The sequence below is a fragment of the Globicephala melas genome, chromosome 20, assembly GCF_963455315.2.
Source record: "Globicephala melas chromosome 20, mGloMel1.2, whole genome shotgun sequence".
NCBI lineage: Eukaryota > Metazoa > Chordata > Mammalia > Artiodactyla > Delphinidae > Globicephala > Globicephala melas.
In genome coordinates, this window is record NC_083333.1 from 11872490 (window position 1) to 12147195 (window position 274706).

The window sequence follows — 274706 nt, forward strand, 5'->3', positions numbered from 1 at the left end:
GTCAGAGATTGTAGTGATGACTTGACTGGGAGTGGGCCCCTGGTGTAGAGTGAGGGCCACGGCCGTGGGTGCTAAGGAAGTCAAGGAATGGCAGAGGCCAGGGTGTTGGGTGTTTTTATTCATTCTTTCATTGATTCATTCATTCAACAAGTTTTCATTGAGCGCATTCTATGTGCCAGGCTTGTTTTTAGCTGCTAGGGGTCAGTCAGGAACAAAACAGACAAAAGTCTGTGTCTTTGTGAAGCTTCTATTCTAGTGTGAGAAACAGGCAATAAAGAAATAACACAGTGAAATATGTATCTGACAAGTACCACGGAGAACGATAAAGCAGAGAGGAGGACTGGGGGAATTCATTGCAATTTTAAAAAGGGAGGTTGGGGGCATTCCCTGGCAGTCCAGTGGTTAGGATTTGGTGCTTTCACTGCCATGGCCCCGGGTTCAATCCCTGGTCTGGGAACTAAGATCCTGCAAACCGTGCGGTGCAGCCAAAAATAAAAATAAAAAGGGCGGTCGGAGAAGCCTTCACTATTCAGGTGACATTTGAGCAGAGATCTGAGGGAGTCAGGGAGTGAACCAACGTGATATTTTGGGGAAGAATATGCTGGGCAGAGAGAACTGCAAGCTCAAAGTCCTGGTGGAAGTGCACGTCACCGAGAGTAACAGTATTTGTGGGGAGCGAGAGACTGAACCAGGAGGTGAAAGTCTCAGTGAATGAGGGAGGGAAACAAAAACAGGGAGCTAATGTGATGGCAGGAACTGCAGAGGAGGTGGAGTTTGGAGGGGTGAAAAGATTTGGAAATGACCTTGATGTTTGTACTGAGGAGGGGAGTGAGAATGAAAGACATTTCAGCCTGAGAAAGCCACAGTGTCGGGCAGGTCCAGGTGGGTGGGCAGGGCATTCCGAGAAGATGCAAGATAAGGGAGTTTGAAGATTCTAGAGTGGGAATTTCAGAGGCCAAGGGGTAAGGATTTGGGGGGCAGGGAGGAGTGTGGGATTGGGGCCGATCAGGGAGTGTGTTGAGCAGCGAGCAGGTGGTGGTGAGACCAGATGGCCCGGAAGCCTAGGACTTCTTTGGTGCCTGAGGTTCGTGGGAGTGCTGGGCCTCGATGGTGAAAGAAGGGTGCGTTCCGGGGACGGTCCTGAACGCCTGCCTAACCTGCATCTCTGTGAGATCGGAGGCTGCAGACATGTGAATTCTGTGTGCAAGCTGTAAGGCACTCCTAGCCCTGGTTCCTGGAACAGAATCCAGTGGTGTCCAGAAACCAGGGCTGGGTGGGCGTGGCACAGCCAGCCTGAAAGAGTTCAGGAGTAGGGGTAGTTAGAGGAAACTGGAAATGTGAGAGGTCAAATATTTATTGTACACATTCACTTGAGAGAAATGAGAATGTTAAAAAGGGAAAAAGGTGGGAATTCCCTGGCGGTCCAGTGGTTAGGGTTCGGTGCTCTCATTGCCGAGGGCCCAGGTTCAGTCCCTGGTGAGGGAGCTAAGATCCCACAGGCTGCATGGTGTGGCTGAAAAAAAAAGGGAAAAAAGTCATTGTTACCTACCACTCTACAAGATTCAGCCCTTTAAGTTTTTCTACATTCTTTCTAAGCTCTGTCCAGGTACTGGAGCTCTCTGTGTGGCTGTAACTCTTTGGTAGATGGTTTTGTACACTGTTTTTTCTTTTAACAATCGTATCGTAAATGTTTTTCACGGTGTTCCAGTGTTCATAGTTATGCTTGATGGTGTATGGTATTTCACTGACTGCCTATGATAGTTTTCTTACCTGTTCACCTGTTTTGGACTTTTGGGTTGTTTCCAGGATTTTTATATCATAAATTATTTTTCAGTGAACATCTCCATGTGTTTTGATGGAGATTCTTCAGAGAATCAGAAATTTTACAAGTAAGAAACACCCCAGGTCAGAGAGAATCAATATCTCTTTTTTAAGTTTTGTGATACAGATAGTCAATTCGTTTTCGAAAGCTTTTTGTGCTGCTTATTCTTTTTATTATTATTATTATTGCTGTTGACAATATGAGTGTACCAATTCTATCATAGCCTAAATACCTAAATACTCATTAGGCATTTTCATTTTTAATGTCTGCAAGTTTAGTGTGGAAATGGACAACATTTGTATAGGTGGGGAAATTGGGGTAGGATATTTTGGGGTATTTTCGTACATCTGTGTACTGCTTCTTCCCACCATAGTTTCCCAATTCCTCCCCTCCCTTCTCCACCTTTTCACAGAGCTTTCTGGAACTCCTGTTTCTAACTCTCCACTTCTTCGCTGAGTACTCTCTGTACCCCGTGGCTCTTGCCTGAGGCTTTCCCTTTCCTGTACCCTCTCTGGGAGGGACTGTGCATCCTCTGTGCCCCACATATCTCAGGTTGGAGAGGGAGTGTCCTCATTCCTAAATGCTATATCCAGACAATTGCTCTTTCACTTTGTAAAAACTTTTCCTTTGACGCTTATGCTGTCCGATTCTCCCCAACTCACCGAGGACATTGGCATCTCATAGGCTTCCTGTGCATCCCTCGTCCTTCCACCATCTTGGTGACCTCAGGTATCCAAACCAGAAGCCAGGGTCTCCTCCTTTAATCTTCCTTTTCCCTAACCCCCATGTCCAGTTAATTACCAAATCCCATCAAGTTCTTGTGATCTTCCTAATCTATCCACTTCACTTGACTGCCTCTGTTTTAATTCAAGTTGCTATTATTTTGGGCCTTATGTTATTGGAACGGTCTTCTGTTTCCTTTTCCCATTAAAACATTTGACTGCTGATTGTACACTAGGTGTTGGGGAAACAGTGGTGAGCAAGACAGACATGATTCCTGCCTTCTCAGATGGGTACGCTGTAGCGTGGAGGGCACAGAGGGCTCTTGGAACGTGGAGCGGGGCACCTGGCTCAGCTCGAGGGGTTGGGGAGGCTTCCCAGTGGAGGAAGTGTCTAAGAGACCCAAAGGATGATTAGGATTCAACCAGGAAGAGTCGCTGGGGGAAGTGAAGGAAGACTATTCCAGACTTGGAGACTAGTGTGCGTGAAAGCGTGCAGTTCAGGAGTGTAGGGAGTTGGCACCTTCTAGGAACTGAGAGTCAGGATGATGGGACGTGGAGCTATTACAAGAGTGAATACAGGGATGAGGGATGAGCCTGGAAAGGTGGGTATGGCGTAGACGCCTGGTAAGGGAAGTCTTCATAGGAGATTGGGTTTTATACCGAGGGTTTTGGGGAGGCATTGCAATGTTTTAAGCAGGAGAGTGACGCTGTACAGGATTCCAGGGGCCTCAGTGTGGCTGCAGGGTGGAGAATGGAGGGGCAGATTGGAGTGTGGGGTGCAGGGAGGCTGGGGGAACGTGTAGAAATGCTAGCAAGAAGGCAGTGGCTTCACGTGGGATTGAAGGCAAGGGGACAGGTTCAGGCGAACCTAGGAGGTGCAGTTGGCAAGCTCTGGCCTTGGGTTGGACCAGGAGAGGAAAGGGAGTGAAGGGTAGTAGTAGTCAAGGTGCTCACATTTCAGGCTTGAGAACTGGGTGGGGAGCCCAGGAGGAGCAGCAGGTTCACAGGCTGCAGAGGCTGGGTCTGTTCCAGAGAAACTGAGTTTGAGGACCCCGTGGGATGCCCCAGTGGAGCTTTCCACCAGGCAGTCGGATGCAAGGGTTCAGGGTGGAGAAGTGGACCCTGCATTCACGGCTGGGTGACATCACCCAGGGGCCAAAGGGGTGACGTCACCCCGCCAAAGGACTGGTATCCAACTGATGTAAAGATTTCCTTCAAGTCAGTAAGAAGAAAGCAACAACCTAGGAGAAAACTGAGCAAAAACTAGGAAAAGGTGCCCTTAAACACAAAAATGTCTAACTTCACTGGTTAGATATTGAGAAACGCCAGTTTATATCGTAATGAAATACCATTTCACAGCCTTCAAATTGAGAAAAATTTGAAAGTCTGACAACACCAAGGGGATGCAGAGCAACAGGCGCTCGTACACGCTGCTGGGGGGAGAGTAAATTTGGATGAGCACTTTGGGAAAAACGTGACATGATCTAGTAGAGCTGGCAGAGCGCAGACTGTAGAACCCCAGTGATTCCCTCTTTAGCAGAAACTGCAGAGAAACCCTCCCACACGGGTACCAGAATGTTACAGCACACTAGCCAGAAATTGGGAAAACACCAGTGACTGTCAGTGGAGAGGGATGGGTGAGTGGAGCGCTGTACAGCAGGGAAGATGCATGAATTTGAGCTCAGTGTGTCACCGTAATCTCACAATTGCGGTGGGATGCATACAGCTCGCTACCTTTCATATTAAGTTTAACAGCACACAAGACCATGGTATATATTGTTTTTTTCTCTGTCTGAATGTATTCCTAAAGAAATACACGAGAGTGATAAATTCAGGATGGTGTTTACCTCTGAGGGAGGGTTTCACTGGGAAGAGGTTTTAACCGTTTGGTAAAATATTTTGCTTCTTAAGCTACGTGGAGAACTCACAGGGTTTGTTTGGCTTTGTTTTAATACTTCTTTGCTTGTTTGAACTGTTCAGTAATTTTTTTTAGAGGATCAAATGGCGCCTGGTAGGCACTCGGTAGATATTTGTATCATTGGTTGGTTCTTTGTTTCTGGGTTGGGATATTACTTGTTTCTTCCTCTCTAAGTGTTGAAAAAGCAAAAGGGTAAATCTGCATGGCTTTTGGTGGCCCAAGTCTGATGTTAAAGTCTGAGCTAAACCTTGAACTTTGAGATCAAGATCCTGTTCTTCAGGATCTGCCTTCTGCCTTCTCCTACCTGGTTAAGTGCCCACAGAGCATCTCCCTCTGCCATAAAACTGCTAGATTTCCGAGTGGGCCTCCTTTTCCCGCCAGTGACCCAGGCATCCCCGCATCTCTGTCCAGGCTCCCGTCCTTCGAATGGTGGAAGGCGACACCATCTATGATTACTGCTGGTATTCTCTGATGTCTTCAGCCCAACCAGACACCTCCTAGTAAGTGATGTCTTTCGTCTCCCCTCCCCGCCGCCCCCATTTCAAGGAGACCCTCCACTGAGAGAGTCAGGGGTCTCGGGAGGAGGAAAGCTTGCTGTGCCCTTCAGATGTGAGCTGAGAGGGCCGGTCAGTTGGCTTCCTCCCCTTCCTTTGACAGCACTGGGGCCTCAGTGTCCGTGTCTCTCTCAGCGTGGCCAGCAGCAGCCGGGAGAACCCGATTCACATCTGGGATGCCTTCACTGGAGAGCTCCGGGCTTCCTTTCGCTCCTACAACCACCTGGTAGGGACCTCCCCGCCCAGTCCCAGGGCTCGTCCTGGCCCAGCTCTCCTTCCTTGAGAATGGCTGAGGCTCTTTGCTAGGCCTATTTCCAGCCCTTTCCCACCCCCAGGATGAGCTGACGGCAGCCCACTCACTCTGCTTCTCCCCGGATGGCTCCCAGCTCTTCTGTGGCTTCAACCGGACCGTGCGTATCTTCTCCACGTCCCGGCCCGGCCGCGACTGTGAGGTCCGAGCCACGTTTGGTAAGCAGTCCACGCCTCTGAGGGAGGAGGAGAGAAAAGGGCCCAGCCACGTGCAGAGGGGCCTTGTGTGAGCCAGGGGGTCACGTGCAGGGTTGAGGCGGGGGTCACATCATCCTCAGTACAGACCTGTGGGGCAGGTTGCGCCCAGTGCGCAGGGAAGAAAACAGACTCAGGGAGGCGACGAAACTTTACCTCTGGGTAAAGAGCTGGTTCGCTTTTGAGCCCCGTGCCCTGTACCTTTTGATCTCCAAAATCTTGGTATCTCCAGGAAACTGGAGGTAAAGCTGATTCCCTTTTCCTATAAGCCTTCTGCTTTCCAGCCCTTCAAGGAAAAACAGGTTTGAGAGGGAAGAAGTGGGGCTTTGCAGGGGATAGAAGGATCTAGGGAGCATCAGAGGTCTTCATCCTGCTTAAAACGAACGGGGTGGGGGAGGCACTGAGTCCAGCACATGGGCTCTGGGACGGGAGACAGAGGTGCACCTCTGATTAGCGTGGTTAATGCCAGGTGCTCTTGCCCTCTCCCCGACTTTGTTCCTTCCCTTTCTAGCAAAAAAGCAGGGCCAGAGCGGCATCATCTCCTGCATAGCCTTCAGTCCAACCCAGCCCCTCTATGCCTGTGGCTCCTACGGGCGCTCCCTGGGTCTGTACACCTGGGACGATGGCTCCCCTCTTGCCTTGCTGGGAGGGCACCAAGGGGGCATCACCCACCTCTGTTTCCACCCCGATGGGAATCGCTTCTTTTCAGGAGCCCGTAAGGTAGGGATCATGTTCTGAGATCCCAAAGCAGGGGGGTAAAAGGCAGGAGTGGGGATGTAGTCTGTGCTGTGTTGGGAGATGGGCATGGGAAAAAAAAAATCAACCCAGCTAAAGGAGTGCTTATAAAACTGGAGGGAAGCAGGCATGTGTTGGGAGTGGGGGAGTGGAGGGTGGAAACGATTCTAGGCTCCTGTTCTTTGTCCTTAGGATGCTGAGCTTCTGTGCTGGGATCTCCGGCAGCCTGGGCGTCCACTGTGGTCCCTGAGTCGTGAAGTGACCACCAATCAGCGCATCTACTTTGATCTGGACCCGTGAGTGACTGTGGGCCCTTCCTGCCCAGGGTCTTGATGCCCCCAGGGATGCCAGAGCCCACCTGTAGGGTCCCAGCCCCTGACCGTGCAGGGTTCCTGCCCCCGGTGATGCCTGCATGCCAGCCAGCCTCTCCTCTCTTCCCCAGGAGCGGGCAATTCCTAGTGAGCGGCAGCACAAGCGGGGCCGTCTCCGTGTGGGACACCGGTGCGGCTGGGCACGAGGGGAGGCCGGAGCCAGTGCTGAGCTTCCTGCCCCAGAAGGACTGCACCAATGGAGTGAGGTCATAAGTTAATTCTGCAGATTTGGGGGCTTGGGTTGGGGAGAAAGGTAAATCCCTGAGGGAGCAAGCATCCTGGCTCATGGTGCTGACTGGCGCCGCCCATCTCTCCCTACAGCCTGCACCCTAGCCTGCCTCTGCTGGCCACTGGCTCCGGTCAGCGTGTGTTTCCGGAGCCCACGGAGAGTGGGGACGAGGGGGAGGAGGAGGTGGACCTTCCCCTGCTCTCCATGCGCCACGTCCACCTTGAATGTCAGCTTCAGCTCTGGTGGTGTGGGGGCGGCCCGGATACCAGTGTCCCTGATGCTCACCAGGACGAGAAGGGACAGGGAGGGACAGAGGGAGGTGGGCGTGAGTTTATATAAAAAGGTTTTATATGGTATTAGAGTCTTTGTGTCTCTATGGGGAGGCAGATGATGGAGCTGGGGCCGGGAGGGGTACCAGCGGGCTCCCTGGTCCAGCAGCACTGGGGACTGGCATATTGTTCCTGAAACCAGGCTTGAGAGGTGGGACTAGGCGGGAACCAATGGGGCTGCTGAGCTTGGTGTGAAGTCAAGTAAGTGGGGGGTGGGGCTTCATGCCATTGACTGGCTGGTTGCTAGGCAACTTGGTAAACTGAAGGGGGGAACCTGTTTGAAATCTCACTCCCAAGGTGGGGGCAGCAGGGGTCAGGTGAGTGTGGCTGAGCAGGAGTGGCAGGAGCTGTGTGTCAGACTGTTGCGTGTGACTGTGTGAGACTGTGCAGATGGTGACAGACAAGACACCCGCTCACTCCCGCTCAACACTATTTACCATCATCCAGCAGCAGAGGGACCATTAGTCAGCTCTGGGGAAAGGGGAGCAGGAGGACCGCCTCCCCCCCCCCCGCCGGACTCCCCCAGGAGGCAGGTGACTGAGTAGCCAGAGTCAAGGGCACACATGAAAGAGTAAAGGTGCCGAAAAACACACATGTCACATTCTGTATTCCCGTTAGATGCAGGACAAGGGCGAGAGTCATTCAGTAGCTGTCGCTGGTCTGGTTTCTTCATTTATCAGCTCTGTCTTTTTGGGGGGTATGTTATTTCAAGCAGTGGCTCCCCCCCTCCCCCCACCTTGCCACACACTGAGAAGGGGGTCTCTGAAGAGATACTGTCAGCAGAGGATTTGATTCTGGACCTCACAGCCTAAGGGAAGGTCCTGGAGGCCTGTGACAACTAGAGAGGGGAGAGGAATGTCACCTCTGCCCAGAGGTGCTGAAAGCCAGGGTTCTTACACCCAAAAAGGCAAATCCTCCTCCCTTCCCCCAGGATAATTGGAAACAGCCCTTCCGGCTGCATGCGGGTTTTGGGTTGTAGGTTCTCCCTATCTCCCGGCCCCATTTCTCCCCACAACCATCTAAGAAGGGCCCAAGTTTACCCCCGAATCTCTTGCCTTTCGTCAACCTCCAGATAGCAGTAGAGGGTCTAGGAGGCTGTGACAAAAGAGACCCCAGGAGTGGGAGTTCAGCAGCCTGGGTCTGGTTTCGGCTTTATCCCAGATTCCTCGTGTGACCTTGGGCAAGTCACGGGGCCTCTCTGAGCCTCAGTTTCTTCATCACTGCCACGGGGATCCTTAAGCCCTGCCCTTCCCACTTCACACAGGTAGTCGAGAAGGTCAACTCAGCCCACTTTGTAAAGTGCGGAGCCTTCAAGGTTATTATTATTCTCTCCAGACCTCCCCGGAGCAGCGGTGTTGTTTTGGGATGGGGGAGGAGGGGGCTGCGGGAGCGAAAGGGGCTGGGTTCCTCGGGGTGGAGAGGGCGAGAGCCTTTCTGGATTTGAGGGAGCGGAAGATTCCAACCGCTCGGGCGATCCGAGGGCAGGAGGGGAGGTGGGCAGAAACTAAGCCAGAGCCGGAGAGTTACAGAGACAAAGGGGGCGTGAGAGACCGCGCGGGGGAGTGAGGCGGGGCGGCGGGGTGAGGGCTGGGAGGTGCGCGAGGTGAGGGAGGTGTGGGGGGCGTGGGCTGCATGATCGCCCGCTCCGACTCGGGCTCCAGCTCCGGTTTTTCCCTCCGCCATCCTCTCCCCCTCCCTGCCTCTCCTTTAACTCCCCCCTCCTGGGCTCAGGACTGGTTGGTTTCCTCCCTTAGCCCGCTGCCCTCAATCCCGGCGAGGCTGGGGCTCCGGCTCGGCGCCCCCTTCCCCGCTCCCTAGCCCGGCGCCCCATGCCGCCCCCGCCCGGTCCCCGGCTCCCCCAGTCCCCCACTTAGGCCCGCTCATAAATACCGGGGTGCCTGCGCGTGGGCCGGGGGCGCAGGGCGCCTGCAGACGGCCCCTGGAAGGGCTTCTGCGGGCGGAGCGCTCCGGAGAGGGGACGCGGGTGGAGCAGGAAGCGGGTCCGCGTGGGAGCGGGGGGCATCAGCCACCCGGGTGGCCGGGGCAGAATAGCCCGGGCGGCCAAGGCAGTCACCCCAGGGGGTGAGCGACTTTGGGGGAGTTGGTGCCCCGCCCCCCAGGCCTTGGCGGGGTCATGGGGGCCCCCCATTCTGGGCCGGGGGGCGTGCGAGTCGGGGCCCTGCTGCTGCTCGGTTTTTTGGGACTGGTGTCTGGGCTCAGCCTGGAGCCCGTCTACTGGAATTCGGCGAATAAGAGGTGAGCGGCCCGGGGGTGGGGATACCCCACACCCTGTGGGCAGGGAGTCTGGAAGCCTTAGGGACTTTGGGGGCTGGGTTCTCGGAGCTGGGAGGAGGCGGAGGGAGGGTGCTGGTGATCGGATGTGAGCTGATGGGCAACCAGACAGAGGTGGTCTTGGGAGCCAGACTCGCGGGTCACACACAGAGCTGGATGCGGGTGGTGACAACCATGTGTCAGGAGTTTGAAAGACCCCCAAGGGGCAAGGATTCGAAAGATCATGGGTAGCCGGGAGGACAGTGGAGTGGTTATTTGGGTTTGTGGGAGACCTGTGTGGTGTCGGGGGCTGGGCTTAGACGGAGCCTGGTTAATGTCAGCTCTCAGGAGAGCAGCTGAGTAGGTGCTGCTGAGGCGCTGAGAGGAAGGGCAGGGTGCCTCCCTCCCCAGAAGGGACTCAGTGGTGGAAATGGGAGGGAAGGGCTCTCAGTTTGGGGGCTCTGGGGACAACTCCCCCAAGGCTTTTTGACCCTTCTTCACACATCCGTCTCCTAACTCTTGCCCACAGCCAGAGGGTCTGTGAGTCCTTGGTGGAACAATTTCCCAACCAGAAGATTTTCCTGCCTTCCTGGCTTGGAGATTTCTTTCTGGAAGAAGCCTGGAGCCCCCTAGAGCCCCCACTTTCCCTCTCGCATCTGGAGTCCTGAGGACTCCGTTGCCCCCTCCCCCATCTTTGCTGCAAACTCTTCCATCAGACCCGCTGTTCTGAGGCATGCTTGCTTTGCTCTGAAAACAGGCCAGGGGTCAGACGAAACTTCAAGCCACACAGAGTAGGACAGAACCCTTGGGAGGTCATTTGGGTCCCTTGCCTCCATGCAGATCCTACTCCCCGTTAGCAAAAGAGTTTTGTGTTTTGAAAACTTCCTAATTGCCTGGGGAGGCTGTGTGAGGCCATGCAAAGAGGGTGTGCTTTGGAGCTCATCAAATCCTAGGTCTTAATCCTAGCTCTGCTGCTTTCTGTTGTGTGGCCTTGGGCAAGTCACTTAACCTTCCTGAGTTTGTATCCTCAATCCTTACAGGTTTTATGAAGATTAGAGGTAAGGTATTTGAACATATTATATGCTCATTAAAGGAGAACTAGGGTAATTATTCTTCCTCTCTTTACTTCACAGCTTCCCTCACATTTCCTGCCCTGGCCTCCCTCCCATATCTCTTGGGGTCTAATCTCAAATGTCTTTTCCCCTCTCAGTCTCCTACCCACCAACTCCCAGATGCAGTTGGAGTATCAGGAGCAGTGTGAGGATGTAAGTTAGGCTTATCCTGATAGAGCTGAGAAAATGGAGTTAGGGTGTTCTGGGAGCTCTTTGGGATGTTGGGGCAGGGAGGGAGGGGGTTATTTGGGAGTCTGGGAAGGTACCAAGCAGCAGTCCCCTGTGACCAAGTTCTGAGACCCTGTCTGCAGCTGTTGGCAAGTAGTGGCTGTGCTGGGCCAGCGGCTGCCGGGGCTGAGGGAGATGAGGACTTGTGTCAGCTGTGGGTCGAAAAGTCAACTCTTTCAATTCCAAAGCAATAGGGCACTTTCCCTAAGAAGTGTGGGACCTGGGGGAAGTGGGGTACTGAGCAGGGAAATGTCTGGGGCAGCTGTTTCGATTAGCCCCATTTAGGGCCATTGCCAGACCAGGCATTTGTGTCCTGTTACATTGCCTGGGTACTTGGGACACTGGTCTGGATCACCCTCCACACCCCCTCCCCCACCCCACCCCCTTTGCCCTGAAATCACTGAAGTTCAGTGGTGGCCTGTGGGAGGGGAGGCTCTGCCCCCATGGTTGACTGCCATGGAATAGTGAAATCACCCGGGAGGGGTGGGCTGTGTGGTTCCAGAGAGGCCAGCTCCTTGGTAACTGGCATCCTGTTGCCATGGCAACAGGACCGGTGATGGAGCAAGAGATGGCAGTGTGCATGTGGTGAGGGCGGGCTGAAGAGTGCATTTGGGCACACCAAGGGGCAGGAGACCTCTGAGCCTGGCTTCCTGCTGCTTCCGTGAGCTTCCAGAGACCTTAGTGCCTGCTCTGTCAGAACAGACTCTCCACTCAGACAAAGGCTGTCCTGCAGGGATGTGGGGTGAGGGAGGCAAAGCTCTGGGGACCAGACCTCTGACACCTCTCGTCCTTATCCACCTTGCCCTCCTCCCCATAGGTTCCAGGCAGAGGGTGGTTACGTGCTCTACCCTCAGATCGGGGACCGGCTAGACCTGCTCTGCCCCCGGGCCCGGCCTCCTGGCCCCCACTCCTCTCCTAATTACGAGTTCTACAAGCTGTATCTGGTAGGGGGTGCCCAGGGCCGGCGCTGCGAGGCACCCCCTGCCCCAAACCTCCTTCTCACTTGTGACCGGCCAGATCTGGATCTCCGCTTCACCATCAAGTTCCAGGAGTATAGCCCTAACCTCTGGGGCCACGAGTTCCGCTCACACCACGATTACTACATAATTGGTACTGCTGGGCAGCGGGCAGGGTCGAGTGGGGAGGTGCTCCTGGGATCGAGGGCAGATGAGGGAGGGGACCACTGGAGCCACCTCGGGTGGTGTTGGGGCCAGGCATGGAGACAGAATAGGTGTAGACTCTGGAGGGCCAACTTCTCCCTCTGGTTCTTCTCTCCCAGCCACATCGGATGGAACCCGGGAAGGCCTGGAGAGCTTGCAGGGAGGTGTGTGCCTCACTAGAGGCATGAAGGTGCTTCTTCGAGTGGGACAAAGTGAGTGGGGCTGGGGCACACCTCCTAGGGGCCGAGGGGCAGTACCATCGTGGTCAGGGGGCTGCTGTCTCAGCCCCTCTCTCGGCCCTTCCCCGTCTCCAGGTCCCCGAGGAGGGGCTGCCCCCCGAAAGCCTGTGTCTGAAATGCCCATGGAAAAAGACCGAGGGGTGGCCCACAGCCTGGAGCCTGGGAAGGAGAACACAGCAGGTAGGAACCAGGGGTCCAGCCTCCTGTCTTCCCTAGCCTCCTCTGCTCTCGGACCCCAGCTGCCCTAGCTTCACCCTCTCCCTCCCTCCCTCTTCAGTTTTGGGGGCAGTGATACAGGAAAGAGGAGAAGAGAGGATGGGAGGGTGGGAGGGGAATGGAAGCCAAATGAGGAAAAGACTCAATCAGAACTAATTAGCCAAGTCAGTGCTTCAATCAGTGCTGTCAGAGAAGGGGGGAGGACTCCTTGGCATGGAGCTGAAGGGCTGGACACACCTGGATTCCGAGTGGGGCTTGGACGGGAGGGGAAGTGGGGTCCCCAAAGGGCCTGGGCACTGCTGGGGAAACCCATGGGGACCCGCAAAGATGGGTGTCCAGATGCCCGGGTGGCTCCTTCAGCCCCACCCCCTCTTTCCTCCTTCACCCCTTCCCTGCCAGGTGACCCCACCAGCAATGCAACCTCCCGGGGTGCTGAAGGCCCCCTGCCCCCTCCCAGCATGCCCGCAGTGGCCGGGGCAGCAGGGGGGCTGGCGCTGCTCTTGCTGGGCGTGGCAGGGGCTGGGGGTGCCATGTGTTGGCGGAGACGGCGGGCCAAGCCTTCGGAGAGTCGCCACCCTGGTCCTGGCTCCTTCGGGAGGGGAGGGTCTCTGGGCCTGGGGGGTGGAGGCGGGATGGGACCTAGGGAGGCTGAGCCTGGGGAGCTAGGGATAGCTCTGCGGGGCAGTGGGGCTGCAGACCCCCCCTTCTGTCCCCACTATGAAAAGGTGAGTGGTGACTATGGGCATCCTGTGTACATCGTGCAGGATGGGCCCCCCCAGAGCCCTCCAAACATCTACTACAAGGTATGAGGGCTCCTCCGACCTGGCTCTCCTGGATCCAGCCCTTTGTGGGGTGCTCCTCCAGTTTAATTCATGGTTTGAGGGACACCTCTAGCATCTCCTTGGCCCCCTTTGCCCCCCAACTCCTTTGCTCCTCCTGGCTCTCGCCTCTTCTCCACTTTTAGGATTCCCTAAGACATCTACCCAACGACCGCCTGCCCTCTGGTTGGCTGTGTGTGCCCCTCTCTGTCTCTGTGTTCCTGGGTCCTATTCCCCTGGGGAGGGGGCAAAGATTCAGCCTCTTCGTCTAACCATGACCCAGGGATCCTTGTCCGCCTCACCCACTGAGAGCTAGGGGTGGGAACAGTCTGTCTTTTGGTCGGCACCTCTTTCTGCCTCTCACTGTTTTTCTCTTCTTTTCTCCTCTCTCTCTTATTTTCTGTCTCTCTCTTCTGTCTCTAGGTCTGTTCCTCTTCCCTAGCATCCTCCTCCCTGTACCTCCTTTTATTTACCCTCTTGGCTTCTTATCCTGTACCTCTCCCATCTCCAGGGTGGGGGCATCAAAGCATTTCTCCCCTCAGCTCCCTCTTCTGACTTCTCTTACCAACCACTCCCCTCAGTCTGCCAAAAATGGGGGCCTTATGGGGAAGGCTCTGGCACTCCACCCCAGCTCAGGGCATGGGTAGCAGGGCCTCCTCCTCTGCCCTGCCCCGGGCCTCTACATACTTACTCCAGCCATTTGGGATGGTTGGGTCATGACAGCTACCATGAGAAGTGTCCCGTTTTGTCCAGTGGGCCAATAGCAAGCTATGAACCAGTCAGGACACATGTGGACTTGGTCTGATGCTGAATGGGCCACTTGGGACATGAAGTGACTTGCTCCAGACAAGAAGTAACCAGGCCTGGACAGAAGTGGCCTGGGAAGTGGAAGCAGTGCAGCAGGAACTGGAAGTGCCTTCATCCAGGACAGGAAGTAGCACTTCTGAAATAGGAAGTGGTCTGGCTGGAACCGGAAGTGGCTTAGTCTGGGGGGTGGGGGGGAGGTGGATGGTTCTTACTCTGTGGAGAAGGGCGGGCAGGAAGAACTTCCCATTTCAGGAGGAAGCTGGAACTTACTCTAAGAAGATCGGGTGGACTGAGGTTCTTCCTAGTATTCAGTGTCACGTGCCAGGATCTCCCTTCCCTTGTTCTCTGTGCTGCTTTTAGGACAGCTAAGGTGGCTGCCATCTGCCATGGCAGGCTCAATTTGTCTTGTTCTTCCCTTTCCATATCCCAGTATAATCTCTGTTACTCAACAGGATGACCCCAAGAACCCACGTGTTGTCCCCAGTAACCTGGATGGCTGTCTTGTTCATCACATTCTCCATTTCCTACTCCCTTCAAACTCAACACAGCTCCCTTCTTAGTGACCAAAATGGTGGCCTACTGACTGGTCTAGCTGACAGTGGTTCTTAGCAACAGCCAGTCTTTCCATAGTGACCAGCTGATACCTCTTCCTGCCCACTAGTGCACAATTGGGTGTTGCCTCAGTTTCCTCCCAGCTCATTTCCTTTAGGTCAGAGCTGCCTTTGGGCACCACGTCGGCCACCTCAATCACCAGCCAAGATGGTTGCTTTGTCCACCAGAGGTCAAGCTATCTCTCTGGTGCTGTAGTTCCCAGCTCCTTCTTGATTTTTCTAATCGCTCCTTCCAGAGAACAGGAAGTTAATATTGCCATGGGGGAGGTGGCGGGGTATGGCCGTCACCTCAATAGTTTTACTGTAAAAGGGAAATTTGAACAACAAAAACCAAAAAAAAAATAAAAAACTTTAAAAGTTGATGAGAATGACTGGACGTGAATTGGGGCAGAGAACTGGTGATTAGAACAGCTTTCCAGCTGAGTGTTGAATTGCATGAAACCAAGGGGTAGGGAGGGGGTTGTGTTGGATGGGTGAGGTGGACAGGGCCTGGCTGGCGGAGGGGGGTGTGGTCATGGGCTGGGCGAGGAGGCTGAGGAAAGCAGCCCCTGCCAGGGGAGGGAGAGAGGAACCCAGGTGGCAGTGGGTTGCCAATACATCCAAATGGGGCTGTCTGTGAATATGCGTTCACTCACGGGGGGAAAGCCCAAGTGTCTATTGCTAAACCAAGTATCAGATTCAAGGCAAGTCTCGGTGGGAAACAAAGTGGAAAAAACATGCTCACGTGTTCAATCTATTCCCTCCCACTCCTGCCCAAGGCACTCCTGTGCCCAGAAGACTCAGGGATCCAGGCATCAAGCTGCCTATCCCGTGGCTCCCTGTGTACCCATAACCCAGGCTCTTCTCCCCCTAAAACCCAGATGCCCAGTTCCCTAGACTCAGCCCCATTCTCCAACCACAAAAGCAGCAGTGAGGAGCATCGCTGCAGCCAGTCGGTGGGGGTCACAACCTCTGACCTGCCTGCCCCTCCCCTGACTTTAGGTCCCCTCCCGCTGTCTCCCATCTGCCTGGAGGTCAAGGGGTCCTCCTGCCCCTCCTCTGTCCAGTGGGATCCCTGCCCCTCCCCCTGTCTGAGCAAGATGCCTGGGTCCCGAGAGGTGCAGGCACTGTAGGAGGGGAGTTGAAAACTGGGAGGCCAGGTGCTGGGCTGTCTGGCATTTACTCCTGCCTTCTAAGCCCACACTGGAGCTGCCCGAGGTGGGGAGGCTGGAGGGGGTGTGGAAGGGCTGGTTCCTGCCCCTTAGTGGGGGTTGGTTGTCATGGCAACATCCCCTTCTTCACACAATGGGAAGCCCCCCTCAGCCTCCCGCGTGGATGGAGCCGACAGCCCCATCGCTGGCTATCAGCCTCAGGGACTTGGCAACCGTCACTATGGTAACCCAGAGCCCAGCAACAGGGCCCAGTTGAGAGAGGGAGGGGTCCACAACTGGGGCAGGGCTGTGTGTGCAAGGGGGCAAGGGAGCCAAGGAAGACTCCCCTACACGTATATCCAGAGGCACAGGTGGAGAGAAGAGAGGGAAGAGAAGTGGGGATAAATAGTCTCCGTGACAGACAAACATCTCACCAAAGCAACCGAGACATCATAACATGCTGAGAGACAGGAAGACACCTGGGGACAGATGCACAGCTGGGGAGAGGAACAGCACATTCTGCACATTACCCTGGGACACACCCCTTCAGAGAACTGGCATCTATAGACTCTTCTCTCCCCAGACATTAACAATGCAAGATCTAGAGCCTTCCACATGTGTAGTGATCTTTTGAGCTATTTGAAAGCTCAGGTGACTTCCACACAGAAAAACACATGCCATCCTATTCGCTTTCTAGGTACAAACACACAAACACACTCCTAGGGTAACAAGTACAACAAAGCAAGAAGAGGTGCAGGAAGACATTCATTCATTCATTCATTCACTCAGCATCATATTAAATGTCTGCTTTGTTCCAGGTACTATTTCAGGCACTGGTAGTATGAGGTGAATAAGGCAAAGCTCCCGCTTTCATGAAATCCACATTTTGGTGGGGAACAACATAATAATATTTCTGGTAGTGATAAGTGATATAAAAAAACAGTGAAGAGGATGGAGAGTATCAGGAAGATGCTTTAAGTTAGGAGGTCAGGAGGGTCCCTCTGAAGAGGTGACATTTGTTCAGGACCTTGAATAATGAGGAGTATGGAAGGCAGGCACTATGGGGAAGGGCAGAGCAGAAAGACGGAACAGCAAGTGCAAAGCATAGAGGTGAAATCTCGACAGGCTTGGGAATAGTGAGAAAGACATCTCAACCACACACATGTTCTAGATGCGTCCTGTCTTTCCCCAGCCTCAGCGTGTAGGGTAGCAAGTGACCAAGGAAGAATCCACATTTAGGAAGTTGATCTAACTCCGTCTTCCATTTTTTCCCCTTTGTTTCTTTCTTTCTTTTTTTTTTGACCTAAAAACATGCTTTTTTACTTCATTATAATAAACACAAAGAAATCAGCACACAAAATACATTTCCAGACAAACACACCAGTTTTATAGAAAAAGATATAAACATTTACTTTAAGGTCTGGGGCGGGAGGGGGTCCCCTTTGTTTCTTGTGTGGATGTGAGCTGTGTTTTCCTCAACTAAATTTTATGCTCTGGGAGGGCAGGGATAATGCTCTGAGATTTTGGGGCTGTGGTACAGCTGCTGGTACAGAGTCTAGAGCAGAGTGGGAGTAAAGGATCTGAGAGAGCTGGGGACCACAGAATGTAAACCCAGCATAGGATGGAGGCTGTCCTGGGGGCTGTGCTGCAGACAGAAGCTCACACTTTTCCATCCTTCCAAACAGAAGCAGGATGTAAATTAGGTTGAGGTATGTATGTTTGTGTCTGTGGTCTATGTTGAGGATTTTAAGCAAAGGAGAACAGAGCAAAGGGTTGCAGTGGGAATTTCTGATGGGGAATGGTTGACATCCCAACTGGAAATGTAGTTAGAATGAAAAACAGAGCTTCCTAAGTGGAGTCACAAACATGGGGCATCCCCTTCCCTAGAGAGAGTTTCAGGATCTGTAGGCAGGCTGGGAGAAATGTGGCAGGCTGGTTTGGAGGCAGGGGGCTAGCTGGGATGGGCTCAGAGAGTTGGGTGGGGGTAGGGAAAAGGAAACAGAATAAATGGGAGTGAAAACTCAGCACAGGAGAGATGTATGAAAGGCAGCAGCAAAGGTGGAGTCCTGTAGGGAGTTCTGAGGGGACCAGGTCCTAGGGTCCCCTGATTCCCAGAAGGAATCGAAGCATTCCACGGCCTGGCTCTCCCACTTCCCTCAGTTGCCATCAGAAACTCAGGCATCAGCTCCCTCCGATCCAAGTGGCTAGTGGTGGTGGGGAGACTCGGCAGCCTCAGGGGGCGGCAGCTGGTGAGTGGGGAGGAATCTGTGTGCTCAGCAAACAGCAGCCTCGGTGCCCAGTGGCTGCTTCCTCCCTCATCAATCAGCCCAGCCAAATGTCCTTGCATTCCCACCACCCCAAGGGGACTGGGGCTGGGCCAGGGTCCCCAGGGGAGTGAGATGGGATGGGTGGGGGCAGGGGGGTTGGTGCTTGGCTCCCCATCTCTTGGCCTCTGTTCTCTCCCCTCCTGGACGCTCTCGGCGGCGGTTCGTGTCATGGAACGGACTCCCTCCCGGTGCTACCATCGTGAGGGCATCAGCTACAAATCACCTGTGGGGGTCTGCTCGTGGCGGGGGGGTGCGGGGGGAAGAGGGATGAGTCAGGGCTGAAGAGGAATCTACTCTGGTTCTCACGGGACCGGCCCCGGGCACATTCAGCAGGGAGGCTGCTGGCACAGGGGCTCTGCGCCCCCCGCTGGCCTCTCCATCCCTGACGGATGCTCTGGACAGCAGGTTGAGACCTGGACCACAGAAATGTCCTCCCTCTTCTCACCTTTTCCTAGCCCCCAGCCCTAATTCCCCACTTCCCACCACAATCCAAAGGGCCAGCCCCCAGCTCACACTAAATCTTCTGCTCCCCCTTGGGGACTGGGGCCTCCAGACCTTAGCCTCTGGCTCACTCTCCCCCCTCCTCAGCCCTTGCTCCCCTCAGGGACCCAGGCGTCCTGCCCACTCCCTTCACCATAACAACCATTCTTTCGGATTTGCTTAAGACTTTAATATCATTTCATTAAGTCAGCTAGTTCAGAGAAGGTTGGGGGCACAAAGAGACTGGGGTGGGCAAAAAAGGGCCAAGGTAGGGGGGAAGCAAGGGAAGAGCTCCCTCTCTCCGTGGAGATGGCTCTGAGAAATCAAATATTGACAGTGAGAGAACAGAACTTATTAAAGCTGGACAGGGGTGTGTGTGGGGAGCTGTGGGAATGGCCGGATGCCTGGGTTCTGAGAGTAATGAAGGTTCTGGGAGGAGGGAGTGCCTGAGGCCGGGAGGATGCAGTGAGATGAAGGGTTCTGTCGTACAACCCTTCTGCCCATTTCCTTTGCGAGGTACTGAGTCTTGCTACCCTGGCTGTTTCTCAGAGCTCCTAGACAGCTTCTCTAGCTGTCCCCTAGAGCTCCTGGGGACAAGACCCCCGTCACAGCTGTGGCTGCCCCCCTTTTCATCCCTTCTCCCTACCTCCACCTCTGTTGATGAGCTTCAGTGGCGTTTAATCGGATTGAGCAGTAATTAGCAAAGCAAGATGTTTGATTACCTATTTAGCATAATGTAGGGGGCTGGGATTCCTAGGCACAGCCAAGGCCAGTGGGGGTGGGGGGTGGTTCAGAAAAGAAATGGGGGCTACACAACATTCCTTTCCCTGAGGGAGTCATGAGCCCCGCCTATAAGTCTCCCCATCCTGTGCCTCCCCTCAAATCTTCACTCCTCTGGGACTTTCTCCCTGGAGGATCTGACCAATCATGTCACCCCTCTGCCACCCACTGCCTAACTGGTGTGAGGATCACCCACTTAGCCCTGCTTGCTGTGCAGCTGATTTTGGGGTGTGGCAGGACCCCTCTCTCCTTCAATCCTTGCCCTCAGCAACAGGAATGTGGGCTGGGCAGGAGCTCAGAAACCTCCTTGAAGGATAATGGGGGGGTGCCAAGGGCAGGGGTTGTCAATTCTGGAAATAAAAATGGGGTAGGTAGGATGGTGAGGTCAGAGCTGGGCTCAGGTGTGGATTAATCCACAGGCCCTTCAGGAGTACCAGGGACTGACTGCCAGTCCTTGCCCTGCCAGACTGGCATAATGAGACTCGTCAGGTGTGAACATCAACCAGGAAAAGGGGGAACTGAGGTGCCAGCTTCTCTCCTCCAGCAAAGAAAATGTCATCAATTTAGCTCCTCATGGAAATGTAATCAGTGGGCTCGCTGCGGGCTTTGTCTTAATTAGGCACTATTGATGGAAGCAGGGAGGGTGCCTTCCCATCCCCCTGACTCGCTTCCTCCCTGCATCTCCCAGGCCTCCCTAAAGCTTCCACCAGCCCCAGGTACGGCTCAGTCTTCCAGGCGCCTCTTCTGGCACCCCGGCCCGCAGCGCCCCCTAGCACCGGCTGCCGTCTGCCCCTGCTCTCACACCCCTCTCCTGTCGCTTCCCCACGACTCTGTCTTTGTTCTTATGGAGAGCCGAGCCCCTCCCCGGCCCGGTCACCTTCCCCAGAGAGTCCCCGCCTCCTGTCCCCCCCAAAACGAGCGACGCTTTCCAAAGCCAATCCTCAGATTCCAAAAATTCCAGTTCCGTTCTTCCCTCCTTCCCCCACCCAGCGCTGCCCGGCGATCCTAGACCCCAGTCCGAATTAAGAAGGGGGAACGAGCGGGAGGGCAGGGGTGCTCCAGCCCCGGTTTTTTCCCCGGACTCAGCTGCAGCCACGGCTGTCTCGAAATCCTGGAACGCCTTCTAGAGCGCGCGTGAGCCTCGCAGACGGGACCTCGGGCGCCATCTGCTGGATTCGCCCGGAATGGAGCTCACAGACCCGCGCGCGGGGTCGGGCGCTTGGGTTGCCCCAGCCTTTTCAGTGTCCTGCGGGAGGCCACTCATTGTTTCCAGCCCCAGTCCTTACCGCCCGTCCTCAGACCAGGCCTCCCGTGCCCCTCCAGCCCCCCTCCAGCCCGCCAGGTTTAGCGGCTTCCCCGTGCCCCCCAGCCCTCTTGCCCCGGCTCCCCGCGGGGTGACGCGAGCGCAGCCAAGCCGGGAGCGGCTGATCAGGGCGTCTCTGCGTCTGCGCCGAGGACGCTGGCTCGGCGCGCTCGGGCCCCCGCCACTCGCCCCCCCCACCCCCCCGCTGCCAGTGCCCGGGGTTGCCAAGGCGACGCGTGCAGGCGCCGGCCTGAGAGGGCCACGCGGGGCAGCTTCTCAGCTGGAGTGGCCGGTCGGTCGGCGTAGGGAGGAGAGGGTCGGCGTCGTGAGGTGTGTGTTGGCGGGGGAGGGCACCAGGGAGGAAGGGAGGAATGCCGGGGAGAGTGGGAAGCTACGGGGAGAAGGGGCAGTGGTGAGGGGTACGCGGGAGAGTTGCGGGGGAGGGCAGAGGAAGGGGCAGCTGAGAGGAAGGAGCGGCGACGGTTGTGACAGTTGTGTGAGGAAGCTCCTGTGAGGGGAAATTTGCCCACTGGTAGCCACTGGTGGTTGGAGGAGAGAGCCGGCCCCCTACGGTATTTCTTGAGAAATAGAATGAGCCCCAGGCTAGTAGAAGGCTCCTCCCGGGGCCTCGGTGTGGGACCATGGGGCGAACCCCGTGGGAAGGTGGCTCCCAGCCTTGCCACCGGAATGTTCCTGAGGCTCCAGCCGGAGGCAGGGAAGCACAGCCTGACGCTTCTCTGGAGACCGATGGCAGAAGCCGCGCTGTGGTACCTGGCTTTATTGATGTGTTGGCCTAATAGAACGGTGTTCCTTGGAGCAAAGTACAAATCCTTCAAGTGTGAAACTCATAGCGTATGATCAATGCCTGTGGCAGTCTGTGGGGATGAGGAAGAAAAGCCACAGGTGTTTGTCAGGCTAGAGCTGAGTGAAGAGGAACTGCCCAGCGAATCAGACATTGCCCTGGGCGCCCGCCAGAGATGCCCCGCTTCCCGCCCTCCTGCTTTTCTGAGAGAGGCACTACTGGGCCTTCCTCATCGCCCCATTTCTCCCTCCCCCAGACACAATTCCAAGTTCATTGTTGGATGACCTTTGTCCTTCCCCTTCCAGTCTGTTCTCAGGACATCTGGAATCGAACGCTCTTGGTCTTCAGTAATCGGTTAGCACAGACTCAGCCAACTGTGCGAAGACACCTTTTCAGTACACACAGAACAGGGTTTCTGCCCCTCAGGATTGAGAAGCTGAAGAGACAGGTTGCAAATAGTGTTTCTTCCTTGTTTAAGGAGGTCACAGATTTTAGTGTGGGTAGGAGGGGCCTTTTTCTTTCTCCCCCGCTTCCAGGGGGTAACTTGGGAGAAAAGGAGGTACATAGGAAAATCATCTTGGTTGCTCAGTGACGTGACAGAGAGTGTGGAACGTGGGGACAGTCTTCCCTTCCCTGGGCCCTCTCTCACTCACCCATGGCCCCTGAGAGCTAGAGTGCTTGAGGGTGTGTGCAACCACACCTCAGCGTGGTAGATGTTTCCCTGATTATCTTATGTTCTCATACCTCTGGGCAGAGATAGGTGTTCCTAAATCCTCATGAGTGGGTGTCTGCTGAGCCCTCATCTTTTTTTTTTTTTTTTTTCCCCCGGCCGCGCCTTGGGGCTTGTGGGATCTTAGTTCCCCGACCAGGAACGGAACTCATGTACCCCCTGCAGTGGAAGCGCGAGTCCTAACCCCTCGGCTGCCAGGGAATTCCCTGTGCTCTCATGTTTAGCTTCCATTTATTCCTCATGCCTCGAGGGACTGATTTTGATTTTTAACCCAGCGCCCTGAAGGAAGTGGGCTATCCCAGGGAAAGGACTGAGGATTGGGGGTGCATCTGGTGGTGGTCCCCCAGCTTCCGTGTGTCTACAGGTTTTGCCAACACAATGCCCAGCAAAGCCGACAAGAAGCGGGAAGCGAGTAGCCGGGGAAGCGCCCGCTGGCGAGTCGCTCAGTCTGCTCTGGCCGCACAGGCTGTGGAGACCACCCTGCCGGCCAGCAGTGAGTCCCAGGCAGAGCCCGAGTCTCTCAAGGAGGAGCCTGGTGGGTACCTGCTGGGGAGAGGCTTGGAGGCAGAATGTTTGTATTGAAGGAGGGTCTTAGGGCCGGGGAGCAGGTTCTGTTGCTTCTGGGTAAGAAGCAAGGGGTTCAGCGGAATCTCAGGCCTGCTGCTAGGTCCCTTGTTTTGTGTTTTCTTCCTGTCCAGCCTTATACTTGTTCTTTCTGTCTTAAAATTTCCCCCCAGTGCACCAAGAGCTCACCAGCCAATCCTCTACCCTAGCCTCTTCTTCCTTATTTCAAGTGTTCCTGGTTGCTCCTACCCCAGTGAAGAGGGTTTGATCTCTTCCTTTTTCCCATTTTCACCCTGGGTGGCAAAACAAATAATGTTTTCCTCCCATTAAGCCCATCACCATGGAGACTCAGCCTGCTTTACCATCCTTTGAATCCTAAGCCTGACTGAATCTTTCTCCCATCTGTTTAAGGCTCTTGTATCTCTGCCCTCGTTTCGTCAGGGCCTTGGTAGACTAAGGAGGTTCAGGTTCAGGGCCACAGGAAAAGAAGCCTGATGTCTAGATTGAGGAAGAAAAGAGTTTAAAGAGGCTGCCTCTTGTGGCTTTGATCTGAGGGATTCCTTCCTGTTGGGTGAGCTGGGGCCAATAGGGTTGGAAGGTTTTTGGTAGCTGCTGCTGTCACTAGGCTGCCCCTTAGAGCACTGGCCAGTGTAGCTATGACTGTTAGCTAAGAATAGTCCTCCCCGTTTACCTGGGGCTTCTTTCCACTGCTAGCAGCCTGTCAAGATGGAGAGAAATAGAATCTCCTTTTAACTAAAAGTTGAGAGATTAAGCGTGGGCACGGGAGAAAGGTCCAGGGTACACAGGGCCTTGCCCTGGGATCTGGACATTGGAACCATGCAAATTTTTTCTTCTGAGCTCTCTTAAGAGCAGTTTCAAGTGGGACTGGCTCCTAGAAGCTGGGTACCAGGAGCAAGGGGAGGGAGGATGGAAGGCAGTGAAGTTCAACTTGGAGACTCCTCTGGGTTGGGAAGGGAATGTCAGGGTGTCATGTGATGTTGCTTATATGTGGAATCTAAAAAAAGGGTACAGATGAACTCATCTGCAGAGCAGAAATAGAGTTACAGATGTAGAGGGCAGACTTGTGGTTGCCAGGGGGTAAGCGGGGGAGGGATAAATTGGAAGATTGTGATTGACATATGCACACTACTGTGTGTACAGTGGATAAGTAATAAGGACCTATTGTACAGCACAGGGAACTCTACTCAATACTCTGTGGTGGCCTATATGGGGAAAGAATCCAGAGAAGAGTGGATGTGTGTATACATATATATATGTGATTCACTTTGCTGTGCACCTGAAGCTGACACAACATTGTGAATCAACTATACTCCGATAAAAATTATAAAAAAAAGGGAACTTCTAAATGAGAGCATTGACCCCCAAACACCAAGGATCTCTGAGTCCTTTTAGCTCTAAGCCTTTTTATTGTTTGATGTGGAGCTTTCTAGCTCCAGAGGTTCAGAGAAGACTTGGGCCTCCAAGGCAGCCCTGAAATGAGCCTTAATCCCTGTATTCAGGACTTCCCTGGTGGTCCAGCGGCTAAGACTCCGTGCTCCTAATGCAGGGAGCCTGGGTTCCACCCCTGGTCAGGGAACTAGATCCCACATGCATGCCGCAACTAAGAATTTGCATGCCGCAACGAAAGATCCCGTGTGCCGCAACGAAAGATCCTGCGCAGCCAAATAAGTAAATATTAAAAAAAAAAATCCCTGTACTCTTTGGAGTTGGGGAGGGATTGAGGCCTGTCCCACAGGAGACAGAGGGGGCCTACCATGGTCTGAATGTTTGTGTCCCCCTAAATTCATATGTTGAAATTCTCATGCCCAATATGATGGTGTTAGTAGGAGGGGCCTTTGGGAGGTTGCTTAAATCATGAGGGTGGAGGTTTCATGAGTGGGATTAGTGCCTTAAAAGAAGCAACTCCAGAGAGATTCCTTGCCCCCTTCCGCCGGACACAAAGAGAGGTCTGCACCCCAGAAGAGGGCCCTCACCCAACCCTGATGGCACCATGATCTAGGACTTCCAGCCTCCAGAACTGTGAGGAATAAATGTCTGCTGTTCAGAAGCCACCCAGTCTATGGTGTTTTGTTATAGTAGTCCAAACGGGCTAAGACCAGGCCTAAAACACTTCTTGGTGAAGGATGGTGGGTTAAAGGGCAAAACACCCTTTTGAGGTCTTTATTGATATCCTTTGCTTCCTTAAGTGCTCCTCCGTTCCCACTAAGAAAAGAAGTACAGGTTCATAATCCCATATCTCTAATTTTAAAAAGCCCTAAGAACTGAAAGTTTTTTTTCCCCCAAAATTTGGCATCCAAACTTATTTGGTGGTGAGACATAACCTAAACTGACATGAAGGTATTTATAGTCTATTTAAACCACTTAGTATAAATTTTCATATGTTTTACTGCAGAAATACTGACATTAAAAGTTTGTGGAGTGCTGTTCTAGAGACCCCAAGATGTGGTGGGGGTCTCATATGCCATACGCTACTACAAGTCTACATTCTGAAATATACTTGATCCCAAGGGTTTTGGTTAAGGGATTGTAGACCTGTATTTCAGGCAAATCAGAAAAAATACAGAGAATGAGATAATGAACACCCACGTACCCGTCACCCAGTGTGAGAATAAATCATGATGGCAACAAGTGAATCCCTTTGTCCCCCTGCTACACGCCACCCCCCCCAAGCCCTTCTCTCCTTCTCCAGAGGTCACCGCTATCCTGAGTTGGTGTTTGTCATTCTCAAGGCTGTTTCTTAAAATTTTACTGTGTGTATCCATGACCATCACATACTAGTATCGTATTGCATGGTTTAGACTTTATATAAATTGTATTACAATAGAGGACAAAACCAGTTTACTCTTGAGATTGTCTCAGTCTCCCTCCCCCGCCTCGTCCCTGTCTGAAACCTTGGATGCCCTTGGCTTTCTCGAAGGGCGTTGGGTTTCTTGGTTACCCATCCCACTCACCACTGAGCTCCTAGAATCAGCTGTCCCACCTTTCTCATGATTTCCTTCCTCGGCCTGTGTGCCTCACTCCCCTCTTAGGGTTTCTTTCTGGAAGTTGGAGTGTCCTGTTCCCAAGGTCTTTTGGTCGCACCTCATTTGTTCCTTCCTCCTTTCAGCCCACAGGAGATGGGAGGCCCACCAGTTTTACCCCAGTCTCCTGTGTGAGCAACAGATCAGGAAGGAGAGGGACACCCCCCTGGGTTTTATGGAGTCCAGAGTGGGGATGACGGTTTGCTTGGAGAGGGGCTGATTTCTGTGGGCCCCAACTTCTCCATGTGGGAACAGGATGGGGGAAGAATGGCAGGCCAGAAGCTGAATGCCTAGAATGACCTTAATACTGACTGCCTTCATTCCCCTGCCTCCTTCTGTGCCCCCTCCAGCCCCAGTCAGCTTTTTAAAAGAAAAATTTAAAAATATACATTTATTTATTTATATTTGGCTGCACTGGGTCTTAGTTGTGGCACGTGGGACCTTCGCTGTGGCATGTCTAGTTGCAGAGAACTGGAGGCAGGGACTCGGACAGACATTTGTATGCCCGTCTTCACAGCAGTGCTATTCACAGCAGCCGAAAGGCGGACACACCCAAGCGTCCATCCATGATGAATGGATAAACAAATTGCAGCGGAATATTATGCAGCCATAAAAAGAATGAAGGTCTGCTACGATACAACAACGTGGATGAACCTTGAAAATAATGCCAAGTGAAAGAAGCCAGTCACAAAAGACCGCATATTGTATGATTCCACCAGTATAAAATGTCCAGAATAGGCAAGTTCATAGACTCAGAAGGTAGATTAGTGGTCACCAGGATCTGGGAGGAAAGGGGAATAGGGAGTGCCTGCTGAGAGGCTAGGCTCTGGTGCAACTTAGAAGTGAAGATATAGGGGCCATGGGGTGCCAGTTTCTCAAGGTACTTCAAGTGCCTTGAAGTGGAGTTGCTCGGTCATATGGTGACTCCGTGTTTAACTTCTTTTATTTGTTGTTTTTTTGGCTGTGCTGTCTGGCAGGGATCTTAGTTCCCCATCCAGGGATCGAACCCGTGCACCCTGCAGTGGAAGCTCAGAGACTTAACCACTGGACCGCCAGGGAAGTCTCTGTGTTTAACTTTTAATGGAATGCCTTCATTTTTGAATTTTCATTCTTCCCAGAGCCAATATTGGAGGAACCTGAAATACAGAAAGAAGAATTACAGGAGTGTGAGACAGACGTGGTAAGTTTGGCTTTTCTCTGAGACAAATATTCCTCCCCAACAACTGGTGAATCAAAGGATCAGTTGCAGAATGGAGTACGAGGAATTCTCTTCAATCTCTCACTACCTTCTCTTTACTTTCTACTGGTAGCCTGCTCACTGCAAATCCAGTACACCGAGTAAAGGACAAAGTTATCCGTGTCCCCTACCCCTCCCAAAGAATAGGGCTTTCAGTGGGGAACAGGGCTCTCAGAAGGCCCTTCCTCATCTCTCCACCTTGGGTCAGATTGCAACAAGCTATACCCGTTGAATGGGTGAACATCTGAACAAGCTGGGCGGACACTGTCATAATTGGATACTAATTTCCAAGACATCCTCTTTCTTCCTGTCCTTCAGTTCCCTCCTTTGGCTGAAGAGTTTACAGAAGCCACTTGAAATACCTTCAGAATTTGGCACTTAGTAACCTCTACACTTTTATTTCCAAGCTGCATCAGAGCCTAGGCACACCCTCAGTTACCTGGGTTAGAAGAATAGAATGGTGACCTTGAACTTTTTTAAAAAGGGAGAGAAAAGTGACAACTACTCATTAAAGAAAAAAATTGGGACAGAAAAGTAAAACAAAGAAAGGGAAAATAAAAGTCATAGTATTACTGCCTAAACACATCCAACGTTACTAATTTGGTATATGTCCTTTCTTTCTGTGTAGATTTGCAAGTTTTTTTGTTTTTTAACAATCCCAACTGTACCACACATTATAATTTTTTATTAGGCTTTCTCACGAAACATTTTTTTATTCTTCGTGTTATTGTATACTTAAAAAAATACATCAGGCTGCCTTTATTTTTTTAATCACAAATATGTAAATCACAAGATACCTCTTTTTTTTTGATATGTAGTATTTTCATTACTGTTATTACATACTTTTTGTAAGCAGCATTTTTTTTTTTTGGCTGCGTAGCTTATGGGATCTTAGTTCCTGACCAGGGATTGAACCTGGGCCCCAGCAGTGAAAAACACCAAATCCTAACCACTGGAGCGCCAGGGAATTCTCTGTAAGTGCCATTTTTTTTTTTTTTTTTTTGGCTGCCGTGCTGCATGCGGGATCTTAGTTCCCTGACCAGGGATTGAATCTGTGCCCCCTGCAATAGAAACGTGGAGTGTTAACCACTGGACCACCAGGGAAGCCCCTTTAAGCACCATTTTTAATGGTCATATGGTGCTCCATAAGATATATGTATCACAGTTAAATCCTTACTGTTGGACATTTGCCATTTATGATTTTTTTGCTCTCATAATAATACAGTGATGAATATTGTAAATAAAACTAACACATTTTGAAATACTTAATATTTCCTTAAGTTAGATTCCTGTATATGGAGTTCCTGAATCAAAGAGTAAAGAACATTTCTAACACCTTTAATACATAATGCCAAATTGTTTTTCAAACAAATTGCATTGTTTTGCCCTCGCACTAGCAACAAACACTTTCCAGGCCTGGGTGTTAGCAGTTTAGCAGTTTTTTGTTTCTGGTTCCACTCCGCGGCTTGTGGGATCTTAGTTCCCTGAGCAGGGATTGAACCTGCACCCTCGGCAGTGAAAACGTGGAGTCCTAACCACTGGACCACCAGGGAATTCCCTAGCAAGGATTTTTTTTTTTACATCTTTATTGGAGTATAATTGCTTTACAGTGGTGTGTTAGTTTCTGCTTTATAACAAAGTGAATCAGTTATACATATACATATGTTCCCATATCTCCTCCCTCTTGCATCTCCCTCCCTCCCACCCTCCCTATCCCACCCCTCTAGGTGGTCACAAAGCACCGAGCTGATCTCCCTGTGCTATGCGGCTGCTTCCCACTAGCTATCTATTTTACGTTTGGTAGTGTATATATGTCCATGCCACTCTCTCACTTTGTCCAAGCTTACCCTTCCCCCTCCCCATATCCTCAAGTCCATTCTCTAGTAGGTCTGTGTCTTTATTCCCGTCTTACCCCTAGGTACTTCATGACATTTTTTTTCTTATATTCCATATATATGTGTTAGCATACAGTATTTGTCTTTCTCTTTCTGACTTACTTCACTCTGTATGACAGACTCTAGGTCCATCCACCTCACTACAAATCACTCAATTTCGTTTCTTTTTATGGCTGAGTAATATTCCATTGTATATATGTGCCACATCTTCTTTATCCATTCATCCGATGATGGACACTTAGGTTGTTTCCATCTCCTGGCTATTGTAAATAGAACTGCAATGAACATTTTGGTACATGACTCTTTTTGAATTATGGTTTTCTCAGGGTATATGCCCAGTAGTGGGATTGCTGGGTTATATGGTAGTTCTATTTGTAGTTTTTTAAGGAACCTCAATACTGTTCTCCATAGTGGCTGTACCAACCTAGCAAGGATTTTTTAAAAAATGATACACCTTTGCTATGTTTATTTGTATTTCTTTGATTTCAAATGAAATTGAACATTTATTTCATATTTTCACATTTTCATTTTTTCTTTTTTTATGACGTGATATGTTTGTTCATATCCTTTCGTCCATTTATCTGGGTCTTAGTGTTTTTCTCGTTGGTTCTTCATGTATGTATTTATATACGGAAGATTTTAGATCACTAGCTAAATTTTCTTGACCTGGAAACTTTAAGTAAGAGGGATTCTTTATCATCTTCCAGAAGTACTGGAAGAAGGACGGGGTGACTTCTCAAGTTCACCGAGCTAGATTTTTATATCCTCTAGTTTTCTTAATTTATTTAGTAGTGTTCAAAATAATGCTGTCTTTTTTCTAGCCACCAGTTATGATTTATTTTCCATCGAATTGGTTTGTTCTTTGGTGTTTTCCAGTCTTGTCTTTTCACCTCCCTTTTTCTTTTTTCCTCACTGATATGCCAGTTGACTTTTGCACAATATCACATACTTATTCCAGTATCCTGTGGAGGCCACATCATGGAGAAATTGCTCTTTTACCCTTATCCTTTTTCCAGCTTGTCATCCCCTTGCTCCTAATTGTTTTTGTTTGTTCGTTTTTTTTTTTTTTTTTTTTTGGTGTTTGTTCGTTTTTAATTTATTTATTTATTATTTTTGGCTGTGTTGGGTCTTCGTTTCTGTGCGAGGGCTTTCTCTAGTTGCAGCGAGCAGGGGCCACTCTTCATCGCGGTGTGCGGGCCTCTCACTATTGCGGCCTCTTTTGTTGTGGAGCACAGGCTCCAGATGCACAGGCTCAGTAGTTGTGCCTCACGGGCCTAGTTGCTCCGCGGCATGTGGGATCTTCCCAGACCAGGGTTCGAACCTGTGTCCCCTGCATTGGCAGGCAGATTCTCAACCACTGTGCCACCAGGGAAGCCCTGTTTGTTTGTTTTTAAGATCTTTATTGGAGTATAATTGCTTTACAATGGTGTGTTAGTTTCTGCTTTATAACAAAGTGAATGAGCTATACATATACGTATATCCCCATCTCTCTTCCCTCTTGCGTCTCCCTCCCTCCCACCCTCCCTATCCCATCCCTCTAAGTGGTCACAAAGCACCGAGCTGGTCTCATTGTGCTTTGCTGCTGCTTCCCACTAGCTATCGGTTTTACATTTGGTAGTGTACGTATGTCCATGCCACTCTCTCACTTTGTCCCAGCTTTAATGGAATATAACTCAACCATAAAAAGAAATGAAATTGAGTTATTTGTAGTGAGTTGGATGGACCTAGAGTCTGTCATTACAGAGTGAAGTAAGTCAGAAAGAGAAAAACAAATACCATATGCTAACACATACATATGGAATCCTAATTGTTTGACTTAGACTAATATCCTACATGTTCCCTTGATTTAGTTTTACTGTGAGGTTGAGGGTTGCTTGATAAGACATTTTTACAAACACAGGCATAAATGAAGTATCTTGGGAAGATGATATCCCTCAGTCTTCCTTCATGATCCATTCTATTTTTACTGGTAGAGGGAAGAGAATCTTATTGTCTTGTTTCTTCGAAAGCTTGAAACCTGTCTTTCAGTCCGTTCTCAGCTTTCCCTTCCCCGTTCTGAAGCTGTCTGACTTCCCTCATCCCCCACGTCCTCATACGTGACAGTGGTTGGGAGAAGTGACCCATCCTGACAGCTGTCCCTGCTCTGGCCCTCTGCTCTCCTTCTGCAGAAGCCCCTTTTCCTGTCCCGAGCTATGCTGACAGGACTGGCAGCTGCCACTTGGACAGAGGAGCACGATACCATTCTGGAACACTTTGCCCAGGACCCTTTGGAGCCCATCCTCACCATCTTCATCGACCCCTGTTTGGGGCTGAAGCTAGGTCTGGGGATGCCTGTGCAGGTGCGTACTCCACGGTCCAGACATCAGGGTGTTCTCCCAGGGGGCTGAAGGTTCTGAGGATCTCTGTCATCTGTGAGTCTCATCTCCTGTGTACAAGGTCTGTTGAGCATCACACACCCTGCTTGGCAGCAGGATACAGAGAGGAATGAGGCAAAGTTTTGCTTTTTTTTTTTTTTTTTTTGCGGTACGCGGGCCTCTCACTGTTGTGGCCTCTCCCGTTGCGGAGCACAGGCTCCGGACGCGCAGGCTCAGTGGCCATGGCTCATGGGCCCAGCCGCTCCGCGGCACGTGGGATCTTCCCGGACCGGGGCACGAACCCGTGTCCCCTGCATTGGCAGGCGGACTCTCAACCGCTGCGCCACCAGGGAAGCCCCAAGGTTTTGCTTTTGATGATCTCATGGTCTAGTGGGGAAGACAGACATATAAAAAATATTTACAGTATATTATGATGCCTGGGCAAAGCTTTATAAGAGCTTTTTTGGAAGCAACTAATGTAGCCAGTGGAATGCTGGCAAGGCTTGGTGATGGAGGTGATATTTGAGTTGGGGATGAAGGGTAAGTAGGATTTCATCGAGGCTGAGTAAGAGCATCCAGGTAAAGAACACTTTATGTGCAAAGAAAGAGGAGTTGTGGGAAATGATACGGGAAAGGTGGGTTGGGGTCAGCTTGTGACAGGCCTTGTATGTTATGCTAAAGAATTTGGCTTTATCCCAGAGGGAACTATTGAAGGCTTTCGTGGGTTAGATAGATAACTGTTCCAACAATGGGGAGGATGCATTAGTGAAAGGTAAACCATGGGTAGGGAAACAGTTAAAAGACAGAAGTATAGTAAAATGTTGGTGGTAGCCTATGGGTGGTGGGTGTACAGGTCATTATTGTAAAATTCTTTTAGTGTTCCTGTATGTTGGAAATTTTTAGAAATAAAATTCTGGAAAAGAAGAAGGGCTATTGCTTTGCTTTTATTGGCAGCACATATACAAAGATTGAAATGATAATGAAGATTAGCATGGCCCTGCTCAGCAGCACAATTTGTGAAGCTTCCACATTAAACAAACAAACCCCAAAACAGGCCATGGCTTTTTCCTGTGTATTGGCAACAATCGGCTATAAAGCATCATGAAAAATATATTTCATTCACAAAAGGAACAAAAATTTGCAAAAAATAATTTAGGATTTATACGAAAGAAAACAACTTTGTTGAAGGCCAAGAAAGAAGATTTAAATAAATGATGAGCCCTACTTTGTTATAAAGCAGAAACTAACACACCATTGTAAAGCAATTATACTTCACTAAAGATGTTAAAAAAAAAAATGATGAGCCCTATCCTGTTTCTGAGTGGGAACCTTAATATTATAAAGATCATTCCACCCAAAAAACTGTACTGTTTTAATGCAACTCCAATCAAAGTGCCACAGACCCTAGATCCCTAGTGTAAAGGATTATTTAAAGTATATCTAGAAAAATGAAATGAAAATAACAACAAAAAAAAAAGATGAAGAAGAAAAGTAATGTAGGAGATCTGTAACTATGAAAATCTTTTATTAAATTACAATAATTAAAATAGTTAGATTGGGGCACGAATATGTATTATGCAAGCAACAGTAAAGAAACAGAGAGAGTCCAGAAACATATATGTAAGCATTTTCTACAAAAATTGCTTTTAAAATCTGTGGGGAAAGATGGATTATTCGATGAATAGGGAAACATGGAAAACAAAGGTTTTCTATTAAAAAAATCTAGTGGGGCAAGGGGGAAATAGGGAAATGTTGGTGAAAGGGTACAAATTTTTTGTCCCTACAACAAAAGCAATAAAAGCAAAAATAAACAAGTGGGACTACATCTAACTAAAAAGCTTCTGCACAGCAAAGGAAATTATCGACAAAATGAAAAGTCAACCTATGAATGGGAGGAAATATTTGCAAATCATATATCTGATAAGAGATGAATACATATCTAAAATATATATAAAGAAATCATACAATTTAATAGCAAGAAAACAAAACAATGTGATTAAAAACCGTGCAGAATTGAAAAGACATTTTTCCGACGAAGACATACACATGGCCAACATGTACGTGAAGAGGTGCTCAACATCACTAATCAGAGAAATGCAAATCAAAACCACAGTGAGGTATCACCTCATACCTGTTAGAATGGCCATCATGAGAAAGACAAGAGATGACAAATATTGATGAGGATGTGGAGAAAAGGGAACCCTTGTGTACTGGGAATGTAAATTGGTGCAGTCACTATGGAAAACGGTATGGAGGTTCCTCAAAAAAATAAAAATAGAACTACCATATGATCTAGCAATCCCACTTCTGGGTGTATATCCAAAGGAAATGAAATCACGATCTTGAAGAAATACCCACACCCCCACATTCATTATAGTTTATTTATATTAGCCAAGGTATGGAAACAGCCTAAGTGTCCGTCATTGGATGAGTGGATAAAGAAAATGTGGAATACACACACACACACACACACACACACACACATAGAGGAATATTATTCAGCAATGAGAGAGAAAAAAAGCCTTGCCATTTGCAAAAACATGGGTGGCCTTGGAGGGTATTATGCTCAGTGAAATAAGTCAGATGGAGAAAGAAAATTACTGTATGATCTCACTTATATGTGGAATCTAGAAAAAAAAAAACTAACTCCTAGAAACAGAGAACAGGACAGATTGAGAAACAGAGATTCAGATGGAGGGAAACAGGACAGATTGGTGGCTGCCAGAGTTGGGGATGGGGGAGTAGGGAAAATGGATGAAGTTGGTCAAAGGTACAAACTTCCAATTATGAGATAAATAAGTTCTGGGGATTAATGTACATACAGCATGGTGACTCTAGTTAACAAAACATATTGTATATTTGAAAGTTGCTAAGGGAACAGATCTTAAAAGTTCTGACAAAAAAAAAATTGTAGTTATATAAGGTGATAGGTGTTAACTTATTGTAATCATTTTGCAATAAATATACATATCAAATCATTACACTGTATACCTTAAACCAATACAATGTTATAGATCAATTATATCTCAATAAAACTGGGGGAAAATTGTACAAAGTTTAAGTTATGCAAGCTTAATGAGTTCTGGAGATCTAATATACAGCATGGTAACTATGGTTAATAATACTATAATGTATAATTTGCTAAAGGGTAGTTCTTATGTGTTCTCACTTACAAAAAGAAAAAAGAAAAAGAAAATGGTAACCATATGGGATAATGGATATGTTAATTAGCTTGATTGCAGTGATCATTTCACAGTGTATATGTATGTCAAAACAGCAAAGTGTACACCTTAAATATATACAATGTTTATTTGTCAATTATGCCTCGACAAAGCTGAAAAACATCTATTTAGCATGCCAAAAAATATTCTAAATATATCATGGATTTAATCGTATTCTTCTGGGGCAAGATTGAAATTGAAAAACTTCCTTAAGAAATTATTACTCTTGAATACTTGATAAAATAGTAAAAAGTAAAACGAGAAAACCACAAACACCCAAGAGTAAACAAACAAGGAAAGAAGCAAAATCTAATCTAATAAACTTTAAAAGTGGGGACTGGGGACCAATGAAAGGTCTATGTACTAACTTATGGAAACCGTCCTCCCTGCGGGAATGGTGGACGCCCCCTAGTGAGATGGAGTGAACCTCGGTTTTTTACAAAATCTGAAAAGAAAGAGCCCATGTATTTTAACAAAGATTTTACAGTTTTAAATTAGCCTTAACCATCTGCCCATCCCCTCATGCAGTTATCTTAGGCTAGAGAAAAGTGAATGAAACATAAAATATCCAACCCTTTAACTTCGAGGGGGAAATGAAACTGGGCTCTCACAGTGGGACATCAGGAAGTCACCCACAGTACTTTAAAGCAAAAAGAAGGAATTCAGAGAGCTGTGCAAGCATGAGGCAAGTGAAATTGCATGGCAACTGCAAGCATACTACATCAAGGGAGAAAAAGAACAGAACAAAACATGCAAAAGAGGAAAACATAACTGAACAGAAGGCAATTCCTCACAACAGCACCATGTTACAGTACGACTTAATAAGAACATGAATTTAATTTTTTAATAAGCTGAGAGACGAAATGATAAAACGTGAGAATGAAATAAGAGGGAGACTGCAGATTTTTGAAATAAAGAAAGCAACATGTTTATGTGTTAAAATTAGTAGGTTAGAAACAGCAAGGAACTGAATAGCTACCACTGAAAATCTGAACGGATGTAGAAGAGAGGCTTGAGATAATTACAGCGTATGCAGAAGAAAAAACCAATGACAATACAAGTAGAGAGAAGTTAATAGATGTGAAAGACAGACACAGGTGATCTAACATAGGGTACCAGCTAATGAAACAGAATATAAATTTAAAAATAAAATACAGAGGGACTTCCCTGGTGGTGCAGTGGATAATACTGAGCTCCCATTGCAGAGGGCCCGGGTTCAATCCCTGGTCAGGGAGCTAGGTCCCACATGCATGCTGCAACTAAGAGTTCACATGCCATATCTAAGGAGCCTGCCTACCACAACTAAGACCCGGTGGAACAAAAAAAATAATAAAAATACAGAGAATTTCCCTGAACTGCAGAAGGAACAGAATGTGGGAATTGAAAGGACATACTTTATTCCACAAAAATTTGTTGCACAGTGTTTAATATCAATACACGTCTTAGTTAGGTTACTTAAATTCGGGGAAATTAATTCTTTGGGAACATCACCTATGTGGTATTCCTGCCAAGAATACTTAACCTGCATCTAATAATGAGGAAACAATCCAATAAATCAAAATTAAGGGACATTTTGGAAAACAACTGGCCTGGACTATTAGAAATACCACTGTCATGGTAGAAAGAAAAAGACTGGGAAACTATGTGGAATTAAAGGGGACACAACCATGTGTGATCTGTATTGGATCCTGGATGGGAAGAAACCAGCTGTAAATGACATTATTTGGACCACTGTGGAAAATCGAATATAAACTGTGTATTATATAAAAGTATTAAATGAAGTTAAATTTTCTGAGTGTGATAATTACAGTGTTGAGACTGTTGGAGAATATCCTCCCTGTTAGGAGCCATATGCTGAAGTATGTAAGAGTGTAGTTTTATAACGTCTGCTGCTAACTCTGAAATGGCTCAGCAGAGAGAGAAGGAGAGAAAATGAGAGAGAGTGCAATCATGCACAAATACAGCAAAATGTTAACAATTAGTGGATTTAGATGAAGGGCATGGTATTGTTCATTGTGCCTTTCTTGCAACTTTTCTATGGGTTGGAATTTTTTTCAAAATAAAAATTTGGGAAATAATTATTTAGGCCTCTAGTCAAAACCCCAAATTATCTACCAAGGGGAACCATTAGGCTGATCTCAGACTTCTCTGAACACCCAGAAGTTACACCTACGAGTTCTCCAGGAACCATAGCGTAACCCAAGGGTATAATTCCCAGCCTAGATGGTCAAGTGTAGAGGCAACAAATAGGCAGTCATTTTTAGTCTTGAAAGAACCCTACTTTGAAAAGCAAAAATGATGTCATCAATGGAAATCCAGTTCATCAAAGACTGAACCAAAAAAAAAAGAGGAATGAACCAAATAGAAAACTCAGGAATAGAGACTCTGTGAATATTCAATTCATTTAAATAAAGAACTAATACTAAATAACCATGGGAATTATGGTTATGTTATTGAATGTGAATGTTATCAACCTGGACAATGTAAAAAATAATAGTATAACAAAAATTGGGAAGTGGTGAGAGAATGCAAGAGAGTAAGAGGATGCCAATGTTCCTGTCGTTCAAAGCAGCGAGTCAACTGAACTTAAAATTGGAAGGCAGTGAGAAAACTAACCTCTTTTTATTCATTTATTTATTTATTTTTTGGCTGCATTGGGTCTTCATTGCTGCACGCGGGCTTTCTCTAGTTGCGGCGAGCAGGGGCTACTCTTTGTTGCGGTGTGTGGGCTCCTCATTGAGGTGGCTTCTCGTTGTGGAGCACGGGCTGTAGGCACGTGGGCTTCAGTAGTTGTGGCACACGGGTTCAGTAGTTGTGGCTCCCGGGCTGTAGAGCGCAGGCTCAGTAGTTGTGGCACACAGGCTTAGTTGCTCCGCGGCATGTGGGATCTTCACGGACCAGGGCTTGAACCCATGTCCCTTGAATTGACAGGTGGATTCTTAACCACTGCACCACCAGGGAAGTGCTAACCTCTTAATGTTTTTCATAAGCTTTCTTATGACCTTAGAAAGGGGTCTTTTAGGAAGAAATCTCTCTTAGAGATAAAGAAACATTTATTTGAAGCTCAACCACTTACTATATTCACATCAATGTGTTTTTATTCTATTAAATCCAAGTAAAATTAAATTTAATACTTTTAATTACAAACAGCATGATCCTGGGGCTTCCTTGGTGGTGCAGTGGTTAAGAATCCGCCTGCCAATGCGGAGCACACATGTTTGAGCCCTGGTCCAGGAAGATCCCACATGCCACGGAGCAACTAAGCCCGTGCTCACAACTACTGAGCCTGCGCTCTAGGGCCTGCAAGCCACAACTACTGAGCCTGTGTGCTACAACTACTGAAGCCCGCATGCCTAGAGCCTGTGCCCCGAAACAAGAGAAGCCCCCGCTTGGCGCAACTAGAGAAAGCCCATGCACAGCAACGAAGATCCAACGCAGCCAAAAATAAATAAATTATATGTAAAAAAAAATAGCATGATCCTATTTTGAAATAACTATTTTAATTTATTTTCCTGTATATATATATAGATAGATAGATAGATAGAGAGAGAGAGAGAGAGAGAGAGAGATGTCTGGAATAGTATTTTCTCTAATGATCATAATTAATGTCTGGGTGGTGGAATTTTAGATGACATTTAAACTTTTATCTTTGTACTTTTCTGCATTGTTTCAGTTATTTATAATTAACATATCATTTTTAACAAAAATAATAATTGTTAAGCTTTTTTTTACAAAAAGAAATACAAGGACTTCCCTGGTAGTCCAGTGGTTAAGACTCTGTGCGTCCAATGCAGGGGCGCAGGTTCGATCCCTGATCAGGGAACTAAGATCCCACATGCCGCATGGCATGGACAAAAAAAACCAAAAACAAACAAAAAAAAGCCAAAATTTAATTCTGGGTAGTGGGAAGATGAATGGTTATGAATTTCTTCTTTGCATTTTATTTTCAGTTTTTAAAGTTAAATCAAGTATAAAGAGTAGCTACAAAAGTACTAAAGAAAAAAAGACAGGTGAATCTGATCGTAGAGTGGGAATGACTTTTCTAAGCATGTAGAAGTCAGAAACTTTAAGAAGTTTTAACAACAGGAAAGTTATACATTTCTGAACGTAAACAACAACAAAAACTCAGCATAAACACAACTGAAGGATAAGTGAAAAATTGGGGGAAAAGTATATGCAAGTGAAATGGAAAACCCTAGACAGTTGTCTCTTACTTTAGGTCCTTCTCCTTTCTGGTTTTCCTATATCCTTTTCTTTCCATTTATCCATCCATCCCTCATTTATGGAGCATCTAATATGTCCCCGTCACTGTGCTAGGTCTGGAGCCAAGTTGGACAAAATACACAGTCCCTACCCTCAAGGCATGCTCTCTCCATTTCCTCCCCACATCTCTGTATACAGACTCTGTTATGTCCCTGACAAGAACAGGAAGCACCTCATGTTGCTTATATTTGGAGAAGGATTGGATACACTAAGGGAATGCGACGAAGAACTCAGCCAGGCTTTCATGATTGGAGCCTCAGATTCCCTTGGGGATCATGGCTGGGCCTGGACCCTGAAGTCTGATCTACTGTCTTTCATGCAGACCCAGAACCAGATTGTCTACTTCATTCGCCAAGCGCCAGTTCCCATCACTCCAGAGAACTTTGAGGCGACTGTGCATTTTGGGACAGTGCGGGGTTCCTACATCCCAGCCCTGCTTCGGCTGCTCGACGGCGTCTTTGCCCCTCAGATCTTTACAAACACAACCTGGCCCGAGAGCATTCGAAATCATTTTACTTCTCACCTGCACAGGTTCTTGGCCTGCCTGACAGGTGAGTGGAGAGACTGGAATGCCTGCTTTCTCCCCAGTCCCCACCAACAGTAGAGAGAGTGAGGCGGGGGGGAAGATTGATCCTGAGTACCCGCGTTGCTTGGCACAGAGTAGGTGCTTGGAATGTGTTTGCTGAATGAGTGGAACAGGGTACAGAGTTTGCCTTCTAATCCAGGTAGAGTTTCCTGCTGTAGAACAGTTGGCCAGACCTGCTCAGAGTTGGAAATTTCCAAGAGTACATGTAGGGTAAGGGGAGATGGGGGCGGGCAGTAGGGGGAGTACATGTGTCATAGAAGAGAGTGTTGAGGGCATGGTATAGATCTTTGACCATATTTTATGACAATCTCTTATTATATCTCAGTGAGGTATCTCTGCCTTCTGTCATTTTCCCGCTTGGTATCAAAAAAGCATGAGTCATAGTTTCTCCTGCCTGCTCTCCTGAAATGTGTACACTTCCTGGGCCCCAGATCATCAACCACGGTTGGAAGTGGGGTGGCATACACCCATCGCCCTCTGTGAACTCTCATGGTCCTTTCCTTTCCTTAGATACTCGGTACAAACTGGAGGGGCACACTGTTCTCTACATCCCTACAGAGGCCATGAACATGAAGCCTGAGGCGGTGGTTAAAGACAAAGATCTGGTACAGCAACTGGAGAGTGAGTGGCTGGCACTGCCCATGTGTCAGGGCTCCTAGGGGAGAGGTGGGGGGCAGCCCAGAGGCTGGGACAGGAGTTGGGTTAGGAGGGCTCTGTAGGGGGAACAGGGAAGGACACAACTGGGGAGTACTGCAAAGAAACGCCAGAGGTTTTGTCCTCTCGCCGGCAGCCACCATGATCCACTGGACACGGCAGATAAAGGAAGTGCTCAGTGCCCAGGAAACTGTGGACACAGGAGAAAATTTAGGTCCTTTGGAGGAGATTGAGTTCTGGCGCAACCGATGCATGGACCTGTCTGGCATCAGCAAACAGCTGGTGAAGCCGGGAGTGAAACACGTCGAGTCCATCCTGAGTCTTGCCAAGTCATCCTACCTGGCGCCCTTTATGAAGCTGGCCCAGCAGATACAGGTCTGTGAGTGGATCGAAGGATGGAGGCTTGCCAGAAAGTAGACAGCAGTTGGTACACTGTAAGGTGCTAAGAAGAGAGAGTCAACATAGTCATCAAAGGCAAAGATAGATGCACCCAGTGCTTGGACTTGGACTTGTGGGAGAGTATAAAAGTGGTAGAACACAAGGTCCCAAGGAGCTTATAGTTTAGTTAGGGAGACTTCTGGTTACTCAACAAGTGTACGACATTGAGTGCCCTCTCTGAGCCCAACCCATACGGTCCAGCTGAGAAATAAGACTTACACAAAAGAGATGGCTAGATGGCCTGGGGTCAAAGACACACCCACGCGGTTCAGCCGAGAGAGCTGCAAGAGAAACACGTTTAAAAAATTAAACTTGGTAAAAAAAAAAAAAAAAAAATTAAATTTGGTATTATATGACAAGCTGACGCACAGAGATCAGAGTGGTCTGCAGAATACAGAGAGAGAGGCCCTGTCTTCCTAGGTGGAATCTGAAGCTGGTATTGAGGGAACTGAGGCCACCGTTAGGTGGAGAAGTCTAAAACCCTCGTTGAGAACAGGGCAGTGAAGGGGCCTGGGTGACAGCCACTGGGCTGAATGAGTGTGATATCCAGTCAGTTGATCAACACCTATTGAGCGTCTCCTTTGTGCAGAGTTAAGAGTTCAAGGGGAAAAACTAGAGAAATAGATGCAAAACCCGAGCTTGGGGAATTCCCAGTCTAGTGGGAGAGATGGGACTCACACATGAGAAAAGACATAAAAATATTTTTGTAGAAACTAGTAAGTGAATAAAAGTAGGTATGTACAAGCTCTGGTCCTGAAGGGTGGCAGAGACCTGAGGTGATTGGCACCAGGTAGGGTTAATTGGGAATGCTTCCCGGGAGAAGCAAGTCGGGGTAGGGTTTGAGGAGGATCAAAAGCGCTCGCTTTGAACCAGTTCTTTCCAGGGGGTAAGTCTTCTCCTGGTTTCTCTTTACTGCCAGGATGGATCTCGTCAAGCACAGTCAAACCTGACTTTTTTGTCGATCCTGAAGGAACCTTACCAGGAGCTGGCTTTCATGAGGCCTAAGGACATCTCTAGTAAACTCCCCAGGCTCATCAGTCTCATCCGCATCATCTGGGTCAACTCTCCCCACTACAACACTCGGGAGAGACTGACCTCCCTCTTCCGGAAGGTGTGTGCCTGCAGAGGGTGGGACAGAGGGTCATAAGGGGGTGGCCGTGTTAATAGGACGCAGATTTCTGGAGAAGGCGGAATTCACCAGCAGACATATGCGGTGAAAAGGTAGTGAGGAATGCCCTTCAGGTCGGACGGAGACCACAGGTTTTTGCCTGCATCATCAACTATAGTGATGCTTGGAGTTGGGGCCTGGACTGGACATTTTGCTTCCAGATGGACGTAGCCCAGGCGGGAAGAGGGGCTTTGCAAAGAGGCATAGATGGAGTGCAGGGCGGGAGGGGGCCACGAAGGACAGACTCCCAGGCAGAGCTGTATGGAAGGGGAAGACCCACTCTTTCTCGTTTCCAAAGATGGAACTCGCAGTGGGCGAGAGGCAGATTCAGGAAGGAACACCGACTTTTTTTTTTTTGCGGTGCGCGGGCCTCTCACTGTTGCGGGCTCTCCCGTTGCGGAGCACAGGCTCCGGACGCGCAGGCTCAGCGGCCATGGTTCACGGGCCCAGCCGCTCCGCGGCATGTGGGATCTTCCCGGACCGGAGCACGAACCCGCGTCCCCTGCATCGGCAGGCGGACTCTCAACCACTGCGCCACCAGGGAAGCCCAAAAACACCGACTTTTGAGGAGCAGGAGCCGATTCCTGGAGGGCAGTGGAGCCAAAGAGTGGGGCAGGGGCGCTGAGCCGATCGCTGGCTAGAAATGCAGCTGCAGAGCTGGTCTGAGGCAGGCAATGGAGGTGGAACCCAGAGGTGCTGCCACGCCAGCAGTGGAGGACCAGGGGCGAGAGGGGTATCGGGAGGCAAATCCAGCAGTAGGAGGCTGAGACCTGAGGCGTGGTCTTGGGGACTCCGAGAGAGGGTGGGGTGCAACTAAGGCTGTGAACTGAGGCTGTTGGGACCCCATCTGCAGATGAGCAATGAGATCATCCGCCTGTGCTGCCATGCCATCTCCCTGGACCGGATCTTTGAGGGATACGTCATTTCTAGCAAGGAGGACCTACAAGGCTGCATCTCCTGTTGTCACGCCTGGAGAGACCACTACCTACAGGCTGTGCAGATGCATACCCAGTACGACGGGCCTCCCCTAACATCCTGTGTGTCACCCACCTTGTCGTTCCTATAGCGGGTAGATTCTGAGTCCTTTTGCTTGCACTTTAAGCCTATGGATTATATCTTTCTAGAGTTTTTACATGGGTCCGAGTTTTCTCTGTGGATTCGGGTATTCTAGCTCCCAGCCGTAGGTCCTCCTAACTCTAATAACTTTCTCCCTGATCCCAGGAATCCCTCCTGGTGTTTTCCTCCTTCCTTGGCCCTGAAGTCTAAAATTCCATTGTGTGTAAACCTTCTCTTAGAACTGAGATGTTTTTGTTTCCTCTCTGGCTCTCCTCACCTTGAGTCTCTTCTCTTGGGGTTCAGGAAAACTGTTTCTTGGGGTCTCATTTTCTAAGGCTCCCCCTGAACTAGGACTCATGTTTCTAGCCTGGCCTGGGCAGGTTGGTTAATGGCTCGTGTTCCCGCTTCTGACTGGTCAGTCTTTCTTCCGACAGGTTCTCCCGCTGGGGCTGGGTCCTAGACCAGACCAGCATATTTGCCCAGGTCGATGCCTTTGTGCAACGCTGCAAGGACCTTATCGAGGTGGGAAGACGGTCAGGGAAGGAGACTCAAAGCCAACAGCAGATGCTCCAGGAGCTGGGGGAGCTGGGGCTGAGGCTACACCTAGAACTTGCTGCTTTGGTTCTTTTCACATGACTGTGTGCCTGACCACCATCCCGTGCTTTGAGACTTTGGCCTGTTATCACTGCCTTAGTATCTCATATTTCATTCTGCAGCTAAAATGCACCCCGGTAGCCCCTTGTATCTGGTTGGTGCTCCTTAGTTTTTAGCTATTTAAAGCTAAACCAAAGAGCTCAGGACAGAGAGGCTCAGAAAGGAGGGCGGGAAGCCTCACGCTGACTTCTTTGCAGGTATGTGACTGTCAGTTCCATTTTGCCCGCTGGGAAGATGGCAAGCAAGGTCCCCTTCCCTGCTTCTCTGGCGCCCAGGGGCCCCAGATAACACGGAACTTGCTGGAGATTGAGGACATCTTCCACAAAAACCTGCACGTGCTGCGAGCTGTTCGCGGGGGCATCCTGGACGTCAAGAACACCTCTTGGCACGAAGACTACAATAGGTGAGAGCATCACAGGCAGGCCCCCGGGCTTGAGCAGGGAAGGGAGGTCAGGGAGGTGAGAGCAGAGTGTACTGGGGAAGCGTGGAGGCCACAGGTCAGGGTTGGGGAGGGCAGGGGAAGTGCTAGGAAGGAGGTGGTGGCTCAGACTCAGGGTTCCAGAGTCAGCCTTCCTGGGCTTGGATCCCGGTTCTGCCACAAACTAGTTACGTACATTGTTCTACCAGCTGGGGCCTCTGTTTCCTCATCTATAAAATACGGTTAGTGATAAAGCCTACCTCACTGCACTGTTCTGAGGGATAAATGGACTAATGCGTGTACAACACTCAGTGCCTGGTGCCTAGGAAGCCCTCGGTACATAACGCATGGAAGTCTGACTCAGGGGATGTCCTTGGGGGCAGGCGAGGGCACCCACCCTTCAACATGCCTCTAACGGTGCAGGTTCCGGGCTGGAGTCAAGGACCTGGAGGTGATGACTCAGAACTTGATCAGCTCCGCCTTCGAGTTAGTCCGCGACGTGGAGCACGGGGTGCTACTGCTGGACACCTTCCGCAGGCTTGCAGCCCGAGAGGTGTGGCTGCCCGCTTGCTTCCTCCACCCCTGGTTCTCTTCTGCCTTCCTTCAGTTCCTCCTGGTCCTTCCAGACACCATCCAACCTCCGTTCATGCTCTGTCCCATGTCCTGAATGGCCAGTGCCTCTTTTCTTCCGCTGTTCCCCCAGTGCCCGGGTGCCTTGGGAGCGGGACTCCCACGGCAGGGGTGTAGCTTTCCTCCAGGGTGGAGCTGCAGGGAACCCGCATCCCTGGGTGTGTTGTCCACTTCCTCTCCTTCATCAGACTATCAAGCGAACATATGACAAGAAGGCGGTGGATCTCTACATGCTGTTCAATAACGAGCTGGCCCTCGTGAACCGTGAGCTGAGCAAGAAGCGGCCGTACCTGGAGCCCTACATGGCCCAGCATTCGGGGCAGGCGCACTGGGTGCGGATCCTACGGCGTCGCATCGACAGGGTCATGAACGTAAGTCTGGCCTTTTCCAGGACTTGTTCTCAGTGCGGCAATGGTAGAGTTTGCAGGCTGAGCCCAGTGCTGGGGCGGGAGTGGGGTGGGGGGCAGGGGCGGGGGGTTGCCTCCAGAGAGTCTCCCTGGAGAGGTTTCCTGACCGAGACTGGGTCTGTCCAGGGGGTGGCAGACGTAGTGATCTGTCCTGAGGAAGGGCTCATGCTAGTTTTCGACCTTGTGCCTCTTAAATCCCTCACTTCCTGTGATGGACTTCCTCTTCCCAACTTTTTTCCTCGAGCTGAATCTCTGTGCTTCTCTTTCTTCATTTGGACTCCCTCTCTCGTTGTGCCGTGGCCTCTTCCTCTCACCTTTCCTTTGGGCTCCACCTTCCCTCCGAGTCTTCCACATATTGTCGGAGTGTCTGTGTGTGCGTTGGGGGGCGGGGATGGGGGTCTCAGGGAGATGGTGACACGGAGGAATGTGGCAGGTGACTCCAGCCATCCCTGGTTCTTCCCCCGCAGTGTCTTTCCAATGCTCATTTCCTGCCCCACATCGGGACGGGAGAGGAGAGCGTACACACCTATCAGCAGATGGTTCAGGCCATTGACGAACTGGTTCGAAAAACCTTCCAAGACTGGACATCAACGCTGGACAAGGACTGCATTCGGCGGCTGGATACGCCATTGCTACGAATCAACCAGGAGAAGGCGGGCATGCTGGATGTGAACTTTGACAAGTACGACACCCTCCGTGACTCCCTCCCATTCTGCTTGTCCTGTCTTTAGCGCCCTTCCCTTCCCCAACCCTCCCCAGAGTTTAACTCCTATCTCTTGGTTTCTCTCCCCATTCCTCTAAATCTCTCTTATCCCGTAATATGTTTACTACCACTTCTTAATTTTAATTTCACATTCTATCTTCAAAAAAACTGATTGAAAACAGAAAAACCCCAGTAACCTACTCAACCAGTGATGTCGGTGCTCTGCCACTAGGTGGCCGCGATGGCTCAGCGAAACCTTCCAAACTGTGAGCCACCAAGGGGCCTTTCCTGAGAACTGATGGGCTGTCAGATCATGTCTTCGCCTACAGCTTTAGAATCATGACATTTTCATATCACCACTGTTTTAAATTTAATTAATCCATTTATTAATTATTCAAAAATATATAGCGAGTGCCTTCCACATGCTAAGAGCCGAGATGGGCACGGGGAATGTGTCCAGTGGCGAAGTCCCTGCCCTCTGAGGCTCTGTAAGTGAACAGTTCTACCCTGGAGCCATGCCTCCTTCCCATATAAGATGCTGAAGAGAGAAATAAAGAAGGAGCTATGTAAGGCAGCTGACTACAGAGATGACAAACCTTCTTTTTATTTATTTATTTTATTTATTTTGGGCTGCATCAGGTCTTAGTTGCGGCACGCAGGATCTTCGTTGAGGCATGCAGGATCTTTTGTCGTGGCACGTGGGCTTCTCTCTAGTTGTGGTGTGTGGGTGTTTCTCTCCTCTAGTTGTGGCATGCAGGCTCCAGGGAGAAGCCTGAAGCCCGCGCGCCTAGAGCCCGTGCTCTGCAACAAGAGAAGCCACTGCAGTGAGAAGCCCGTGCACCACAACAAAGAGTTGCCCCCACTAGCTGCAGCTAGAGAAAAGCCCGCGCGCAGCAATGAATACCCAAGGCAGCCAAAAATTTAAAAAAATATGAAATAAATTTTTAAAAATATATTTAAAAAAAAAAAGAAAGAGTCAAGGTTACCAGTTTCTTGTGTAACATCCCAGGGCTAAGAGTGTGTCTGTCTAAGTATACTTTTTAACATGAATAGTAGCATACTGTCCTCACTGTTCTGTACTTTCAAAGTGTTCTCAAAATGATTTATTTAATTTTTCCATTATAAAATTCTTCATCCTTTTAGAAGATTTGCAGAGTGCAGAAAAGTAGAAGGAAGAAAAAAATTCCCCCAAAGATAACCACGGTAGATTCGGTATATTTTTTATCACTCCACCCCACCCATTTCATACGGCTGCTTTTTTTTAATTTTTAAAATCTTTTTTTAATTAAAAATTTTAAACTACAAAAGTAGTGCATGCTCACTGTGAAAGAAAAAAAAAATAGATTGATGTAGAAGTATATAAAGGAAAAACTGAAAATCCAGCGCACAGCCCCACTCCCTAGAGGTAACCATGATTACCATGTAATCAAAAATACACACTGCACACGTAAAACAGGATCCCATTATAAACAGTATTTTTGCAACTTGCTTTTTTTATTTTTTAAGGTTAACAATATGTGTGGGAGATTTTCCATTCTGTATGTACAGAGCTACATAATTATTTTCCACGGCTTATAGCATCCCACGATTTTGCTGTAGTGTAATTTAATCCATCAACCCACTACTGATGGACTTAGAAGTTGTACCGTTTCCCTAAGGGTCTTGAATATTCTGTGCTGGGGGCTTTCAGCTAGGCTTCCTGCATCTTGTTCCCTTCCCCCCACAGTGGTGTGTCCACCTGATGTTTGAGCTTAGTGCCCGCGTAGCAAGGATAAACTTAGGAGACAACTTTTCTGTCTGCCGTGATCATCTCTTGTCGAGGGACACGTCGGATATTTATCTCAGACACCATTGCATAATCTTTACAGTAGAGCTTAACAAGACAACTTTGGGCCAAATATTTATGGCCTGGGTTTAGCCAAAACCCAAATAATGGCTGAAACACTTCTTCCAGAGAGAAGAGTTACCCCCATCCTTTAGACAGCTGTTGTCTGGAGAGATCTGTTTTAAGCTGCTTTACATTTTTTGTGGCTTTATGATAAACTACCTCAATCCAGTAAATAATGTGTGTGGGGGAAAAAAAAGCCATGATCACGGGGAAGGACTTTGAAAAGTTTGGGCTCGTTAAACCAGTAAAGACATCCAAGACAGTTTCAGCTTTTCCAAAACGTTTGAAGGCTCCAAGGAGGGGCAGATAACTTTATCAGGTTTACTTTTTTGTGCTCATGGTCTAGATAAGATCTTGAAATAAGCACGCTCTTCAAATGTCCTGATTGTCCTCGGAACTACCTGACTCTCCCTTAGTTCTGGGAGCCTTCCAGTCCCTAATAGCACCTATTTTATCTCACAAGGGGTTTTGTTATCCCAGCTTATAGCCCAAATATTTGAACTCTGAAGTCCAAATTGGCTTTTACCACGTTTTACAGCCAGACCAGCCTTACAGATAGTACTTAACACAAACATATTCCAGATGTCGTCTGTACCCTGGCTGAAAAGAGCTGTGTTATTGCTGTGTATGCAGCAGACTCCTCTGTGTAGTGGGACTTCTCCAGAGCAGGACAGGGGACATTGGCGTCTGTCCGTGTTTTGCGTATGGGACTTCCCCTTCCTCCTTTTCTCCTGCTCTGACAGCACTTTCTCCATCCTGTCAGTTCATTCTGGGGTGTCAGCACCAAACCCAGCCAGCTTCCCTGTCCTACCTCTACTGCCTGACCACTTGTCTGAGGACAAATCAGAAAATATTTTACAAAAATTATTCCCCAGGCTGATTTTTTTGTTTTTTTTGCGGTACGCGGGCCTCTCACTGTTGTGGCCTCTCCTGTTGCGGAGCACAGGCTCCGGACGCGCAGGCTCAGCGGCCATGGCTCACAGGCGCAGCCGCTCCGCACGTGGGATCCTCCCAGACCGGGGCACAAACCCGTGTCCCCTGCATCAGCAGGCGGACTCTCAACCACTGTGCCACCAGGGAAGCCCTATATATCTCTTTTGATTTTAAAATTTTCTGCTCTCATTTTTAACTTCTAAGAGCTCTCCTGGTGTCCCTTTTCTAGCATCTTGTTTCTGTTTCACGGATGCTCTTTTGTCTCTTATCTCTCTCTGAGGATGTTCGAGGTGGTTTTGTTTATTTTTCTTTTGCAGGTAGGCCGTCTTCTTTCTGCACAACCTCTGTCCCCTCTCCTTCCCTTCTGGTTGCTTTTTTCTGTTTGTTTTGACTCCCACCTTTTGTGCTAGGAAAGACAGAGACCAGTGTTCTGTAACCCTTGGTTGTCTGTCCATATTTAAGGGACAGGGGCTGGAAAGCTGACCGGCAGCTCTGCTGAGCAGGAAAAGGGGGGCTTCTCAACTGGGAGCCTCACTGCAGGCTTGTCCAGGTGCGCTGTTTCCTGGCGACTCCAGAGGTCATCATCCGTGGGGCTTTTCTATTTACGCTGGTCGGAGGTCACAGAGAACCATCTTTCAAACTTTGCTCCGGAGGGTGTAGATCCAGCTGCCAGAGTGCTGGTTTCTGGGCAGGAGAGGGAGGCGGGGATCTTAACATTCAGTGGGTTCATGGTGACTCACCACCCCTGCTCCCAGTGTATTACTCTCTCCTTCAACTGGGCCTGGGGTTTCCCAGTCCAAAGACCCTCTGTTTGTCTCTGCACTGCCTCCTGAGACAAGAAGCCTTCAGTCTTAGGCTGGGGTGAGGGAGGGCAACTTGCTTAACTACGTAGAGTAGGAGAGGGGACATGGGTAGAGCTGCTTCCTAAACTTTCAATTGCTCTTCCTGTTATATAGTCCCACCTTCACCCCTTTCCTGAGATACTTGGAGCCACCCGTCCCCAGGCCTCTAAGGAGGCTTCCCAGCTGTCTCCAGTGCCAGCTGAGGACTCCTCTTCTCCTTATCCATCTGCTTTTGCACTTTCAGATGTTTTCGGTTGTTGTCTTCTTGTATTTGTGGGCTTATGCCTTGGACAAGCGAAACCCCCCTTTACTGTTATTTTGGTTATTTGGGGAGGGGAGCAAAAGTCAACGTGTCCAGTCCGCCTTCTTTACTCGGAGGTTCTGCTTCATTGCTTACCTTTAAGGGTCTCCATGCGCCCCAGCCCCGTACCTCTTGGTCGGGTGTTGGTTCCGGTTTACGCCCTTGGGCCGCCCCGCAGCTGCTCTGCCTCTCTTCCTCCCCAAGGTCCCTGTTGATCCTCTTTGTGGAGATCGACTACTGGGAGCGGCTGCTTTTCGAGACGCCGCATTACGTGGCGAACGTGGCTGAGCGCGCCGAGGACCTGCGCATTCTTCGAGAAAACCTGCTGCTCCTCGCTCGGGACTACAACAGGTGGGGCCCTCGCTGCAGCCCTCTTGAATGCCACTTCATGCTCCCTCTTTGTCTTATCCGCCCCATGATGTTGTCCATTTCCTACAGTATGCGTCCTTCACATTTTGTCCATCTCAAAAAAAAAAAAAAAGGTTCCCGTGCTCTCTCGTAAGGCCCTACGATTATTCCTGTCCCTTTCAGTGTTGTCTTCTAGCTTTAGAGTAGAGAGCAAAAAACACCACGTCCCCTCTCACCCCACTGGGCACTTGGACCATATATACTGTCGGCCTGGGTGACTTCTCTAGGAAGGAAGTTGATGGCGTTAGGTTTATGGGCCCAGAACAACATAAGATTCATTGAACCAAGCAAGGCCATGCTTAACACCCTTTGTACTCATCTCTGGAGTGAGGCTTAGCTCGGGGTTGGGTACCTTTCTCAGCCCAGTTCAAGTCCGAGGGGATGGGAGCGGCAGACTTGTTTGGGTGTCTAGAACTGCACGGTCCAACGTGGCAGCCACTAGGTGCATGTGGCTATTTTTATTCAAGTTAATTAATCGAAATTAAATAAAACTTAAAATTCAGTTACTCATTTGCACAGGCCACGTTTCAAGGGCCCTGCAGCCACACGTGGCTTGTGGCTACCGTACCAGGCAGCACGAATGGTAGACCATTTCTGTCATCGCAGAAAGTTTTATTGGAAAGCTCTAGCCTAGAATCAGGAACTTTCAGTTCTCCACCAAGTGTCCTGGTGTGGAGGAGAGGTCGTCAGAGCTGATAGCTCCCTATCAGCTACCGGTCTCCTCTTATGCGCAGGATTATTGCCATGCTGTCCCCAGATGAGCAGGCCCTGTTCAAAGAACGTATCCGGTTCCTGGATAAGAAGATCCACCCTGGGCTCAAGAAACTGCACTGGGCCTTGCAGGGGGCCAGTGCCATCTTCATCACAGAGTGCCGTGTATACGCCAGCAAGGTGGGCCGTGGTCATTAGACCCTAAAGGTCTGCAAGGCAGACTGAAAGGCTGGCATGTGGGTAATTAACACCTGAGTCATGGGTAGTGGTGGAGAGACCAGGGAGTCTTGTGAAAGAAATGAAGTGTGCTTAGGGAAGTTTTTTTTTCTTAATGTCAGCAATTCTAGCTAGAGGACAGTGGGAGGATAGAATTAGGCCCAGAGGGTCTGTTCCCAAGCTGAAACTCCCCCATGGCTGGGGTCTGACTCCAGGTGCAGACGATTGTGAATGAGTTCAAGGCGTCCACTCTGACCATTGGCTGGCGAGCCCAAGTGATGTCAGAGACATTGCTGGTACGCATTAGTGGCAAACGGGTGTACAGGGACCTGGAATTTGAGGAGGACCAAAGAGAGCATCGGGCGGTGGTGCAGCAGAAATTGGTGAGCCTGCACCACGATGTGGTGGCCATCATGACCAACTCCTATGAAGTCTTCAAGAACGATGGCCCCGAGGTAGGGGGTCCTGTGGCCAGGGCTTTGTGGGTGGGCAGGTCCTCCGCTCCCCCAGTCCCATCAGACCCTTCTCTTGGTCTTCCCCCTCCCCCCCAACCCCCACGTGCTTCTCAAACATCCTGCTCTAGTCTTGGATTCACCCAACCTTCGGCCTTTCAAACCTCCTTCCTTCAGGACTCGGCGTCCCGTCTTTCTATTGAACCAGCTCGTTCCCCTCCCTGTTGGCTGGTTCTCATTTCCCAGGACCTGCCTCGTCTTCCCTGAGGGGCTCTCTTCCCCCTGCTCTTCCCACCAGATTCAGCAGCAGTGGCTGCAGTACACGATTCGGCTGGACCGCATGATGGAGGATGCCCTGCGCCTGAACGTGAAGATGTCACTGTTGGAACTGTCCAAGGCCATCAATGGGGATGGAAAGACCACCCCCAACCCACTCTTCCAAGTCCTTGTCATTTTGAAGAATGACATGCAGGGAGGTGTGGCACAGGTGGGAACCACTTTGCCCCCAACAGCCCGAAATCATCACACTTTATTTGCCAGTTTCCGTCAATCCTTAAACTTGGCTCTAGGCCCTGACTTTCTCCTACAGCCTCCAGGCCTGGTTCTGCGGTGTCCAGCCATCCCGGTCCTGAGCTTGAGTCCTCCCGGGCCTGTGCTAAGCCCTCGCCACTGTGCTCCCACAGGTGGAGTTCTCACCCACTCTGCAGACCTTGGCAAGTGTGGTCAATGACATTGGCAACCACCTCTTCTCCACCATCTCTGTCTTCTGCCACCTCCCTGAAATTCTCATCAAGTGCAAGTTTCTTCGTGAGCCCATCTACACAATCGTGGGTGAGTGGGCAGTGGGAGGGCACCAGGTGCAGGGGTAGCCAAAGCTTAGGACCTGGCAGAGCCAGGAGGAGAGACCAGGGCTGTTTCCAGACGTACTGGGCCAGTCATCTCCATGACTGGTGGAAAACCCAGGTCAAAGGGCTGGATTGGGGAAGGGAGAAGGGCCACAGAGGGGGGTCAAAACTAGGTGACTGATGCTCAAGGGGTTTGGGAGACCAGGAAGGGCTTGTTTGGGACTGGGGCTGGGCTATAAGAGCCCTAGACACCAACAGGTGAGACATCTGAATCCTACAGAGTAGAGTCGTTCTTTTACTTTCGGCCTCCTCCTTCATTTTCTAATGCTCGTGTTTGAGCTGTATTTCTTTGGGAAGGTGCTGTTGGAGGGGAGGTTCTGGGGCAGTGGCCAGGGGCTGGGCTGCAGCTTGGGCTGGGGTGGAAGTCAATGAGAAGCATTTTGCTGGGTATTGAAGAGCGGGATGAAGACATCAAGAAGATCCAGGCCCAGATCAGCAGCGGCATGACCAACAATGCAGCCCTGCTACAGAACTACCTCAAGACCTGGGACATGTACCGGGAGATCTGGGAAATCAACAAGGACTCTTTCATTCGTCGATACCAGCGCCTCAACCCGCCGGTCTCTTCTTTTGACGCCGACATTGCTCGGTAAGGAGCAAAGGTGGTTGTGAGGGTCTGTCTTGAAGAGGCAGAACGCGGCAGGGGGAGGTCTGACCTGCAGCCTGGGGGAGGGGCAGAAAACTAGAGGACCAGCACCGGACCTAGGGCACTGGACCTTTGTTTCTCAAGGGGATAGCGATCCGATAAGAGCTGGGCAAGGGCTTCCCTGGTGGCACAGTGGTTGAGGGTCCGCCTGCCGATGCAGGGGACACGGGTTAGTGCCCCGGTCCGGGAAGATCCCACATGCCGCGGAGCGGCTGGGCCCGTGAGCCATGGCCGCTGAGCCTGCGCGTCCGGAGCCTGTGCTCCGCAACGGGAGAGGCCACGACAGTGAGAGGCCCGCGTACCGCAAAAAAAAAAAAAAAAGAGCTGGGCAAGATTTAGGGAAAAAGCTGCTTTGGTGTGGAGTACCACAGGGTCCTGCTGGGAAAGGAGAGATGCTAGGGGTCTGAAAAGTGAGAGATGTGAACACTTTCATTTTAAGAACGCAGATGGGAGTTAAATGGAAGAGGGGTCTTAAATTCTGATATGAACTCCCGTCTCTTTGTCCTCTAGTCATTCATTCATTCATTCATTCATTTGTTAAAAAAAACACCATTGTTGTGATGGGTTGTGAGGAATTAAAAACAAAGAAATGAACAAGTTTTTTCCTCCCAAGGGCTCTAGTGCAGTAGGGAAGATAAGAATATTGCTCAAACAGCAGTGGCTGTGGCACCTTGAGGACCGTTGAAATCCCAGCTCCACCACTTACTAGTCGTGTCATCTTAGGTCGGTTATTCACATTCTCTGGGCCTCAGTTTCCTGTGAAATAGGTGTTATACTACCGACCTCATAAGGTTGTGGGACTGTTAAGTATATGTGGAAGCACTGTGTGAACTCTGAAGCGCTAATGTGCTGATGTGCTCAGTGTTCTTATACAAGCTTCCATGTGATCAGCGCTGTGAGTCAGGTATGCAAATGCGGGGCAGTTCGATGAGAGGAGAGAGAATTTTCAGCTGGGGGCATCAGGGGAAGGAGGACGTGGATGAAGGGAGTGACTTTGGGGCAGGGCTTTTCAGGATGGGTAGGACATCAGCAGGCAGAGATGGGCAGCGGGAGGGCATTCCAGGCAGAGACAACAGCACGAAGATGGGACCACGTGAGCATGTTCGCCAAATACTGAGTATCCAGAAAGGAAGTCAGCAGAGGGATATATGTACAGCAGCCAACTTAATCCTCTCAGCAGCCTCGCAGGGTGGGTTCTGTTACCATCACCAGGTTACAGATGAGAAGACTGAGGTTCAGAGCAGTTAAATAACCTGCCCGGCGGCACAGAACTAGTGAGCAGCACAGTGTGAACTCCGCCCAGATCTCTGAGCCTCTCAAGCCTTGAATGCAAACCGAGGAGTCTGAAAGCAGTGGTTGGGAAAATGACATGTTCACAGCCGTCTGCTGGGGGACGGGTTGAAGTGGGAGATGCCTGGGAGCAGAAGAATGCTTTAGCGCTGCTGGCTGGGAGGAAAAGGTCACCCAGGCAGGGCATCTGGCACGTCTGCCAAGAAAAAGACGTCCTAGCGGGGATGTGGGCCTTTTCAGCTACACGGAGGTGGCTAATAACGTGCAGAAGGAGGAGACGGTCCTCAACATCCAGTTTGTGTTGCTGGACTGCTCGCACCTCAAGTTCTCACTGGTGCAGCACTGCAGTGAGTGGCAGAACAAGTTCACGACCCTGCTCAAGGAGATGGCGGCCAGGCATCTCCTGGAGCTGCACACCTACCTGCAGGAGAACGCGGAGAAGTACGGCGGGTGGACGTGGGCTCAGGCCGTGTAGGGGGTGGGTAGGCCCAACCTTCGCGACAGCCCGCCCATGCTCTCTTCGCCCACGCTGCAGAATCAGCCACCCTCCCCAGACGCTGGAGGAACTGGGGGTCAGTTTGCACCTCATGGAGACCCTGCAGCTCGATATGCCCAACCTGGAGACCCAGATCCCTCCCCTACACGAGCAATTCACCATCCTCGAGAAGTACGAGGTGCCAGTTCAGGACAGCGTAAGTTCCTAAGGCGTGCGGCCCACCCACCCGAGCCCGGCCCATTCCAGCCCCAGGTTGCCAGGGACACTGACGCCCCACGTCGGAGACCCTCGGCTGTCAGGAGGGAGAGCAGAGAAGGGAGCGGGGGAGAAGGCCCAAGGCCCCAAAGCCTCTGAGAGCCAAAGCTAACTCGAATGACCTTTCGGGTCACCCTGAGGATCTCTTTCAGGCCCAGCAACTGCTCGATTTCTTTGGGCCTCATTGCATGTGGAACTTGGACACAGATGCTGGTCCAGAGGGTTGGAAAAGACTTCTTCGAAGTGTTGGTGGGGCGGGCAGAGCTCCTGCTCGCGGGCCACCTCCACTCTGTGATGTCCCCAGGTGCTGGAGATGCTGGACAGTCTCAGCGGGCAGTGGGTCACCTTCCAGCAAGCTGTGCTGGACGGTGAACAAATGCTGAAGAGGCACAAGGAGAAGTTCAAGACAGGCCTCATTCACTCAGCTGACGATTTCAAGAAGAAAACACACAACCTTCTGGAAGAATTTGAATTGAAAGGTACCCGTCTTGTAACCTCTCCCCTGGCTTCCCCTTTGTCTTGACCCAGTCTTTCAAAGCCTAGGTCCCAGGGGAGGTGCAGACAAGGCTGAGCATGGGAAAGAGCCTGGCATGTCTGTCGGTGACACTCCTGTTGTCGCCGAGTCTTGGCTGGAAGGCAGCAGCCCAGCTCATAGCCTCTCCAGTTTTCTTACACTGACTTTTCACGTCCCACCCGTTTCTGACTCTCGAGCCGCAGTTAGTAGTTTCAGTGCATTCTTTCAACGCGTTCCCTCTCGTTTTCCTTCTCTTGTGGGAGGAGAGAAGCTCACCTTGGACTCCCCACAGGCCCCTTGGCCAGCAACGTGGGGCACCAGGCGGCCCTGGAGCAGATAGCCCACGTACGGGCCGTGCTGAACGCCATGCGGGAGGAAGAAAGCAATCTCCATGCCAACCTGGGCATCTTCAAGATCGAGCAGCCAGCCTCCAAGGACCTGCAGAACCTGGAGAAGGTGGTGTGCCGAGCAAGGCCCTCGTGGTGACCAAGGGTAGGGGGCAGGAGGCAGGAGAGTCGGTCCCAACCGGCCTGGAAAAACAGCCGGGGCCAGGAAGATGGGTACACGAGGAGCTTTTTTTTAAAAAAATGGGGGGAAAACTCAGGTAACAAAAGAACCATTTTAAAGTGAACGGTTCAGTGGCATTTAGCACATGTACAATGTTGTGTAACCAACACCTCTAATTCTCAAACATTTTCATTACCCCCAAGAGAAGCCCTATACCCATTAGCAGTAACCCCCCATTCCCTCTCCCCCCAGCCCCTGTCGACCACTAATCTCTTTTCTACATACAGTGGACCCTTGAACAACAATGGGTTTGAATTGAGCAGGTCCGCTTATACGCAGATGTTTTTCAGTTGTAAATACTACAACACTACACAATCTGTGGTTGAATCCACGGATGGGGAACCGTGGATACGGATGAACTGCGGATGTGGAGGGCAGACTATAAGTTATACACAGGCTCTCTCAATTGCGTAGAGGGTTGGTGTCTCTAACCCTCTGGTTTTTAATGGTCAGCTGAACATGGGTTTTGCCTATTGTGGACATTGTGTGTAAAGGAAAGCGTGCGCTATGTGACCTTTTGTGTCTGGCTTCTTTCATTTAGCGTAGTATTTTCAAGGATTATCCATGTCGTAGCATGTGTCAGTGCCCCATTTCTTTCTATGGGTGAATAATATTCCGTTGTGTAGATTTTGTTTATCCATTAACCTGTCAATGGACATTTGGGTGGTTTCCACTTTTTAGCTACCGTTAAGTGGTGCTGCTGTGACTGTGCGCGTACTTGTATCTGTTTGAGTTCCCGATCCCAGTTCTTGTGGGTATGTACGTAGGAGTGGAATTGCTGGATCATAGGATAACTCTATGTTTAACGTTTTGAGGAGCCTCCAAGCTGTTTTCCACAGCAGCTGCAGCAGTTTACTCTCCCACTAGCAGCGTACGAGGGTCCCTACTTCTCCACATCCTTGCCAGCATGCCCCCCCCCACCTTTACTTTTGGTTCTAGCCATCCTACTGGGTATGAAGTATCTCACTGTGGTTTTGATTTGCACGTCCCTACTGACTAATGACGTTGAGGATCTTTTTCTTTTTGTTATATATTATTTATTTACTCGTTTATTTTGGCCACATTGGGTCTTCATTGCTGCACGTGGGCTTTCTCTAGTTGCGGTGGGCGGGGGCTACTCTTCGTTGCGGTGTGCGGGCTTCTCATTGCGGTGGCTTCTCTTGTTGCGGAGCACAGGCTCTGTCTAGGTGCACGGACTTCAGTAGTTGCAGCACGTGGGCTCAGTAGTTGTGGCGCACGGGCTCAGTTGCTCCATGGCATGTGGAATCTTCCCGGACCAGGGCTCGAACCTGTGTCCCCTGCATTGGCAGGCGGATTCCTAACCACCACGCCACAAGGGAAGTCGGAGGATCTTTTCATGTGCTTGTTCCCTGAGGCGCTCTTTTTTTTGTTTTGTTTTGTTTTGTTTTGTTCTGCGGTACACAGGCCTCTCACTGTTGTGGCCTCTCCCGTTGCGGAGCACAGGCTCCGGACTCGCAGGCTCAGCAGCCATGGCTCATGGGCCCAGCTGCTCCGTGGCATGTGGGATCTTCCCAGACCGGGACACGAACCCGTGTCCCCTGCATCGGCAGGCGGACTCTCAACCACTGCCCTGAGGCTCTCTTAAGGCAAGAGAGTGGAGGAAAAAGAAATGTGAACTGAGGAGGCAGCTGTATGTTGCCAGGAGGGAAAAGCTTCTCAGAACGAGAGGAGGAGAGGCCCTGCGTGTTTGCCAGGGAGGAGGAGGGCGAGAGTCACATCACTCAATGCACCTGTCTGCTCTTGGCCACGAAGGAGTTGGACGCGCTGCAGCAAGTCTGGGAGATCACCCGAGACTGGGAGGAAAACTGGAACCAGTGGAAAACCGGCCGGTTCCTGACCCTGCAGACGGAGGCCATGGAGACCACGGCCCACGGGCTGTTTCGCCGCCTCACCAGACTGGCCAAAGAGTACAAGGTGCGTGGGGAGAGGGTGGGGGGCTGCTGGCAGGCTGACTGAGGAAGAGGCCATGTGGGAAAGATGGTCAGGTCTTCTGACACCTCTCGCTTTTGCTCAGGACCGAAACTGGGAGATTATTGAAACCACTCGCTCAAAAATAGAGCAGTTCAAGAGGACCATGCCTCTCATCTCGGACCTGCGAAACCCTGCCCTTCGAGAGCGGTGAGGCTGCCCCTCGGCTCCTGGGGGTCACCCCCTGGCCTGGCCGTCACCTGGTTCTCCCGGTTGTCCCCTCCATGGCGTTCCTAGCTCTCTCTGCCCTTCTGTTCACCAACACACGCCTTGAAGAAGGCTTCCCAAGAGCCCACCGCCGTCCTCTGTCTGTCACATCGTCCTGGGTTCTCCGGCCTTCTTGGCTCTTTCCCTTCCGTCGCCCCTCAATTTATGTTGTCTGTCAGAGCTAAGCTTTACGTCCTCTGTCCTACAGACACTTGCACGTTGTAGCCCCAAGCCTAATAACTTTTGTCCCTTAGGGGTTTTGCTTTTGTGCCTTGTTTAAGAGGACCCCGTCTACCCCAGAGTTGTAGACACACTCTCTCCGTAGACACAGAAAGTATAGACACACTTTCTTCTCATACTTTATAATTTTGCTTTTCAAGTTTACCTCTTTTAGTGCATCTGGAATTTATCACATGATAGAAGAGGGCTTTGAAACCATTGAGGCTAGAATAAACTATTTTATAAATGGTGTTTTAATAATTCTCTATTCACTTAGGAGTAGGTAATTTTACTTCTTTGGTGTTGCCTCCAGCATAATGTTTTTGGCAATGCTTCTCTAATAAGTATTATGCAATTAAGTGTCACCTAACCGCTTTATTTGCTTAAGTTATTTACCCTCTCTAAGCCTCAGTTTCTGCATGTGTAAATGGAATAACATGTATAGAGTGGTCCTCATTTATAGAGTGGCCGTGAAAATGAAATGGTTCATGTAAAGCAGTTGGCCCAAGGCATCATCTATAGTGAACCTGCAACCGTCCGTCCTAACTCCCTCTCCAGAGAGTCAGCGCCTCAGTCTCCGTATTCCCCACAGTGCCTCAGATTGTATGTTAGAGGCTATTGAGTAAATATCTGTTGAATCGTGAATTAATAAATACACGGAATCATAATATCCCAGTGGGAGAAAGCCACTGGGGGATGATGCTGATACTTTCCAGTAGGCTCTGGTGTTCCAGCGTCCTGATCTGACCTTTTGTCCCTGGCTGCAGGCACTGGGATCAGATCAGGGATGAGATCCAACGGGAGTTTGATCAGGAATCTGAAAGCTTCACCTTGGAGCAGATCGTGGAGCTTGGGATGGATCAGCATGTGGAGAAAATTGGGGAGATCTCTGCCTCAGCAACCAGAGCGCTGGCTCTAGAGCTGGTACGACAGAGTCCTTTCCCATGGTCCCTCATTTCCTAAGCTTCCTGGAACAAAGGCTTCCAGCTTTTCATCATCTGATGGCCCCTCCCCACTCCTGTTACCCTTGGGGACTAAATACCTGATTGATCTGTTCCCCAATTTCTTTCTGCAGGCATTACAAAACATCGCCAAGACCTGGGATGTGATTCAGCTAGACATAGTCCCCTACAAGGATAAGGGCCATCACCGGCTCAGGTAGACAGGGCTGTGTGACCCGGGCTGCAGAGTGGGGACTGAGGCTTGGCAGGTGGGGCTGGACTATGGTTTTGATACCTTCCACCGCAGAGGCACAGAAGAAGTATTTCAGGCGCTGGAAGATAACCAGGTGGCTCTGTCTACCATGAAGGCATCTCGTTTCGTCAAGGCCTTTGAGAAGGATGTAGACCACTGGGAACGCTGCCTCTCCCTCATTTTGGAAGTTATTGAGGTGGTGCTCACGGTGCAGCGTCAGTGGATGTACCTAGAGGTCAGGATTCACTGCCCAAGCTCCCCCTACCTGCTGTTTTGACGCCTTTATTTGTACAGGACCTAGATAGTTGCCCTGTTATCGGCCCCGTTTTCCCACCTCCAAAGCCATTCTTCATCTGGGACCCAGGCATCTGACTCTTGGTTATTACCTCTCATCTTCAGCCCCCTCCTTGAAAAGCCTTTGTTCTTTTTCCATTTTTCTTCTCGGACCCACATACCTAGCCTCCCAATCCCAAGTTTCCTTCTAGAACTTGAGCATCTTGCCCTTTGGTTCTGATGCTCTTTATCTTCTCCTCAACTGTCATTCCTGGTCTGAGAGCAGGGAGCAGAGTGTGGAGAGTGTGTGAGAAACAGCCTCTCACGCCATTTGTTTGGCCCTTCAGAATATCTTCCTAGGAGAGGACATCCGCAAGCAGCTGCCCAATGAATCAGTCTTATTTGACCAGGTCAACGGCAACTGGAAAGACATCATGGACCGGATGAACAAGGACCCCAATGCTCTCCGGAGCACCCACTATCCAGGTCTGAGCCCTGACGTAACCTCAGCTGGCGCTATACGTATGTGAAGTCATGGCCACATTCTTCATTTACTGAAAGATTGACCATTGCACCTGGCTGTCCTACCATCACCACCACCTCTTCTAAGCATTAAATAGTAGTTCCGTAAATTAAACTCAACACATATTTGAGCAGAGTACAATGTAGTGGTTAAGAGGATGGGATATGGAATCAGACAGACCTGAGTTCAAACTCTGACTCATGCCTTACCGATTGTGTGCTCTCAGGCAGCTTGCTTCCTCCGTACTGCAGTTTCCTCACCTGTAGTGTGTGTGGGGTTAACGATAGCTATTTCTCAGGGTCTTTGTAAGGATAATAGAGGAGGATGTAGCACTCAGTACAGTGTCTGGCGTAAAGTTAGTGCTCAATCCTTAGTACTGTGCCTCCAGAAACACTGATCGAGGAGTCACTCTTCTTCTCTAGCTGGTTCATTCGATGAGATGATGCAGGTGAATGAGATAATGCAAATAAAGCACTTGTCACATTAAACGGCACAGAGAAAACCTTTGGTTACTATGAGCTATTGTGACTTTAATTGGTTTATCAGATTAGCTAGTCTTTAATGTAGACATTTTGGTAGACATGGGGATTGGGTAAGGGGATGGGGGAGAGATGTACACATAGTGAGGTCTGGTTGATTGTGCTCGATTGGGGTAAAGAATCAGGAAGTCACGTTTGGCGATGGGTACCACAGTGCATGTCCTGAGAAGAGCTTTGGCATGGGGTACGGAGGACCTTTGTTTTGCCAAGGGCCAATCTAACAATTCTTCATTTTCCCAAGAACCTTAAGTATACACATCAAAAAAAAATTATTATTCAATTACTCGGGTAAAATATAAGTATTAAGATGTGCAAAACTGAGTGACAACATGACTTTTTTAGAAATAATATTGGAGATAATTGACATAATTACATTTTAGAACAATTTATAAGCAGAGCCATCTCTTCGTTGAACCCACAGAACAAAGCTGTGTGGTCCACTGCTACTGGGTCTCCCTGTGGTCTCCAGGGGCTACTCAGGTGGTCGCTCAAAGGTTCTAACAGCCTGTAGGCTTTGTACTTGAAGGCCTGAGGGTCACCTCAGAGTTCAGACTCCGTGGCATCCATGCTTTCTTCAGAAAGCTAGAAACTTGGAAGACCAGGAGATCAGCTAATCAAAATCTAGTGCTGGGAGAAAACTAACATTATCAAGAACCTACAAATGGGAACACATTTTATCTTATGTCTCGAATTTTTCTTTGAGGTGGATCTCATTACCATTTTACAAAGAGGTGAAAGCTCCCTGAGGTTAACCGACAAGCTAATTAAGTGAAAGAGCCGCAGTTTGGATGGCCATCGTCTGCCTCCCAATCTAGCGCTCTTTTTGTTTGTTTGGCCACGCCGCACAGCTTGTGGGATCTTAGTTCCCCAACTGCGCCCCCTGCAGTGGAAGCTCGTAGTCCCAACCACTGGACCGCCAGGGAATTCTCTCTAGTGCCCTTTTTGCTCTGTCACGAGGGACACTGGCAACCCCAGTGACTGCAGACCCCTTTCATTGTGTGCGTGTGATATGTATTTAAATCGAATGGGGGTTTTTTCCAATTTATTTATTTTTGGCTGCATTGGGTCTCCGTTGCTGCACACGAGCTTTCTCTAGTTGTGGTGAACGGGGGCTACTCTTTGTTGCAGCGTGTGGGCTTCTCATTGCGGTGGCTTCTCTTACTGTGGAGCACCAGCTCTAGGGGGCGCGGGCTTCAGTAGCTGTGGCACGTGGGCTCAGTAGTTGTGGCTCACGGGCTCTAGAGCGCAGGCTCGGCAGTTGTGGCGCACAGGCTTAGCTGCTCCACGGCATGTGGGATCTTCCCGGACCAGGGCTCAAACCCTTGTGCCCTGCGTTGGCAGGTGGATTCCTAACCACTGCACCAGCAGGGAAGTCCCAAATCTAATGTTTTAACTTGTTGAATTGTTTATGTGCAGAACAAGCTCTAATTTTTTTTTTTTTTTTTTTTTTTGCGGTACGCGGGCCTCTCACTGTTGTGGCCTCTCCCGTTGCGGAGCACAGGCTCCGGACGCGCAGGCTCAGCGGCCATGGCTCACGGGCCCAGCCGCTCCGCGGCATGTGGGATCTTCCCAGACCGGGGCACGAACCCGTGTCCCCTGCATCGGCAGGCGGACTCTCAACCACTGCGCCACCAGGGAAGCCCAACAAGCTCTAATTTTCAGAAGCTCTTGGGATGATCGGCAGAGCCCCACTTTTTTGGTGGGAAAGGACTGATGGGAGATGTAGTTATATTAGTGGAACTGTATAATTAATACGTAATGTATAATGCGTACAATAGTGTATAATGGGTACTTAATAATGAATTAATGAAGAGGATGGGAAAAGAGTGACTGGGGACACTGCATCTGCTTCCAAAAACCATATGGCAGTCTGTGCCCCAACACTCAAGAGCTGGCAAAGTGGATATAGTTGGAGGCTCCAGATCTACTCAGGGCAATGGTACAAGGGCCACCAAATATCATTCACTGTTCTCTTCTCCAGGCCTCCTGGACACATTGATAGAAATGAACACAATCCTGGAAGACATCCAGAAGTCTCTGGATATGTATTTAGAGACCAAGCGCCATATTTTCCCCCGCTTCTACTTCTTGTCCAACGATGACCTCCTGGAGATTCTGGGCCAGTCCCGCAACCCAGAGGCTGTGCAGCCACACCTCAAAAAATGCTTTGACAACATCAAATTGCTGAGAATGCAGAAGGTCAGTAGAGGTGGCCATGATGCAAAGGAGGGCAGGGGAGGGATGGTGACGTCAAGGTGTTCAAGGCCTCGGAGGGGACCGTGCCCTCCCAGCAGGAGGGGGATATAACGATTCTGGGTATCTGGGACAGAACTTTCTAGAATTGGTAATACAGAGGGGAGGGGGGAGGAGCAGAAATTACCCTCCAAGGGCTCAAGAGCTTCCTGTTTCTGCAGATCGGGGGACCGAGCAGCAAATGGGAAGCGGTGGGAATGTTCTCGGGCGACGGCGAGTATGTCGATTTCCTCCACTCAGTACTTCTAGAAGGGCCTGTGGAGGTGAGCTGCAACGAGGGCCTGAGAAGCAAGCTGACTCTTCTGAGTTTGCTTGGCTCTGTGAGGAGAGGGCATCTCTGTGAAGGGATATTAGTCACTTTTTGCCCTCCCACCTGCCATTCCTAAAACTCTTAACCTCTACCCTGCACCTGAACGTCGGACAGTCTGCCCCCTAGTCTCCATTTCCCTCGGGGACGCAGGCCGGCCGCTTCCCAGCTCCTGCTCTTCTCTTGGGCCCCAAAGCCCCGGAGTCCTGTTTCCCAAGCACCTTCACTCTGGGGACTCCCGACTCTGGCCCTGAGGGCGAGCCACCCTGTTCTCACCTCCCCCCAGTCCTGGCTTTGTGATGTGGAGCGGACCATGAGGGTGACCCTCCGGGACCTTCTCCGGAACTGCCGCCTGGCCCTCAAGAAGTTTCTTAACAAGAGGGACAAGTGGGTGAAAGAATGGGCTGGCCAGGTGAGCTGGGGTCAATGGAAATGAGGGAACAAGGAGGACCGAGCCGAAAGGAAGCAGCCAGTGTAAAGACAGGATCTTCTTCTTTTTTTCTTTTAAATATTTATTTATTTATTTGGCTGCATCGGGTCTTAGTTGCAGCATGTGGGATCTAGTTCCCTGACCAGGGATAGAACCCAGGCCCCCTGCACTGGCAGCGTGGAGTCTTAGCCACTGGACCACCAGGGAAGTCCCTAAGGACAGAATCTTGAGTCGCACAAAAGGCAGGTTTCCTGCCCCCTGTTCTGGGCTGCGGCCCCAGAAGCCTGTACCGTGGACCCTCAGCTCCTGACTTGGGCACGTGCCCATCCTTCAGAGCAGTTTAGACGTAGTGAGAGGAGTAGCAGCTGGTCGCGGAAGAAGCTGGGTTTTGGGAGCCGGGCTGTGTGTGTGGCCAGGGACAGGGCTTTGGAATAGAGCCTCTACACGTGCCCCAGGTGGTGATCACTGCCAGTCAGATCCAGTGGACGGCTGATGTCACCACGTGCCTGCTGACAGCTAAGGAGCGGGGAGACAAGAAAATCCTCAAGGTCATGAAGAAGAAGCAGGTGGGGAGCCCTGCCAGGACGGGAGAGGCCTGGAGTTAGAGCTGGAGGAAGGGGGCGATACGTTGGGTCAGAATTAGCGATGAGCTGGTGGGAAAGGTCCGAACGAGGGTGTGTTATGGGAGGCGTCCAGCAAGAAGAGGTTGGGTGGGTCAGAAGTATGTCTCCCTGTGGTGGTGTTGGGGGCCAGGAGCTGCAGTGGGGGAGGGGTCAGCATTGCGGTTGGTTGCGGAATGATGCTGGGACGCGGCATGATTAGGGTTTGGTGGCATTGCTCAGGCCGCCTTCTTCTCTGGCACCTCATTCTGCAGGTGTCAATACTGAATAAGTACTCGGAAGCCATCAGGGGGAACCTGACCAAGATTATGCGCCTTAAAATTGTGGCTCTGGTGACGATAGAAGTCCACGCCCGGGACGTGTTGGAGAAGCTTTATAAGAGTGGCCTCATGGACGTCAACTCCTTCGACTGGCTCAGCCAACTGCGCTTCTACTGGGAGAAGGTGCCGAAGGGCCAGCTTCCCACCCCCGTACCCTAAACCCGATCCTAATGCTTTAACTAAATTCATGTTCTCTAAATACAGTAATATCCCAACCCACCCCTTAGTCCTATCACAGCACCTAATCCAGCTGGTAACTCTCTCTCGAACCTGCCAAGTAAGGAGTGGCAAGTGGCACTTTTCCAGGGAGTGCCCACTCTGGGTGTCGCTTGATCGGGACTCAGAAAGACTCCAAGCAGCTGCTGCAATAGTTTGGGCTGGACACGTGCAGCGTGACCCCCAGTTTCCATCTTGGCCGTAAGCCCGTCCCTCCTCCTAACTCTAAACAGAGCCCCCAGTCTTCTCCCTGCAACTCCCCTGCCGCTTCCAGTCCTCCTGTTGGCCATCGCTGCAGCTCTGTGTCTTCCTCCAAGCCCGCGCCTCTCTTACTCTGCCCTGTTTCCCTAGGATCTCGACGACTGTATGATCCGCCAGACCAACACACAGTTCCAGTATGGTTATGAGTACTTGGGTAACTCCGGCCGGCTTGTCATCACCCCGCTGACAGACAGGTCGGCCGTGGGGAGGCAAACAGGGGGCTTGGGGTAGGGGCAGCGAATGCCGAGCCAAGGCTTCCAGGAGTCCGGCTTGAGTCCTGTCCTCCATCCCCAGGTGTTACATGACACTGACCACGGCCCTGCACCTGCATCGAGGTGGATCCCCCAAAGGTCCCGCAGGCACAGGGAAGACCGAGACCGTCAAGGACCTGGGCAAGGCCCTCGGCATATATGTCATCGTGGTCAACTGCTCTGAGGGTCTGGACTATAAGTCCATGGGCCGGATGTACTCAGGCCTGGCCCAGGTTAGCATCCTGCCAGCCTGGCCAGGAGGCCCCTTTGGTATCTTTTAGTTCTAGAAAATCAACTGAAACCCAGATCTGTTTCAGTGCTTTGTAGCTGACGACACTGTATCGCCTCAGTTAGTTCTTACCACTGGGGAAGTCCCTGCGCCTCCCTGAGCTTCACTTTGCTTATTTGCAAAATCACAAGATTATGTAAGGATCCAATAACTTACGCACACTGGAGTCGCTCAACACCCACAAGTTCCCTACCCTGGTCACTTTCCCACCCACACCTCTCAGGCATTCCCCTAGATCCTTCCTGTCTGATGGAAAGTTCTGGCCAGAAACCACAACAGTGCTACGGGGCCCCCTCCACCACACACACACACACGCACGCACGCACGCACGCGCGCGCACACACACACACACACACACATTCATTTTAGAGGCTGCTGCTCCTATCCAAACATTTCAGGGAGAATATGTTAGTCACAATTTTTAGTTTCTCCCAGTCTGGGGATACTTTTCTTGCTCCCAGCGACTCCCCCCCACCCACAGATGGGCGCCTGGGGCTGCTTTGATGAGTTTAACCGCATCAACGTGGAAGTGCTATCCGTGGTGGCCCAGCAGATCCTGTCCATCCTCTCAGCCCTGGCTGCCGGCCTCACCCGCTTCTATTTTGAGGGCTTTGAAATAAATCTGGTGTGGTCCTGTGGGATCTTCATCACCATGAACCCTGGTAAGGGCCTGGGAGTGGATGGGGCTCCTGCGGGGAGAACTGAGTGTTCAGGGCAAATAACTGTGCATCCCCCCACCCCCTGCCAGTGTTTTTAGCCAAGTGAAATGTGGCTAAAGACCATAAAGTGTGAGAGAAGGATAAACATACACATTTCTGGGACGAGGGGTGGCAATCTTACTGTTCTCCCTAAAGGGATGAATAACAGCTTGCAGGCATACATGTAGCCCTAGTCTTTTAAAGTGCTTAGCCATCTTCTTTGGTTGGACTAGCTCCCAGAGTTCTGGTGTGTCTGCCATCCCTTTTGCCGAATGGGAGAATCTCCCCCAGAGTGCAGGGCCTAGGGTCTCTCATTACTGGTGCCTGAGAACAGCTCTGGGGGAAGGAACTAGGAGAAAACAGGAAAGGGTTCCGGTACTGAAAGAATCAGATAAACAGGTGCAATTTCTATTAGCACTAACATGAGTTATACATGGGACTTGGAGAGATGGGAACTTGACAGCTCTGTGATTTGAGTTTGAATCAGGGCCATGCAGAAGGTTAAGGAAAGGACCAGGGGTAGGAAAGAAGAGCAAAGTGGTGTGGGAAGAGCCAGGGCTGAGATGAGAAAGGAAGAGGTCTCAGAGTTGGAGCTGGGGAGAGAGTTAGGGATGGAGCTGGGGATGGGGAAAATGGGACTGATTGGGAAGTAGGTCTTTGGGAAGCAGTATGGATTCTGAATAAATGGCGCTCTTTTCCAGGCTATGCTGGTCGCACAGAGCTTCCTGATAATCTTAAATCCATGTTCCGTCCAGTTGCCATGGTGGTGCCCGATGCTACCCTCATTGCAGAAATCATTCTCTTTGGGGAAGGATTTGGCAACTGCAAGGTATTCTGATAACCTCTTGTCTCCAACACTTTATTTCCCTTCCGTGATTATTGTCTGGACCGAAGAACCCCCCGGAGGCCTCATAATCAGCTTATCCTACGAGGAACTTACATGGCTGTCAGTAGGATATGGAGGGAGGTCTCCCCTCTGTGGTGTCACTGGTCCTTGATGGCGCGATTCCCAGGATCTTCTCATTAGGATTGTGCACAGGGCCCTTCCCAGCCGCTCCAAGTCCCGGGACCTAGCTTCTTGGATCTGTAACTGTCCCTACATGAAGCAGAGGGATTGGTGGGGAGATGGATTGTTTCCTCCTCTATTTTGTTCTCCAGGTTCTGGCCAAGAAGGTGTACACACTTTACTCGCTGGCCGTGCAGCAGCTCTCCAGACAGGACCATTATGACTTTGGCCTACGTGCCCTCACCTCCCTCCTGCACTGCGCTGGCAAGAAGCGCCGCCTGCAGCCGGATCTGTCTGATGAAGAGGTAGATTGAGGACACGACCGTCGGACCTTAACCTCCACTGTCACTGGTCCTATGCGCCTTCACTGAAGTTTTTGAGATCCTTACTTTCGCTAGCTTAGGTTTCCCGCCCTCCTGCCCCTCCCCTCAGGTGTTGCCTGAGTTCCACCTGTCCTATCGCTAAAGACTAGCTCGGATGTATCCATTGTTCTTAGCTCCTGCCTCTCACCCAGTTGGAGAGGAAGGGCCTAATGAGTACCTCGGCCCTGGCTTCGCGAGCCTGAGTCTCTGTCTTTTCCCATTCAGGTTCTACTGCTCTCGATGAGAGACATGAACATCGCCAAGCTAACTTCAGTGGACGTGCCACTCTTCAATGCCATCGTGCAAGATCTGTTCCCCAGCATCGAGCTGCCGGTCATTGACTACGGCAAGGTATCTGTTCCTCAAGACTCTCCCTGACCTCATGTGTGAATGTGGGTCTGGAAACAGGACATCTGGCCTCCAGGCCTTGTTCTGCCCTTCACTAGCTGTCCATTCACTGGCTGTGACTTTGAGCAACACAGTTGGCCTCTCTTTGGGCTTCCTTATCTATAAAACCATACAGGCCTATTCAAACATTCTACTTTCTCACCTCAACTCCCTACTCCCTGACTCAGCAGCTCAAGTGCTTCTACTCATCAGTTCCTTGACTTCACTGAGACCGCTGATCCCCTGGCCTTTCTACTTTCTACCTGGTAGCCCTCTCCTGTCTCTACCTGTCTTCTCATTCAGGGAGTTTTGAGGAGAGACTGCTAGGAGCTCTTTGATATGTGAGAGGAGTGGGATGGAAGAGGCCAAGGAAGGAGCATTTTAGAAAGTGTAGGAATTTTCTTCTCTGGCAGTATGGTAGTTTAGATACCCTGAATGATTCTTTCGGTTGAAACCACTAAAATGCTGGATAAAAATATAAAAATACATCTTTTAAAATGTATTGCTAAACTGGCAAGAAAGAAAGAATCCTGGGATGAGGAGGGGGAGTAAAAGCAGGGAGGCAAGTGAATGAGAAAGCTGGATTTCTCCCCGAAAGTTTTTGTTGAACATAAGGCACTGGGGGTAGGAGATGACGCAGCCCACATTTTGAGGTATAACAGAAAACCCAATCATGCATAAACTTCCGTCCACAAAGGAAAACACCTTCAGTAAGTGGGAAAATGAGAAACCCACCACTGACGAGGGTCCATGCAGTAAAGAAACATGCTTGTCGTGACCTTTGATGATGAGAGGAAGGGGCAAAATCTCCTTTGAGATTTCCTAACCACAAGTCAGCCCTCACATGGTTCCTGGTCATAATTTATTTTAATGTGTAATGCCCCAAATCTCAAATTTAGAACTTAATTTAAAGTATTTCCAGTTTGTTAGTGTCTCCCCCAAGTGACTGGCAGAAGCAAATGCAAATTATTTCTAGAATAATGAAGCTTCAACTTAAGCCTCAAAGAATTCTCATAAAAGTCCAAGAAAATGAGCAGCTTCTGGTCAAAAATCACAAAACACACAAGGAAACAAGATACTATGAATGGGATGCCAAAGAACAACAAAACGGAATCAGATCCACAAAGACTTCAAAGATGGAAAATAATCAGCACAGAATTCTAGAAATAACTAAATTTAATATGTTTAAAGAAATAAGAGAGGGGAATTCCCTGGTGGTCCAGTGGTTAGGACTCTGCACTTTCACTGCCAAGGGCAAGGGTTTGATCCCTGGTCGGGGAGCTAAGATCCCGCAAGGGCAAGCCGCACAGCACAGCAAAATGAACAAAGAAATAAATAAAAATAAAGAAACAAGAGAGGAGCTTGAAACTGTGATCCAGGAACAAGAGACTTCTAAACAAAGTAGGATTGAAAAGAACCAACAGCGTTCCTACAAATGAAAAAATATTATAATTGAAATGTTAAAAATCCAGCAACTCACAGGGAGGACGTCCAGATAAAAAGGTGGATTAAAAACAATTTTGTTTCCTTTTGAAAACCTGCTACAACTACTCTAAAGAGATTTTTACAAATAAGGCATCTATACCCGAAAGAATGGGGAGAATGGGAGAGGCAATGACAGCAAAATTGTGACATGGGAAATAAATGAATCAAGTTGTGACTTACTCAGCAAACCTGAGAGGCTGGAAGTGGGGAGAATTGTGAGTTGGGAGTAGGTGGGGGGAGTGAGTAAAGGAGGTGTAGCTGAAATGAGAAGGATTGGCAGCAAACAGTCTTGGGAGCAGGTCTCCCCTTCTCTGCGACCCTGGATAGCCGTGCCTCTCCCACTTTGGTGGAAGACTAGAGGGTAACAATAGTAGGTCTCTGGTCTGGGGGACACATGGTATAGTTGAGGGCGGGAGAAAACTCTATTAAAAATGGGAATTAAGTGAATGTTTACACATTGAATGCTGAGACCCTTAGCCTTCTCTGAAGCCCCCAGCATGCCGGCAGCCAGCCAGCCAGGAAATTGCAAGAGTTCTCTCTGGGGAATCTCTCTGTCCCAAGAGGAACGAACAAGACATCGACAATGGAAATGTCCCCACGGAAGTCCCAGATAAATCATCTACAGTGACACTCACAGTCTACAGGCCCCACTCACACACTCAGAGCTTCCATTCAGCTCTTTAGTCCTCCACCCTTATATATGACCCGAAAACCAAGGCTCACCACCCATCTGAGGAAGGCCTCTAACATGAAAGCAGCCAAAACAAATAGGAAAAAGCAAACTGGAGAAAATAGATAATGCAGAGAGAAGAAAAGTTTTTAAAATAAATCTATCATTAGTATACTCAGAGAGAAGATTAAGGTATTGTATCCATGAAGTACTGATGAAATGCTATTGGAAAAGGAATATTCCAGAGAATAGAGCAGAGCAGACAAAGCGGGAAAGAGATTAAGATTCAAGTGCCAGTCTAGGAAAGACAACACTGAAATACCAGCAGTTCCAAAAAAAGTAGGAACAGAGAAAATGGAGGAGGCCAGGATCAGTAATGAAACAATTCACGAAGAATCCCCAGAACTGTAGCATCTAAGTTTCCATAATTAAAGGATCTATAAATGCATGACATAATAGATAAAACAAATCCTTACCAAGGCTCAGCATTGTGAAATTTTAAAACACTAGGAAAAGGAGAAGATTTAACAAGCTTCCAAAAAGGGAGAAAAAAAAGAGATGACATGCAAAAGATCAAGAATTAGAATGTTGGACTTCTCAATAGCAATATTGGCTCTGTAAACAATGAAGCAGGCTTCAACATTCTGAAGGAAAATTATTTCCAACCTCAAATGCTATACCCAGACAACCTGTCACATAGGAAGCTAGATCAGAGATATTTCAGACAAGCAGACTCTCTAAAAAAAACAAAAAATTACCTCCACTGCATCCTTTTCTCAGAAAGCTACCAGAGGATGTGCTCTACCACAATGCAGGAGCATTCCAAGAAAGAGGAAGATAGAGGACACGGGATGACAGTTGTGTACCAGACAAAGAGAGAAGCCAATCCAAACTGAAGCAAATCTGAAGGTTCAGGCAGACTTCTTTGTTTTTTTTTTTTTTTAAGGTTTTTTAAAAATTATGATTTATTTATTTTTGGCTGCATTGGGTCTTAGTTGCAGCACATGAGATCTTTGTTGAGGCGTGCGGGGTCTTTCGTTGTGGCGCACGGGTCTTTCTCTTTTCTAGCTGTGGCACGTGGGCTCCAGGGCTCCAGAGCGTGTGGGCTCTGTAGTTTGCGGCATGCAGGCTCTCTAGTTGAGGCACGCGAGCTCAGTAGTTCTGGCATGTGGGCTTAGTTGCCCCGTGGCATGTGGAATTTTAGTTCCCAGACCAGGGATCGAACCCACGTCCCCTGCATTGTAAGGTGGACTCTGCACCACTGGACCACCAGGGAAGTCCCCAGACTTCTTTAAGAAGAGGAAATCGATACCTGGTGAGAATAAAAGTTTTGAGAGACTTAGTCAACTGGCAGAGTTTGGAGTTGAGTTAAAGATCAGTATATTAAAAACTAAGCAAACAAAAAACCAGAGCAACTGTTAACCCCTAGGGAAAACCAAAAAGTTGTGCAGGAAAGGAAAAATAATCATGTATTGAATCATATACATTGTTATACTAATATTTAATACTGTTTACAAGAGACACATGTAAAACGTAAAGACAAAGGGTGGAGAGTCAAAGACTAGAAAAATACATCAGGTAGACACTAATCAAAAGGAAGCTGGGGTAGCAATATCAGACAACATAGATCTTAAGGCAAAATGAATTACCAGAAATAGAGTCGCTTCATAATAATAAAAAGTTCAATTCACCAGGAAGATACAACAATTCTAAATTTGCATGCATCTAATAATATGGCCTCAAAATAAATAGAACAAAATTTTTCAGAATTTCAAAGAAAAATAGACAAATCTACAATCGTAGTGGCGCTCTTCACATCTCTCAGTAACTGATAGGCCAAGCAGACTAAAAATCAGTTTTGTTAAAGAAGATTTGAACAACACAATCAATCTTGAGTTAATCAAGACATTCACAGCAATTGCATTCAATAACTGAAGAATAACCATTTTTTTCAAGCATACATAGAATATTTAGGTTACTTGACCATGTAAAGGTCATAAATCTGCCTCAAAAATTTCAAGGGAATTTATTCAGAACACATTTTCTGATCACAATGTTAACTCTACTGATATCAGGCAAAGTAGACTTTATGGCAAGAAGAATATTAAAGATAAAGGGGGACATTTCATAATGATAAAAGGGCCTATGCTCAGAAAGATATGGCATTCTAAATTTGTATGCACTTAATAATAGAGCTAGAAAATGCATAAAACAAAATCGACAGAACTAAAAGCAGAAACAGATAAATCCACAACCCTAGTGGGAAATCTTGACATGCTTCTCTCAGAAATTGATAAAATAAGCGGATAAAAAAATCCATAAAGGGAGTTTCCTGGCAGTGCACTGGTTAGGACTCAGTGCTTTCACTGCCATGGCCCGGGTTCAATCCTGGTCCTGGAACTAAGATCCCACAAGTTGTGTGTTGTGGCCAAAAAAAAGAAAAAAAATCCATAAAGATACGGATTTGAGGGACTTCCCTGGTGGTCCAGTGGTTAAGAATCTGCCTTCCAATGCAGGGGACATGGGTTTGATCCCTGGTCAGGGAACTAAGATCCCACATGCCATGGGGCAACTAAGCCCGTGAGCCACGACTACTGAGCCCGCGTGCCACAACTAGAGAGAAACCCGAGCACTGCAACAAAGAGCCTGTGCCCCACAGGGAAAGTTCCCGCATGCCACAACTAAGACCGGACATGGCCAAAAATAAAATGAATAAGTAAATAAATATTTTTTTAAAAGATGCGGATTTGAATGCTTTTAACAGATTTGACCTGACACATGTAGAACATTATATGCATATAATTGCAGACACATATTCTTCTCAAGTATGCAAGGAGCGTTTACCAAAATTGACTGTGTGCTGGATTATTAAGTAGCGGTCTCATAAACGTCAAATGATTGAAAATTATACAGAGGATGATCTCTGACCACAATAGAATTAAACTAGAAATTCGTCACAATATATAATTATTCCAAATGTTTGGAAATTAGGCAATACAATTCTAAGTAACTCATGGGTCAAAGAAGAAATTACAGGATACTTTAAACTGAGTAAATAGAAAATGTGACATTTTAAACTTTTGGCATGATGCTAAACACGCACACACACACAAATACACCCAAACATGCTAATACAACTAATTCTCAGACAGTGGAGGGAAGTAGTAGGGGTGAGGCCTGTTAGTGGTGTTTGAGAGATACAAGTAAAATCTTGCATTGTTTGAACTTACTTGGTTGCATTGGCTGTGTATTTAAAAATGTCACACTCTTCTGGGACCCACGTGGGTCATGGTTCTATAAGCATTTCTTTATTTTTCATTTTTGTTTTTAAAATTTTTAATGGAGTATAGTTGATTTACAGTGTTGTGTTAGTTTCAGGTGTACAGCAAAGTGACTTAGTTTTTTTTGTGGTACGCGGGCCTCTCACTGTTGTGGCCTCTCCCGTTGCGGAGCACAGGCTCCGGACGCGCAGGCTCAGCGGCCATGGCTCACAGGCCTAGCCGCTCCGTGGCATGTGGGAATCTTCCCAGACCGGGGCACGAACCTGTGTCCCCTGCATCGTCAGGCGGACTCTCAACCACTGCGCCACCAGGGAAGCCCTAAAGTGACTTAGTTATATATATATATTTTTTTTCACATTCTTTTCTATTATAGGTTATTATAAGATATTATATATAGTTCCCTGTGCTATATAGTAGGTCCTTGTTTATTTTATATATAGTAGTTTGTATCTGTTAATCTCAAACCCCTAATTTATCCACGCCTTTCCCCCTTTGGTAACCATGAGTTTGTTTTCAATGTCTATGAGTCTGTTTCTGTTTTGTAAATTAGTTCATTTGTATCATTTTTTTAGATTCCACATGTAAGTAATATCATGTGATATTTGTCTTTCTCTCTCTGACTTAAGATGATAATCTCTAGATTCATCCATGTTGCTGCAAATGGTATTATTTCATTCTTTTTTATGGCTGAGTAATATTTCATTGTAAAAATATACCACATCTTCTTGATCCATTCATCTGTTGACAAGCATTTAGGTTGCTTCCATGTCTTGGCTATTGTAAATAGTGCTGCTATGAACATTGAGGTGCATGTATCTTTTTGAATTTGAGTTTTCATCTTTTTAACTTAGGTGATGATTTGTTTAATGTCTGGCTCCCCCACCAGACTGTGGGCTGTGCGATAGGATGAACACTAATTTGTTCTCAGCACCCAGCACACTGCTTGGCACACACTTTAGAGGCTTAATAAATATTTGTTGAATGATGTTAGAAAAGATGTGTAGAGCTGCGTGTCAGACATTGTGTTTTACATTGACTATCTTACCTAATACAACAGCCCTATGCGGGAAGTACCATCATTACTCCCATTTAACAGATTAGGAAACTGAGGCTCAAAGAAGTTAACTTGCTCAGGTTCACATAGCTGAAAGCTGGGGCCCCAGGCTGGCTGACTCCAGAGCCCAATCTCTCAACTCTGCAATTGGCCAGCCTCCCAAGGAACAAACAACTGTCAGGGTGCGGAGGGCCCTGGTGCAATTTTTAATGGTTTGCACATTATCCTTCCAGGTATCGGTGAGCTTTTGAAAGTCCCTTACAAGCCGCACCCTTTTTCTTCTGCTTCCTGTATTTTCCCTTCTCTCAGCTGCGGGAGGCCATTGAGCAGGAGATTCGGGATATGGGCCTGCAGACCATCCCGTTCACCCTCACCAAGGTTATCCAGCTGTATGAAACCAAGAACTCCCGCCACTCCACCATGATCGTGGGCTGCACAGGCAGCGGCAAGACTGCCTCGTGGAGAATTCTTCAGTCGTCCTTGTCCTCCCTGTGCCGCGCCGGAGAGCCCAACTTCAACATTGTCAGAGTACGGACCTGGGACAGTGGGGCCACTGGAGGAGACTTGAGTAGCAGGAAGACAGTGAGGCTGGGGGCAGGGGTGCGTAGGTGTCTGGGAGGGTGGTGCAGACCAGGAGGGCGGCCTGGGAGGGATGAGAGAGACAGGGGCCAAATACAAATACCTGGAAATAAAGGAACATCTTGGGATTTGTGTCAGCCGGCAGCTCAAAACCCCCTTCCTGTGTCATTTTTAGGAGTTCCCTTTGAACCCTAAGGCACTGTCCCTAGGGGAGCTGTATGGGGAATATGACCTCAACAATAATGAATGGACAGACGGCGTCCTGTCCAGTGTCATGCGGACGGCTTGTGCAGGTACCCAAAGGATCTTGGGGCAGGGAGAGCAGATGCCTAAATCTCCTGTGTGGGTGGGCAGTCTGGGGATAGAAAGCTCATTTTGGGGGAAAAACTGCTTGGGGAACGGGGAGATCACCAGGAAGCAACTGCTTGCGTCTCCAGGGAGATGAGTGTGGAGGGAGGGCTGGGTAACAAAGCTCTGGTTTCCTTATCATCTACCTCCGACCAAGACGAGAAGCCAGATGAGAAGTGGATCCTTTTCGATGGCCCTGTGGACACACTGTGGATTGAGAGCATGAACTCTGTCATGGACGATAACAAAGTGCTGACCCTTATCAACGGAGAGCGCATCGCGATGCCTGAGCAGGTTCGGGAGTGGAAACTGGAGGGCCTGGGGCAGGGCTAAGGGGAAGAGCAGGGGCATCCAACAAGAAGGGGAAGTTCTATAGGAACGCCTAGGAGGAGGATGCCTGGATTCAGGGCAACCTGTGACTGAAGAAGAAATGCCTGTCTTACCACAGACTCTGAGGACAACTGTATAGAAAACACGATGTATTAGGACGCACTGTGTGGACTGAGGCAGCCTCATTGCCACTGACATATGAGGGATGACCTTCCGTTGTGCACCCAGAGTTACAATTCGTGGGCTTTTGTAAAGCCCACCCTTTCCCACCCGCTCAAACAATGTGAGCGAGAGAGTAATTTTTCATAAGGATGACCTTGAAGAAACCCTGATTTCTTTTAACAAACAAATCATTTGTAAAGCTTAGGTCTTTATTCATCCTGCCACACGTGGTACTCAGTAGAGACACCTTGGGGCATCAGAATTCTGGGTGTTTTTATTACTGAGGGAAAGACAAGACAATATATCCATAGGTGTCTCTCCTGTTCGAAGTGGAAAACTTGGCAGCGGCCTCCCCAGCCACCGTGTCTCGCTGCGGGGTGGTGTACACTGACTACGCTGACCTGGGCTGGAAGCCCTACGTTCAGTCATGGCTGGAGAAGAGGCCAAAGGTACGAAGGGAATGGAGGAGAGGAAAGGAACCGGTGGGGCCTGCGGAGGGGACACAAGAATAATTCAGAGCCCCTGCTTATTCACCTCCAGGTAGAGGCAGAGCCTCTTCAGCGCATGTTCGAAAAGTTCATCAACAAGATGCTGACCTTTAAGAAGAAAAACTGCCACGAGCTGGTGCCCCTCCCGGAATACAGCGGCATCATCTCCCTCTGCAATCTGTACTCAGCCCTGGCCACACCGGAGAATGGGGTGAGGGGGGACCAGGGCAGGAAGGGCTCTCGACCTCCCGGGACAACTTCAGGGAAATGGTGTGTCTGAGACACAATTGGAACATGAGGCTTGAGTGGAGCAGAGACTCCAAGGGGAGGCCTCACCAACCGTGGAGGCAGCGAGCGGTGTGTGTGTGTGTGTGTGTGTGTGTGCGTGTGTGCATTTGCATGCGCGTGTGTGTGCTCATGCGCGCACATGTGCATGCACACTGGGAGGCCAAACTAAGGACTCTAAATCAGGTATAGTACACAATGGGTCTCACTGTAATTTCCTGCCCATATCTGGGAGCTGAGGATAGTTTATTTGGTTCCTCATTTCTCCATCCTTTCAAAAATTAAATATTAAGTCTTAGAATCTGTGAGGCCTTAGGATACTGTTTCTTTTTTGTTTGTTTTTTAAGAATTTTTTTTTTTTTGGATAGGGACCACTTTTAAAGTCTTTACTGAATTTGTTACAATATTGCTTCTGTTATACGTTTTTTGTTTTTTTTTTTTGCGGTACGCGGGCCTCTCACCGTTGTGGCCTCTCCTGTTGCGGAGCACAGGCTCCGGACGCGCAGGCTCAGCGGCCATGGCTCATGGGCCCAGCCGCTCCGCGGCATGTGGGATCTTCCCGGACCGGGGCACGAATCCGCATCCCCTGCATCGGCAGGCGGACTCTCAACCACTGCGCCACCAGGGAAGCCCCTATGTTTTGTTTTTTTGGCTGCAAGGCATGTGGGATCTTAGCTCCCCAACCAGGGATTGAACCCGCACCCCCTGCATTGTAAGGTGAAGTCTTAACCACTGGACCGCTGGGGAAGACCCTGGGATACTGTTTCTGCTGGGAGGAGCTCCCCACCTAATCTGATGAGGGGTTTTAGAAATTTTCAGATTAACTGATATTTAAGAAAATTTTTGTTTGGTTTAGAATTTTGGAGTAAGGACCAAAATTGAGTATTTTTCTGTTGAGATTAAATTACTGCCTAGAAATGGTTCATATTGTCTTTAAGGACATTGACAGATCACTCAACTATTAATATAAAGTTATATGACAATTAAGATCTATAACAGTGTGTGCCATTCCTGGTATGGTTAATATAAATTAAAACCATGTGGGTGAAGTTGCAAAATGACATAGGGGAAAAGGACAGTAATATAGTGTCAATGGCACCCAGCTGCTAAGGAGGACTGGGTAGGGGGAAGAACGCTGATGAACAAAACAAAGAGAGGAGGGCAGTCTAGGTAAAGGGAATGGCTTTTGCAAAAACACAGAGACACAAGAGTCAGTCCCCGCTGGGCAGGGTGGGTGATGGGTGGATGGTGTTGGCGGTGTTACAACCCCTCTTCGCTGCAACAGAGACCCCGAGAAGAGGATGCTGAGATGTGTGTTGAGCTGGAAGGACAGACTAAAGATTCTGAATTCAATATGGTAGACAATGGAGTCTCAACACAATTTCCCACCGTGTCGCTGTAACTTCGTAGGTTTAATTTAAATGTTTTGACTTAGGTTTATCTACAGCCATACGGTTTTCCAAACAGAACCAGGAAGGGAGGGAAACTCTAAGCCTTTGTGATGAGCTGCCAAAATTAGACGCCTCCACCTCTTACAGATTTACGGTATTTTCGTTTCTCCTTTTGCACCCAGGTGAACCCAGCTGATGGTGAGAACTTTGTCTCCATGGTAGAGCTGACATTTGTGTTCAGCATGATCTGGTCTGTGTGTGCCTCCGTGGATGAGGAGGGCCGCAAGAAGATCGACAGTTACCTCCGAGAGATTGAGGGCACTTTCCCCAACAAGGTCAGGGCCCTCAAACCCAGCTGCCCTATTTTTCTGCCTCCCTAATCCTTAGACTCTTCTTGAGCCTCAGCCTGCCGCCCAGCTCTCTTTCTTCTGCCCAGTGGTCTGTGAGCGCTTTTTCTGGGCAGGGAAAAGCTAAAGGAAGGCTTTGGTAACCCGCCACACGTTCCCTCCTCAGGACACAGTGTACGAGTATTTTGTGGACCCCAAGATGCGGAGTTGGACATCATTTGAGGAGAAGCTCCCAAAGAGTTGGCGCTACCCTCCAAAGTGAGAGCCGGACCTGGGGGGTGGGTCAGGCTTGGGGCTGTGGTGGGTGGGCGATGTGGTGAGAGAGCCAAAGAGGGGTGCAAAAGTGAGCTGTAGGAAGAGAGGGTGGATCCCAAGGCAGAGATGGCTTTCCAGTGCGGGAAGTGGGATCTAGAGGAAATGGGACAGGGTCCTTCAGGAGAATGCCTGATCCCCGGACCCCGCAGGAGGCAGGCTTGGCGATTAGAGAGTGGTGATGCCGGAGGAGGATAAACACTGCGGGGCAGAAGGAAGCGGGAGTTAGAAAGGAGCGGGCCACGATCTTGAGACACAGTCCCTTTCCCCACCAGCTTCCCCTTCTACAAGATCACGGTGCCCACCGTTGACACTGTCCGCTACAACTACCTGGTGAGCACCTTGGTGGCCAACCAGAACCCCGTCCTGCTGGTGGGTCCCGTGGGGACTGGAAAGACGTCCATCGCTCAGAGTGTCCTGCAGTCCTTGCCCTCCAGCCAGTGGTCAGTGCTCACTGTCAACATGTCTGCGCAGGTGTGTGGCAGGACCCAGGGCCAGGCCGCCAGCTCCCTGCTCTTTCCCTGCCTCTGCTCCCCCTTGGGATCCAAGTGCCTGGTCGACACTCCTCTCTAACCCCGTATTTCTCCTGGGGGACCCAAGCATTCATTCTGTGCCTTTTTCACCAGACCACATCCAATAATGTGCAGAGCATCATTGAGAGCAGGGTGGAGAAGCGAACCAAGGGTGTCTATGTGCCATTTGGAGGCAAAAGCATGATCACCTTCATGGATGACCTAAATATGCCAGCTAAGGACACGTTTGGGTCCCAGCCCCCCCTGGAGCTGATTCGCCTCTGGATTGACTATGGCTTCTGGTACGATCGAACAAAGCAGACCATCAAGTACATTCGAGTAAGCATCCCGAAAATTTGTTCTTCAGGCCTCCGTTCCCGCCCATGATGGGTTCAGTCCCCGCTCCTCTGGGACCCCAGGATAGAATCCTGTAAGCCTATGTTCCTCCCCACACAGGAGTGTCCTGCCTTTCTCAGGACCCAGACATCTGGCTCCTAGGTTATCAATTCCTGTTAGTAACCCTCCTCACTGACTGTCCTGTGCTTCCTGACCAAGGGAGCCTGTCCTCCAACTTCCACTCCTTTCCCAGGCCTCTTATTCCTTGCTCCCATGGCAACGCTGATGCCAACCAGAGCTGCCCATAACCACGTCTCCAGGCCTCTCCACCTCCCACTGTTTCAGTAACCACCTCCGCTCCCCACCCAGAATCCAGGTGTCTCCCTTCAGTCCTGGCTTTTCTCCCATGGGATTCTGAATGTCTTGTTTCTTTTTCCTGAATCAATGGGCAGCCATTCCAGCCTGATATCTGGGGCACTCATCTGTCTGGCCCTCGGGGTCCAAAACTCACCTAATAACATATTCATACGTTTCTGAGAAAAAACACGCACATACATACACAGATACATGTGTGTGTGTGTGTGTGTATATATATATATATATATATTTATTTATTTATTTATTTATTTAAAATAGAAAAGAAGAGAAAGTCTAGAAGACGTAATCAAATGTTGTTTTTTTAACTTACCTCTATTTTCCAATTTGGGAACATGGATTATAATGATGAAATAAGAACAAATACATTACTTTAGTAATTCTGTAAAAGTGTCCCAAATCCCTTCCTTCCCCTCACCTTTCCCTGCCCCTTCTACTCCGTGTTTCTTCCTGCTCTTTCTGTCCCTGTCTTCCCTCTTCCTGTTTGTCCCTCCATCTCCTCTCTTCCTCATGGCTCCTCTCACATCCTCCCTATTTCCATGCTCCCTCTCTTCCCATCCTCTCGCCTGTCTCCACCCCCCACCCCACCCCCCACCCCATCTGGTCTTTGCTCTCTAGGACATGTTCTTGATGGCTGCCATGGGCCCTTCCGGGGGTGGACGGACCGTCATCTCCCCAAGGCTGCAGAGTCGCTTCAACATCATCAACATGACCTTCCCTACGGTGAGGGCATCCTGAGGGCTGGGGGAGGGGACTGTAGAAGGCCAAGCCATCTGTGGCTCAGAGAACGACGGGGCAGATCACAGAGGGGCCCAAGGACCCCCCGGGCTGAGTTGCATTCAGGGAGCTATGATACGTGGAGGGGAGACCGCTCTCTGCAGGAGCCTTGCTTCTGCTGAGCTAGGAGAGCTGCAGGGTGAGAGTGTAGCCTGGCTCCGGCATGTGAAGCCTAACAGTCCCAGTGGGCAGAGAGTGGGGACCAAACAGACAAGGAAGGTAGAGCCTCCAAAGCAGAGAGCTGGGAGCGGCCCAGGGCTGGGGTGAGGCAAGGGAGGCACTCAGGGGCACCCAGAGCCCTCAGAAGTCAAGAGAAATAATATTTTTCATGTAACGTTAAAAAAAATTTATGCCAAAAATTCACAATGAACAAGATGCCAAAATTTTAAATAAGTACAAGGTCAGTATAGTACCGTGCTGAGCCTCATGAGAGCCTGAGGCAAAAGGAAAAACCAGCAATACGGATCCCATCTTTATTTAAAATGTTCGTATTTGTTCATCGTGGACCGTTTGCATTAATCTTGATTTTTAAATACTACACTAAAGCATTATTTCTCTTGATTTCTGAGGTTTTTTGTGCCCCCCTTAAATTCTGCCCCCAAGACAAGTGCTTTTCTCCCCTGACCCTAGTCCCCCCCTTGGGTGAAAGGTCACGAGCCTGCAATGTTGAGCCTGAGAGCCTGTTTCTAGGAGTCGCAGATCCTCCGGATATTCGGCACCATGATCAATCAGAAGCTCCAGGACTTTGAGGAAGAGGTGAAGCCCACTGGGGATGTGGTGACCAAGGCCACCTTGGATGTGTACAACACTGTGGTACAGCGCTTCCTGCCCACGCCTGCCAAGATCCACTACCTCTTCAACCTTCGAGACATCTCCAAGGTGAAATTCTGTCAGACCTTGCCCCTTTGGCCCAGCACGGCCTCCTTGGAGGCATTCTCCTCTCCTCAAAGTAAGCCTTGGAGCTCAGTAGCAGCCCACACACCCCAAACCACCCCCATCCGGGAATGCTGCTTTCTCTAAAACTTCTGGAGGGACTCTCTTCCCTCCCTCCATCCCACTAGCCACGCCCCTTCCTAGGTTTTCCAGGGCATGCTGAGAGCCAGCAAGGACTTTCACGATACCAAGTCCAGCATCACACGCCTCTGGATCCATGAATGTTTCAGGTGAGGTAGCTGTGCCTGCCAGGTCCAGGCCTTCCCAAGCCGAATCCTCCACCCCCCACCCGCCTGTCCCTTCCCCAAGACCACGCTCCTCTTCATTCCCAGATCTCACCCCAGCTCCCTCCCAACAGAGTCTTCTCTGACCGACTAGTTGACACGGCAGACATGGAAGCCTTCGTGGGCATCATAAGTGACAAACTCGGCTCCTTCTTTGACCTCACATTTCATAACCTTTGTCCCAACAAACGTTCTCCCATCTTTGGTGAGCTGGGAGCTGTGGCCCCTCTAGGCTGGAGACCCTTAGGAGATGGGTTAGAAGGGGAGGCGGGGCACCAAGTCCCATGGATGCGTAGGGCCCTTTGGGGAAGCCTGGGGAGGACCAGGCATTTGAGATCTGCCCCCCTCTTCCCATGACCCAGGGGACTTCCTGCGGGAGCCCAAGGTGTACGAAGACCTGACGGATCTGACGGTCCTGAGGACAGCCATGGAGACGGCGCTAAATGAGTACAACCTGTCACCCGCCGTCGTGCCAATGCAGCTGGTGCTCTTCCGAGAGGCCATTGAACACAGTGAGCACCTCCTGCTCCCATCCCTTCTCCAGCCTCCCAGTTATGGGATATTCCAAGGAAATGGGGATCTCTTCCCAGGTTGCTCCCAAATCAAGTCTCAGAAGTTGCCTTCCTCCCTAACCCCAGATGTGCTTGTGGCCATGGGTGGGCTTTTCCTTGATGATGGTGTTTAACAGAGATGGTGGACGTTGAGAGTTGAATTGCTACGAGTGCTTCAGGCACCAACCTCTTGCCACGCTGCCTGGTTCCTCTACTGCAGTTTTAGTCGTCCCAGTCCCCAGCCTAGGGCCTGGAGGTCCCCTGAGGTTGTTCAACCAACTCATTACCCCCACCCCCTACCCCCTACCCTCCAGTCACACGGATTGTGCGGGTCATTGGACAGCCTCGGGGCAACATGCTCTTGGTGGGCATTGGGGGCAGCGGACGCCAGAGTCTGGCCCGCTTGGCCTCATCCATCTGCGAGTACATCACCTTCCAGATTGAGGTCACCAAACATTATCGAAAGCAGGAATTCCGAGACGGTAACGCTGGGTTTCTGAGATGGAAGAGGGTTTGGGGCTGGGAGTGAAAGATCAGATGCCTGAACTTCCTGTGATGACAAGTGAGAGGAGGGATGGAAGCCGGGTAGGGAGCCGCGCCAGGCCCCAGGTGGGGTACAGGACGGTGTCATGTATGTGTTGCCAGCTGGGGGAGGGCTCCTGAATCTCAGAAGGGGAAGGAGGGACAGGATGCTGAATCTGAAGAGTGTTTCTGTCTCCTCTGGCCCAGATATCAAGCGTCTGTATCTCCAGGCTGGGGTAGAGCTCAAGGCCACGTCCTTCCTTTTTGTGGACACCCAGGTTGCTGACGAATCATTCCTAGAGGACATTAACAACATCCTCAGCTCAGGCGAGGTCCCCAATCTCTACAAGGCGGATGAATTTGAAGAGGTGCGATCCTTCCACACCCACTACCAGTTGGTTCTTTGGCCTTCCTAACTAACCCCTTCTCACCTAATCCCAGAGGATGCTGCCGTAGCACCCCCTCCCTCCAGCCCCCCATTAGGTGGTGCTTCCTCTTCTGCCATCCTCCCTCGCGGGACGCTAGGTGGGCCGAGCTGCTTTAAAACCCACACCCTGTGAGCCCAGCGCCACCCGCTGCTCCCTCCTCCCTCCAGCCCTGGGTTCTGCCCTTGGAACCTCAGCCCTCTGACTGCGGCTTCCACGCAGATCCAGACGCTCATCATAGAGCAGGCCCGCGCCGAGCAGGTGCCCGAGTCCTCGGACAGCCTCTTCGCCTACTTCACCGAGCGCGTGCGGAACAACCTGCACATCGTCCTCTGCCTCAGCCCCGTGGGCGACCCCTTCAGGTGACTTGTTACAGCCTTTTCCCTCGAGGCCCCCACTCATCGCGGGGTCCTCCTCCCCGGTTCTGGCCTCTGTGCCTTCTTCCGGCGAGACTCCGAAATGGCGCCGGCCTCTCCAGCCCTGTACACCCCGTCTCCTGGACATAGCCTGTGTTTCCTTCAGCACGTTCCTGCTGCTTACATGGGAGCCTTTTGGTGTATCAGATTTCTTTATTTTTCCGGAAGATGGAGGTGGTTTTTATGTTTTGTTTTTAAATTTTTAATTGTGGTTAAAAACACACATAAAATTTAATCATTTTAGCCATATTTTTTTCAGATTTGTGGCTTGTCTCTTCACTTTCTTTAAGTTTTTGGCGTTTTTTTGTTTTTGCTAAAGAGAAGTTCTTAAATTAAAAAAAAAATGTTTATTTATTTATCTTGGTTGCCAGGTCTTAGTTGTGGCACACGGGATCTTTAGTTGTGGCATGCAGCCTTCTTAGTTGCGGCATGCGTGCAGGATCTAGTTCCCTGACCAGGGATTGAACCTGGGCCCCCTGCATTGGGAGCGCAGAGTCTTAACCACTCTAGGGACCAGGGAAGTCTCTAACCGTTTTTAAGTATACAGCTCAGCAGTGTTAAGTATATTCACACTGTTGTGCAACAGATTTCGGGAACATTCTCATTGTGCAAAACTGTAACTCTATACCCACTGGACAACTGCCCATTTCCCCCACCACCCCCAGGCCCTGGCAACCACCCTTCTACTTTCTGTTTCTGTGAGCGACCACTCTAGATACCACGTAGAGGTGGAATCATACAGTATCTGTCTTTTTGTAACTGGCTTATTTCACTTAGCATAACGTCCTCAAGGTTCATCCATGCTGTAGCAGGTGTCAGAATCTCCTGCCTCTTTAAGGCTGAATAATATTCCATCGTGTGTATACACCACATTTGATCCATTCTTGGTATGACTAGATTTTCAAGGGCATTGGAAAATAGGACGACAGAGAACTTGTGCAGAGAGGCGGTTTGGGTTACCATTTTGTTTATCTTTTCATCTTTTTGGTTTATGGCATATTTACCATGTACCAGGTTCTGTGCTAAGCATTTTACATGTGTCACCCCATTGAATCCCCTAACAAGTCTAGTTAGTATGTTTTGTTATTCCCATTTTAGAGCTAAGGGAAATGACGTTCAAAAGATTACATCACTTGCCCCGAGATCCACACCTAGTTGGTGTGGAATCGGGTCTTTCTGACCGCAGAACCTGTTTCTAAACCCTGCACTGAATCAGCTCTGAGGGGAGCAAAACCTGGACAAGGAGACACAGGGGCACGGGGGTGGGGCTTTTAGGTTCCTGGGGAGTGGGTGGGGCTGTGACGAAGCCCCTCGCTGGAGGCTGAGTCTGCGATTGGGCTTAACTGCCTCTCGAAACCCACGCCAGGAACTGGATCCGCCAGTACCCAGCCTTGGTGAACTGCACAACCATCAACTGGTTCTCAGAGTGGCCCCGCGAGGCCCTGCTGGAGGTGGCTGAGAAGTATCTGGTGGGAGCAGACCTGGGGACGCAGGAGAACGTGAGGCCCTCCTGCCCACCTTTCCTCACCCCCCTGCACCTCCCGCCCATTTCTGTTCTCTGTCTGCCTTTACTCTTGCTCTGTCTCACCTCCTCTATGAATTGGCCTCAGATCCACAGGAAGGTGGCCCAGATCTTCGTCACCATGCACTGGTCAGTGGCTCAGTATTCCCAGAAGATGCTGCTGGAACTTCGAAGATACAACTACGTCACACCCACCAACTACCTGGAACTTGTATCTGGATATAAAAAGTACGATGAAGAGTAGGGGGCACAGAGGGCCAGGGAGCTTGGTGTCTTTCGAGGGTGCTTGGTGAAATGAAGTCAGGGAAAATATCCGGGAGCTGGCCAAGGGGACCCGCTCGAGGACTGGGATGTTGATGTGGGATGGCAGAGATGCCAGAGACCTTGATTCTGTCCAGGAAGTTAAACAGAGAAATGGGGTTTCCAGGGGACATGGCCATCTCAGGGGCCCTCTGGCTGTGACCACTTTATACACCTCTCTGTCCTTATCTTCTAGAATGATGTCTCTCTTCCCAACCACAATACAACTGTGACATTATATTATGGGTATATATGACAATGTAGGTCCTCTTCTCTCTGCCTTTAACATCTTCGAGACTTTCCACCATTCCCAAGAATTGTATATTCATTCATTAAGTTGTACTGACTGAGTTTTTATGTGCACAACACAATAATTTGCTTTGAAGGATATAAGAAGGTAAAAAAACCCTCATTTATTGGATTTAGTATTTCAAAGGTGAAGAAAAAGCCATTTGTAATAATAATGATAGCCAATATTCATTCATATAAAATATATTTTTGAGCACCTACTCTGTGCCAGGCACTCTTTTAGATGCTTGTAATACATATGCCAGTTAACAAAATAAAGTCCTTGCCTTCCCTGGGTACATAGGCTAACATCCTGTTTAGGATTTCCCAGTCACTGCGTTAAACTCTTCACATGCCTATTATTACTTAATCCAGAAAACAATCTTGCATAGACATTTTCCTTTGGCTGTACAATGTTAAAACTCATTTTTGAGTGAGTCGCCAACATTTAAAACTTGGGGAGCCTTAGAAAACTCCTGATTTCCAGTCTGTCTCGAAGCATCAGAAATTGTGGCAATACTGAGCCCACATTCGTTCTCAAATGGAAAAAAACAGGTTGGAGCCCAGAGATGGCCGCCCCCTTGAGAGAAGTTTGTGTTTTCTGGTTCACTGCAGCCCCCCTGTCTGCTGCACAGCGGGGAAGAGTCTCAAGTAGGGAAGTGGTGTGATGAAAACAGTAGCAAGCAAGCGGATTCTGACAGCGGTGTGTAGAATAAATCGGAGGCACGAGAGTCTGGAAGCAGGAAGACCGGTTGGGAGGCTGCTGGCAATGATCCAGGCAGGAAATGATAAAAATCTGACCAGGATGGTGTTGGTGGCCACGGGCAGGAAGACAGGGCCCAGAGCCACTCTGGGAAGGAAGAGACTAAATGGGCCTCTCCTTTCTGGGTGCCCCGGCTCCTGAGGCACCGATCCTACTCTGTCCCCTAGGTTGCTGGCAGAGAAGCGGCAGGAGCTGCTGGACCAAGCCAATAAGCTGCGGACGGGGTTGTCTAAGATCGATGAAACTAGGGAAAAGGTGGAAGTGATGTCTTTGGAGCTGGAGGATGCCAAGAAAAAGGTGGCTGAGTTCCAGAAACAGTGCGAGGAGTACCTGGTCATCATTGTGCAGCAGAAGCGGGAAGCGGATGAGCAGCAGAAGGTGCCCCCGCCCCCTTCCCCTGCCCCTCGTGCCCCCTACACCCCGCACCCACTGGGCAGGGGCTTCCCAGTCTCCACTGGTTACAGAGCAGGGAATGGGAATTCCACTCCTCATGTTTTCTTTAGCTTTCTCTTTCTCTTGCCGCCAGCACCGTCACCGCCACTTTTGCTCAAGGTGAAGTCAAAACCCTCGTTTTCTTTTTATCCGTAGGCTGTCACAGCCAATAGTGAGAAGATTGCAATTGAGGAAGTTAAGTGCAAGGCACTGGCTGACAATGCCCAGAAGGATCTAGAAGAGGCATTGCCAGCCCTGGAAGAGGCCATGCGGGTATCGGGGTGGGAGGGCTCAGGAAGGGGGTGGGGCCGGCCTTCTTTGTTCTCAAAGTCCCTGGGGAAGTAGGGAAGAAGAGGGGAACTTCAGCTGGGTCCTATCTCCATAAAGGAAGCTGTCTTACCACCTGAGTTGACTCTTGTCCCCAAGTTAATCCCTTTTCCCAGGCCCTGGAGTCTTTGAACAAGAAGGATATAGGAGAGATCAAGTCTTATGGACGGCCCCCTGCCCAAGTGGAGATGGTGTTGCAGGCAGTCATGATTCTCCGAGGCAACGAGCCCACCTGGGTAGAGGCCAAGAGGCAGCTAGGTAAGCCAGGGATCCGGAAGGTAATTAACGTGAGTCCACCCAGCATTCCCTAATCATCTGCTGGGTGTCAGGCACTCGGAGAGACAGAGATGAAGGATGCATTGTACCAACCCTCAAAGCACAGAGCCCAGGAAGGAAGAGAAGGCATAAATGTCAGTCAAGTTTCTTTGGTTGTAAGTTACAGAAAATGACTCATCTTAATTTAAGCAAAAAAAAAAAAAAATTTCATAAAGCTATAGGAATTATAGGAATATATCCCAGAATCCAAGGACAGGAATGTCTTCGCTCGCCCATCCTCCAAAAACACAAGAATCAGAAAATGGATATAAAGAGTCTTTCTGTTTTATTCTTGTGATAGTTTTCCTGCTCTGAGTTCTGGTGGTAGGATGTAGCCTGTAAGCTGTAGTTTGGTGGCCCCTGCCCTAGAGGAAGGTGCAGAGTATATAGAAAGAGTGGTGTGTGGGGCAGTCGGGCTGAGAGCGTTGAAGGTAAGTGATGGGAGTTGAGGCTGCGGAGGTCCTGGAGGCCCTGGGAGCTTCGAGGGTCTAGAGAAGGGAGCAAGGTCAGCAGAAGGAGCTCGGGATGAGGGCAGATATGCTGGCCTTGGGAACTGAGCCCAGGAAGCATGTGGCCTAGATGAGGAGGGGGGCTGGGCCCTCTGGCTGAGGCCCCCTACCTTCATCCCACAGGGGAACAGAACTTCATCAAGTCACTGATCAACTTTGATAAGGACAATATCTCAGATAAGGTCCTGAAGAAGATCGGGGCCTACTGCGCCCAGCCGGACTTCCAGCCTGACATCATCGGCCGCGTGTCGCTGGCTGCCAAGTCCCTCTGCATGTGGGTTCGTGCCATGGAGGTAAGCGGTGGCCAGTGGGGAGGGGGGAACAGTGAGGCCGGCCCAGGAGGAGGGGGGATGGAAGACCCAAGTGGGAAGGAAGGATCACGGGCAGGTGAGTGGGTGGCGGGTAAGAGGGTGCCTGCTGTCTCCCCGCAGCTGTACGGGCGGCTGTACCGGGTGGTGGAGCCCAAGCGGATCCGCATGAACACTGCGTTGGCCCAGCTTCAGGAGAAGCAGGCGGCCCTGGCCGAGGCCCAGGAGAAGCTGCGTGAGGTGAGCCTCACACCCGCGTTTTCCGTTTTCCGAGGTGGTCCCTCTCCCAGATTTCTGAGGGATGCTTCCTGACTGTTTAATTTTCCCTGTCAAATTCTACTCCCCTCTCCCTTACAGTCCTGTCTGCCTCCCTGTCTGTGCCTTGTTTAGACAAGTCTGCCTCTGGCTCAGAAAGCTAAGCTGACTGAGAGGGTTACAAACACACAGGGGCACTGTCCCCAAGGAGCCCTTCCCAAGACTGACGGGGGAGCCGGCAATGTCTGCCATCCTTCGTTGGGGGCCCTTTGGAGAGGGACCCTGAGACAGTAGCTGATGAAATCCGTGTGGCAAATGTGTCTTTGCCGGGGGGATGGGACAAAGGTGTCACACTGCTGCTTGGACCTGGAGGAATGTGGGGGCTTTGGAGCCTGGGGAGGGGATGGGGTCGTCTGGAGGTAGAGAGGGGTATTTCCTGTGAGTGGGCTAGACGATCCAGAAGGTGATTTCCTACAAGATATATGCACAAGTAACTCCCTAACCAGGCAGAATATGTTATTATCAAGAGTTCAAAATTCTTTCAGTCTATCATTTAATTTTCTATCATTGATTTGATAGGTAATATAAATACATCCACATGGTTTGAAATTAAAAAGTACAAAAGCATATCCAGTAAGAATTCTCTCTCCCACCTTCTACTCTCTAGCCACCAGCTCTGCTCCCTTGAAAGCAACCCATATTACAGATTATTGTTTCGGCAAAATTTCTTTTCTTTTTTTTTTTTTACATTACTTACACATACTGTTCTGCACCTTGCTATATTACTGACTTATATATCGAAGATTGTTCTGTATCAGTGTATAAAGAGTTCCTGCTTTCTTTTGACCGCTGCATGTTATGCCAGTAGATAGCTAGACCATCATTTTTCTTTTTTTAAATGGCCGTGCCACGCAGCTTGCAGGATCTTAGTTCCCTGACCCGGGTTTGAACCTGTGCCCCCTGCAGTGGAAGCGCGGAGTCTTAACCACTAGACCACCAAGGAAGTCTTTCTTTCGTGTTTTTTTTTTTTTTTGTAGACCATCATTTATTTAACCATTTCCCTTTTGGAAAGACAGATTCATTGCTTCCAAGTTTTTCATTTTCACTTGCCCTCTAACTTGGTTGATGCTATCTTTTTTTAAAAAAAATTTTATTTATTTATTTTTGGCTGCGTTGGGTCTTCGTTGCTGCACGCGGGCTTTCTCTAGTTGCGGAGAGCGGGGGCTACTCTTCATTGCGGTGCGCGGGCTTCTCATTGTGGTGGCTTCTCTTGTTGTGGAGCACAGGCTGTAGGCGCACAGGCTTCAGTAGTTGTGGCTCACGGGCTCTAGAGCGCAGGCTCAGTAGTTGTGGCGCACAGGCTTAGTTGCTCCGCGGCACGTGGGATCTTCCCGGACCAGGGCTCAAACCCGTGTCCCCTGCATTGGCAGGCAGATTCTTAACCACTGCGCCACCAGGGAAGCCCTCTGCAATGCTCTTAATTAAGGCCACCCTTGCAGACTACGTATTTCCTCTGCCCAAGTCCAGTTTCCTAGAAGTTGCCCTCCTTCAAACATCCTGCCTCTATAGAAATAGCCACTCACTCCTGGAAAAAGCTGCAGCCACCTGCCAAGGTCAGAATATCACAGGGTTGGCTTAACGACTTTCACTCAGAGGCTTCCCTGGTGGCGCAGTGGTTAAGAATCCGCCTGCCAATGCAGGGGACATGGGTTCGAGCCCTGGTCCACGAAGATCCCATATGCGGCGTGCTAAACCCGCACGCCTAGAGCCCGTGCTCTGCAACAAGAGAAGCCACCGCGATGAGAAGCCCGCGCACCGCAAAGAAGAGTAGCCCCCGCTCTCCACAAGTAGAGAAAGCCCACGCACAGCAACGAAGACCCAGCGCAGCCAAAAATAAATTTAAAAAAGAAAAGAAACTGGCAATAGTGGTTCTCTCTCAGGCTGGGGCTGGGGCTGGGTGCTGGGTGCTGGGGGCTGGAGGAGGAGGAAGATGGTCCCTTCACTCTATATGTTTTCGTTCATTCAGAATGTTGATTCATGTGAAACATATTCACTATTCAAAATTATACCTCAATAAAGATGTTTAAAAAAAAGAAGAAAACATCATACAATATAAAAGCTGTATTACACAGCAAAAGAAATTATTATAAAATCCTGTTTCTTGAAAAAAAAATAAAATTTCAATAGTGTAAAAAAAAAGACATAAATGGGAAAAGTTATTTTCAAAAAAAGATAAAGATGATGTTAGGTGTGATAATGATGCCATGATTATGTCCTTTTTAAAAAATGAGATGCCTTATGAGGTATTTAAGGTTGAAATGTCATGAGTTTGCAATTTAAGATACTTTGGCAAAAAACAAGTTGATGGAATAAATATAGCAAAATGTTAACAACTGTTAAATCTAGGTGATGGGTATATAGGTATTGCTTATATTAGTCTTTTTTCTAGGTTTGAAATGTTTCATAATAATTTTTAATTAAAAAAAGATTAAGGGCTTCCCTGGTGGCGCAGTGGTTGAGAGTCCGCCTGCCGATGCAGGGGACACGGGTTCGTGCCCCGGTCCGGGAAGGTCCCACATGCCGCGGAGCGGCTGGGCCCGTGAGCCATGGCCGCTGAGCCTACGCGTCCGGAGCCTGTGCTCCGCAACGGGAGAGGCCGCAACAGTGGGAGGCCCGCGTACCACCAAAAAAAAAAAAAAAAAAAAAGATTAAAACTGCAAAAATGTAAAAACTGTGTGTATGTATATATATGTGTATAGTAACGGCATAAGTGTAATAGTCAGATATGGAAGTAATTACCAGAAGGCATAAAAAGAGGAATGGTTAAAAAATAATTTGCTACTGAAGGATGGGACTGAGTAGGAAAAGTGGGCTAGAAGACTGTTGCTTTTCATTATAACCCCTTTTATTATATTATTTAGGTTTTTAACCTTGTGCATATATTTCTTACATGAAAAATAAAAACAGTGAAGACAACACCACACGCAAAATAAATAATGAAATATAGATCCGTCATGTGGGCTGGCTGCCTCCCCAGAGACCAGTCAGTCTCCATGGGAAGCCAAATTATAATCAGAGTGTTGCTGATGAGCATGGCCTCAGCGCACGGAGGTGGTCGCGTGAACCTGATGACAGGGGTCACGCGGTAGAGCCTGCCAGATAACCCAACACGCGTGTGCAAGGGGACCTACATTTCCCTGTAGGTCCCCAGCCTCCAAGTGGCCCAGCTGATCACTGAGTGACACCTTCTTTCTTTAGATGCTAATGGCTTCCAACAGATTCCTACCAAGGCTTGACCTATAAGCCGTCCTGTCACTCAAGGGTGACATTTTGAATCTCCACTTTGCCTTAAAAAATATTCCTTGGAGAGCTCCCTTTCCCATTCCCAAGTTCTCGGAGGTCAACCTCAATAGCTGGGCCCAGGTCCTGCTTGCTTAGTACACAGTAGGCGTTGTGCTGCAACCCACATTTATCCTTACAGCCATCACTCAGGAAAGTGGGGCAGTGATCGGAGCACTCCTTGCACGGTTGCAGACTGCCTCTCCCAGTGGGGATGCAGCAGGAAAGAGAACTAATGTTTATCGTGTGCACACCCTGTGGCAGACACTTAGTGTAAGGCCAGCCCCCCGTTCCTCTTCATGAAGAGAACAGGTGACACGGTGTGTTCACAGACACAATTACTGTTCGCCAGTCAGGCACACATAGCGGGTCCTGGAAAAGACTCAGTTCTTTTATTTATTTATTTTTTTGTGTGTGTGGTACGCGGGCCTCTCACTGTTGTGGCCTCTCCCGCCGCGGAGCACAGGATCCGGACGCACAGGCCTAGCGGCCATGGCTCACGGGCCCAGCCGCTCCGCGGCATGTGGGATCCTCCCGGACCGGGACACGAACCCGCGTTCCCTGCATCGGCAGGCGGACTCTCAACCACTGCACCACCAGGGAAGCCCTCAGTTCTTTTTTTTTTCCTTCCAGTTTTATTGAGATATAATTGACATGCAGCACTGTGTAAGTTTAAGGTGCACAGCACATTGATTTAACTTACATACATCATGAAATGATGATCACAATAAGTTTAGTGACTACCCATCATCTCGTATAGAGGCAAAGAAAAGAAAAAGAAGAAAACCTTTTTCCTTGTGATGAGAACTCAGGATTTGCCCTCTTAACAACTTTCATGTACAACATACAGTAGTGTAATTATATTAATCATGTTCGTTACATCCCTAATACTTATTTAGTTTATAACGGGAAAAGTGTACCTTTTGACTGCCTCATCCAGTTCCCCTCCCCCACCCCCTATCTTTGCCTTTGGTAATCACAGATCTGACTTCTTTTTTATGTTTGTTTGTTTGAAGTATAATTGACCTACAACACTATGTTAGTTGCAGGTGCACACCATGGCGATTCGATATTTCTAAACATTACAAAACAATCACCACACAGTCAGTTCTTGACTTCGGATTTGAGTGGTAAGGAGTTCCCTGGCGGTCCAGTGGGTAGGACTCTGTGCTTTCACTGCCAATGGCACGGGTTCAATCCCTGGTCCGGGAACTAAGATACCACAAGACGCACGGCACGGCCAAAAAGAAAAAAAAAAAAAAAAAGATTTGAGTGATATATTCCAACCTCAGCAGAGCCCACAGGGTGGCAATGAGTCGAGGTGAGGGAGGCTTCTCTAAGAGGTAAGGCTCTTCCCAGGTCCCATCTTCGGTGGGACCTTGGACCTGGGCCTTTTTCCTGAATGGACTCCCTCTTCCTCCCTCCAAGAGTTCCTGGGTTCATTCTAACTCCTTCTTCCTCTCTCAAGGTCTCCCCTTAGGTGTGGCCTCTGGCACGGAGTGGCCGTTATTTCTGTGCTATCTGGTCCTCTCTTGCCAACACATCCTGTGTGCTTTATCACTATGCTACGAGAGGTCCGTCTCCTACTCAGCCTTGAGTCCGTTACCAAGTAGTTTCCAGGCTCAAGGAAAGGGTGGTGGAGGGATGGGAAAGAAAACGCAACTTATCACACATATTTGATCTTGTTTTTCTCCTCACAACAACCCTGTAGGGCAGGTGTTGATTGTTCTTATTTTGCACGTGAGGAAACAGGCTCAAAGAGATCATTTTCCCCGAGGTTCATTTTCCCACAACCCGGCAGACTGGTGATCCGAAGCCAGGACAATCTGGCCTCAAGCCCCGTGTCTGATCCCTGTACTCTGATCCCTCCCAGGTGGCCGGGAAACTGGAGATGCTGAAGAAACAGTACGATGAGAAGCTGGCACAGAAGGAGGAGCTTCGCAAGAAGTCCGAGGAGATGGAGGTGAAGCTGGAACGAGCCGGGATGCTGGTGTCTGGGTTGGCTGGCGAGAAGGCCCGATGGGAGGAGACGGTGAAGGTGAGATCATTGCACCACCTGGCTGTCCTCCTTCCCTGCCCACCAGTGCCAAGAGCTCCCGTCCCATTTAGGTTGAGGGACAGGCGGGGGAAATGGGGATACTTGGGTGAAGGGACATCCAAGAATGGGGCATGGGAGTTCTTCCCCTCCACCTCCTGACATTTGGTGAGAATAGTAGAAGGAGAGACTTTTTGTACCGTGGGGGATCTGCTTCTGTGTTTAGGTAGGGCTGGAAAGCACACACGAGGACCCTTGACATAGCCCACTGGCCAGATTGAAACCGAGCTGGGGCATCTCGTCTCTACCCTCGGTGAGCTCCTGGCTTCACAAGAGGGTTAGGCCTTATCGTAAGAAATAAACATTGCTGTTAAAGATGGGGAACTCAAGGGAGTTCCCTGGTGGCCTAGTGGTTAGGGTTCGGCACTATCACTGCCATGGCCCGGCTTCGATCCCTGGTTGGGGAACTGAGATTCCTGTAAGCCGGATGGTGTGGCCCAAATATGAAGAAAAGGGAAAAAAAGATGGGGAACTCAAAAGTTGTGAGAGTAGGTTAGAGTTCTCAGGGTGCAAGGGTCTAGGAGAGGCAAAAACTCTCTGATCTGGTTAGTGTCCAGAGGAGAGTGCCTTCAGAGCAGTCCAGGTGTCTCCAGGCTGGGGGCCCAGGCAGCCTTACACCTCCCCTGCTGTCCTCCAGGGCCTGGAGGAGGATCTGGGCTACCTGGTGGGAGACTGTCTCCTGGCAGCTGCCTTCCTGTCCTACATGGGACCCTTCCTGACCAACTACCGGGATGAGATCGTCAAACAAATCTGGATCAGGAAGGTGAGGCAGGGCTTAGGCGTGATGAGTGAGCTCGTGGGCTCTGAGATTGTGGCCTTTGGGAGTAACAGAGATGTCGGGAAGGGGCAGGGGTGCTGGGCTCAGATCTCCAGGCTGAAGCTTGGGGCTCTTCTCACCCAGATCTCGGAGCTGCAAGTTCCTTGCTCACCCCACTTCACCTTTGATAAATTCCTGTCCAATCCTACCAAAGTTCGGGACTGGAACCTCCAAGGGTTGCCCTCGGATGCCTTCTCCACTGAGAATGGCATCATTGTCACCCGTGGCAACAGGTAAGGGTGCTGCTGGGAGCACGAGGCTGAGTAAGGGCAGAGAGCCTGTCTTCTGACTCACGCTTCCTCCTTCAGGTGGGCACTGATGATTGATCCTCAGGCCCAGGCCCTGAAATGGATAAAGAACATGGAAGGAAGTCAGGTATAAGGCTGGGGGACTGATTTGTCCCCTTATATTCTCTTCCCAAGCCTGACTCTTCCTGAGGTCCTTCCCTCAGGCCATTACCCCCCTTGGATGCTGCAGCAGTTCTTGCATCTTTTTCCTTGCTCTCTAGGGCCTACAGATCATCGATCTGCAGATGAGCGATTACCTTCGAGTCCTAGAAAAGGCCATCCAGTTTGGACACCCAGTACTGCTCCAGAACGTGCAGGAATATCTGGACCCCACACTCAACCCTGTGCTCAACAGATCTGTAGCTCGAACTGGTGAGCGCCCAGGCTCCTTGTGGGGTTGGCCTGGAGGACAAACCCTAGAGCCCAGCCGAGTCGGACACAGGGGAAGAAAGGGCTGGGCCTTTGGCTGTGTCCTCTACTTACCTGTCCCTGTATTCAGACAGCCCTGGGCCGGGCACATTAGGGCAGGCTGAGTCGCTGCTACTGGATTCCAGTTGGGGAACAACGGGTCAGCCCACACCTGGTCACGTGGGGTCCTTTCCCTTGACCCTCCTGTGGGTGCAGGTGGCCACCTGCTGATGCGCATCGGAGATAAGGAGGTGGAATACAATACCAGTTTCCGATTCTACATCACCACCAAGCTCTCCAACCCCCACTACGGCCCAGAGACCTCAGCCAAGACCACCATTGTCAACTTTGCCGTCAAAGAACAGGTGGGTGGGGGCTGATGCCTAGACTGAACTAGGGTGAACCCGGGAGGGCTGTAGAGCCCGGCAGGATTGAGAAAAGGCTAAGATTGTGTCGGGCACCTGCGGATGCGGATGCGGGGCGTGAGAGGGGTAAAGGAACGAAATGGGTAAAGGTCACCGCGGTGGGATTCTTACCACGAGTCCTGGCGATCCCAGGGCCTGGAGGCCCAGCTGCTGGGCGTCGTGGTCCGGAAGGAGCGGCCGGAGCTGGAAGAGCAGAAGGACTCACTGGTCGTCAATATCGCCGCTGGCAAGAGGCAGCTCGAGGAGCTGGAGGACGAGATCCTTCGGTGAGACCTTGCCTCCCCCCACCCGCGGCCCGCTCGTCTGCTCGCAGGCCAGACTACAGCCCCGGGGGGCTGATGGGGGCGTCTCCCCACTCCCCGACCCCAGCCCAGTACCCCTAAAGCCTCTCCACCCACGTGCCTCTTGGCTTCCCTCCAGGCTGCTGAACGAGGCCACAGGCTCCCTGCTAGACGACGTGCAGCTGGTGAACACGCTGCGGACCTCCAAGATAACCGCCACGGAGGTGACAAAGCAGCTAGAGACCAGCGAAACCACGGAGATCAACATCGACCTGGCCCGCGAGGTGAGCCCCTGCGCCCTCCGGCCCAGCCCCCTCCTTGCCCGAGCCCCCGCCCCTCCGGCCCTGACTCCGCCCCCTCCACAGGCTTACCGCCCATGCGCCCAGCGGGCCTCAGTGCTGTTCTTCGTGCTCAACGACATGGGCCGCATCGACCCCATGTACCAGTTCTCGCTGGACGCCTACATCAGCCTCTTTATCCTCAGCATCGACAAGAGCCATCGCAGCAACAAGCTGGAGGACCGCATCGACTACCTGAACGAGTACCACACCTACGCCGTCTACAGGTCTGCGCACCGCAGACCGCCCCGCGCGCCGCGCGAGCTCGGCGGGAGGCCCAGTGGCTCTACGCCGACCCCTCTTGCTACTCGTGCCTTCGTGCTGCCCCATGCCACCGCTCCTGTCCCCCTGCTCCTCTCTCCACGCACTTCCCCTGGGTGGCGTCCGCGGTCGGGGTCTAACCGTCATCCACGGGCTGACTAGTCCCTGTTCCAGTGTATCTTCTCTTCAGGTCTCCCTTGAGCATTAGCCCTGTGTGTAGGACCGTCTCCTATACCAGCACTTCTCAAACGGTTCACGTGCCCACGACGCACTGGGAATCGTATTAAAATGCAGACTCAGATTCGGTAGGTCTGGGCTGGGGCCTGGGAGCCTGCATTTCTAACAAGCTCCAGGTGAAGCTGCGGCTCTTGGTCTGTGGCTCGCACTTTGAGTAGCGAGGTTCCTGACCCCTCTGCCTGGGCTTCCCACAGAGCCTTCAGGTTCAGCTTGTTTCACGTCAAACTCGTTAGCTTCCCCCTTTCTTCGGGGCCACACCCCTGAGTGGCACCAACACCCGCCTCCCAGGCACCCAAGCCAGAAGCCAGGAGATGTTCCTGACTCTTCGCTGTCCCTCACCCCTCAGATCAGTCACTAGGTTTTGCTCATGATTCTTTCTGCAAACTGTTCCCCCACCCCACCCGAGTCTCCCCAGTGCCATGACTGCACTTCAGTGGAGGCCGCCGTGATCTTTCTTTCTGAATTCCCCAACGGGCTCCCAACAGGTCCTTCTGCCTCCAAGTCTGTCCCTCTCTAATCTGTCCTCCTGCAGGCACCAGCGTGAGCCTTTCAAACACAGAAATCTGGCCATGCCACTCCCGGTTTACACTCTTTGGTGGTGGTTTCGTGTCCAATGGCCACAAAGTCCTCCATGCCTTGGCCACCACCTGCCTCCCAGCCTCACCTTTCCCCTCCTTACGCTGGATGCCTGAGCACCGCTGACCGGCCTGCACGCCCTGGTTTTCCCGCCCCCACTGCCTGCTTCGCTTGTGCTCTGAGCTCTCCCTGGCGTCCTCCCCTCTCCTCTCTGCCAATCACTCGGTAACTCGGCTGTACCTCCAGGCAGCTCCGCTCCAGGCAGGGCGGGGGCTGCCACCCTTATATAGGACTCATCACGTCCTATGGTAGCTGATGGCCTCTCGCCTGTCCTCCCCACTCTACCTGACTTCTTCCAGCACAGAGACCGTGCTTGTTCATCTTTGTGTCTTCAGGACCTGGCAGAGTACCTGGCACATAGCAGGGGTCCAGTCGTTGTTGAGGAAACTCTGGGAAAACCACGTCCTCTCTCTAGTGCCCCGAATGCTTGGCTGTTTACAGGAGGTTTGGACTCGAAGCTGAGTAAGGCCCTCCTTCTGTGTAGGCCTGTGTGATGGTCCGGTCCTCTCTCAGGAAGCATTCATGCTGAGTACCCTACCTCCCGCCCCCCCATCCCCTGTCCCTCCCAGGTACACCTGCCGCACCCTTTTCGAGCGCCACAAGCTACTGTTCAGTTTCCAGATGTGTGCCAAAATCCTGGAGACTTCCGGCAAACTCAACATGGATGAATACAACTTCTTTCTGCGCGGGGGCGTGGTGAGTGGAGCGGAGGGCACATCCGAGGGTGGGGCGGACAAGGCTGGGGATGGACTCCACACCCAGAGGGTAAGGCCTGAGGCTCCAGCGAGTGCGTGTGCGCGGAGGGACGCTGGCAGGAGCAGGCGCCTGAAAAACTCCTGCGGGGGGCCGCGGGGGGTGACTTGCCTTGTGCCTCCTTGCCCGAGTTACAGGCGGGGCTTTGGGCCCCTTACCTGCGACCTGCTGGTTGGTATGAGCTGGCCACTCTTTCACTGCCTCGCAGGCCACTCCTTCCCCAGCCTAATTTTGTGGCCACCATTACACTTTCTCCCTTGTCAACACCCTCAGCCCCTTTGCACCACCCCCCACCCCCCCACACACCCCCCCCACACCCCCCCGGCACGGTGTGGCATTTGCTCGCTGAAGCTACGGCTCTGGTAAGATCCAGCTCTCCTTCCCCTCTGTCCCAGTGTGACCCATGCAGCTGAGCTTGACTGGAGAAAAACATGCCCACACCGACTGGACTCACTTTAAATCCATGACCGTGCACCTCAGGCGGGCCCTTAAAGCTGCCAACCATACCACGGTTCCCTGAGCCGTCAGCACACCCTCCTTGGACAACAGTTTCGTTCCTTTTGCCACCTTCACTTCACCTCTCATCTGGATTTTAGCAAGAGCCTCTGCCACCCCTAGTCTCTCAACACAGCGACCAGAGAGGTTCTTTGAAAATGGATGCCCCGTCACTGATGTCATCCCCCGCTGCCCAGCTCCACACTCCGTCCACTCCAGCTGCATGGGCCTCCTCTTGTCGCAGGCATATCCCACCCCAAGGCCTTTGCACTGGCTGTTCCTTCTGCCAGAAAATTGTTCCCCCTCCCCTCCTTCAAGTCTTGATTTAAATCTCACCTCACTGAGATTTCCTTGACTTTCTTATTTAGTATTTCAGACTACCCCCCAGCACTTCCAATCTGCCTTATCCTCCTCAACCTATTCTCTTTTTCCATGGCACTGCCACCTTTATCGTACTAGATAATTTACTTGTTATGTTTTTGGTTCAGTATCCGCTGTCTCATGTTGGAAAATAAGCTCCTCAAGGGCAGAGGTGTTTGTTTTGTTCAGTGGTGTGTCCCAGGTGCTTAAAACACATAGTTGGTGAACAACAAATATTTGTTAAAAAGGGTAAATGAGTGAGTGAACAGTTAGTTTGTGCTTCTCTCAAGGGTGAGGCTGCAATTGAAATCATTCGGGTAAGAGGCATTATTGCCAGGCAACCACCAGAGGGCGCCCGCTTCTTAACTTCGGACTGTGGCACCTCCGCACGGCGTCTCAGAGACCTAGAGCCCACCCTCGCCCCCGCCCCCCCACTTATTTCCCCAGTAAAGGTGGATTCCGATCCACCTCAGATTCCTGTATTTATTTCTTCATTTTGTTTCATGAAATACTCATCATGGCTTTTCCACCTTGAAAAAAGAGATAATGCTCCTTTTGGGGTGTTCCCGGTCAATCGTTTTCTCCTCTCGCCACCCTCCCACCCCCAGGTCCTGGATCGCGAGGGCCAAATGGATAACCCCTGTACCAGCTGGCTCGCAGACGCCTACTGGGATAACATCACAGAGCTGGACAAACTGACCAACTTCCACGGGCTCATGAACTCCTTTGAACAGTATCCTCGTGACTGGAACCTGTGGTACACCAGTGCCACCCCGGAGAAGGCTATGTTGCCAGGTGCCTGGGCACCAGGCCTCCCTCTCCTGCCTCTCTCCTAACCTCGTTCAGCCGCGTGCCCGCTCTTCCCTCTCTAATTCCTCCCCTCTCTCTCCCAAGTTCCCTCAGCGCATCTGCCTCCTGACCCGGCGTTCCTGCAGGTGCCCCTTTGTTTACATTCCCAGCTCTTCCCGACTCACTCTCCCTGCGATTACTCACCTCACCCCCAGGTGAGTGGGAGAACGCCTGCAACGAAATGCAACGGATGCTGATCGTTCGCTCCCTGCGCCAGGACCGCGTGGCGTCCTGCGTAACCTCCTTCATCGTCTCCAACCTTGGCTCCCGCTTCATTGAGCCGCCTGTGCTAAACATGAAGTTGGTCAGTGGCTTGGTTTCCTTCCCGCCTCCCTCTCCCTGTCCCAGGCGGCCGCCCGCATTTCCTCAATCTCTGTCCCACTGCCTCACCCGGCCTTCTGCCTGAGCCCACGCCCTGTGCTGCCGGCAGGTGATGGAAGACTCAGCCCCGCGGACCCCACTCATATTTATCCTGTCCCCCGGCGTGGACCCCACCAGTACCCTGCTCCAGCTGGCAGAGCACACAGGCATGGCCCAGCGCTTCCATGCCCTGTCTCTGGGCCAGGGCCAGGCCCCCATCGCGGCTCGGCTCCTCCGAGAGGGTGTGGTTCAGGGTCAGTATCCATCCTGTTCTGCCCCCATCTGTGTCCCTGGCCCGACTGCCCACCACCTCCCACCTCCTTCGCCCTGCTGTAACTGCAGCTCCCACTTCTCCAGAAGGCCCCAGGGGTGGCACCTGAGCATTTGGACCCCATCTCTCCCAGCCACCACACACACAATCAGGTGGAAAGTGGGGGGACAGGTGGGGCATAGGGAATGGTTCCCACTGCATCCAGCATCTCCTTGCAGGACATTGGGTGTTCCTGGCCAACTGCCACCTGTCGCTGTCATGGATGCCTAACCTGGACAAACTGGTGGAACAGCTGCAGGTGGAGGATCCACACCCTTCCTTCCGCCTCTGGCTCAGCTCCAGCCCCCACCCAGACTTCCCTATCTCGATCTTGCAGGCCAGCATCAAGATGACCACAGAGCCGCCAAAGGTATGGGCAGCTGACAGCCAGCAGCGACCGTGCCATCTGGCCTACCTTTCATCTTCCAGGCCTCAGAGAGAGGGTTTAACCTTAACAACAACATGGCTTTTTTTGATTCTGCTGTCCTCTAAAAAATTTCACCTCCTTTCCCTCTTCTGTGTGCCAAACTCTTAGAACATAATAGTAATAGCTAACATCTCTTGAGTGTTATTATGTGCCAGGCATTGTTCTAAATGCTTTACATTTATTAATCCATTTCACACACACACACCTATCAGGTAAATACTACCGCCCCCATTTTACAGGTAGGAAATGGAGGCAAAGGAAGTGTATATAACTAGCGCTTGGACCCTTCAGACCCTTCCTCCTCCTGACATTTCCTTACATTCTTACCCTGATGTCACTTCCCGGCCTTTCTCCTTCCTTCCCTCCAACTCTATTGAAAATTTTATCTCCAATATTATAAGGTCACCATTGAATGCAATCAGTGAATTGCAGATTTAAAATCTGATCATGTTGCTGCATCCTACCCACTTACCTCCTACTTAAAACTATTTTAGTCACTTTTCATTGCTTTTAATCAAGATCAAAACCCTATTCACATGCCCCAGCGGGCGCCTCCCCAGCTTTGTCGGTCGCCGCTCTCTCCTTCACTTTCTTTGCTCTACCTACACCTTGATTTTTAAATTGCTTTGTTCTTCTTCCTTGATAGACCCTGTATTCTCCTGCTTGGGGCTTTTGCATGTGCTGCCCTCCCTGCTTTCCTCCCTGTCCCCTCCTTTGCCCCTTCAGGTCTCAGCCCCACCAGCACTTTCTCAGGAAGACTCTGACCTCCATGTCTAGGTAACACTCCTAAAACCTTCACCACTCCCTCTGGTCTTCCCACTGTGGGGAATTTTACACGTATTAGTGTGATCCTGGCTGATGCCTGACTTCTTTTCTAGACTGTAAGCTCCAAGAAGAGGGCAGAGGCCATGCCTTTTTTTCCCCCTCACCGTTTTGCTCACCCTGTGACTAACACAGGGACACGCATGTAGTAGGTGCTCAATAAATGAGGACCCTATGAATGCACAGGTGTGTGGATGTCTTTCATCATTAAATCCTTTTTGACCACCTGGAGGCAGCTGGCATAGTTGACTGTCCCTCTCCCTGGTTTCCCCGACACACACTCCTGGTCCCCCCTCTGTTTCTTGCCACATTATTTATTACTTCTGTGTTTCTTTCTCGTCCTGTCCTGTCCTCATTCTACATTTCCTCCTTTCACAAGTTGATGGAGAAATTGTCCTCTTCCTGATTTCAACCCCAATCCCCATCTCTGGCTCCAGTATCAAACTCACTGCAGGGTCTGAATTCCATCCGGTTACGAAGCATTTCTTTTCGGCACACCAGCACCATAAATCCCACGCTCTCTAAACAAGTCATCCTCCACGTAGATTATCTCCTCATCCCATTTTTGTTAATGGTGCCACTAGTTTTTTTAGAATATATGTTTAAAGTTGATTTTTATTTATATTCTTTTCTGCCAACAAAAGTATTCTGTACTCCCATTTAAAAATGTCAAACGGTCCAGAAATGTGTTGCCAAAGAAACAGAACTTTTTTTTTTTTTTTAGTTCATCTTTTAAGAGCCTTTCTTATTGCCTTCTAAGAGAGGTGTGTGGCTTGGTAGCCCGTGGGCCCTCTGTTGGCTGAGCCCCACCCTCTGTGATGGGTGTTGGCCCTGAGGTGGGTGCTGTCTAGGTCGGCATGATAAGCAGTAAGCGTGGAGGCAATGATGAATTGGAGCAAAACCCAGGAGGAGAGAGGAGTCAGAGAGGATGGCTCTGCCGTGGTTGGGTCACCAGAGGAGAGGGCCTTGTTCTAGCTCAGCCCAGGAGAGCCTTCTGTGAAATGCTGCTTGCTGGTGATGCAGAACCTTCCTGGGATCCACCAAACCTTCAGAGAAAGTAGGACATTCAGGGTATAGTTGGTGCAACCAGATTTCTTTTGGAAGCAGACGAAGAGGCCAATATTTTAAAAGTATTTTATTTGGAAATAATTTTAAACTTACAGAAAAGTTGTAAGAATAATAGTACAAAGAACCCTCACATGTATGTTACCCAAATTCATCTGTTGTTAACATTTTGTCCCACTTGCCTTATCATTTGATCTCTCTCTGTTTTTCGCTCTCTCCTCACTCACACTTCTTCTGAAACATTTGAGAGTTCATTGCATGTATCCTGGCCCTTTACTGCTACATACTTCAGTATATGTCAGTGTAAAGGGCTCAGTCCTAAGAATAAGAATGTTTTCTTATATAATTGCAAGCACAGTTGCCAACTTCGGTAAATTGATACACTCTTTTAATCTAAATGTATTATATATTCCAATTTTGTTAAATGTCTCAATCATGTCATATATATATAGATGGGTTTCTGGGCCCTTTATTCTGTTCACTGGTCAACTTGTTTATCCTGGGGTCAGTGTGCACTGTCTTAATTACTATATAGCCCTATAATAATTCTTGATAGCTGGGAAGGCAAGTCCCCTCACCAATGTCCTTCTCCAGGCTATTCCTGACCTTTTATTCTCCAACATAAATTTTGGAACAAGCTTGTCAAGTTTTCACCAGAAAAATTCTATTGATCAGTTTGGGGGAAATCATCATCTTTAGGATATTGAGCCTCCCAATCCATGAGTATAGTAGGTCTCTCCATTTATTTATTTATTTATTTATTGGCTGTGTTGGGTCTTTGTTGCTGCTCACGGGCTTTCTCTAGCTGCGGCGAGCGGGGGCTACTCTTCCTTGTGGTGCACGGGCTTCTCATTGCAGTGGCTTCTCTTGTTGTGGAGCACAGGCTCTACGCGCGCGGGCTTCAGCAGTTGCAGCATGCGGGCTTCAGTAGTTGTGGCGCGCCGGCTTAGTTGCTCCGCAGCATGTGGGGTCTTCCCGGACCAGGGACTGAACCCGTATCCCCTGCATTGGCAGGCGGATTCTAAACCACTGCACCACCAGGGAAGTCCCTATTCTTTATTTCAATAAAGTTTTGTAAGTTTTGCTATAAAGATGTGTAAAGGGAATTCCCCGGTGGTCCAGTGGTTAGGACTCGGTGGTTTCATGGTATTTTACATAATTTGATGATGGTTATAAATGGTATTTTTTTTTATTATATTTTCTTTTTGTTATTGGTTATCCAATGTTCTTACTTCTGTTTTCTCCCTGCTCTATTCTGTCCATCATATATGAGTCTTCTTAAAATACTCTTTCAGCGTATCACTGTCCTACTTAAGACAGAAATGGCTCCAGGATACCTGGTGAATCTGGTCCAAACGGCTCAAACTGCCCTTCTTATTGCACTCCATCTGCTCATGGCCATTCTTTCCCCACCTGAGCACTTGCACTTGATTTCAGTTAGACTTCTCTTCTCACTTTATCTCCCCTTTGTGCCTTTATTCCTTCAATTCTTCCCATCTCTGGGAAACTAAGGCCCTCCTCTCAGCCTCGTCACATCCTTCCCATTTGTAAGACTTAGGCCAAATCCCAACCTGTTCATGAAGCCTGATAAATCCAATCACATAGAACGTTCCTCCTTGATGAGACACTATCTACTGACCCTTTGCCCATAGTTGTGTACATTTTTGTTCATCAGTAGTGCATGTTTATGTTTCTGTTCGTATTTTCTGGCATTTCCAAATTGAGTTGGCCTACCCACCATTGAGAACATCGTGGTTGAGGGGATCAAAAGGCGGGGGGGGCGGAGACAAGAAGACAGGGCTGCCCCTAGTCCATACAGTGCCTGTGTGTGAATTAGAGAAAGGCACGCAGCCCCGTGAATGAGTGCACGTCCTGGCATGCAGCTCAAGAGCTGGATTTCAGCCTCCACTCATCCCTTCAGCCAGTACCCTTGTGCAGTGAGCAACCTCCACAACTGTACACGACGGTGCTAGGGGCAGGGCCAAGCAAGATGCATGTCATCCCACCTCTGTACTTCATTGTCCCCAGGGCCTAAAGGCCAACATGACCCGTCTTTACCAACTGATGACAGAACCACAGTTTTCCCGCTGCTCCAAACCCTCCAAGTATAAGAAGCTGCTGTTTGCACTGTGCTTCTTCCACTCTGTGTTACTTGAACGCAGAAAGTTCCTGCAGCTTGGCTGGAACATCATCTGTGGCTTCAATGACTCTGACTTTGAGGTTTGTGCTAACCAGGGTCCCTCATCCCAGCCCTGTCTCCTTACACTTCCTGCCCCATGGCTGCCCTGCAGGAATAGCCACTGACAGGAAGCCTGTGTTAAAGCGCCCCTGGAAGGGCTCCTGCCATAACTGTGTGGGGGGCTGGGGGCTCGGGCTGGGGCCACACACAGGTGTCAGAGAACTTGCTGAGCCTCTACCTGGACGAGTACGAGGAGACGCCCTGGGATGCGCTCAAGTACCTCATCGCTGGTGTCAACTATGGCGGACACGTCACGGACGACTGGGACCGGCGCCTGCTCACCACCTACATCAACGACTACTTCTGTGAGCAGGCTCTGTCAACCCCCTCCTACCGGTGAGGGGGGGCGCTGAATGGGGTGGGGGCAACGGGCAGCACTGGGGGTAGGGGAAGTGTGTGAGGAGAGAATGTGACATGGGAGAAGCAGGCTTTGTGGGGTTGTGGGGCGGGGGCTGGAGCAAGAGCAGGGAGCTGGATGAATGGGGTCTCGGCCTGGCATGGGAGCCCCAGAGTCCCCACGACACAGTGATAATTATGCAGTGGCTCCCCAGGTTGTCAGTATTGGAGACCTATTTCATCCCCAAGGATGGGAGCCTGGCCTCATACAAGGAGTACATTAGCATGTTGCCCGGCATGGACCCCCCCGAGACCTTTGGCCAGCACCCTAATGCAGATGTGGCCTCCCAGATCACTGAGGCACACACTCTCTTTGAGACTCTGCTTTCCCTGCAACCCCAGATTACACCCACCAGGGCCGGAGACCAGAGCCGGGAAGAGAAGGTAAGGACAGACGGACACCTGGGGGAGGGAAAGCAGTGAGGAAGAGGGGTCTGCACTCAGAGCTCAGAGCTCCTGCCTCGGCAGGTCCTTGAGTTGGCTGCTGATGTGAAACAGAAGATCCCTGAAATGATCGACTATGAAAGGACCCGAAAACTGCTGGCTATGGACCCCTCCCCACTCAATGTGGTGCTTCTTCAGGAGATTCAGAGATACAACAAGCTTTTGGAGACCATCCTGTAAGATGGAGGGCGGTTCTGTGGAACGTGGTGGGGGAGCACGAGGAAAGGCCTTCACTCCCTGCCTATGATGGCTCTCCCAGGCCCACCCCATCCCTAACCCTCCACCTTACCCTGTTCAGGTTCTCACTGACAGACCTAGAAAAAGGCATCCAGGGCCTCATCATCATGTCTACAAGCCTGGAAGAGGTTTTCAGTTGCATCTTTGATGCCCACGTCCCTCCACTCTGGGGAAAGGCAAGATTACATTACTGTTGATCCTAATCCAACAATGAACTCTCCTTTCACCCCTGGGCCGGCGACCTCCTGGTTTTAAGGGAGCATATAGCAAAAAGCAGTGAGCCTGGGCTTTGGGGCCAGACAGGTTCAAGGTTGAAATCTGACTCTGCCCTTTACTGACTTTGAAAAGTTATTTAGTTAGAAACTTACTCAGGGTAAGTTCCTAGCCTCTCCAAGGATGTTTCAAGGATCCCCTGTGCTGTGCACAATGCTAGAAGGTGCTTCATTAATGGTAACTGGTTAATATTACTGGTGCTATTGTTAATAGTTGTCATTTTATGCTTCTTTCCTGGGAGTTGGCTTTTGGAGAGCTGTGCCGATCTATGGTTGGGGAACAGGGGCTGACAGCATATATTCTTCTTATAGCTGTTCCAGGTGTTGAAACAAGGATCTGAATGCATGAATAAGTGAATGAATAAACACACACTGCCTTCTCCTCCTCCAGGCATATCCCTCACAAAAGCCATTGGCTTCATGGACCCGGGACTTGGCCATGCGTGTGGAACAGTTTGAGCTGTGGGCCAGCCGCACGCGGCCTCCTGTGATCTTCTGGCTGGCTGGCTTCACCTTTCCCACCGGCTTCCTCACGGCTGTCCTGCAGTCTTCAGCTCGCCAAAACAATGTGAGCAATGTGGAAAGTGTGGTGGGGATGGTTGCTGGGGACATGTATCTGCTCTCCTCTTTAGGGGTCCTCCCTTATTCTCACCTTCAATCCCCAGATTTCAGTGGACAGCCTCTCTTGGGAGTTTATTGTTTCCACTGTGGACGACAGCAACCTAGTGTATCCACCCAAGGTGGGAGCCAGATGTTGTCGGGGTTCCGAGCAGAGGGGGTTCTGGTGGAGAAGGAGGGTGCTGGGAGCAAAGGTGGGAAAGGAGAGGTTGCAGGACAGGGGTGCTGGCAACTGAGGGTCTAGATTTCCCCCCAACCTGCCCCCATGTCTCCCCAGGATGGTGTCTGGGTTCGGGGCCTATACCTGGAGGGTGCTGGCTGGGACCGGAAGAACTCCTGCTTGGTGGAGGCAGAGCCCATGCAGCTTGTCTGCCTCATGCCCACGATCCACTTCCGGCCTACAGAGAGCCGCAAGAAGAGTGCCAAGGGTGGGACAGTGCCCTCAAGCTTGCCGGCTCCATCCCTAGTTTGGATCCTAACCCAGTCTCTGCCCCACCCCTCCCCCACACTTGCTCCTGCCCTGCTCTGCCAGAGGCTCCAGGGTCTGACTCTTTCTCCTCTCCTTCCCCGAAGGCATGTACTCCTGTCCCTGCTATTACTATCCCAACCGGGCAGGCAGCTCAGAGCGCGCATCGTTTGTCATTGGCATCGACCTCCGCTCTGGGACCATGACATCTGATCATTGGATCAAGAGGGGCACTGCTCTACTCATGAGCCTGGATAACTGAGAGGACCTCCCCTTCTTCACCGCTTGAGGGAGGGTCGAGGACTCTAAGAGCCAAGGCTGATAATGCACCTCGGACAGACGCTGGACCTCACTCTGGCCTTGACCTTGGTTGAATTTGTCGTCTGAGGGGGCCCTGGTAATATCTGGTTGTGCTAGCCATAAAGGTGGGAGAATTGTATTGGAGCTCAGTGCATTAAAACACCCACAACCACAAGCCTTAAGTCTCTCAATGGGATGCTGGGGGTTTGGGGAAGGAGGAAGCCCAGGCCTTACGGAGAATGAGAGTTCCTTTGAGTAGCTACTGGACCGGGAAAGGAGCAAGGGAAGTGGGAGGTCTTGAGAGGGAGGGGAGGCGTGGCCTTGAACGAATGGGCAGGGCCGTGGGGCCTAAAGAAGATGTGGCTAAATCGCTGGGCAGGACTTGAGCGAGTGGGGCGGGGCTTACTTTGGAAGGGCGCGTGATCCAAACGGAATCGGGGTTTGTCAGGCAGGGATCGGTGCTGGACCCCCGTTCCTTGCACCCTGAACCCTGTACCCCGCATTCGGCATGCTATTCGGCACCTGTGCTGAGGCGAGCAGGACCGGCAGAAAGCGGGGCGGAGCCTGAGAGAGGGACTTAGGCGCGGGCAGGGGCGGGACCATGAGAAGGGGGCGGGGCTGGGGCGCGGGAGGGGGGTAGGGGGGCGGTGTTTGTGTTGGAAAATCCAACTGCGCCACGGGGCGGAGCGGCCCCCCCAGCCCCGGCCTGGGAGAGGGGGGGGCCGCTCGACCCCCTGGGTGACCTTGGGGAACCTGAACACCTGGGACACCCCAGAACCAGGTAACGGGGAGCCGCGAAGGCGTCTGGAAAGGGAAACCATCTCCGCGCAGTGGGGCGGGACGCCTGAGTCGCAGGAAGGGTAGAGCTGGGGATGGACGTTCGGGTCTCTGGAAAGGAAGGCACTGGGAAGAAGACTGGGCGTAGGACATCTGGGTCCCCTAGAAAAGAGCAGGGCGGGGGTGAGGGAAGAGCTGGGCGGCAGATGTCCTGGGTTCCGGATGTCGACAGGGGCCTGAAAGGACTCCCTGTTCCTCTTGGGCTGGGATTCCCCTTCCCGACCCTAGGGCGGGGGCGGGGCGCGGCGGTCCCTAACCGAAGGGCAGGACCAAAGATCAGGGTTTGCAGTTAGGTCAGTGCGATGGCCTCTTGAGGGCGGGTGTAGTCAGGGTTGTGTCTCAGGTCCCGGGCCGCGCCAAGTCTCCCTCTGGCTCTTCCCACGGGTGAGGTATGTAGCCTCAGCTCTGACCCTCACACTGGGAGCCCCGACAGCTTCCCAGCGGTAGCCTTCGCCCCCATCCCCTCCACCACACGTCACCTCCCTGCACTCGGCCTCACCCCGATAGTCTCCTCATCCCCGGTCCAGCCCCCACTCTGACACCTCCCGTTCCTAGCTTCTCGCCCTTCTCGGGACCTTCTCCGCTGAACCTTCGCGACGTAGCCGCGAGATGGCGAGAGCGAGACGCACAGCGCGCCTCAGGGGCCAGGGTGGGGGATGTGGCCGTGAAAGCAGCCGAAGCCCCCCGCCCCGGCCAGAGGGAAAGGTGGGCTGAGGTGCTTGTTTGACTTCCTGTCATCTCGGTCCCCCTCACAGGAAATTGTGGTCGGGAGGGCAAAGGGCATGGGCGGGGGAGGGGGTAGGGACTCCGCCTCCCGGAGCTGGGGTAAATAGTGGGGAGGGGGCACGCGGGCAGGTTGCTAAGCAACGCAGATTCGCTTCCTGTCTGCCGCGGCTTGTGGCTGATTTAGGATGGGAGTTGGCAGAGTGGGGGGCTGGGAGACTGCGGCGAAGGTCGAGGGCAGGTCGCCTGGTTCTCGAGACAGGGAGATCCCTAGGAGGAAGCAGGGGAGCAGCGAGCGAGCTGCGCTGCCACAGAAACGGACTCGGCGTTGGTCCGGAGGGAGGCGGGACCCAGGCGCGGCGCTGAGCTCTGCTCCCCTTCCCTCCCGGGGGTTGCTTGCCCTGTTGCCAGAGTAACTGGAGAGCTAGACTCAGGAGCTGGATTCCCTAACTCTCGCGTCCGCCCAATCCGCTCCAGCGGCTGCCTCTGACATCAGCGCCTTGGCAGCCAATGTGGAGAAGGCATCGTAGAGCGACAGGAAGAGGGAAAGGGGAGGGGAAGAGGTGGAGGCTGGGAGGGGGTAACTGCCCGGGACCCGCACGTGCACTCCCACACGCTCGCGCCCACTCCCCCTCCCCGCGCCGCACGAGCCCGAGTAACCCCCCCCCCGCGCCTGCGCGGCGAGTCAGTGCTTGCCGTTTCCCCCAGTTACCCCCATCTAGAGACTCTGTTCGCAAATTAGTACTGGGCTGCACTCACTCCTCAGCCCCGGGGGGAACCAGACGTATGGGTCCGCTAGCCTTTCTCTGGGTCTCAAGCCGTTACTGCCCAGCCTGGCGTGGGAGGAGCCAGCTACCTGTTCCCCACCAACCCCCAGCTGGCGCCCCACTCTCCCAGGTGGGCTGGGCGGAGCTGTGGTTTCCGGCCCCATATGCTCCGCCGCTGCCTTCCCGGGCTCTGGCTAAGGTTTCCTCTCCAAGACGAACGGAACGGGTATCAGCACCCCTTCCCGAGGCTTCACTCGCTCGGGCTCAGCTGCTCTTGGTGGCTGGGGAGGGCGCTGCGGGGAAGCCCCGGACGGGCCAGGTGACTTTTCCCGGACCATCACAACCCGTCTTCGCGTGAATTCCTCCCCTTTGATGTGCACCAAAACCCTTCTCATCCCTAACGTTTCTTCCCCCCCTCGCCCTGGTGCTCTTTGCACCTCCCTCGGCTCCTTTCGGGCTGCCTCTCCCGATCTTCACTCGTCCTTCTCGTCTTCTCCCAGTTATATAACTCTTCCTCTTGCCGTGTCCTGATTTCAACTCCACAGACTCCGCCCTGGAACAGCGCGGGGAGGGGCAGGAGAGTTGGGACCCAGACAGATTCCGGCTGGCGGCCGGCTGGGGCACGGGGGATCCCGCTGATGGGAGACGGAGCCCCGCGGGACCTGGTGCCCCCGCCCCCCACCTCCCGCGCCCCACCCGAGATCTCGCCCAGGAGAGAGAAGGCACAGTATCTCTGAGAGGCGTGTCGGGACTCCGTCAGAAATGTGGGTTGGGAGGTCAGGGCTGGAGGCGGAGAGGAGGAGCCGAGAGGCCCGAGTCCAAGGGATTGGAGCCGCGTTGGGGGCAGAAGATAAGGGCGGGACGCCTGGGTTCCTTCCTTCCTCTCCTTTTTGGGTTCCCAGAATTCTTAAGGATATTTCCCAGGAAGCTTAGCCTGAGGCTCCTCTCCGCCCCTCGGGGTCAAAGGTCTGTGTTAAAGGTGGCCTGGGATGATGTCACCAGTGCACGTGCCCTTTCCATTCCGGCCCCCTCCCCCTACCACACCCCCCGCCCCGAGTCCAGCTGCAACCCCGTGCCATCTTTTTTCCCTCTCCCTTCCCTTGGCCTTAGCGTCCTGCAGGTGGGAAACCCTGGCCTGGAGTCTTGTGAGGGGGAGGGGCACGGGTGTGGTGTGGTGGACTTTGCCCCTTCGCTGGGCGAAGCGAAGCCTGGGTCACTTTTCCCTAGACTGGCACAGAAGAGCTTTTCCTGCAAGACCCCCGTCCCTCCTGGAAAGAGCCTCCCAGCAGTCTTTTTACTTTCCCACCTGCTGCAATACCAAGTGTCTCATTGCCCCCGCCCCTGCCCCCATATTGAGTTGAAGTAGGAGTGGTTGCCAGATAGCTACCTCCCAGGAGGCAAACTGTGGTATACTGCTGTGTGGTATACTGCTGGATACCAGCTCAGCCCTGACCTTAATCAATGGCATCCTACCCCCAGTCCCAACAGTGAGGAAAAGGGTCAAGAAACTGTATTAGACTGAAAAGTCAGGGCCTTTATTCTGTGTAGGTGGGTGGATCTCTGTCTCTTGAAGGAAGGGGACTCAGTTGATAGCTATGGCTGCCCTTCTCTATTAAGTCATGGTATTGGTTATCGTATTGCAAAAAATTGGTTTCTCTTTTTGTGTACCTTAGGGCTTGGGCTGTCAGATCAGACCTGGATTCCATTCCCAGCTCTGCCACTTAGTGGCTGTAGACACTTGGAAAGGTCACAACCTCCCCGTGCCTCATATTCTTAATCTGGAAAATTGAAATATTAATACCTACCTTCTAGGCAGTTGATAGGGAAAAAAATGAGATAATTTATGCAAAGCACTTAGCACAGTGCCTGGCACAGAATGAACACTGAATGAATGCTTGTTATGAAATGCTTATTATTGTTAAACGCTGTTATTATTTTTATTATTATGGTTGGTAGGCCTGCTTCAAACTGGCCAAGACCTTAGGAGTTCTCCAGGGAGGAGTGGAGAGTTTGTGCTAATTTGGTAGGGCGGGGGGGGGGGGGGCGGGGGGGGCTGGGGATTAGCTTCCACTGCATTGTGCACTTTATTTGATGAGGGCTTTAGTCAGATTTGTATTGCTTTCTTTGCGATTATTTTTTCCCCCTTCTTGCAGAAGAAACAGCTAAGACTGTTCCTCTGGCTGTGAAAATAAAATAATTGTATTGTGGTTCTTGATTTTTGAGCAAGACCCCAATCCCCTCCCATGCTCTTTGGAGCCTTTCAGTTTTACAGAGGGACTCCACAGTTTCCTTTGCGGGGACAGGGCTGGCTGAGGGGTGTGTAAAAGGTTCGGGTGGGTGGGTAGAGAGACTAGTGCTGGGGGCTGGGGGGGGCGGGTAGTTAAAGGAAGAGACCGGAAGGGAGGAGGAGGGAGCCTGCTGGTGGGGAGGGAGGGAGGGGAGGAGGAGGAGGAGGAGGAGGAGGAGGAGGAGGAGGAGGAGGAGGAGGTGGAAGAGGAGGAGGAGGAGGAGGTGGAGGAGGAGGAGGAGGAGGAGGAGGAGGAGGAGGAGGAGGAGGAGGAGGAGGAGGAGGGGGGAGGGAGGGGGTTGGGGAGAGCCTGCTACAGTTCTTTGTTTGACTCCGGGACTCAGGGACGGGGAGGAGGAGGGAGGGAGGCAGAGGCTGCAAGCGCCGGGGCAGGCCCAGGAGGCAGAGGAGGGACCGTCTCCCCCGCCCCCCCAGCCCCCACTCCCCCCCCCCCGCTGCTCCCCCCCCTCCCTACCCGGACTCCGGGGGCACCGCCGGGGGACAGACACCCAGCAGGTAACCCCGGCCTGGCTCGCCCTCCCCTCTCGGGTTTTCCTCCACACCCTCCCAGATGACCCCTTTCCCCGGTTCCGTCTCCCCGTTTCCCCCGGCCTTGCCTCTTTGCCCCCGGCCCTCCTTGTTCCATCTCCCCACTTGGGCTAGTCGCCCGCTGGCCGCGCCGCTGTCTCGTGCAGCCCAACTCCCTTCCCCTCGACCGACAGCCTGTGCGCCCCAGGTCTGCCCGCGGCACCTTTCGGGGCTCTGTCTCGCTGCTTCTCCAGGCTTTGCTTTCCTTCCGACCTGTCCCCTGGGGCTCTGAGGAAGGAGGGAGTCCCTGTCCTTTTCTCGTTTCCCCAGTTCCCCGCCCCCCAACTCTGGCCCCTTTCTCCTTCTAGCAGTCTCTAGGGGTGGGGAGAGAACCGGAATTTGGGGGGCCCTCTGGAGGGGCAAGGGGCTATGTGTCGCGGGCGAAAGGGTCTGTGAGTGTGTTTGGGGTGGGGGCGGGGACGGTTAGAGACCCGGCTGCCTCTCTGTTGTCCCTTTAAATGGCCCTCACATTTCTGGGGACTCGTGGGGGTAGGTGGCAAGCCTCTGCCTGGGGGGCAGGGCCCTCTGTTCGTCCACACAATCAGGGGTGGTAATGATTTAAAGGGACAGCCTCGGTGTGGCCGCTGCCACCCTGCGCCAGCGGGAGGGGGGAGCCGGCAGGCCTTGTCTGGGGAGGCTTGGCTGGCGAGCAGGGCATTTGAGGCTGAATCTGTTTCGGGGCCTGCCAGGTCTGGGACAGTGCTGCGGATGGGACCTCCACGGAGGGGTGACAGCTTGCCTGGGGGGCACTCAACCTGGGCCTTCTCCAGGGCCCCACCTTTGGGTTCATGGACTCCTTGGCCAAGAATCCTTGAGTCTAAACTACGGAGTCTGTCGGCCACCAGGTGGGGGCCACCGGCAGGTCTGAACGTCAGCAGCCTGTCCTGGGCACACTGGAGCTGGCCCTTCAGCTTCCCCTTTTGTTGTTTGGCTCTGTGCACAAGAAAGCCCCAGCCCCTCCCCCAGCTCCCCCTTCCCGTCCACATGCCCCCCCCCCAACACACACACCCACCCCAGCTGTTGGACAGATGAATTACAGCCTCCGGCTTGGGGCCAGGGCTGGTGAGGGATTAAAGCTCTGGGGCTGGCCCTTTAAATGGCTGTTGGCCCCTCCCCCACTCTGGTGTCCAGACACCCCATACACACCCCGCTGACCCCCTTGGCTGACCCCCTTGGCTGCCCCTCACTTCTCCTCTTGGTCTGTCCTAAGGCCCCTCCCCAGCATCCCCTTCTTCCCCAACACAACCACAAATACAAATGCTACAGACTAACACACACACACACACTCACTCTCTCTCTCTCTCTCTCTCTCTCTGTTTCTCTCTCTTTCTCTCTCTCTCTCTCTCTTTCTCTTTCTCTCTCTCTGTTTCTCTCTCTCTCTCTCTCTCCCTCTCTCTCTGTTTCTCTCTTTCTCTCTCTCTCTCTCTCTTACTCACTCACTCTCTGGTCTCACATTCTGAGTGTCCCTGTCCTGGAGGGTTCCAGCCTCAAGCTCCCTTCTCCAGCAGAAGGACCTTGCCTGCCTGGCCTCCCTAGCCTGCAGCTGACCACTACCCTGGCCAGGTGAGGGGCCTTGCATGGGTCAGAAATAGCACCTCCCCTGGGGGCAGTGTCATCAGCAGCTGAGGCAGCTTGCAGCACATTGCATCATGGAGGCTGGGGGCTGGAGGCCTGAGCCTCTGGGGCAGGGGGAAGGATGGGGGCTGGAAGGACAGGGAGCGGAGAGGCTAGACTGGGAGCCCAAGTGTCTGGGTGCTTAAGGGCAGAGAACTATGGCTAAGAGGGCAGAAAACATAGGTCCCTGAGGAGTGAGTTTGAGGTGAGGCAGACTTAGGTCTGACCCCTGGATGGACACCAGATTCTTGGCCCTGGACTTAGACACCTAACTTCTTGTCTCTGAAAGTTAGGAGGGGAGGGAGTGGGCCTCTATCACCTAATTGGGCCACTTAGAGGAAGGAGGTGATGGAGAAACAGGATATGGCCTTGATGGGTTGATGGAAGGGAGGCTTGCAGCAGAGGCCACTTCCAGACCCAGGCCCAGAGTCACAGTCCTTGCTGAGGAGGAAGACTCCTCCCTGCTGGGCCCGTTCATCTAGTCTGGCCACCTGTGCTGCTCACCAAGACCTGCCTGCACCAGCCTGAGGGAAGGAGAGGGGGCAGAGTCCAGAAGGTGGGGTTGTCTGGTGTCTTGATAAGGTTAGGGAGGAGGCAGAACTGAAGGAAGAGTTTCTGTGAGCCTGAGGCCAGGACTGAAGCTGACCTGGGTGCAGATGTCAGAGGCAGTTAGGGCTACCCTGGGGCCAAGGACTCTCAGCAGGAGGGTCCAGTCAGAAGAGGGATCATGGGTTGGGTGTCCACTGTGGACTTAACGCAGATGCTGTAGCATGCTCCCCTCACTCCCTGGTCCAGGCTGCTTCCTAAAGGGGAAGGCTGGAGGACCACTCTTGGGTTGGCTTTTTCTGGTTGCCATGGAAACAGATTCTCTCATCCCATCTGACCACCAGAGCCAGGTTTCTCCTCAATAAGGGGACAGGGGGCATAGGAAAATTCTCCAGCTTGGGAGATCCCACCTCTAACTGGCTTTTTTCTTTTAGGTTCCCCCAGGCACCATGCCAGCCCCGTAGTACCACCCACCCCACCCACTGTGGTCTGCTGCACCCTACTGCTGGGGCGCTGCTTCCAATGAGACAGGGCACACCAAACTCCCATCTGGTAAGTCCTGCCCCTGAGCAATGCAGCGCCTCCCCGCAACAGTCCAGCTCTGCGCCATATGCAAGAAGGACTGATGTGATCTAGATCATGCCCACTCCTCAGAATGGTCCAGTCCAACTCTGAGCATCCCCCCCACCATGAGGTGATTGAGTGGTTCAGTCTTCCTCATTTATGGAGCTCCCCTCTGTTGCCTATGAATGGTTCATCCCTGTACTTCACCAGCCTCTCAACTACCACCAAAAAATCACCCCCCCTTCCCCCTCCCCACCAGTGCTACAACTCAGTTACTAAATTGAATTAACCTGGAGTTTGCAGGCCAGAAAGTAGAGATAAGATATTTTTTTTGGAATGAGGAGGGCTTTGCCCCTGTAATAGTTGTTGAACAGCCTGGCTTATGGAGGGTGATCGGGAACTGATTTGGAGAGATACTGGAGGCCATGGTCACAAAAACCTGCCGTTGCCATGGCAGTCTTGGCATTCCCACCCTTCCAGATCCCTTCGGTTCCTCCCTCTCCCTACTGCACCACAGCATTTGCCCCATACATCCTAAATCTTACTCCTCTTGTGCTTCCCTCTCTCTTTCTGCCACTTCTCTGCCTAAGGCCCTGCTCCATCCCATCCCCCATTCTTCTGTAGGAGAAAAGAGGGTACCTAAGCCAGAGACTTAAGTTCTCTGAGTGTGTGTTGCTCTTCTCCACTTCTCACTAAGTTTTGAGTGGGACTGTTTTCTTCTATGTATCTCTCACTATTTGGCGAGATGTTTTGCACATTGGGGTGCCTCAGTGGAATTGCGTTGAATGAATGTGTTAACTGAATGAGCTTCAGGGCCAAGAAACCAATGGCTTCTGAGAAATGCTGCACAGCCTCCTACCTACACCTTCTCTAGAGACATAAGACATTTGGGATGGTACTGTGGGGGAGAGCTGTGGGGCAGGCTGACCTAGGAAATGTCCTGTGAGGATAAAACCAACAGAGAATAGTACAGAGGCATTATAGAAGAGTGGTAAGAATAAGGCTCTGGAAAGAAGCCTAGCTCTTACTCTCTCTTGTGGAATGACCTTGACAGAGTTATATAACCTCTCTGAGCCTCAATTACCTCATCTGTAAAATGGGGTAGTACTAGGTCAGGTTCTGGAGAGGAGTTTTTTAAAATGTATATAAAGTGCTTAACACAGTACCTGGCATGTTATAAGTATTCACTAAATGCTAGCAATTACCATCACAATGGGAGCCACAGGGAGCTGTGAGGATAAGTGAGGATGCTGAGGAATAGGACAGAACTTAAATGAAGGCACCCAGACCTCCAAATGCTTGACTCAAACAGAAGGATCACTGATCCAGTAAGACATCAGGATTCAGGGGAGTGGGGCGAGGAGTCTGCCGGGTCAGCCTGCTCCAGTGTTTCCCTGACTCTGTTCAGGAACATGAAGGCAAACACAGAAGGGCATGTGCAGAGAGACACACGTGATCACGGCAAGTGATGCAGAGGCAGTCCCAGACAAAAGACCGAGACAGGAGCCAGGCAGACACACAGACAGAGACAGCCCCTCGGAGTCGTGTAGACAGGCATAATGACAGGAACGCATCAGACACAGGCACTGATGGAGACAAGATGAGCAGATATGCAGGTGCACACGGAGACAGACACCGGGACTCATACACAGCCGACCTTGTCAGAGAGACTGGTGAACACAGCGGTCCAGTCAGAGGCAGACACAAGGCTCGCAGTGACACATAGCGGGCCAGGGCCGGCACTGTCACTTCTCGGTGGGGGGCGGGGAGGGGCCAGCAGCGAGGGAAGGCTGGGGAAGGGAATCCCGAGCGGGCGGCCTGCCCGGGGTGGCTGAGTCAGAGCGGAGCCCCAGCCGGCGGCCCTCCCCTACGCCTCCCCCTCCCCCAGGTAAGAAGCGAGCTGTAACCCCTCGCTTCCACCAGGCAGAACGGAGCCTGACAGGGAGCGGGACGCGGCGGGGTTCCGGGCCGGCCCCACCTCCTCGCGCGTGCCGCGTGCCTGCTAACTCCCTGCTCGGTAATACCCTAATTGCGGGGTCTTGTCTTTGGCCGGCACGTGAATCTGCGTGCTCACGTCTGGACCCTCATCCCGCGCGGCGGGAGCGGTGTGCGGAGGGGCTCCTCCGGCCTGGAGCCCAGAGAGAGTTAAGTGGGTGTGTTTGATAGAGTGGGTCCCTCTCGGGGCGCTAGGGGGAGGGGGCCGGTTAAAGTCCCCGAGTCCAGAGCCCGGATGGAGGGGGCGGAGCTGGGCTTAGCCGGGAGTGCCCGGATGGAGAGGGCGTGGCCTCGGCAGGAGAAGAATTAACCCTTTCTGAGCGGCTGACTCCCAGTACTGTGGGTCCGACTGGAGAGGCTGGAATGCCTGCCCCAGAAGTATACCGTCCTCTTTGGCCGTGTGCGTCTACCTCTCATCTGTCTTTGAGGAGTCTCTGGGTGTCTGTCTTTGTGCCTGCCGGTGATTGTCCCCTCCCCTGGGTTAGTACGGACGCCAAGAGTCGGGGAGGGCTATTCCTGCCCCAAAGCGAGAGTGGAGGTGAGAGTGGACCGCGAGCCGGCTGCTGGCGCCTGGGGAACAGGTGTGACCGCGGCGTCGGGGCTGCCCGGCGCGGGGAGGGGCCGTCATGGGGGAAGACGAGAGGGGAAATTCCGCGGGACCGGTGGGGAGCGGTGTGTGGGCTGAGTTGTGTCTGCCTCTGACTGTGTGTGTCTGTGTGTGTTCAGGGAGGCGGGGGCTGAGTCAGTGGGAATAGGGGAAGGTTTTCTGGGTGACTCATGCTCCCCCACCCCAAGCCTGAATCAGACCCCGAGGGAGGGCTTTGTACAGGAGGCGGATGGGAAGTCAGGCGCCTGGGTCCCTGGTGGGGACAAGGATCCGAGGTGGTTGGCGAGAGTGAGTGTGTGTTTAGTGTACAGGAAGTTTTTGTTCTCAAGTGAGGGCTGCTGTATTCCGAGTACCGGCGTAGGGGTTTGTGGATAGAGGTGGAAAGGGGCTGGCCGACGGGACTCGCTGTTTTAGGGAAAGCTGAGTCAGTTCCCCGTGGGAAAGGGGAAGTGGTAGAGGGGAAGTGTCATCATCGCAGAAGGGGAAGCTGCATTTCCTGGTAACTGGCAGCGCCCTCGGCACCACTTCCCAATCGGGGATCTGTTCCTCTGATGTCTGGACCCCGGGTTCCCCGTTTTCCCATGTCTGGTCCATGGGTCCCGGGACTTAGGTGGGGGCAACCGGCCAGGGCTATGCTTGACCGCAGTTAAGCGCTGTGCTTGGCCCAGGGCTCGGTAACTGACATAAAGGCTGTATGGTGAGGAGAGAGAGTTCTGACCGAAACTCCGCGTGAACCGCGGAGAGGGTCCGCAGAGCCCAAGCGCCTACTAGGGCTCGCCGGGGAGTGGCACGCCGGGACCTGTAGGGTCCAAGCGCTTGCGTGCAAACAGACGACCTTGCCCTGCAGATCGAGGACTGTTTTCACCAGAAACCCGAATGCCCTTGTGGGCTGGGTGGAAATTTCCCCACAGCTCAGACTTCTCTCGGCGAAGGCGAACTTTCCAGCCGCCCCCAGCCCCTCGTCGCGCGTTCTCCCCCGGCTTCCTGCCCGGCGCTAGCTCCAGCTGGAGCGCTGGCCCCGCCCCCGCCGCTTTGTACTCTACACTCGCCTCTCGCAGCTCTTTGTACTCTAGACTCTCAATGGACCGATCCCGGGAGCGGAGCCGGCTTCCTACCTGCGGGGACGCGGGGTAGGCGAGCAGGACGCGCGGGGACCGAGATCCTGGGCTCAGAGAGGCGAGAAGGAAGAACTGGGGCTAAAGGGAAGGTGCCCAGGAAGGGGAGCGCTGCTCCCGTCGTGGGTCGAGCCAGCACCGACGGGAAGGGGTTGGGGGGGGTGAAGGAGGAAGTGAAACGGGTTCTGGGTTCTTTAAGGGAGTGGGCGGTGAGAGTGGGACAAGGGTGATGTCACCGCCGGGCGGGCCCCGCCCTCCTCCTTCCTCCCTCCTTCCTCCCTCCCGAAGGACCCCCCCCCCGTACTCTTACACACGCCGCTTCCGCTGCGCAAGTAGCCACGTCACGGGCAACCCCCGAAATCCCCCCTCCCTTGGGGGGCGGGGGCCACGTGGGCCGTGGGGAGCCGCGTGGCCCCGGCGGGGAAGGGCATAGAGGATAACGGGAGCCACGCGAGAGGGGCCACTCGGGACCGCTGTGCGCGACTTCTCAGAAGTTGGGGGATTAGAGGACGGTTTTGGTTTTGGGGGTCGGTTGGTATTGAAGGCCTACAGAACCAGGAGAAGTGGAGGAGCTGAAGGAACTGGGTATGAAACTGGGGGCTTGACCATGGTTTGGGATGGGGGTCAGGCGTGGTGGGTGGAGCGCTCAGATCGCGGCGCGGGCAGGTTTGGGTGCCTTAGAAGTCGCCGTGAGTGGCCAGCCCTAAACAGTTCCTAGGGGGTGGGGAGGTCAGGCACTGGGCGAGGTGAAGTGAGGAGGGGGAGCGCCACCTGTGTCGGCGTTGTGCATCCGTCTGCTGTCCGTCGGTGTTAGGCGGCGGGGTAGGGGGCGTTTCGGGCGGTCTAGCGCGGACCACCGGCGGCTCTGTGGGCGCGTGGGACTTGCGGGTAGCTCCATGCCCCAGGTCGGCCCGAACGTGCGACCCGCCGCCTTCACCCGCACGGGTTTCAGGCTCCGCTTGCCTCGACCGGCCTAGTGTCAGCTTGGAGATGGAGACCCTAGGTGGGAGCCGCGGGGTCACGTCGGGGTCACCCCGGGCAGAGCCTGTCTGACCGGCTCCGCTGCCCCTCCTCCCCCGGCAGCGGCCGGGCTAACCTCGCTCCTATTGGTCCCGGCCAGGCTGTTACTGAGGCGGAGACACGGGTGATGATTGGTTTTCTGGGGAGAGAGGAAGTCCTGTGATTGGTCAGGTCTCCGGAGCTCGCCGACGCCGGGAGAGAAAGCTCCCACGGAGGCCGGGTAAGCGGCCGCAGCGCTGCAGCTCGGCCCGCGGGGCTCCCTGCTGGAAGCCTAGCAGCGCAGCCACCCCATCGCACCGACTGGCCCTCCCGCTGCCCCCACTCCCCTGAGGCTCCTTAGGCCGGGTGGGCCGCTCCTCAGGGATAGCCAGCCTTGCGCAGATCACAGACCTGTGGGCGCCACAGCCAGGCCAGCCCAGCCCAGCCCAGCCTAGCCTGCGGCCCCGACTGTGTTCTGGCCCGCTCACCTTACTCCTTTCCCCCTCCTCTCCGTAGAATTGGCTGTGAAAGGCCCTGGGCGACCATCTGGGGGCAGTGGGCACTCCTGTCAGAGCGGCTGGAGCCGGACCATCGCCCCAAGGAGCTGGGGCAGGGGGCCGTGCCCGATCTCTGGGGCCACTGCTGACCTGGTAAGGGAAGACTGGGGCCGCGTCGGCTGTGTGTACCCTGACAGCTCAGTCTCTGTTCCCAGTAGGATCATAATCTCTTCTCCTTGACACAGGCTGGATGCATCGGGCAGTGGACCCTGCAGGGGCCCGCGCTGCACGGGAAGCCTTTGCCCTTGGGGGCTTGAGCTGTGCTGGGGCCTGGAGCTCCTGCCCGCCCCATCCCCCTCCTCGGAGCGCATGGCTGCCTGGAGGCAGGTGAGAACTTGGTCTGTCTCTCTGCCTCCAGGCACTCCTCTTCCCATCTCTGCTCCTCAGTCTCTCATTTCTGCCATCCCGTGGGCCTCAGTGCAGTCCTCAGCTGCCTTCTCTTGTTTCCTCAGTCCCCTCCTTCCTAGGTAGGGACAAGACTTCCAGCTTGCTGTACATTAACAGAGCCCTTCTCTCTCCAGGTGCTCTGCCAGCATCGGGCAGCCCCCACTCCCTGCTCCCCTACCTCCTTCACACGGCAGTAGCTCTGGCCACCCCAACAAACCGTATTATGCTCCAGGGTGAGTGAGGATTGAAAGGTGCTGGGGATGGGAGGTAAGGCTGGGGCCTTAAAAGAGTTCGCCAAGCCTTGCCACCTCCCCCCCCTTCTGCTCTGTAGGACACCCACCCCAAGACCCCTCCATGGGAAGCTGGAATCCCTGCATGGCTGTGTGCAGGCATTGCTCCGGGAGCCGGCCCAGCCGGGGCTGTGGGAGCAGCTTGGGCAGCTGTACGAGTCAGAGCACGACAGTGAGGAGGCTGTACGCTGCTACCACAGCGCCCTTCGATACGGAGGAAGCTTGGCTGAGCTGGGGCCCCGCGTCGGCCGACTACAGCAGGTGGGATGAGGCAGGACACAGGGGGCTAGGATTGTGCGTTCTGACTCAGTGCCCTCGTCTTACGTCTGCCTCTGCCCTGTGCTCTGCACTCTTCCCCCACCTCCTCAGGCCCAGCTTTGGAACTTTCATGCCGCCTCCTGCCAGCACCGACCCAAGGTTCTGCCTCCCCTGGAGCAAGTGTGGAACTTGTTGCACCTTGAGGTGAGGCTGGGACTGGGCGGACTAGGGAGGAGGGCCGGGCCAGGTCTGCACCGGTGCCATTCTCTCTGTTTCCGTCCTCAGCACAAACGGAACTATGGGGCCAAGCGGGGGGGTCCCCCGGTGAAGCGAGCCGCCGAACCCCCGGTGGTGCAGCCTATGCCTCCTGCAGCACTCTCAGGCCCCTCGGGGGAGGAGGGCCTCAGCCCTGGAGGCAAACGCAGGAGAGGCTGCAACTCTGAGCAGGTATGATTGTATGTGGGCGGGCCAGCAGCGAGTGGGCAGGCTGGGGCGAGGAGTGGGACTCTCACACTCTGTTTTCTTCCAGACTGGCCTTCCCCCAGGGCTGCCGCTGCCTCCGCCACCATTACCCCCAGCCCCACCCCCGCCTGGCCTAGCCACCAGCCCTCCATTCCAGCTGACCAAGCCAGGGCTGTGGAGTACCCCGCATGGAGATGCATGGGGCCCCGAGCGCAAGGGTTCAGCACCCCCAGAGCGCCAGGTGAGCACCTCTCTGTGGCCCCCTCACCTCTTATCTCCAGCCCCTGTGTCCTTCGTTCCTCACGCAGTGTCCTCCTTTCTCGCCCACAGGAGCAGCGGCACTCGCTGCCTCACCCATATCCATACCCAGCTCCGGCCTACCCTGTGCACCCCCCCGGCCACCGGCTGGTCCCGGCTGCACCCCCAGGCCCCCGCCCCCCAGGAGCAGAGAGCCATGGCTGCCCGCCTGCCACCCGTCCCCCTGGAAGTGACCTTAGAGAGAGCAGAGTTCAGAGGTCGCGGATGGACTCCAGCGTTTCACCAGCAGCAACCACCGCCTGCGTGCCTTACGCCCCTTCCCGGCCCCCTGGCCCCCCCGGCACCACCACCAGCAGCAGTAGCAGCAGCAGCAACCCTGGTCTCCGGGGCGTGGAGCCGAGCCCAGGCATTGTGAGTGACAACTGCAGGTGGTGGGCGGAGCGGTGGGGGGGATGAGTGGAGCTGGTCTAGGGTGGCTGGAGCAGCCCTCTGACCACCGCCGTCCTACACTTGCAGCCCGGTGCTGACCATTACCAAACTCCCGCGCTGGAGGTCTCCTCTCACCAAGGCCGCCTTGGGCCCTCAGCACACAGTAGTCGGAAACCATTCCTGGCGGCTCCCGCTGCCACTCCCCACCTGTCCTTGCCACCCGGCCCCTCCTCACCTCCTCCTCCCCCTTGTCCCCGCCTCTTACGCCCTCCACCCCCCCCTGCCTGGCTGAAGGGCCCAGCCTGCCGAGCAGCCCGTGAGGATGGAGAGATCTTAGACGAGCTCTTCTTCGGGGCTGAGGGACGCCCCCGCCCTCCCCCGCCACCCCTCCCCCACCGCGAGGGCTTCTTGGGACCTCCGGCCCCCCGCTTTTCTGTGGGCACTCAGGATTCGCACACCCCTCCCGCTCCCCCAACCACCAGCAGCAGCAACAGTGGCAGCCACAGCAGCAGCCCTACTGGGCCTGTGTCCTTCCCTACACCTTCCTATTTGGCCAGAAGTATGGACCCCCTTCCCCGCCCCCCCAGCCCAACATTGAGCCCCCAGGACCCACCTCTTGCACCCCTGACTCTTGCCCTGCCTCCAGCCCCTCCCTCCTCTTGCCACCAGAATACCTCAGGAAGCTTCAGGCACCCGGAGAGCCCTCGGCCCAGGGTCTCCTTCCCAAAGACCCCCGAGGGGGGGCCGGGGCCATCCCCAGGCCCCCTGAATAAAGCCCCCCAGCCTGTGCCGCCCAGGGTTGGGGAGCTGCCTGCCCGAGGCCCTCGACTCTTTGACTTCCCCCCTACCCCACTGGAGGACCAGTTTGAGGAGCCAGCTGAATTCAAGATCCTACCTGATGGGCTGGCCAACATCATGAAGATGCTGGATGAATCCATTCGCAAGGAGGAGGAGCAGCAACGACACGAGGCAGGCGTGGTCCCCCCGCCTCCTCTGAAGGAGCCCTTTACATCTCTGCAGCCTCCATTCCCCACTGACACAGCCCCAGCCACCACTGCTGCCACCGCCGCCACCACCCCGGCCACCCAGGAAGAGGAGAAGAAGCCACCACCAGCCCTGCCACCACCGCCGCCTCTAGCCAAGTTCCCGCCACCACCCCAGCCACCGCCAACTGCGCGAGCCCCACCAGCCAGCCCGGCCAACCTGCTCAAGTCCTTGGCTTCCGTGCTGGAAGGACAAAAGTACTGTTACCGGGGGACTGGAGCAGCTGTTCCCACCCGGCCTGGGCCCTTGCCCACCACTCAGTATTCCCCCGGTTCCTCTTCAGGTGCTACCGCCCCACCGCCCACCTCCGCGGCCCCGAGCGCCCAGGGCTCCCCACAGCCCTCCGCTTCCTCGTCATCTCAGTTCTCTACCTCAGGCGGGCCCTGGGCCCGGGAGCGCAGGGCGGGCGAAGAGCCAGCCCCGGGCCCCATGACCCCCGCACCCCCGCCCCCACCCCTGCCGCTGCCCCCTGCTCGTTCTGAGTCTGAGGTGCTAGAAGAGATAAGTCGGGCCTGTGAGACCCTTGTGGAGCGGGTGGGCCGGAGCACCGCAGACCCGGCCGACCCAGTGGACACGGCAGATCGAGCGGACAGCGGGACTGAGCGACTGCAGCCCCCAGCTCAGGCCAAGGAGGAGAGCGGTGGGGTGGCGGCCGCAGCACGACCAGGGAGCAGCAAGAGGCGGCAGAAGGAGCACCGGCGGCACCGGCGGGCCTGTAAGGACAGTGTGGGTCGGCGGCCCCGGGAGGGCAGGGCCAAGGCCAAGGCCAAGGCCCCCAAAGAAAAGAGCCGCCGAGTGCTGGGGAACCTGGACCTGCAGAGCGAGGAGATCCAGGGTCGTGAGAAGGCCCGGCCGGATCTGGGCGGGGCCTCCAAGGCCAAGCCGCCCGTAGCTCCGGGCCCTCCGCCAGCTCCTGCACCCTCTGTCCAGCCCACACCCCCGGCAGCCCCTGTCCCTGGGAAGAAGGCTCGGGAGGAAGCTCCGGGGCCACTGGGTGTCAGCCGGGCTGACATGCTGAAGCTGCGCTCACTTAGTGAAGGGCCCCCCAAGGAGCTGAAGATCCGGCTCATCAAAGTAGAAAGTGGTGACAAGGAGACCTTCATTGCCTCGGAGGTGGAAGAGCGGAGGCTGCGGATGGCAGACCTCACCATCAGCCACTGTGCTGCCGACGTCGTGAGGGCCAGCAAGTGAGTGGGGGGGGCTGTCACCGCTGAGGCTGCTGGCCTGGCCCTGCGGGAGACTCCCTTCCCCCAGCACTCTGATATTCCTGTTCTCATCTCACTGTCCTTCTACAGGAATGCCAAGGTGAAAGGGAAGTTTCGAGAGTCCTACCTTTCCCCTGCCCAGTCTGTGAAACCGAAGATCAACTCGGAGGAGAAGCTGCCCCGGGAAAAACTGAACCCGCCCACACCCAGCATCTATGTATGAGTGCCCTGCGTGTTCAGAACCGCCCCTGCCTGAGGGTTCTAGGACAGTGTTGGAACTGTTGGGGGGCCCTGAGCCTGGGACGGGGCTCTGACCTCAGCCCTGTCTCCTGGTTGTCCCGCAGCTGGAGAGTAAACGGGATGCCTTCTCGCCGGTGCTGCTGCAGTTCTGTACAGACCCTCGAAATCCCATCACCGTGATCCGGGGCCTGGCAGGCTCCCTGCGGCTCAGTGAGTGTGGAGGTGGAAAGACCTGGGGAGGGCTGCGAGGATCTGGGGCTTTGGGGCCCTCGGAGAGCCCCCGCTCTGGAAGACCCAGGGCCACAGCTGTAGTGAGCTCTCCTCAGTCACGTGTAAGCCATATTTGAAGAGTGCGCTGAGTGATGGGTCAGCTGACCTCAGGCTTTCCTCCCCCCATCTGTCTGTCCCCAGCAGTAGGCAGGTGGGAAGGGGATGTATCTCGGGATCTGCTTAGAGTTACTTCTGGTTTTCTTGGTGATTAAGGTTGTGTAAAATCCAAGGAGGCTCATGGTTTGGGGCTTTCTCTTTTTCAACCTTTTATTGTGCACAATTTCAAACACCTTCCAAAGTAAAAGGAAACCATACTGAGTTATAAAACTTAATCCTGTTTCCTTGTAGCCTTCTCTTACCCACATATCCTCCCTTTCCTCCAATGTTACTGAAGCACGGTCTAGGCTTTTACTTGATGAAATCTTTCATTGGATCCAATGAAAACTTAAACTGTTATTCATTGAGCACCTATTGTGTGCCAGGTGCTTTGCACATGTGGCCTCATGGACACCTGAGGACTCTGGGGGAGGGGCTGGGACTCAGAGCATCAGTGGGAGAGAGGGGGTTGGTTATGATGCAGGTAAAGGCCAGGCCCTGGGAGGGCCAACCCTCCCAGCTTGATGAGGGGCTGGGGTTCTCGCCTGTTCTTCCTTGGCTGAGCTCTGAGAAGCCTGTGTCCACTGTGTCAGAGTCTTGGGGAGCAAGAAGGGAGAGGGTGAGTTGGGGCCTCGCTCCCCGCCCTCTGCCCCTGCCCCAACACTCTGCTCGGCCCTCCCTTGCAGACTTGGGCCTCTTCTCCACCAAGACGCTGGTGGAGGCCAGTGGTGAGCACACGGTGGAGGTGCGCACCCAGGTGCAGCAGCCCTCAGATGAGAACTGGGACCTGACAGGCACGCGACAGATCTGGCCCTGCGAGAGCTCCCGTTCCCACACCACCATTGCCAAGTACGCGCAGTACCAGGCCTCATCCTTCCAAGAGTCCCTGCAGGTGAGAGGCGCGCACGGGCAGAGGTAGGGGGTGTGGAATCAGGGGACTTGGAGCCCCAGCTGCGGTGGGAGGGCTCCTGGAAGGCCGCTGACCCAGGCCTGCCTACCCCTGTGACCAAGCAGGAGGAGAAGGAGAGTGAGGACGAGGAGTCCGAGGAGCCGGACAGCACCACGGGAACCCCTCCTAGGTAGGGATGCTTTGCCTCTGCCCTTCAGGACTCCTTCCTTTCCCTGTGCTTCCCCACCAACCTGTGCTCTTTGCCCTCGCAGCAGCGCACCGGATCCGAAGAACCATCACATCATCAAGTTTGGCACCAACATCGACCTGTCCGATGCCAAGCGGTCAGTGGGGCTGAGGCCAGCAAGCTGGGGCGGGAGTGCTGATGGGTCAGCAGAGTCGGGGTAGCTGCTCACTTCTGTTGCCTCCCTCGCCACGGCAGGTGGAAGCCCCAGCTGCAGGAGCTGCTGAAGCTGCCCGCCTTCATGCGGGTAACCTCCACGGGCAACATGCTGAGCCACGTGGGCCACACCATCCTGGGCATGAACACAGTGCAGCTGTACATGAAGGTCCCAGGCAGCCGAACGCCAGGTGCGCTCTTCACGGGGCTGCGGAGTGCGTCGCGCCGCGAGGAGCGCGGGGGGCGGGGCTGCCGCCAGCGCTCCTCCGTCAACCAATGAGTGCGCGACAAGCCCGGCTCCGACCAACCGTGCAGTTCTCTGTTGCCCCCTTCAGGCCATCAGGAGAACAACAACTTCTGCTCGGTCAACATCAACATTGGCCCAGGAGACTGCGAGTGGTTCGCGGTGCACGAGCACTACTGGGAGACCATCAGCGCTTTCTGCGACCGGTGCGCGCCGCCCTTCTCGGGTAGATAGACCCCCCACGCCCTGTCCCTGGATTCCCAGATTTCCATCTGACCCTGTGGCCACCCTCCAGGCATGGCGTGGACTACCTGACGGGTTCCTGGTGGCCAATCCTGGATGACCTCTATGCTTCCAACATCCCTGTGTACCGCTTCGTGCAGCGCCCCGGAGACCTTGTGTGGATTAATGCGGGGACCGTGCACTGGGTGCAGGCCACCGGCTGGTGCAACAACATCGCCTGGAACGTGGGGCCCCTCACCGGTGAGGGGGCGGGGCCGGTGGTGGGGTGAGCCACTCAGCGGTGAGGGGCTGGGGCCCCTGGGGAGTGAGCCCCGTGGTGTGGGGGGGGCGGGTTTGGAGGGCGCCAGGCCAGCCGTGAGGGAAGGGGCGGGGGCCCAAGTGTCTCGGGCTGTTGGGGAATCCTGTCATGACCCTCTCTGGCCCGCAGCCTATCAGTACCAGCTGGCCCTGGAACGATACGAGTGGAACGAGGTGAAGAACGTCAAATCCATCGTGCCCATGATTCACGTGTCCTGGAACGTGGCTCGCACGGTCAAAATCAGCGACCCCGACTTGTTCAAGATGATCAAGTGAGGGAGGGCCCTGTTTGGGAGGGAGCCCATCTCCATCCGACCTGGCCCGCCTTGTTCTTCCTTGTTCCAACCCCTCCTCCCCCACCGCTCCACCTTTTGCCGCGTGCCATGCAGGGCTGCCGTGCTGGGCGGGTGACAAGGCCCCTGCCCTGAGGAGCTTTGTTTTCCAGTGGTCCAAGTAGACAAAAACCACATAAAACCTCCACTGTGACGGGGATGTGTCGGGGGCTGTGACCCGGCCCGAAGCGGGGAGGCCCCGCCCCGCCTCACCACCTCGCCCCGCCCTTAGGTTCTGCCTCCTGCAGTCCATGAAGCACTGCCAGGTGCAGCGGGAGAGCCTGGTGCGGGCCGGGAAGAAAATCGCCTACCAGGGCCGGGTCAAGGACGAGCCCGCCTACTACTGCAACGAGTGCGACGTGAGTGCGCCCTCTCTCCCTCGCGCGCTTCCTCGGAGGGAGGCGCTCGTCTCCGGCCTCCCTCCCTCTCTCCCCTCCTTCTCCCCCCCCTCCCTCCCTCCCTCCCTCCCTCCCCTTGACCGCCGCCTCCTCCCCGCCGCAGGTGGAGGTGTTCAACATCTTGTTCGTGACGAGTGAGAACGGCAGCCGTAACACGTACCTGGTGCACTGCGAGGCTTGTGCGCGGCGCCGCAGCGCAGGCCTGCAGGGCGTGGTGGTGCTGGAGCAGTACCGCACGGAGGAGCTGGCGCAGGCCTACGACGCCTTCACGCTGGTGAGGGCCCGGCGGGGCGGGGACCCGAGGGGGCGCCGGGGAGGGCCGGGCCGGGGGTGGGCGATCGCGCATCCTGAGCTCCGCCTGCTCTCTCCCGCAGGCCCCGGCCAGCACGTCGCGATGAGGCCGGACGCCCCGCCCGCCTGCCCGCCCGCAGGGCGCCGCGGGGCCACCAGCACACGCCTGGGCTGGACCTAGGTCCCGCCTCTGGCCGGGAAGGGGGTCGGGCCCAGCCCTTCCACCCCATTGGCAGCTCCCCTCACCTAATTTATTAAGAAAAAGAATTTTTTAAAAAACAAATATGAGGAAAAAAGGAAAAAAAATGGGAGACGGGGAAGGGGGCTGGTAGCCCCTCGCCCACCAGCGCCTCCCCTCACCGACTTTGGCCTTTCTAGCAACAGACACAAGGACCAGGCTCCGGCGGCGGCGGGGGTCACATACGGGTTCCCTCACGCCTGCCAGCCGCCCGCCCGGCGCAGATGCACGCGGCTCGTGTATGTACATAGACGTTACGGCAGCCGAGGTTTTTAATGAGATTCTTTGTATGGGCTTTACCCCTCCCCCAGAACCTCCTTTTTTACTTCCAGTGCTAGCTGTGACCCCTGTACATGTCTCTTGTTTATTCACTTGGTTATGATTTGTATTTTCTGGGTTTTTTGTTTGTTTTGGTTTTTAATTTATAACAGTCCCACTCACCTCTATTTATTCATTTTTGGGAAAACCCGACCTCCCGCACCCCCAAGCCATCCCGCCCGCCCCTCCAGGGACCGCCCGCCGCCGGACCCTCCCTGCGCCCCAGTGTGTGTCCGGCCCCGGCCCGTCCGTCTCCGCCCGTCCGCCCGCCCGCGGCTCCAGCCGGGTTCTCATGGTGCTCAAACCTGCTCCCCTCCCCTACGTCCTGCACTTTCTCGGACCAGTCCCCCACTCCCGACCCGACCCCAACCCCGCCTGAGGGTGAGCGACTCCTGTACTGTAGGGGAAGAAGTGGGAACTGAAATGGTATTTTGTAAAAAAAAAAATAATAAATAAATAAAATAAATTTTTAAAGTTTTAAAGAAAGAACTATGAGGAAAAGGAGCCCCGTCCTTCCCAGCCCCGGCCAATTTTAAAAACACGGACCTTCCCCTTACAACCCACCCCCCTTTTCTTTTTAAGCGTGAAACAGCCCAGGGCCAGGGCCTCACTGGGGCAGGGACACCCCGGGATGAGTTTCTCTGGGGCTTTATTTTCGTTTTGTCGTTTTTTTTTTTTCTCCTCCACGCTGGGGCTGCGGAGGGGTGGGGGGTTTACAGTCCTGCCCCCTCGCACTGCACTGTCTTTCTGCCCCAGGGGCAGAGGGGTCTTCCCAACCCTACCCTTATTTTCGGTGATTTTTGTGTGAGAATATTAATATTAAAAATAAAATCAGAAAAAAAATTCTCTTTTCGATAAGTGCTGGTGGTAAGCAGGGAGAACACTGGGAAGAGGGCGGCGAGACCGTGATTGATGGGGAGGGTAGCCCCTCCCCGGAGGCGCCTGTGGAATGTCCAGAGCTCGGTTGCTCCTCGTTATGGGGGGTGCCTAATCCCGGAGCCGCATTCCAGGATAAGGGGGGGTGGGGTGGGGAGAGGCTGGGCCGGGGGAGGGGCAGGAAAGAGGGCTATAAGGGCCGTGGCCCAGGCGGGAGGGAGCCAGGCGGGCCATGGCGGATGTCCCCGGGGCGCAGCGACCGGTTCCCGGCGGCGGCCCAGAGCCCCGGGACCCCCTGGACTGCTGGGCCTGCGCTGTGCTGGTCACCGCCCAGAATCTGCTGGTGGCTGCCTTCAATCTTCTCCTGCTGGCGCTGGTGCTGGGGACCATCCTGCTGCCCGCTGTCACCATGCTAGGCTTTGGCTTCCTCTGCCACTCCCAGGTGAGTGTGCGCCCCGCGGTGTGCGTGTGGGTGTCTGGTGACGGTGGCGGTGGGGTCTGTGGGCCACAACCTCTCCCGGCCTGGGCTGTTTGGCTTGGGCCTCATGCCTCTTCTCCTCCCACAGTTCTTGCGCTCCCAGGCACCCCCTTGCACCGCGCACCTGCGGGACCCGGGCTTCACAGCCCTGCTGGTCACCGGATTCCTGCTCCTCGTGCCGCTGCTCGTGCTTGCCCTGGCCAGCTACCGCCGCCTCTGCCTCCGCCTCCGCCTGGCCGATTGCCTCGTGCCTTACAGCCGAGCCCTCTATCGGCGCCGGCGCACCCCGCAGCCGCGGCAAAACCGGTCCTCGCCAGGGCCCCAGGCCGTTCCAACATCAGGAAAGGTCTGGGTCTGAGGACCCTCGAGTCAAGAACAACCCCGAGGAGTGCCCTCTCTCCCGGTCGGCCCAAGGACTTGAAGCCCGGGGGTCTCCCGACCTACCCTGTCCCCGCTCCTGCCTAAGCCGGGTCCCAGCATCCTCTTGAGGAACAGAACGGCAGCATCTGTGGACCCAATTCTGGTGAAAATTCGCCACACCCCGGAAAACCTACTTTCCCCTCTCTACCCATATCTGAATCCTGAACATCTGGGCTGGACCCTGCACCCCCCACCCCCCTGTGAATAGGACAACTGAACCTCGGTGGTGCGCTGGTGCCCTTCTTTTCCGGTGCTGCTCCTAGTATTTACGGGCTATGGGGTGGGGTGGGGTGGGGTGGGGTGGGCGAGGTTGGAGGGGAAGGAGTCATCACACATCAATAAAGAATTAATGAACTGAACGCGATCCTGGGATCCTGTGAACAGAAGGGCGGCACAAATACTATCAATCACTCCTGCAACGTGCCCAGGAGCAGGAAACAACATGCGGGTGGGGGGGGCGTGGCTCTACTGCGCAGACCGGAGCATCCTTCAGCCTCCTGGGAAGGAGGCCTTCCTTCCCTTATCGCATTAGGCCGTTCTTCCTGGCCAGACCCCAGAGCTCTGTCCCTGTCACCTCCTTATCAATGGAGTGGAGGGAGCCCGGCCTCTGTAGCCTGTGCTGCTCCCCTTGGGGACCTGAGCCTGTTCTCTGACCCCAGCTTAGAGGAACTCGGTGTTGCCAGGCCGGAGAGAGAAACAATGGGCCTTCCGGAACAGGATGACACCCCCTCCCGCCACAATTCTGGAGCAGCTGCGTGGGAGGGAAGATGGAGGGGCCCATCCTGGGGCCCGTGGATCCGAAGTTCAGCCTGTCCCCCCATCCCCACCCAGAACCTGAGGGAACCTTTGGCAGTCCTGGACGTCCAGGTTGTGGAAGGAGGGTTGAGAGTGCTCCCGACCTCAGAGAAACCTATTCCTCTAGGGATGAGGTGTGTAATTCCTGTCCCAGAAACCCAGCTACACACAGACACAAGCCACGTCGGTTACAGATTTAATGAAGTCCGAAAGGCATGCGCGATCGTGTTCAGAGGTAGGGAGGCCCCGCCAGGCTCTCTCTCTGCACCTCAATAGAAACGATGTGGTGTCCAGGTACCATGGCCAGGCCCAGCACACGGGGTTCCCCGGCAGAGAAGGAATCTGGAAAGAAGAGTCAGAGCATCAGAGAGGCAGGCCAGCGTCGGCCCCGCCCCTTCTGTGCCACGACTTCTAGTCCCAGAAAATAAGGGGTGCAGCCAGGCACTTAAGGGGAAATGCTTTGCGTGAGGCTTCGCCGCATTCCCAGGCGGGTGTGCATTCCCCGGGCACTGACCCGACGGCTTGAGGAACTCCTGCGCCGAGCCCAGGATAACATTGCAGTCGCGGTCGGTGCAGAGGAAGCAACCGACCAGTGTCCGTCCATCTGTCATGCGAATGCGCATAGTCTTGTTGAGCAGCGCCTCCAGCTGCTGCCTAGCGCGCGTAGCCGGTGAGTCCTCGCGCTCCCCATCTGAGTCCTGAGCGGGGCGGGACAGGCGCTCAGACCGCGCCGCCTCGGCTGCTGCCCGCCCGCGGAACCACAGCTCCCGACAGCCCGCGGGGCGCTCACACGAAGCCCAGAGGCTGCCGGGAGCTGCAGTTCCCCCTCCGTCCCCCCATCTTGCTCCCCGACGGCCCCTCAATCCCAGAACCCGAGCTAACCCCTGCGCTGGAGCTGCTTTGACGCCGGCTGCAACAGCCATTCTCCTCTCGCAACAGCATGGCTGGTCCAGCTGCGGCCATTTGTTCCCGGGCCTCCTCCAGGCCCTTCAACTTCCTAAGAACCTTTGGTGTCCGGTGGTCTGAGATCTCGCGAGCGCTCCCGACCTGTTTTCTTTCGCGAGATCACCTCTCCTCCTCCTCCTCCTCTTCGTCTCCGGCAACTGCAGAAGTATCGCGAGCTTCTATTTCGGCGCTGAGGCTCACTGAGGCCTATTACGTTGGATGTACCAAGATATCGCGAGAAATTTTCAACTCTAGTTTCTTACACATCCTTTAAGGAACCCTGGAATTTAGCGAGAATACCTTTTTTCATAATCACACTCCTCCCCTCCCTTGTTTTTCTGCCTCGCGAGACAGTATGTCCTGAATACTCCCTGTAGCCTAGGGTACTGTGAATGAAAACGGAGTGTGTTCTCTTTCCCGCGGAACTCCTGAGGACAAAACTCAAATTACTTGAATGCCTGAATCGGACTACGTTTCCCGTGAGCACGCGCAGCCCACGCTCCTCTCGCCCATTTACAGCGTTTGATCTCAGTGGCCGGTGGCCGGAAAGGGACAATGGTTTCCATGTCAGCGGATAAACGCGCTCGCCTTAGCTCCCGGACCAGAGGGAGGATGAAACAGAGAGTGCGTGCCGAAAAGCGAGGAAGCAACTAAAGGAGTCGGTGACCGATAGAGCAAGAGCCATGGCACGCCGGGGCCTAGTGGCCGGGCCAGACTTTGAGTATTTTCAGCGTCGCTATTTCACGCCGGCCGAGGTGGCCCAACATAACCAGCCCGAAGACCTCTGGGTGTCTTACCTGGGAAACGTGTACGACCTAACGCCGTTGGCACAGGAATACAAGGGTAAGCGCCACACTTTGGGCCAGCGTCGAGGGTGTGTTTGGGGGGTGCTTGGTTCTTGGATGGGTAGCATTGACGGCAGCTTCTCCTTCCCAGGAGACCTGCTGCTGAAACCCATCGTGGAAGTTGCGGGCCAGGACATCAGTCACTGGTTTGATCCAGACACCAGAGACGTGAGTTCTGCTGGAACCTGGGGTTGGGGGGAGGGGCACTGGAGAGCGGGATGAAGAGGAAAAGCAGAGGCTAAACAGAGCCCGAGATAGTGACTGCTCCGACCCTCCTCCCTCAAACCCTGCTTAAAAGATCCGCAAGCACATAGATCCGCTGACCGGTTCCCTGAGATACCGCACCCCGTGGGGCCGCTTTCTGCACGTGCCGCCTCAGCTGCCCCGTTCGGACTGGGCCAATGATTTCGGGAAGCCTTGGTGGCAGGGGTCGCGTTACGAGGTGGGGCGGCTGTCCGCCAAGACCCGGAATATCCGCATCATTAACACGCTCACGTCGCAAGAGCACACTCTGGAGGTGAGAACTGGTGCCGGGGGCAGGTTAGAGGGAACCGAGAATCCCAGCAAATCTCCAAGCAGATCTGCAGGCCAGCAGCTCTCCACAACCGGTGGGAGCTGTATTTTCTTTCCTTTTAGGGGTAACTGAGGAAAGAAGATCACCTACATCCCCAGGGTTAGGAATTAAAGGTGTGGCTGGGCCACAGGGTACAAGAGACTTTTTCTTAAGCCCAGGGTGACAGTTTGTGCACCTTAGTGATGGTTGTCCTCGGAAGCTCTTACACGCTGTGTTTTTGTACAGCAATTGCAACTGGGCTCTCTTATTAGTCTACTCTATTGTGGGGATGAGGTGAGGGGGCAGTGACTTTAGGGCCATTTGTTTATTACAAGTGGCTGCCATAAAGGCAGGTAGGACTTGGGGGCCATTCGTTGCATGCTGGAGCTCCAACTTTATTTCTGGGACTGTGGAGCGCCTTAAGCTGCTCTCTGCCAAGGGAGGCACTCTGATCCCAGCTTTGGGTTCCTGGCCTTTGCGTGTGTGTGTGTGTGTGTGTGTGTGTGTTTGCTCGTTCAACCCACAATTCTGGGTGGGGTGCTTTCGTGTTCTCCAGGTGGGGGCCCTGGAATCAATGTGGGAAATCCTACACCGCTACCTCCTCTATAACGCACATGCTGCCAGCTACACATGGAAATATGAAGGGAAGAACCTGAACATGGATTATACCCTGGAAGAGAATGGTATCCGGGATGAGGAGGAAGAATTTGATTATCTCAATATGGACAGTACGCTCTACACACCTGCAGTACTGCTGTACTTCAGTGATGACCTCACAGAGCTATAGAAAGAGAGATGTATGCTCATGTAGGCTCAAGACATATTTTGAGTTTAGCTGTTTCTGTGACCTGTAGGAAAAGAGATGGGGATGGGGCAGGGAGGGCGGTACCTGGACCTAGACCTCCATTCTACTCTGGGAGCTGGCCTGAGGTTCCCATTCCCTACTGAAGTGTAAAGGTCCTATTCCTCGGGTTAGTTACAATTTACTCTGAGAAAGTTAGGAAGAACGCTAGAAGTGAATTAATTTTTAGGAATGATACAAGAAAATAAAGTATCTTAGATCATGGAGATGTAGAAGAGGATAGTCAGATAGAGCTCAGGCAGAACTTTTCGATAGTAAGAGAAAGAGAAGTCCTACACAGGGATGAGGGATGGAAGAACTTTTCTGGCAATGATGGAAATGGGATGACTGTAGGAAGATGGGATCTACAAAGACAGGAATAGGAAGTGTCTATATCACTCGCCATATAAAACTGGCTAATCTCTCTTCTGACTAGTATTCGGCAGCCACCAGGTAATTCAGGCTAGATATTATGCTATGTGCTTTATACACCTCATTTAATACAACTATCCATAAGACAGATACCATTACCACTACTTACAGATAAATCTTCTGAAGCTTAGTAAGATTTAATAGCGCAAAAGCCACACTACTTAGTAACCAGATTGCAAACCCAGGTCTTCCCAATTCCAAAGTCTACGATCTTCTCAATGTCCAGGCTCACTGCACAATGGGAACCTGTAGGCCTATTGTGTAGTCAGCCGCGGTGTTGTGCTTTTTTGTTTTGTTTTTTTAGTTATTGCCTTTGGAAGGGACTTAGCACAGTTCTGCAGTGGTAGAGAGGACACAGGGAAGGCCAAGTGTAAGCTGAGTAATAGCTGATGAGTCTACTTCATGGTTAATCCCGTAGGAAAACTTTCCTCTGACTTTTCTGAGGCAAAGAGGTGGGTATATACTGGTTCCAGGAAAATTAGAGTGGGAAAGGGCTTTTGGATTGGGACACTTTAGAAGGGGGAGCAAAAAGTAGGCATGTATATTCATGATGGGCCTGTGCTTCTGAGGGAAAGATGAGGAAGACAGGGTCGACTTTGCCAGATGGTGACTCTGCAAGAAGGGGCTTGACAGAGGTGATGTAAAGAGAGGAGCTAATTGGGGCTTCCCTAGTGGCGCAGTGGTTGGGAGTCCACCTGCCAATGCAGGGGACGCGGGTTCGTGCCCGGGTCCGGGAGGATCCCGCGTGCCGCGGAGCGGCTGGGCCCGTGGGCCATGGCCGCTGGGCCTGCGCGTCCGGAGCCTGTGCTCCGCGACGGAAGAGGCCACAGCGGTGAGAGGCCCGCGTACCGCAAAAAAAAAAAAAAAAGAGAGGAGCTAATTAAGTCAGAAAACTCCTGGTGTTCAAAAGAGAACAACCATGTAGGGCAGTGGCCAGATTTGGTCCCCTATGACCTAAGGAGGGAAGGGGAATGAGAATCACAGGTGAATTTCTTGACAGTAGCAGGCTAAAAAAGCAGCAGAGAGATGTTAGTGCATCTTTGTGGAAGGTGGCCCCCTATGAGACACTGGGTAGGCTGCAGAGGAGTGTGCTGAGGGGCTGACTATGAACGGCATGGACAGAGGTGAAGACATCTGTATCCACCTGCAGTTGTTTCATGTGTATCTTGTTTGCTCAGTTAAACCCTAAACTATTTGAGAACCAAAGCTATGCTGTTGCTGTAACCCCCAGCCTCAGGGCCTGTGCCTATGGGATCTGCCCAAACTCGTCCCTCCTCCAGGGTTTCCTACTTTAGTACCTCTCGCCAGAAACACATCCCTTTCCTCACACACCCAGTCACTCTCCAAGTAGATTCTATCTCCTAAACATCTCTGGAATCCATCTTCTTTTCTCGAAGCTGTTATCATCACCTCTGGTCTGGACTGCTGCGATAACTTCCTAACCAGTCCTCCCATTTCCTCTTCTGTCCTCCACACACAGCAGAGTGAGCTCTGAAAAACAAACCTAAACATCTAACTTTCCTCCTTCAGATTCTTCAGTGGCTTCTAGCTGCTTTTGGAATCAAGTGCTAAATCCAAAGACCTTGCATATATCAGCCTCTACCTTGCATCACCCCTCTTTGTTCACTGGCTTTCTGTTCACTAAAGGTTTTCTTGCCTCAGAGCCGGCACACAGGCTGTTCTCTCTGCTTACAACACTCTTCCATCTCCCACCTTGCTAATCCTGCATGTTTCTTCCTCACAGAGACTTTGCTGATTTCTCGATGCAGGTCAGGACTTTCTGTTAAATTTCAGAGTGCTTATTACAATAGTAATGTTAAAATTATGGATGTAATTGGCTGGCTGGCTGCTAGATTGTAAACTCATGAGGGCAGAGATCGTGTCCATCTTGTTCACTGCTGTATTGCCAGTGTTGGGCACACAGTTGCTGCTCAATAAATTTTGACTGAATGAACTCAAATGTTAAGTGAATTCCTCTGCCTCTAATAACTAGTGGATGGGATGTTGTGTCCTTGGTGGGGGGCAAGGTGGGACCAAGAAATAGGATGTCTGGATCCTATGCTGTCATCTCTATCCACAGGTTTCTCTTTCCTTGTTCGCCATAGATCCAAGACCAAAAATTACTCCATAGAGGTTCTTCCTCTCACCAGATTTTTGAGGCAATCGACCTGTCTTTTCTCTACATGGCCACCAGGTGGCTGTAGTCTCCTACAGAGTGAAGGGAAAGGGGCCCGGATGAGGGAAAACACTTCCAAGTTCTAAACAGGTTAGGATTAAAGGTAGCCTGTGGAAACGTACAGGTGAGAGGGAAGGATCAGAAAAAAGGGAAAACAACATGGGCACTATTCCATTAGCATTAGGTTTATTCCTATTTTTAATTTTTTCCATAAGCACATGCCAGGAAAGGAGTGTAGTTTGGGAAATAAAACTCACGGGATAGGACAAGTAAGGGGTCTGATTACAGGTGTGGGTATGTACAGGGTGAGGCACAGAACTATGGAAGGAATAAAGATCACAGATTTTTAAGATAATAGAGTATGTTCATTTATTCTTAGAGGGTTTTGTTTTGTTTTGTTTGTATAAAGCTTTCTACTAGGCACTACCTTGGTTCTCTAAATATCCAAGACTGTATATTTGCATGAGGAGTATGTAAATAGTGCCCAGTCCTAAAACCTAGGAAGTAAATAGAACATGACTGTAGGTCCTTTGGTAGTGATCTCTTCCATTTCGTAGGGAGGTCGGGTGGTGGGTGGTATATTGAAAGGAACGTTGCCTGTCCTCAGTAAATCGTAGCAGCTTCAAAGAACTCAATTTGCAAATATTTCCCACAAGGCTCAGTCACTATATCAAGTATCATTGGGGGTCATAAAAAGGTGTATGTTCTTTGCAGGAAGCTTGCTCACTCAATGGGCTAAAACATACACACATGAAAAGGTAAATGAAAATAGTACATGGTAAAGGACCAAATTAGGGTACAGAAAAGTTTCCACCTTCATGGCAAATCACAATTGGGTTCTTAACCTGGGCCTCCAGAAATGACTTCTAAATAGTGTGTGTGTGTGTGTGTGTGTGTGTGTGTGTGTGTGTGTGTGTGTGTGCAGATGTGTATTATCTTGAAGAAGGGTGCTGTAATTTCCATCAGTCTCAAAATGGCCCAACCCCCTGCCCCTGAAATAGTACACACAAGCACAATAATAAAGACCCTCAAAAGTAAAATATCAAAGGTGACAATACAATGTGGTTCCTGGATTCCTGGCACCTGCCTCAATGGTCTACTTCAACCTGATACACCTGTGTTCCCATGGCGGCAATTCCTAAAACTTGAAGCCTTGGGGCTAAGTTTATAACTAGTCTGAAACATTTTACTGCCCCAAATTCTGATCTGTACATACCCTGGAGCTGAGTGAGGGGATCTATCATTTGGACTTGGGACCATAACACCGAGTCATGACATCAGGATAAGGTTAATGTACCCAGTCCCCACAGCTGAGTTTAGATTAACTACATAGATGTGTTGATAATGGGAGAACAGCCACTTTATGATGGAGCAGCAAGAGTGCATGGAGGCTTAGCTGTAGAGAAAGCAGACAATCTGAAACCTGAATGGTCTTGGAAGTCAAAGATTAAGCATTCAAAATACAAATAGATATGCAGTCCATATCTATTTCCCAGGGAAACACACACACAAAAGGTGGTGAGTGAATAAGTGAACTGAGGCCATTAAAATGGGATCAGGGGTCAAGAAGGTTGAGACGAGGAACAATATGGATGAGACACTGCTAGAATTAAGTCCCTTTCTTACTGGGAGCCGCCCAGCTCCCACCCTTTGGGAGCTTAATGTTTAGTGGGAACTTGGGCATCCAGTTTCAATCATCTGACTTAATCATCTCTGTATCCCCAACAGCCATATAATGTCTGGCATAGAGTGGCAATAAATACATGTTTGTTTCAGGAATGAATGGCAAATGTAACCCCCACTACTTGAAATATGTGAACTCAGGAGTCAAATATATTCAGATACTGTGGTGTCCCTTGCTACTTGCCCACTCTCACTATTTGAAGAGAGCAGAAGAGATCTGGACAGTGAGTGACATTTGTGCTGATAAATTCTTCCAGTCCTCCTAGAGAACAGTAAGGAGGAGGAAATATTTCCTTGCCCTTAATGAACAGCCTATAGGAGTAGATATTACTCTACCACAGTGTATCAGGTGAGAATGTATTTGGCTGCAAGTAACAGAAGGCTGAGCTGGGGCTTAACTATAAAGGGTTAAATTTTCTCACATAATGAGAGAGTCTGTGGTGTAGTGACTCCACTAGATAGTTCATCAACATCACAGGTTGCTCCTGTTTTTGTCTTCATGATTATCTCCTTTTTGGTTGCTCTACTTCCTGTCCGTATTGTGGGCAGGAAGGAGGAAGAGGGGAAGGATGAAAGGGCAGTGCCTAAATCAAAGCAAAAAATTTTCCCAGACATCCTTAGCAGAACTTTGACTACGTCTCATTGATAGGACATGTATTACACAATGACCCTTAGCTGCAAGGGAGTCTGGGACAGTATTTTGTATTGACATCCACAACAAAACCAGGGACCACTACTGTGGAATGAGAAGGGATACTGGGTAGGAACTAGTGATGTCTTCCACAAGAAGTATGAAAGTGCTATTCATCCATTCATTAACAAAAAAGTTATTAATAAGCACTTTGTGCCAGGTACCGTTCCAGGTACTGGGGATACAGCAGTGAATGAGACAGGCAAGGTTCCTGCGTTACTGGGACTTATACTCTGGTGGGATAAAAAAACATGTAGACAAGATCATTTCAGATAGTGCTAAAAGCTATATATTATGTATGTGTATATACACATATACATATATGAACACATTATATACACACACACACACACACAAATACCAAAAGTACTATAAAGACAAAGAAACAGAATTACAAGAGACAGTGATGGCTGAATGATCAGAGACTTGCCTGAGATAATCACGAAGACTGATCTGTATTACCTGTAGTTCTGCATTTACCTGCATTAATCACTTAATCATCATAACAAACTTAAATACTGTTTTTACTTACACTGAAGAAAGAAGGAGACTGAGGCACAGAGAGGTTAAGTAACTTGCCAAAGGTCATACTAAGCAGCAAAGGTGGGCTTTGAAACAAGACAGTCATAGGCCACCCACTTAACCACTGAGTGGCATCACCTCCCTGCATGACAAACATAGGCTGCTGTTCTAGTCACCTACTGCTGCTTAACAAAACCATCCCAAGACTTAAGTGGCTTCAAACCACCACCATCATTTATTTTGCTAATGAGTCTGTAATTTGGGCAGGGTTCAGTGAGGACAGCTCATTTCCGTTCCAAAAGGCATCAACTGGTTGGATTACTAGAAGCTGGAGAATTCACTTTCAAAATGGCTCACTCACAAATGGCTGGCAAGTTGGTGCTGTCTACGGATTCTTCTCCATGAAGACCCTATTCTCAGGGCAGCTTGGGCTTCCTCGTAGCATGGTAGCTGGGTTCCAAGAGCAAGTGTCCCAAGAGAACCAGGAGGAGCCTCAAGCACCTTTTATAACCTCACCTCAAATCCAAGGGGAAAGAACTAGACCTCACTTTTCAGTGGGAAGAGTGTCAAAGTCACACTGTAATAAGAGCATGCTGGATGTGAGTTGTTTTTGTAGCCATTTCTGGAAAATACAATTGACCACAGATGCACTGGAGGCAAAAGGAGGGATATCCAATCAGTCTCGGGTAGGAGCGGAGTGCTGAGTCTTTCTTGAAAACCAAAGTTGGAATCCTGGCCCCACCATCCATTTATTCAATTCATTAACCTAATACTGAGCATCTGCTGTGTATCAGGCACAATTCTGGACTCTGTGAATACACTAAATAAGAAGACATAATTTCTGCCCTCGAGGAGCTTACAGGTTAGTGGGAGATTGAGAGAAGTTTGTGAGCCTCTTTTCACCTTGCTTCTACTTATATAAAGCGGCCAAGGGAAGTTTTGTTTGCTTTTTTGTTTTTAATTGGAGTATCGTTGATTTACAATGTTGTGTTAGTTTCTGCTGTATAGCAAAGTGAATCAGTTATGCATATACATATATCCACTCTTTTTTAGATTCTTTTCCCATATAGGTCATGACAGAGTACTGAGTAGAGCTCCCTGTGCTCTACAGTAGGTCCTTAAGGGGAAGCTTTTAAAGTTCCCCCGTTTAAAGTCTTCAAAGGCTTCCAACTCCTCTTAAGAGGACATAGGACACCCTTACGGTTGTCCACAAGGCCCTGCATGATTTGCCTCTTCCAGGCTCTTCTTTTTTTATATTTTTAATTTATTTTATTGAAGTATAGTTGATTGACAATGTTGTGTTAATTTCTACTATACAGTAAGTGATTCAGTTATATATGTGTGTGTGTACATGTATGTAAATATATATACACACACACACACATACACATATACACACACATTCTTTTTCATCTTTTTTCCATTATCGTTTATTACAGGATATTGAATATAGTTCCCTGTGCTATACAGTAGGACCTTGTTGTGTGTCCATTCCACTTATAATAATTTGCATCTGCTAATCCCAAACACCCAATCCATCCTTTCCCCCCTGCCCAAGCCCCTTCTTTATCTCCCTGTTGGCCTTTCAGTTTCTGACACTCCCCCAAGCTCCTTTCTGCCAGGGCCTTCTCACATGCTGTTCCTCTGCATGGGACACTCCACCCTCCACTCATCACCTGGCCAACTCCTGCCCCTTAAAGGCTTTGCTTAAATGTCACTTTCTCAGAGAAATGCCTTGGGAATATCTACACCCAGTCTGGGGAGATGAGGGAAGGCTTTCTGGAGAACATCATCTAAAGCTGAGACCGGAAGTACGAGGAGGCAGCCAAGCGAAGAAGTGAGAGTGGGTAAGGAGGGAGAGTAAACAGCATGGAGAGCGCAGAGTTTGGCAGTGAGAGTATGTGGAGAGCTCAGACGCAGAAGGAAATGCAGAACGGTAAAGCCAAGAGGAGATGGGAGGCCTGAAGAGAGTGGGCAGTAAGAGACATGGAGGCCAGACTAGGTCCTGCGAGACTTTGTAAATCAGGTTAAGTTTTTTTTTTAATTGAGATACAGTTCACATACTATAAAATTCACCCTTTTAAAGTGTACCATTCAAGGTTAAGGGTTTTATAAGGAGAATGTCACAATCAGAATTGCATTTTTGAATGTCAAGAGAGGATGGATTGGAGGGGAGAAAAAGAGAGGAGAGAGTGGAGACAGGGAGACTGATGTTATTGCAGCAGTCCAGGAAAGAGATGAAGGTGGCCGGAATGAGGTGAGTTAGTGGCAGTGGAGATCAGAGGAGATAAACGGAAGTTAAGAGAGAATTACACAATTCAATAATTTATTGGGAGGGGGTCTGAGGCAGAGGGAGGAGTCAAGAATGACACCCAAGTTTCTGGCCTGGGTGGAGGATGATGAATCCACTGACAGAGGAGGGAAATGCTTGGAAGAAGAGTTTCATGGGGAAGGAAGATGATGTGTTTTTAGTTAGCTATCTGAAGTAACTCCAGGACATGGAAACACAGATGTCCAGATCTTACCAGATATGTGGTACGATATCCTGAATAGAGCTCTCGGCTAGAGTTAAAGGTTTGGGAATTACCCGCAGTGAGTAACTGTCAACCAAAGTCAAGGATGAGATCACCTCAAGAATAAAGTGTGATCTACATGCAAGGCCTGGGAGGAACAATACCTAAGGGAGGGGAGGAGAAGGAGACTCAGAAGTACGAGCCAAAGTGGTGAGAGAGACCCTGGAAAACGGTGCCCGGGAAGCGAAAGAGAGAGTATTTGAGAGGAGGGAATGGTAAACAGTGTGAAATGTCACACAGTCAAGTAAGGTGAGGACTTGAGCATCCACACATTTACTGAACAGCAAAACAGTGGTGTGTTAGAGAAGTCAGACAGTAGATGGATGAGGTATGAATGAGGGCTTCACAGAAGAAATCCAGCTGCACAGGGAGGAGTTTTCTGGCTTTGTAACTATGGACAGAATACTTTTCTTCTTTTAGATTCCATTTCTTCGATCACAAAATATGAACAATAGAAGTAAGGATTCACTAAGGGCAACAGGCATAAACCAGGACAAGGTCACTTAAAAAGAAGCTACCTTACACTGTGGTTGAGAAGATTAAATATAAGGTATGGGGAAATGCCCAGCAGTACTAAAGGCCCTTGGGACAGGCACTCGAAATTTTTAGTTTTCTTCCCTCTCCTTGTGCTAGCCATTCTTTATTTAGTAATGAATGCTTCCCTTGGGATTTCCTGAGATTCCACACTATTCAGCATCTAGGGAACATCTGTCATGATTAGGAAATTAGTAGACCGTATCTGTGACTAACATTTGGTTTCTAACCTAACAACAGTGTTTGTGCCTCTACTGGGAGAACTGAGTATAGTAAAATGTGGTTTGTTTCATATCATACCAGAGTTGATCTTATTTAAATAAAGCAGGGGAAAGCAAGGAAATGGGGCAACTATTGGGAACAAGAATAACTAAAGTCGGCCCTTTGCTCCTTCAGTTTAAGGTGTTATTCATAACCCAGGTTGTCAATCCTCTCACCTTACAAGCATCTTAAGTGAATCCCTCTGAAGTGAGAAATGGCGAATAGTAAACGTGACTGTTCAGAACACTAGCTACCAACTCTCAAGTGCCTTACAGCCAGTGCTTTATGTAAGTTAGCTCAAAATCTTCACTACAGCCATGTGAGGTAGGCATTAATATCCCTGTTTGACAGATAAGGGAGCTGAGACTTGAGGGATAAGCTGCTTGCCCAGGGTTACTGTTAGTAAGTGGCAGAACTTGGATTCCAGGTGCTACCTGAATCCACAGCTCAAACTCTTCCTCTGAGGGAGGCAGTGAATAACCTCATTACTTGGCTCTGGAATACATTTTAGAAGTTATATAGTTTGGGAATACAGCATCTTTTTAAAAAAAAATTAGTCAATTTTAATTTACTAATCATATCCAATTTAGTCTGAAATTAACTCTCCCTATCCAGAGAGATAGGTGGGGAAAGGGCCCAGGAGCAAGCAAAGGGGCAGGAGGATGACAGCTTGGGGCTCGCCAGGAAAGGTGTCAGGGCAGTTCTGCTGAAATAACCAGGGCTTAACAGTAGGTGGAAAGCAAGGCATTCTGGCTGGCCAGTCAGTGAAAACCTATTAAGAAACTGTTAAAAGGCAATGTCAAAGGGGAAAAAAATGTTTGGTTTTTGCCATTTTGTATAGGACTGTTATATTGTTTCCATCATAGTGGTCAATCAAAGCAGGTCTAAAAGAAACTGGGAGGGAATTCCCTGGCGGTCCAGTGGTTGGGACTCTGTGCTTTCACTGCCGAGGGCGCAGGTTCGATCCCTGGTTGAGGAAGAGTCTTAACCACTGGACCGCCGGGGAAATCCCTTCCTTTTCTTCTTAAGGTATCCCCTTTACTCAATGAATAGCAAAGGAAAGGATTTAGCTAAAAGGCAGCAACAGAAGTATGAGCAGATGTGAGATCACAGACTCACACAGATCACAAAGACTATTTCAAGAAGGGGGTGTTCAAGTTAAGAACTCAGAAATTTCCTCTTAGTTCAGTAACCAGGTTGTTGGTCATCTTGCGAAAGCAGTTTCTGTAGAGAGGCTGGGCAGAGGGTTGGAAAATGAGTAGGCAAGTAAAGCAGCCTGAGTGTAAACAACTCTTTCAAGAAGCGTGGCTGTGAGTGGGCACAGCGAGGTAGGGTGGCAGCTTAGGGGTCCAGAGTGTCTCTTTTAAAGTTGGGGAGATTTGAGTACATTTAAATGTGGTTGTGAAGCAGCAAGGAGGATGGGAGATAAAGGAGAGTTAGGGGATCACTGTTAACCATTACACCCTGAGAAGGTGGCAAGGCTGGGAGCCAGAGCCCAAGTGTAGGCATTAGCTTCGGACAGGATAGGAGGGAGGAAAGGACAAATACGAATACAGTTAAATATGTAGTCTTAGTGTCAGTATTTCAAGGGAGTTCTCATCTGATGATCTGTCTCCTAGAGGGAGACGATAAGATGTTCTACTGAAGCATAAGGTGGAGGAGGTTTGAGGAAGGTTTGAAAAAGTCACCACGGAGAACCGAAAGGAAGCTGACTAGGCAAAAGGATTTCTGAGCAGGGACACTAATCTGGAGTGGTCATGGTGTTCTGACACCATGTGGTCATGCAAAGTGCTCCTGAGTGTAAACAGACAGCCGAAGTGATCCAAGGTTGGGGGTCTGCAAGAGGTAAATAAAGAGGGTGCTGAGACGCGGGCAGCAGAGTGGCTGAAATGACAGACCATGGAATCTAAGTTGGACAGGGAAGGAGGGGAGAACATGGTAGAGCTGATTAGGAGAAAATGGAAGAATTAAGGGATTACAGGGTCTCATGGGTCCAAAATAGTGAATAAATGAGAGAGCTGGAAGGATAGAAAGCTGTAGCCAAAGTAGGAGGCTTGAATTTAATATTTCAGAACAGGTAAGAATCTACTATCTCCTAGAGGTGGGAGAGAGAAGTGGAAATGGTGAGAAAGGTCTCTGGTTACAGCGTCGAGGGCAGGACTGAGCCAAGCGTCAGTCTTCGATGAATGAGGGGAATGATCGGGAGGAAAGCAGATGACAGCCAGGGAGAGAAGTGGAGGGGTAAACAGCCAGACTGCTGGAGCCTTAAAGAAATAGGGCCTTTTCACACAAGATGGGAAACAACCTTGCAGAAAAAGAATTAGATTCCTTCAGATATGAGGTCTGTACCTATGTTTATTTTCCATATTACTGTGTTTTAAACTTTTTGGGACTACCAAACTTGATGAACACATGTTAGATACTATCTCCTGTTCTCTCTCTCTCCATATATTTTTAAGATTATTTTTTTAAACTTGAAAAGATTTTTAAATTTTCATTATAGAATATGTGTTACTTACAGAAAATTCCAGGTAGAGAAGCATAAAGATGCAAAACAAAAATCACTCTTATCCCTACCACTCAGCAGAAACCAGTATTAACATTTTAACCACTTCCTTCTAGTACCTACATGGCTGTGATTATACTACATATATGGCTTTATATTGTTTTATGCAATTAACATTAGATCATAAGCATTTGCTCATGTCATTCTGTCAGTGTGGCAAAAGGTCAACAATCAGTAAATCCAGGTGAAGAGTATATGGGTGCTCACTGTACTTCTTCAACTTTTCTGTAGGCTTGAAGTTTTTCAAAATTAAGAAGTTACAGGTGGGGGGAAGGGATAAATTAGGAATTTGGGGTTAACAGATACACACTACTATATATAAAATAGATAAACAACAAGGACCTACTGTATAATATAGGGAACTATATTCAGTATCTTGTAATAACCTATAATGGAAAAGAATCTGAAAAAGAATATATATCTAAGTATATAACTGAATCACTTTGCTGTACACCTGAAACATTGTAAATCAACTGTACTTAAATTAAAAAGAAAAAAGTTACAGATGGAAAAGGAACTAATCACAAAGAAAAAACAAGTGAATGATAACACAAGATTCAGGATACTGGTAGGGCAGGGGGCAGGAGAGGAATGTGAAATATGGAAGACCATTACGAGGCTTCAAAGATGTTACTAATGTTATATTTATTAAACCGATACTGAATACATGTGTTCATTTTAATATTCTTTGTGGTTGATGTATGTTATACATACTCTTTTGGACCTGTGAAATAGTTCTCAATAATAGATATAATTTTTTAAATTAAAAACCTCCTTTCTGGGCTTCCCTGGTGGCGCAGGGGTTAAGAATCTGCTTGCCAATGCAGGGTCCACGGGTTCGAGCCCTGGTCCAGGAAGATCCTGCATGCCGTGGAGCAACTAAGCCCGTGTGCCACAACTACTGAGCCTGTGTGCCCTAGAGCCCGCGAGCCACAACTACTGAGCCCACGCGCCTAGAGCCCATGCTCTGCAACAAGAGAAGCCACCGCAATGAGAAGCCCACGCACTGCAACCAAGAGTAGCCCCCACTCGCCGCAACTAGCCTGTGCACAGTAACGAAGACCCAACGCAGCCAAAAATAAAATAAATTTATAAAAACAAACAAAACAAAACAAACCTCCTTACTATCATGAACTTACCACTCCAGCTGTATGAGGTCCACATACTACTTGCTGAATAGTTTCTTACTCAACCTAAACTGCCCTTCTTCCTCCTCTCTGCTATATAGGCCTTAGTTATGTTTTGGGGCCTACTTCAAGTACAACTACATATGAAAGTCCTTCAGTCCCCCTCCCCTCCTCTCCCTAAGAGCTCTCTTCTCTGAACTCTCAGATTTCTACAGCCCACAGCAATCATCACTACCACATATCCTTAATTAACTTTTTTGTGTGTTTATTTCTGATCTCAAATGTCTCTCCTCCCTCCACCTAACTAATCCCTTGGTCACTAAAACATTTTCAAGTTGCTTTAAAAGATGCACAATGAAAAACAATGAAAAAATATGTTTCCCTTCCCAGTAGTAATGACTACAGTTTCTTGTGTATTCTTCCAGGAATATTCTATGGAAATTCATATTTTTTTCCCCTTTCATCAATGGTACCATATTATACATGCTCTTCTATAACTTTCCTTTTTTCCCTTCATATTTTAATTAGTTTTTAAACTAGAACCTCACTAATGTCCCCTAAAGTCTAACTACATTACACACATTGATTATACTTTGCTTCCGTACTTTTCTCCTCAAAGAACGAGAAATTAGTGAGGAATGATTTCTTTAGAGAAATCACACTACTTTTTGTCCCATTTGGCTTCATTTGTTAATGTAATCATGACACTACATAAATTTGTTTACACAATACTGTAAAAATTCAAAATTATCAATAAAGCTAAATATCCCCCTTGACTATTATTTCCCAAAAGTAACCACTGTGACCAATTTGGTATGTATATGTCCAGAATTTGTAAAAGAAATTTATATACATATAAATGTATCTGTAGAAACACATAGTATTGTTTTTAGTTTCTCTGAACATAAATGATATCATAATGTATATACTGTTTTGCAGCATGCCTTTTTCCATTCAACAATATAGTAAAGAATCTGACTATGTAGATGTAACTCATTTTTCTTGACTGCTGTATAGTTTATTTAGTTATTCATTACTGTTGGAAATTTAGAGTGTTTCCAATTTTTTGCTATTACAAACAACGTTGTAATGAATATCTTTGTATGTGTCACCTCATGCACAAGTGTGATGACTGTTTCTCTAGGGTAGATGATAAGAGGTGGAACTCTGTAACAGAAAACATGTCAGTTTAATAATGTACTAGATAAATTAACCATTGCCAGTTCTGTAGTACAGCTGTTATAAGTAAGTTATACATGTGACCATCAATTTTACATATTAGTTCCTTTAAAACCCTAGGACATCCATTGACTTATAAGTCATTTAGTATATAGAACAAAGAACAGCAGACTAGAAGTTGGAAGATACAGGTTCAAATTCCAGTTCTGTCCCTAACATCTAACTTGATCTTAGGCAATCCTTTCGACATCTGGGCCCCAGTTTCTGTACCTACAAAATTAGATTAAAGTGATGTTTCCTAAAATACGGTACCCATACCACTGGTAGCATGCAAGATGCTTTTATTTTTATTGACTTTTAATAATTATTTGTATTTTAAAATAAATTAGGAAAATTATAATTACCTTATCAAATCAAGGATTTACGGATATTATTTCTTAGTTATATAAAATTTACTTTTTAAAGGACATTTGTTTAAGTTAAAGAAAAGTGAATTGAAAAGGAAAATAGTATGCATATAATAGTATAGGTGGCATGTAAATATGGCAAGTCATGACTATGATATATGAAGGACTGAGGTTTCTTGCTTCACGAAATCTAGAAGAGGTTAGATTAAAGCAGTAGATCCCAGACTTTTAGATTACAGTGACCAGTAAAACATTAAAAAAAAAAAAGTTAGTGACCAACATGGAGTTCCTGACTTTTTATTGCGCTAATTAATGACATTAAGAACAAAACCAAAAAAAAAAAGAACAAAACCAAACCTATATACCCATCACCATTATTTAACAGAAAGATATTAAAAATATTATTTTGTAACTATAACACAAGTACCTGTATGTTGAAAAATTTTCAAGTTGTACAGAAGTATAAAAACTCATTTTCTTTCTCCTTCTCTCTCCCTGTAACATCTATCATAGACATCCTTCTAACACAGATCTACCTCATTTTTAGAACATTTTAAATAAACATAATATACTGTTAAATACATTAGCATATATATATTACATATTTGTTTCATATAAATATAGCATATTACACATTTATTTTATATAAAAATATATGAGAAATATATAATGTCAGAACAAAGGACACAGCTCCCCAGGAAAGGACAGGTGGCAACCTTACTTAGCCATCTAAACACTGGTTTAGATGACCTTCTCTCTAAAATTCCATGATTAAGCCTAGAAAATCCTCAGCGTTTACATGCCTTTCATTATTACCACTAACTTCTATATTTCAAAAGATAACTAGGAATCTCTTTAACATCTCCTTCGGTAGTAAATCACAGACTGCAAAGTGCTTTTTCAGTCCTTTGACCTTCTTGTTGCATGAGTTCATGCCTGTGCTCTATTAATCATTCTCATAGGTTCCCTACATCAGGGTTTTAACCTGGGCTCCATAGGTTTCAGGATAACATATGTGGTATTTTGTGTAGATACAGTTTTTCTGGGGAAAGGGGTTTATAACTTTCTATGATCCAAAAAAAAAAGGTTAGAAACTATAGCTCTGGATGTTTCTAGCTTTTGCTTTCAATAAATAATCTTATTATTGGCTTGGGAGTCCCTTACAATTTTCTTGTTCTTTTTTTTTTGCAGCAGCAGGGGTTGGCATCTAATTTCTGGTTTGCATTTGACAGCTGTATTCCTGAGTTCCTGTTCTCACTTCCTTAATGGTCTTCTCATTAAAAACAAAAAAAATCTCTCCTACCAATTAGTTATACGGTATTTTAATTTTTTATTTTATTTTTATTTTTTGAAGTACAGAAAGATAGAAAAAAGCAGAGTGGTGCCCACTTTGGAACTGACAGGCAGGGACACAAGCAGCTGGAGAGAGCAAGACACACAGGCACATATGAAAGGCCTCAGGACAGACAGAATAGACAGCTAAAAGAAATAGAGAGGAACCTGGAAACACAGAAGGAGAGACACAAGAACTGAGCACACAGAGAAGAAGCATGGCAAAAAACCCAGACAAGCTGGCAAGGAGAGAAAGGAGAATTACTGACAGAGAGACAGAGAGGCAGGCAAGATCACCAAGAGGGACGCAGACAGACAGACAAACAGAAAGGGGGAGAGAGAGAGAGAAGGAAAGCAGACAGAGAAAGAAAACAATAAACAAAGAAAGAAGACAAAGTGATAATAGCGTTTTATACTACATAGTGCTTTATAATTTATAAAGTGCTATCACATACATTATTGCAGGCAGACAGGGAGAATCCAGCAGACAGATGGGGTGATGGAGGGATACAGGCCAATCAGACAGAAGAGAGGGAAGGTGGCCAATCAGAAAGAGAGGCTAGAATGGAGCCCAAGACAGACAGTTAAGAGGAAAGACAGAACCAAGAAAAGAGAAGTGAGAGAGGAAGAGAGGGAAAAAGAGGAGAGAGACAGAGATAGAGGCTGAAACAGTTAAATTCAGGAATACAGGCAGTGAAAAAGCAAAAATGAAAGAACAGTGCATTGTGTGTAAAAGTTTTATCATCATCTTTCTGAAGAGAACTGGATAGAGGCTGTTGTCTGTGCTTCCCCCAAGGAGTTATAACATCTCTAAGGTGGCATGTGAGAAGAGCCAGAAGGAAGGATGAAAAAGGGAGAAAGTGTTAGTAAGAAGCAGAGTTTTTTAGACTAGGAGGAAGACAAACTTCTTGGACAGGCCTAGGTCAACAGCCTAAGAGTACTGCTGAACCTAAAAGGATCTAGATTCATATTCCTTTAAAGAATTCATATAGACTGGGAAAAGCAGAGTGGGCCCCTATCTACTCCATGTGCATGTAAGCTCAGCTTACAAACCATCTGTACTTATTAATTGTTCCTATATTTACAAGGTATTTTTCAGTACTACCAGTGCTTTCATGGCTTTTCTCAATTAATACATAGTTCAGTGATGAAGAGACCAGCAACGGCGTGTGGTCATCAGGACAACTCAAGACGCAGAGCAGAACAGGATATTAGGACAGAGGCAAGCCCTTCCTAAGCACACCTCAGGTCCTGGTAGTAAAAGCGTGTAACTAGCAAGCAGTCAATCAAAAAGACAAGTACCATAAAATAGAGTCAAAAAAACAAGAAGCAAGAAATGGCAAGCCCAGTGAAATGGGAAGGAGTACTGACAGACTGACAGAGGAAGAAGCATCCAGCAAAACGGGGACAGAATTTGGAAGGAGTGCAGCAAAAAGCAATTAGACGTACATGTGTAGACTCTTCTCTCGAACAAGATCCAAGAAATGTGTAGTGACTACCTCAGAGGAGAGGAAGTGGGGGGTAGGAGGGAGGCTTACTCTCATACTGGATACTTTTAGTACTTTAAAAATTTTGTACCATGTGTATGCACTATCTATGTAAAAGCTGATAGAAAAAGGAGGAGAAAAAAAGCAAGCAGAGATGTGGACAGCAAGGGCCAGCCAGGCAGACAGATAGCAAAAAAGGAGAAAGACAAGGAGAGACTGGGAAAACGGCAAAAAGATTGAGGCAGGCAGACTGTGTGAGGGGCCAGAAAGATAAAAAGAAAAAGAAAGAACTGAAACAGAGGCAAGCAGTGAGAGAAGGCAGGGTAGGGGATATGGCAAGAAGGCAGGTAAGACTTTGGGGCAAGGGGGTCACTGACAGGTCTGCGGTAGCGAGACTATCACCATTGATGGGATGCTGGAACAGCGGAAGCCGAGGGAGAAAATGCTGATAAGCAGACACACTAAAAAGATACAAGCATTAAACAGTGGGACAGCAGCAAGCAAGCAGAGTAGACAGGCAAGAAGACATACATAGAGGGAGGCCAGGAAAAAGCATGAACTAAATAGACATAAAGAAGAGAAGGAACAAGTAGAAGGCAAGATAAGAGGCAAACCAAGACAGGGAACCATGGTAGGGCCTGGAAGGTAGACAAACCAAGAGACGGAGACTAAAAAAGTGATAGAGACAGGCAGGCGGGGAGACAGATGGCTAGAGAGAGAGTGGTGGGCAAACAGCCAGAGAAGCAGACAGACAACCAGAGAGAGAAAGAGGCTGCCAGCCAGTCCGGGAGGAGCAGACAGGCAGGCAGACACCATGCTAGGAGCAAGCAGGTAGAGGGGCAGGCGGAAACAAGGAGAGAAGAAAAATCAAGAGATCAGTAGGGAGAGAAGAGAGAACGGGAGATGCAGGCAGGCAGAGGAGGAGACGGACAAGAGGGAGAATCAGGCAAATTAACAGATCCATATGCAAAGCGCACTCGAGAGAACGATGAATGTTTGTACAGGGATGCACACAGCCACCTTTCGCCCCCCACACCTGCAGCTCATGGCACATGTGGCAGGCAGGCAGGCAGAGGCGCTCAGCACAGAGGGAGAGGGCGCACCATGATGCGCAGGGCTGCCCACATGCACGTGGGGACACTCTTCCCAGACACACACCGAGAGGCCAGAAAGAGGGGGAGTCAGGCACACATGAGGAAGAGGCACACGCAGTCAGAGCCCGGAAGACAGAAGTAAACAGAAAGAAGACAGAGATGGAAAGTCACTTAGAGGTGACAGAGCCTGGGAGTCAAGGGATGAGAAAGGACAGTCTCGGTAAAAAATAAAGACACACATACACAGAAGCCCATGTACAGAAAGAGGGGGATACCCAGAAGGACTAGTACACAAGGACCGGGAAAGAGGACATAACAAAATCAAATGGAAGAGAATAGGAGTTACACTCAGTACAGGAATGATATGGGAGCAGAAACAAGAGAACTCCGAAGTCCAGGTTAAGAAAAAGATGGAAATCAATGCTCAATAAAGAGCATTAGCTGGGGTTGGGGGGTGGCACATCAATAAAGAATATTTAAACCTTGTCAGCAAAAATATGCCCTGTCACTATTACTTTCTGGTTGCTGCCTACCTACCTCTCCTTCTTCAGGGGCTGCTGGGTGGCTGGCAGCTATACTCAAGAGACAGAGAAATAACCCAGGAGAGAAATGATTCCACAGGCATGGGATGGGAAGCAAGGAAAAGGTCAAAGTGAGATCAAAAGAATGGGAGGAAACTGTAGTAAGAAAAGGGTGACAAGAACGAAATAGGGTTGAACTGAGCTATTTGCCCTTCTTCCTCTGCTAGCATTGCTCAACTGGCAAGTTTTATTTTATGACTTCTCTGACCAAATCTCTGGATGAGAACGCTACTTTTGGACTCCTTTTCAACCTTCCATCTGATTCCTGATACCACTTTAAAGATAAACATTGGAGTACAGTGGGAAACCATGGGTCAGAAAGTCAGATGAAAATCTGAGTGTAACCCCCTACCTCTTTCCTTTTCTCAGTCCCAGTTACTTTTCTTTTTCATGGTACCTCAGTTTCTTCCACTCTATCAGTGTTGGAGATCATGGAGGAAGGGAAATATACTGAAAACAGGAGAAAAGAGAAAATAATTTCACAATCTTCAGACTTAAAAGAGAAAATAATTTCACAATCTTCAGACTTAACTCTTTCCCCTTTATTCTAAAAATCTGTTCTATTTACCCCCTAAATCAATTTCCCACGTCAGATGAATTTTATATTCAAGTAATTGGGGGGAGGGGAAGGCGAGGTAAAGGAGAAAAGAGTGAGGATAAAATTTACAATTATAAATCACTGAAAAGGCTGGGCAAAGGGGAGAATCAAACATGGACTCCTTTGAAAAAAACTCAATCATCGTATCTATTCATATCTCTCCCCCAAAAGTCACTAGGATTTCTATCACTTTTTTAAAGAAAGAAAAAAAAATCCAGTACCCCTTCTCACTTAAAAGATACATAGACAATTAAATGCGTTTTGACTTCAATGAGGTATGTAGAAACAGAGTTATATATAAACATATATTTCATCTTTTTCCTTTTCAATGCCTGAAGGGGAAAAAAAAAACCTTCACATCAAACCACTCCCTTCTGAAGTATTCAGAAAAAAAAAAAAAAGCTTTTCTTTAAGAGAAGGGAGGTGGGGAGGAAGAGACTAGTAAAGAAAAAAAAATTTAAATCTAGTTGGACTAGTATCTAACTAGTTAACCTTTAACAATTTATGCTGATGTCAGACTGAGCATGAGTACTGATTAATGCCCCCCCTCAAATATTTTTTTATAAGGGGGGAGTTAGTCACAGCAGCCATTTTTGTTTTATGCAGAAATCCTTCATGCCCCCCCCAACGCGCACACACACTCACTCACACACACACACTCAGTACACAAGGAAAATATCTCTATTAATCTGTGCACTAATCAGTTATAAAAAAGGGAGAAATTTGTGGGTTTCTGGGTAGAGGCTAGGAGATGGGGGTATAACAAGGAGGAGAATGGGGGGGTGAAAAATGAAATATTAAGCCAGCCATTTTGTTTTAAAAGGGGATTTTTCCCCCCTCTCCCTTTCTTCACGGAGGGGGTGGCGGTGCTGCAGGGGGGGTTGTTTTAAAAATAATTTCCAGGCGGCCATCTTAGTGCCTCAGCTCTGAGAAATATTTCTGAGCGCCCCCCTCAGAATTTAAATATATTTAAAGCAACGGAGAGGGGGGTAGAGAGAAGTCGAAAACTTTTATATATATATATATTCTTTTAATCCTCTTCTCTTGTTCTCTCGGGAGGAAGGAGAGAAGAAAAAAAAAGTCCTCAATTCTCCCCAAGAAAATTTTTGGGGGTGGTTTGGCCCCCCTCGTCAGACGGCGGCCCCGAGGGGGGGGTTTCGGAGGGGGGTGGCCCGGGGGTTTTGGGGGCTGGGGGAGGCGGTGAGGAGGAGGAGGACGCCGCCGCCGAGGAGGAGGAGGAGGAGGAGGAGGAGGAGGAGGAGGAGGTGGTGGTGGTAGCGGTGGGGGAGGCGGGCGGGCGGTGGGTGGGGGGGTGGTGGGGGGGCCAGAGCCACAGGATGGCTTCCCCTCTGAGGGACGAGGAGGAGGAGGAGGAGGAGATGGTGGTGTCGGAGGAGGAAGAAGAGGAGGAAGAAGAGGGCGACGAGGAGGAGGAGGAGGTGGAGGCGGCCGACGAGGACTACGAGGAGGACGACGACGAGGGAGTACTCGGGCGCGGGCCGGGCCACGACCGGGGCCGCGACCGCCACAGCCCCCCCGGCTGCCACCTCTTCCCGCCGCCGCCGCCGCCGCCGCTGCCCCCGCCGCCGCCGCCGCCACCCCCACCGCCAGGTAAGCGGCCGCTGACTCCCCCCCCCGCGCCCCCCCTCCTGCCCCAGACCGAGCCGGAGCCGCGGGCGCGCAAGGCCCGGGCGGGGGCGAGGCACCCACCGCGCGGCCGAGCCGAGGCGAATCCGGGGCGCGGGGCGCCGTCTCGGGCCCGTCGCCCCGCGGCGGTCCGGGCGGTCCGGGCGGGCGGCGGCGGCGGCCGCCGGGCCAGGCCTCCTCCCCTCCCCCGCCGCACCCCTCCCCCGCCGCCACCGCCGCCGCCGCCGCCGCCGCCGCCGCCGCCCGGGTTGGAGAGCGCTGGGCGCGAGCTGCATGCGCGGACCGGGCCACTCGGTCGCGGCTTTCGGGGGAGGAGGAGGAGGAGATTTTTTTTTTTAACCCTCGGCGGGGAGGGGGTAGGCAGGAAACGGCCGAGGCGAAGCCAGGGCCCCCTCCCTGGCCGCGCGAGGGACCGCGGAGACCCTGGCGGCCGGACGGCGGCGTGGGGGAGGGGCGCGTGGGGGAGGGGCGGCCGAGCGGGCGCCCCTGGGGCTTCGGCCCCGGTGGGGTTGGACCGAGGCGAAGTGGGGTTTGCCTGCGAGGAGCGGACCGCGGCCCTCACCCCCCCGTCAGGAGTTGGGAAGGCCGGGGGGAGCGGGTGACCATCGGACCCCCCCGCACCTGCGGGGACTTCGGTGCCCGCCAACTCTGGAGCGTGCGGTGGCACGTGGGGGAGGGGTCGGGTGAATGTTTGCGGGCGGCTGACGACTAGGGGCAGGTGGTGGCCACACTCCACGCGGACCACTTCCTGGAATGAGACTGGTTCCTGCCCCCTCTCTCCGGCTCGTACTACGGAGAGCAGTCATTGAAAATTGGGGACAGAGAGGAGAGTGTCTGGAAGACCAGATGCCCCCAACCCCACCCCCTTTATCTCTCCTCTGCTCTGGGCTCTTTTGTGTCAAGTGCGCCCCCCCCACCATGACCCCGTCAGTCTGGGGTGGCCTAGCTGCCCAGCTGTGACTCTCACGTGGCTGCCATTCACTGTCACTCACTCTCCCGCTGAAACCACCCACACCCTGACCACGTTGGGGGGCGTGAACTGCCCACCCAGCTGTTCCGCAGCTTGACCGTCACTCAGCACCCCTCCCCGGGGATGACAAGTCACCCGCACTGTCTGGGCAGTTCCGTCCGCGGTGGAGGGGCCTGACCGCTGCCTCGCGCGGGGGGCCCAGCAGTGGTCCCACTCCGGCCACTCTCCAGAGTGTTCAGCTAGTGTTTTTCAGAATAGACTCTAAGTGAGCATCTTTCGGGTGTCTTGGTGCGGTGCAGCACAAATGCACCAAACTTCAAAACGTCTAACAACATACTCTTTGTACAACTGTCGTATTGATCTGTGTGGCTTCAGTGGCAAATGTTCCTGTCTAGTTGAGACAGCCTTTGAGGGACTGTGGGGTGCTTTCTTGGGCCGGCGGAGGGGGGGTATGTGTATCTAATGGAAACAAGATAAAATCCACCTCTCCTCCCATCAGGCTGGTCCGAAAACCGGAAAAGTTTTTTAAAAGTTATCCCAGAGAGCCCACTGATTTTGCAGAAGGGAAAAGGAATAAAGAATTGTGGGTAGGGGATTGCCTGGAAGACAGCAGAGGTGCTAAAAAGAGAGGAAGAAAGGATGTCAGGTTAAGTTAGGGCATTAGCAGCTCTCGCCTATGTGTATTCCGAACTTAGAATGCGGTATTTAGGGGGTTTTGATCCCGGATTTGGGTCTGTGAAGGGGAGGGCATGAAAGAATCTGAGGTCGAGATGGGTCTTTGTGTCAATACTCCCTCCCCTTTTCCCTTTGCTTTCTAAGCATCGTCAAATGTTTTTAAAATGGTATATTTGAAATGAAAACCCACCTACTCTCTCTCCCTGGGCAATTTTATCTCCCTTTCAGCCCTCCAAGTCAAACGAGTGACCCAGATACACCCTCTCAGATGACTTTCTGAGGTAAAACTTCAGGAAAATATTTTTAGTCTGCCCATTATTTCTGTCTACCTAAGTGTGGGCAAAATAACCCTCCTCTGAGGCAGTATGTTCAGGCTGCCCTCCCTCATCCTCCTCTACAAGATGAGTTTATACGTGTTAGAGGTTTCTATTGTTTTTCATTCTGACGGCTTTGATTCTCACCATTTTGTTTTACATTCTTACCCAAGACCAATTTTATCCCTTCCCCCCTCTCCAGTCTCCGTACATTGTTAAACGTTTAAAATAATAGCACTCGTGCTGATGGGGGAAGGGAGCAGGAAGCCAAAAACTCATTTCTTCTCCCTCCCCCTTCTGGCAAGTCTAGAGAAATAATATAACATAATATATAGATGTGATTCCTTGGGGGTGGGGGTGGGGAATGGTTGTGGGTGGTGCGGAAAATTCTGGTAGTTTCTTTGCAAAAGGTCTGAAAATACAAACCCACCCCCTGCATGCAATACGCATGTGCAGCAGACCTATTATGGTGGTTCGTTGTGGGGGAGGGAGGGGAATTTGAGAAAAAATAAATATATGTGTGAGAGATTGATGGTGAGATTAGAAGAAGAGAGGGGCGGGCGGGAGGCGAGGCTCGCTGCGAGGCTCCTCCTGCGTCCTCTGGCTCGCCAGGCTCCGCCCACCCTCCTCGCCGCCCTCCTCCCTCGCCGTCTTCCCGAGATCTGAGCCGGGATGTGGGAGAGTCTGGGCTCCAGGCCAGCATTGAGTGGCTGGTGAGACAGAGGTTGGGACTTAGATTTGCTTTCTTGCCCTCCCTTTCCTTTCCTCGCCGTCTACTTTGCCTCTCCGCACCACGGCCGTCTTCCCAAGTTCGGGAACCTCCCGCTGGGGTGGGGAGTGGAGTTAACTGGCTGCGAGGTCCCAGGGCTTGTGTCCCACCCCCCAGCTGGTGGAGATCGAGGCCATTTCCCTGATCCTTAGCCAGTTGGCCTGCCCTTGCCTCTGCCCCGGCGGCCTCCGTTTCCATGTTCATATTAGCCGCGGTCCCTGGGGTGAGGGAGCGCGGGCTGCTGGGGCATGGCGTCTTACTGACTTCCTATCAGGGTCCCCACTCTGTTTCCACACCTGGGGCTGCCACAATCCCCCAGTCCTAGAGTGTCTTCCTGCACAAGAGGGCACAGGATGCTGGAGCTGTGAGAAGTAGCAATGAAGGAAGGGGGTGCCCAGATTCTGAGGCAGTGGAAACCAAGGCCTCGAGTGTTAATTGTGGCTAATTTTCCCTTGGCTGTTGTGGGAAGAAGGATTGTGTATCCTAGAGCAAGGGGCTGGGCCAGGCCCAGACTTTCCCCCTCCTGCACAGCTGCCTCTGCCTGAGCAAGACAGGTCTGGCGGGTTAATCTAGTGCTTGCTGGGGGAGGGAGGCCAAACAGGGCCTCATGTCTGTGTGGCGTTGGTGTCTTCCTCCTCGCGGAGTTACTTTCTGCCCCCTAAGCCTCCACAGTCCGACAGGGGTCATGGAGAATGGGGAGAGGGGACATCTGGGAAGAACCAGCCCCGTTCTCTCTGACAGAGACATCTGGAGAGAAAGCCAGGGACCTAGCCCTGCTGAAAGCAGGTACAGGCTGTCCTCTGGGTTTGTGCTCATGAGTATGTGGTGCTTGTGCATTTGAGAATGCATATGCGGGTTGTGTCTGTGCCCGTGTCTTTGTGTGGGTCTCCCATACTGCTTATATATGAATGGGTTAGGATGTCTGGGACTAAATTTGGAGACAAGGGGTGAGACCAGGGGACAAAGGGGCAGGGTCCGTGAGTTCTCAAAGGGAACAGGGAGGAGTATATAGATTTGAAGGCACATTTCCAGTCTCCTTGGGAGGAGGAGGAATGTTTAGGTAATTGTGGAGACCTTCTTGGATGGGGTTCGGGTGTGACAAAGGAGCTAGACACTGTGATCCTGTGGGCAAGAAGTGAATATGCCTGACTGAGGATTTCTTTTCTTCCAGGGCTGTGCTGGGGTGACAGGAGGCTTGGTGATTATCTGAGGAAATATAAATAGAGGCCTCCCTCCTCACAAAAAGGATGTCAGGGCCCCAGGGTGTTAGTGTGAGAACCCAGGTGTCCACCTTTGGCTCTGCCGTCTCAGCATCTGGCTTAGGGAGCTGCCAGCTTGTGTCTCCCCACTCCAAGTGCTGGGGTCAGGCCAGGCCAGCAGCTGGGCATGGCTTCCCCAGTTCCTGGGCAGGATGCCAGCTGGCTAAGTGAGGGGGAAGGCAGGAGGAGCCCTGGCGGCGACTAAAAGGACCTGCCACAGTCAGAGCCCATGGCCTAGAGCCTGGTCCCTTGTTAGTAGGAGGGGAGAGACGGGAGTGGTTTGGCCGTTCTTCCCTTCTGACCCCTGACCTCCCATTCAGAACCCGAGCATCCCAGAGTACTCGAAACACTCTCTGTTTGCATCCAGCGGAGGGAGGCAAGGTTTGGAAGAGTTAATGCTGGAGTTCCTAGAGAGCAGCGGGAACTGAGGAGGTGAGGAAGGGAAGGGGCTGCAGAGACTGGGAACCTAGAGGCTTAGGTTTTCTGGTGCTCTCTGCCCCAAAGATAAGGATGACATTCGGCTGCTGCCTTCAGCACTGGGTGTGAAGAAGAGAAAAAGAGGACCCAAGAAGCAGAAGGAGAACAAGCCAGGAAAAGCCCGAAAACGCAAGAAGCTTGTAAGTGTTCAGGACTCCTATCTCTACAGCTAGGCTTGGAGACCCAGCCCTAGAGACCTACGTTTTCTCTGGTCTTGATTACTGTGGGGATCCTGAAGTCAGGGAGGCCTGATCCCCTCTACCTGACCCCACCCCCGCTTGCTAGCCTGTATCTCCCAGGTCTGGGACCCTAACCTCACTCACCACGGCCTAGTGAAGAGCCCAGTTGTCAACTTGACTTGCCCTGCAGCACAGAGAAGCGGTTGAAAGCACAGGCTCTGGAGGTAGACTGCATGAATTTAGAGCCTAGCAGTCTTCTGTCTTCTTGGACAATTTATTTAGGTCTCTGTGCCTCAGTTTCCTCATCTACAAAAAAGTGGATAAAGATAGATGTTACTATCATAGGATTGTTGTGAAGATCAAAAGAGACGATAAATGTTATGTGCTGAGAACAGTTTCTGGAACAAGGAAGGGCTGAAGAAATAGTGTTTTTATTTCTTTCCCTTAGGACAGCGAGGAGGAATTTGGCTCTGAGCGAGATGAGTACCGGGAGAAGTCAGAGAGTGGAGGCAGTGAATATGGAACTGGACCAGGTCGGAAACGGAGACGGAAGCACAGAGAAAAAAAGGAGAAGAAGACGAAGCGGCGGAAAAAAGGGGAGGGAGATGGGGGGCAAAAGGTGAGTAGAATTAGGGAGTGAGGGGAGAAATCAGTATTAATGACAGGCATGAGGAGTGGAGGAGGGAGAGCCCTGGGCGAGCAGGGTGCTAAGTGGAGAGGCTGTGGTTTGTGAGGAGTGGGATTGGGCTGGGAATGGAGCAGGAAGCAGAAAGCCCAGGGAACCTGGTGGGTGGGTAGAGAGGCGTGTGGGAGGCCCAGGACTGGACCCCTGCGTGACTGAAGCCTGGTCTCGCCCAGCAGGTGGAACAGAAGTCATCGGCAACTCTGCTTCTGACTTGGGGCCTGGAGGACGTGGAACATGTGTTCTCTGAGGAGGATTACCACACACTCACCAACTACAAAGCCTTTAGCCAGTTCATGAGGTGCGGTAGGGCTGAGGAGCCCTCTCGAGCAGACGCTTTTAATTTGGGGGAGGCCCTGGACCCTTCTGGAATCTGATGAAAGCTAAGAAACTGCTCTCCAGAGAAATTCACAGCACATACGCATAAAATTCCCCATGTCATCTTAGGGAATTCCTGCACTCCTAGGATCCAAGGACTCCAGTCAGGAACCCTTCACTGGGGGGTCACAGTACCACTGCTAGGTTAGAAACCTCTGTGGTGACAGACTATCAGGAGGACAGGTGGCCCTCCTTGGTCTAACAGTTCCAGTTTCCCCTGCCTGACTTCTCTCTAGACTGGAGCGGGGAGGTGGTATCCGTGTTCCCCCGTTTCCTTTGCTCAGTTATCAAGTCCTCTGTCCCTTCGTTAGACACCAGTAATCACGGAGGATGCATTGCTGACAGTGGGACCTGAGCTTCAGTGGCTCCCGCAGTAGGGTACAGAACAGTAGAGATGCCTTTTGGGGAGCAGGCACTTTAGCAGAGCCGTTCAACGCTCTGGAGGCAGCCTGCTGAGGTTCAGGTCCCAGTGTCATGTTGGGCAGCTCACTTCTTTGATCTCCAGTTTCCGCATCTGTAAAATAGGCACATAGTACGTACCTCATGGGGTCTTGTGGGGATTTGATGGGATGATGGATGGAAAGCTCAGCACACTCAGTGCCTGGCCCCTAGTGGCGTTCAGTCCCTGGTAGCTATCCTTAGTCCCGTTGTCTCACTGCTTCACTACTAAAGACAGTGCTTCTGTCAGCACCGGGGTCACCCACGTCCTCACAAGAGCTTAACACCTCACCGCAGAGCAGAACCAGTGTGGCCCATCAGACTCCACCTGATGGGACCCTTCATCAGGGCCCGTGGAACTCTTTAGAAAAGCACAGAGAATCATAGCAACTCCTAGTAGTATTGCGAGGAGGAAATAAGGTATTATGTGTGTGGAAGTGTTTTAGGAACTGTAAAGTAGTTGTCCAAAGCAGAGCTTTTTTATTAATCTCATATCTTTTTATCCTTTTTAATCTGCATTTAAATTTTATTTTGCCTTTTTTTTTCTTCTTCATACTTTTTTCTTGTTTTTTAGACTTTTTTTTCCCTTCTTAAACTTTTTATTTCTTTATTTCAAAATTGATGTTATTCTTCATAGGATGTACTTTCACCATCTAGGAATGCTAGCTGGTACACAGACTTAATTGGTGAGGGGAAATGACAGTATTCCCAGACCATCTGTGAAGGGTCCGAGTGCCTTGCTTCTATATTTTCAGGCCCCTGATTGCTAAGAAGAATCCTAAGATCCCAATGTCTAAGATGATGACCATCCTTGGGGCCAAGTGGAGAGAGTTCAGCGCCAACAACCCCTTCAAGGGGTCGGCAGCTGCTGTGGCGGCAGCGGCGGCAGCGGCGGCCGCAGCTGTAGCTGAGCAGGTGTCAGCAGCTGTCTCATCGGCCACCCCCATAGCACCTTCCGGACCCCCCGCCCTTCCACCACCCCCTGCTGCTGATATCCAGCCCCCACCCATCCGAAGAGCCAAAACCAAAGAGGGCAAAGGTAAGAAACCCTCTAGTTGGAACAACTGTCACCTCACCCTCTAAACTGCATGTTCTCAAATTATAGTCCAGAGCTCTTGTCTTCTCAGCCCTGATTGTTGTAGAAGAAATGCTGTCCAGGAAGGGGTCTCAGTGAGACCCACAGAGAGGTCCAGAAACCCTGCGGCCTCCATTGTTCCTGGCTTTCATGACCTCGGCTTTTTCTCTGTCACCCCACTCCTCACTCAGGTCCAGGCCACAAGAGGCGGAGTAAGAGTCCCCGAGTGCCTGATGGACGCAAGAAGCTTCGGGGAAAGAAGATGGCCCCACTCAAAATCAAACTAGGGCTGTTGGGCGGCAAGAGGAAGAAGGGAGGCTCGGTGGGTGGCCCCTCCCGTCCACTGTATTTCTGGGGTGTGGTCAGGGGCTGGGGGTCCAGACACAAGGGTCCATGAGGGCAGCGGGAGCGGGAGCCCAAGGCCTGGGGAGGGGAGTGGAATCCATTTGGCGTCTCTGACAGCCACGGGGGCTATGGGCAGTATGTTTTCCAGAGTGACGAGGGCCCTGAACCAGAGGCTGAGGAGTCAGACCTGGACAGTGGCAGTGTCCACAGTGCCTCAGGCCGCCCTGATGGCCCTGTCCGCACCAAGAAACTGAAGAGAGGCCGGCCAGGAAGGAAGAAGAAGAAGGGTAAGCTGTGTCAGCTGTGTGCAGTCCTGTCACTCAGCCTTCCTTTCATTCCTTCGTTGTCTTTCTTATTTGTAGTGTTGACCTCTTTACTGAACGCTTTTCTCTTTCTCTCCCCTCCCGCATTCTGCTCTCCTTCTCTCTCTCTGTTCCCTTTGCCTCCACTGGGGTGTATGACAGTCCTGGGCTGTCCTGCAGTGGCCGGGGAGGAGGAGGTTGATGGCTACGAGACGGATCACCAGGATTACTGTGAGGTGTGCCAGCAGGGTGGGGAAATTATTCTGTGTGACACCTGCCCTCGTGCCTACCACCTCGTCTGCCTCGATCCTGAGCTTGACCGGGCTCCTGAGGGCAAATGGAGCTGCCCCCACTGTGTGAGTACTGGTGCCACCTCTTACGGCCCTCAGGGACCCACCCACCTCTTTCCTCCTTGCTTCCTCTTGTCCTCTCCCTACCTCCAGATGCCTGGGCTTCTCAGTAACAGATGTTGAAGTGTCCAAGATCCTAGTTTGATCCTCTCCCCCATTCCTTTGCCCCCAAAATTAGCATTTTGGGGACCTGAGAAGTCCTGTTCCTTTGTTCCCAGCAGTCTTCTCTGCACTTCTAGGATCTAGCTGTCCTGGTTTGCCTCTGTCTTCCAGCCTCACTCCTTATCCTCTTTCTTGTGTCTGTGTCTGTCCTTGGCCTCCCAGGAGAAGGAGGGGGTACAGTGGGAGGCCAAGGAGGAGGAGGAAGACTATGAAGAGGAGGGGGAAGAGGAGGGGGAGAAGGAGGAAGAGGACGACCACATGGAGTACTGCCGTGTGTGCAAGGATGGCGGGGAGCTCCTGTGCTGTGACGCCTGCATCTCCTCCTACCACATTCACTGCCTGAACCCCCCGCTGCCTGACATCCCCAACGGCGAGTGGCTGTGTCCCCGATGCACAGTGAGTGGGCCCATCTCTCAGGCTTTATTGTCAGCCCCGACTCCTCCTCCATCTCCGGGGCCCAAAGGTTGGGCTCTTTCTTTCTCTACTCTCCCCCACACCTAGCCTTTGATTCCCGTGTGGGACCCCCATCCTCCTACTCTAATGATGGGCTCTTTCTGCCTCTTTCTTTCCTCTTCGTGTGCGTCCATCCCGAAGTGTCCCGTGCTGAAAGGCCGTGTGCAGAAGATCCTACACTGGCGGTGGGGGGAGCCCCCTGTGGCAGTGCCGGCCCCCCAACAGGCAGACGGGAACCCAGATGCCCCGCCCGCACGTCCTCTTCAAGGCAGATCGGAGAGAGAGTTCTTTGTCAAGTGGGTAGGACTGTCCTACTGGCACTGCTCCTGGGCCAAGGAGCTTCAGGTACAAGGGCGTCTCCTTCCCCACCTCCTGGGGCCCCATTCACTGCCATTCTCTCTCTTGGCCCGCTGTTCTCTCATCTTCCATCCCCTCTGCTTTCCCTCACATTAGGCCTCTGGCCGCCCACACCCTACCAACTCCCTTAGTTTCCACACTTGGTTCTCTTGGACTCCAGTTCTCTTTCCCTCAGTCTCCATTAGATTCCTTCCCTTAGGTATAACATAGGCTTTCCTTAGCCTGCCTCAACTCCATCTCTTTCCTTATCCGTCTTAACCATGTTTTACTGATAGCCCCAATCTTAACAACCCTATTCCCTTCCTCCTTTTGCTTATTAATACCTCCCCACCCAGCTCCTGTCTCTGACTCTGTTCTCTGGCGTGTTATTCGTTCTCCTGCTTTGGATTTAACTCACTATGTCCCTCATCCCACCTCTTTCATTGCTTGCTTTCCCATGCCATTCCCCCTGCCGGCCTCTGCCCTGTCTCCTTTTGTCCTCTCGGGATGTTGGGACTATCTATTCCTTCCTCCTCTGTGCCCCATCAGCTGGAAATTTTCCACTTGGTAATGTACCGAAACTATCAACGGAAGAATGACATGGACGAGCCTCCACCCCTCGACTACGGCTCTGGTGAGGATGATGGGAAGAGTGACAAACGCAAGGTGAAGGACCCGCACTATGCCGAGATGGAGGAGAAGTACTATCGTTTCGGCATCAAGCCAGAGTGGATGACCGTCCACCGGATCATCAACCACAGGTGAGTCCTTGGTCCTTGGTCCGTGCGAAGGCCTACCTGGGTTCTGCCACTATTCTTGCTGCGCTGTGGCTCCATGTTAGTATTTGTTGATTAACCAGATAATTGATCTAACTGGATAATTCCCACTGCAGCCCCAGCCCTTCTGGCTTTGTTTCCTCTATGGAGATGGGAGGAACCAGGAGGAAGGTCCAGCCCAGCACTGACTGCTTTGTCCTTGCTGCTTTTAATTTCTAACAGCTTAAGAAATGACACCTGAGTCTGGGGATCTGGTTGTAAAAAAGCAGAACGGGAAACACGTGGTTCATGTAGACCAGTGTTTCTGGCACTGCTTTCTTCCCAGTACTTACTGCTAACTGATGTTACATTGTCTTTTATTTTTCTATTTCATCACTGCCTCCCCCAATAGAATGTGAGCTGCATGGGAATAGGTCATTTGTCTGCTTAGTTCTGCTCAATCACCCGTGCCTGGGACAGTGCCTGGCATGTAGTAGATGTTTAGTAAATACTGATTAGATGAACGAACGATGTTGAAGCCAGGGATGTTTTGTGATCGTTGATTTTTAGGAAGCCATCCTGAAAAAGTTAGGGTAGAGCTTCAGCCATTCCAAACTGCCTTTCAGAGGCCCACCATTGAGGATTAGGTGACAACGCCTGCATGCTTGCTGATAATTGTGTATGACTTTTTCTACTTGTGACACATATTACTTTTCTCCTCCTGCTCCTTCTCCTGGCTTCTCTCCCCACAGTGTGGATAAGAAGGGAAATTACCACTATCTAGTGAAATGGAGGGACTTGCCATATGACCAGTCCACGTGGGAGGAAGATGAAATGAACATCCCTGAATATGAAGACCATAAACAAAGCTACTGGAGACACCGGTGAGGGAGCCAGGTCGTGGGTTAGAGGGAGTCTGAGGACAGAGGCATGAAAGCTAAACCTCCAGCGTTAAATGAGATGCAGTAGGGACGGACCCAATCTAGAATTCAGGGCAGTGGGAGCCTGGGCTGGGCTGTTTGCGGCGGGGTCGGGAAAGAGGTGGTGTGAGGAGCAGAAAGGAGGCCTAGCCTGAGTAATGGGGTGGGGATGCTGAGGAGTGGGGAGGGTTGGCTTTAGAGCTGGACTCCGCAGGGGTGAGGGTAAAGAACCTGGGAGAAAGGAAATGTGAGAAAATCTTGGTTATGGAAAGTGGGAGCCAGGTCTGGAGTGGGTTCAGAAGGACAGGGGTGGGTCCAAGGACCAGGTCTCACTCAGACCCGCTGTTTTCCCAGAGAACTAATTATGGGGGAGGACCCCGCCCAGCCCCGCAAGTATAAGAAGAAGAAGAAGGAGCTGCAGGGTGATGGGCCTCCCAGCTCTCCTACTAATGATGTAAGTCCTCCCACTTGGCCTGTCTCCCGTTTCTGGAGCCATGGTGATTGAAGATTTCCTGGGGGCTTCTGACAGAACTTCCCAGAGTTTCAACAACTTCTTTGAACAGTAGCTCTTCCTTCAGTGTTCAGCTTTGCCCCAAGAGTGCTAGGAATTTTGGCACAGGAGTGAGAGCTGCTAGAGACAGCAGCACACAGGGCTCTTCTACCAGTTTCCTTCCCCACAGTGCTTCTGGGTATTGTTTTAAGGAATGAGGGGGAGGCACTGCAGACTGAAACTTTCATAAGCTCAGGCCATAGGAGAGGGACTTGTAATCCCATTTGATATCAGTGCCGGGCAGAGGGGAGGAGGAGGCCAAGACCGGAGGAGCAGCTGATGGCTCCCCTGAGCTTTCTGACTTCTTGATTCTACAGCCGACAGTGAAATACGAGACTCAGCCACGGTTCATCACAGCCACTGGAGGCACGCTGCACATGTATCAGCTGGAGGGGTTGAACTGGCTACGCTTCTCGTGGGCCCAGGGCACTGACACCATTCTGGCTGATGAGATGGGACTGGGCAAGACCATACAAACCATCGTCTTCCTCTACTCACTGTATAAGGAGGTGCTAGACTCTCGGGCCCTGAGGGGGACAGCCGTGCTGAGGCCTAGCCTGGACTGGGGAAGGTGGGAGTGGAGGGTGAGGGCAGAGAACTGGCGGGGAGGGGTGCGGCAGGCAGTGGACTGGGTTGTATGACTGTGAGCCTAGACTAATGGTCCCCCACCCTTGACTCCCAGGGCCACACAAAGGGTCCCTTCCTGGTGAGCGCCCCGCTCTCCACCATCATTAACTGGGAGCGGGAGTTCCAGATGTGGGCACCCAAGTTCTATGTGGTGACGTACACGGGTGACAAGGACAGCCGAGCCATCATTCGTGAGAATGAGTTTTCCTTTGAAGACAACGCCATCAAAGGTGGCAAGAAAGCTTTTAAGATGAAGGTAAGCCCTTCTATCTCATGTCCTCTAAAGTCCTCAGATCTGTCGTTTCGTTGCCCCAACCAGGACTTCAGCTCCTTTATTCCCCGTTCAGCTTTCTCCCTCCTTTCCTCCACCTTCCCTCACGCCTCTGCACTCCAGTCCTGGAGATGTAGTGGGTACTCCCAGGGGTGTACATGGATCTGTTCATCCTGGACGAGTGGTGGAAGTTTTGGGGCCACATTCAAAAGTCCCTGCATGGAGTCAAAGTTGGAGGACAGGACAACGGGCTCCCTTTGGGAGTCTCAGTTAGGCCTGGGTGTCTGTGTGGAGAATGGGGGTGGAGGCCTAGATGCTTGGGTGTGGGGTGGCAGCCAAGTGGACAATGGTTGTGTTGGCAGAGGGAGGCGCAGGTGAAGTTCCATGTTCTCCTGACATCATATGAGCTGATCACCATTGATCAGGCAGCTCTTGGCTCCATCCGCTGGGCCTGTCTCGTGGTGGATGAGGCCCATCGGCTCAAGAACAACCAGTCCAAGGTGAGTGAGATACCCAGGCCTCAGAAACTTGAGGCTGTGGACTCCTACTTGCCCTAGTCCTAAAAAATAAAGTTTCAGGGACTTTCTGCAATCAGGGAGGCAGGAAGCCTGGGAATAAGTCTGGGGAGAAGTCCAGGTTGGAAGAGGGAGAGGACTAGGGATATGAGGGCCTCTGATCCTGAAGGAAATAGGAGCTAGAGGCAGGGAAAGGTGATACTGTGGGCCAGCCACTGGCCACTGATGGGCCCTTTCCTCTGCCTTTCCTTGCCCCATTTTCTAGTTTTTCAGGGTCCTCAATGGCTACAAGATAGATCATAAGTTGCTGCTGACAGGGACTCCACTGCAGAATAACCTGGAGGAGCTCTTCCATCTGCTGAACTTCCTCACCCCAGAGAGGTTTAAGTAAGTGGCTCAGCAGGGTGGTCTGCAGAGAGGAGAGGTGGAGGGACTGAGAAGATGAGTGGGAGGAGGATTCATCTGGAGTGAAGAATAGAGCCTGAGGTCAGGGGCAAAGAACCTGACGCCTGTTCATTTCCTTTTCTCCTTCTGGCTACTAGCAATCTGGAAGGCTTCCTGGAGGAGTTTGCCGACATATCCAAAGAAGACCAGATTAAGAAACTTCATGACTTGCTGGGGCCACATATGCTGAGGAGGCTCAAGGCTGATGTCTTTAAGAATATGCCGGCCAAGACAGAGCTCATCGTCCGCGTGGAGCTGAGCCCCATGCAGAAGTGAGATGCAAGGCGGGTTACCTGGCCCAGGGTTGAGGATTTGGTGGCAGCTTTCCAAGAGTTGGTGACCAAATGCAACATCATAATTGCTTCCTTTATTGTGTCTCTTCTATGCCCCTGCCCTGGGCTTTAGGAAATACTACAAGTATATCCTGACCCGAAATTTTGAGGCCTTGAACTCACGAGGAGGTGGGAACCAAGTGTCGTTGCTTAACATCATGATGGATCTTAAGAAGTGCTGCAACCATCCGTATCTCTTTCCTGTGGCTGCTATGGTAGATACGGGAGCTGGGGGCTGTGAAATGCCTGGCTCTTTGGAAACGTGGGCAGTTGAGCACAGGGCTGGAGTTGGGCTGGGAGGCCAGAGACTAGATTTCTGAGAAGAATAGGAATTGTAAGGTGTGGAGCCTGGATTTGGGCCTCCAGCTTTCTAGGCATAGTCAGAATACGGGGGCGTGTTCACTGACCCTCTCCTCCTTTCTTCCTGCCTTCTTTTCAGGAGTCCCCCAAACTTCCCAGTGGGGCATATGAGGGTGGGGCACTTATTAAGGCATCTGGGAAGCTCATGCTGTTGCAGAAGATGCTGCGGAAGCTGAAGGAGCAAGGACACAGAGTGCTCATCTTCTCGCAGGTGACCCATCCCTGTAGCTCTTTCTCACCATCAGATAATCGCTTACCTCATTCCTGTGGTTGCCACGGGATGCGAGGTTAGGCAATTACACCCCTAAGGGTTTCTGGTATAGCTAAGTTCATCTTGGTCTCTGATCCCTGTTCTTAATTAAGGCTGTTGGAAGTTGTAGTCCAGTTTCTGTACGCCAAAAGGGGCGAAGGGGAAGGGTGAGCCATCTGCCTCCTAAAGGTCGTCTCTGGGACTGGTACTGTTTCTTAACCTTATTGGGGAAGGGAGGAGAGCACAGACCTTTTGGAAATCTGATGAAAGCTGTGGGTCTCTTCTCCAGAAAACTGCACACACAACTAGACAATTTTGTACAGATTTTCAGGGGATTCATAGATTTTCCTGAAACTTTGTCATGGGTGTCAGAGGAGAACCTCTGCCTTAGGAGAAATGGTCTTAAATCAAGAGAGAGAGAATGACAAGAATGTCCCAGGAGGAGCTGGGGGTGGAGGAAGCAGCTCTGGGGGGTATATGACAGGGCAGGGGTACAAGTGTAAGGACTGGGGTTGAGAGAGAATAAAGAGGTAGTCAGAACAGACAGGGCGCATCCCACTGCCTCGTCGTTCTAGACTCCTGCCTTTTCTCTTGCTCTAGATGACCAAAATGTTAGACTTGCTAGAGGACTTCTTAGACTACGAAGGCTACAAGTATGAGCGCATTGACGGCGGCATCACTGGTGCCCTGAGGCAGGAGGCCATCGATCGCTTCAATGGTGAGGGGGGCCTTGGTCCCTGCTGGGTGTGGGAGGCCCAAGAAACCTGTGCCTAGGTCCCTGGGATGGGAGGGTGCTGGCCTGGGAGGATATTAGCCACCTGGGCTTTTGAGTTGAGGGCATCGTTGTTTGTAGTCAGGGAACAACTAGGAGCAGGTGGACAGACCTTCTGGGTACAAGAAAGGCCTGATTTCCTAATTCTTGCCTCCTAGCTCCTGGGGCCCAACAATTCTGCTTCCTCCTGTCCACCCGGGCTGGAGGGCTGGGCATCAATCTGGCCACTGCCGACACTGTCATCATCTTTGATTCAGACTGGAACCCCCATAATGATATCCAGGTGAGAGCATGCCTCCTGGAGCCCTTCCGAGCAAGGAGATGTGTCTGTCTGTTCTGGGGTCAGAAATAAACCTCTTGGTGGGTAGAAGACCCTTCCTTGTCAGCCTCTTTTCCAGAGCATGTAGGGGGTGTCTCCCCTGCCACTCCCCTGGCCCATCCCCGCTTTCCGGCCCCTGCAGGCCTTCAGCCGTGCTCATCGGATCGGCCAGGCCAACAAAGTGATGATTTACCGGTTTGTGACTCGCGCATCAGTGGAAGAGCGAATCACACAGGTGGCCAAGAGAAAGATGATGCTGACGCATCTGGTGGTGCGGCCTGGGCTGGGCTCCAAGGCGGGCTCCATGTCCAAGCAGGAGCTGGATGACATCCTCAAATTTGGCACCGAGGAGCTATTTAAGGATGAAAATGAGGGTGAGAGCCTTTTCTGCAGCTCCCTGTAAGCAGGTCTTTGCTGTCTATGAGCACTTCTCTTCTGAAACCCCCTGAAGAAAATCTCTTCTCTGCATCCTTGGAGGAAGGTTGGCTTCTTTCCTTACCTGTAAGGTTGAAAACAACAGCAAATCTCTGTGTAGACGTCCAGGGAAAGGGCCTTCTCCTCCAGAGCTCCCGTGAAAAGGAAGCAGAGGGGAAGGCTTTCCTCTGATCTCTCTAAAGTTCTGCCTGAGGTTCTGGTTAGAGCTCAGAGTCCCCTCTCATTCCCCAACTCCACCAGGGGAGAACAAGGAGGAGGACAGCAGTGTGATTCACTATGACAACGAGGCCATCGCTCGGCTCCTGGACCGGAACCAGGATGCAACTGAGGACACTGACGTGCAGAACATGAATGAGTATCTCAGCTCCTTCAAGGTGGCCCAGTACGTGGTGAGGGAAGAAGACAAGGTGAGAGGCTTGGGGCCAGACACTGTGCATCCCGGGCCACCTCTGAGGGGTCGTGTCCGACGTCCTTGACCAGACCTTGAAGTTGGAGGATCCCCCTTCGCTCTTGGTTTTTGTCTGATCTCTTACCCCAGTGCCCATCAGAGAGCGGTAGTGGACCTCAAACGACTTCTTGGTCTAAAGGATGAGACTGGACTTTGGAGAAAACTTAGGCAGAGAAAGCGGTGATAAACTCGGGAGGGAAGCTTCTGAGTCAGAGTGGGAGGGACACAGAGGGCACTAGAGGAGAGGTTTGGAAAAAAGGGAAATCACGAGGAGGAGAAGCATATTGAGGTAAGAGGTAAGGAAAACTCACACAGAGGACTTACACACAGTGACGAGGTCTAGGGCTGGGTGGAGGCAGGCGAGTAGGGATTTTGTCATGGTGGCAGGATTGGAAGGGGAGGCCTTCAGCGTTCGTCCTGCTGCCCCTCAGATTGAGGAAATTGAACGCGAGATCATCAAGCAGGAGGAGAACGTGGATCCCGACTACTGGGAGAAGCTGCTGAGACACCACTACGAGCAGCAGCAGGAAGACCTGGCCCGCAACCTCGGCAAAGGCAAGAGGGTCCGCAAGCAGGTTAACTACAACGATGCTGCTCAGGAGGACCAAGGTGAGGACCGCCCCTGACGGAGGGACCGAGAAGGGGAGAGTGCGCTTAGGAGTCAGGGCCTTCCCTGCCAAGTGGAAAGAGATTAGGAAGGGACACTGGGAGCTACCCGGAGGCCAGGTGGATTTGCAGGTGGTCTCAGCTATCTAGCAGTTGCAGAGGGCTCAGATGGACACCCAGGGGTCCCTGTTTAGAGTGGGTTATGCAGGAGTCAGGAGGTAGGTGGGTGAGTGGACATGGTGTGTGGTCCTGAGTCAGACGGCAGGCAGTCATCCGGCATCCCTAGGAGGGCCGAGGCCAGAGCGAAGGTGCAGAAGTCTCCGAGGGGAGGCGTCCAGACAGAAGGGCCCCAGCCTGGGCTTATCCAGGGAGCCATCACTGACCACTGAGCCCTTCCCCTCGCAGATAACCAGTCAGAGTACTCAGTGGGATCAGAGGAGGAGGATGAAGACTTTGATGAGCGTCCTGAAGGTGGCATCTGTTTTCTTGTTTTTCTACCGCACCTCTTCCCATTTCACTTCCCATTGTCTATTAAGCCCACTATTTTTATACAAAATGCTCATTTGTAGAAAAAGTAAAGATTGCAGGTAAGCAAAAAGGAAGAAATATCTATAATCTCGCCACTGTTAAAATTGGGAGTATATAACCGTGCAGGCTTAGGTACCTAGATGAAAGATCGAGAAAGGTAACATCCTCTTACGTTCCCACCAGTAATCTTGCTTGCATCGTATGGGTGCTACTGATTTTTTAGTATGACTCGATTCTTTTGGACCTATTGGGTTAGTAGTTCTGAATGCGCTGGGAAGAAAATTAGAAGCGCCTCAGAGCTGACACAGGCCTTTCCTGTGTTCTGTATCTTGTGAGAATGGAGGGCTAGGAAAGAGTGAGGGCGGGGAAGGAGGTGGCAGCTCTACTAACCGGGGTCACCATCTCCCCACCCAGGGCGTCGACAGTCCAAGAGGCAGCTCCGGAACGAAAAGGATAAGCCACTGCCTCCACTGCTGGCTCGAGTTGGGGGCAACATTGAGGTGAGCTGGCCTAGGCCCCTCTAGGGAATTGAAGCTGAGTCACTGAGGGTAGCACAGACCAAGAAATGAGATCCTGGACATTCACTGCCCACTCCCTCCTTGCCCCCGTCATCAGGTGTTGGGATTCAACACCCGTCAGCGGAAGGCCTTCCTCAATGCTGTGATGCGCTGGGGCATGCCACCACAGGACGCCTTCACCACCCAGTGGCTGGTGCGGGACCTCAGGGGCAAGACTGAAAAAGAGTTCAAGTGAGTGGGGGTGATACAGGGCTCAGCTGGATGGAAGGGTGAAAACTTTGGGTGTTACTGCTTTCCTCTTGGCTACCATATGATGTGACCTTACTCAACTGATCACCGTACTCCCTGCCAGACAGTCTTTCCTGGCTCAGTTTCCTGGGGGGTGGGCTCAGCCCGCCCCACCTCCCCTCAGATGAGCCTAGAGCAGGGAGGCCAGGCTTCCTCCCCAATGGGAGAGGCAGTTGAGACAGGAGCCTCGCCTGGGCTGTCCTTGCCTCACATTTATTTGACCATGATAACCTGGCAGGGGGGCTGGTGGGAAGGATGAAGAGCTGACTGATGGGGCCTAGGAATGAAGTAACCAAGACCAAGGGGACTGTGGAAATGCAAGGGGAGGGGCAGATGGGGGAGTTAGGATTTGGAGGACAGGTGATGGTGAGACTGAGAGGCCCAGGGGAGGACCCCTGGAGGCACCCGGGAGTTTCAGGTTCAGTAATCCCTGTGCCCCCTTTACTGCCCTGCCCCCCCTAAGGCTCTCCTAACACACCTCCCACCCCCGTGCTCCTTAGGGCCTATGTGTCTTTGTTCATGCGCCATCTCTGTGAGCCCGGGGCAGACGGCTCTGAAACCTTTGCTGACGGGGTCCCTCGGGAGGGACTGAGTCGCCAGCAAGTGTTGACCCGCATTGGAGTCATGTCTCTCGTCAAGAAGAAGGTATCCGTCTTCCCCTCAGCCAAAGAGGCTGGCCGCCTAGGCCCTGTGCTCCTCTGCCTCTCGTCCCTGAGTTCCGGACTCACGCTGGTGCGAGAAAGGGAGAAGCGCTGGAGCTTGCTGTGTGTCCGGTCGCCGGAGCTGATCTCTGTCCCTACGACTCCCCCGCACCCTCCAGGTTCAGGAGTTTGAGCACATCAATGGGCGCTGGTCTATGCCGGAGCTGATGCCCGACCCCAGTGCTGACTCCAAGCGTTCCTCCAGAGCCTCCTCTCCTACCAAAACGTCTCCCACCACTCCTGAGGCTTCTGCTGCAAACAGTCCCTGCACCTCAAAACCTGGTAATCAGCTCAGGATGGCAGGAGAGACAGATGGGGCCAGTGTCCGTTAGACGCCGAGGGTCTGGAGTTGGGGTGGGGAGTTTCTGCCTGCCTCACTCCGCCTTACCCCCGCAGCTACTCCAGCTCCCAGTGAGAAAGGAGATGGCGTAAGGACACCTCTGGAGAAGGATGAAGCAGAAAACCAGGAGGAGAAGCCAGAGAAGAATAGCAAAATTGGGGAGAAGATGGAAACAGAGGTGTGTGGCTACCTAGCTTCCTTTGAGGGGAGGGAGTGGCAGAGTCGTGGAGGCAGGTGCCTAGGAGCTGCCACTTCATCCTGACTCCGTTGTCCTCTTTTAGGCTGATACCCCCAGCCCAGCCCCATCACTTGGGGAGCGGCTGGAGCCAAGGAAGATTCCTCTAGAGGATGAGGTGCCAGGGGTACCTGGAGAGATGGAGCCTGAACCTGGGTACCGTGGGGACAGAGAGAAGTCAGGTGGGTGCATGGTCTTAGGGGTGAAGGGGGGCTTAGAATTTGGGGGTTCCCTCTTCCTGGGATCAGGGGCTGAGGGTGACATCCTTCCTTCCTGTCCCCTACCCCCTCCCACAGCCACGGAGTCGACGCCAGGAGAGAGGGAGGAGGAGAAGCCGATGGATGGACAGGAACACAGGGAGAGGCCGGAGGGGGAGACGGGGGATTTGGGCAAGAGAGGTAATGGGTGGAAGGACCGGACACCTGGGTCCCTGAGGGAATCAGGGGAGGGGAGGTGGAGTCTTGGGAACCAAATGCCTGGGTCCTGGGTGGGTAGCTGTTCCAGGGGCCAGTACACTACAGAGAGTAGTCTTGGGACCTGGGAGGAGACTCTCCTGAGGTGTGAGCTCTGCCCCGTCTGCCGTAGCAGAAGATGTAAAAGGGGACCGGGAGCTTCGACCTGGGCCTCCTCGAGACGAGCCGCGGTCCAACGGGCGACGTGAGGAGAAGGCAGAGAAGCCGCGGTTCATGTTCAATATTGCAGACGGTGGCTTCACAGGTGGGGGGGTCCTCACTGCCCTCTACTCCTCACTGGGGTTAGCTCATCCTCATGGGGTTTCTCTTTGGGCCTGAGGCCTCCTTCCGCCTTTAATTCCAAGTAACTGTCTATGAAATGGTGCATGCTGTCTCTGATCCTTGCCCTTGGTCCTCCTGAAGTGGACTCCTAACTCCAAAGCTGCCTTAATCCCACCTGTACTCTTAATCCCAACTTGAACCTTGTTTGTAACTAGTTTTATTCCTAACCCCTCACCTAACGTTGCCCTGTTCCTCCTAAAAAGCCGTTAGTCCTGTCCCACTGTTCAGTTCCCTCCTCTGTACCAGTCTGCTGGGTCTGTACCTCATCTGTCTTCTGTCCTCTCTTCAGAGCTCCACACGCTGTGGCAGAATGAGGAACGGGCAGCTGTTTCCTCGGGGAAACTCAATGAGATCTGGCACCGAAGACATGACTATTGGCTTCTGGCTGGGATTGTCCTGTATCCTTGGCTACAAACGCAAGAAAAAAATGTTCTCTCAACCTGGAGAGAGGGGAACTACACTTAGGGAAGGGGGCCTAGTGCCACACTTTGGGGCGACCAGGCCAAAAGGAAGGCGTGTTCACAGCCCAGCCCTGTTAAATTCCTTGATGATCCACTTCCCTTATTGGCAGCCATGGCTACGCACGGTGGCAGGACATCCAGAATGATGCTCAGTTTGCCATTATCAACGAGCCATTTAAAACTGAAGCCAATAAGGGGAACTTTCTGGAGATGAAAAATAAGTTCCTGGCGCGGAGATTCAAGGTGAGGATGAGGGAGGAAAGGAACAGTGTTGAAGAGGGGCTTGGGTGAGAAGTGGGACCAGATCTGGTTGGAATGTAGGCAGGGTTAACACCTTGAGGGTTGAGGCGATGCTTGAGGCAAAGACCAGAGGGTCACCTTGTGTTTGGCACTGTGGTCTGGAGCGGGGCCGCAGTCAGTATTGGTGTGGAGCTGGGGGTCTGGGCCGCTGGTGAGGGCAGTGTGGGTCTCCAGCCCCGAGCTGCGTGCTTGCTGCTGGCAGCTCCCGCACTCACCCCCTCCCCACGCCCTTAGCTCCTGGAGCAGGCGCTGGTGATTGAGGAGCAGCTGCGGCGGGCGGCCTACCTGAACCTATCACAGGAGCCGGCGCACCCCGCCATGGCCCTCCACGCCCGCTTCGCCGAGGCCGAGTGCCTGGCCGAGAGCCACCAGCACCTCTCCAAGGAGTCGTTGGCGGGGAACAAGCCGGCCAACGCCGTGCTGCACAAGGGTAAGGGCCGCGGCGGCCCCGCGCGGGGGAGGGCCCACAACGCTGCGTAAGTCTTCACCCCGCACCCCTCAAAATCTTCCCACCCCTCTGACCCCTTTACCCTCTGAACCACCCCCCTCTGACCTCTGACCCCACCCCGACCCACCTGGTACTGCCTTGGTTTTTAGCCTCTAGGATTCGTGCAGCCAGCCCTCATCCGTGCCTAGTAGCATTCACATCAGTGCCGAAGGGAGGGACCTTCCCCCCAACCCCCCAATCTCCATGAGACTGTGCCACGTCCCCTCCACAGGGCGGAACTTCTTCGCTGACCCACACACCTGCCATATTGCTAATAGCACACTCTCTGGGGCCCTGGCCTGTGTATAGTCCACAAAAGTCCTTACCCCCGGTCCCACAAACCACGTTCCTCACGTCTCATTCACCCCATGAAGCAGAAACCACCTCCGTCCCACCCTCTGACCCTACCCCATGAAACTTCCCTTTGACCTTCAACCCTTCCTCCCAAACCCTCTTACCTTGATAATAATAGATTAAGTTCTAAAGCCCTCTAACCATCTAATCCTGTCTGATGTAGTGACTGATTCCTGGCCCCTTTGACTCCTGTTCTAATTCCTTGAATCTGTAATGCTGACCCTCTAACCTCCCTCCCCCCCTTACATATTAAAACTTTGATTCCTTACGTCTTTGACACCACTTACCACCTCCCACGCCTCCTGACTATTTCCTCCCCATCATCCCCAACCCCTAAACCTCACTCTTTCAGTATGGGATGTTCTGACAACTCCCCGCCCCCATGTCTTCCGATGTCCTCCCTCCCCTATCTCCCTTTTCTCCATATTCCCTTTTCCTTTCTTCTTTCTCTCCATCTGTCCTCTGTGGTGATCTGGTCTCTCTGCCTCTTTACCTGACACTTTTTCTTTGTCCCCGAGTTGCTCTTTTTCTCTACTTCTGTCATTTCCTTGGTCTCTGATTCTTCGACATCTGTGTCCTCCTCTCTCTCCTTCTCTGACTGTATCTGTCCATCTGACTCCTCATCTCTTTTCCTGGCTCCATCTCTCCCTTTCCCTGTCTTTCTCTTGCCCTTCTTTCTCCGTGGCCCGGGCCCCAGTTCTGAACCAGCTGGAGGAGTTGCTGAGCGACATGAAGGCGGACGTGACCCGCCTGCCAGCCACGCTGTCCCGAATACCCCCCATCGCAGCCCGCCTTCAGATGTCCGAGCGCAGCATCCTCAGCCGGCTGGCCAGCAAGGGCACGGAGCCTCACCCCACACCGGTAACCCTTTCCCCCGACTCCAGTTTTCCCTGTTGGTACTCCTCCTGCACACGTATGAACACCTCCTTCAGAGCCCCGTGCAGTGTGGAACAACGACCTGCTCCAGCACGCTCATCAGCCTTGAGTCTCCCTGCCTGTGTGATACCCCTCAGTAGTTCTGGAGTTGGCCCATGATGTCTCCCCGACAGCTTCTTTCCTCTCAGACTGTGGACCCTCTAATGTGGGCTCGCTCTCTCTTCCAGGCCTTCCCCCCGGGTCCGTACGCTACACCTCCGGGGTACGGGGCGGCCTTCAGCGCCGCACCCGTAGGGGCCCTGGCCGCCGCAGGCGCCAATTACAGCCAGATGCCTGCAGGGTCCTTCATCACAGGTCAGCTGGTGACTTCCTGCCTCCTGCTCCTTGCATTCTTCCTTTTCCAAGCTTCATCCCTGCTCAGCTACCCTTTTACCTGTCCAGCCCATCTCATTTCCTTGGAAGTATCCAGTGTTTTATGGAATGGAGTGGTTCTGGACTTTGTTTTTCCCATCCCTTTCTCAGCTTCTCTTCCATTCCCGTCGTCAAAAACCTCATCTAGGGTTTTAGTGGTTCTGTGGCTTGGTACTACCTACCTGAGCCTCCTCCAGCTGTTTACTTCAGAGAAAGAGAATATGAAATTGGAAGGGGGTTCCGGTGAAAGTTGGAACATGTGTTCCATCATGCGTACCGTGGGGAATCTCAGAGAGAGAGATTTTTTCCCATCCCTACCTTAGAAAATTGGATGTGGCATGAGGTGACCTAGAAGTAAGAACGTACTGTCGCCAGGAAGCAGTCGACAATGGGAAGTGAAGGAGGGACTGACCCTTCCTTACCCCCTTCCCAAACAGCCGCCACCAACGGCCCTCCAGTGCTGGTGAAGAAGGAGAAGGAAATGGTGGGGGCATTGGTGTCAGACGGGCTGGATCGGAAGGAGCCCCGAGCCGGGGAGGTGATCTGTATAGACGACTGACCGGATCCCAGGCCTGCCCTTCACCCAGGCCCCGTCCCCGAGGCCGACCCCCAGCTCAGGCTCTGGGGCCTGCTGCCAGTCCTCCGCCTTCCCCACCCCTTGGGCCCCCGCTGGGCTAGGAGCCCCTTTGCCCCTCTCTACAGCTCTCTTCAAGAAGGGCCCTTTGTCCTTCTCCACCCCGTGCACCTTTCCCACCGTGCTTTGAAGACTGTGCTGGTGAGAAGAGGTCTGGGTGGGAGGTGGTCAGCAGGGTCTTCCAAGTACCTGTACCCCCCACTGCCCAGCACACACAGCTTCCCAGTGAGCGGCTGTGGTGGCGGGGGGGGAAGAGGTGGAGCCGCCCCAGTTCTTATTCCTGCAGCGTAAGCTCCATCTCTTGCAGAAGTGGGGGGTTAGCCTTGCCCGGCCTTTAGGGACTTTGGTGGGGAAAAGAGCTTTCAAGAGAGGAGGGTGACTTTAGAGAGGGGTGACAGTGAGCCCTGGGAGGGTGGAAGGGAAGAGGAGGGGCGGCTGCATGTTTCCTTCCCCTACCTCCCCCCAAATGGAGGGCGGAGCAGTTAACAAGGGAGGGAGTCCATTGCTGTTCAGCCTCAGAATAAAGGCGCCGTTCACTGGCTCAGTTACCTCCTGCGTACCGGCATCTTGTGTTGGGAATCTTCCCCCCTCCCTAGGGACCAAGGACCACCCCTACAAAGAGAGTAATATTTGGGTGATACTCCCTTAAGCCAAAGAGGAGCTCCCCAATCTGTCCTAGGGACCCAGGTAACCTAGAAAGGGTGGTGGAGAACACAATGGGCCAGATGTGGGGGGAGCCCCCAGTTTTGGGGCTCAGGTTCTTGGAGGACTTCTACCCTCCCTCCTGAAGACCTGGATATGAACTAAACTTGAGTGGGTCAGGCAGGGGGCCTAGTCAGGGGACTACCTTGCCTTTGGGACCAGAGCAAAATAGTGGAGGGCAGGCTGGGGAGACATGGGCACATCCTCCTCCCCAGGAGGGGCTGGGGAGAGTGGCAGTTTGCATGGCGAACCCCCCACTTGCTCTTCGCTCCCCTTCACTTTCTTGCTGCTCCTTTCCCGGTCTCTTCACACCCACTCCTGGTCTGTCCCAGTCCCCTCTTCTGTATCAGGTTTATTGGTTGTACATATAAATTATACTTTCCTTTCTGTGTGCTCTGTTATTTTTGAGTGGGGGAGTTCTTTGGTTTCGGGGAGGGATGAGGAAAGAAAGGGTGTTGCTTCCTGCCATTTCCTGTTACCCATTTCTCTCTTTTTTTAAATCTTGTGACTTTTCCTTTTTCTCATTTTTATTTGTTGGATCATCAGCTACAACTCCAAGGCTCTTTTTCCAACCCTCACCCCAGTGTGATGAGCTCAGCGGAGATGGAGGGTGACAGCAGGACACCTCCACAGGCCTCAGGTTGAGATCAGAGAGATAGCAGGAATTACTGGACAGAAGTTTAGTGGGAGGGGTGCCTGATAAGTTTCAGAACTGCCTTCCATTCATCCTTTTGATCGTCCTTTCCACCTTCAGCTTGTTTAGTTCTACAAAGAGTCAGTAGAGGTCACTACAGCTTCATAGGTTCAGTTCCCAGTTGCAGAAGCACACTTTTATTTTAAAGGAGCTGGGGGGTGGGGGGTCAGACCTGCATAGCTTGCCAAAGATTTGAACCGCTGGACACTACAGCTTGACATGTATTTACTACCAGAGCTTCTCAGAGGCTGAGAGACCAGACAATTTTTGAGGCTATTATATTAAAAAATGTAATTCCAACAAGCATTTATTGAGTACATGTTAAAAACACTGCTGTTGCCCTTGGAGATACAACAGTCACAAGTTAGTCACTGCTATCATGGAGCTTACACTGTAGTGCAGGACACCAACAAAACACATATCAGAAAATAAAAGTAGTGAAAAAATAAAACAAGGCATTGTATTACAGAGGGTGAGGGAGGGGGCCACACCAGATTGAAAGCCGAGAAAGACCTCCCCAAAGAGGGAATATTTAAGCTGAGACTTAACGAAAGGAAAAAGGTAAAAACATAGTTAGAAAAATTGGGGTTTATTCTTAATAAGTTCCCCCTTTTTAACTCAGGGGAAAATGTAACATAGTCTAGGACCTGGACCAGTGCTTCTTAAATTTTTACTTAAATGGATCACCTGGGATTCTTGTTAAAATGCAGAGTCTAATTCAGTAAGTCAGAAGTGAAATCCTGAGATTTTGCACTTCCAACAAGCTCCAGTCATGCCGATGCTGCTGGTCCTTGACTGTAACTCTACGATCACAAGATACGAACAGGACTTTTAAATTGAACCCCTGCCCTGAAATAGGTGATGTCTAAATATGGGACACAAGTTTAAAATTGTATGATGAGCATCTTTTTTCAGTAGTGACAGTGTTTCCTTGTGGCTGTAAAAATAATATCAGAAGTTTACAATCCACTGCCATAGCCAAATGGCTCTCCCTCCTCCCCTTGACAGGCCCTAGTGAGGTGACTCGGATAGATGCCCTCTGGGCGTCGTCATACCTGCCCCAACAGGTTGAAGGGAGATTCTGAAATGAAGCGAGGCTCCTAATCTCATAGGTGGGGATGCATCTTGACAATTTTAGGAACACAGTACTGGGAAGGGGGACACTAGTAGGCATACCAGCGGAGGGAGTAGGGTGGGTACGGTTTATTTTTCTCAGTTCTCTTAGGTGCTAGAGAAGTGAGATTAATATGACATGGAAATCAGCCTCTTCTCTCCCGTTCCATCTTTTTTAAACTTTCAAATCATTGACACAGAATTGCTAAAATGGGACCTGTTGCTCCCAGACATCAGAGCTGCCCTGGACAAAAGCCAAAGTCACAGCTAGGGAAATTGTCTGCTTCCCACGGGAACGTAGACTTTGTTTCTATCCTCCCTGGGCCATTCCATCCTGAATATGCAAGGCTGGCACAGTCGGTAGATGGGGGCGATTCGTCTAGGAGCCTCCCCAGCGCAGCATCAACACCTCCCAGGGCGTTCCCTTCTGCCCTTGGCTCACCTCCCTCATCCGTGACACTCCAGGACATGACAGGGGGTGGGCTTGGCACCAGTTCCTCGTAGTACAGCGCGCCCCGAGAATGCAGCTCCCACCTTTCTTCTGCCGTAGCTTCAGGGTTCCGCGGTTACAGCGTGCAGCGGGTCATGTGGGCCGAGTCCTTGATCTGTGGACAGTACAGCACTGGGGGAAAGAAGGAGGATTAGTGGCAGCGGAAGGGCGCAGCCGAACCGGCGTTCCGGGGCGCTCTCCCTCCACTGCCTACCCGGGCGGCCCCTCACCGTTGCTAGGCAGCGGCCGCCGCCACCTGCGCGCGGGTGCCAGCACCCGGGCCCAGGGCCGCAGGAGCTCACGCCATCCCGCGCTCCTAGGCCCCGCCCCCTTCTCTCCGTTTCCTAGTCATCGGCCTCTCGGTCGCATCACCGCTTTCCCGAACCGGACCACCCGCCCCATTAGATTCGTGCGCGGCCCGCTCTGTTGCCTCCAAGCGTGACCACAAGTCCGGGTTGACAGTGACTTCAGTGACCCTGCCGCGCGGGAGCAGGGTGGGCGTGCGACAGAAGGGGCACATGACGACGTGGCGCAGACTCACTGCGCGCGCGGCCGCCCCGCCGCCGTCGCCACGCGCCGCCAACTCGCGCAGACAGGCGGTGCAGAGCGTGTGGCCGCAGCGGGCGCGCGCCGTCCCGGGGAGGCGGCGGGGCTCGCGGTCCCCGAGGTTGAAGGGCCGGTAGCAGATGTTGCAGTCCAGCTCGCCCCGCTCCGGAAGAGACGGCACCCTCACCAGGAGCTGCATCGTGCCCGCCGCGGACTCGAGGGCGTCGCTAACGGAGCGGGCCTGTTCTGGGGCCCGCGCCGAGGCCTGTTGCCCCTTTTAAAAGTGAGACCCCCGCCCCTCTTGAGGCGTCAAGCGGCGGTCAGGCCGCTCCCCGCGGCAGCACGCGTGGGGGCGGTGGAGGTGCGAGACCCCGAATGCCAGCCATGGCGAAGCGAGGGAAGCGGGCCAGGCGGTGCGAGGGCTGGGGAGGGGAAGTCGCGGCACGCCCCCCCCACACACACACTCCCTCCATGGCTTCCTTTATCCCCCACGCAGAGCCAGCGTTTCTACTGTGTGCAAATCCCCAGTTCCCTCCCTGGGCCCGGGCCCTCAGCCACTGGCACAGGGTTTCTCACACTCCTTCACAACCCACCCAAACGTACTTCGTAAGCCAGTGACACCGCCCATTCTGCCCAATCTTCAGTAGGCTCCTGGGCGTTTGAGCAGATGCTGCCCTCAATTTTCCTTGTTATATATGACCTCCCTGTGTTCTTGTAAGGGTGGCTTCCCAAATTTTATTCTCAAACTGCTCAACTCCCAGGTGAAATCTCAGCCTAAGGAGGGCCCTAGATTCCAGGACCGTGGCCTTAGGAATGCTGGGAATCCTATCCTTCCTGAGTAGCCAGGCCTGGACACCCACACACCATGATGGCTCCAGCAACGCAGCCCAGCCTGAGCTCTGACTCAGGGGTGTGACTTCTGCTACAGGTAAACAGGACACAGTACTCACAGCCCACATTCCCTCACGGTGCCACACCCATCCCCCAGCCGCAGCCTCACCCTCCTCTCCTGGACCTGCGGTCCAGATTCTGTTGTGGAGGTTCATAGCACGGACTCTAGAGCCCGCTTACCAGTTGTGACACTTTGAGCAGGTTACTTAACTTCTCTGGGACTTGGTTTCCTCATCTATAACGTGTGGATGATAATAGGATTGAATCAGCTTATATACTGATTCTAAGGTGCTTAGAATGATACTTGGCACACAGTAAACACACCATATATTAGCTGTTGTTAGTATCCTGTGACCCAGCCTATGTTGTGTTTACTTTAACTTCTTGGCACCCAACGTTTCCAACACCCATTTCTTTTCTTTTTTTTAAACCCTGTTGCTTTCACCTTAGTAACACCCACTCAACCTTCAGCTCTCCACGCAGCCTCACTGTGTGAAATACCCACTGTAGACTCTGGTAACACCACGTGCTTTCCTCTGGACTTTGGACAACCAAAGTTTGTGTGTGTTTGGGGGTTACTTGTTACTTCTTTGCCTTTCCCATCTGTAAACTTCACAATGGTTGTTCTGAGTCTGGTTTTGTTCACCACTGTGTCCCTGTGCTGTACCATAGTAGGACTCAATAGATAAATACTTGTTAAATTAATGAACGAGGTGAGTGATAAATATGGTAAACGAGGGAATTCCCTGGCTGTCCAGTGGTTAGGACTCTTTCCCTGCCGGGGGAACTAAAATCCTGCAAGCCATGCAGCACGGCCAAAAATAATAATAATAATAAATTATATGTATATATATATATACACATATATGTATATATCGTAAACGAGGTGTGACAATAAAGGAAGATTCCTTACAAGGGGTTTCTAACTGCCTCTGAAGGTAATTCTAAGAGGACTTTTTTCAATGTTTTGAGCCATGGGGTAGGCATCATTAAAATAAGTGCACAGCCCTCCAAGGTAACTGTTTAAGGAGAGTACTATTTTGAATTTATAAATTCTTGTATGTTTGTTACAGAATAACTAACAATAGTCACACATTTTTACCTCTTTGTTTCCTCCACAGTCTTCCAAAATGAGTGGGAGATGATAGGAGTGGATGTAAGTATTCATTAGTTGATGCGGTTGGCTGCTAATCCAGTAAATGGCATGCTGCTGACTTCTCTCTTTTGAAAATTGGTTTTATTCTACTCTCCCAGCTTCGGGATCAAGGAAGGGTGAGGATGGGAAGAAGGGAGATGGTGAGGTTTTTTATATATATATATATATATATATATATATATATATATATTTTTTTTTTTTTTTTTTTTTTTTTTTTTTTTTGCAGTACGCGGGCCTCTCACTGTTGTGGCCTCTCCTGTTGCAGAGCACAGGCTCTGGACACGCAGGCTCAGCGGCCATGGCTCACGAGCCTAGCCGGTCCACGGCATGTGGGATCTTCCTGGACCGGGGCATGAACCTGCATCCCCTGCATCGGCAGGCAGACTCTCCACCACTGCGCCACCAGGGAAGCCCGGTGAGGTTATATTTTAAGGGAGGCAGAGCTCATCCTACCCTGCCTTGTGATCTTTAAAGGTTATAACTTTCCACCCACTTTGTGTCCCAGGGAAATCAGAGTTCTTTGGGGAAGAATAAGGGTAAGGCTCTGACATAATCCCATTTGCTTCTGCTTTTCCACCACTCTCACACCTGATCTTTGACTTGTTTTCTTTCTTTTCTTTATAATATTTCTTTTCCCTGTCTCTGTATCATTTCAACCATAGACCGGTTTTCATTTTACCTCTCCTTCCCCAAATCCCAAAGCCTCAATCTCAGAACAGCCCCTCCCCCTCAGCCACAGGAAAACCACCTAGATAGTTCATTGGCGTATGTGTGGGTATCAGGCAAGAGGGAAACAAGACGAATGGCTAATATAACTTACAAAACAAAACAAGGGGGCTTCCCTGGTGGCGCAGTGGTTGAGAGCCCGCCTGCCGATTCAGGGGATGCAGGTTCGTGCCACAACAGTGAGAGGCCCGCGTACCGCAAAAAAAAAACACAAAAAAACAAAACAAGGGTAAGAGTGAGCATCAGAGGGAGGAGCAACAAAGCTATGAAGCCCGGCCTGTGGGTTCTAAGGAAGAAAGCTGTGGCCTGGTGGATCAGGTGCCTGGGTCCTTGATGAGAGCAGTGACTAGGAGCATGATGCCTGGGTCACTGAGGTAAAGGAGCAGTGGACAGGTAGTGCTGGACCTTTCTAACGGCAGGGTGCTAGAGGCCCAGATACGTGAGACTGAGATCCTAACCTCTCAGCCCCCAGCAATTTCAGACGCGGTAAGTGATGATCAAGCTGAGATTTTATTTACAGTTCCCTGGGAAGTCTTACACAAGAGGGGCCATCATTATTGCTTTAAGATTATTGCCAGGAGGAAGACTACAGTCCTCCACTCCCGGGTAGGAGTCCTGCTCAAGGCTCAAAAGTTTATCCCCAGACCTTTTTATGTCAGCCCCATTTCTCTGCCCTGACCTAAAGGCTGTCACCTTTTCCTGCAAAGTGCGGCCCAACCGTACTTTCCAAGGGCTTCCCTGGCCACTTGTGCCAGGACAGGCTATACATCGGCCGTCAATTTTCCCTCATCAGTGCTTTGTCACTGCACTCCCCACCCTACCCCTCTCTGACAAGAACAAAGTCTCAACACTTTTTGTGGTTTTAAGCCCTCCTCCACCTCCTGGCTGAGGCAGGGTCCTAGTTTCCCAAAGATTATCATTTACTTCCTGCCAGGACCAGCCTGGCTTCCTTTGTAACGAATGTAAGAGCCCCATCTCCTTTGTCCCAGATGACATCAAAACTCACTTCATATTAGGTTGTTACCCCTTGATGACATTTCAAGGGCCACTTCTGAGGTACTCTGCATGGGTCTTGTATCTGCCTTTTTTCCCCCTGGGCCTCGGCGATTAGGGGAAGAGAGAAGGGAGCGAGGCCAAGTGGCAGAGAGGGGACAGCCCAGTAGCTCATGCCCAGGATTAGCAGGGAGACCTAGGAGGACGCAATAGGGGGCGGCGGACTACTTTCCCTCTCAAGCCCTACTGCGGGAGGATATGGCTTTGTTCATGCTTTCGCTACTGTGACCGGAACTCGTTAGTGGGCGGGGCCTCCCTGGCTCCGGCCGCTGCGTGGAGGGATCCGGAGCGGGAGGGAGGAGGCGGCGGCGGAAAGCGGTCCTGAGAGCGGGTCCCTGCGCCCCCGACGGACTATTTCTTGAGATGAGGTTTGTGGCCCAGGAGCCCTTCTATCTCCATCACCGTCTGCGGGGTCAGCTGACTCAGCACCTGCAATTGAATGGGGTGGTGGAGAGGTGCAGGGTTGCTGAACAAGGGAATGAGGTTGGAAAACCCGGGGAGCCGCACAGCGAAGCCAGGTGGCAGGGAAAGAGTCGCAGCTGTGCCCCTGCCTCACCGTCTCACCCTGGGACCTCTCATTTGCCAAGCGAGGACATTGTAGTGGGTGACCTCACAGGCCCATTCTGGGCTGGACAGCAAGGCCTTGCTTGAGTGCTGGGACAGGGGACAGAGATGGGCTCTGGCTCTGACACCCGCCCCACTGCCCCCCACACCCTTCCCCCCTCACCTGCAGGGCGCCCAGGTGTTCAATCAGCTGCTCTGCACTGGACACCCCCAGCAAGACCGAGCTGACACCCTCACTGCGGAGACACCACGCTGGGCCAGAGAAGGAAATAAAAAAGAACTGGTCGGAAAGAGTGAGCACGCAGACTTCAGAGGTGTCTCCGAGGAAGAGGGTCCTCCCCAGAGACAAACCAGTCTGCGGTTTGGTAGCATCTCAGGAGGAGACAAGGCCTCTGCAGGGTCCAGGGCTGGCAGTGTCTCACCAATAGCAAGCTGCGCCACGGTGCAGCCCAGCTGGTGAGCGATGGGGAGAAGGTCCATGACTTTGGCTTGTTGCTTCTTGCCATCCTCACTCTGCACTTTGTCTTTGTGCCACTGGTAGCCCTGGAGGCCAAGGAGAATCAGCAAAAGACGACCCCTCAGATAGTCCACTCCTGCCGTCCTGAGCCCCCAGATCTCACCTTGATGTTGACCCTGCAGGTATCTGGGACTCGCCCATCATACTTGCTAGTGATGAGGCCACAGGCAAGAGGGGACCAGGTGACTGAGCCAACACCTGAGAGGAAGAGGATTGGATGTGGGAAAGGGATCTAGGTGATGGTGAGGCCGAGGGAAAGGTAGGGATGAGGGAACTTCGAACCAATCTTGTGGTAGAGCTCTGGCAGCTGCATCTCCACCTTCTCTCTCTGAAACAGATGGTGCTCAGCTTGTTCACACACTGGAGGAATCAGGTTGAACTGTCTGGCCATGGAGTAGGCCTCCTGAGTTGGGGTGGGGAAAAGATGGGGGTCAGAGCACTCCTTCCATTTTCTTCCACTCCCCCCCCCTCCAGTAGAGTGGGGTTTGGAGTGGCCATGTGAAAAGTGGGAACAAGTTGTAGGACGGCGAGGTGGGTGGCACACTCACCATGATTTCTGCAGCCCCCCATCGGGATGTCCCCCAGTATAGGGCCAGGCCCTGGTTGATGACATAGGTCATGGCTCGCACAATCTCTAGGCACATAGGAGAGGGAGAGCCTCACTGTCAGACCCCTGGCATCCTGGGTTCCAGATGTGCAGACCTCTGCCTGCCCCACCAAGGCCCCACTCATCCCTGTGGAGTCGGAGGGGTTGGTATCTGCTTTTCACCTCCCTCCCCGTCCAAGTCCTGGGGTCTGAGCCTCTGCTGTGGAGCTTGGGAGGCCTCCTGAGCAGGGGCTGGCTTCTGCTGAGGGTTTTAGAAGTGCTCAGTTTTGAAGGGCTGTCAGGGTTGGGGTGCTGCTTTTACCCTCCATGGGACTGTTGGGGTCTGAGCGATTGGCGAAGATGATGTCCACATATCCCAGCTGGAGGCGTTCCAGGGATCCTCGCAAGCCTGGGGTAAAAGCATGGGGCGAGGAAGGTAAGCTCTTCAGCTTCAGTTTCCTAAGAATTTAGACCTTATCCTTTTGCCATGGCCACCTAAATCCCGGCTTCCCTATTCAAAGCCTCAGACTCAGAGCTTCAGAGAATGTTCCCAACTCCTCTGGCTTCCATACCCAGCCACCTCCAGTTCCCAGCCCCTAACTCTTACCCTCAATGATGTGTTTGCGGCTCAAGCCTCGCTCAGTTTCTGCCCTGTAGGAAAAGGTAAGTCAGAGATGAGGTGTGTCAAAGATAAGGGACCAGGGCTGGCCTGGAATCATGAGGAACTGGTATTTCAGGGGTCCTCACAGGCAGGATGCAGACCTGGAGTAGCAGGTGCAGGGACTGCTGCCCCCACCCCCATCCCATGCACCTTCACACAGTCTCTGCAGATCTCCCCAATTATAGTGAGGCAGCCACTTACTGTCCTCCCCCAAAAATCTTGGTGGTGATGACATAGCTTGATCTCCTGGAAGAAAGAGAAATGGTAGAACGGGCAAGAAAAGGATTTTTGGATGATCATGTCCCCAGCAACCTCCCGGCCCTCCCCACCCACCCAACATGTCTTACCTCCAACCTTTGCTCTTGAGGATGTTGCCTAGGGTTCTTTCAGCCCTGGAAGGAAGACAGTGTAGAAGCACTGACCCCTCCAAAGTGGATCAGTTTCTTTCCTTCCTCCCCACCTTTCCCTTCAACTAATTTCCTCTCCTGTAAAATGGAGCATAAACGAGGAGGCCATTGGGCTGTCAGCCCCATCCTAGAGTAAGTAAGAGGGGCTCCCAATCTAGGGTTCTAGTCGTATCATTTTCACTCATTCATTCAACAAATGTCAGCTGTGCATCACTGTGTACGAAGCTCTGTTCTGGGTGCTGAAGGGATAGAATAGGATGAGAGAAGAGGGACCAACTATAGTGGAGCCAGGGAGGACACTGCCTCGTCTGGTTCCAACTATTTGTATTGCCCTCCCCCTTCTTTTAGTCTTTGCAAAGTTCCACCCATCCTCCAAAATTTAGCTTGGTCCTCCAAAATTTAGCTTGGATTCTGCCTCATTCTATGGAAAATGTTCTCTGATTGCTGCAGTCTATGGTCAGTCCTTGTCAGCTTCCATAGCTCTTATTGGCTACACAATTTTTTGACACTTAATCATGAGTTAATGTGTGACAAGTCTTAAGTTATGGTGGGCTCTTACTGAAGTGTTACTGTTATTTAATCTTTCGTATCTCCTTGTCTTTTGGTTTGTTTGTTTAACCACTTAGACTGTGAGCTTTTTGAGGGCATATTGATGTCATCCTTCAATCAGATACCTGCTCTGTGACAGGCTCTGCATAGGTACTTAGGTGACGTGGGAAAGAGCAAGACAGGTTCTGTGGAGGGAGGAGCCTCCCAGGTGAGCAGTGAATATGGCCTTGTAAACGAGTAATTGATGAACTCAGTGTCAGAGGGTAGTGTAAAGTGCTTTGGGAGCTGATGGGGATAGTGACCAACTTTGGGGAGCTGGGCAAAGGCTTCTTGGAAGAGTTGACATCTGAGACAAGTCTTAAAGATAAGCAGAAGAGTTTGCCAGAAGAAGAGGCAGGAGTAGTCATCCTAGGTTTTTACTATTTGCAGCGTGAAGCCATGTGTGCTGTGGTATAGTATGTTTGAAATTTATCTTTGTCATCCTCACATAGTTGCACATAAATGACGTCCAGGAAATAGTTGTTTGTTTTATTTCATTTTGACTGCACAGTATGCCCCATTGCCCTCAAAGCTGGAGAGAGACAGATGTTGGGACTACAGTTCCCATAATGCTTTGGGGCCCCATTGGCTGAAAGGTTGGAACTTAGTGATGCAGAATTCCCAGGGTTCTTTAGGGGGGAAACCAAAAAGCCCTGATATTCTCTCAGCCTTCCAAGTGTAACTTAGTCTTTCACCCCAGTCCTTACTTTCCCGCTGCATACACTTCGGTGGTGTCAAACAGGTTTACGCCATGCTCATAGGCTACTGTCAGCACATCCTCTGCTGTCTAGGATGGTGAGAGAAAAAGTTGAAGACCAGCAACCAGCCTCTCAGTTACCTTCCTTACGGCATTCTAGCCCATCAGACCTCAACCTTCGTTTACACATTCACTCCCCTTTCCCCATCCTCCAACCTCAGGTCCACCGTTCCCCATGCTTGTTGTCCAAACCCCTATGCAAGTCCATTTCCCCCCTTTTTGGTTCTCTCATACCCCCTCACCCTGCTTCTAGGTCCCATCACTTATACCTCATCTGAGATCTGAGAACCAAATGTGACCCAGGTACCTGCAAGAGAGAAGCCAGGCAGGTGAGACCTGTGGGGGCAAGCCATGAAAGAACGCCCCTTCCCTTAATTCCTCTTCTTTCTAACTCACCTAGGCCAAGGCAGGATACCCGAAGACCAGACTTTCCTAGGTTCCTGCAGGACACAGAGGCAGAAGGAAGGGGTAGAGCCTCCATTAGGAACATAGATTATCAGCCTCCAGTTCCTCTCCTTCCAGACTGAGATGCCCTCAGGGTGTCTCAGTCCAAAGAAGCTAGACTCAGTGGGCCCACTAAATTGGGCAGTGCTATGGCCATAGCATAAGTGAACAAATAATGACTGTTCCTCTGGAGCCACTGTCCAGTGCCTCTGTTCCCTCCTATCACATTGAAGATGCGCTGCCTGCTTAGCGTTTCTGCTGGTGGGTCTTGTGTTTATTTGAGTCATCTCTGGGATGTGTAGAGTCGAGGGTGGGGGTTGGCTGGGAGGAATGCGACTGGCTAATTGTGATGAGTTTGTGAAAACAGATCATCAGAGAGTGCTGTGCTAAAGGGCAGACACTGGGGTGGAAGGGGTAAACCAAGTCAAGTTCAGGCACTCAGGCAGGCAAGGATCCTTGGATAGGCTAGGCAGGGAGGCCTCCAACAAAAGCAGGTAGGACACCTGGGTGGAGAGTATGAGAGGTAAGACCAGTTCCCCCTCTTCCCCTCTCTACTCCCTCTGCTCCTGTTGGCTTGTGAAGTCTGTCTTCAAACCAGAGAGACGCTCCTCCCAAGGACCCCCCACCCAGGCCGTCCGCTCAGCTTCCCAATCAGGGCCACCACATGGAGGGGATCAAATTCCTCAAGTGACAAAGCCAGGTCAGATCAGTGACCTCTGCTCACTCTCAAGCAGGAGCCCCTCCCCTCCCCCCTACTGGTAGTCCTGAGAGCCCAGCGGTTCTCTGAGATAAAGTCGGTTACATTTCCGTCCATCTTACCCACATGGCCCCTGTCCTTCGGCAGGGGCTTGAGAGATGTGGTCCATCCTTCCAAGGGCCCCACTTCCCTCCCCACCCAGAAGGTTGCAGGAGACCTTGGGGCATGTGGGGGCAGTATCTGGGTCAGGCACACTGAGCAGGCCACAGTGAGAAGCCGTTTCCTTCCCCCATCTTCCCAGGACACGACCCAAGGACACTTCATCCCGGGGGGTGGGGGTGGGGGTGTGCAGCCTGGAGATCCGTGCATCCCTCGCCTTCCTGAGGGTAAGGAGGGAAGCTTAGGAGTATCCCCTGGGTCTGACAGGCCTGGTCAACCTTGGTAAACTTGATTTTCTACTAGTCGGGGGTATGGACGGAGAGCAAGAGAGGGCCCAAGTAAGGGAGTGCCAATGATGGGAAGAGGAGATGGAGTGAGCCGGGATCTTCTTAGCGAAGTTTGAGGGGGTTCTGGAAGCATCCCAGGAAGCCTCAGGGGTCAGGAAAGGGGAGCAGATGTGGCGGGCTGCCCGGCCACCCCCATACCTGTATTTCATGCCAGTGCCTCGGCCGGTGCTCTCTCGGAGGACCCCAGCGGGCGCTGGGGGTCGGGGGACCACTGCGGCCCGGGCCTTGGGGCCCGACCCTCCTCCCCCCGTAGGATTCCCATGCCCCCCGCCGACCGGCCCGCCATTACCGCCCCCGGGGCCCGGCCGGGGTCCACACAGACGGTCCTCACTGCTCCGGCTGCGAAGGTTCTGCTCGGTACATGCGATAGACACCTGCATGCCGGCTGGCCAAGGCGAGGGAGGGGGCTCCGAGGGGGCGGGAGGAGGAGGGAACCGGTAAGCCCGAGGGGAGACACCCGGGGGTGTAGTGGCGCGAGCCCTAGAAGAGCGGGAAGGCTGAGGAGGTTGCGGCGGGAGCAGCCAGGCAGGATCCGGCTCGCGGGGGCGGGCTGCTGGAGGTCGCGGGGTTTGCGGCGGAGAGGAGAAACGCGGGGGGGCGCCACGAGTGGAGCGATTAGGATTCGGGGGTACTGGCGCAGGGAGGAGAGGGGGAAATGGACGAGGGTAAAGGTCGAGGGCTATTCTCGGAGGGTAGGAACTTAGGGACGGGGGGGGCGGAAGAGAGATGCCACCTCAGCCCGAACCGCAGCGGGACCCGATAGACTCCCAGCCGCGTCGGCTGCGGGCCCAGCTTATCAACATGCAGACACCGCCCCCTCATCTGCATAAAGACGCCCGCCTCCCAGCCAAAACCTGCCGCTCATCTGCATAAGCCCCACCTTCCGGAGCTCCGCAGCTTGGGTGTTCTGTGGGCTCACAGGAACCGGAGAGCAGAACCGGGAGGGTGGTTCTACTCTCTGCACCCCGAGGCCAGTCGGCCTTCCCCCAACCCAGTGGTTTTCAATCAGTGAGCTATTTTCTCCCCTAGGGGACGTGTGGCAAGATCTGGAGACATTGTTGACTGTCACGATCTGGGTGCGCGCGCGCGCGTGTGAGAGAAAGAGAGAAAGAGAAAGACATGGAGACGTGCTACCAGCATCTAGTGAGTGGCGGCCAGAACAAAGTACACGACAGCACCCCCCCACACACACACACACCCCAAGATATTATCCAGCCCCAAACGTCAATAGTGCCGCTGTTGAGAAACCCGTGGACAAAGCCTCTTTGCTGGCTCAGGGGATGTGAACACCCTGGTTCACGCCTTCATGAGAGGGGCAGGCCCCGATCGACCACTGAAACTAACACACTCAGGTCGCAGAGGGTGATAAAAAGTTTATTCTGTACTTCTCCCAGCGTCAGGTAGGGGATAAAACTGGAGAGAGGGCCTGGTTTGGAGGTGTAGAGACTCCAGTAGGCTTCCTTCCTGTGATGGGAAGGGCACCATGGAGGGCTTTTTAAGCTGTTCCCCTGGGAGGGCTGCCAAGGGCCCTGACGGGGATGGAGGAGCTGGGGCCGTGGGGCTGCCAGTAGGGGCCCTCAGGTGAAACAAAGGGCCCCAGATAGACAAGGATTCTTCTGAGGGGTGAGGTAGAGTGCTTCCTTCAGCCAGCCCGGGCGGAGAAGAAGGGCAGAGAGCGGACGTAGGAGTCCAGTCGGGAGCGGAAGAGCTCACTTTGCACAGTTTGGCCCAGCGGGCACAGGGGATTCTTCACCACCAGCTCCACGTACAGCTGTGGAGGGGGAGGGTGTTAGAGCCAGGCTTTGAACACTTCTTGTTTTCAACCCCAAACCTACTATAACCTCAAGGGTGTGTGAATGCACAGCGATCAAGGGCTGGAAGGCAAACCCTCCTTGGGGAGAAACTGGTGGTGGGAGTGTATAAGGACCTAAAGGGTCCCAAGAAGTCTGACTTCAATAGAGATACAATACAGTAGGATTAGGGCAGGGAAGCTGAAGGAGTCTTGGGGCTCTAAGTGGCCATGGCTGTTGAAGCTTTGGCGGAAGGGTCCGAGGGGCTGGCACTGACCGCACTGTAGATGTGGTGCAACACATCTCGGATGGGTCCCACGCCCAAGTCAGTGTTCATGACAACCTTGATCCCAGTGGGCGTCTCGTAGTAATGGAGTTTGTAACGGCTAGTTTGGAAGGCCAGGAAGCCGTCCTTCCTGCAGAGATGAGGAGGATGTTAAGGAATAGAAGCGAAATCTCTCCCAAAGAGATTCTTCTGATCTCCTCTAGATTGACTCCCTCTTCTCTAAACATGTCGTTTGTAGGAGCCTGGTTGACTAAAGACACCTCCCATCTTCACCCCTCAATTTAGCCCCGTTGCCCAACCTCTCTACCTTCAGATCTTCCCCACCGCCGCTCCTGCCAGCTACTGCACTCTCGCCCCGGACTCAGCCTCTCTTCTCTGTCTCCTTACCCTCTCTGGGGGCCAAAGCCCCTTCCACTCCAGAAAGTTTCCCCCGCCCCCAAATTCCCTCCCTCCCTCAACAACCCCTCTGACTACGCGTACATGTCTAGCGGGGACATCTTGCTGACAAACGAGCGGATAGAGAAGAGCATCCCGTACATCAGCTTGTACTCCTGGAGGGAGAGGGGCAGAGTTAGTTCTCGGTTTTTAAAGGAGCCAGGGTTGGGGTGGGAAGGAGCCAGGGTTTGGAGAGAAGCTGGACTGGGACAATGTGCATTTGGAGATGTGAGGTCACCCGGGTTGCGCGGGGCCCTCTCGTCACCTCCTCCTTGGGGATCCCCGCTTGCTTCTTGCGGTGCCACTCGCTGTAATGCAGACACACTCCATTCCGGTCAAACAGGTACAGGTTGTGGACAGTCATCTGCAGGGCAGAGAATGTGAGCCTCACTCCGGGACCGCCCACACCCCGTAGGCTCCAGTTCTTAGCCCGGGATCCCTCCAACCAGACGGGGACCCCTCCCGCTAACTCACCGGAACTTCTCCGAGTGCCCGTCACTCGATACTTCCGGTTTCCGCGGAGCCCCGCCCCACCGGGTCTACACGCTCTAGCGGCAGAGAAATAACCCCGCCCCTATACCTCTCTCAGCCAATCCGTGGTCGTCGGATACGCGCACGCGCGTCCAGGCTCTCCGGCTCCAGAAGCTGTGAGAGCGGCTGAAAACAAGGTGTCCTGGGCTGGTGACGTCATCGAGGCGAGCGAGGCGGGGCTGCGGACTGTGGGCGGGAGGCTGCCAACGGTTTTGATTGTAGGGAAGGGCGCGAGAAGGAGGGTGTCTTGGTGTTGCCGAACTGGGGCTTAGGGGAGGGGGCAGACCCTTGTCCCCACCTTGGCCGACTGCGTGGCCGAGGACTGGAGGTGTGGAGAGTAGTTGGAACGGGGTGGTCGGGGTAGGGGATCTCAGGCTAGGCTTGAGCGCGGCGTACTTTTTAGGGACGTCTGAGGGCGTGACTGAGTGTTCACCAAGTTTCTTTGGGGATAGTAGGGAGGGAGGGATTCTAGGGACCTTGCTATGGCTTTCTTGACAGGAGATCGGAGGGGATATACTAGAGAGTTGACCCTGGGTAGAACGAGTGCAGTGGGAGGAGAGGGGAGGTGGGGAGCATGAGGTTCCTGCCCCTCTGAGACCACAGCCAGTTGAGGGGCAAATAAGGCAGCTGGACGGAAATTAGGCCTCTATTGGATTTGGGTCCGTTTCAGTTTGCACGTTCTGGGTGTGAAAACTTAAGAGCTCAGTTGACCAGTGATAGCCTGTGCCAGAAGTTGATCTGCAGCTTTCAGCGCTCCAGAGGAACTGCAGCAGGTCTTCTGTCCCCACCCTCTCCTTGCTGCACCCTCCTTTTCCACTGTTACCAGGAGCTGTGGAAAGAAATCCTTTTGCCCTCTCGCATGGCCTCTGGAACCGTTGGAAACCTTTCCTCTAACCAGAAAGGCTCCATGCCCTCATTCAACAAGAATCCTTCACTTGGAGTCTTCCTCCTTTCTCCCAAATCTTCCTTCTCGGGGTACTTTCCCCCTGTGCTCTCCTAAAGCAGAACCAGGAGTTCCCAGCTCTGCTGTCTCCAGTTGTCTCTTCCCTGTACTCATGGCAACATCAGCTACCAGCCCCAGTTCACCTCTCCGGGCCAAGGATCTCCTGAGTGATTCTTCAGAAGCCCCTGGGCTGAACCAAGCATCCTCTGAGGTGACCTCCCAGCTGTATACTTCTTTGCACCTCAGTCGTCAGGCAGAGAGCACAGCCCGAGCCCAGCTGTTTTTGCCCGCCACCTTCCCACCTCCTCATGAGGTGTTAGATGGCTTGGCCCAAGAACTGAGTCACAGCTTGTCGGTTGGATTGGAGAACAACTTGAAGAAGAAGGTGAGGGAGGCGTGTCTTGGAAACCTCTAGGGTCTTGGGATCGGGGGTGGTAAAAAAAAAAATAGCTTTACTGAGACTTGAACTCCTATTGTTGGATTCCAAATTCCTTTTAACTACACAGTCAGTCATGCTTGTTCCTGGGAACAAATGTTTATGAGGGAGAGAGTGGCCTGGGCCACCATAATTTGGAAAGTTGTGAAACTACTAGCTCTTTTTTTTTTTTTTTTTCCTTCAGAGACACATGTGGGATAGGTTGCTGTGCTTTAACTGGGACGTGGGTGCTGGGAGTGAGGATAACGTTTCTTCATCCCAAGAGGGAACTAGGGACTTAAGGAAAATGTGCTGAGATCCTTCCAGCTCAAAACTATTTTGATCATATGGTTCAAAATTTGGCATGTAAATCATTAAAACACAGTTTAATCAATTATGCATGTTGTAGATAGTGTCAGATAGAGCAAGTATCATAACCAATCTGCAGACTGGTTAGGCCGCCCAGAGTTTGAAAAACTGATAGCCATGGACTACGGAGTCTTTAGACAGGATGTTTGCTCTCTAGTTGGCAAGAATCCTCACTACTCTTGTCTTAAGGTGCCCAATTAATTCATTTACATTACCTCTCTGCTTCTGTAGACATTTGAGTTTCTTACTAGGTCAGTCCTATTTTTCTTGTTTTCCCAGGTGTGAGAGTAAAAATTCTTGGGCCTTAGGGGCTACTGGATGCCGTCTGCCCTGAAAGTAGGTAGATCATGGATTATTGCATCTGATTTCCATGTTGCTTTTTCTAGGATGGTTCCAAGCATATCTTTGAGATGGAAAGCGTTCGGGGTCAACTCCAGAGCATGCTCCAAACCTCACGAGATACGGCCTATCGTGAGTAAACCCCTTCCCTGTAAAGGAGAACCTAGATTTAAGGGGTGGGAAAAAGTGGAGAAAGGAAGCAGGGTGTGTGGGGGGAGGCGACCTAGACCTCGGAGATAAGAGATTTCTGGAGGAAAGGTTCCCGTTCTTTGGGAGAGGGCAGGAGGAGTGGGTGAAGTAGAAAGGAAGGACCTCTTCTTCAAGTGGTCCCTGTTCCTGTCCTTACCTGACCCTGGCTGTGGGCCTCTCTGGCTGCCCACAGAGGAGTCCGCTACTCCAGGTGCCGGCTCAGAGAGACGGGAAGAGGACTCCTTTGACAGTGACAGCACGGCCACCTTACTTAAGTGAGTTTTCCTTGGGGTTCTCCTAGCTGACTTCCTTTCTTGGAAAGCCAAGTGTTCTAGTGTTTAGTTCTCCCTTTACTGCTTTTGTATCTCTTAAGGACCTAAGATGCTTGTCACTTAGCTTTCAGTTTTCATCCTTTCTCTCCTTTCTTCTATCCCCTTTCCTCCTTTGGGAACGTGGGCATCTGCTGCTTAGTACCTGGCTCTCTCCCATCTTCTAGTCCTTCTTCCTGCAGAAGAGCTAGTTTGTTTCTGCTGAAACTTGTACTGCAGGGAGTGTGGAATAGATGAAGGAGCACTATAGAGTGAATCACAGAACCTGCGTGCTATCTATGGCTCTATCTCTTATCTACCTAGCTTTGTAACTTTGGGCAAGTCTCCTGCCCTGAGTTTCAGTTTCCTCATTTGTAAAATGTCACAGTTGGACTAGTGGATCTCAAAAGCTTTCCCAACCCTAATATTCTCTACCTGATTTGCTCAGCACCCGGCCCCTGCGCGACTTATCTCCATCTAGCTCAGCCCAAGCCCTGGAGGAGTTGTTTCCCCGCTACACCAGCCTTCGGTCAGGGCCCCCACTCAATCCCCCGGATTTTCAGGGGCTGAGAGATGCACTGGATTCAGAACATACCCGTCGCAAGGTGAGATATAAAGGCTTCCTTTTGACAGCAGCAAAGATTAGAAAAGGGGCTGAAGGTTAAGGGCCTGCAGGCTGGGACTTTGCTCAAATGGCTCTGCTGGAAAGCAGGCCTTCTTTGACCGTCCTAGCTAGAATGGCACACCTCGCCTCCAGGTATTATTCCCTCAGATCATTCTGTTATTTCCTTCATGTAGTTTATCAAAGTCTGATATATCTCGTTTGTGTTCCCCCTCTAAAACCTAAGCTCCATGCAGGTCATGCCTTATCTTGTTCAGCACTTTCTTCCTAAAGCCTAGAACATACCGAACACATAGAAATACCCTGTGCATGTTTGGTGAATGAACAACAAACTTTGTTGGCTTGTGCAAAGCTACCAGCGATATAATGAGCTTTGTTTCTGTGAGCCTCAGCCTATTGAAGGGGGCAGAGAGAGGGACAAGGCAGAGGAAGAGTCAGAATTATTGGTTGTGTTGTCATTTTTGGAACCTTCTCTTCCTCCATTTTAAACTGCCTGGCCATGAATGAAAGGCTTTCCCCTTTATCCTTGCCATGTTGAATCGTTGTGTCCAATATGCTTCTTAGGGCAGGAGTAACTTCTCACTCTTTGCAGCATGGGCTGCTGCACCCCTGCCAAAAGGTTCATGGAAATTTTTCCCAGGAGATCTGGAAAAGGGAAGAGGCTGGAAACTAAGCCCCTGCTTCCTGAGGTGGTAGAGGAAGGTGTTGGAGGTCTTAGGCTCCAGCATTGCTGATTCTCCTTCCCCAAACCTGTTCTGTTTTGGGGACCCAGGCTCCCTGTCTCCAGCCCATTTCCCCTGTAGAGGAGCTGGAAAGTTTGGAGCTTTGGTCAAACTAAGGATGGCAACATCCAGACTCCTCATCCTTCTTCCCAGCATTGTGAGCGCCATATTCAGAGCCTGCAGACCCGCGTGCTAGAGCTTCAGCAACAGTTAGCTGTGGCCGTGACTGCCGACCGCAAGAAAGACATCATGATTGAACAACTGGACAAGGTGCCAGGGTAGCGGAATGCGGGTGGGTCTCTCCATGGGGGGCACCAAGGAATAGTGAATAGGGGAAGACCAACCAACATTTCTTTGTTCATGTTAGGAGCTGGGGTAAGTGGTAGGTTAACTGACCACTGGGAGAAGGTGGCTGTTGACCCTGCTCCTGTGCGCAGAAAGAGGGCAAAAAAATTATTTGAAATTCTATCTGACTTTCCTGAGACGCTGGCCCGCGTGGTGGAGGGCTGGAACCGTCATGAAGCTGAGCGGACAGAGGTGCTTCGGGGACTCCAGGAGGAGCGCCAGGCAGCTGAACTCACTAGAAGCAAGCAGCAGGAGGTGTGCAACCTGGGTCATGGGGCTTTAGAACGTAGGTCAGCGACGGCTGGGTGGGAGAGGGTAGAAACAGCCCTGGAGTCAGGGTTCCTGACAGATTGACCTCAATCTTGCCATAGCAGGCCTGACAGTTCTCCTCGCTTCCTCTCCCTTCAGTGTTTCTGCTGTCAAACTTGCATGGTTGATGTCTTCTCAGCTTTCCTCACGCCATGTGGTCTTCTCTCTGGCCCCCAAATCATTTAGTTAACTCTTGCTTTTAGAGTTTACGTTGTTAATGATTTTTGAAGTACAGGGATTCCCCTCAGTTCCTCCGTCCTGTGTTCCTCTCTCCTTGAAAGACAGTAACCCGCCTGGAACAAAGCCTTTCTGAGGCCATGGAGGCCCTGAATCGTGAGCAGGAAGGTGCCAGACTGCAGCAACGGGAAAGAGAGACACTGGTGAGAATGCTTCCTGGGTTAATTCCAGTAGAGGCTGTTAATTACTTCTAGAGGGTTACGGGCTTTTGATGGATTGTGGGAGTTCATAATTTGAGTTGCACCAGGGCAAAGTGTGTTCTTTAAAACACAAGTTCTGGGGGCTTCCCTGGCGGTCTAATGGTTGAGACTCTGTGCTTCCACTGCAGGGAGCACAGGTTCAATCCCTCCTCAGGGAACTAAGATCCCACATGCCTCGGTGGCATGGCCAAATAGATAAATAAATACATACATAAAAGAAGATTTTTTAAAAAAACAAAAACACTAGTTCTGCTAGATACTCTACAGAAAGTAAGCTCTGCCACCAAGTAAGTGTTGGAGACTCAGCAAATTGTATCCTCATTAAAATCATTTGGATAATTTTTTTTGTTTGTTTTGTTTTGTTTTTTTGTTTTTTGTGTTTTTTTTGCGGTACGCGGGCATCTTACTGTTGTGGCCTCTCCCGTTGCGGAGTGCAGGCTCCGGACGCGCAGGCTCAGCGGCCATGGCTCACGGGCCCAGCCACTCCACGGCATGTGGGATCTTCCCAGACCGGGGCACGAACCCGTGTACCCTGCATGGACAGGCGGACTCTCAGCCATTGCGTCACCAGGGAAGCCCTGGATAATTATTTTTAAATACAGATTTCTGACCCTTTCCCAGAGGTTTTGATATATGAGGGGTTGGGGAGCCTAAATATTTTCAGAAATTTCCTAGGTGATTTCGTTCAGCCAGGTTTGAGAACCCTGGTCTATGGCAGACCAGAAAAGGTACGGGATGAGACTTACTCAAGTTTTTAATTGCTGAAATGATAAGATTACCCATATGAGTTAGTAGCCAGGTTTAGAATTTCTTGCATGCATGACACATGCTTGCTACATGCATGCTGGTACTTATATTCCTAACAGGCTACATCCAAGAGCGCTGATGGTGGCTTCTGGTTGGCTAGTACGTGATTGTAGGCTGGATTTTCTAGTCTTTGTGGAATTTCTTTTGATGACGATGGTGATAGCTATTGTATATTGAGTACTTACTACATGCCAGACACTGTGCTAAATTCTTTACATACGCTTTTAACTTTAATCCTCACAAGGTAGACTGTAATATGCCCACTTTACAGATAAGGATGTGTGCCTCAGAACACAAAGTAAGTGCAGAGCTGGGATTCAAACTGAGATTTGAACGCAAATCTACCTAACTCTGGAACAGAAGCTCTTATTTACCATATAATCTTGTGGGCTTGTTAACTATGGTATTTTAACGGATATAATTCTCAGCAGGCACATTGTATGGGGGTAAGGGGGCAGATTGCTGGTCTCTTGAGGGCATGCTAAGGATCTTGGTTTTCTCCTGGGGCTATAGGAAGAGGAAAGGCAAGCTCTGACCCTGAGCTTGGAGCTGGAACAGCAGCGGTGCCGGGCCCTGCAGGAAGAACGGGATGCGGCTCGGGCTGGGCAACTCAGTGAGCATCAACAGTTGGAGACACTTCAGGTGGCCCTAGAAGAAGAACGGCAGACCTGGGCCCAGAAGGAGCATCAGCTTAAGGAATGCTACCAGGCACTGCAGGAGGAGAGCCAGGCTCAGTTGGAAAGGGAGAAGGTAAAAGTGGCACTTGGGGAATGGGGGAACAGATGAAGGACAAAATAATTGAATGAGACGGATGTCAGAAAACACGATGTAGTGGACTGGGATGAAGAGGGAAGAACTATATGTGGGAGAGAAGATTGAGAGTGTAGGGCCTGCAGGAAGGGGTGGGGGCATCAAATACATGGAAGGTCGAAGAGTGAGATTCAACAGAGATGAGGAAATAGGTCACATATGAGGAGAGAGGAAGCTTGGTTTTTAGGGTACGGGAGGATGATTTGGGGAATAGAGGTAACCGGGAGACAGGCAATGAGGTACAAACTTAAGTTTGATTTCTCTTTCTTTTGGGAACACCCAGAGGGAGGCCCAGGCAGCCCGGGAGGCCCAGCAGCAGCTGGTATTGGTGCAGTCTGAGGTGCAGCGGTTGGAAGGAGAGCTGGACACGGCTCGGAGAGAGAGAGACGCCTTGCAGCTGGAGATGAGCCTGGTGCAGGTCAGGAGGCAGAGGTTCTTGAGGAGAGTTCCTGGTGAGAAGACGTAGGTCTGAGGCAGAGTGACTTTCAGGAGTCAGGCAAACACTCCCATTTCTAACTAGAATTTTGACCTTTATGGGCCTCTGTTTTTATCCATAAAATGTGTGCTAAGGGCACATTAATGAGTTTCTGAGATACTTTTTTCCTTATTATAATGGTTGACTTAAGGAGACACCCAGTTTCTGGGTTAGTGAGGCCAGTGTTTGAGAGAACACACTTTTACTTTTCACCTGGCCCATTGAGTTGGAGGGCTGACCACATGGAAACTAATTTATCATGGAGGACCAAGGGTGAAGACGTTAGTAAAAACTTCAGTAGCGACTTATACGCTGCTGTACCCCCTGAACTGATGCTAGCTGTGCGTGTCTGTGTGGGCATTCAGTAAACCTATCGAATGGTCCTTCTATGTAAGCTCTGTGCTGGGATAGTCCTAACACAATAGCCCCGGCCAACAAGGAGCTCACCAGATAGATGGGGAGTTTGTCTAGCACACACATTTTCGAAGGAGTATGATAAATAAGAATTTAGAGTAAGGAGAACTACTCTTTACTCAGACGTCATCTTACCTAGTGAGTTCTTCCCCAACCACACTGAGTAAAATCTGCAACCTCTGACAATCCCTTTTCCCTTCCCTGTTTAATTTTTCTCCTGCTATACTACATAATATACCTTTTTATTTATTTTACTTAGTATTTAATTTTTTTAAATTGAAGTATAGTTGACTTACAATATTATATTAGTTTCAGGTGTACAACACAGTGATTTGATATTTTTACATATGTTACAAAGTGATTACCATGGTAAGTCCAGTTACCATTTATCACCATTCAAAGTTATTACAATATCATTGAATATTCCCTATGCTGTGCATTATTATATCCCTGTGACTTATTTATTTTATAGGTGGAGGTTTGTACCTCTCTATCCCCTTCACCAATTTCACCCATTTCCCCACTCCACCTCCCCCATAGTGTATCTTGTTTATTTTCTGTAAGGTGCATGAGGGCAATGATTTTTGTCTATTTACTGTTAAATCCCAGAGTAGCGCCTGGCTTTAGTGTTGTTCATGTCCTCCATTTTGTTATTGTTCCATCGATTATTGAAAGTGGGGTATTGAAGTCTCCAGCTGTGGTTGTAGAACTGTCTGTTTTCTCCCTTCAATTCTGTCATTTTTTTTCTTCATATATTTTGGGGCTCTATTAGGTGCACATATATTTATAACTGCTATATCTTCTTAATATAACCTTTTTGCTTAAAATCTATTTTGTCTGATATTAATATAGCCCCCACCCCATTTTTTGTTTACTATTTGTATAGACTATCTTTTTTCATCCTTTTACTTTCAACCTTTTTGTGTCTTTGTAAAGTGAGTCTCTGGTGGACAATGTATAGGTGCATCATGTTTTTTTTTAATCCATTATGTCAATTCCTGCCTATTAATTGGAACATTTAATCCATTTACATTTAAAGTAATTATTGATAAGGAAGGACTTCTGCCATTTAGCTGTTTGGTTTTTTATGTCTTAAATGTTTTTGTTCTTCAGTTCCTCCATTACTGCCTTTTTTTTTTTTTGATAGTTTGTTGATATTTTTGTAGTATACTGTTATCTTTTTTCCTCTTTCCTTTTCTGTATATTTTTAAAGTTATTTTCTGAATGGTTACCTTGGGATTACAATTAACATCTTAAAGTAATAATAACCTAGTTTGGATAATACCTACTTTAGTTTCAGTAGCGTATACTCTGTTCCTATGCGTCTCTGTCCCTCCCCCTTCATATTGTTATTGTTACAGATTTGTAATTATTGTTTTATGCCTTTGCCTTTTAAATCATATTGGAAAAAAGGAGTTACAAACCAAAAGTACAATAATATAGGTTTATATTTGCCTATGTAGCAACCTTTATCAGTTGCTTCATATGGCTTTATTTCTTCATATGGCTTCAAGTTACTGTCTAATTTCATTTCATTTCAGCCTGAAGGACTCCCTTTAGAATTTCTTGTAGGTCAGGTCCACTAGTAATGATCACCCTTAGCTTTTATCCATCAGGGAATGTTTTAATTTCTCCTTCATTGTTGAAGGATTTTCCTCACATTCCCCTCACCCTCCTCATATAGAATTCTTAGTTGACAGTCATTTTTCTTTAAAACATGTTGGGACTTCCCTGGTGGCGCAGTGGTTAAGAATCTGCCTGCCAATGCAGAGGACACGGGTCCGAGCCCTAGTTCGGGAAGATCGCACATGCTGCGGAGCAACTAAGCCCGTGCGTCACAACTACTGAGCCTGTGCTCTAGAGCCTGTGAGCCACAACTACTGAGCCCACATGCCCCAACTACTGAAGCCCATGTGTCTAGAGCCCATGCTCCGCAACAAGAGAAGCCACCGCAATGAGAAGCCCCTGCACGGCAACAAAGAGTAACCCCCACTCGCCACAACTAGAGAAAGCCCGTGCGCAGCAACGAAGACCCAACGCAGCCAAAAATAAATAAAATAAATAAATTTTAAAAACCCAAAAAACAAAAACAAAAAAACATGTCATTCCACTACCTTCTGGCCTCCATGATTTCTTAGGAGAAATCAGCTATTAATCTTATTGAGGCTCCCTGGTAAGTGACAAATTGCTTCTCTCTTGTTGCTTTCAAGATTCCCTCTTTGGCTTTTGATAGTGTGACAATAATGTGTCAGTGTGGATCTCTTTGAGTTTATCCTGCTTAGAGATTGTTGAGTTTCTGGGATGTGTAGATTTATGAATTTTATCAAATTTGGGAAGCTTTTGGCCATTATTTCTTCAGATATTTTTTCTCTCTTTCTCTTGACTTCCCTAATGCATATGTTGGTATGTTTGATGATGTCCCACAGGTCCCCAGGTTTTATTCATTTTTCTTCATTTTTTTTTCTTTCTGCTCATCTGACGGGATAATTTCAGTTGCTTATCTTCAAGTTCATTGATCCTTTCTTCTGCCTGCTGACATCTGCCATTGAGCCCCTGTAGTGATTTTTTTAAAATAGATTTTAGGGCTTCCCTGGTGGCGCCGTGGTTGGGAGTCTGCCTGCCGATGCAGGGGACGCGGGTTTGCGCCCTGGTCTGGGAAGATCCCACATGCCGCAGAGCAACTGGGCCCGTGAGCCACAGTTACTGAGCCTGCGCGTCTGGAGCCTGTGCTCCACAACAAGAGAGGCCGCGATAGTGAGAGGCCCACGCGCTGCAATGAAGAGTGACCGCTGCTTGCCACAACTAGAGAAAGCCCTCGCACAGAAACGAAGACCCAACACAGCCATAAATAAATTAATTAATTAATTTTAAAAAAAGTTAAAATAGATTTTATTTTTTAGAGCAGTTTCAGGTTCACGGCAAAACTGAGTGGAAGGTACAGAGATTTCCCATATACTTCCTAACTGCAGCCCCCCACAGCTTCCCCTATTAGCAGCATCTCCCACCAGAGTAGTACGTTTGTTACAGTTGACACATCATTATCACCTAGAGTCCATAGTTTACATTAAGGTTCACTCTTGCTGTTGTACATTATATGAGTTTGGACAAATTTATAATGACATATATCCACCTTTATAGTATCATACTTAGTTTCACTGTTCATCGCTTCCTCCCTTTAACCCCTGACAACCACTGATCTTTTTACTTTCTCCATAGTTTTTTGCCTTTTCTGGAATGTAATATAGTTGGAATCATATAGTATGTAGCCTTTTCAGGTTGGCTTCTTTCACTTAGTGATATGATTTTTTTCCATGTCTTTTCATGGTTTGATAGCTCACTTCTTTTTAGTGGTAAATAATATTCCATTGTCAGTTTATCTTTTCACCTACACATCTTTGTTGCTTGTAAGTGTTGGCAGTTTTGTTGGGTTTTTTTAAAGTGTTTATTTATTTATTTATTTGGCTGTGCCAGGTTTTAGTTGCGGCACATGGGATCTTCGTTGCCACCTGCGGGATCTTTAGTTGCAGCATGTGGGATCTTTTAGTTGCGGCATGCAAACTCTGAATTGCAGCATGTGGGGTCTATTTCCCTGCAGGGATCAAACCAGGGCCGCCTGCATTGGGAGTACAGAGTCTTAGTCACTGGACCACCAGGGAAGTCCCAGTGTTGGCAGTTATGAGTAAAACTTCTGTAAACATTCATGTGCAGGTTTTTTGTGTGAACTCCTTTGGATAAATACCAAGGAGTGTGGTTGCTGGGTCATATGGTAAGGGCGTGTTTAGTTTTGTAAGAAACCACTATAGTGTCTTCCAAAGTGAGTGTACCATTTTGCATTCCCATCAGCAATGAATGAGCGTTTCTGTTGTTCCACATCCTCACCAACATTTGGCATGTCAGTGTTCTGGATTTTGGCCATTCTAGTAGATGTATAGTGGTATCTAGTGAATTTTTCATATCATCAGTTGTACTTTTCAGCTCCAGAATTTCTGTTTTGTTCCTGTTGATAACTTCAATCTCTTTAAATCTCTTTATTGACACCCCCTATTTGTTCATACTTTGTTCTGATTTCCTTTAGTTTATTGTCTAAATAGCTCATTGAGCATATTTAAGACTGTTGATTTTACGTCTTTGACTAGTAATCCCAATGTCTGGGCTTCCACAGGAAGAGTTCCTGTTATATTCTCTTTTTCCTTTGAATGAGTCATATTTTCATGGGTTTTTTTGGTATGTTTTGTAATCTTTTGTTGAGAGCTGTATATTTTGAGTATTATAATGTAGTAACTCTGGAAATCATATTTTCTCCCTCCTCAGGGATTTTTTTTGACAGCTGCAGTCGTCTATTTGCATAGTGACTTTTCCAAATGGTTTTTGCAAATGGTATTTCTTGTGTGTGGTAATTGACATTCTGTTCCATTATCTCTGTGATTAGCCTGTGATCTAACAGATTTTCTTAAATGTCTGGACTCCCTCCTGTCAAAAAAAGTGTACATGTCTCTTTATTTATTTGTTTGTTTATTTATTTATTTTTAAGATTTCTTTTTTTTTTTTTAATCTACCGTGCTTGCTAGCCTGGCTAGGCTCCCATTTTTCCTTTGCTTTGACCTAGTAATTCCATACTGTTTCATTACCTCTTTGATACTTTTTAGGAAGAGGTATACATATATATACATATATTTTAAAAATATCTTATTCAACTTGTTTGTTTTTGTTCAGCACAACAGTTACTCTGAATAACCATCTGCCAGTACTAGAAACATGATCTACTCCCTCTCTTCTTATACTTTGAAATAGTTTGTAAGGTTGGATTTAATATGTATTTCTTGAATACTTGGTGTTTGACTTGATTTTGCTTCTTGAATGCTTCTAGAAATATTTAGGGGGACTTCCCTGGAGGTCCAGTGGTTAAGACTTCGCCTTCCAATGCAGGGGGTGCGGGTTCGATCCCTGGTCAGGGCACTAAGATCCCACATGCCTCATGGCCCAAAACATAAAACAGAAGCAACATTGTAACAAATTCAATAAAGACTTTAAGAATGGTCCACATTAAAAAAAAAAAAAAAGAAAAACAATCCTTTAAAAAAAATGAAAGAAATATTTAGGCTTTCTAGTTCTTCTTGAATTATTTTTGGTGTTCTCTTATCTATATATATCTATTCAGTCTAGATTTTCTAATCTATTGACTTAACAGTTGTTCATAATTTTATCTTAATGTCCCTGGCATCTTTTCTACTTTTTCATTCCAGATATTGTTCATTTGTGTCATTTCTGTCATCATCTCTTTTTAAAACCATCTTACTCATGATTTAATTAAATATATTTTCAGAAAATTACCTTTTGGCTTTGTTGATTTTTTTTTCTATTTTATTAATGTCTGTACCTTATTTCATTTCTTATATTTTCTTTGATTTTATTCTGTTGTTCTTTTAAAAATCTTCTTAAGATGAATGCTTGCTTCTTCTAAGTTCCTCCATAAGTATTAACTTAAGTGCATCCTACAACTTGTCCCATGTGATATTTGCCTTATTGTTTGGTTCTGAATAATATTCCTTTAAAAAAATATTTATTTATTTGGTTGTGCCAGGTCTTAGTTGTGGCAGGCGGGCTCCTTAGTTGTGGCATGCATGTGGAATCTAGTTCCCTGAGCAGGGATCCAACCCAGGCCCCCTGCACTGGGAGCGAGGAGTCTTAACCACTGCGCCACCAGGGAAGTCCCCTGAATAATATTGTTTGATTAATATGATTATATTAATATTAATATGATAATATTAATATGATTACTTTTTGATCTCCTGGGTTATTTCCAAACATAGGGTTTTCTAATTATCTTTTTATTATTGATTTATAGCTTAAATATTTGTGATTAGAGAGCATGGTCTTTTAAAAAATTACTTATTTATGTATGTTCCACCCAACTTTTTGTGTTGAAATATTTCTGTCTTAAATGTTGCTTGAATAGTAAGTATAATGAATACACTTAGATTCATCAATTGACATTTTGCTACATTTGTCTGTTGTCTGTCTGCACCTCTCTCTCTCTCTCTGCCCCTTCCCACCCCGCTTCCTCTCTTTTCCTGTCCCCACCCCCATCATTGGAGAGTTTCTTGTGGATATCATGAGAGAATATACTATTTTTATTATTTAAATTCTTTGAAAATTGTTGAGACTTATCCCTTAATATATGGTCAAGTTTTCTAAATATTTCATGTGTGCTTAAAAACATGTATTTTATAGTTGTTTGGTGAAGTCTTATATGTCTATTTGTATATGTGTCTAGTTTGTTAACTATGCTGTTTAAGTCATTATATCCCTTTCTATTTTTTTTCTATTAAAAATCTCACTGAGTGTGGATTTGTCTGTTTCTCCTGTAGTCTGTCAATTTTTGCTTTATACATTTTGAGGCTCTGTTATGATTAGATACATATAATTTTTTAAATTGCTATATCTTTCCTGGTAAATTGAGTGTTTTATCCTTATGAGATGACTCTATCTCTTACAAGGCTTTTTGCCTTAGAGTCTAATCTTGCCTAATATTAATAGATCTATATTGGTCTTTAAAAAAAATAAGAGTTTCCCTGAGAAATATTTTTCTAACTTTTTTACTTTCAACATTTATATATTTGCCTTTTGGCTGGAGCATTAAATTCATTTAATTTAATTAGTTTATTCATAGCTGAATCCATGTCTTAACTTTATATCTTATTTTGTCCTGCTTATTCAGTGTTTATTTTCCTCTCCTTTCTTGTCATCTTTTAGATTCATTATTTTTTCCTCATTTCATGTTTGTTTGTTTGTTTTGTCAGCTAGTTTTAAAGTCAAACTCAGTTTCTGTCTAAATTCTCAAAGTTAACTTATCAGAGGTGAATATCAAAGACAGAGAAAGGAGTCGTCAATTCTACATGGATGGCTCAAGGTAGTCTCCCCAGAGAACTCTAAAAAATATTTTTAAGATGTAAAAGTTGTCTGTAATACAAGTTCAAATATTACAGAAGTAAACGGTTGCCTTCCCTTCCCGCATCACTTTATGTCCTTTTAGAACCTTTTCATATGGGTTTCTAGGCTGGTGCTTTAAAAAAATGTGTATGCATTCGCTGCAACTTGTTGTTTTTACCTCATAATATATCTTAGACATCTTCCCATGTCAATACATGTAGATGTATTGTGTGTTATTTTTAAGAATTAAATTAAGATGTATAGATGTTATTTTTAAGAATTATATAATATTGCTATAAATGGATGAATCATAGTTTATTTAAGCATTTTCCTTTTGATGAGAAATTTACACTGATGTCAGTTTTTTTCACTATTAAAAATAGTGCTGCAGGGAATTCCCTGGTGGTCCAGTGGTTAGGACTCTGTGCTTCCACTGCATGGGGCATGGGTTCGATCCCTGGTTGGGGAACTAAGATCCCGCAAGCCACACGTTGCGGCCAAAAAAAAAAAAAAAAAAATAGTGCTGCAGTGAACATCATTGTACATAAATCTTTGGCACCCCATCTGTAGGATAGATTCTTTAAAGTGGAATTGCTGGCTCAGATGGAGTATATATTAAGTTTTTTCATTAAAAAAATTTAGGGTAGTGATTATTTTATAATGTATAAAAATATTGAATCACTATGTTGTACACGTGAAACTAAAAAAAAGAATTTAGGTAACAAGGCATCTAGAGTAGTCAAAATCGTGGAAACAGAAACAGTGATGATGTTAGGGGCTGGGGAGGGAGAAATGGGGAGTTGTTGTTCAGTGAGTATAGAGTTTCAGGTTGGTTTTTTTTTTAATTTTTATTTATTTGTTTATTTTTTGGCTGTGTTAGGTCTTCGTTGCTACACACAGGCTTTCTCTAGCGGGTCCTACTGTTCGTTGCAGTGCACGGGCTTCTCATTGTGGTGGCTTCTCTTGTTGCGGAGCATGGACTCTAGGCATGTGGGCTTCAGTAGTTGTGTCTCGCAGGCTCTAGAGCGCAGGCTTAGTAGTTGTGGTGCGCAGGCTTAGTTGCTCCGCGGCATGTGGGATCTTCCCAGACCAGGGCTCAAACTCAAGTCCCCTGCATTGGCAGGCGTATTCTTAACCACTGCGCCACCAGGGAAGCCCTAGAGTTGCAGTTTTACAAGATGAAACATTTCTACAGATCTGTACAACAACATGAATATAGTTAATACTACCTAACTGTACACTTAAAAATGGTTAAGAAGGTAAGTTTGTATTATGCGTTTCTTACCACAAGTTTTTTAAATTAAAAAAAAGAATTTAGGTAACTGTTAGGAGTTTGGTATGATTGGAACCTATTTGGGAGAGCTGAGATAGATGAGTGGGATCATAAAGGGCCCTATAAGCTAGTTTCAGCAGCCAGAACTTTATTCCTTAGACAGTAGGGACATTTAAAGGATTTCAAACAAGGAAACAAATTGAGCGTCTTTGTGCTTTAGAATATTCACTCAGGCACAAAGTAGAGGATCCACTAGGGCCGGAATGAGAGAGGGTGGAGGGTAGAATAGAGGCAGGGAGATCAGTTAGACTTGAAGTAATATTGAATTAACGTAGTAGTGAGCAGAAGGGTAAATTAGAGAGCTGTTAGTATTGAATAGAATGAAATGACCAGTGGGAGGGGCAAAGATGTGGGAGGAGTCAAGAATAACTCCAGGTTTCAAATAGGTTGGGTGTTTCAGTGGAGAGTGGTGCCATTAACTAAGGCAAGAAATATAATAGGAAAAGGTTTGAGGGTAGAAAAACAAATGAACTCAATTTTGGATGTGTTCTATTTGAGGCATATACAGTAGGTTTCTTGGTATATGGGCTTAAAGCTTAGAAGAAAGGTCCAGGATAAAGAGAGAGATTTAGAAAGTGTTTTAAGATATAAACGGTAGCCAAAAACATGGCCTAAATGCTAGACATTTGCTCTACACAGGTAAAAGCATCAGTGACCCAGAATGGTAGCATGTGGTCAAAAAGAAAACTGAAGACAGAACTCAAGGAAGCATTGTGCCTTGATGGGCATTTGGAGGAGGAGCAGTTTTAGCTGAGACTGAAGAGCAGTCGGGTAGAATGAGATCGCGTGGCTGGTGGTATCACAGGAGTGAAGGGGAAAATGGTTTTAGAAGGAAAAACTGATGTAGGCGGCAGGTGTTGCAGTGAGATCACGTAAGATAAAGACTGAGAAATAACCACTGCGGGATTTAGAAATTAAGTTCTTTGCCATGAAGGACTATGAGTGGAAGTCAGATTTCAGTGAGTTGAAGAAGGATTATGAGGTGAGAAGATAGAGACAATGATTCTGCTTTAGGAAGAGGGAACATGGACATTTTTTGAATGCTCCCTGGGTTTCAGGTGGTCCACCAGGAATATTGCATGTGTTACCTCAGACACGTGTAACACATTTGATTGTTCTACCTAACTTTTCTTTTGTCCAAAAAAAAGATATTTCTATTGTCCAAAGTCATTTTTACTTTTGTGTACATATAAGGTGTGCGCACCTCATGGTTTAATAAGGAAAGGAATCCTCTTTCACTCCTCGTGGCAAAATTCTTGTTTCTTTATCTCTTAGGCATATGAGGTAACGTTAGTACGTGGATTTTTTTGTCTACCTTATATCCTCCATCCTCTTCTAAGCCCAGATAGAACTGAGCTGACAATGACCCTGCCTTCCCTTACTCCCAGGCCCGGTTTGAAAGCCAGCGGATCCAGATGGAGTCGGAGCTGGCTGTGCAGCTGGAGCAGCGTGTGACAGAGAGGCTGGCACAGGCTCAGGAGAGCAGCCTGCGTCAAGCAGCCTCCCTGAGGGAGCATCACAGGTACGTGGAGCTTATTGGCTGCTGCCTCTCCCCAGCCGCAGCAGGTGGTGTCCAGACCCTCTCAGATCCCTTTACCATCTTCCAACGCACTGGCTGCTGTCAGTCTCTCCGTGGGAGAGCCGCCTTCAGGTTCACAGGGAGAGCCAGCTGTGCTTGGGGATTTTCCATTTTCACCCCATAGGAAGTAGCACTTAACCAATAACTGATGGCCACAGGAATGTACGTTTCCAGCTCCCTTGCCCCTGGTGGGCACAGTGGTGAGCTTCGACCTGCAACATTTCCAGAGCCGCCCTGGGGGATTGCGCCTCCTCCCCACCTCAGCACTAGTCCCCTACCAGTTTTTTTCTAGAAATGCTTCTTAAATGAACCACTTTCCCATAAATCCTCATCTCAGTCCCTGCTTCTGGGGAACCCATCCTAAGATACCAGCTGTCCTCTTTCCTGAATGCGCCTGTGCCACGGCTGGGCTGGCTGGCTCTCACGTGCATGCCTTCTGGCTTTTTATTATTTGATTAGTTCTTCTGTCTCAAGATTCAGTCCTCTTTTCTCACCTGTGTCCTCCCAGGAAGCAGCTGCAGGAGCTAAATGGACAGCACCAGCAGGAATTGTCCGCTCAGTTGGCTCAGTTCAAGGTGGAAATGGCAGAACGGGAGGAGAGGCAGCAGCAGGTGGCCCAGGACTATGAGCTCAGGTGCCGGCCCCTGGTCTCCCTGTTAGGCCGCAGTCCCAGAGGGAGTGGTGAAGGGCCACTTCCTCTGTAGCCCTGGCCTCTCCCGCACTGGCCCCAGCGCCTTTCACAATTTCACGTGTTCCATATTCCCTTCTGGCTCTTCCTATTCTCCGAGTCCCTGCTTTTGTAAAGGGCCGACATGGCCTCTCGCGTCTTGCCTTCAGACTGGCCCGGGAGCAGGCGCGAGCGCGGGAGCTGCAGAGTGGGAGGCAGCGGCTGCAGGAGCAGCGGGCGGAGCTGCTGGAGCGGCTGCAGGCCATGCTGCAGGCCCACTGGGAGGAGGCAAGCCACCTGCTCAGCACCGCCGCCCTGCCGCCCAGTCCCCCGGTATGCTGCGCAGAATTGTGTTTGGACCCCTTCTTCGGAAATCTAGCTCCCTCCCAAGGGCGGTCCATAGTTCACCCCTACGTTGGCATCTCCTACTTCCTTCTTTTAATTATTAAATGTTTATTATTAGTTAAAATCTTTTTTGGAATAGATGATGACATGCACATGGTAAAAAAAAAAAAATCCATACTGTTCAAAAAGATATACGGTGAAAAGTAATCTCCATCCCATCCCTGCACCTCAGTCTCCCGGTTCCTCCCCCGAGGAGCAGCGGCTGTTACTGGTGTCTCGAGTGCCGCCCCCAAACAGTAGCCTTCTGTACACAGTTTTGTGTCTTTTTACTTAACCAAGTGCTTATTGGTGGACATTAAAGTTGTTTCCTATATTTTGCTTCTACAAACAGTGCTGCAAAAAATATCATTAATATATGTCTTTGTGCAAGTATATCTATAAAATTTCTAAAAATGGAATTGTAAGTTCAAAAATAAGCATTTTAAAATTTGATAGTAATTTGATAAATGTTCCCCAACCTCCTTTTAAGGACGTTCTACTAATTTGTAATCTTATTAAAAAGTGTCTGTGCCATGTCTCATCTCTTTAAACGCACCCTCTCTTGTGCCCAGGTTCCTCCTGCTGGCCCCTCCAGCCCTGGGCCACAGGAACCGGAGAAGGGGGAGAGGAGCATCTGGACTGTGCCCCCCGTGGCCGTGGCCCTAAAACCCGTATTGCAGCAGAGCCGGGAAGCACAGGAAGAGCCGCCTGGGGTGCTGCCACCTGTTCTCTGCAGCCCCTCCCCAGATCTTAGCCTCCTGCTGGGCCCCACTTTCCAGAGCCAGCATTCCTTCCAGCCCCTGGAGCCAAAGCCAGATCTCACTTCATCCTCAGGTGACTGGGGACAGGAGTCACTGGCGTTCTCCTTACCCACACGGATTGGCTCCCTCTTAACCTAGCTTCCTTTCTGTCTGGGACTTGAGCATTTCGTTTCCCAGATGACTTAGTGACCATAAATTGCAAGGAGCAGAAATCCACTCAAGTTTGTTCAAATAAAGGGAGTGAGGCTTATGGAAATGTGATGTATCTGTGCTTAATGAGAACTGGAGTTGGTTCAGGGGTGCTGCCAGGAACTGGGCAGCTGTTCCTCGTCTCTTGGGGCCCGCGTGGGCTCTGGACTCTGCCCCCCCGGCATCTGCTCCTTCCTCTTGGTCGACCAGCCCTCTCTCTCCCTCAGGTTCTTGCTTTCACAAGTTTGGTTTGCACGTGAGTTGAGCAGCCATGACACTGACTCCAGAAAGACTCTAGACAACCTTACAGAGACATTGGTGCCTCTGTTTCTTAGGTCCAGTTTAAAGAGAGGCGATCTGATGAGTTGGTAACCATCCCTTGGATCGGCTGACCTTGAGTGGTGGCCACGCCTGGTTCAGTCAGCTGTGTCTTGTGGGGATGACGGTGCTCTGTGTGGTGTAAATGTGACAGCCCAGGCAGAATTAAGAATGAGCCGGAACATGTCTATTGATCGTAAACCATTCTGTGCTGCGGTGGTATTTATTTGTTCAGCAGCCGAGTGCCGTAGCTTTCCCCTTCTGGCTACACTTCTGTCTTAGAATTCAGCTGTGCCGACTCTCAGTTGCCTTCAGTTCTTCCCTCTCCAGGCTGTTTTCCACCGTGACCAGCTTCTCCTGGTTGTGCTGCCCCTGTTATATTTAATAGGCCCCTTCCTTCCAGCCCTGTGGTGAGCTGATTTGTGGAGAAGTCCCCCCCCTACAGCACACGCCCCTGTCTCACTTTACAGCTGAGGCCTTCTCTGCAGCTGGGACCTTCCATCCCGATCACAGGGCAGAGCGGCCATTCCCTGAGGAAGATCCTGGGTCCGACGGGGATGGCTTCCTGAAGCAAGGGCTGCCGCCCCCTTCCCAGCTGCAGGGCCTCAAGCATTTTTTGCACCAGGTAAGAGGGCCCACCCGTCCCACCTTGTTTTCTCCTCTCCCTCCTTAGTTTCTCTTTCTACTCTGGGAGACTAGGATGCTGACTTCATACGCCTTTTAGGACTAAGAATTCGTCCCAGCTTCTGCCTCTCCCAGTTGCAGTAGTTCCTTCTGGAACTTAGGTGACCAGCCCCAGCTCTTACTTCCCCAGTTGCTGCTTCCCTCAGACACTGAGGTCTCTTTCTTCAGCGGTCCTCAGGGAACCTTACTGTCTTGTCCCCACAGCTGCTGGAGACAGCGCCCCAGAGCAATGAGAACCCCTCCAACGACCTGCTGCCCCCTAAGTCTGGTGAGCACCACCCGTGAAGAAGGTTGGGGCGAGGCCTGGAAGAGGTGGGAGATCCGGTTACCAGGCATGGGCCTTTAGGAGCTGGCAGAAGTGACGAAGCCCCACGAAGGCTAAGGTGGCAGCATTCCTTGGATTTTGCCCCATTTCCTGATTTGAATCTCTTTCCTTTGCTAGGTCCTCTGACTGCCCCATCTTGGGAGGAAGCCCCTCAGGCGCCACGCCTCCCACCCCCGGTCCATAAAACTAAAGTGCCCTTAGCCATGGCGTCCGGTCTTTTCCGGGTCCATGAGCTTCCCTCAGCCCATTCACAGAGCGGCGGTTCCAGCGATGGCTGCCCAGAGAGAGGTAATCAGGTCATGGTTTCCCGGCAGATAAAAAGGGTAGGTCTCGGGCATGGAGCTGGTACCTGGAACTGAAGGCCTGTCTGGACTCCGAGAGTTGGGATAGGGTTGGGGGAGGGCCTAGGATGACAACCATTACTGATGTGTCTCTCAGGTGGAGATGGGCTCGCACCCTCGAGGCAGCTGATGGAGGTGTCCCAGCTGTTACGACTGTACCAAGCTCGGGGCTGGGGGGCACTGCCTGCCGAGGATCTGCTGCTTTACCTGAAGAGGCTGGAACACAGCGGGTACCAGCCTGGGAGGGAAGGGTGGAGGGACTAGGTGGATGGAACCTGGATTGTGGGCAGGAAGAGTGGAGTGTGCGCGTTGTCCTTTGAGTAGCAGCTTCCATCTTTTCTGGGGAAGAAGTGAGGGTGAGATGTAGATCGGCGTCTCCTCCAGCTCTCACTCCTCCGCACCTGTCTTTTGTCTCTACTTTTCTGTTTGTCTGTTTTTTGTTTTCTTTTTCACTTCTTAAAAAAAAAATCACTTATTTTTCCACTTCTTAAAAAAAAAAATCTCTTCTACTAAAAATCTCTTCTACTAAGATAGATGTTTTTCTACCTTAGTTTTTTCCTCTTTACCCTGCAGCTCAGAACTGAGAGTCCTAGGATTGTGACAATCTAGTATAACTCAGTATTTGATTCCACCAATGTTTCCTCCTGTTTGATCCCCGGGTCTGTCTTGTTTGTTCTTATTCTTAAGAGACAGAATTGGGGAGTAGTTCTTCCACCCCGTGTGGGGAGAGTCGGAGGAACAGCTGCCCATCATCATCCCTTGATTTGTATGGCAGGACTGACAGCCGAGGGGATAATGCCCCCAGAAGGAACACAGACTCCCGCTTGGGTGACATGCCCCGGAAAGAGGTAAGGGAAGGTCAGGCGGGGGCGAGGGGCTGGGGGCTCTCACTGGCTCATCCCTCGCCCTCTGCACACCCGCCAGCTGGCTCTGTCCTCTGTCGCCCAACCCCTCCGATCCCGGGTCCCGTTTTCTGTAGCGTGGCCCTTCCCCTTTGCTGACTGACGCTGGCCCACCCCACGCACGATGCCGTTCCTCAGTGGCAGGGGGGCGGTTGAGAGGACGCGACACTGACTTTTTTTTCTCTTTTCCCTCAACTCTCAGATCCCCTCCCAGGCTCTGCCTCGCCGCCTCGCTACAGCCCCTAAGACTGAAAGACCTCCAGCTCGGAAGAAGAGTGGGCACCCTGCCCCTGGTAGCGTGAGGAGTCGAGGGGGGATCTGGAGATAAGTCCCTGGCCTTTCTCTTCTTTGGTCTCTCATTTTTATTATTATTATTTTAATAAATCTCAGTAGTCTGTATTAGAGTCTCTGACTCATAGGAATTTGGAAAATGGAGGATTTATAGGAAACCACTGTGTGAGGAAACCTCATTGTTCTATTTGAGTATGTTTTTTATATGTTTCTATTTTATATTCTGTGGAAAAAGACACGAGTGCTTTGAACGAAAACAGTCTGTGGCTAGGTTTCAGAAGCATTAGTGAGCTAAAGCCTGGTGTTGCAAGAGTAAAACCCACAGAGTGATTAGCTCTGGTCGGTAGTGGAATTATGGGTGATTCTTATTTTCTTCTTTGTACATTTCTGTATTTTCCAGCTGCTCTAAAACAAGTATATATTACTTAATCAGAAAAACACTTTCAATAAAAGAATAATTTATTGTATAGAGAGTTTCAGTAAAAATTTGATTTTGGGGGAGACAGTTTTGTGTTTAGGAGCAGATAATTTAATTCTTTCAGATGGCGCTAGTAGGTTTCTCTGATGGACAGATTCTGCTCCAGCCAGGCCACATGTTATGGCTGTAATCGTCACTCTTATGGCTTTGAAACGTGTATAAAAGACTAGAGTACTGGCAAGGAAAAACAGCCATGATTGTGAAAACTTTCATCCTAACACTCACCAAAATGAACAAAGAGAAACAATATTAGAGAAGAAAATGACAATAGTGTGAAAGACCCCAACTTCATAGTACAAATGCAGAAAAGCCCGTAGTACACTTTAGATTAAACTGAAGGATGGTACCTTGGGACCCACACACAGCTTTCCCACTCTGGAGCATGGTGCGGGGCGGGGATGATGGTAGATGTGATTCTTAGGGCCTGGTCCTAGAAGGGACAGTTTACTAGATTCTGTGAGGAGGGTGGGGTCCTTCTATGTGCCCTGAATTATTTGGTTAGCTCCAGAATAGACTTGACAGGATATAGATTCACACGGTGTTTCATATTAAGAAATATTTAGATCTTATAGTCAACCCTCCATACCCACGGGTTCTGCATCTGTGCACTCAACCACCTGTGGATCAAAAATATTCGAGAAAAAAAAATTCCAGACAGTTTCAAAAAGCAAAACTTGAATTTACTGCACACCAGCAACTAATATTTACATAGCATTTACATTGCTTTTATAACTAGATACATAGTATTTACATTGTATGAGGTATTATAAGTAATCTAGAGATGATTTAAAGTGTACGGGAGGATGGGGACTTCCCTTGGTGGTCCAGTGGCTAAAACTCCGCGCTCCAGTGTTTGCTTTTCTATTTTCCATCTCAAGTGCCTAGAATTATTTGACCAAACTCTGTGATTGATGGCATACTACCGTCTTTGGGAGGAAACGGTTTCATACAATTTTTAAAAACTGGTAAAATGAACGCCCAGTCTTACCTCATTATCTTTCGGATTCCAACCTGCCACCCTCAGTCAACATGCCCCTACGTTTTTCTTGACGTGAAGGACGGTGTGGAGGATATTTCCCAGCTCTCCCGAACAAAATCAGAGAAGGGCACAGTTGCTGACTTAACTATTTTGTGAGCTAGTTACAGTAAGACAACTTTGATTTTTTAAAAAAGGTACCCACATTAAAAGTCTATTTCTTCACCGAAAAGCAGCAAGGAGTCTGGGGAACAGGAGAAAACCCAGTCAAGCAGCCCCCACTTTCTTCCTCCATAATCATCTTGGGAATGTTCTGAGAGGGGAAGAAACAAAAATGAAAGATTTGGGAAGCTCCATAAAAGCCCACATGCAGAGAAGGTGGGTACAGCCTTTAAGCCCCGGCCTCACTTGGTGCAGACAGGGTGTGCTGTGGAATCTCGTCTCCTGAGAACTCCTGCAGCTGCTGCGGGTAGGGCTGCGGGTGGTTCTAGTGGTGGAATATGGGAGGGTGAAGGCTAAGCTGCCGTAACAGACAACCCAGTGGCTTCTGTACAAGATTTACTTCCCTGCTGGTGGTCCAGAGCCGTCTCAGGTGCCTTCCATCCTGCTCTGCTGTCCCTAGATCACTGTCGTTATGTGTGCAGTTGAAGCAAGATCATTGCCATGTGGGACTCTCAGCTGGCAAGAAGGGGAAAGAGCCAAGTGCAATGTCTTAAGACCCATGCTTGGAAATGCCACACGTCAATTTTGCTCATATATCGTTGGTAAGGCCTTGGTCACATGGCCACATCTGACTGCAAGAAAGACTTGGAAAGGTAGCCTGGCTGGCTGCCATGTATACATAGATTACTCCGTTGCTGTGTAAGGACTAAGAAAGAAGGAGAGAATGGATTTTGGTGGACAACTTGCAGTCTGCTCTATAGAGAGTGGGACCTCATTTAGAGAAACTGAAAAGTAATTGCTGGGACAACCCAGGGTCATCAGTATTGACTGTGCAGATAATGGAAAAAACCACACTGGACATATGTAAAGTAGTCCAAGCTGCACAACTGGTCTAAATAGCCCCTACAAAACAGAATCAATGAAGGCAAAGGAGAGAACTTAAATTCTAACCATTATTCTTTGTGAGAAAAAAAATATACTATGGAAAAAAAGTCAGAGAACAAGAGATTTGGATTAAGAAAAAAAAAAGCACAAATAAGCAGAAGAGAATCTACTGGGAACCATTTATATTAATTAGAAGAAAAACAAGGAAATCTCCAAGCTTACAAAAGAGAGAAAAAATTTTAAGTTATGAGACAAAAGATTTAAAAAGCAAATAATAGATCCAGGAGACCAAATATCTAGAAGGAGAAAATATAGTAATGGAGAAGTAGTGATAGGTCATAGAAAGTTCTGGTTCCAAAAGTGTGGTCGACTAGATGATTCAAAGGGCTCTCCTTCTAAAATACAACTAGATCCCTTTATGACAAACACTTTTTAACGCATTTCTGGGTTTGCTGGAAAGTAAGGGAAATTGACCTTGTATTTCTAACGGTAAGGTACATCTAGATAACTGACTGACCTTGCTGCTAAAATACCTAAAAAAAAATACTAGATTAAAAAATGTTTTTTAATAGGGATATATTTGGCATACAACATCGTGTAAGTTTAAGGTGTACAACATGTTGGTTTGATACATGTATGATTGCCATTATAGTGTGACCCTCTATGGGGTCACATAATTATAACTTGTAGTGTTGGGATCAATTAAGCTCTAACCTTTTAGCAAGTTTAATGTTTATAATACAGTTTTGTTGTATATAATCACTGTACTGTGTATTAGTCTCCAAGACTTATTTATCTACTAGTTGCAAGTTTTATCTTAACATCTCTCCCATTCCTCCACCCCTGGCCCCCTTGGTAACCACCATTTTACTCTGCTTTTCCGATTTCCAATACCATACAGTATTTGTCTTTGTCTGACTTGTCTCACTTAGCATTTCCTCAACGTCCATCCAGGTTGTTGCAAATGGCAGAATTTCCTTTCTTCTCATGGCTGAATTCCATTTTGTGTGTGTGTGTGTGTGTGTGTGTGTGTGTGTGTGTGTGTACACCCCACATCTTTTCTCATTCATCTGTTGGTGGGCACTTAGGTTGTTCACATATCTTGGCTATTGTGGATAGTGCTGGAGTAAACATGGGAGTGCATGTATCTCATCAATAACCTATATATATATATTTAAATTTATTTTATTGAAGTATAGTTGATTTACAATGTTGTGTTAATTTTTGCTGTAGAGCAAAGTGATTCAGTTATATATACATTCTTTTTCATATTCTTTTCCATTAGGGTTTATCACAGGATACTGAATATAGTTCCCTGTGCTATGCAGTAGGACCTTGTTGTTTATCCATTCTATATGTAATAGTTTGCATCTGCTAATCCCAAACTCCCAATCCATCCCTTCCCCACCACCTGCCTTGGCTGCCACAAGTCTGTTCTCTGTGTGAATCTGTTTTGTAGATAAGTTCATTTGTGTCAAATTTTAGATTCCACATATAAGTGATATCACATGGTATTTGTCTTTCTCTTTCTGACTTCACTTAATATGATAATCTCGAGGTCCATCCATGTTGCTGCAACTGCGTTATACTGAATACTGCATTATTTCGTTCTTTTTTATGGCTGAGTAGTATTCCACAGTATATATGTACCACATCTTCTTTATTCATCTGTCGATGGACATTTAGCTTGTTTCCATGTCTTGACTGTTGTGAATAGTGCTGCTGTGCACATAGGGGTGCGTGATATTTTTGAATTATAGTTTTGTCTGGATATATACCCAGGAGTGGGATTGCTGGATCATATGGGAACACTATTTTTAGTTTTTTGAGGAACCTCCATACTATTTTCCATAGTGGCTGCACCAATTTACATTCTCACCAGCAGTGTACAGGGTTCCCATTTCTCCACACCCTCTCCAGCATTTGTTATTTGTAGACTTTTTAATCATGACCATTCTGACCGGTGTGAGGTGGTACCTCATTGTAATAATTAGCGATGTTGCGCATCTTTTCATGTGCCTGTTGGCCATTTGTATGTCTTTCTAAAGAAATGTCTATTCAGGTCTTCTGCTCATTTTTCAATTGGGTTTTTTTGTTGTTGTTATTGAGTTGTATGAGCTGTTGGTATATTTTGGAAATTAAGCCCTTGTCAGTCACATTATTTGCAAATATTTTCTCCCCATCCGTAAGTTGTCTTTTGGTTTTGTTTCTGATCTCCTTTGCTCTGCAAAAGCTTGTAAGTTTGATTAGGCCCCATTTGTTTATTTTTGTTTTTATTTCTATTGCCTTGAGAGACTGACCTAAGAAAACATTGGTACGATTTATGTCAGAGAATGTTTTGCCTATGTTCTCAGAGTTTTATGGTGTCATGTCTTATATTTACATCTTTAAGCCATTTTGAGTTTATTCTGTATATGGTGTGAAGGTGTGTTCTAACTTCATTGATTTACATGCAACTGTCCAACTTTCTCAGCACCACTGGCTGAAAAGACTGTTTTTTCTCCATTGCCTCCTTTGTCAAAGATTAATTGACCGAATGTGTGTGGGGATAAAATATATTTTTTAAAAATCTTAAATGCATTGATGAACTGGCAAGGAAGAAAGGAATAATCAATCTGAAATTGAAGGCAGGAACACAGAGTTTAAGTGGGGCACTTAAATTGCTTTTCAGTCCAAGTGTATTTGTAGAACTGGATCCAACAGTGTGGTGTGTGTGGGGGGGTGTGGGTGTGTAAATCAGGTTTATACGAGGAATATGAGGGTAGCTTAACAATAGAAAGTCTGTAGATGTAATTATTTACCACGTTAACAGCACTAACAGGTTAAAGGGAAAATCCATACAATCATGTCAGTTGCAGAAAAAGCATTTGACAAAACTCAGCAACCATTTAGGATTATAAAAACAAACACATTCAAAAACCTAGCAAACTATGATAGCAGGAAACTTCTTTAACCTGGTAAAGGATATCTACCAAAAACTCACAACAAACAGCATTGTTAATGGGGAATGTTGGAATCATTGAAGTCGGGAAAAAGACAAGGATGTTCTTTCTGTTCCTGCCTCTATTAATATTGTAGTGAGATTCTAGCTTGTGCAGTATAACATAAGAATTGGAAAAGATAGTACTAATATTCATAGATTATACAGTTGTCTTCATAGATAAATAAAAAGAACCCGAACACTATTAAAACAGAAGTAATGAATTTAGCAATATACAAAAATCAGTTACATTTTAATATATCAGCAACAACCAGAAAAAGTAATTTAAAAACCATAAGTTACCTAAGAACAAATCCAGAAAGTTATAAAATTTGATTTAAAGACATTAATGAAGAGATGCATAAATGGAGGGGTAGTCCATATTCATGGATGAGAAGATTCACTATCATATAGATGCGCTTTCTCTCCAAATTGAACTATAGATTTAAAGCATGTCCAACTAAAATCCAAAAGAGATTTTATGTCATGGAACTTGAAAAGAAACATGAATATTAAGCTTAAAAGATGCAGCCTTTGAAACAAATCTGCAAAACAATTGTCCATCAACAGTGGAAGATTCCTATAATGAAATGCCACAGGGCAGCACAAATGGGTGAACTAAACTATGGATGAATTTTACAAATGTAAGGTTGAGTGGGAAAAGCAGATTGCCAAAGAAAATACACAGCATACTATTTATGTAAAGTTTGAAAACAAGCACAGGGCAATCCAGTCCAGCGTGGGGTGTTGGAGCCCTAGCAGGGTAAGGAGGGGGCCCTCACAGGGAGAGGCCGGGCTCCCGATGGAGGTGAGGAGCGAGTCCATTTGGCAGGTGTCAGAGCATCTGTGTGAGGGGGGTGTGGCGGGAAATTGTTACACATAGGGGATTGATCAAATACATAAATGTATCACGCATAAAGGGAGCCAGGCTTCTTACTGTTGGAGAAAGGATTTGCAAACATGGAAAGGGAGAAAACTAGAATAAATTCTGTGGTGCAGGATTAGAATTGAATGCATCAGCGCAGATTTATAGCCTTCAATATATAGAGACAGATAGAGAAATACATACATTGGTAAAGTGGTGTATGTATGTACATTCACATAATCCCCCCAAACACCCATACATTAGATTCCTAGAACTGATCTAACAAATTACCACAAGCTGGGTGGCTTAAAATGACAGAAATTTATTCTCTCACGTTCTGGAGGCTAATCAGCAGAGCCGTGCTCCCGGACAAAAGCTCTAGGGAGGATCCTTCTTTGCCTCTTCCTAGATTCCACCTGTGGTCGGCAGCGATTCTTGACATTCCTTGGCTGTAGAGGCATCGCTTCAGTCTCTGCTTCCGTCATCACGTGGTGTTCTCTTTGCGTGAATGTCCCCCTGTGTCTTCACATAGCCTCCTTATAAGGGTGCCAATCGTTGGATTTACCATACCTTAATCCGGCATGATTCATTTTGACTTGATTACATCTGCAAAGACTCTATTTCCAAACAAGGTGACATTCAGAGGTAACCAGGGGTTAGGACTTTAACGTATCTTTTAGCGGGGTGGGGGGGGGGCGGCACAGTTCAACCCAAAATAACCTCATTAACCACGACCACACCTGGCACCCAGCTCTTGCCTTTTAAATACCATTTTCTACTAAAAAGGAACCAGGGCTCCTTGGAGAAATGGCTGATTCCAGGTCTTGATCAGGGAAAGTGCAAGGTAAGCCTGGAAAATCTTGTGAGAAAAAGTAAGGCTGTGCCCTAAGAATTATGGGGACATGGCAACAGAACACAGAAGCTGGCTTGAGGGTCTCACCTGGCTCTAGAGTTTGAGCATCGATAAATAATGGTAGTAAAGGATTATAATCCATTGAATAAAATAAGAAATCATGGGTCCACACAGATATAAGTAAACTAATAAATTAAGTTTGATGAGGTACAGGATATTTACACAGTTTCAAAGTACATCCTCAAAATACTTAATAATTACAATGGGGAAAAGGGTAAATTTACAGTGGAGAACTCTGGCTGAATCACCTTCATCAAGTGATTAAAATGAATATCACCAGTAATGGGTCAAATCTAAATCTTGTGCAGCCTGAGAGGATGCCAGGAGAATAGAGTATTTGTGAGATTCCCGCTGAAGATCACAGCCTGAATTTAACCACAAAGAAATGTCAGACAAACCCAAACCGAGGGATACCCTTCAAAAATCATCGACCTGTAATTTTCAAAATCATCAAGGTCATGAAAATTAAGAAAAGACAGAGGAAACATTCCGGACCAAAGCAGCTGCCACAGACGTGAAAGCCAAACGCTGCATGTGATTCTGAACTAGACCATTTCATCATCGAGAACTTCTTTATGACAACTGGTGAAACTTTAAAAAAAATCTGAAGATTAGGTGGCAGTGACGGATCAACGTTAGCTTCCTGATTTTGATATTTGACTTGTGGTTATGTAGGAGAATCTCCTTGTGTGCACGAAACAAGACTCCAGAGCATTTGGAGGTGGTGAGGCTTCCTGTTGGCAACTTGCTGTCACATGATTTGGGGGAAAGAAAGTTATTTGTATGTACTTGCAACTTTTCTGTAAAGTTTGAAATTTTTTTTTAAACAACAACTTTTTAAAATACCATTTTAATCAGCATGCCGCTGATTAAATCAGATTCCGCTACAAGCATCATATACTTAGCGAGAAATCTAACAAAACATAGTCAAAACTTCTATAAAGGAAAAACTAACAGAGGCAAAAATAAACCTTACGCTATTTAAGAATACTTACGGGCTTCCCTGGTGGCGCAATGGTTGAGAGTTCACCTGCTGATGCAGGGGACACGGGTTCGTGCCCCGGTCCGGGAAGATCCCAGATGCTGCGGAGCGGCTGGGCCCGTGAGCCATGGCCGAGGAGCCTGCGTGTCGGGAGCCTGTGCTCCACAACGGGAGAGGCCACAACAGTGAGAAGCCCGCGTACCGCAGAAAAAAAAAAACAACAACTTACATCATAAGGTAAGGCTAAAAAAAAAAAAATCAAAGAACAATGTACACCAGATTCAGGATAGTGGTAACCCCTGGGGTTGGGGAGAAGGTTATGTCACAGAGAGGACACACAGGGGCTTCAGGGTGTAAGTGATATTCCATTTTTTTTCCAAACAAAGGTGTTATTATGCATTATAATTCATACACACGTAGTACATATATTTTTCTTGTATATCAAATATTTCATAGTAAGGAAGAAAATACATGATGTTATTGCATTTATAATAGAAAAATAAACTGTGTATGTATATATAACCATATATGTAAAACTATGTGTGTGCATCCATATTTATAAAATGTATAGAAAAGGGACTAGAAAGACCCACTAACAAAAACAAAACGCCTTACAAATTTATGTTGAGCACATGTCAAATTTTTTAATTTATTTTTTAATTATTGTTCATACTCGTGGAGGTCTGTTTCTTGTTTTTTTCTTAATTAATCAATTTATTTATTTTTGGCTGTGTTGGGTCTTCGTTGCTGTGTGTGGACTTTCTCTAGTTGTGTCGAGCAGGGGCTCTTCGTTGCGGTGCGTGGGCTTCTCATTGCCCTGGCTTCTCTTGTTGCGGAGCACGGGATCTAGGCGTGGGGGCTTCAGTAGTTGTGGCTAAGTTGTGGATCCTTAACCACTGCGCCACCAGGGAAGTCCCACATGTCAAATTTTATTAAGTTGCTGACAAGAGAAAACAGGAAGGAAAAAAGTATGCCAGCTTGGTGGAAAGTTGCCGCTGTGGGATGATAGGAAATACACCAGTGGCTGGGGCTGGGGACCTTTTGCCATTCAAGTAAGAGAGGGTAGGCTTTGGAATGAAGAAAGATTAAGACAGTTGAAAAGCACCTGTAATGCTCTATAATTCCTGTTCTCTATAAATCTTCAAATGATCTCACTAGTAGCATCTTAATGTGTATGGTTCTTTTTATTTTGATACAAAGAAAACGTTACATTTAAAATATAAGTGTTTGGGGACTTCCCTGGTGGTCCAGCGGTTAAGATTCCACGCTCCCAATGCAGGGGGCCTGGGTTTGATCCCTGGTCAGGGAACTAGATCCCACATGCTGCAACTAAAAGATCCTGCAATTAAGACCCGGCACAGCCAAATAAATAAATAAAAATAATAAAATGTAAATGTTTGAAATATACCACAATTTTTATAATCCTTTTTGGCATTTCTTTTTTTGCTATATCAGGAGCTTCAAGAAAAAAAAAAAAAAAGGAATTGGCCCGGGCCTCCCTTGTCTTCTGAGCAGCTCTCACTGGATCTTGGTACCACTTCTTACTGTTTGAAAATTATTTTTTAGCATATACATGGATTTTTCTTTTAAAATTCTAATGTAACAGTCATATCTAACTGTCAAGGGCTGGTGAACAAAACGTCTCACTGTATCTGTGCTGAGATGATTTAGGGCTGGTTCTGGGCTCTAAAGCCAGGATTTTGAACCACATGGTTTGGCTTCAGCACTGGTGGTTGTAGTTGTGCCGCAGCAGAGCAGGAAGTGGTGCTGCAGATGTTGATAATCATTCATCACCCCTGCCTTTTCGGTTGACTGAGGAAGAACGACCACGACCACGAATTGAATGTCTGTGGGCAGCATGATATTAAGGCATCTTTAAGGCATCTTTTGCACTGGGGGGGCTTTGGTGAGGGTAAATATGGGACATGATTATTTATTAGAGTTCTCCAGAGAAAAAAGAAAGGGTGTGTGTGTGTGTGTGTGTGTGTGTGTGTGTGTGTGTAGTGAGATTGAGAGAGAAAGGCTTATTTTAAGGAATTGGCTCATGTGATTGCAGAGGCTTGGTTAGTCCAAAGTCTGCAGGGTAGGACCGCAGGCTGGAGACTCAGGGCAAAGCAGATGCTGGCAGAATTCCTTCTTGCTTGGAGGGATCAGCCTTTCTATTCAGGCCTTGAGCTGATTGGATGAGCCCACCCACATTATAGAGAGCAATCTGCTTTACCCAAAGTGCGCCGATTTAAATGTTAATTTCATCTTAAAAACACCTTCGCAGTGACATCTAGAATAATGTTTGACCAAATAGCTGGGTTCCATGGCCATAAAATTAGCCATCACATAGATTCTAGACCAAAAGATGCTTTTCATTCTCGATCAGCTGATCATAGAAAATCTCCCATAAGCCATATTGGGTGGCACAGCGGGTGGCAGCATGACAGATTCAGGTTCAGTCCTAGTTATAAGTCATCCTTGACTTTTTAATGTATATCTTTTATAGAGATTATTTATAATTTATACACTGATACCCCAAAACTGCCTTATTAGCCTGGATTTGGCTTTTGTGCATCAGCAAATGGGCCAACATATCAAGGTGTCTCATGGTGGTCATATAGTGGTGTTAATTTGTTTTTTTCTTGTCTTTTTTTTTTTGCCCGAGCCTCACAGCTTTTGGGATCTTAGTTCCCCAACCAGGGATTGAACCCGGGTCCTCGTCAGTGAAAGTGCAGAGTCCTAACCACTGGACCGCCAGGGAATTCCCTGGTGGTGTTAATTTGTATATAGGTACATTTGAATAATGTATCCAATTATTAAATTTATTTTTTAAAAGAGTAGAAAAAACCTGCCATTTTTATCAGGAAAACAGTCGAGACAAATATGGAAAATATTATGTGGGTCCAAAGGAGCAAATCTTTAGCTGTAATGGGCTTCCATTGGGCTTCAGCTTAAGACTGTGTGTTTATCGCTTATTCTCAGAATTCAGCTGCTTGTTTTTATGTCTCTTGCTCCCACTAGATTGTAATCAGCTTGAGAATAGGGCATGTGTTGCTTAGCTTTATAGTCCAGGATTTAAGCACATGACCTGGCAAAGAATATTTGCTCAATTGATGTTTGTTGACTGGAGTTTTTAAAACTTGATTTTCTCTTCTAAAGCTTGCTCATGGTAGCAGGTTTAGAAAACAAACACAATTATAAATAAGAAAATAGAAATCACCTGAAATTCTATCACCCAGAGAATCACATTTTCATCCACTTTTCAAAGCACATCCCAGAGACCTCTCTGGAGCTTCTGTTTCTTTATGGAAACTCCGTGTCCTCTGGGGTCCGGGAATCCAGTCCACTGCTCCTGTGTCCCCCAAAGCTGGGCACCCCACCCCACCATTTCTGCTCTGGGGTCTTCCTCCACCTTGGGGTCCACCCCAAGCACCCCAGCTTATCTGGGATTTCTGATTCTGTCCCTCAACCTCATGGTTCCGCCTCGGGTTGGGGGGAAGCGGGCAGTGCATTCAGCACACACTCACCCCCTCCATTTCTCCCCTCAGTCTTTTCCTGTCTCAGGAATGAAGAGTCCAGCTCCATCCCATTTAACCACCATCCTTCTCATTCCCCGCAGGGCCTACCTAAACTTTGGAAGTTTAAAAGCCAGGAAAATACTTTCTTTTTCTTGTGTTCAAGTAGTGCCACCCTTTTGCTGAGGCAGTGAAGGCAGAACACTTGGAAGAGTAAATGAGAAAAGGTTTAATAAGAAAAATGGGGGAAAGGTGGATTGTATCTCAAATTATTATTATTATTTCTATGCAATTATTTTGTACGTTTTTATTTAATTATTATCTAAATTATTTCTATGCAAGTAAAGGGATCCAAATTATACCACAGTGGCATAAAAATGATTTTGAGCTGAAGACATTTGAGAATCAACAGATGCAGAAAGAGGCTTTGTCTGAACCCTCCCTTATCTGACTAAAGCAGAAACTTCTGGGATTGAAACTACCATATATCCCCTCTCCAGGCAGTTTCATGGCCTTGAAGAAAACCCACTTCACTTACATAAACAAACATTATCACAAACAATCTTATCTCCCATAAAAGCCCATTTGTCTTTCCTAAAGAAACCCTTTTGTTCTTCCCATAGAAACTTTTCTCCCCACTTCCTCTCCCCTCTTAGGTTAGGTATATAAACTCCTATCTTTATTTACCGAGCCAAGTTACTTTCTTTGTGAGCTCCTGCCTGCATTTGTGAATAAACTTCGTCTTTTCTAATCCATCTTTCGTCAGTTTAATTTGCAGGCCCCCATCATAAAACTTAAGAGGGTGGAGGAAAAGTTTTTTCTCCCCTACACAAGCAATAATTTTAGCATCTTCTTAAAGTTTTAGGTAGAACTTAGGGACTCCAACTCCTACAGAGGAGTTGTAGTCTTAGCCAACCTACTGCAGTAGAGCAGCTTCTATCAAACCTCCCAATGATTTTCACAGCATAATCTGTTTGCTTGAAGCCGAGGAACAAGTCACAAAGGAGACCTGAGGTTTCTGGGAGTGCTGAGGTCAGCTCCCCCCAGGTCTCAATTCTAACTCTAGAAAAAGAGAACACTAGTGAGAAACGTTTGCACACATACTCTGTATTTCTAGGGCCAATAACAATGCAATATTTTGTCTGCTTTTCCTGTTTTTTCCTTTGCTTATTCACTTTTGTTTTCTACATAGTTGGTCTCACACTTGTGCAAACTTTTGCATCTTCCTAACATATTATTTATTAGTTAAATATTAGTTTATATTGTGAATATGAACATTTTTAAGGCCATAAGCATTCTCAAACATCTTAAAATCTGATGGCTACAGAAGATTACATCACATGGATGTGTATTGATACCATAATTATCTGTAATCAATCCCCTAGGTTTGGACAGTAAGGTTTTCTCTAAAGGTTCTGATATATTATTGTTGTATTGAACATCTCCGTACAGAAATCTTTGTGCTAGGATCCCAGATTATTTCTTTAGAGTGATTTCCTAGAGGTAGAATTAAAGTAGGCTAAAGGTCATGCAGGGTTTTTACTTTTCTTTTTATCGAGGTGTAACTTACATAAAGTGCATACATCACAAGCTTGATGGAATCACACATATGTGAACACCCAAGGAGCCTCTGTGCAGACCACAACAGAACATTTCCATTTCCATCACCCAGAAAGCCCCCTTGGGCCCCCTCCCAATCAATGCTCACCTGCTCCCCAGCGATAGCCACTATTCCTGTCACCAATGAGTATTTTTGCCTGTTCTTGGACTTCATATGAGCAGAATCATCAATACGTACTCTCTGTGTCTGACTTCTTTGTCTCAACATGTCTCATCATGTCTATGAGATTCAACCATATTGTACATATCAGTAATTATTTATTTTTTTATTTTTTGCAGTATAGTATTTTGTTGTTTGAATATACCAAATTTATCTGTTCTCCTTTGGTAGACATTTAGGTTGTTTCCAGTTTGGGGATATTATAAATAAAGCTGTGGTGAACATTCTGGTACTTTTTTGGTGGACAAGTACACTTATTTCTGTTGGGTACATAACTAGGAATGGAACTGCTGGTGCATCTGTTTAGTAGACAGTTGTCAAATGGTTTTCCAAAGTGGTTGAACCAGTTTATACACCTACTAGTCATGTATGAGAGTCCCAGTTACTCTCTATCCTTACCAACATTTGATATTGTCAATCTTTTTCATTTTAGCCATTCTAGTGGATGTGTACTGCTGTCTCACCGTGGTTTTAATTTGAAAATGCACGTTTTCATTATTAAAGTAATACATTTGTATATATAGAAAATTTCAAAAGTACAAGAAAGAAATAACTAAAAATCATTTCTATCTTACCATCCTCTTCTCCCCCCACACCCTGCCCCCGACAACTTTATTGGATTTGGGGTGTGTACATGCAATTTTAAGGTTGTACTGATTTACATTCCCACCAGCAATGCATGAAAATTACCCCCTTTTTTTCTGAACTGGGATTATTTTTAAATTGTCAACTTGTTATTTTGGTGTCTCATTGTGGTTTTATTTAGCATTGCTTTTTTTCCTAGTGAGGTTGGAGTTTAAAAAAATTATTGCTATTAATTTTATCTTTTATGTAAATTGTTTCATTTCCTTTGATGAAACAGATTTTTGATCATCACATCTAACAAGAATAACATCAAAAAAGAAGTTGATAACGGTAATCTCATGAATTAACAGATATGCAAAAATTCTAGATAAAATTTTAGCAGTCAGAATATAATATAACTTTAAAAGGAACATATACTTTAACCATTTCTGGGTTTTTTCCCACTGAAACTCAAGCCAGCATAACCAATAATATTATTGGAAAATTTGTAAAAATTCATATAATTATTTCCATAAATGTCAAAAGGGAATTCTTTATTGGAACTCTTCCTAAAAGCAATAAAGCGTTGCCTCTTTAACATGACAAAAAGGCTCTATTGAAAACCAAAACTCAAAATTACACTTAATGGAGAAACATGAATTATTCCTCTTTGAAACAGGAACACGACAAGGATACATTATCAGCACTATTTAACTTAGCTGTAAAAATTCTGACAAAGCTATTTGAGAAGAGAAAGAAAGATATACATAAGGAAAGGGAAGAAAATAAAACTATCATGTTTCATAAATGAGATGAAAATCTCAAAATCTCTAGTAATCTCAAAATTACTAGAGATAGCAAATGAAAGCATAAAAAAAACAAGATATAACACAAGTTAATTTAGGAGAATTTTCATCTTTACAATAGTACATCTCTCAGATTTGTCATTGCTTTCCATTTATCCATCTCTTTGTTTATTCTTTAGTAAAACTTTATAATTTTATTCCTATAGGTCCAGCATATTTCTTACTAAAATTTTCACAGACAGTTAAAAGTTTTTATTGCTATTTTGAATGAATCTTTTTTCTGTCATTGCATTTACTTTCTTATTCTTAAATATTTTAAGTAAGGTATTTATCATATGTGCTGATGACAACATTTGAACTTATTTGGAATTGTCTTTCACTTCTATTTTTCTGTCACTTACAAGCATCAGTTATTCCCAATCACCAATGATACAGGTGTGTCACATGAATCTAGTGATAAAGTCTCCTTTAAGAAGGTATAAAAGGGACTTCCCTGGGGTCCCATGGCTAAGACTCCGTGCTCCCAATGCAGGGGCCCCAGGTTTGATCCCTGGTCAGGGAACTACATCCCACAGTGCAGAAAAAAAAAAAAAAAAAAAAAGGTGTAGAAGTTTACTTTCCTGGCTTTCGTGTTAAGCTGCTCCCATTTTTCTATTGTTCTTTTCCTCTCCTCATTTTCTTCTGTGATATCTTGAACGAGGTAAATGCCTGGGAAGCATATTAAGGAATTTTGATTTGGTTACAGAATTTTTACTCACCATGACCTCCGATTTTAGGCAGCCGACAGGCAACTAATCTAAGGGTAGCACCTTGTTCTGGTCATATATTGCTATGTCATAAACCATCCCGAAACTTAGTGGCTTAAAACAAAAATGTACTACTGTTGTTCACCGTGCTGTGAGTTGACCAACTTACCTGAGCGGTTCTTGCCTGGGATTTGCAGTCAGGCAGTGGCAAATCTAGAGCCTCAACTAGTCTGGACCCCCAAGATGGAGCACTTACATGGCTGGTAATTGATGCTGACTGTTGGCTGGGAGCTCGGCAGGACTTGGACTTCTCCTGGTGGCTGGGACCTGAGACATGCCAAGAGGGAGCAGGTCCAAGAGGCCTATACAGAAGCCGTAAGGTGTCTCATGACCTGGTCTTAGAAGTCCCAGAGCATCGCTTCTGCCACACTGAATTGGTCAAGCAAGTTGGAAAGACCAGCCCTGGTTAGAGGGGAAGAGAGCTGGCTCCACCCCTTGGCGTGAAGTGCAGTTTGCAGGTGTAGGAGGGGAACGAACTGAGGGCTCCCCTATTCTGAGGTTATCTACTGCACTGGTACATGTTGTGAAAACATTTGAGACACAGTAGGCTGGTGAGGAGTAGTTTTTTATTTCCACTTTAGAGTGTTGTCTAGTTCAGCGCTTCTCAAACTTGAGTGTGAATACGGACTGTCCACAGATCTTGTTCAAATGCGGATTCTGATTCAGAGGGTCTGCGAGGGGCCTGAGATTCTCCATTTCTAACATGTGCCCAGGTGGTGCCCTCTCTGCTGGTCTGCAGACCACACGTTGAGTAAAGAGCAGCTACTTGAGCAGCAGCAAGACCATTTACAGCGGACTGTTATGTGTGATTCCCTGTAGTCTAGGGAGCTTTTGGTCCCTGATAGATTGGTGCCCGGCAAAGCCCATTTTCAAATCGATTCCTCCAAGTTCCCAGAAAAACAATTGATTTGTGTGTATTTATCTTGGTTCTGACCTCCTTTTTAATATTTTCTTGTCTCCAACCAGCTTTTCAAATGATTCTCTTGGATTTTCTAGGTAGGGAGTTTTATCGTTGCTTCTTGCATTCAGTATTATAACTTTTATCTACTTTTCCGGCCTTTTTTTAAAAACATATTTATTTATTTATTTGGCTGCTTAGGGTCTTCGTTGCGGATGTGGAACCAGCAGGTACGGAGGACCAACTTTACCACGTTTTGTTTATCTACTCATCAGCAATGGGCACTTGGGTTGTTTCCACTTTTTGGCTATTATGAATAATACTGCTATGAATATTCGTGTATAAGTTTTTGTGTGGACATATGTTTTCATTTCTCTTGGGTATATACCTAGGATCGAAATTGCTGGGTCATACGGTAACTCAGTGTTTAACCTTTTGAGGAATTGTCAGACTGTCCCCGAAACAGCTGCACCGTTTTACATTCCCACCAGTAGTACATGAGATTTCCAATTTCTAAGCAGCCATCCCAACATTTGTTATTTGCCTTTTTGATTATAGCCATTCTAGTGGGTGTAGAGCGATATCTCACTGTGATATTTTGTGGGGAGGGTGCAGCGCGGCTTGTGGGACCTTAGTTCCCTGACCAGGGATCCAACCTGGGCCCTCGGCAATCCTAACCACTGGACCTCCAGGGAATTCCCCTCATTGTGATTTTTGACTTTTCATCTCCCTGATGGCCAATAATGTTGAACATCTTTTTATGCACTTATTGGCCTTTTGTGTATCTTCTTTAGAGAAATATCTACTCAGATCCTTTACCCATTTAGAAAAAAATTTTGTTTTTGGTTGTCCTGGGTCTTAGTTGTGGCATGTGAACTCTTAGTTGCGGCATGCATGTGGGCTCTAGTTCCCTGACCAGGGATCAAACCCCGGCCCCCTGCATTGGGAGTGAGGAGTCTTAACCACTGCGTCACCAGGGAAGTCCCGGGTTATTTGTCTTTGTATTATTGAGTCATATCACGAAAATTTTAAGAAGAACAAATTGCTAATTTCCGGAACCACCTAGAAGCTGACTTCTTACTCATTTCCAAACCTGCTTTTGAACCAGACTTTCTTCCTCAGAATTGCATTTTAGTATTCATGTGAAGAAAACGCAAGCAAGTTTAAAAACAGAAATTTCCTCTGCTCTCAGCTGGCGAAGACGGGGGACGGCAAAGACAGGCAACGTCCCAAGGATCATTTGAAGAAATGGTACTTAAAAGGTGTCAGTTGGTTCTTGACTTTTAAAACAAAAACTGTGGAAGTCTTATAGCCTCAGCTCAGAGAGCCCCAGGCAGAGACAGGAACTAGATGAATGGCAGGGAGAGTTGATCTTTGACTCAATTAGGCTAAATCAATCTTGTCATTGAGTTCCCAGGGAAATTCAATTACAGGTCAAGTGTAGGAAGCCCAGTAATTGTGGCTTAAGCAGCAGAAATGACAGGTGATCAATAGCAGCCTGGGGATGAGTTTGACTTCAAAGCCCCTGAATCTCTAGTGGGAAGAAAAGGCAGGAGAGCTGGAGAGAGGAAGAGGTTCCCAGAGATGAAGAACCAACCACTGAGAGGTTTGCCCCGAGATGCTGGACGTTGCACTGCCATGCATTGCTGCCCACCCAGGTACTTACCTGACTGCAGAGACTCTCCAGGCAGAGGGGCTCATGGGTGGGACCATCAGGCCAGGTTAGGAGCCTCCAGCACCAGTGTCTGCAGCTGAGTGCAGCTGCATGTGGCCAGAAACTGTCCTCCCCGGGTTCGACATTAGAGGCTGGGGCCTGCAAGAAGTGGGCTCTTTGGGGAGAGCAAAAGTCAGAATGTGGGGCAAGCAACAACTCCCAGGGAAAAGAGCATCTCTCTAGAAATCCCCTTTCCCTGCTGAGAGAGGTATGAAAGATTCATAGAAGCAACTGCTCTCTCTAGTGGTGACACAGATATTGCAAGAGGGGCTTTGTGACTGAGTCAAAATCCAGAAGCTATAAATATTGATAAATTCCACCACCTTACACACGCACACACACGCACACTTTGCGTGGCAAAAAAAAAATCAGAAATATACTGCACTATAGTTTTGCAAGATATTACCATTAGGGGAAGCTTGGTAAAGGGTAGTCAAGATGGCTCTGTATTATTTTTTACTACTGCATGTGAATCTATACTTACCTCAAAATAAAAAGTATAATTAAAAAATTACAGGGACTTCCCTGGTGGTCCAGTGGGTAAGACTCTGCGGTCCCAATGCCTGGGTCTGATCCCTGGTCGGGGAACTAGATCCCGCATGCATGCTGCAACCAAGAGTCTGCATGCCGCAACTAAGACCCGGTGCAGCCTAAATAAATTTTTTAAAAAATTTATTTTACAATTACAGATGGGACTTCCCTGGTGGTGCAGTAGTTAAGAATCCACCTGCCAATGCAGGGGACATGGGTTCGAACCCTGGTCCGGGAAGATCCCACATGCCACGGAACAACTAAGCCCGTGTGCCACAACTACTGAGCCTGTGCTCTAGAGCCCACGAGCCACAACTACTGAACCCACGTGCTGCAACTACTGAAACCTGTTGGTGAGTCATAACGGGGGCTACAGTTAGATTGGGAGAGGATATGGCAATGTAACAGTTGATGGAATTAAGGTGAAAATTTGGATAAAAATTGTAAGGTTTGAACAGACTTTATGTGAAGTGGTTTTGTCCCCTTTACCTGAATGTATTTGGGGGATGGATATTGCGTCTTCCCTTATCTAGCATTGTAAAAGCGAAGGCACGAAATTCTGCCCTTCTGCCAATATGACTGGCCGTGCTAAAGGAGAACCAATAAATTTGCCTGAGTCCGCACAGGTTGTTAATTTGAAACAGTGTGGAATACCTGGTGGACAGAAGGAGATTACCGCTTTAATTAATGCCCCATTAGAAGCTACAATCCTGGTATGGACAGTTGTCTGTACAACAGCCTTGTGTACAGTGCAGACTTGGGCTATAGCAAAATACCACCCAACAATGACCACTGGGATTTGGGAGCAGAAAATTTCCATTTGAGAGACAATTACTAGCTTGCTATTGGACATTAATTGAAACTGTGCCTATGACTAAAGGATATAAAATAATCTCAAACCTGAAATACCCACAATGTCTTGGGTAATGTTAAAGAAACACTCCAGGGGGGAGGGCAGAGCCCAGAAGAGTTTCATAACAAAATGGAAATGGTTTATACGGGAACATGCTACCAGGGGGGTGCAAGGAGATACTCACCAGCTGGCAGTCTCTTTCCCCCCAGGGCCAACTACGGAAGTACCCCAAGAGCTGCTGGATCCTATAGCCACTTGGGCCATGTGGGCAGCCCCTTGCGCAGCTCTCTATTGGCCAGCAAAGAGCTTCCAAGATGACAAGTGGCAGTTTCAAGATGAACAGATATCATCCTGCTTGGAAGACCACCACGCTGACTGAAGAAAGTAAAATCAATCCAGATCAGTAGGCTGAACTTGTGATGTTTGACCCTGTGTTTGAGTTTTTACCAACTCACGAGTGGTGTTTAACGGCCTGGCCATTGGGTCATGCAGAAGGGCAATTGTCTGCTCATCACAACATCTGTCCGAGGAGTCTCTCTCCTCTTGTCTGCAGCTGATCCTGCAAGCTATGCTCTGTACCCCTCGTGCCCCACCTCCGCATGACCTCATTCCATCTCCCTGTGGCTTCACCATGCTTTCTGAGGGCTGCCCAGCACCCACTCACCCAGCTGCTAGTAGCAGAGCCTGACTTTGTCTGTAGACCCCTCTGCCCTCACCCTCCGTCCATGTCATCTGGGTTAGGCTGACTCCACCCTCAGCCCCAAGTGACCCAGGCCTCGCCAGTCCACCACATTGCCAGGTGAGATGGGCTCAGGAGTGGACACTCAACCAAAGTCAGGCCCATCTGAATCAAGAGACTCAGTTCTCAGACTTTTGTTGAAGGCATTAGGTAAGTGAGGTCATTGTTTGTTGGAATTAACCCTGGGAGAATGGGAGGCCAGAATTGCTGCAGCCACGTTGCCACTAGGAGAGGAGGGCCTTTTGGACAATAAAGCCAATCACAGAGGCCAGAGAGCAAAGCCTGAGGCCTGGGGCTGTTTACGCCTGAATCCAGCTATACCTGAAGTAAGCCCTATCCCTCAAGTTTTCAGTTACAAGAAGCCATTAAAGCTTTCTGGCTTAGTCTGTTTGGCCTCCGAGCCCTCACAGAATCCATCAGGAGAATCATATTTTAAAGTGACACATGAGGGACTTCCCTGGTGGTCCAGTGGTAAAGAATCCACCTTACAACGTAGGGGATGCGGGTTCGATCCCTGGTAAGGAACTAAGATCCCACATGCCTCGGTGCAACTGAGCTGTGTGCCACAACTACTGAGCTCTCACACCTCAGCTAGAGCCCAAGCGCCACAAACTACAGAGCCCACGCTCCTTGCAGCCCGTGCGCCACTAGAGAAGAGAAACTTCTCAACTGGAGAAGAGGAAAAAACCTGCACGCCACAACTAGAGAGAAGCTCGCGCACCACAGTGAAAGATCCCGCATGCCTCAACGAAGATCCCGCCTACTGAGACCCGACGCAGCCAAAAATAATAAATAAATCTTTTAAAAAATAAAGTGACACATGAAAGACACAAAGAAACATTTCTCTTTTAAAAAAAAATCTTCAGCGATAGCCTGCAGCTCCCCCTAGTGGATAACATTGTTTTTCAGCGTCTGGATAATATGCCACCAGGTTTCCCAAAAGTCTGTATATATCTAAGTTAATTTAGAACATCTTTCCTAGTTCAAAAAATATATAATTGCTGCTATTGATAATCCTGATCACAGCACTTTCCCATAATACTTTGTAGTTCAGAACTAGAATCCTGATCGAAACATGTCCCAAAATCGTACAGTGAATTTAGAATGTGCTAGACCATTAGGAATCGTATTTTATAACTATTGAAAAAAGAGAAAAATAAGAAGACAGGATAAAAGTAGCAGAAAACTATAATGCGGTAGAATTTTAATATCCATACAAGGATAACTTCATCGGCTTCTGCTTTCAAGGACTGTCTCACACCCCACCTCTCTTTTCGCTCCATATCCCATGGAAATGATCAAAGAGAGAAACATTACAAGAAAAAATTTAAAAAATCTGTTCCAGCAAACAAAAAACTGGAGAGAATGCCATCAACCGAACTGAAGATTTGAGGGGTTTGAGGTCCACCGCTAAGGCGCCCAGTGGCTGGTCCAGTCCCTGCAGGGAAATGTGCCCTTTGCCTCTTCTCCACTCACACAGCATCCAGCCGACAGCCCTCCGCTGTGCTAAGATGGTCCTGCGGAGGGGAGAGGGTCCCACGGGGGAAGCACAAGATGATTTGTGCAAATACCCGGGGAGCCTCTATCCCTGCCCACTTCCACCCAAGCGTTAAGTGTGAACAGCCAACAGAGAACCACCGCATGAGTAAGAACCATCAGCATCCTGATAAAGACGGGACAGTCTGGAAAATAACGGGCCCCAGGAGAACAGAGGAAATACAAAAGTACTTAAAATATTCAAATTAATGTCCTCAAAATTATGTATGACAGAATATCGCATTCATAAAAAAAAAAACCTGGTACACGAAATGTGGTATAAACATACAGTGGGATATTATTCAGCCATAAGAAGGAATGAAATTTCTTTTTTTTTTTTTTTTTTTTTTTTGCAGTACGCGGGCCTCTCACTGTTGTGGCCTCTCCCGTTGTGGAGCACAGGCTCCGGACGCGCAGGCTCAGCGGCCATGGCTCACGGGCCCAGCCGCTCCGCGGCATGTGGGATTTTCCCGGACCGGGGCATGAACCCGCGTTCCCTGTATCGGCAGGCGGACTCTCAACCACTGCGCCACCAGGGAAGCCCTGAAATTTCAATATATGGTATAACATGGGTGGGCCCTGAAAACAGTATGCTATCCGAAATAAGCCAGATACAGAAGGACAGATATTGTACGATTCTACCCATATGAGGTACTAGAATAGGCAAATATACAGAGACAGAAAGTAGAATGGAGGTTACCAAGGGATAGAGGAAGGGGAGAGGGGAACTTAGTGTTTAATGTGTACAGAATTTTTGTTGGCGATCATGAAAAAATTTTGAGTATAGATAGTGGTGACGGGTATACAAAATTGTGAATGTACTTAATGTCACTGAACTATACATTTAAAAAATGGTTAGGGACTTCCCTGGTGGCGCAGTGGTCAAGAATCTGCCTGCCAATGCAGGGCACACGGGTTCAAGTCCTGGTCCAGGAAGATCCCACATGCCGCGGAGCAACTAGTCCCGCGAGCCACAACTACCGAGCCCACGTGCTGCAACTACTGAAGCCCACGGACTCTAGGGCCTATGTGCTGCAACTACTGAAGCCTGCGCGCCTAGAGCCGATGCTCCGCAACACAAGAGGCCACTGCAATGAGAAACCCGTGCACCACAACCAAGGGTAGCCCCGACTCGCCACAACTAGAGAAAGCCCACCCGCAGCAAAGAAGACCCAACACAGCCCCAAATAAATAAATAAATAATTTTTTTAAATGGTTAAAATAGTAAATTTTAGGTTATGTATATTTCACTACGATAAAAAATACCCTCCCCAAACCAACCTGTTATAGAAAAAGGAGCAATCAGGGACTACCCTGGTGGTCCAGTGGTCAGGACTCTGCGCTTCCACTGTAGGGGGCACGGGCTCCATCCCTGGTCAGAAACTAGGATTCCGCATGCCACATGACATGGCCAGAAAAAAAAAAGATACATCTTAAAAAAAAAAAGAAAAATGATCAATCAGAGAAAAAGTGTTCTTAGAAATTTAGAATATAATGGCAAAAATAAAAAACTCAGTAGAAGCAGAAAATAATGGAATGGCCACTGCTTTAAAAATTTTGTCATTTAGAAGGCAGGCTAAGGAACTCTCAGAATATTTTTGAGAACTCTGGCTTTATAATTATTTCCATCCTTAGTAAGTCCTATTTCCAAAGAAGTCTGTGGTGCAAATGTAAAAACTCAGGCCTGTCAATGCAAAAGCAGTGTTCACTCCACAGTGCAATGAAAACAGCCCTTGCACCTCACCTCAAGACTGAGTCGCAAGGTTTAGTGTCCCAAGGAGGAGAAAGGGAAGGCATAGGGGCAAACCCGGCTAAGAGAGAGCGCTTAATTTTTCCTCTTAAGGAAGCAAAGCCCAACTCTTCAGGCCCTGGAGGATATGAAAGGGGAAGAGAAAAAAGAAAAGTCAGGCCCACATGTTCTTGTTTTCCCTTTTTGGTTTGGAATTGGGGAGTGCTGGCATGGTGGAACCATCCAGGTGGGTATGGGGGCAGCTTATGGAACAGACTGGGAGATATTTCAAACCAGAAGAAGACCCTTAGGTAGCTGCACCCAACAGGGATTTGCGTAAGAGTGCAGAAGACACAGAGGAAGGAGGGAAGAGAGAAGAGCCTCGAGATGCAGTGTGACACAAGGGATCCAGGGCTCCCAGCTCGGCGCAGTGAGGGGATGCCAATCTGCTGAGAGGCCACCGCGCCAGCTGAGGGCTTGGGTGGAAGAGAGGAGTCATTGGTGGCCACGGGCATGGAGGGTCAGAAGCAGTGGATGCCATGACATGCCCGAGGCCAGGTGGGACCTGTTGCCCCAAGCATACACCAGCCCGGAGGCCAGCCCAGCCCAGCTTGGGTCAGAAACCAGCTGAGAACGGCACAAGGATAGCCCCCCCCTCCCACCATGCCTGGATGCCACCTGATGAGATGAGAAGGGGAAGGACAGCCCTGTTGAGAAGATGAACTTGGAAATGACTGTGTACCTACTTCAAAGACAGCATCTAATCTGGAGGAGACAGAGATTCCATTAACTATCAGGTTAATGTCTTTTCTCCTGCTGCCGGCAGGGGAAAGGAAGGAAGAGCAGTCACAGACATGAAGTGTTTCCATCATGTGCACATCTGAGTGTGTGTGTAAATTTACAACCCTGCTACGTAAACATGAATCAGAGTTGAGAACACAGTAAATGATAAAACACGATAAACAAGAAACAATGGTGAGAAAGGAAACCAGCAAAACATGTGGTTAAGTCTTAAGTACTGTTCCAAATTTTTGAGAAACTTAATGCAACTGATTAGAAAGAATCATAAAAACAGAAAAGACATTAAAAAAATAAAAGACAGTATTTTTAAAAATCTGAAACTAAAATTCTAGAATCTAGATTCTTTTCAACTTTCTGACTGAGTGGGGCGGATGATGGTGAGTAGAGAGGAAGAAGAAAAGCTTCCAAAGCAAGCCAAATGGAAAAGCAAAATAAAATATCACCGGGACTTCCCTGGTGGCACAGTGGTTAAGAATCCGCCTGCCAATGCAGGGGACATGGATTCGAGCCCTGGTCCGGGAAGATCCCACATGCCATGAGCAACTAAGCCCATGTGCCACAACTACTGAGCCTGCGCTCTAGAGCCCACGAGCCACAACTACTGAGCCCGTGTGCCACAAGTACTGAAGCCTGCGCACCTACAGCCCGTGCTCCACAACAAGAGAAGCCACCACAATGAGAAGCCCACACACCGCAACGAAGAGTAGCCCCTACTCACCACAACTAGAGAAAGCCCTCACGCAGCAAAGACCCAACGCACCAAAAATAAATAAATAAATTTAAAAAATAAATAAAATAAATAAAATAAAATAAAATATCACCTCACGCCTGTTAGAATGGAGCTTACTTTGAAAAGACAAGAAACAACAAGTGTTGGTAAGGCTGTGGAGAAAAGGGAACGCTTGTGCGCTAGTGACGGGAATGTAAATTGGTGCAGTCACTGTGGAAAACATTAAGGAGGTTCCTCAAAAAATGAAAAATAGAACTACAAAAAATCCAGTAATCCACTTACAGGTATCTAGCTGAAAGAAACGAAATCACTATCCAAAGTGATGCCTACGCCCCCATGTTCATAGCAGCATTGTTTACAATAACCAAGACACGGAAGCAACCTATGTGTCCATCGACAGATGAATGGATAAAGAAGATGTGGCACATACATACAATGGAATATTACTCAGCTGTAAAATTTGAAGGAAATTCTGCCATTTGCAGAAACATAGATGAACCTTATGGGCATTATGCTAAGTGAAATAAATCAAAGACAAATACTTTCATGATCTCATATGTGGAATTTTTTAAAACCCTGAACTGGGGCGGTGGGGGGGTATTTTAAAAAAACAAACAAACATGAACTTATAAATACAAAGAACAGATTGGTGGTTGCCAGAGGTCGGGGGATGGGGAGTGGGAAAACTGGGTGAAGGTGATCAAAATGTATAAACTTCCAGTTATAAGATAAATAAGTCCTGGGGGTGTAATGCACAACATGGTGACTAAAGTTAACAATACTGTATTGTATATTTGAAAGTTTCTAAGAGAGTAGATCTTAAAAATTCTCACCACAAGAAAAAAATTTGTTATTATGTGTGTTGATGGATGTTTACTAAACTTATTGTGGTAATCATTTTTCAGTATGTACATATATCAAATCACTATGTTGTACACCTAAAGCTAATAAAACGTTATATGTTGATTATATCTCAATTTTTTTTTAAAAAGCCATACCGGTCTATGGTGAGAGGAACAAGTGCTTCCCCGGGGCCAGGGGTGGGAGAGAACTGACTGGAAACAGCCACAAGAGAACCTTTTTTTAAAAAATTTATTTTATTGAAGAATAGTTGATTTACAATGTTATGTTTATTTTCTCCCGTTGCGGAGCACAGGCTCCAGACGCACAGGCTCAGCGGCCGTGGCTCACGGGCACAGCAGCTCCACAGCATGTGGGATCTTCCCGGACCGGGGCACGAATCCGTGCCCCCTGCATCGGCAGGCGGACTCTCAACCACTGCGCCGCCAGGGAAGCCCGAGGTGGGCCATTTTTAAAGTCTTTATTGAATTTGTTGCCATATTGCTTTTGTTTTATGTTTTGGTTTTTTGGCCCCGAGGCATGTGGGATCTTAGCTCCCCAACCAGGGGTCAAACCCGCACCCCCCCGCACTGGAAGGTGAAGTCTTAACCACTGGACCACCAGGGAAGTCCCTACCACAGGATATTGAATATAGTTCCCTGTCCTGTGCTGCACAGTCGGACCTTGTTGTTTATCCGTTCTATGTACAATGGTTTGCATCTGCTAACCCCAAACTCCCAATCCATCCCTCCCCCACTCCCACAAGAGAACTTTTTGAGGTGATGAAAGGTTCTATATCTTGATTGGGGTGGTGGTTACAGGGGTATACACGTTTGTCATAATCCTATCAAACTGTACGTTTAATATGGGTGCATTTATCGTTTGTGAATTATACCTATTTCCCAGCCTTTTCCAGCTTCTAGAGCTGCACTCCTCAGGTTCCTTAACTCACAGCGTCTTCATCCATCTTCAAAGTCAGCAGCTAGTGTCTTGCTTCAGTCCACCATTGCCTTCTTCTGTCTCAAATTTCCCTCTGCCTCCCTCTTATAAGGACATTTGTGATGAGATTTAGGGCCCACTCAGATAATCCAGAATAATCTCCTCATCACAAGATCCTTACCTTTATATACATTCGAACAGAAGAACACTATTTAAGGAAATGAGGTAAGTCTATATGGAAAAACATGGGAAAATGAGGTAAATCTGTATCTAAGAACATGAGAAAATGCCCAAGGTATGTTATAAAGAGAAAAATAGACATTAACAAGCAGCAACAAGTTAGAAGATATAAAAGACCCTACAAAAGCAATTAAAAGACAAAATACCTTCTAATAAACTTAGCAAAAACCATATCATACCTACATTAAAGAGAAGTTTAAAACACTCCAGGACGCAAAAGTACACTTGAACAAATCAACATATATGTCATATTCTTGTATAGAGAGTTTCAACCTCATAAAATATGAATGTTCCATAAATTTAACACGGTAACAATGAAAGTACTAATTCTTTGGGGAAAAAACTTAGACGAAGTGATTATAAAGACTATATAAAAAAAATGCATAAGAATAGCCAGGAAAATTCTGGAAAAGAAGAGCAATGAGACGGGGGTGGAAGTAGCTCTCTTCGTTATTTAAAAATATTATAATATTTCAGTAATGAAAACAGTATGGTGCTGGTTCATATTAGGCAGACTGACCAATGGAAGAGAAGACAAAGCCCAGAAATAGATGCAAATACATTCAGGAATGTTCTTTATGATTAATATGGGGGAAAACTGAATTATTCAATGAATAATAATAAGGCAATGAGAGCCAGCCAGAAGGAAAGTTGGATCCATTACTGATGCCTAACATCAGGATAAATTCCAAATGGGTCATCAAAGGTGAAACTATAAGTCCTTAAAGAAAACATTGGAGAATTCATTTATAACCTTGGCAAGGCAAAGACTTTTAAGACGATGACTTAGTATCCAAACAGCATTAACAAAAAAACACATTTAAAAAGATGCTTGGCAGGGCTTCCCTGGTGGCGCAGTGGTTGAGAGTCCACCTGCCGATGCAGAGGACACGGGTTCGTGCCCCGGTCGGGGAAGATCCCACATGCCGCAGCGCGGCTGGGCCCGTGAGCCATGGCCGCTGAGTCTGCGCGTCTGGAGCCTGTGCTCTGCAACCGGAGAGACCACAACAGTGAGAGGCCTGCGCACTGCTAAAAAAAAAAAAAAAAAAAAAAAAGGTGCTTGGCAAAAGCACACCCAGGTTATAAGCAACCAGTAAACATATAAACTGGGAAAAATATTTTTTTTGCAAATTGTATCACAAATGTGTAATTAACCCAACATTTAAAGAACTCTAAAAAATTATGAGAAAAAGACCAATAACACAATAGAAAAGTGAGCAAAGGATATAAACTATCAATTCACAGAAAGTGATACTCAAATGGCTTACAAACATGAAAATATATTCAGCCTCACTCATACGAGAAATGCCAATTTAAACCACACTGAGATATTTTTATGCTTTTTTTTCAAATAGCAGATTGAAAATTTTTTTAATGTACTCTGTATCCAGGCTGTGGGCAAAAAGACACTCTAGTTATTGCTAGTAAATTGCTATAATCCCTGTAGGGGACAATTTGGCAACACCTATCCAATTCACAGTGCATAGACCCTTTGATTTTGCAATTTACCCTACCAGTGTGCTTGCACACACAGCAGAATGAGGTCTGGACAGGGTTATTTTTTGGAGCAGTGCTAGTAATAGCAAGATTAACTGGTCAGCCAAGTTACAATATCTTCATTCAATGGAATATTATGCAGCTATAATCAGCTCTCTATGAAACAAAAAATGGAAAGTCCTCCAAGATCTATCATTAAAATAAAATATCAAGGTACAGAACAGTAATATCTTTTATGAAAATAAGGGAACTATATGAAAATACGTTTTCATTTGCTTGTGTATGCAGAAGGGCCTCCAGAGGATACACAAGAATCTAACAATGGTTGCCTCTTTGGGGCAGTGAGATTCCAGGAGACAAGGGTGAGAGGGAGACTTTCATTGTACTCTTTTTTATTTATTTTATGTTTTAAATTTTTAATTTTATTTATTTATTTTTTTTGGCCATGCCTTGTGGCCCGTGGGATCCTATTTCCCGGACCAGGAACCGAACCCAGGCCCTCCCCAGTGAAAGCACGGAGTCCCAACCACTGGACTGCCAGAAAATTCCTTATTTTGTTTATTTATTTTTTTTCTGCGGTACGCGGGCCTCTCACTGCTGTGGCCTCTCCCGCTGCGAAGCACAGGCTCCGGACGCGCAGGCCCAGCGGCCATGGCTCACGGGCCCAGCCGCTCCACGGCATGTGGGATCCTCCCGGACCGGGGCACGAACCCGTGTCCCCCGCATCGGCAGGCGGACTCCCAACCACTGCGCCACCAGGGAAGCCCCCTTATTTTATTTTTTAAACAGGGAAGTGTATTATCTTTTATCAAAAATATAAAATAAAATATTTTTAAGGAGTGAAGCAGATTGTAAAGCAGTACGTAGAATGATTTGTTTTCTCATATATGCATTTTTAAAAGTTATTAACATTAGTTATTATTGCAAGATTTTCATTTATTACTCACATTTTTTTAAAATTTTATTTATTTATTTACTTTTGGCTGTGTTGGATCTTCTTTTCTGTGCGAGGGCTTTCTCTAGTTGCAGTGAGCCGGGGCCACTTTTCATCGCGGTGCGCGGGCCTCTCACTATCGCGGCCTCTCTCGTTGCGGAGCACGGGCTCCAGACGCGCAGGCTCAGTAGTTGTGGCGCACGAGCTTAGTTGCTCCGTGGCATGTGGGATCCTCCCAGACCAGGGCTCGAACCTGTGTCCCCTGCCTTGGCAGGCAGATTCTCAACCACTGCGCCACCAGGGAAGCCCTTACTTACACATTTTTGTATGCTTTCACTTGTACAAGAAACATGTATTATCAGGAATAACAAAAGTGGGGATTTAAAATTTATCTTCTAATTGAACAGGGAAAAATGATATATTTGTATGTTCCCTCCTCTCTATTCTTTAACGGTTACAACTGCAGTTGAATGGAATCCTGGCTTTCACCTTCTCTTTTTTTAGATTCAGTGTTCTTTTCAAACTCAACTGGAATTATGTTTTAAGACTTAGACTCCCCCAGGCTACTCTGAGATTCAGGCCAGATTGGTTTCAAAAGTCCTTTTGCCTCATTTAAATTTAAGGAATTTTTTTTTTTTTTTTTTTGTCTGCTGCTGCAGTGACTCCACAAACAGAGGCTTCTAATTCCTTCTGTCAGCCCCAAATTTAATGACTTTATGGGAGGCGGGGGAAGGACTAAAAATCCCAGAAGAAAGACATTTTACCTTGCCCTCTAACGAAGGAGAACCAAGACCTGCCAGAGGGGCACTCCACCTGTAGCTGCGGTTATTTATAGAGTTGGATTTAAATGTAATTCTGCCCTCTGGTAACTCCAGCAGAACAGCTACTTTAAGAGCTGGCCCCGCCCCTTTGTGTAAGAGGATATTTTGCTTCGGTACTTTACAGATTGAATACAAATTTAGCTGGCAACAGACGAGAAACATAGACAAGCTCTGGTATGGGTCTGGAAGGGAGGGTGAAGTCTGGCTGTGTGATCCTGGCATGAGGACCAGCACAGATTTAAAATATTCTGTCCCGCTTCCCAAATATAAATTGGTGCAGACTCTCGGGAAAACAGTGTTGCAATTCCAAATAAAAAATTAAAAAATTAAACATAAAATTATCACCTGGGGCTTCCCTGGTGGCACAGTGGTTGAGAGTCCGCCTGCCGATGCAGGGAACACGGGTTCGTGCCCCGGTCCGGGAAGATCCCACATGCCGCGGAGCGGCTTGGCCCGTGAGCCATGGCCGCTGAGCCTGCGCGTCTGGAGCCTGTTTTCCACAACGGGAGAGGCCACAACAGTGAGAGGCCCGCGTACCGAAAAAAAAAAAAAAAAATCACCTGATCCAGCAATTCCACTTCTAGATATATACCCAAAAGAATTGAAAGCAGGGACTGGAACGGGTATTTGTACACCCATGTTCATAGCAGGATTATTTACAATAGCCAAAAGGTGGAAGTAAACCAAATGTCCGGGGAGGGATGAATGGATAAACAAAATGTGGTCTATGCATATGATGAAATATTATTCAGCCTTAAAAAGGAAGGAAATTTTGATACAAGCTATAACATGCTTAAAATTTGAGTACATTATGCTAAGGGAAATAAGCCGGTCACAAAAGGACAAATACTGTATGATTCCACTTACATGAGGCACCCAGAGTAGTCAAATTCATAGAGACAAAAAGTAGAAGTGTGGTTACCAGGGGCTAGAGGGAGGGGAAATGGGAATTATTGTTTGCTGGATATGGAGTTTCAGTTTGGGATGATGAAAAAGTTTTAGAGATGGATAGTGGTGATGGTGGTCCAACAATGTGAATATATTTAATGCCATTGAATGATACACTTAAAAATGGCTCAAATGGTAAATTTTATGTGATGCATATTTCCCACAATTTTTAAAAGTAAAGAAAAAAAATTCGCTCCTCATCACTATCTACGTTAGTTGTCACTTCACGGATCCTAGGAAAATCCAAGATATACAAACAGCTCATGCAGCTCAATATCAAAAAATCAAACAACCCAACCAAAAAATGGGCAGAAGACCTAAATAGAAATTTCTCCAAAGAAGACATACAGGTGGCCAAGAGGCACATGAAAAGATGCTCAGCATCACTAATTATTAGAGAAATGCAGATCAAAACTACAGTGAGGTATCACCTCACACCAGTTAGAATGGCCATCATCAGAAAATCTACAAACAATAAATGCTGGAGAGGGTGTGGAGAAAAGGGAACCCTCTTGCACAGTTGGTGGGAATGTAAATTGAGTCAGCCACTATGGAGAACAGTATGGAGGTTCCTTAAAAAACTAAAAATAGAACTACCATATGACCCAGCAATCCCACTACTGGGCATATACCCAGAGAAAACCATAATTCAAAAAGACACATGCATCCCCATGTTCATTGCAGCACTATTTACAATAGCCAGGTCACGGAAGCAACCTAAATGTCCATCAACAGGTGAATGGATAAAGAAGATGTGGTACATATATACAATGGAATATTACTCAGACATAAAAAGGAATGAAATTGGGTCATTTGTAGAGTCGTGGATGGACCTAGAGACTGTCATACAGAGTGAGGTAAGTCAGAAAGAGCAAAACAAATATATATTAACACATATATGTGGAATCTAGAAAAATGGTACAGATGAACTGGTTTGCAAGGCAGAAATAGAGACACAGACATAGAGAACAAATGTATGGATACCAAGGGGGAAAAGCCGGGGTGGGGGGGGGTGGGGGTGAGATGAATTGGGAGATTGGGGTTGACATATATACCCTAATATGTATAAAATAGATAACTAATGAGAACCTGCTATATAGCACAGGGAACTCTACTTCACTTTGCTGTATAGTAGAAACTAACATAACATTGTTAGTTACCCCAATAACTATACCCCAATTAAAAAAAAAAGGAGATTATGGAGTAAGCCAAATCACTCTCCGGGCCTCAGTCTTACCATCTGTGAAATGGAAGGAATCCATGATTCCTAGAGTTGTTGTGTTAGAAGAGGAGAGACTTGGGGGAAATAACCCCTACGGAAAGTAAGAAGCCCAGGACTATGTAAATAAACATTGATACCTACTAGGTTTTGAGACTCTACTACAGGTCAGACATAAACGTTTTTTATTAACATTTTTTAAAAATTTAAATTATCAAATATTTCAAACATACAGAAAAATCCCTAAATATAGTGATTGTGTCCACCTCCATGAGATCTTAACTCTTTATTCACTGCTGTATCCCCAGAGCCTAGAACAGTGCCTGGGACATAGTAGAAACTCAGTGAGGTTTTTTTTGAATGAGTAAATGAATCCTTATGTCTCTTCATATACAAATAAATGTTAGTTCCTCTAGGGTAATTCCTACAAGTGGAATTGCTTCAACTCTAATAAGTTAATTGCCAAACAGCCCACCAATTTACACCCTCGTCACAAATATGTAGGTTTTGTGTTTGCTCAGATTCATACCAACGTTTGAAATTATCACGCTTTCTTATTTTTGCCAATCTGATGGATGTTAATGGTATCTCACTGTTTTATTTTGCATTTCCTTGATTATTAGTGAGGTTGGGCATTTTTCCTTAGGCTTTTCTTATGACTTGCCTGTTCCTTTCCTATGCCCATTTTTCTACTGGGTTATCTTTTATAGTATCCAGTATATATTTTGGTACTAACTCTTTGTTAATGTTTTGCAAATATCTTCTTCTTGTTGGTGGCTCATGTTTTCTCTTTGTGATATGATTTTTTGACCAGAAATTTTAATTTTAATATTTTCAAATTTATGAATATTTTCCTTTATGGTTTGTACTTTATGTGTTTTGTTTAAGAAATTCTTTCCTACTCTGAATTGATAAAGACATTCTCTTTTTATCTAAAAATTTTTTATTAATTCTTATTGGGAAATAATTTCAAATTTACAAAATGCTGCAAAGATAAAAATAGTACAAAGAACATTCATATACCCTTTACCCAGATAGTGTTAACATTTAATCACATTTGTTTATCATTTGATAAGTATAATATACAACATATAGTATGTAATACATATGACATAAAACATGTACATATATTTTTTCTGATCTATTTGAGGGTAAGTTACATACATTATGGTGCTTTACAGCTAAATACTTCAGTGTGTACTTCCTACAAATAGGGATAGCACAGTTCAAAATTTACACTGATAAAATACTTTTATCAAATCTCCTGTTCATATCCCAGTTTTGTCAGTTGACAAATTTGATGTTGATACACTTTATAGCATTTTTATAATCCTATGAACTCTATAACCATATAGCAGTTTTAAAAACCCTTTGTACAGGCTCCAAACTAGAGGCAGGTATTGCATTTAATTGTCATACCTTTTTAGCTTCCTTTAATCTGGAACATTTCCTCAACCTTTATTTGTCTTTTATGATATTGACATTTTTGAAGAATACAGGCCCCTCCCCTCTTTTCAGTAGAATGTTCCTTATTTTGTGTTTATCTCCTGTTTCCTTGAGATTAGATTGACGAAATGCACTCTCGGCTGGAACATACATAGATGAATATTGTGCAGTATTGCATCTGTGCAGTATTCCAAAGATGTAGTATTGTTTCTTTCTCAGGTTATGATGTCTGGAGGGACACAATGTCTATCTGCCCCTCATTGGTTGACCAATGCTAGTCAAAGTGTTGTCCAATTTCTCCACTGTATAATCACTGCTTTTTTTATTGTTATTAATTTATTTTTGCTGTGCTGGGTCTTCGTTTCTGTGCGAGGGCTTTCTCTAGTTGTGGCAAGCGGGGGCTACTCTTCATTGCGGTGCGCGGGCCTCTCACTATCGCGGCCTCTCTTGTTGCGGAGCACAGGTTCCAGACGCGCAGGCTCGGTAGTTGTGGCTCGCGGGCTCTAGAGTGCAGGCTCAGTAGTTGTGGCGCACGGGCCTAGCTGCTCTGCGGCATGTGGGATACTCCCAGACCAGGGCTCGAACCAGTGTCCCCTGCATTAGCAGGCAGATTCTCAACCACTGCACCACCAGGGAAGCCCTAATAACTGCTTTTTATTTTTTTGCTCCCCCAAACTCATAAGCAAACTCGGTAGGGAGACACCTTAAGACATGCAAATACTCTGGGGACTTCCCTGGTGGTCCAGTGGTTAAGATTCGACGCTCCCAGTGCAGGGGATCCAGGTTCGATCCCTGGTCAGGGAACTAGATGCCGCTGGCAGCAATGCAGGCAATGAAGATCCCTGTGCCGCAACGAAGACCCCACACAGCCAAACAAATAAATACATATTTCAAAAAAAAAAGATATGCAAATATCCTGCTCCTCATCAAAATTTCTTCCTAGCTTTAGCATCCACTGATGATTCTTTCCTTATCCAATCTTTGCCATGATAGTTGGAAAATGATTCATTTAAAGTTTAAAATTGTGTTTTTATGTATGTTTTTAACCTGGAATTGATTTTGTAGTGTGAGATAGGGATCAAATTCTACCTCCTCCCTCCGCCTCCTGTATGGCTAACTAATCAGCTCCATTTGTGGAAAAGCTGATAAGAAATGTCCACTCCTTCATACACCAAATTTCCATTTTTGCTGGGTTTGTTTCAGTAGTCTCTATTCTGTCCAATTGGTTTATTTGTTTATCCCTGCACCGATACTACAGTGTTTTAATTATTATAGTTTTGTAATAAATTTTGATATATAGTACGGCAAGTATCCCATTATATTCTTCTTTAAAATTGTCGTCTCCATTTTTGTCTTCCTGGCAATTATATTCATTGTCACAGATAATTTCCACAACAATCTTGGGAGAGATTAAGAAACTTTCCCAAGGTCACAAGGCCAATAAGGAGGAATTTGAACCCAGGCCTGCCCAAGGTCAGAGTTCTTTCCATTTCTTCCTGGGGTTCTGCCTACCCAAAGCCAAAGGGATGCTTACCTAGGCATGGAGAAGTGGAGGTCAGAGAATCAAGTGTGGGCAGGTGAGAGAAGGCAGGTATCAGACTGGGTTTGGGTTTGGTCTCTGAGTGTAGACTTTGCCAGCCAAGGGACTTGGTTCGGACTTGTCTGGCAGAACTGGAAACAAGATTGGAGGAAATGGGACCCCAGGACTGATCACCCACAGGTCTCCATGGGCACATCTTGCTGTTTCCCAGGCTGAGCAGGGTAATGTGGCAGCAGCCTGACAGGGGGACCTGCGGCTGCTTTTATGCTGGGGGTTATGGTGGGGGGCTTGGGACACAGGGAGGGGAAAGAATCTGGCTGGCTGCCTGGAAGCTAGGACAGAACCCACCCCAGGGAGCCCCATCCTCCACCAGCCCCTCCCTGCCTGCTTAAGAGACCCTAATCAGCTTGGGGAGATTAAGGGCTCTGGGCGGCTCTTCCCACACCCCCGCCCTGGGCCCTGGCAAAGGAGACCCGTGGGAGGGCGTCAGAAGGATCGGCCCTGTGACCCCGAGCCCCGGCCCTGGCCCGAGCCCCGGACTTTCCGGTGAGTGGCAGAGCCCCCTCCACACGGACTCCAGGTCCTTCCTGCCGGAAAGAGACCATGGAAGGGAATGGGAGTGTCCCCACTGACCCCTGACAGCTCTAAGAGGGGGAGAGGGGCAGACAAGGGGGAGCGGGAAGCAGAGCAAAACGGGGGGGAAAGGGGGTGCTTCCAGGCTATGCCCCTGACCCCATATAGTCGTCCAAGCCCGCGGAGGCGGGTGTGGAAGCATAGACAAGCCGTGGGTTAATTGGGCTTTGAGAACCTTGGGGGTTGCGGAGAGCCCTAAGAGAGCCCTGGGGGTCGCGTCCTCTCATGCTGCTCTGTTTATGCTCTCAGAAGCCGGCAATGACCGCCCGCGCCCTCCTCGCGGGTGGGCTTCGGGATCCCGGGCTCTGCGCCCCCACGCGGGAGGCTCCGTCTCCGCCCGGCCTTCCCCGGACGCCGTCCCGGCCCCGGCCTCTGCTGCGCCCCCTGCTGCTGCTGCTGCCGCTGCTGCTCCTGCCGCGCCCCGCCCTCTCCGCTGTGTTCACAGTTGGGGTGCTGGGCCCCTGGGCCTGCGACCCCATCTTCGCCCGTGCCCGCCCGGACCTGGCCGCCCGCCTGGCCGCCGCCCGCCTGAACCACGAAGCTGCCCTGGAGGACGGCCCCCGCTTCGAGGTCGCGCTGCTGCCCGAGCCGTGCCGGACGCCGGGCTCCCTGGGGGCGGTATCCTCCGCGCTCACCCGCGTCTCGGGCCTCGTGGGGCCGGTGAACCCCGCAGCCTGCCGGCCGGCGGAGCTACTAGCTCAAGAGGCGGGGATCGCCCTGGTTCCCTGGGGCTGCCCCGGAATGCGGGCGGCGGGCACCACGGCTCCCGCGGTGACGCCCGCGGCGGATGCGCTCTACGCCCTCCTGCGCGCGTTCCGCTGGGCGCACGTGGCCGTGGTCACCGCCCCCCAGGACCTGTGGGTGGAGGCGGGACGCGCACTTTCCACGGCGCTCAGGGCCCGGGGTCTGCCCGTTGCCCTGGTGACCTCTATGGAGCCCTCGGACCTGTCTGGAGCCCGGGAGGCCCTGAGGAGGGTCCAAGGTGGACCCAGAGTCAGAGGTAGGCTCCCCTGCAGGATGCGGGGGGGTCGGCTGTCCAGCGAGAAAAGGACAGAGCACCGAGCGGAGCCTCTGTGTCCGCAGCAGTGATCATGGTGATGCACTCGGTCCTGCTGGGCGGTGAGGAGCAGCGCTGCCTGCTGGAGGCTGCAGAGGAGCTGGGCTTGGCTGATGGGTCCCTGGTCTTCCTGCCCTTCGACACGCTGCACTACGCCTTGTCTCCAGGCCCGGACGCCTTGGCCGTGCTCGCCAACAGCTCACAGCTTCGCAAGGCCCACGATGCGGTGCTCACCCTCACGCGTCACTGTCCCCCGGGAGGCAGCGTGCTGGACAGTCTGCGCAGGGCCCAAGAGCATCAGGAGCTGCCCCCTGACCTCAATCTGCAGCAGGTAGAGGGACCAGGGAGGAGGGAAGAGGGGAAGAGAGCAGAGACTAGCCAAAAAGGGGAGATGGAGGCTGGAGGCAATGGGAAGAGAAGTGGATAGAGTCGATGGAATGAGAGGAGGATGCAGTCAATAGGAGGGAGTAGGAGGCCAGCAGGGAGAGAATAACCAGCAGCTCTGCATGTCCTGGGTGATGTAAAGGCTCTGGCCTTGCTTGGAGCAGCTTTGTGTATTGGAATTGCTTCCAGAGAGCTGGCAATGAGACCTCTCAAGGTCAGCTCCGAGGAGCAAACGCTAGCAAACTCTGCACTGCAGCATCTTTTCAGTCTACTTTAAAGTAAACCCACTTCCAACACGGCCGTGACATACAGTCTGTATTAAACAACCGGTGTTCTTAAGAGAGCAGGAAGGAGGGAGAATGCAGATCCAGCCTCCATGCCCAGTTCGGAGGTGTTTCCTCTGGGGCTTCACCTAGTGGTCTTAACTTTTTGAGAGCCTTACATCTTGTGAGAAGCAGAAAGGTCCCTAGGTGGAGCAAGGGCTTCTATAACCATCTAGATTCACAGCTTATTCCCATCAAGCAGCTAATATCCAGGATTCCCTGAGAACAGTGGTGAGATGGGATGGAGGACAGGTGGGGAAAAATAGAGGTGGGGGAAATGGTGGGGAAAACCCTCTTCAGTTCTCAGTAAGTAGCATAGCCTTCCACCTACCTGCCCAAGTGAGACCCCTGGGAGTCACCCTTGATTCCTCTAACCCTTCCCCCAACATCCAGACACCAAGTTCTGTCATTTATGCTTCCCAAAGGTCATTTGAATCCATCTACTTTCTCCATCCTCACTGTCACACCCCTGGTTCAGGCCACAGCACCTCTGGTCCAAATCCCCAAATAAAATCTCCCAAGTGGTCTCTGCTTCAACGCTTACCTACCCCAGGCCCTTCTCCACCCAGCAATCAGAGTGAACTTCAGAAATCTGACACATCTGACTGTGTCACGCCCCCATCCAAAGTCTCCCAGTGGCTTCTCTTGCCCTGGATAGACACAGGTCTCTTCACTTGGTTTATCAGGTCTCACGTCTTCCTCTCTCTTCCTTCTTTCTTGAACTTCAGCCAGACCGAGCTACTTTGGGTTCCCCAGATGTGACCTTCTCTTTTGCTTCTGTGCTACTGGGTGTACTGTTCCCTCTCTCCTGTCCCTACACTCCCCCAGATATTTCGGATTCGTCCCCTGAGGGATGGTCACTTCTGGAAGCCTCTTCCTCCTCCCCCAGCCTGGGCTGGGCATCTTTTCTGTCTCCTCAGCTCCCTCAGTTACCCCTCCCCTCACTCCTTACACTGCATTAACATCCCTGTCTGTCTCTCCCCACCAGAGGAAAGATTCCTCGAGATAGGGACTCTGTCTTGTACCCTGATATATCCCTAGTGCTCTACACAGTGCCTGGCGCTGTGAGAGATGGGAACTGGGAATAATAGAGAAGCTCCGTGAGATCAGGTGGTTGCCTTGGGGAAAAGAAAAGACCTAAAGATAGAAAATAGAAGCCAACCAAAAGACGAGAAAGAAGGCTTTCAATGAATGGTAGGTAATGATTTTAAAAATATACGCAGGGCAACCAAAAGGAGAGGGAAGAGAGGAGATGTAGGTATTGGAGTTAGAAGTGACAAGTGATAAGAAGAGCGTAAGAATACTGAAAAGAGGAAAGGGCAGTGGTAAAAAGGGGTGGGATAGACAATTGGGGAGAGAGGAAGAGAGAGCCAATGAGGAGAGATATGGAACCACTAACTAGGAGGTGTGAACAGTCAAAACACACAGGGCTTGAAGGACTCGAAGGGCCCAGTGAAAGGATAAGCGGAGACAGTAAGTCCCCGTCTATTTACGGGCCGTGACCCCGAAACCTGAACCCCCTACCCTTCCTCCCCAGGTATCCCCTCTCTTCGGCACCATCTATGACTCGGTCTTCTTGTTGGCCGGGGGCGTGGCGCGAGCACGGGCGGCTGCAGGTGGCGGCTGGGTGTCCGGAGCAGCCGTGGCCCGCCACGTCCGGGATGCCCAGGTCCCCGGCTTCTGTGGGGCCCTGGGAGGAGCCGAGGAGCCCTCCTTTGTGCTGCTGGACACGGATGCAGCCGGGGACCGGCTGTTCACCACATACGTGCTGAACCCCACCCGGGGCTTCTTCCGCTCCGCCGGAACCCCGGTGCATTTTCCTAGAGGGGGACGGGGGCCTGGGCCCGACCCCTCGTGTTGGTTCGACCCAGACGTCATCTGCAACGGAGGTGAGGGCGAACATCCCAGCCCACACTGGGACAGTGACCATGAACCCTCCACAAAGTGGTGAAAGAGAGTGAACTCTCATCCTGTAACTCCTGTTGGAGGCCCTTCCAGGTCCTCCTCAGAGACCCCTGTCTTGTGCAGGACCCCTGTCTTGCCGAGCCCCTGGAGCCCTCTTGGAACCTTTCTAGCATTCCCAGACCACCCCCCGCCCCGCCCTTTGCAGGACCCCATGACCTTTCCCTAGATCCTGTTATGGGCTCCCATCCCCCTTTTCTGGAGCCTCCAAGATTTGACGTGACCGCATTCTTCCCTAGAGAGCAGCGGTCCCTAACCTTTTTGGCAGCAGGGACCTGTTTCGTGGACGACAGTTTTTCCACGGACTGGGGTGGGGCGGGGGGGTATTCAGGCGGTGATGCCAGCTATGGGCAGCGGCAGATGAAGCTTCGCTCACTCACGCCGCTCACCTCCTGCTGTGTGGCCGGGTTCCTAATAGGTCTGCGGCCCGGGGGCTGGGGACCTCTGCTAGAGAGGATGCCTCCCCTCTGCTACAGTCCTCAGCATCTCTCCTCTCACTGCCCCTCCAGGAGTGGAGCCCGGCGTCGTCTTTATTGGCTTCCTCCTGGTGGTTTTGATGGGGCTGACAGGGGCCTTCCTGGCCCATTATTTTAGGTGAGTAGGGTAAGTAGGAGAGGAGCTTGGCTCTCCACCTGCCAGAAATGCAACTGTGCAGCAGGCTGGGCCCACCCAAGAGTAGAAGGAGGGAGGATGTCTTTTGGAGAGGGGGAGAAGGAAGGAGTCTTGGAGGGCTGGCGGAGTCCCAGGGGGGTCTGGTTTGCGGATGACTGCCCTCCCCTGAGCCAGCATTTTCCCCCACTGGCTTCCTCTCATGGACCTTGGTCCCCTTTGCGAAGATGACCTCCTTTCTCTACCAGGCACCGGCTACTTCACATCCAAATGGTCTCCGGCCCCAACAAGATCATCCTGACTCTGGATGACGTCACCTTCCTCCCCCCGCAGAGGAGCAGCTCTCGGAAGGTAGGGGAGGAGGGGAGCCAGGACCCAGCTGTCCTCCCCTATATGTTCGGTCCCCTGCCTGGGCCAGCCCTCACCCCAGCCCCCACCTGGGAAGGCCTGGTTTCTGCCTTCGCTCCATCCCAGGTCTGAGTGCTGGGATCAACGCCCTCATGTGTGCAATGAGGATAACAGCCCCTGTCCTGACCGCTTTCCTTGGATAGGGTGAAGCTCCAACAGAAAATGAATATGTTTGTTTTGTAAGCTCTGAAGTATCGTGTACTTGGGAAGTAATGTCATTATCACCTTCCCGAACTAAGATTTCTTCCCTTCCCCTCTTTAATCCCCAGATTTAAGCCTGACCTCAACCCAGGACTCTGACCCCATAGTATATTTTGACCCCATGCACTGACCTCTACCCTCCAGGTGGCCCAGGGGAGTCGATGGAGTCTGGCCGCCCGCAGCTTGTCAGACATTCGCAGCATCCACAGCCAGAGCCCGGATTACACCAACATTGGCCTCTATGAGGTGAGCCTGAGACCCGGGCAGGCCAGGCTCCGTTCCTGGAGTTGCGTCGTATCTTGCGGAGTCCAGGAAATGGGGGTAGGAGCCCAGAATGGGAACTAGGGAGAGTTCATGGATTCCTCCTCAAAGGGGAGCATCTGGGAATCCTTCCTGCTGGGGGATTTTCCCTTAGCCATTATCCGGGTGAGGGCTCTTCAAAGGCTAATCACAGTGGCCTAAAGACTAGAGGCCTGAGGGTGGGGAGTTTGATGGGACCAGCATGTAGCCTGAAGAGGCCACTGAGGTCATCGTCCTCCCCCTCAGTGCTCCAAGCCTTTGGGTTACTGAAGGGCACAGGCCTCCCTGGAGAGATTGAGACAGAGGTTCATCTGGGAAGTGATCTCATGGTCACAAAGAGGACTTTTCCAGGATTGGATTGTTCAGGAAGGGGCTTCCAGACTGAGCTAATCTCTGACTCAAGGCAGACCCATGTCTTGGCCCCAGCCAGCACTTCTACCCCAATCAGATCACACTCTGGAGCAGCAAGACTTAGAGGGGAAAAAGAAAGTCACAAAAGGGCATTAGGACATTAACCACGGGGTCAGCAGATCTGAATGTGGTGGGATGGGTGGGAGATAATGAGAACAGATTCAGAGAGCGCTGGGAGAGAGCTCCACTAATGAAGAGGGAGTGGAGATGTAGAGCTCTTGGGTGTCATGTCGTGGAGAGAATGCAGAGACTCCTAGTATGTCACCTAGAGGCCATTGCAGCCATTTCCCAGTAGAACACTATTGTCGTTTTGGGCAGGACCCTATGCCTTGAAGAATGTTTAGCGCCACTTGTCTCTGACTCTGTCCACTGATCACAGCCCCCAGTTTTTGTGACAATTAAAAATGTCTCCACATTTATTTCCAAATCTTCTTTAGGGGTCAGTACCAAACCCCCAGAATTCCCTCCTAGTCCAAATCCTTTATCAACAGGCAAGGCCAACTACATAATCTGCAAGGTCTAGGGCAAAATAAAAATGAGGTGCCCTTTGTTCATTCAGGATGACAGCAGCAGATCACTGAGCCAAGCTCAGGCCCTTCTGAGCACGGGGCCCTGGGGGACTGCATGGGTCGCACGCCCATGAACTGGCCCTGCGGACAGCTGAGGACAGTGAGGCCCAGAGCCTGCAGGGGAGCTGTCTATCCTTCACCGTTAGTCTGTAATAACACGTGATCTACCCAGACTCCTTGACGCCCACCACAGTGCTCTCTTATGGCAGCGGGGGGTGATGAGGGCTGTGATTTCAATGACACTTGTGGTGGTGATGGCTCACTTAATAGGGCTGTTGGTGAGCGCATCTGGCGTGGTGAGGACAGCCTCTGCGTCTCTCTTTCCCACGGGCGGGCTCTCACGCAGCTGGCTGTGAAGTGGGCTGGCAGACGTTATACCCCTTGTTCCTGAAGCTCTTTGTCACATGGAAGATGGGTTCTGGGGCAGGGAGCCAAGGGAAACACAGGGGCTCTCTACGGCTCCTCACATCATGGGGTTTTGAGAAACAGAGTTCCCTACTCCTGTCTCTGCTCCAGGGAGACTGGGTTTGGCTGAAGAAATTCCCGGGGGAACAGCACATAGCTATCCGCCCAGCGACCAAGATGGCCTTCTCCAAGGTGAGAGTGGGCCTGTGATGGGGTGTGAGGTGGCCATCGTTTCCTCCCTCCTTGCCTTCTCTTTGCAGCTGAGTCCAAGTAGACCCCACTGTGGCAGGGACGACGAAGAGCTCTCAGTGAAGTGTCCCCTCCTCTCTAAAGCAGGTTTCTTATCGTGCTCTCCTATAACACTAGTTCTTTCCTTGGAGGTGTTGATCATGATTTGTAATTGTTCACCTGTGTGTGCTTGCTTATTTCTTATCTGCCTCCCTCCCTGCACTGTAAGCTGAGTGAGGGCTTTTCCCCTTCCCCCTCCATTGTATTAATATTTCCAGCACCCAGCACAGTGTCTGGAACATTAGAGACATCCAGTGAATGTTTGTTGAGTGAATGCTAGAAAATAAATGGGTTTCCAGTTCTGTCAGGCTGCTTGCACAGAATGGCCTAGTTGGTGCATACTGAGTGACGTGGAAAGTTGGCAAGGAGGCTATAAACTGGCTTATTCTGGTCATTCCAACCTTAGTGCCCCTCTTACCCCTAACACCATACAGCCTTGGCCTGGCCTCCTTCCCGGATGCCTCCACACAAGCTCTTGGTCACAGCTGCAGAATGACTTAAGTCATTAAGTGGGCTACCAGTTGTCAACGGACTAAATCACCGTTTAACAACAGGCATTAAGATGAAAAGAAGCCCCTTGTTGGACCAAAGAAAAACTAGAAAGGGCACCAGTCACCCACTAGCCCTCATTTTCCCAGCCAGACTGTGAGGGCCTCTGTCCCACCAAGTGGGTGTGGCCTTGTTGCTGGCTTCTCTGGGACACAGCTCAACTAGTTAGTCCTTCTTCCTTAACATGGCGGGGGGGGGGCAGGGCGGGGGGTGCCTCTATCTGGCACAATGATGTAACAAGCAAAGCAGCCCTGGGCTGAGTCACCAGCATAAGCCACTTCTGGTGATTTTTGAAAGCACTGCAGTGTCTGCCTGATTCTCCCCCCAAGGGACGGTTATATCAGAAGTTGGGGGTGGGGGGCGGTGAGTACCAGGAGCTTTTCCTTCATGACGTGTTTTCCCTTAAGACCCAGGAAGTTCAAAGTCTTATGGTTAATAAATCAGAAACTGCCTGGGTCCTGATTTGCCAGCGCAAAATTGTCTTTTCATTCATAACTTTAAGTTAACACCACGTTCAGCGTCTGCACGGTGGCCTTTGACTGTGTTGTCTTTCCTAGAGAGAGAAGGTATCTGTAGAAGGAAGCCCCTACATTCCCTATAGACCTCTCCACTCACCATTTTTACCCCATCCTCCAATCAAAAACAGACCTGAAGAACAGCCTCCTCCCCACCTCGCTCCCAAAACAGCAAATGCCTGTTAATTCCCACCCCCTCCCCCAGATCCGGGAGCTCCGGCATGAGAACGTGGCTCTCTACCTGGGGCTCTTCCTGGCGGGGGGAGCTGGCGGTGCCGCGGCCCCCGGGGAAGGGATGCTGGCTGTGGTCTCAGAGCACTGTGCCCGTGGCTCCCTCCAAGACCTCCTCGCTCAGAGAGACATAAAGCTGGACTGGATGTTCAAGTCCTCCCTCCTACTGGACCTCATCAAGGTGTGCGTGTCGGGGTGGGACCGGGTGGGCTGCGGCGGGGAGGAGCCGGCGGGGGGAACCGCGTGGGCTGAGGCTGCCCCTGACGCCACTCCTTCCAGGGAATAAGGTATCTGCACCATCGAGGCGTGGCCCACGGGCGGCTGAAGTCACGGAACTGCGTGGTGGACGGGAGGTTCGTGCTTAAAGTCACCGACCACGGTCATGGGCGACTGCTGGAAGCGCAGAGGGTGTTACCGGAGCCTCCCAGCGCGGAGGGTAGGATTCCCCGGCTGCCTCCCGGGCGGCCGAGCAGCCCCCGCATCCCCGTTGTTTCAAGGCCCTCTCCTTTCCTCCTTCCCTCGCACTCTCTCCATCCCACACCCACCGGACGGGACTCCTGCCGCGGAGGAGATCTTGTGACCTCTGAGATGAAGGGGGTCTGGCTCCATGACTGGGGAGGCGGGGAGTCGTTAGGGGGCGGGACTTGTGCCTGAGGGGCGGAGCTCCTGCCCTTTGGGGGGGGGGTCTGCTTCTAGTGAGGCTTTGCCTAAGGGCGGGGCTTGTGCCCAAGGGACCTAGTCTGCTCTCGGCACCGCTTTGTCTAAAGGGCGGGTCCTATTTGTGAGGGCCCGGCTTTCTGAGACCTGCTCTGGGATTCTGGTAGTTTCTCCTGGGGATCACTGCGGGCAGCAGGGCCAGACTGAGGCTGGGGAGTTGAGCGGGTGCGAGCCTGGGCTTTCTGGTGAGGGTGTGGGGGGGTCTGTCCCTAGCGCCTCTATGGCCCTCCGCGTGCCCACGCCCCCTTCCCCGACCCCAGACCAGCTATGGACAGCCCCGGAGCTGCTTCGGGACCCGGCCCTGGAGCGCCGGGGAACGCTGGCCGGCGACGTCTTCAGTCTGGGCATCATCATGCAAGAGGTCGTGTGCCGCAGCGCCCCTTACGCCATGCTGGAGCTGACTCCCGAGGGTACGGCCGCCCTCGCCTGGCCTTTGGACTAGAAAGACACCCTGCTGTTAGGCAGAGACCCAGCCTCGCTCGGTGCTGAGACTTAACTTATGTGGGACTCCCTAGAGCTGAGTTCTGAAGGGTCAGGGCTGTAGAGAGCCAAGCATCAGGATGGGAGGGGCGGCCAGCACCCAGACGTCAGTGGTTTCCTCTGTCCCGACCCTGGACCCAGCCTGCTGCCCCAACGGTGGTAGCAAGCTCCTCTCTGGTTCTTAGGGGCCCCAGGGAGGCAGCACCATAGGGGGAAGGGGGAAACAGAGCAGACGGATCTGGTTCAGATCTATATTATCACGTGTAGGATACAGCATGCTACTCGATCACTCTAACCCTCACTTGTCTTATGTGCAATAAATGTCAGTCTCTTTGCCTGGCCCCTCCTACTGCCCCCTGGCCCCCAGGGTTCAGAGTCCTGTTGCTCCCAGCAACACCTCCCACACTACACTTCCCCACCTACTGAAGCTTCCCCTTCCAGCCCCCTCCTCTTGAGTTTCAACAATCAGGCCAGAGTCAGAGGTGGCTTCTGTTCCGGCACACCCCCTCTCTTGTTCCCTTCATGCCTCCAGAAGTGGTGAAGAGGGTACAGAGCCCCCCTCCGCTGTGTCGGCCCTCGGTGTCCATGGACCAGGCGCCCATGGAGTGCATCCAGCTGATGAAACAGTGCTGGGCAGAGCAGCCGGAACTTCGGCCCTCCATGGACCGCACCTTCGAGCTGGTCAGGGGCTGGGCTGGGCAAGGACTGGGCTGGCCGTTTGCCAACAACTTGGGGTGGGGGAGGGGAGGCTGCAGGAAGGCAAGCTGGCAGGATCTCTGACCTTCCAGGCTACTTCCTAAGGGGTCGTCTGAGGATTAAGGGTTTGGTGGGGACAGAATTAGAATGGGGGCTGTGGAGGCCTTTGGAGTGGAAGATGGATCTCTGGGCGGGAGAAATATTTAATTCAATTCAAATGACATTTATTGAGTATGTGTTTGGCCTAGTGAGGGAGAAGGACCCTTGGCCTGGGAGTCCAAAGACTGGGCTGGTTCCAGCGCCTTGTCAGTTGCTAACAGAACAGGTGACCTCCTAATAACGTGTGAAAACACAGTGCCCAGCACAGGGCAGCACGGGCTTGATGGGTATAGATGAAAGGGGGTGGGGGCGGAGGATCAGGAATAATACAGCCCCATGAGAGGGGCATGGCAGGCCAGGTCCTCAGCAGCCCCACCAGCTTCCTCTTCCTACTAGTTCAAGAGCATCAACAAGGGCCGGAAGATGAACATCATTGACTCGATGCTGCGGATGCTGGAGCAGTACTCCAGCAACCTGGAGGACCTGATCCGGGAGCGCACTGAGGAGCTGGAGCTGGAAAAGCAGAAGACAGACCGGCTGCTCACACAGATGCTGCCTCCGTGGGTGCCTATGGGGAGAGGTGGGTGGGGAGGACAGCTGGAATCCAGCCAGACTGGGGCGGCCTCCAGGTGAGCTCACCACCTGCCATCCCCAGGTCTGTGGCTGAGGCGCTGAAGATGGGGACACCTGTGGAGCCCGAGTATTTCGAGGAGGTGACACTGTACTTCAGTGACATTGTGGGTTTCACCACCATCTCAGCCATGAGTGAGCCCATCGAAGTGGTGGACCTGCTCAATGACCTCTACACGCTCTTTGACGCCATCATCGGCTCCCATGATGTCTACAAGGTGGGGTGTGTAGGGGGCAAGCCCTCCTTCAGCTTCTCCGGCCCCCGCCCCCCTGCCCGAGGTCACCAGCACGATCCTCTTTCCCAGCCCTCCTGTCCCTTTTCTCCTCTGCCGGTCCCCAGCTCAGTCCCCCAGCTGGAAGGCTCCCCAGGATCTCTGCACTCACCCCAGTTTAGGCCTCCCGACAAGGGACATTGGCATTGGCGGGGTGCTCAGTACTGAATTCTCTCCTCAGGTGGAGACAATCGGGGACGCCTATATGGTGGCCTCAGGGCTGCCCCAACGGAACGGGCAGCGGCATGCAGCAGAGATCGCCAACATGGCTCTGGACATCCTCAGTGCCGTGGGCACCTTCCGCATGCGGCACATGCCCGAGGTGCCCGTGCGCATCCGCATCGGCCTGCACTCGGGTAACTCCGCGCCTTCCCGGGCTCTCCAGCCCATCTCCCTCGTTAGGGCCGGGCTCCAGGTTTCCTAGATGGGAGGCAAACTCGTGGAGTGGGTGGGGGCGGGGACTTGTCTTGAAGCCACCTTTTAACAGCAGGCACCGCACTGTAATTGGGAGGGTACGCTTGAGAGGGTTTCTTTGGGAAGCCAGTGGAGATTATGCAGTGCTAAAGGCCCCCTGGAGCCCTAGGTGCCACCCAGCCGCCAGCAGGCCAGCTTCAGCGCAGGCCAGCCAGCCCACCGACGCAGCGTGTCTCCACAGGCCCGTGCGTGGCGGGCGTGGTGGGCCTCACCATGCCGCGGTACTGCCTGTTTGGGGACACGGTCAACACCGCCTCGCGCATGGAGTCCACCGGGCTGCGTGAGTGTGACGGGGCGGGAGGGGCGGGGAGGGGGCGCGGGAGGGGTGTCCTGAGCTCACGGTGTCCTCTGAGCTCACGGTGTCCCCTGCCGTCCCAGCTTACCGCATCCACGTGAACCGGAGCACCGTGGAGATTCTCTGCGCCCTAAACGAGGGCTTCCAGACCGAGGTGCGGGGTCGCACGGAGCTGAAGGTGAGGCCGGGCTGGAAGACGCAACTCGCCACGCCCGGTTCCACTGAGACCTCGAGATCCACCGGCCCTCACCTCAGTCCGCCTGAGTCCTTCCCTCCCCCGTGTCTCCCCAGGGCAAGGGCTGCGAGGAAACGTACTGGCTGGTGGGCAGACGCGGCTTCGACAAGCCCATCCCCAAACCGCCTGACCTGCAACCGGGGTGAGGATCCGGCCTTCACGCGCCATGACCGAGTTGGTCCCTCCATGCCCTCCCTCCCCTCCTGCCCTGCACTGGACCCTACCCTCCTACTGCCTATCCTCCCTCCATGAGGCCGCCCCTCCCTTCGCCACAGGGCCAGCAACCACGGCATCAGCTTGCAGAGTATCCCGCCTGAGCGCCGCCAGAAGCTGGAGAAGGCGAGGCCGGGCCAGTTTTCCGGAAAGTGAGGCTGGGCCTGGGACAAGGTACTGCCCCCTTGGCTCCCACGCCCCACAGACCCCGGGGGCTACACACATGCTTCCTGGAGGACGGGCACCTCTTCCCCAGCCTGAGGACCTAGCCCTGCCTGCCTGCAGAACGTCCCACTCAAGCCAGGTGTCCCCGTCCTTCTCTGACTTGGTGAGCCCAGGCTGGTTCCTAAACCCAGGGATTTCCCAGCCACAGGGACCCTGGTTCGGTAGGTCTGGAGTGGGCCAGGAGTCCAGACTCGAGAATGACTCTCCCCTACTGAGGTGAACCCCCGTGACCCCTTTCCATGGTTTCCCTCTGAAACACTCCTCTCTCCCTCAGGATTATTCCAGAAGGTCCTTTTCCTGAAAGTTGCTGCTGTAGGTGACCAAAAGTCTGGCTAATACCAGTGGCTTCCGTCCAGCTCTGCCTCAAAGGATTCTGAGCCTTTGCAAGAGCTGGTTGCAAACCAGCTGTGTGACCCTGGGAAAGTCTCATGCACTCTCTGGGCTTGGTTTCCCCTCCGTGGTAAAATGAAGAGTGGCCTACCTAGGTGGTTTCCATACCCTCCGGCCCTGACAGCTGGCCTTCAGAATGGTTGGCCTTGGGGTACAGGGCACTGGGCACGTGGCCTCCAGCCCCAGTGACCCTGAGCCCATCAGAAAGGCCCCAGGAAGGAGGATCTGGGATTGGATGTCCCAACCCCAGAGGAGGTGGAGACCACCTATTCCACCAGAGCAGGGGTGTCGTGTGGCCTGAGGATTTGAGGGCTTCTCCATCCCCCTCCTTCTTCTGTGGCATAACCACATACTTTGCCCAAGTGCAGAGAAAAGCTTGTTGCAAAGCTTTGGGGAAATGAAGGTAAACAAACTCCACAAAACCTCTCCTAACCAGAACACCCAGGAATAGTAGTATTCTCTGTTTAACCGGGCGCCGCTGAGCAGGCAGTTGAACAGAAAATCCTCCCAGCTTAGATCTTTGCGTCAAGTATCAACCCCTCCCATCCCAGTAAGTCCCCAGGTAAAGCTTCTTTTGTGGAACTCTGATGTCCCAGAGCCTGAGCCTTGGCATATTGGACTCTGGGTGGCCTTCGCCATTGCTGCAGAACTTGGCAGAAGTTAGCAGCAGCTGTAGCCAACGCAGGCTGTCACTAGGTGGTGAGCCTCCAGTCCCTGGAGATGTGCAAGCAGAACTGGAGACCTCTTTGAGCAGGGAGAGAACGGTCAGAGGGACTTCCTAGGCGGAAGGATGAACTAAATCCTCACCACACAGTGTGGTAGGTAGGCCAGCAGCAGCGACATCGCCTGGGAGCTTGGTAGCAACGCAGAATCTCAGGCCCAGGCGTATTGCAACAGAATCTACACCCTAACAGAGTTCCTTCAGAGTATTTCTATGCACGTTAAAGTTTCTGAGTCAGAGAACTAAAGGATCCTAGGATCCCTAAAATCTCAGAACTGCTAAGATTTCATAAAAACCAGCCTAGAAACTAGCCCTGAGACTTGTTTCGTTTGATCAATGAAGTGGTTTTGTTTTTGTTTTGAGCTAACATTTAGAAATCAAGAGCTACCACATTGTAAACATGGCTGCCAAATTTCCCTCTTCTCTGAAATCAAAGCCCCGCAGGGGCGATTGCTGACTTCCTGCTGGAGCGAAAGAGTCTCTCCAGGGTTTCGCTTTTCTGTTCTCACCACGGGGAGTGGAGTGCCCACCCCTCCCCGTGGACTCCGAGACACCAAGATTTTCTGAACATCTCTTATGTACCTGTCCAGAGCCTGTAGACGTTAGACCTCAGGACTCTGGAGTAGCTGATGTTAGGATTACAGGCACTGCTGGAGATCGCTTTGCCTGGCTCGTAAAGTCCACAAGTTCAATGGTTGCCCCTCCTTCCTAAAGGTAGAGGAAGAACAGACAAGATACCTAGAATCCAGCACTTGTAGGTTCTGGTTACTAAGGTGGTGCTGCTATAGTGAGTAATATAGTATAATTTAAAGAACATTTTTAACCGAGTTCAGAGATGATGAATTAAAGATTTTTTTAAAAACCCTGATGCACACACACACAAGATATTTTTAAAATTATGTACATTCTTAAACATCTCTTCAGATTTTCTCTGTACTTAGGCCCCAGGAATCAAGGGCAGGCTCGGAGCTTCGGGAAAGAATTGGCCTGGGATTAGGTGCAGGAGGATTAGTGTGGACAGGCTGGGGCAAGGCACCCCCAGAGGGGGAGGAGTATGACCTGGGGCCCAAACCCAGTTTGGGGCAGAGGTGGGGCGGGCAGGGCTGAGCGGATCCCTTCCCACCCTCAACTCAGCCTTGTTCCTGGGACTCAGTCTCAAAGGCAAGTGACGGGGGGAGGAGCTGGTAAAGGAGAGGCCTGTCCTCCTCCCCAGCCAGGAGAACGCAGGACCACCCGCCCCAGAGAGCTGGTGGGAGAAGAGGAGGGAAACAGCTAAGCCCCAGTCTCCTTTCTGCCCTTAGTCTCCTCTCTCTGCCGGGCAGTTTCTCCTTGCCTTTCTCCTCCATTTCCGTGGAATGTTTTCTCCTGGGCCCAGTCAGTCTCCTAGAGCCCAGCTGCCCCCAGACCCAAGTCCTCTCCACCTGGTCACCCCTCTTGTTCCGGGGACCCGGGCAATTCCCAGCCCAGAGAGCACCCAGCTTGGCCACTAGGCACCCCTCACCCTCAGACGTGTTTACACTACCTCGGCCAGCTGGCCTGTGCCAGGAGCCCACGCTCGGGGTGGCCTTGCCTTCGGGATGGCTCTGTCGCCAGGAGCAGCGCTGGCCGAAGCAGGGACCTCCCGCAGCTCTGCTGCTGCTTCCATCCCATAGCCGGGACGCCGCACCCTGACCCAGGGCTCACCTGGCCCCTTTGTCTGTGCTGCTCCTCAGGGTCGGGGCCCTGCTCCCCATCCCCACCTGCAGTGGACCCCCGACACCCCCCTTTGGGGGACCTGTGACACTGCGTTGTGGGACCGCGTTCACCGAGATCTGGACTGTGCGCTGTGGACACCAGGCCGTGTGCCGTGGTGCTGGGTCCTGGCAGGGTGGGGGCTGGAATAAAGGTGTGCTTTCTTCCAGTCCACGGTGTGTGGTCCTTTTGGCCTGGGTGGCCCGAACACCCCCATCCCCGGAGGGCTCGAACCTGGCATCGCCATGGAGGGCTTCAGATAAGGGGTGAACCTTAGAGATGACCCAGGCAGGGGGAGATGAACTGGGGTCAGCAACCCCCCGCCCAGAAACCCCTCTGCTCAGGGGATCTGCTCTGAGGGAACCAAGCAGGGAAGCTACAGGCCTTTCAGGCTTCTAGAAAAGACCAGGGTCTCTGAGGCTCTGGAAGTGGGTGGTGTGGCCTCATCCCTTGGTCATAGGCAGGAGAGAGGAAGGAAAAGAAGAGCAGAGCTTGTCTACGGCCAGGACCCAGGAACCGTGGAGGCCAGAGTCCGATTCTGAGGTAAGGGGGCCCCCAAATGGGGAAGTTGAGGTCCACTGATCTCTGGACAAGACCTCACCAAAACCCACACTCTACCTCCGACCCTTCCAGAGCCTACCACTGGCACATTAGAAGAGGAGAGAACATCCCAAAGCCACCCATGGGTGACCAGCCCATTGGTCATCTATTTTCTTTGAGCCCAGCTATCCCGGCCCCAGGCTCAATGTTTCTGACATGATGACTCGTGATGGACGTCGGGTGTTCTGCCTTCCTAGCAGCCGTCTGCTCCATGATGGGCAACCATCCCTGCCCCACTCTCAGTCCCTGTGGAACTGACCCCAGACCTCCCTCCAGTCCTGCCCAATCGCTCCATCCCTCTGGCCACAGGGATTGCTTCAAGGACAGGCAGGTGACCCAGTCGAAGCAAACAAGGCTTCGTGCTGAGACATTGCTAGAAGCCAAGGGCAGAAGTTGCATCTCTTCTCTGGGGTTGCTGAGAGGATGTGACTCTGAGTGGTTTTGCCACCACAAAGAAGGAGCAGAACCGACAGATGGGCAGTGACTAAGTCCTGCTGCCACTTGTTTGAGCCTCTACCCTTCACTAGGCTTAACCAGTTCCTGCTAGTCCAGTACGATGGGATAGCAAGTTGTTTTCTTTGCTTAAGCCAGATTGAATCAGGTATTCTGTTCTTTGCAGTCAAAAGTGTCTCAAAAGGATTGTGGGAAGCAGTGGGGGTTGGACTGGTTTAAGAGGAAAGAAAAGGAGATAAACACTGAATTTGGAGGGAGGAGGGAGTGAAGGATGAATGACAAGAGATGATGTCTCTCTCTAAGCCTCAACTCCACCGAGAGTCAGGCCGGGCCCTTCCCTGCAGTATGACTGTTCCTGAAATTCCATTTACAGGGGAACCTAACCCACGCAGAGGTTAGGACCTTGTGAGAGAAAAGGCGCACAGCCTGGTAGCCTTGTCGGGACTCTCGTGCTGACTCAGCATTTAGAAGGTGGAGGAATCTTTCAGGTCCTGCCCCAGAGGAGACGATGCAAAGGAGAGTGAAGTGATGTCTCTAAGATCAGCGCATCTCGCTTGTCAACATCCTCGTGAGTTAGTGACTAGACTTTGACAAGGAGATTAGGGTGGGACAGGCGGCTTGCCCTGCTCCCAGAGGGGGAAGGGAGCAGAGAAATTGGGGAGAAGGACAACTGCGATGTCTGGAAAACCCAGGTTCCCACAGAGAGGAGCTTGTTTGTCACAGTCTAGAGACTCGTGCATCCAAACTAAAGCCATTTTGTCACCTCCACCAGGGACATTGCACTTTACCACCCACCCCTGCGTCTGGGTCTCTGGTCCTGGACCCAGAGAAGGGCATGCCACACTGGTACTTACCCATTCTGTCACAGGGAACATCGATCCCATCACCTAAAAAGCACGTCCCCATATACGACCCCTAATCCTCACACAACCCATTTGACACACATGGAAACTGAGGCTCCCAGTGGTGAAAAGCCTTGTCGATCACCGCAGTTGCAGCAAATCTTGGGATCAGGAAGCACACCCAGGAGTTCAGGCTCTGGGCCTTGGGGTGCCTCTCAGCGATGCTCTGGAGATGTTTCTCTCACAGGCAGCCCTGCTTTGTGACCCCTTGATTCTTTTCTGCAAGAGCACGACTTAAAATCCAAGCCAATGTCTGTGTAATCAGATTCTTAAAGACTTTTGACTTGGTGGGATATGAACATGAACCCATTTTACATTTCTTCAACCAGTACCTTCCAAAGTCCAGTCCAGTTGAAAACTCCCATTTCCTAATCTGCTCTGAAAGTCTGTTCCTCACCACGCCGGTCAGGGCCCTGATGGGGAGGGGGGGTGGTGTAGTGGGGGAGGAGGGAAGGAGCAGGCCTGCTCCTTCCCTCCTCTGCCAACTCTGGCTTCTCCATCAGGAGAGGAGGGACATAGGGGCATCATTTGATCCTGGGACCCCCACCCCCTCATTCTTCAAAGGAGGAATACAGCGGCAGCTTAACTGGTTGCCGGATCAGGAAAATTCCCCTGGTCTCACTTTGGCTCAGCAGCTGCTGGTGCTGGCTGGAGATGCCGTCCTCTCTACCTGTGCAGAGGCGATTTCACTGCAAAGCTGATGAAGGTGAAACTTCACAATCTCTCACCCGCACAAGTCCCTTCCAAGCCTCGCTACCCAATTGTCTATTCTTTTTCTTAAAGAGGGCCTTCAAAGTTGGATAAACTTGGGAATTCCCTGGTGGTCCAGTGGTTAGGACTCTGTGCTTTCACTGCCGGGGGCCCAGGTTCGATCCCTGGTCGGGGAACTAAGATCCCGCGAGCCACGCAGCCCGGCCAAAAACAAACAAACAAACAAAAAAAGGTTGGATGAGCTGAGGGTCCCCACAACATTTGGATCCATCCTGGGTGTAGTCCCCTGGGGGTTGGGGAGTAGCTTCCCCAGCCTTCTTCATCACCGAAGGCAGAAAGCAGCAGCTGGGACTTCCCTGGTGGTCCAGTGGTTAAGACTTCGCCTTCTAATGCAGGGGATGCGGGTTCGATCCCTGGTCGGGGAGCTAAGATCCCACATGCCTTGGCCAAAAAACCGAAACATAAAACAGAAGCAATGCTGTAACAAATTCAATAAAGACGAGGCTACCCTGGTGGCGCAGTGGTTAAGAATCTGCCTGCCAGTGCAGGGGACACGGGTTTGAGCCCTGGTCCGGGAAGATCCCACAGGCCGTGGAGCAACTAAGCCCGTGCGCCACAACTACTGAGCCTGCAAGCCACAACCACTGAAGCCCATGCGCCTAGAGCCCATGCTCCGCAACAAGAGAAGCCACCGCAATGGGAAGCCGGCGCACCTCAACGAAGAGTAACCCCCACTCACCGCACCTAGAGGAAGCCCGCGCGCAGCGACGAAGACACAACGCAGCCAAAACTAAATAAACAAATACATTTTTTAAAAAGAGAGAGAGAGTTTTAGTGTAGTTTATCATGCAGCAATGGATAACCAGAACAAGCTCTCCATTTCAGGAGACCTCTAAACCTTGCTTGAGAGTTTTGAAAAACTCAGGTCAGCAATCCGCTGACAGATGGTTTCTGAGAGGGACTTCGCCCAGAAAAGGTAGAATAAACACTTTTTTTTTTTTTTTTTTGCCTATTTCTTCCCACATCTAAAATTCCTTTGGGGATCCACCCATCTCCACCCTCCATCCATATAGTTTGTATGGGACTAATTCCAGCCCCAGCTTCAGAGTCTGTGACCAAGGCCAGTTCAGTGAGGGTCAGCCCCAGAACATCTGCAGTAAGCGGGTGACATCGTCTTTGTGCTAGGGTTGCTAAGCTGGAAGGATAGAAGCCCA

General features: G+C 50.1%; 13 protein-coding genes, 1 long non-coding RNA gene and 1 other non-coding gene across 54 annotated transcripts in view; 11 read left to right on the forward strand and 4 right to left on the reverse strand.

The window, feature by feature from the left end:
- WRAP53 (WD repeat containing antisense to TP53) overlaps positions 1-7304 on the forward strand; it is an 11628-nt gene extending 4324 nt beyond the window's left edge. The window contains exons 4-10 of the mRNA XM_030861564.3: positions 4874-4962; positions 5152-5242; positions 5352-5484; positions 6032-6240; positions 6448-6551; positions 6698-6832; positions 6948-7304. Coding sequence (XP_030717424.1) covers positions 4874-4962; positions 5152-5242; positions 5352-5484; positions 6032-6240; positions 6448-6551; positions 6698-6832; positions 6948-7194 — 1008 coding nt within the window. The 3' untranslated portion in view covers positions 7195-7304. The remainder of the gene's footprint in view (positions 1-4873; positions 4963-5151; positions 5243-5351; positions 5485-6031; positions 6241-6447; positions 6552-6697; positions 6833-6947) is intronic.
- Positions 7305-8895: 1591 nt separating this feature from the next.
- On the forward strand, positions 8896-15008 carry EFNB3 (ephrin B3). Of its 2 annotated transcripts, none has more exons than XM_030861570.2 (5): positions 8896-9440; positions 11613-11905; positions 12075-12167; positions 12270-12374; positions 12810-15008. In XM_030861570.2, exons 1-5 carry the CDS (start codon positions 9319-9321, stop codon positions 13217-13219), a joined length of 1023 nt encoding a protein of 340 aa, XP_030717430.1. In that variant the 5' UTR covers positions 8896-9318; the 3' UTR covers positions 13220-15008. The 2 variants fall into 2 exon arrangements, with proteins under 2 accessions (XP_030717430.1, XP_030717429.1); XM_030861569.2 differs by lacking the exon at positions 8896-9440 and adding an exon at positions 9450-10720.
- Positions 15009-20865: 5857 nt separating this feature from the next.
- On the forward strand, positions 20866-108833 carry DNAH2 (dynein axonemal heavy chain 2). 18 transcript variants are annotated; one of them, XM_060290285.1, is made up of 89 exons: positions 20866-20996; positions 21774-21916; positions 22563-22733; positions 26922-26983; positions 31104-31274; positions 39096-39324; positions 39870-39980; positions 40150-40388; positions 41371-41562; positions 42473-42630; positions 43110-43197; positions 43527-43732; positions 44171-44300; positions 44566-44748; positions 45252-45466; positions 49656-49802; positions 50594-50750; positions 51002-51241; positions 51537-51725; positions 51922-52069; positions 52540-52732; positions 54320-54520; positions 54615-54771; positions 55135-55309; positions 55637-55800; positions 57685-57846; positions 57947-58050; positions 59094-59250; positions 59402-59484; positions 59575-59755; positions 60141-60279; positions 62837-63054; positions 63270-63371; positions 63702-63827; positions 64301-64411; positions 64720-64908; positions 65353-65456; positions 65557-65746; positions 66284-66464; positions 67202-67329; positions 67659-67811; positions 68094-68219; positions 75055-75273; positions 75500-75617; positions 75830-75966; positions 76476-76613; positions 76705-76863; positions 78511-78663; positions 78842-78933; positions 79263-79461; positions 79614-79838; positions 80829-80933; positions 81678-81866; positions 82065-82150; positions 82279-82409; positions 82567-82716; positions 83070-83237; positions 83485-83645; positions 83925-84064; positions 85485-85617; positions 85729-85868; positions 87159-87369; positions 87580-87696; positions 87867-88008; positions 88698-88867; positions 89006-89122; positions 94350-94514; positions 95209-95334; positions 95473-95621; positions 95697-95763; positions 95897-96047; positions 96300-96448; positions 96641-96774; positions 96929-97073; positions 97155-97354; positions 98831-98957; positions 100478-100664; positions 100874-101022; positions 101149-101332; positions 101568-101758; positions 105731-105922; positions 106093-106277; positions 106493-106721; positions 106806-106957; positions 107080-107194; positions 107682-107858; positions 107956-108030; positions 108186-108336; positions 108482-108833. In XM_060290285.1, the coding sequence occupies exons 3-89, from the start codon at positions 22577-22579 to the stop codon at positions 108634-108636; spliced, it is 13521 nt and encodes a 4506-aa protein (XP_060146268.1). In that variant the 5' UTR covers positions 20866-20996; positions 21774-21916; positions 22563-22576; the 3' UTR covers positions 108637-108833. The 18 variants fall into 18 exon arrangements, 12 of the variants coding, with proteins under 12 accessions (XP_060146268.1, XP_060146265.1, XP_060146267.1 ...); XM_060290282.1 differs by having other exon boundaries at positions 108186-108833; XM_060290284.1 differs by having other exon boundaries at positions 52603-52732; positions 108186-108833.
- Positions 108834-109323: 490 nt separating this feature from the next.
- KDM6B (lysine demethylase 6B) lies at positions 109324-131468 on the forward strand. 5 transcript variants are annotated; one of them, XM_070044446.1, is made up of 24 exons: positions 109324-109455; positions 116471-116588; positions 121438-121557; positions 121833-121966; positions 122059-122200; positions 122395-122493; positions 122592-122811; positions 122920-123012; positions 123094-123255; positions 123338-123511; positions 123601-123939; positions 124045-126188; positions 126297-126423; positions 126551-126656; positions 127499-127704; positions 127827-127891; positions 127974-128045; positions 128144-128292; positions 128437-128551; positions 128641-128828; positions 129016-129157; positions 129450-129576; positions 129719-129889; positions 129990-131468. In XM_070044446.1, the coding sequence occupies exons 5-24, from the start codon at positions 122064-122066 to the stop codon at positions 130011-130013; spliced, it is 4860 nt and encodes a 1619-aa protein (XP_069900547.1). In that variant the 5' UTR covers positions 109324-109455; positions 116471-116588; positions 121438-121557; positions 121833-121966; positions 122059-122063; the 3' UTR covers positions 130014-131468. The 5 variants fall into 5 exon arrangements, with proteins under 5 accessions (XP_069900547.1, XP_069900549.1, XP_060146381.1 ...); XM_060290398.2 differs by lacking the exon at positions 109324-109455 and adding an exon at positions 114911-115439; XM_070044448.1 differs by lacking the exon at positions 116471-116588 and having other exon boundaries at positions 109333-109455.
- Positions 131469-131524: 56 nt separating this feature from the next.
- On the forward strand, positions 131525-132515 carry TMEM88 (transmembrane protein 88). Its single transcript, XM_030861561.2, has 2 exons — positions 131525-131780; positions 131905-132515. The coding sequence occupies exons 1-2, from the start codon at positions 131571-131573 to the stop codon at positions 132172-132174; spliced, it is 480 nt and encodes a 159-aa protein (XP_030717421.1). The 5' UTR covers positions 131525-131570; the 3' UTR covers positions 132175-132515.
- A 699-nt stretch (positions 132516-133214) lies between these two features.
- Positions 133215-157293, reverse strand: NAA38 (N-alpha-acetyltransferase 38, NatC auxiliary subunit). 6 transcript variants are annotated; one of them, XM_060291037.2, is made up of 5 exons: positions 157169-157293; positions 155213-155310; positions 134774-135027; positions 133546-134256; positions 133215-133373 (listed from the first exon to the last, which is right to left on the reverse strand). In XM_060291037.2, exons 4-5 carry the CDS (start codon positions 133952-133954, stop codon positions 133261-133263), a joined length of 522 nt encoding a protein of 173 aa, XP_060147020.1. In that variant the 5' UTR covers positions 133955-134256; positions 134774-135027; positions 155213-155310; positions 157169-157293; the 3' UTR covers positions 133215-133260. The 6 variants fall into 6 exon arrangements, with proteins under 6 accessions (XP_060147020.1, XP_030717420.1, XP_069900632.1 ...); XM_030861560.3 differs by lacking the exon at positions 134774-135027 and having other exon boundaries at positions 133546-133729; positions 133914-134256; positions 157169-157282; XM_070044531.1 differs by lacking the exon at positions 134774-135027 and having other exon boundaries at positions 133546-134134; positions 155258-155310.
- On the forward strand, positions 133888-139155 carry CYB5D1 (cytochrome b5 domain containing 1). The gene is made up of 4 exons (XM_030861557.3): positions 133888-134819; positions 134913-134989; positions 135120-135338; positions 135931-139155. Exons 1-4 carry the CDS (start codon positions 134660-134662, stop codon positions 136159-136161), a joined length of 687 nt encoding a protein of 228 aa, XP_030717417.1. The 5' UTR covers positions 133888-134659; the 3' UTR covers positions 136162-139155.
- On the forward strand, positions 156788-181889 carry CHD3 (chromodomain helicase DNA binding protein 3). 7 transcript variants are annotated; one of them, XM_030861518.2, is made up of 40 exons: positions 156788-157069; positions 161597-161709; positions 162197-162367; positions 162607-162731; positions 164002-164285; positions 164513-164643; positions 164803-164953; positions 165131-165324; positions 165643-165876; positions 166075-166278; positions 166819-167030; positions 167777-167908; positions 168299-168398; positions 168812-169003; positions 169177-169377; positions 169755-169892; positions 170173-170294; positions 170450-170623; positions 170757-170898; positions 171123-171254; positions 171894-172011; positions 172224-172348; positions 172527-172758; positions 173060-173226; positions 173699-173876; positions 174279-174344; positions 174816-174901; positions 175017-175150; positions 175708-175852; positions 176028-176190; positions 176305-176426; positions 176530-176665; positions 176780-176881; positions 177069-177200; positions 177567-177675; positions 177849-177981; positions 178273-178514; positions 179577-179740; positions 179983-180109; positions 180604-181889. In XM_030861518.2, exons 1-40 carry the CDS (start codon positions 156796-156798, stop codon positions 180842-180844), a joined length of 6348 nt encoding a protein of 2115 aa, XP_030717378.1. In that variant the 5' UTR covers positions 156788-156795; the 3' UTR covers positions 180845-181889. The 7 variants fall into 7 exon arrangements, with proteins under 7 accessions (XP_030717378.1, XP_030717385.1, XP_030717379.1 ...); XM_030861525.2 differs by having other exon boundaries at positions 178273-178468; XM_030861519.2 differs by having other exon boundaries at positions 177072-177200.
- Positions 175283-175422, forward strand: LOC115856231 (small Cajal body-specific RNA 21). Its single transcript, XR_004040753.1, has one exon. It is a non-coding gene; the product is annotated as a small Cajal body-specific RNA 21 (non-coding RNA).
- A 416-nt stretch (positions 181890-182305) lies between the features above and the next one.
- RNF227 (ring finger protein 227) lies at positions 182306-184544 on the reverse strand. The gene is given in 3 exon segments (XM_030861558.2): positions 182306-183931; positions 184030-184145; positions 184147-184544. Coding segments are annotated over 3 exon segments (570 nt in total). The 3' UTR covers positions 182306-183875.
- A 3065-nt stretch (positions 184545-187609) lies between these two features.
- KCNAB3 (potassium voltage-gated channel subfamily A regulatory beta subunit 3) lies at positions 187610-194661 on the reverse strand. The gene is made up of 14 exons (XM_030861554.2): positions 194037-194661; positions 192648-192691; positions 192521-192558; positions 192202-192281; positions 190847-190891; positions 190701-190745; positions 190446-190489; positions 190161-190247; positions 189801-189886; positions 189535-189655; positions 189356-189450; positions 189158-189278; positions 188899-188987; positions 187610-188600 (listed from the first exon to the last, which is right to left on the reverse strand). Exons 1-14 carry the CDS (start codon positions 194276-194278, stop codon positions 188523-188525), a joined length of 1215 nt encoding a protein of 404 aa, XP_030717414.1. The 5' UTR covers positions 194279-194661; the 3' UTR covers positions 187610-188522.
- A 590-nt stretch (positions 194662-195251) lies between these two features.
- On the reverse strand, positions 195252-196938 carry TRAPPC1 (trafficking protein particle complex subunit 1). Its single transcript, XM_030861562.2, has 5 exons — positions 196884-196938; positions 196675-196773; positions 196455-196525; positions 195966-196104; positions 195252-195669 (listed from the first exon to the last, which is right to left on the reverse strand). The coding sequence occupies exons 2-5, from the start codon at positions 196771-196773 to the stop codon at positions 195541-195543; spliced, it is 438 nt and encodes a 145-aa protein (XP_030717422.1). The 5' UTR covers positions 196884-196938; the 3' UTR covers positions 195252-195540.
- Positions 196939-197040: 102 nt separating this feature from the next.
- Positions 197041-219615, forward strand: CNTROB (centrobin, centriole duplication and spindle assembly protein). Of its 3 annotated transcripts, none has more exons than XM_030861550.2 (19): positions 197041-198268; positions 199054-199138; positions 199389-199470; positions 199952-200108; positions 201001-201117; positions 201331-201447; positions 201783-201881; positions 203259-203495; positions 203839-203973; positions 214096-214229; positions 214795-214920; positions 215124-215286; positions 215910-216171; positions 217076-217230; positions 217494-217557; positions 217732-217902; positions 218053-218185; positions 218731-218803; positions 219060-219615. In XM_030861550.2, the coding sequence occupies exons 1-19, from the start codon at positions 197996-197998 to the stop codon at positions 219183-219185; spliced, it is 2709 nt and encodes a 902-aa protein (XP_030717410.1). In that variant the 5' UTR covers positions 197041-197995; the 3' UTR covers positions 219186-219615. The 3 variants fall into 3 exon arrangements, with proteins under 3 accessions (XP_030717410.1, XP_060146713.1, XP_060146714.1); XM_060290730.1 differs by having other exon boundaries at positions 199985-200108; XM_060290731.2 differs by having other exon boundaries at positions 198130-198268; positions 199054-199142.
- Positions 219616-226152: 6537 nt separating this feature from the next.
- LOC132594230 (uncharacterized) lies at positions 226153-241422 on the forward strand. 3 transcript variants are annotated; one of them, XR_009560437.1, is made up of 7 exons: positions 226153-228920; positions 233535-233587; positions 235815-235844; positions 235948-235976; positions 236869-237008; positions 238150-238344; positions 239039-241422. It is a non-coding gene; the product is annotated as an uncharacterized lncRNA (long non-coding RNA). The 3 variants fall into 3 exon arrangements; XR_009560435.1 differs by having other exon boundaries at positions 239054-241422; XR_009560436.1 differs by lacking the exon at positions 236869-237008 and having other exon boundaries at positions 239054-241422.
- Positions 241423-255679: 14257 nt separating this feature from the next.
- GUCY2D (guanylate cyclase 2D, retinal) lies at positions 255680-270985 on the forward strand. 3 transcript variants are annotated; one of them, XM_030861517.2, is made up of 19 exons: positions 255680-256436; positions 256520-256824; positions 258738-259089; positions 259672-259756; positions 260020-260122; positions 260525-260626; positions 262177-262257; positions 263623-263829; positions 263928-264084; positions 264626-264775; positions 265378-265526; positions 266037-266200; positions 266296-266488; positions 266724-266898; positions 267198-267296; positions 267395-267489; positions 267603-267688; positions 267822-267933; positions 268259-270985. In XM_030861517.2, exons 1-18 carry the CDS (start codon positions 255695-255697, stop codon positions 267913-267915), a joined length of 3339 nt encoding a protein of 1112 aa, XP_030717377.1. In that variant the 5' UTR covers positions 255680-255694; the 3' UTR covers positions 267916-267933; positions 268259-270985. The 3 variants fall into 3 exon arrangements, with proteins under 3 accessions (XP_030717377.1, XP_060146787.1, XP_030717375.1); XM_060290804.1 differs by having other exon boundaries at positions 256661-256824; XM_030861515.2 differs by having other exon boundaries at positions 267395-267688; positions 267822-270985.
- Positions 270986-274706: the final 3721 nt, after the last annotated feature.

What these genes read in the sequence shown, in the direction of transcription:
- EFNB3 (XM_030861570.2), top strand. Translation starts at nt 9,319, where the DNA reads ATGGGGGCCCCCCATTCTGGGCCGGGGGGCGTGCGAGTCGGGGCCCTG. An exon ending in CCACGATTACTACATAATTG is followed by an intron (nt 11,906 to 12,074) that starts GTACTGCTGGGC and finishes CTTCTCTCCCAG; the next exon opens with CCACATCGGATGGAACCCGG. An exon ending in GCTTCTTCGAGTGGGACAAA is followed by an intron (nt 12,168 to 12,269) that starts GTGAGTGGGGCT and finishes CCCCGTCTCCAG; the next exon opens with GTCCCCGAGGAGGGGCTGCC.
- DNAH2 (XM_060290282.1), top strand. Translation starts at nt 22,577, where the DNA reads ATGCCCAGCAAAGCCGACAAGAAGCGGGAAGCGAGTAGCCGGGGAAGC. An exon ending in AAGGATTTGGCAACTGCAAG is followed by an intron (nt 67,330 to 67,658) that starts GTATTCTGATAA and finishes TTTGTTCTCCAG; the next exon opens with GTTCTGGCCAAGAAGGTGTA. An exon ending in GATGGGAGGAGACGGTGAAG is followed by an intron (nt 94,515 to 95,208) that starts GTGAGATCATTG and finishes GCTGTCCTCCAG; the next exon opens with GGCCTGGAGGAGGATCTGGG.
- KDM6B (XM_070044446.1), top strand. Translation starts at nt 122,064, where the DNA reads ATGCATCGGGCAGTGGACCCTGCAGGGGCCCGCGCTGCACGGGAAGCC. An exon ending in TGGAGCCGAGCCCAGGCATT is followed by an intron (nt 123,940 to 124,044) that starts GTGAGTGACAAC and finishes CTACACTTGCAG; the next exon opens with CCCGGTGCTGACCATTACCA. An exon ending in CGCCCACACCCAGCATCTAT is followed by an intron (nt 126,424 to 126,550) that starts GTATGAGTGCCC and finishes GTTGTCCCGCAG; the next exon opens with CTGGAGAGTAAACGGGATGC.
- TMEM88 (XM_030861561.2), top strand. Translation starts at nt 131,571, where the DNA reads ATGGCGGATGTCCCCGGGGCGCAGCGACCGGTTCCCGGCGGCGGCCCA. An exon ending in GCTTCCTCTGCCACTCCCAG is followed by an intron (nt 131,781 to 131,904) that starts GTGAGTGTGCGC and finishes CTCCTCCCACAG; the next exon opens with TTCTTGCGCTCCCAGGCACC.
- NAA38 (XM_070044531.1), bottom strand. Translation starts at nt 133,954, where the DNA reads ATGGCTGTTGCAGCCGGCGTCAAAGCAGCTCCAGCGCAGGGGTTAGCT. An exon ending in GGAGTTCCTCAAGCCGTCGG is followed by an intron (nt 133,374 to 133,545) that starts GTCAGTGCCCGG and finishes TCTTCTTTCCAG; the next exon opens with ATTCCTTCTCTGCCGGGGAA.
- CYB5D1 (XM_030861557.3), top strand. Translation starts at nt 134,660, where the DNA reads ATGGCACGCCGGGGCCTAGTGGCCGGGCCAGACTTTGAGTATTTTCAG. An exon ending in GTTGGCACAGGAATACAAGG is followed by an intron (nt 134,820 to 134,912) that starts GTAAGCGCCACA and finishes TCTCCTTCCCAG; the next exon opens with GAGACCTGCTGCTGAAACCC. An exon ending in TTGATCCAGACACCAGAGAC is followed by an intron (nt 134,990 to 135,119) that starts GTGAGTTCTGCT and finishes CCTGCTTAAAAG; the next exon opens with ATCCGCAAGCACATAGATCC.
- CHD3 (XM_030861518.2), top strand. Translation starts at nt 156,796, where the DNA reads ATGGCTTCCCCTCTGAGGGACGAGGAGGAGGAGGAGGAGGAGATGGTG. An exon ending in AGGGAGATGGGGGGCAAAAG is followed by an intron (nt 162,368 to 162,606) that starts GTGAGTAGAATT and finishes GGTCTCGCCCAG; the next exon opens with CAGGTGGAACAGAAGTCATC. An exon ending in GAGTTGGGGGCAACATTGAG is followed by an intron (nt 174,902 to 175,016) that starts GTGAGCTGGCCT and finishes CCCCGTCATCAG; the next exon opens with GTGTTGGGATTCAACACCCG.
- KCNAB3 (XM_030861554.2), bottom strand. Translation starts at nt 194,278, where the DNA reads ATGCAGGTGTCTATCGCATGTACCGAGCAGAACCTTCGCAGCCGGAGC. An exon ending in GGGGGGCTGCAGAAATCATG is followed by an intron (nt 189,656 to 189,800) that starts GTGAGTGTGCCA and finishes ACCCCAACTCAG; the next exon opens with GAGGCCTACTCCATGGCCAG. An exon ending in AGAGCTCTACCACAAGATTG is followed by an intron (nt 189,451 to 189,534) that starts GTTCGAAGTTCC and finishes TCTTCCTCTCAG; the next exon opens with GTGTTGGCTCAGTCACCTGG.
- TRAPPC1 (XM_030861562.2), bottom strand. Translation starts at nt 196,773, where the DNA reads ATGACTGTCCACAACCTGTACCTGTTTGACCGGAATGGAGTGTGTCTG. An exon ending in CGGGGATCCCCAAGGAGGAG is followed by an intron (nt 196,526 to 196,674) that starts GTGACGAGAGGG and finishes CTCTCCCTCCAG; the next exon opens with GAGTACAAGCTGATGTACGG. An exon ending in AAGATGTCCCCGCTAGACAT is followed by an intron (nt 196,105 to 196,454) that starts GTACGCGTAGTC and finishes TCATCTCTGCAG; the next exon opens with GAAGGACGGCTTCCTGGCCT.
- CNTROB (XM_030861550.2), top strand. Translation starts at nt 197,996, where the DNA reads ATGGCAACATCAGCTACCAGCCCCAGTTCACCTCTCCGGGCCAAGGAT. An exon ending in CTAGAAGCAAGCAGCAGGAG is followed by an intron (nt 201,448 to 201,782) that starts GTGTGCAACCTG and finishes TCTCCTTGAAAG; the next exon opens with ACAGTAACCCGCCTGGAACA. An exon ending in CGATGGCTGCCCAGAGAGAG is followed by an intron (nt 217,903 to 218,052) that starts GTAATCAGGTCA and finishes TGTGTCTCTCAG; the next exon opens with GTGGAGATGGGCTCGCACCC.
- GUCY2D (XM_030861515.2), top strand. Translation starts at nt 255,695, where the DNA reads ATGACCGCCCGCGCCCTCCTCGCGGGTGGGCTTCGGGATCCCGGGCTC. An exon ending in GGAGCCTCCCAGCGCGGAGG is followed by an intron (nt 264,085 to 264,625) that starts GTAGGATTCCCC and finishes CCCCGACCCCAG; the next exon opens with ACCAGCTATGGACAGCCCCG. An exon ending in CATGGAGTCCACCGGGCTGC is followed by an intron (nt 267,297 to 267,394) that starts GTGAGTGTGACG and finishes CTGCCGTCCCAG; the next exon opens with CTTACCGCATCCACGTGAAC.